Here is a 288,358-nt window from a genome sequence, read left to right as displayed (position 1 = left end):
GAAGGACAGCGGGTGCTTGCAGAGTTACACAGGTCATGTAATCATGTGTGCACATAGGGTGATACAGGTGGCTGCTCCCTAGGTGTCAGTCCACCGCGGTGTGCTAAGTGTAAACACGTCCCCACCTCAAGCTCTGCCCCGGGCCTCAGGTGTCACTGGGGCTCAGTGCAAGTGAACTGGCTGACAGACTGGTCAGAGAGGAAGATCAGACCAAGGGAAGTACTCATGCTTGACGCCTCCTGCCCACCCGGCAGCCTGAGACACACCGCCAGAGGCAGGAGCATGACCGCGTGGACCACTGGAGGTGTGACTCCAACGGTGGAATCAGGAAGAACCTGATGGTCCCGTTTCCATGGCAACCAGAGCTTGCTCTCAGGCCAATGAAGTGCAGACTTTATTTGGACTTCGAGATGTAATGATGATTCAGATGCCAGACCCTTTCAAATAAGCCCTCCCTTCAGTTGCAGGTGGCACATGGTGTGGGGTTAGGCAAACGGGAAGATGAACCGCGATCAGGATCTTGCTAAGTTGCCCAGGCTACCCTCAAATTTGCAATTCTGCCGCATCTGCCTCCTGCATAGCTGGGATTACAAGCAGGCACCCCTGCGCCCAGATGAACTGGGATCTTTTAAGAGGGTGGAAGGTACTGCTCCAGCGGTGGTCTGGGATAGAGGTTTCTTTTTTAACGTATTTTTTATTTGTTCTAATTAGTTACACATGACAGTAAAATGCATTTTGACATATCATATGTAAATGGAGTATAACATCTTATTCGTCTGGTTGTACATGATGTAGAGTTACACAGGTCATGTAATAATATATGCACATAGGGTAAAAATGTCCAATTAATTCCACTATCATTCCTACCCTCATGCCCTCTCTCCTCTCTCCACTCTCCTCTGTCTAGTCCAAAATGTCTCTAATCTAACCTCCACCCCTTATTGTGAATTAGCATCCATTTATCAGAGGAAACATTCGGCCTTTGGTTCTTTGGGATTGGCTTATTTCACTTAGCATAATATTCTTCAATTTCTTCCATTTAGCAGAAAATGCCATAATTTCATTCTTCTTTAAGGCTGAATAATATTCCATAGTTTGTTTATCCATTCATCTGTTGAAGGGCACCAATGTTAGTTCCATAGTTCAGCTATTGTGAATTGAGCTGCTTTAAACATTGAAGTGGCTGTGTCACTATAGAATGCTGATTTTTAAGTCCTTTGACTATAGGAGTGGGATGACTGGGTCAAATGATGGTTCAATTCCAAGTTTTCTTAGGAATCTCCATATGACTTTCCATAGTAGTTGCACCAATGTACAGTCCCACCAGCAATGTATGAGTGTGCATTTCCCCCCTCATCCTTGCCAAAATTTATGGGTACTTCTATTCTTGATAATTGCCATTCTGACTGGAGTGAGATGAAATCTCAGTGTAGGTTTGGTTTAATTTGCATTTCTCTAATTGCTAGAGACACTGAACATTTTTTCGTATGTTGACCGGTCATATTTCTTATTCTGCGAAGTGTCTGTTCAGTTCCTTTGCCTAACCCTAACCCTAACCCTAACCCTAACCCTTTTAAATCCTTTTATTGATTGGGTTATTTGTTTTTTTGGTGTTAAGTTTTTTGAGTTCTTTGTATATCCTGGAGATCAATGCTCTATCTGAGGTGTGTGTGATAAACATCTTTTTCATTCTGTAAGCTGTCTCTTCATATTCTTTTTTTTTTAATGAGTAACCAATTTAATAGGTGAATTTTCATATCTATTTTTATTTTTAAATAAATATAGGTATATATTAGGTATATATGACAGCAGAATGCATTTTGATTCATTGTGCCCAATTGCAGCACAACTTTCCATTTCTCTGATTGTACGTGACAGAGTGTCACACCACATGTGCAGTCATCCATGTACCTAGGCTAATGATGTCCACCTCATTCCACCATCTTTCCTGCCCACATTCATCTCCCCATCCCCCCTTGCCCCACCACAGTTCCTCCATTTTCCCCATGCCCTTCCCCTCAGGGATCAGCACCCACTTCTCAGAGAGAACATCGGCCTTTGGTTTTTGGGATTGGCTTGCTTCGCTTACCATGATATTCTCCAACTTCCTGGGATAGAGGTTTCTTTGGAGACAGGAGCACCCACTTTGAAAGTGTCACCAAAGTCATTTGGGCGTTTGGAGAACAAGGCCGTCTCTCACTTTCTGCCCTCACTGGGCACACCAGGTCCCCCCAAAGTCTCAGGTCTTTACCCCACACTTTTCTTCTCCTTTTCCCTCTGCTTGGAGACTCTCCTGCTTCTGCTCCTATTTTCTTTTATTTTCTGTGATCTTGGGGATGGAGCCCAGGGACTTGAACTTGCTGGTCCAGAGCTCTACCACCCAGCGACACCCCGCCCTGCTCCTCTTGTAAAGCTCAGCTCTGAAGCTTTTTCTGAGATGTCTTCTGAGCCTCCCCACAAACTCGGTTCATTACAAACTCGGTTCATTCTCCTCCTGTGTTTGGTAACTCCCACTTCACATTGCTCTTTCCTATTTAACTTATTTGCATCTCCTACTGGCCCTGTGCACTTTGAAGGTGAGGATTATGGGTTATTCAGGCCTAGAGTCCCCAAATTTACCCAATGGTAGGTGCTTTACAAATGTCTGTAGAGCTGAATTGAATTGAATATGTGTGGAGTGTGCATTTGTTCAAAGAGATTGTATTTCTGTTCTGCTAATTTCATTGTGGTGAAAATTACTTTCAATTTAAATAATCAAAATATATTTGGGTAAGTTATTTTGTTTTTTGTTTTGGGTACTAGGAATTGAACCCAGAGGTGCTTTACCACTGAACTACATCCACAGCCCTTTATTTTGAGTCAGTCTTCATAAATTGCTGAGGTTGGCCTCAAACTTGCCGTTCTCCTGCCTTAGCCTCCCGAGTTGCTGGGATTACAGGCCTGTGCCATGCCTGACTTGGGTCAGTATTCTTGAGTGAATTAAAAATAACTCAATAGATTTCTAGTGTTGACACTTTCAAAACTGGAAATCTAAAAGATTTTCTCCTTTTATTTGTGTCTGAGTAAGAGAAAGAACAAAGGAGGGGAAATGCTTTTTAACTTTTTATGTTATGGAAAAAGGGAACTAAAGGAGAAACAGGAGATGAGATGACTTTCAGATCTGGTTTCTGGTTGTGACCAAAAAAAAAAGTGTTTGAACTTCAGGAGGGCTAATTTACTTACAAGAGCCTTTGACCTTGGGCTTCATAGCTCAGCAACATCACCTGTCTGGGCTCCAGGTGAGAATGCTGAGTTAGATATCAAGGCAGAAATAAGTTACTAAAAATCACAGGAGGTTAATATTAACTTCCTTCTCTTTCATGAATAAACCAGGAGATCTGGAATTCATAGCTGAAACCAGCTGGTGTGTGGGTGCTCACCTGTAGCCCCAGCTACGTGAGAGGCTGAACCAGGAGGACTGCTGGAGTCCAGGAGTTCAACAGCACAGAGAGACTCCCATCTCCAAAGAAAAGAAGAGAAACACATGGATGAAACTTACAGGGCAGTGTGACACTTTGGGGCGGGGGAGGTTGCTGATTTTGGTGTGGGGGACTAAACCTGGGGGACTTGTACATGCTAGGCAAGTGCTCTACCACTGAGCCACATCCCCAGCCCTGACACACTCTTCTTGTACAGGACTAGATGGTGGATATTTTAGGCTTTGTGAAACATCCAGTATCTGAAGCAACTACTGGACGGCCACGGTGATGTAAATCAGCCAGGGACATCATGCAAACAAGCAGGCATGGCTGTTGTTTCAGTAAAACCTTATTCACAAAGACATTCGGTCCTGATTTTGACCTGCTGGCTGTCAGTTGCTAACCCTGGACTACAAACTCTGCTTTCAGGTCTAAGCATTCCCATTCTCTTAAACACGCCGACTTGGGTTGGGCTACTGTAACAAAACTCCATAACCGCGTGACTTCACATGTTCGGATTCTTCACAGTTCTGGAGGCTGGGAAACCTAAGATTGAGGTGGCGGCAGGTCTGGGGGAGGCGGAGGGTCTACCTCCCAGTTTGCAGCCGGGCTTTTCCTTGCTCTGTCCTCACTGGTGGAGAGGGCGGAGAAGGCAGTGTTCGCAGTCTCCTCTTTCAAAGACACGGACCTCTCACGAAGGCTCCACCCTCACCACCTAATAACTTCCAAAGGCCCATTTCTTGACATCCCTGCCGTGGAGGGTAGGCTTCAGTGTGTGGGTTTTGGGGGAATACAAACAGTCGGTTTATAATGCACATTATGCGCATGCAGAAGGGAGAAGCGTCCACTAAAGATTAACATGACATCGTGGTTATTTATAGAGATCAAATTATGAGTGAAAAAATCCAGCCCTCTTGGGGATGGGAAGAGGTTGATTTCTGTGTCTGGACGGCCGTTTCAGACCTCAAGGGATGGTTCACCCTGCCTGGCACGGTCACCTCCCTGTCCTCCCTCCACCTCAGTGGCCTCTCTCCTCCCCATGCTCTTCTTTACCAGGTCATCCACTCTCTCCCAGCTCCACTGGGTCATGAGTGCAGTCCCAGTATCGTGTGGATTCACCTTCTAGTCAGGCCACAGGACTAGACAGAACCACGGGCCAGCTGAGAAAGCCCCAAATCACCAACTAGAAATGATAACATTTTAGGAAATGTAGGAAAATCAATTTGCTTCTTTTATTACCCAGAGAGATGTCAAGGGATTATCATTAAAGTATCTTTCACTGAAGAATTATAATCACAATGTTTAAAATCTTAGTTTCTAAGAACATATTTAAGACTAAGCCTATTACTGAGCTTACTCATGTTTAAAACCCCAGTGAGTTACAGCAGGTGGTCTCGGGAACTGCAGAGTGGACCTCATTCCTCTCCGGGGGTCTACATGTTCCAGGAGCAAGTACAAATTCATTACTAGGGAGTCTCAAGTAAACAGAGCCTTGGTCACAGGCTAGGTGGTGCCACTGTAAGGAAAAAGCCTCGGGAGAGTGAGCTTGTAAGAATTTCTGCCCAGTCTACACGATCATAATCAGGTAGCAAAGGGGTCTGCCCATGATGCCCACTGTGGATTCTGGTTGGCAGAGCTGCCGCCATTTCAAACAGTACTTCACTGCAGCAGAGGGAAGTTTTGGAGACGCTTCACTAGAATTGAATGCTCCAGTCATTTCTGTCCACAGTGAAAGGCCAGAGACTGTCCAGGACCATAGAGGGGAAGTGCCTCCCTACTGGGCATCCAGGAGGAAACGCAGGGAGAGCAGCTCTCAGCGCTATCAGACACAGCACCCTGGACCTGCCTATTTCTCCAGCTTCCTTTTCCTTCTGTGACCAGAGCAGTTCAAAGTACATGATTAGGAATGTGCACTTTGAGCCTTTTGAGTGTGTGTGCGTGCGTGTGTGCATGTGCACACGTGTGTTTGTAGAAAGTGGGAGAAATTCCCTAGAAAGAGAGGGTTAAAAAAAAAAAAAGTTGGTTTTTAAATGAAGCCATTACCCTAAACATTGAATTACTTGAATTTCTGGGCTAATCATGCCAAAAGAACTAGTAGGGCCTTCGCTAGTCCACACTCTCTTTCCGTTCAAGGGATGCAGCCCTGCTTCACAACCAAAGCTTGATGAAGGGAGCGTAGCTGCCTTGCAGCCTCTACCTACTCCATGGTCAGTGCAAACTCTGTACACCCCGACATGGAGGGTGACCCACTAATCCGGTTGAAAGTCCTGTAACCTGGGAATATCCTGAGTCCTGAGTAAACAGAAGTGGATGGTCATCCTATCTACTTGTAAGCTTGTAAGAAGAGTTTCTACCCAGTCTATCTACCTTATCTACGTGGTGGACCTGGATACCAGTGGTGGCTCTTTATACGCAGAGCCTAGCACGTCTATTCTGCTAGGTTACCCATTTATTTGGGTATAGCTAGTGTGTTGGTCAGCTTTTCATCCCTAGGACACAAATGACTAACATAAACAGCTTAATGGAAAGATCTCTTTTGGCTCATGGTTTCAGAGGTGTCAGTCCATGGTGGTCTGTCCATTGCTTTGGGGATATCATGGTGGGAGGGTACAGCAGAGGAAAGCTGCTCAGTCACGACAGTCAGGAAGCAGAGAAAGGGAAGGGGCTAGGGACAAGGTAGATTCTTCCAGGGCACACCTCTGGTGACTTCTTCCAACTAGGCTTCACCGTCCCCTAATTCAATTAGCTGGGGACCAATGGGTTAGTCCGCTGAGAAGCTCAGCGTCCTCCTGATCCAAAGCCCCACTTCTGAACACTGCTGCACTGGGGACCACGAGCCTTGGGGGGACACTCCAGGTCCAAACCATAACAGCTAGCATAATGGGAAGACCAGGAGGACCACTCAGAATTGAGTTCAAGCCCCGGGTCTACTGACTAGCGCAGTAGTCAGACCTCAGGCAGGGGCTGGGGGTGGCTCTGTGTTGGAGCACTTGCCCAGATCTCAGCAAGCTCCTGCTCTTCTGGGACTTCCTCTGTCCTCCATGAACTGGAAGAAGATAATGCCCACCTTCTTGGGTTGTTGTGAGGCTCCGTTAAAGAGCCAGGGTCTGTCAAGGATCCCGCAGGGCCGGGCAGCCTTGCAGGAAGAGTCAGCAGGTTGGAAGCAGTCACTGGGTGGAAGGAAGCCGCAATCCCAGGACAGTGATCCTGCCAGCCAGGAGGCTTGTCCAGTGCCCAGCATCAATCAGTAATCCCTCTGAGTGGCAGACTTCAGCTCCATTTAACAAGTTAGCAAGCTACAAGTTAAAGAGCCAGGAGACGCTTTTAATATTTAACCTGAGCTTGAACTAGAGACCTCTATTCCTTTGAGCTGCTTAATTGACTAGTCAAGTCTCAGATTACTAATGGGGAGTAGGAATTTAAACCTCTGGAGCTCTCTGAGGCCATGGCTGGCCATATGCAGATATAACCTTCCCAAAGGGCAACTTTTACACTGAAGAAGCTGCCATTCTCGGTGGGGGTGTCTGAGCTTCAAGTGGGACGTGTAAAGTTTGTCGCTCATTCTCTGTAGCCAGCGGCCCTGCAGTGGCTAACTTCTGTGATTAATATTCCATGTGAATGGCCAAGTTTACACAGGCCTGTTTTCCCTCTCCACCACTCCCCTCTCACCTCCCCCCACACAACTTCCTCAGGATGATCACCCTAACACATCCAGAGAGACCTCCAAATCTCCTGCTCCAAAGTAGGGATCCCTCCCAGGAAAGGTGAGTCAGGTTAGGAGATCCCTTTATGCAGCAGATCTGCAAAAAGGGAGCCTGCATCAGGGAGGCCAGCAACTGCAGATACTGTCCTGGATGGGAACAGTCCTTGTCCTGTCCAGAGATCTGTCATCCACCACATCCACAGCACAGAAGAAGGGACAGTGGTAGCAGCCTCCTAGCTCGCGGCGAACCTTGAACCTCATATAGGCTGGCTTCCTGCCTGCAGGACCGAAACCTGCCCATCAGTAAGTCACAACCTCCATCTCCACCCCCAGCTCCCATCTGAATCCTACCCTAGAGAAACCCAGCAGAAGAGCCTTACGTAGGGGTCAGGGGTTTAGCTCTTGCCTAGCATTTGCAAGGTCCTAGGTTTTGTCCTGGGCCTGAGAGAGAGAGAATATCAGTCATATGTACATCAACAAAGTAAAATCAAATCACACGGGCTACCTGGCTCTTTTTCCGTAAACATGAATAGGGTGAGTGGGGGAAGGGACATTCTTGTTCCATGTAAAGCCTTCCTGTCTGGCCCCTTCCTCTGTCCCCACTTCCTCTCTGCCTCCTGACATATACTGTAAGCTGCAATTTCTCTGCATGTGTTCTTTGGCAATGCTCTACTCTCAGTTCTTCATGGTCCAGAAATGGGGTGGGATCGCTCATTATGATTGCCTTTGCCCCTCACATGTCTTCCTCTCCCCATTTTATATATATATTTATTGGTATCGGATATTGAACCCAGGGGCACTTAAGCATTGAGCAACATCCCCAAGTTAGAGGCCGAGTCTCACTGAGTCGCTTAAGGCCTTGCTAAGTTGCTAAGGCTGGTTCTGAACTCTCAATCCTTCTGTCTCAGCCTCCCAAGCTGCTGGGATTACAGGCGTGAGCCCCTTTTACTTTTGTCTGAATTTCACCCAGGTCCCAAGTAATAAGGGAAGTAAACTCTGCACCAGATCTGATGTTTTGAACCAGAAGCCCAAAGATGTCTAAGTATATGAATTAGTCGAGTAATGGAAAGTGCATAAGTTCTAGTTTCTTCCTTTCATTTAAAAAGAGTAGAGTCACTCTTTTTGACTGTGTATGGGCAGAACTGTTTACAAGAACTGTTTACAAGTGGGCCAAATCAACCAGACTCTAGACCTGCCAACTCTGAGGACTTAAGGTATCTTATTTCTGAGTAAATATTGCAAAGGAGTTCTGCAACTCATTAATTGCCTTTAATGAACAGTGTTCACTCTCCCTTACCTTTTTTCCACTTCCAGTGGTGAAACCAAATGCAAAACCTTGGACACTATGGAAAGACAAGAGCAATTACGTGGGATACTGTTGCTTAACGGCATCAGTACTAAGTAATAGCCCCGGGGTATCTCAACTTACTTATTAATTAAGCATTTAAGCAAAAGCATGGCTTTCTTGTTTCAAATACTGTCTCTTTGTCAGCCGAATGTAAACACTAATGCTCTTTTTGATGTTGGGGGACTGAACCAGGGACTTCGCATAAGTTCTATACCACTGAGCTGCACCCCCAGCCCATATATACTATCTTTCTGCATATTCATAATAACCAGCCCCTACACATCTCTCCTCTGACATGGCTTATGATGTGTCATGAGTGGTGGAACACAGGTAGAGGTTCTAAGCAAGGTGGTAGATCTGAGGGTCCTGGAAGAAGAGCCCTTTTGAAAGGTGGTGGGTTTGGCTACCTATTACAAGGAATTCTGGTCCACAGGCTGCGATAAGGAAGAAACCCGCTTCCATCCAGGTTGGCCCGTTCAGGGACATGTCTCCTACTGCAAGTATCATCAACTGCAATTTTCTTCCAATGTTTCATTTGTTCATTGGAAGGAATTTCTAGTCTGGATGTATAACTTAGAGATAGAGATAGACCTCTTGCTTAGCATGAATGAGGCCCTGGGTTCCATTCTCAGCACTCAAAAGAAAAAGTTTTCATCTTGCAAGAGTTAAGCAGGAAGCTCTCAAACTGGGCTTCATCTTCCACCCACCATCACCAGTACCTGCTACTCAATCACTGTGTAAAGGAAACCTTTCACTGTCAAGTCAGGATCTCTCCCTGGTATGAGGGATTAGACCTCATCTGCCATTCTCCAATAGTCTTTGAACTTTTCTAACTCTCTGGGACAAAGATTTTTGTTTATCTCTACAGATGATCTTAGAGGCATTAGTCATGTGGGAAAAGCTTAGGTTGTTTGCTTATTATGGGATGCTGTAATAAAAACCAATCTGGATTTTTAGCCTATTTGACAGAAGCCAGGTCTATAAATGTAACCGATTTTAAATGTACTCTCAAGAGTGGAAAGAGCACAGGCTTTGGCACTATTCCCACTGAAGTAGACCTAACCAGACAAGTCTAGGGAAACCAGCCTAGAATCAAAAGAGGCTTGAAAAAAATCAGTTGCCCTGGGAGGTGAACACAGGGAGCTGTGGATATATTTAAACTATGAACCACATGACTAGGCTCTATTTAGGCAGAAGTAAAACATGTTTTCCTTTAAATGATTAAACTTAGTTGAACTTAATTCAAGAAAAATTTCTTTCCCTCTGAATTATTTTTTTTCCAGGCTTAAAGAGTTTCAAGATGAGATTTATTTTCTTAAAGAGAAAACTTGTATCAATAGCTTCCAAACTAGACACATCTGTGACTTGGAACACCCAAATGATATCAAATAATGTATTTGGCCCTGTCCCCTACATCTGGATGGTTAAGAAAGCATATTTTTTAAAAATCAAAAACACTTTCTTGTTCTCTTGATAATAAAAACAAATGGACATGGATTTGAGTCTCATGTTCATTCCCTTTTCTTGAGCACAATGTCTGCTCCTGAAATGATAAAATAGGAAAGTTTCATTCTATGTTTAGAAAACTGCAGCCAAAATTCCATTTTCACAGTGGTTCTGCAAGCCAGCTTGGATCTGGGTTAATGTTAAGCAAGATGTGAGAACTAAACCCAGGACATTTGAATTGCCCTGTCTTGGAAAAGTTGGGGTTTAAGGGGAAGTGGGAACAGAAGGAGATAAGCACCACCAAGTAAAATATAGGAACAACCAACGGTAAAGATGGCTGGTATTTCCTTTATGTATGTAGGCGGGTGGGGGCGAGGGCGGCTTTTTCTGTCTCCTTTAAAATTTTTTTCTATCCCCAAAGTGATTAATATGTGGGGAGTTTAGATCAGACTCAGGAGTTTAGGTCAGATTCAGGAGCGCTGTGGTCCTTAGGGTCACTCCCCTTCCCGCTGTCCTGCTTAGGTCTCAAGGCGCCAGGCCTTGAGAATTCATTATTTTACTCACTCCTCACTCCTGTGAGATATTTCCACCGCCCCGCCCGGCTCCCCAATTTAAGGTGTGAGGAATCTGAGACTCCAAGGGGTGAGGTAGCTCCCCCCTCCTCTAAGCTGAAGCAGGGCGGGTCAAGTCACCTCCACGCTCCCACCAGCACCTGGCACAGGCCTGTTGGTGTGCTCCGAGGGACCAGCGAACCCAGTCGGGTCGCCCCGAAGGCTGTGGAGCTCCGAGTGTTTTCAGTTCTTCCAGGAGGCAGGACCCCCGACAACGGGAGCGTGCGGGAGGGCCAGCCCGCGGGTGGACCCGCCGGCAGGGGGCTGGGCGCCAGGCGGAGGGAGGGGAGGGGAGGGGAGGGGGATGGAGGAGGCCGGGCAGGCCCAGGGCGCGCCTGCAGCCGCCACCCTGCCCCAGGGTCCCTGCGATGGGATCGCACCTCGTGCAGTGTCCTCGCCCCCCACCCCAGAGTCCGCACTCTCCACCTCAGTGTCCTCGCTCTCCTGGTGTCCCCGCCCCATACCCCAATGTCTGCATTTCCCACCTCAGAGTCCTGCCCCCAGTTTCTCCGTCCTTCTTCCACATCTACCCCCCCAGTGTTCTCACCCCCCACCTATGCCACCCTCGGGTGTCCTAGTTACCCTCCGGGGTACTTGTCCCATTCCAATGTCCCTGCCCCCCTCCAACGGTGTCCTCGCCCCGACCCAGTGTCCTCGGGGCCCCACTCAAGCCCGGTCTCCTCACCCCTTCCAATGTGCCCCCCCCCCGTGTCCTCGCCCCCCCTCCAGTGTTCTCGCCAGCCCGTGCCCGTGCCCCATCCCCTACCCATGCCCACCCTCCCCCGGTGTCCCCGCCCCGCTCCGATGTTACCATCCCCCATTCTCGCCCCCCCAATGCCCGCCCCCCCAGTCCTTGCCCCCTCACCCATGCCCGCCCCCACCCCGTGTCCTCACCCCCCTCCAATGTCCCCATCCCCCGGTGTCCTCGCCCCCTCCAGTGTTCTCGCACCCCTCCCCCCGTGCCCTCGCCCCCCATCCAAGCTCGCGCCCTACCTTGGTGTCCTCGCCCCGGTGTCCGCTCCCCGCCACGGTGTCCTCGCCCCGCGGCCGGGCGGCTTCCCCGTCTGGCCCGGTTCTCCTCCGGCCCGGCTCGGGGTCGCAACCACGCCCTCGGGACGCGCCCCTCCCGCGTGCCCTCGCCGCGCTGGCCTTGCAGTCCCCAGCCTCTCCCCGCTGGTCGCGGGCACTCCCCGGCCGGCGTCCCTCCCCCGCGCCCCCGCCGCGCTCCCCCTCCAGGCCGCGCCCCCGCGCGGGGCCTGCTAGCGCTCGGGGCCGGCGGCTGGCGCGCCATGGGCAGCGGCAGCAGCCGGAGCAGCCGGAGCAGCCGGACCCTGAGGCGGCAGCGCAGCCCCGACAGCCACCCGGCTCGGCCGGGTCAGGCAGCCCCGGAGGGCGGGGCGGCGACGACGACGGCGACGGTGGCCGAGGCCCCGGGGGCAGGCGCGACGGCGGCGCAGGAGGCGGCCGGCCACGACCCCGGCCCCGCGGCGACCCCCGACGGCCGGGAGGAGACCCTGCGCCTGCTGGACCAGTTGCTGGCCGAGTCGGCGGCCTGGGGCCCCCAGGAGCCCGTCCCGCGCGGCGCGGCCCGGCCCCGACCCGCCGCGGGCGCCCGCAGCGCGGTGAGTGTGGGAGCCGGCCGCACCGGTGCACCGGCCTGGCCCGCTGTCCCCTGCCCGCAGGCCTCGGCGCCTGCCCCGCCCTCCCAGTGTGCCTCCCCGCACCCAGGCCTCCGTCGCCGCGCCCCTGGCAGCCTCCCTCGCTCGCGCGACGCCTCTGCCCGCCTGCTCACCCCGCGCGTCCCCACCGAGTCCCCACTGGGGCTCTCGGTCTTTCCCTAACACTCTGCTGCCTCTCTGGGTGCGGGTCTGGCTCCAGTTTGGGGAGGTCTTGCTGGGAGCAGTCTTACGGATAGACAGACCCTCCCCGGCTCTCCTCCCTGGAGCGCACTTGCTTTCCCTCTGGGGCTGGAGTGCCCTCCCTCAAAGCGCAGGGTCCTTGCAGCCCAGGTGGGAACTGGCCAGCAGTCTGGCCTTTCCTCAAGGGATCCACCCTGGCCATCTGTGGGAGGAGGTGCTAAGTGGGTGGACAGTCGGCCAAACAGTGCTTCAAAACCGCCCTGCCGAGAGTCCATCGCATCCGGATCTTTGCCTTGCTGGTCAGTCAATTCCCATATTACTGGCTATTTTTAAGATGCTGTGGAATCTCTTTTTAGCTTCCTTATTCTCCCTTCCAAAACACTTGTAATAACAGCCCCGCTGTTCTAGAAAAACAATACCGACCAGCGCTCTGGCTTGGCAGTCTTCGCTCCAGCAGAGCTGATGAGCGGATCCTAGCTGCAGCTCCCGGCTGGAGAAGGACGCCAAAGGCAGCCCCCTCTTCCCTGGAGCCCCCAGGTCTGGCTTGACAACTGCCACCCAGGTCCAGGAAGGCCTCCCTAGGCGGCTTCAGGCAGGCGAATCCTGAAAAGGCCTCAGGGAGGTTGGGAGAGGTACAATCCAGTGACACAGGCCCTTTGGTGCTCAGATCCCCTGCCACCCTGCTAAAGGCTTTTAAAAAGGAAAAGTGAGCTTCAGAGAATAGGACTGAATTATATAACAAGATTCCTTTCAGACTGCATCAGCATTCAGTTATATAACACTAAAAAACAAACCAACAGTTGGGAGATCTGGGGAAGATTCTGACATAGCAAGGAAGTAATTTTTTCACTGTTTATTTCCGAATGCTTGGGAAACTTCAGAGGTGAAAATGAGGGGGAAAACTGCAAGAATGAATCTTCCCTCTGAGTATCTAGTGCCTGCTCACTCGGTCAGGTACTCCCAGGAACTCCTTGGGCACCTATCAGGTAGGGCCTTGCTCTGGGTGCCAGAGATGAAGACAGATGCACTCCCCACTGCTCCTAAAGAGGTCTGAAGTCCCAGGGGAGAAAGATCTCCAGATAAAAAGAAGGAATGCAGTGTGGCCAGTGACCTGTATGGTGAGTCCACACCAGGGAACAACGAGGCATTCCCAAAGGTCCAGTTGAACTGAGGTCTGTGGACATTTTCAGGGTGAGCAAAAGAAAAAGAAATTTCTGGGAGGAGACCTGTGCACAAGTGGTGGTGGCTAGCATGTTGTGTGGGGTGTAAGGTAAAAAGGTCTCTGCGTGTACGCCACGCCCCAGGCGTGTCATGCTAAGGGCATCCTGTCAGGGGCTTTGAACTTTACCATGAAATTTGTAGGTGTCTTTTTTTTTTTTTTTTTTTTAGTGCTAGGGACTGAACCCAGGGACATTCTATCACTAAGCTATATCCCGCCCCCTCCACACACACACTTTTTTTTTCTTTTGAGACAGTCTTGCTAAGTTGCTGAGGCTGTCCTCAAACTTGTGATTTTCCTGCCTCAGCCCCTGAATACCTGGGACTACAGGTGCATGCCACCATGCCCAGCACTTTGAAGAGTAAGGGAGTGACATCTTGTGTTGTAGGAAGATGACACCAGTAGTGTGAGGGGGGATGAACTGGAGAGAGGAAGGCAGGGTGCCACCAGCAAGGGGAACTACTCCAGTCTCCAGGTGACAAAGTCCTGGAGCCAAGCAGTAGCAGTGAGAGGCTTGGGATAGAGTCAGGTGGTGGTGATGGCACCCAGTGGGGTTATAATTCCAGGGGTGCCTTATTGGTATCCCACAGACCATGAATGTTTCTTGAATAAATGAATGAATGAATCCTAGACTCCTCCATCATTAGGGCTGTAAGGGAACCCTTGAGCCCAGTTCACTATTTTCAGGCCCAGAGAGTCCTCGAAACGCAGTGGCTCCAGGTACAGCCGCACACTGGCAGGCTGGGTTCACACCTCTGTGCTCTGTGGATGGCACCCTTGGGTTGGTCGTCTCAGCAGCCGCACAGCTGATAAGACTCTGGGTTACTAAAACACCACTGAGGGAATTGGGAGATTGATGAGAAGGGGTTTGAAACCCCTCAGAGAAGCTGGTCTTTCTTCAGAGCATTTGAAAGAATGACCCAGAGAACAGAGAGAAGGCTTGCTTGACTGTGGGCCTAAATAGCACTGTTGGTTTTTGCAGGAAGGCGGGAAGAAAGCCTTTACGTTCCTAAGGTCTGACATTTAGGAGGGCAGAGGTGTTCTCCATCAGAGAACATCAGAACTAAGTGGTAATTCACCTCTTAAACACCCACTTCTACTAATTGTAACCACTGTTGACTAGAATGTTGTAAAAACTGATTATGTGTATCCCTCAATCATTCTGAATATCATATGTATTTTAATGAGCACTTGGGTCTCAGAGGTATATTAACTCTTTCCACCTTCATTCCATATTTTAAATATATTTTTATTTTTTAATTAGTGTATAGTAATTGTACATATTTATAGGGTATGGTGTGATATTTCAGTACATGTGTAGAATATATAATAGATCAAGGTAATCAGCATATCTACCACATCAGATAAATATCTCTTAATTGTGTTGGGGACATTTAAAATTCTTTCTACTAGCTATTTTGAAGTATACCGTTAATTGTTTAGTTTTTATTCTGCTGTGCTGTAGAACATTGGAAGTTATTCCTCCTGATGTGCATGCCTATAATCCCAGAGGCTCTGGAGGCTGAAGCAGGAGGATGGCAAGTTCAAAGCCGGCCTCAGCAAAAGCGAGGTACTAAGCAACTTAGCGAGACCCTGTCTCTCAATAAATAAAAAAATAGGGCTAGAATGTGACTCAGTGATCAAGTGCCCTGAGTTCAATCCCCAGTACCCGCCCCCCCACCAGAAAAAAAGTTATTCCTCCTCTCTAGCTGCACCCCTGTGCACACTAACCCTCCTCTCCCCATCCCTCCTCCATCCACCATAACTGTTGTCAATTTCCACAAATGAGAAAGAGGAAACAGAGGCACAGAGCAGTTATGTAGCTTGACAAAAGCTTCCAGTTATGGAAGAGCAGACGGCTGTGGCACCTGGGACTTCTGCTTGGTGTTGACTCTGCCCTTCCTTCTGCCAACCTCTGTAGCTGTCGCTCCTGGCCGTGGTCAGCCACCCCACCACCCACCTTTCTCTGTATCCTCCAGCTCTCCCTCGCCAGACCCCGCCTCTCTGAGCTGCTGCAGTTGGGGAAGGAGAAGCAATGTCAGGGCCCGATGGGTTTCATAGAAGGACAAGCTTCTGATTTAAGGCCTGGCCAGGTTCCTCCATGGCCTGGACAGTCATGGCTGCAGTCACCACCTTCATGGCAGTTATCTTAGCTGGGCAGGTGATCTCTTCTTATGGCTCACATCCTAGTTCCTGGTGGCTTTCTGATATAGTGGTTGCTGGATATGAATGAAATATTGTCACAATGTATCTAAAACTGGGAATTTTAACAAATAATTTTTAGAAGTAAATCAATAATTTTAAAAACTGAGACTTGGGGTATACTAAGTGGTAGAATGCTTGCCTACCATAAGCACAAGGCCCTGGTTTGAGCCCCCAGCACTGCAAAAAATAAAAAATAAAAATAAAAAAAATAAACTCTCCAAGCATGGAGATTTTCAGCCTCATGAATTGAGATAAGTTACCCATTATGTTGGGTAGAAGTTTCTGTCCATTAAACTCTTCTTTATATGTGAACCATACACTTGATAATAAGATACTAGGTCTGAGGATATTCACTCCGTTTGTAAGCCTAGGAAGAGTTATGAACAGATTTGATGTAACACACATACCTAAAGCTCTCCATTGGGGTCACACTACAAATCTCCATGACCAGGAAATTTAGGATCTCATGAAAAGATACAGGAATAACAGTCCTTGGCCACAGGTAAACCTGTGACAGTCTGTGCGTCTAGGTTTGTGTTGGGGACATTTAAAATTCTTTCTACTAGCTATTTTGAAGTATACAGTTAATTGTTTAGTTTTTATTCTGCTGTGTTCATTAAAATATAACACATGAGACAGTTTAACAAATAGCAAGAACATCCCTGTTGTCCAGTCTAGTTCCATAAATTCTGGTATTGATGTGGATCAGCTAGAGAAAACATTTCCCTGGGTGTAGCTTTAAGTGTTAGTGCCTGCTCGCTGGAGAGATGCTCCCAAAATAATTTAGCTTTGTTGCAAATACTGTGTGTACTGAAAGGAGAGAGAAAAAGAAATGTAATAGGCTCATACTTTGTGTTAAGGTCTGTATTCGGTGTATAAAAATTCATCATCTCATTTCCTTTATCTGTAACAGCCTTTTGAAATAGATATCACTTTCTCCCTTTTACAGATTAAGCCATTTTGGCCCGGAGAGATTAGAAACTCTTTCAAAGTTACACAGCCAATATACAGGGAGTCTGAGTTTAAACCTGTCTGCCAGGCTTCAGTCTGTTAGATGAATATTCTCCACCCAAAATGTTCATGTCTTTTCAATTTTTCTCCAGATGTTTAAGAGGAAAAGCAGATCTAACACTTTGAATGATTCTATTTACAACAATGATGCTAATGGCTTCCTGTTGTTTCAGAGTGTATCATTTTAAAAATCCATTAATCCCTAGTATTTTTTAATTCTGTCACTTTTACTCTAGCAAGACTTTATTTATCAAGAAACTCTTGCTCTCATCCTATCCCTCAAATGTCACTTTCAGCAGCTTACTCACTCACGTATGTATGCTTTGGGATCGTACCCTTTCTCCTAAAAGTTGTGAAGATTCATAATTGTTCATTTAGCACACTGTGTCTCTAGGTGTCATTCATTTACTTGGGAACTTTCATGAGACTGGGTAGCTGGTTGTGTGTGTGTGCGCGGGGGGGGGGCGGGCAAAGGCAGTAGAATAAAAGAGCACCACAAGGTGACACATGCCTGTAACCCCAGCTCCTCTGGAGGCTGAGACAGGAGGATCGAGAGTTCAAAGCTAGCCTCAGCAATGGTGAGGCACTAAGCAACTCAGTGAGACCCTGGCTCTAAATAAAATAAAAAAATAGGCTAGGGATGTGGCTCAGTGGTTGAGTGACCCTGGGTTCAATCCCCAGTACCCCCCCCCAAAAAAAAAAGATGGAGGAGGGAGGGCGGGAGAGAGAGAGAGAGAGAGGGAGGGAGGTGTGGAAAATTATCCTCCAGTGGTCACTATTCCTTAAGGATGTTGTTCCAAGAGACAGCACTTTATATATGTCATCTTGCTGGCTCTGTCTCACAAGAGGGACTGGGGCCCAGGGAGGCTGTGAACTTGGCCAAGGTGTGCAGTATAGGAGCCGCTTAAGTCTTTCTGGGGGTGAACCTCCCTAAGTGCTGAGTGCTGGGATATTGGTGAGGCATATTTTCCCCCAAGAGGGACTGCACCCTTCTGGGTTTTTTTAAAACACTAGAAATGTTGCCTGGAGGTGGGACAGACACAGACCACCTCCAAGTGCAGGATGCAGCTGCAGTAGGACTGGAGGCGCTTCTCTGCAGGCTCAGGAGCGCGTCCCTGCTGCATCGCCTTGGTGGAGTCTACTGAGGACTGTCGCAAGAGAGGCGGGACAGTGCTGGAGTCAGCGTGCCTGGGGAGGTACCGCCAGGATTTGCAGCAAAGAAGCTTTGGATCCTTGTAGGGGATCAGATGCCCCTGACTCTGATGAGAAAGGTCAGAACTGTGGTTGGACAGAACAGAGGTTCTATGACTCCTAAATGCCATGAGCTCATTACCCAGGAAGGAAGGTGCCCAGTCTGAGGCCACCAAAGCAATTTCCCATTGAACTGTGCCTCCCAGGTAGAGTACCCAGGACCTGGTTAGTTCTCCACCTGGTAATCATTTGAGCGGACGACAGCCCAGGGGGCCTGAGAGAACATTCAGTCCCAACAGGGTGGTGGTTCAAGTTCCCAGGCAGCACGAGGGCTCAAACCAGGAACAAGGATGTGTCATCTGTCACCACGCCCACACTGGCTAGGCCAGTGGGAGGATGCCTGGGGTCTGGAGATCAGGTGACCGCAGTCCCTCCCCTGCCAGCACGGACAAGCCTCTAGAAGTCTAGTGAGGTCCTCCTAGACGTCGTTGGGGGGTGGGGGGAGCGGGGACATTTTGTGCGGCGGCGTGTGGACGCGCTTACACGGCGCCAAGGCGTCCAGCACGGCGAGTCGGAGCTGTTTTCTTCCAGCCCCACGCTCTCGGCCTCTCTAGTGGCCTTGGAAACCCGGCATGGCCCTCACCGGTGGACCCGAGCCATTTCCCTCCAGGGCCGTTTCTCCGGAGCCTCTTGGAGCAAGCCTGCTCAGCGCTCCACGCACCTGCGCGCCCCCTCTGCCCCCGCGAAGCCCCCGCAGCTTCGCGCAAGGAGCGAACCGACCGCGGCGCCGGGAGAACAGTGCCCCCTGGTGCCGGGCACGGAGCCCAGCGGGCAAGAGCGCGAATGGTGGCAGCTGGGCGACGGGGTACCAGGAAGTCCGTAGTACCCTCCTCTCTACTGTACGTTGAAAAAACAAAGATAAAAACCCAAATCATGGCTTCAAAGAAAGATGATTTTTAAGGAAGGTGGAAACACATCCATACGATGGGATGGAAGGGAATGGATTGCTCTTGACAGGCTGGCCGCGTGCTGGACCTCACGATCACTACGCGGGGTGAAAGCCAGCCACACGGGTGCAGGAGGCAGGGTTCCCTTACCTGGATGGGTGCAAAGTGGACACCAGTCTCCAGTGGCCAAGCAGATCAGGGGTCGCCTGGGGTGGGGGACAGGGAAGGAAGGAAGCACTGAAGAGGAGTGCAGGGAAAATTTGGGGGCCATGAGGTTGCTTAGCCCCTTGGTTGTGTGGGCAGTTTGGTGGATGTATATTGGAGCTCACGTCAAAACTTACCTACCAGCCTGTGTTCTTCAATCATCGCAGTTTGTGCTTGTCAGTTACACAATGTGATTGCTATGTGTGCATATATACCTACAAGCTGGGCACTGTGTCACTCTGTAGTCCCAGGAACTCGGAGACTGAGGCAGGAGGATGGCAAATTGGAGGACAGCCTTAGCAACTTAGACTCTCTTTCAAAATAAGATTAAAAGGACTAGGGATGTAGCTCATTGGTAGAGAGCACTCCTGGGTTCAATTCCCATTACTACAAATAATAATAATTAAGATGAGAATTTTCAATAGAGGAAGCAGGTTATAATATGTTTTGGTAAATAAAATATGCTAGGGATTTCTTAAAAGGCAACTTCTAAAACTTTATTTTCACAAAACAAAACTCTACTTGTAAGACTCAAGAAGACCTTCGGAGGTCATTATATTCAGTTCCTTCTCACATGTGCTGCTGCTTGTTCAGCTGCGGTTTGGTTTCTCCAAAGCCTCCCTAGGAGGGGTGACACCCATTTCCCTACCCACAAGGCGAAGGCTCCCAAGCACACTCTGAGCTCAGCCCAGCCCAGCCCAGCATCAGCCCCATCCAGGTGTGTGTCTGACCCAGAGGGCACCGGCAGCCAGCCGGCTGATGGCAGGTGCCTGTGTCTGCTCTGGGCCTGGGGCAGTGTCTTCCCCCTTGTTTCAGCAAGCTCTGAGTTCTGGGAGGGAGCAAATGCATTTCCCATCTGAGAAAGCAAGTTCAAGGCTTAAACAAACTGGTTGAAAGGGCCACATACCGAATGGCAGACGGAGAGAAACTCTGGTGAAAATGGTCTGGATGCAACCAGGCTGTCATCAGAAAAACCACAAAAGACAGAGTGTGACTTTCATGTGCAGCCAGCTCCAGGGCTGCAGTTCTCATATATGATGGATTCCACTGCTGTGGCTGCCTGGAGAGGCTGTGGTGACTTTCCATTAGCAGTGTCCAGAACATCTTATGGCGCTGAGAAAAGGAGAGACCAGCCAGGGCCAGATGGTGATGCCTAGGCAACTCCAAATCCTAGGCTCTTTCACTCAATTGCCTGACTGCAGAAACTATGTGTCAAAATCCTTACAAAATCCTGCTGAGAGGAAAAGCAGCCACCCAGGTGACAGCAAAAGCTGGCTCCAGCTGACACTGACCAGGAGGAACAAGTTCCAAGTTGGAGGACTTCATAAACAATGGCCCCAGCATGACTGGCTAAAATGGCTTCATTGTTTCTATGTTGCCTCTGAGAATAGAGCCAAGCCCAGCCGCTGGGTATTGATGTAAGGAAGGGGCTTCACAGGGCTGGGAGATAGCTGCTTGCCTAGAAAGGAACCTCATTCATACCCTAAGTACTCACAGAGCTCTCGTACACGCACTTTGGTAGCGGCATTGCCACAATAGGTGCAATGTGGGTGGGAGCAACCCAAATGTCCATCAATGGAAGGATGGAAGAGCAAAGTGCAAGTTATGCATACGATGAAATCTGATTCAGCTTTAAGAAGGACATTCCAAGCTAGGTGCCATGGCCCACCTGTAATCCCAGAGGCTCAGGAGGCTGAGGTAGGAGGCTCTTGAGTTTAAAGCTAACCTTGGCAACTTAGTGAAGCCCTAAGCAACTCAGTGAGACTCTGTCTCTAAATAAAGTATTAAAAAGGGCTGGGATGTGGCTCAGTGGTTAAGTGTCCCTGGGTTCAATCCCCAGTATAAAAATAAATAAATAAACAAAGGAAATGCCATGGTACACTTTAACACGTGACACAAACCTTGAGGATATTGTGCTCCATGAAATAAACGGTCCACTGAAGGACAAACCATACACTCCCCACGTGGGGAGGAAGTGGGAGTGGTCAGATTCACAGGAGACAAGGTAGCTAGCTGGTGGTTCCCCAGGGCTGGGAAGGGGAGTGGGTAGGGTTTAATGGGTAGAGTTTCAGTTATGAAAAGAAAAGTTCCATGGATTTGTGGTGGCAGTGGTTGCCCAACAACATGAATGTATTTAAGGACACTGAACTGTGCATTTAAAAGTGGTTGGAGATAGTAAATTTTAGATTATGTATATTCATCATAATAAAGTTTAGAAAGAACATTAAAGAACTTTTCAATAGTCTAGTCTGAGTTGCCTTGAGAAGGGCTGGACTGGGCTGCTTTAGGAGGGGTGTGCATGGGGGCTGTATGTGGGGGCAGGTGCATGTGAATGATTTGCTGGGACTTGTCTCTGGCCTTCATTACTGGCTCACACTCCCTGTCCCTCTTCCTTTAGGAATTCCCTGCTGGCTCAGGATTCTCCCTTCCCTCCGTGCTCTCCCCGACAGGCACAAGTGTATGAATGACTGTGGTGAATGTGGGCTGTCCCCCATGGGGATGCTCACCAGCCACCAGCAGCCATGGTCATCCATGACCCCTGGGCCAGTGCTGTGCTGTCCATCTCCACCAGGTGGGCAAGTGCAAATGTTTCCAGCCAGCCCCGCCAGGCCTACCTCAGCAGGACACACCGATGTGTGGCTTGCTCCCCTGGACTGCCATTGCCACTTCCCAAGAGCCACAGCAGCACTGGCCTCCCAGGGAAGGATGTATCACCCTGGAGCCTCTCCCCAGCCTTGAAGACCAAGTACACAGGGCGTACTCAGTACACAGGGTGTCAGCAAGGCTGCCTCTGAGGCTAGTCTAGGTTAGGTAATGGTGAGTTAGGACAGTGCCACGCTCCCTGATCACCTGAATGATGCTTTTATAGTAAAGGTGTTCTCTGCACCCATTATCTGCCATCTCGCAACACTCCCGAGGCACCTCCCCACTATGCAGAGGGAGACCAGGGAGCCTCACAATTCATCCAAAGACGCATCCTTATTAAATGGCAAAACTGGGATTTGAATCCTATTCTCTGTTATACTATTTTCACTCTGCCAAGTGCTAATACAGATTTTAAACCGAAGATCTTAACTAGTTAACAACTAGTCATTCAACTTAGTTCAGGGAATGCTTAGTATTTATTGTATACTTCTAAATCTATAAACTTGGGAGAATGGCTGTTTTTGCTGGAGAAGATTAACTAATGTTAACGGGTTAATAATAGAGAACAGCAGAGGACATAGCATTGGACTGATGATAGTAATAGAAATAGTCACAGCTAGTATTTATTGAGAAATTCTTAACTACCAGGCACTGTTACAATCACTTCATGATATTTCACAATAAATCTGTTTTATAGATGAGAAAGTCAATGCTTGGAAAAGTTAAGAAAATTGCCAGCAATTTAGCTAGACCCTGTCTCAAAAAGTAAAAAGAGAACGGTGGCTGTGGCTGAGTGGTAGAGCTCTTGCCTAGCATGCATGAGGCATTGGGTTAGATCCCCAACACCACATAAAAATAAATAAATGAAATAAAGGTGTTTAAAAAAACCAGAGGCAGCAATCAGCATTATAAATTAAACAAGCAAATAAATACATAAAAAGGGCTGGGATATAGCTCAGTGAGAGAGTGCCCCTGGGCTCAATAATGAGGAGGAAAAGGAGGAGAACTGAGTCTGTTTCTTTTTCAAATCAAGTCTTTTGACAACCATCCTGCACCATCCTCTCCTGGCGCACAGGATGTCTTTGGTCTCAGATATCTTGCTGTGCTGGATGTTTAGGACATACTTATCTAGTGAGATTGCCCCTCCCTTGAGGGTACAGAGCCCATGTCCCCAAAGTGCTGATGTAGCCCTGGGTAGACTAGGAAGGCTGACCGAATACCTGATGAATGACTGATCTGTGTGGTTCCCAGTGTCTGAGAATGGAAGAGAATTTGAGAACACAAGCAGCTTCCTGCAGGGCAGAAGCCCAATTCAGCCTCTCTTGGCCGCATGGGAGTATGCGCCAGGACACCGGGGAGAAGAGCTTATCTTGTTCAACTGTTCAAAGAAAAACAAACCCCTGAGAAGCTCCCCAAAGTCTGCAGAGTAAGCGGGTTCCTATGACTGGTGCTCAGCGCTGCTGAGCTGTGGGATCGCTGTTTTCAGAAAGGTGGCAGGAGACAGCTCAGCGTCTTCTCTGACAGCCCCTGGCTTAGGGCTGGGGGTCCTTCCTACCCTCCTTGCCTTCCAGGGTCCCCTCGCAAATCTGCAAACCAGCATGATGAGCAGAGTCCTGAGAGGGCCCCTGGCCAGGCCAACAGGGAGGAAGGTGGCAGCTCGGAGGACTGAACCCAGCCGGCCAGGCCTGGAAGGAAGGGGAGAGGAAAGTGAAAGACACAGGGTGACTGTCCTTGTGAGCCCCACAGGCCCTTCTTCACCGCTGAACACGGGTGGTGATCCTGTAACAAGAAGGCTTGACTTCAGGTGTGTGCTTGCCCCGGCGTGGAATTCTGATAGGAGAAGGATCCACTGCCACTCCCAGTCTCTGTCTGGTAGTTCTCTGTGTTGAGCCCATTGCTGTCCCTGTGGGTCCACTCTCTGCGACATGCAGACAAGTGCCTCCTCTTTAGCCATCACAGTCAGCTGTTCCGGCCACTCAGTTGGGGTTGTGGAAACTTCTGACATGCACAGGGTGCTCTCCAGGGCTCCAGCACAGACCCTGATGTTCCCCTGTCCCATGTCCCTGTGTTCCTGGGTTAAGTCCATCAGGCTCATAGAGCTCTGGTCGTCTATGAGTCCTTTTTTAAAATCTTATATAAATATTTGTTGCCCAGAAAGGGTAGCCAACGATGAACTCTGAGTGTACGTCTGAAAATTGTGTTTAGTTTGCTCTAACACTAGATGGGGATTCAGAATTACAATTTTGAGTTCAAAATAACTTTCTTTTACATTTTTTAGAGCTATTCTAGTGTGGCCCCGTGTTGCTGCCTTCTGAGTCTTGGTTTCTGATTGATTGATTGACTGGTTCTTGGTTTCTTATCCGTGACCTTCTCCTCTCTTCCTGCCTTTAAGGATTTTTTTTTTCTTTGCCAGTGTCTTCAGTTCAAGATGCTATAACAACAACAACAGCAAAAATACTATCACAAAATTCCTTAGACTGGGTAATTTATAAATTTTAAATTTATTGTTCATAGTTCTTTTAAAAGTACATTCATATTTTAATTGATGAAATAGCATACGTACTTTGCTGCAGGTGAAACTAAACAATTCTCAAAACTAGGAACTAATGTGATCCCTGGAGGTGAAGACAGGTGCCCTCCTGCTGGCGACAGTGGCCATCAACTTCTGGCGGTACGAGGGGTGCTCTCATGCTAGGCAGGGAGTCTGTCCAAGGCTCTGCCATTTGCTCTTTGTCACTCCCCTTTCGAAGCCTGGGCTTTCTCACCTGGGAAATGGGCAGATGGGTCTCTGCCGCCTGAGAGTCTCTCCAGCTCTGATGTTTAGGTGTTCTGGGTGGAATGTGGTGACCACTGCCTGTCACGAAGCCAGAGCATTCGGCAGCTGCACTGTTGTCAACCTTCTGACACCTATTTCTTTGTCTTTCTCCAGGTGTCCCCAGAACCTCAGGCTGAAGACCACCCAGAGGACAGCCATACCTCTGAGTAAGTGTGGAGTGGGGGGTGGGTAGGGGCATGTCTGCTCCAGAAGCTTCTAATTCTGTTGGCTCCAGCCACCCCAAATCCCTCCTGTGCCCTGCTTTCTTCTTGGTCCCCAGTCTTTTCTTCTTTAAAGTTCCCCAGAGACCAGGCCTGTCTGTCTACTCTCAGGTGACCCCCTACCATCACCCCTCCAGCATCTTGGAGAGCTGTGGCCCTCAGTGTAGCTCATTTTTTTTAATATATATTTTTTAGATGTTGTTGAACCTTAATTTTATTTATTCATTTATATGTGGTGCTCAGAATCGAACCCAGTGCCTCACACATGCCAGGCAAGCGCTCTACCACTGAGCCATGACCCCAGCCCAGTGTATCTGATTTGGGGATATGTTAGAAAAATCAGATGAAGTAGATAGTTAATGTGATAAAGTAAACATAGCAACTTTGCTCTCATTTTACCCAATTATTGAATCTACAGTTCTGACTCCTCTGTATACTTAAAATTTTCCAAAACAAATTATCAAAGTAAAAAAGCTTTCAAAGTCCAGTTCAGATACCTCCTTCTCAAATCCCACCCCCTCCTCTTCACATGAGGGCATCTCCTCCTTCAGCAAGCCCCAGCCAGGCCCCATCTCTATTACCTGTGACCCCACCTTGTCCCCTCTGCCTTGTAGGCCTCAGGCAGGCAGGGAGATACAGATCTGTCCCTGACCCTCATGGCCAGGTGAGGTGGGGCTTTGGAGATGTGGGTTGAAAGGAATGTTGAAGGTGAGTCTGGGTGTGTGGGCCTCCACTGGAGTCCTGGCCATCCTCTGTGATGTGGGCACTCTTTCCCAAGGGAGGGGGACCAACGGAAGCAACAGAGCTGGGGCAGTGTGCCAGAGAAGCTGCTGCTCCCCTGAGCTGTTCCTCCAGGGCTGGCCGGGCGTCAGGGAGGAGGGTGTGACGGGAGCCCTGGCTAGGAGTCTCCAGGCTCCGCCTGTACCTGCCGGTGCTGTGCGCTCTTTCTGCAGGTGCCTGCCTGCAAGGCAGGCCTTAGGCCAGTGGACACAGGTGCTGGGGAGGGAGAGTGACTCTTCCCAGTATCCCTGATGTGTGCCCCAAGGCACGATGCACCATGGTCAAAAGCCTAGTAAATTTTAGAAAATTCTAGACCCAAGAGACCGGTACGAATGTCCCTGGCCTCACCTCACTTCATGTAGCATCCAATTATGATAGGTTTGTTCTGGGGGGGGGGTTCTTTCCTTTGGGGAAGACGCCTTTCTCCCTGGAAAGGTCTTTTTCTTTTTTAAAAAGTGTGTGACTTTGGGCTGAGATGATGGCTCAGTGGTTGAGCGCTCTCCTGGCCGAGTGTGGCTCTGGGTTCAACCCTCAGCACCACATAAAAAATAAAAAAAAAATAAAATAAAGGTATTGTGTCCAACCAAATACAATTAAAAATAAATATTTTTTAAAAATAAATGCACTGTGTCCATCTACAACTAAAATATCTTATTTAAAAACAGTGAATGACTTTAGGAATCCCTGCTGAAGAAAAACTGACTGAATGATAATTTAAACGAAGGTTCCTTCTTGACTCCCTAGAGGGTGGGATGACTTCCCAAGAATCTACTCAGGACCAGCTCTTCCTCTTAACAGCGTGCCCCACTCCCATAGTGGCAGAGGTTGCGGGGCAAGAGTGGACAACACTGCCCCCCTCCACTGGCCGAGCTCCCAGGCCAGTAGCCCGTGGCATGGTGGGTGTGGCTGGGCACACAGGGAGCCCCGGCTCCTCAAAGACCTGGCACAGCCCAACTCTGTTGCCGACCCCAGCCCGGGGCCATTCTGTCAGCCTTCTGCGTCACTTCCTGCCTCTCCTTCCTGGGGTCCCACTTATAAGAGTGTTGGGGTGCCCAGTGGGAAAGGACGGAGTGAGGGGAGTCTGCAACCAGGTCCCTGTGACTTTGGGCGCCTGTCCTCAGGCTTCACCCTTCACACCTCTGAGTGTAGAGGGCTGGGCTGCATGAGCCCAGAAGGGCTTGAAGTCCTGCTGGGGTGCTCCAGGCCCAGAGTGGTGCCCCAGGATTCCTGAAGGACAGTCCCCAGCTTGCCCTGGAGGGTGTTTGGGCATCTCAGGCATATTCCTCAGTAGAGAGGACCTCAGGAGGGGGTGGGACAGGAAGTGCAATGACCACATCTGTCCTTTGTACCAGGCTTTGCTGGGACCTTGTGAGGCAGGGAACCCTGCAGGCAGCTACTCCTGTTCAGTACATCCCGAGCGCCCGCCCACCTCTGTGCCAGACACAACAGGTGCCATCTTGTCCACCCCAAACGTCAGTCGTGAAGGGAAGAGGAACCACTAGTCTAAGTCTGTCAGCAGCTGGGATCTGCCTTCCCACTGTGTCTCCAAGGCAGAAGGAACATTTACTGAGATCCACATTTTAACAACGGTAGCATGTGCTTTTTGCAGAGTGTTTGCACATGGTAGGTGCTTAATAAATGCAGTGCCATAGCCAGCTGTGCACTTAGCGTGTGCCGTGTCAGGCGTGAGAGGGGTCCGTGTGTACATAGAGCCCGCTGTCAGAGCTCACCCTTCCGGTGAAGTCCGGGGACTGCACCGGGGTGGTAATCAAGTGACTGCCCAGGTCTTGTTCTTGTCCAGAGTTCTGAGAGAACCAGATGGGGCCCTGGAGGCTGCTCCCTGAATAAGTGTTGGCCAAAAGCATCAGGTGGACCTTACAGAGCTCACAAGTGGGGAATCTGAGGCCAGGAACGGGGAAGTGCCCTAGCTGCCTGACTGGCAAGTGGCAGAGCCTTCTCTAGCTGGAGTGACAGGAGGCGGGAGCGGTCACCATCCCACAACTAGCTGCAGGCACCTCTGGCCTCTCACCCTGACCCTGTGGGCAGCTGCAGACCTGGGCCCCACCCCCTCAAAGGCAGCAGCTCCTGGTAGCAGCTCCCAGCCCAGCCAGGGGTCCTACCAGGACACCATGGGTGGGCACAAGGCCATCTGCACAAGGCAACACAGCTATGGGAAGCACTGAAGACACAGCCAGTGCCACTCAGATGTCCAAAGTCTGGGAAGCCTGGGAGCCATGGCCGGGTGGAGGGCAGGGTCCAGGCCAGAGGGCCCTTCTCTGAGCTCAGGCTGCAGGAAGGGGAGCCCTGTTCAGGTCCCATCTCAGTCACTCTGCCTGATTGCTCAAGGAGTGGCAGGACCCTGGACAGCCACCCTGACCTGGTAGCAGTCCCCTTGACATGCCAAGGGTACAGGCACAGGAAGTGAGTTGGCAAATGGACATGGAGCTTCTAGACTCCCTGATGGAGGGTTGACCATGGGTGAGACCCCATCACTCTGTCCACACATTATCATTTTTAAGCCTCAGAATAAATTTATGAACAAGCTCCATTTTCAAGAAGAAAAAAAAAAAGAGGGTGCTCAGGGTGCGAACGACGGGCCCAAGGTGGCCACGCTGGGATGGGCTCCTGCTGCCCCCCACTCTCTCTCCAATTCTGCAGGCACTGGCTTCCTGCTCAGCCTGAGGTCTCAGTGGGTGTCGAGGGAATGATGAAGACAGAGAAGCAGGCAAGGCTGACCACATCAGGGTATCGGGGAAGAAGGATCCAGAGGTCCCTGGGCAGGGGTTTTCAGCTTGGGTTTCAGGGTACACCCTTGGGGCCAATGTGGTCACTGATAGAGACACACTTTGAAGGTAACATCTTGTCTGTGTCTGGTCTTCTGCTTGCAGAGCCCCAAGCAGCAGCCACAAGAGGCCCGAGAGGCAATCAGCCATTTCCTATGACTACGCGGAGGAGGAGCTGATGGCCAGCATAGAGCGGGAGTACTGTCGCTGAGGTCAGCCGTGCAGGGGCGTGACCATGGCTCCATAGACCCTGGGCTGTGTGAGAATCACTCCCCACCAGGGCTCAGCTGAACTTCTGCAAAACCTAGCTCTTCCTGGACTTTTCCAAACTGACCTTTTCAACTTCACTTGCTGGCCAGGGCATCAGCTGTGCAGGTCCCCAGCCATAGGTGGAGACCTGTCTGTAGGGTTCTCTTGGAGCTTGAGGATTCCTCTTGGAACATGTACCAAGGTGTGCCCTCAGTCCTCTGGCTAGTCTCCAGAGGAGGCCCATCCACTCAGTGCATCTAGATTTTCATGAGCAATGAACCCCATGGAATGTGGCTGAAGTACAGATCTGATTCTGTAGGCCTAGTGGGGCCTGAGATTTTGCATCTCTAACTGGCTCCCAGAAGAGCCAAAGTGCAGCACCCCAGCTGCACCTGAGTCTGGGGTTAAGGCCTGGACTTCAAGCCTTTCTCAGCCTCTGTGATGCTGGAGGTGTCTCCACCCCAGCTCTTTCACTAGGCTGGGATGGCAGAGCTCCTCACTTTCCTTCTCTGGGCCCCAGCTTCCCTCTCCAAGAGATAGTTCTGGAGGCTCTTTGACAGTCTGCGATCACACAGTTCCCACTGCCACTGAGGCCTCACCCTGCTGGTGCACAAAACTGCCTTCTGGGTTGGGAGTGGGTGTCCAGCCACCTGGACAGGGTCTCAGGGTACCTGCCGTCTAGCTCCACTCTGGCAGGTAGCCTGGCCATCCCCCACAAGGCCTTACACCCTTTCTCCCTGTGCATAAGGTAGACAATCCCAGTCACGAGGCCAGAAGAGCCTTCCAATGTTCCCAGTGGACAAATGAGAAACCTGCCTGCCCAGAACCTCCTGCAATAAGAAATGGTGGCAGTGTCAAGGGGCTGGATGGAATAACAGCAGCTTTTGCTGAAGCCATAAGAGATCTTGGCTCATCTCACATTTACCCACCAACACCGCGGCCTCCCTGGGCAGCCTCCATTTCCTGAGAAGTGCTGCCAGCACTGGGGCCAGAGCCTCTCAGAAACTGAGGAAGGGACAGCCATTTGGCACCATCCCTGTGCTCGTGGGCCAGTGAGTCTCACTGACAAGTCTTTCTGTGAACTTTCACAGTTGACAAGAGTGCCTTTGATCAGCTGCTTGCAGCTGGGAGACTTGCACTGCGAAGTCAGAGCACAGAACAGCAGAACCGGTCAACAGCCTCTGGGGGGTTGGCTTAGAACCTCCCCAAAGCTGGGAGCTGTTCCTCTCCTAGGCCCAAAACATTCCAATTAATATAAAGATGAAAGTCATTACTATTTTAATAATGTGAATGCTTATTTTAAAAGAAGTTAAACTTTTATTTCTTACTGCCAGGTAAATCTGGTTTTGAACTTGATGTAAATGTTTACAACTTTACATCATCATTTTGTTAGAACATGACACATTCAACTGGTTTCCAAGAAAAAGATGATACCTCTGCATTTTCTTGTGGAGAACTCATAGAAACCCTCAAAGGCCCAGATGTTTTGAAAGACGAGTCAAGAACTGTGACGGGTTGGATATGGGGTGAGAGCAGAGTGACTCCAAGGCCTTGCACCTGAACTGCAAGGACTCACATGCAGTTCAAGGACAATGGGGCCAACTGTGAGAAAAACAAGGGTGGGGAAGAGAGGTGGGGCTTGGCCATGTCGGGTTTGAGATGCAGACTGGGCAGGTGTCATGGGACAGGTGCAGGACTACCTAGTTCAGGCAAGAGGTGCAAGGAGAGAGAGATCCTCGGGGTCTTCACAGTTGAGATTTCACATCTGTGAAGCCTGGGAAAGGTGACCCAGGGAGCCCAGCAGTTTCAAAGAATGAGTATTAGGACTCCCCAGAATCAAGAGGCCAGATGACAAGGGCCAGCAATAGACCAGATAGGAACAGCAGACATCTGCAGCCTTTGGGGCCACTGTCACCTCTGCTCAATGATGCAGACAGCAAGATCCCAGCTTACAAAGCCTCTGGTGACACCCACAGGAGCTCTTTATTACATACCTTTGTGTGTAGACACAAAGCCTCAGTAGGAGCAGGCTCACGGAAGAACCTGCAGAGGAAGACGGAGGAGCCCTCACGTTGTCTTTAACCCTGGGCAAGGGCTGGAGTGAGGCAGCCAAAATGTTTCCACACACCTCTTCCAAGTCCCCCCTCAGGCAGACACCCACCGCTGGCAGGGGAAGAGCACAGGCCCCGAGGGCCCAAGGGTCATCCAGCATGCTGGGTCCTATCCTGCCAGGACCAGACATGTGTGTCCCAGTGGCCAACAGAGAAGCAACCTCCTCATACATTCCTTTCAGAGAGAACTCCCAAAGGAATGCAAAGAAACAGACCAAACCCGAGAAAAAGGAGAGTTCAGGTCGGTCCAGGTCTGCCCACTCATCCTGGAAGACACTGGGTATTACACTAAGGCCCTGGGCACAGTTAATGACACAGGACACAAGTCCAGTTTGCAAATCAAGAAAGTTTTATATGATTCAAAGAAAAAAAGTTACATTACACATTCTCATTTAAATACGAATTCAAAGTCTGTTACATAAAACATAATTATGAAACAAATTTTACTGAAACTACTGAAAAGGCTCAATGTCAAAAATCAAGCAAATCTGCTCAGGCAATAAAGTGCACAGGGGGAACCTGCCTTGCCGGCGTGGCCTCGGGCACCCGAGCACCTGCACTGTCAGCACAGGGATGCCTCACTCACCCGCTGCAGCCTACAAGGGCTTGGTTCTCAGGAGGATTTTTCAGACGGGAACTTTTTCCCAACTTTTCAGAAAGTATTTCTAAATCTAATCAGGAAGTGGAAGTTTTAAATTAATACCATTTCAGTACATCTACAATACTGTTCAGAGAATGAAGTTCTGTCACAAGCAACCAAATATTCAAAGACCTTCCACTACCCCAGATCATTGGACAAACATCACTGGTATGACATAATTAAGACAACTGTCCAAACCTGATGCCATTTACGACACACACATAGTCAAAAGTGTTTATGGTGACTTAGGAGGATGGGAGGACTGGGGTGGTGGGGAAAACACAAACTATGTACAACCATCACTCTCCTGTGATTATATCATGCCTCATGGCAACAAGAACATACACCTGTGGAATTGTCCAAAATATGGAAATCTCCTAAAGACACACACATACATACAGTGGTGAAAAGCAGTTGATACTAAAGGACAACTTAATGGGTATCAAATAACATACAATGAAGGATCAAGAGAGGGTTATATTAGACTTAAAAGACCTGAACACGAACCCTAATTTTACTTATCCCACATGTCACCTTACCATCATTTTAATAAAGGTTAAGTGCCAATAAATAACTAAAAGGCAAAAACAAATCCACACAAAAAATATTCCCAGGCTACCAATATAGTGCAACATTCTGTGTTTTTTTATTTCTTCTGTTGCCTGAATTTCCAACATTTATCCAAAACCAATTCCGCCAGGCAGCCAATCTCCTGTGTATCTGTGCTCACATGGCTAAAAAGCAGTGCCCACGGTTTACTTGCAAGGTAGACTGTCTGATCAAAACAATATCTTTCAAACAAAATGAATGAAAGGTCAGTCAGGTGGGATTACACTGCCAGTTATGCATAACACACACTTCCTAGTTTTTCATTCTTAACAAAGGAACTTGAACCTTGGCGCCAACTGTATGCACTTGCACCTCACTTCAGATGAACTGTACTTGGAAGATCCATGCAACCTTTTTTCTAAGTAGTCATTCTACTCACAATGCAGTATGGATAAGGCCACATCAGAAGAGGTCAACTGACAATGAACAAAGCAGCCAGGTTTGAGGGCTAGCATTCTTTTGGGGGCTTCAGGTACAAACAAGAATGGTTCAGCAGAGCAATGGCCCAGATAGCAACAGCACACAGATGCTCAGATCATGTAGCAGGAGCTGGCAGTGCCCCGAGTAAACCCCAGTGCATCCTTTACAGGTCACGCAACACACACAAATGACTAGCTCTAGCCAACCAGAATTTAGTTACGTGGGCTATAGGATTGGTTGCCTGGAATTTCTCTTAAAAACATTATGAAGCCGACTGCAAAATTTTCCTTTCCTTCTTTTTAATAACAGGCCCTTATTCAACCTGTTATTTTTTTAAAAAAATCTTAAATTGAGAAGACCTGATAACTTACGATTTTTTTTTTCTGAATGATGTACGAAGCTTACTAAAAGCAAAAGCAGAGTCATTATAAAACTTCGCTATTAAAAGCTGAAAATAAGGTGGTAAAATCATCTATCTAGAAACTGATGATTGGAGCACCAACAATATAAATATTTTTATAAAAAACAGTATAAAATTAGTACCCTGTCTCATTTCTATAAAATATGAATAGGAAGGTTGTAAAAATCCAGATTTTGTAAACTTTATTGCCGAAACGTTTGAATGCTGGTGATTTGGATCATCAAATTTTCTTCTATTTCCTTTAAAAAGAAAGAAAGAAAAAGAAGGAAAGAAACTTCTCAAACTACAAAAGATACTGAACAGGGTCCCAACCAGAAAAGAAGGGTTAACACACTATCGGAACCAGCTCCTGGGCCTCTGAGGCCATGTTTTTAGAGGAAGCCATCAGCTCTTCCCAAGGAATCACAGTGACGCCCACCCACTCTCAGGAAGAGGCAGGCAGGGGCGCAAGGGGGCTGGCAGGAGACTCCGCCGAGGCGATTCTGTTCAGCTTGCCGACCTCTGTCTGCCAGCCTGGGATCTTCTTGGTGGTCATGTGGCGACGGGCATGCTTCGTCAGGTGGTCACTGCGCATGAAACGCCGGTCACACACAGGGCACACGAACTTCTTCTCCCCTGTGTGAGTTCTGCGGTGGCGAGACAGTTCATCTGAACGCGCAAATTTTTTATCACAGCCATCCCAGCTGCAGTTGAAAGGCTTCTCCCCTGGGAGGTGAAAACCATCACATTAAAGAAAACATGCTCAGAGCCTTAAGGCGAATTTACATTCTTTAAAAATTTTGTTCATCAAAATCTCAGAATAGATTTTATTATTCAGATGGTAGGTGATCTAGAATCAAGAAGTCCTCCAAAACACATTTTCTTCCTCCCACACCTGAGAGGTAATAAATAGTCTGTAGAGCTCAAAGACATCAAATAAACCTTTCGAAGTTTATTTTTAAATAAATCTGCTGTTACAGCTTAGCGTTAGGGACAAGATTCTTGAAAGGAATAATTCCTCCCCGCCTCAGGATGAACTGCACATTAAAAAAAAAAAAATCCCACTAAGAATCTTTAAGACTTCTCACAATCATTAATTTCCTCTCCATATTTCTTATTTCACTGACAAATAGGTTAGTTACCAAATGGAAAGGTTAGAGGTCAGACACCTTCTGCTACAAACTTAACGTGTTTGTTATTCAAAGTTCCAGAGCACTGGCAGGAACCCAATTGTGTCTTCCTGGAGTTGGGAGGTAAGCAAGGGAGCCTTGCAGGGGACATGGTCGTCCCCTTAACAGAGCCCACCAGGGTCTTTCTAGCCAGCAGGAGCATGCCCCTTCTGGCATCCTGAAGCCCTTATTCACCAGGCTGCCATAATCACATGCTGCCTGCATGATCACTAGCTTGACACACTCTGTCATGCGACCTGTCTTTCCATGTCTAGTTCACCCATCTTTGTACAGCTGAACTCCTGGCACTGCACTTCCTATAGCAGGTGGCAAATACACTGTTTTGAATAAATGAGTGTTGAAGAGGTACCAACAGATATTTTTCAGAATTGAAGTAACAAGAAAATTCAGCAGCATTATAAACTTTATAATTAACACAATAGGGCCTGAAATTTTATAGATTTTAAAGACCCCCACACATAAGGTTGCTACAACTTGAACGTGTTGCCCGTATTTCATGTGGTGGAAAATTAATCCCCCAAGTTATTATGTTAACGGAGAGGTGGCATCTTTGGCAGGTGGCTAGATCATGAGGGCTCTGTCCTTGTGAATGGATTAATCCACTAAGGACTGATAGCAAAGCCACTCTTGCAATAATCTATCAAAGCAAGTTCTCCAGCAGCTGCTATCTCTCCTGTGGTGCCCTCCACCATGTCTTGATACAGCAGGAAAGCCTGGGCCAGATGCTGAGTTGATGCTGGGCCAGGCTCTTGGGATTTCTAGCCTCCAGAACTGAGTTAAATAGGCCTCTACTCTTCACAAATTACTTGAACTCAGGTATTGGTAAGGCGACAAAAATCAACTCCGACAGTTGCCTACTTGTTCCCAGGCTCCACCACATCAACAGCACATCCAGCGTCCAGGAGCTGGACAGACTGCCAGCCTTTGCATGAGATTTATAAAGTCCCCTACTTGTTTTCAACTTACCAAAATGGAGCTTCCATTCACTTTACCTTATTCCAGTTTAAATGTGTTTTTTCAGGTTGGTAGAAATATATAGAAAGTGATCTTATCCAAGTAAAGTTACCCAAATCTATTTCTCATGAAAACTCCAATGGAGTGTTTACAAAATGGTATAAAAGAAGGGGATTCTCCAGAACATTCATGTTATTGAAACATAAGTACTTTGGGAAACATGAAAGGAACTTGTTTAGATGCCCGTATTTCTTATGATTCTGATAGTGTCTCTACCCAGGGAGGCTGACTGATTAAACATGAAAATCTCAGTCACCTCCCCAAATCTGGAATCCATGCCTTATATGTTCATCTGGATAGGCTTTACTAAAAGCAGAGCCTCAGCAATAAGAGAATAAAATCATGGCATTTTCAAGTAAATTGATAGAGTTAGAGAAAATAATGCTAAATGAAGTTAGCCAACTCCAAAAAAACAAATGTCGAATGTTTTCTCTGATATAAGGAGGCTGATTCATGGTGGGGTCAGGAGGGAGAGCATGGGAGGAATAGACTAACTCAAAAGATAGGGTGGGGTGAAAGGAGGTATGGGGTTAGAAATTATGCTGGAATGTGATGGACATTATACATGTATGAAGACATGAATTGGTGTGAATATACTTTGTATACAGACCCAGCCCTACACCCACCCAGTGAAGAGCCAGCCATCATTACTAGGGTCAGACTCTTGAATCAGACACCAGGAATTATATCCAGGTGAGATAAGACAAGTACATAAGTAACTAAATGACAAAGGGAGATGATGGGACACATAATAAACTAAGACCAAAGAAATAAGATGAGGAAACAAGCCCTTTGAAGGTCTCAGTGAGCACATGGAAAGAAAGCTGAAGGAGAAGGGTGGAAATATGGTATTAGAGAAACAAGGTCAAAGGAGGCAAAGAGAGACACCCCCAAGACTGGCCTATGAAGTACTTGCCTCTTTGCTCAGGTAAAGAGGCAAATAGCAAAGAGGCAAGTACTTCATGGGCCAGGCTTGGGGCTGTCTCTCCAAAGCAAATAGCCACCCCATAGCTATATGGAGGAACAGCTCCTTCTGGAATGTCTGAATACCAACATGCACTTCATGCTGCAAGCAAAGGCTGCTATGGTCAGAGGTACACTGCACTAATTAGAAACCAGCCTATCTTAAAAGCATTGGCCATGGTGGTACACACCTGTAATCCTGCTACTGAGGCTGAGGCAGGAAGATCACAAGTCCAAGGCCATTCTAGGCAACCCAGTAAGACCCTGCCTCCAAATTTGAAAAGGTCTGGGGATATAGTTCTATGGTATAACACTTCCCTAGAATACATGAGGCCTGGGGTTCTGTAAGACAAAAAACAAAACTCTCTCTAGTCAGTCTTTCCTATTTTATATTCCGCAATCTGGACATTCTGATGGAAAGGGGGTTCCATGAAGAGTTATGAAACACATCTTTACTGAATGGCATACCTTATATGCTTATATGTAACATGTGAGTATCAAAAAGGCAAGCTGAACAGGTGACTATAGGATCCTTGGAAAATATAAACAGCCAGGGGTGGTGGTACATGCCTGTAATCCCAGAAGTTCAGGAGGCTAAGGCAAGAGGATTGCAAAGTTCAAAGCCAGCTTTAGCAACTTAGTGAGGCCCTAAGCAACCTAGCAAGACCATGTCTCAAAATAAAAACTAAAAAGGGCTGGGGATGTGGCTCAGGGATTGAGTGCCCCAAACAAAACAAACAGCAGCACTACAGAGTACTCACTCACTGGACACCTGAAAAACACTGCCCTCATCCAGAAAAGGGATTGATTCTCTAGCAGGCAGCACTCAGCCTTGTCAGACATCATGGCAGCCACCAGCCCATGGAGCCTTCCAAACTAAGTTCCATTAATGAGAAAGTAGAATTTGGTTCCTTAGTCACACTAGCCCCATTTCAAGTGCACATGGCTATCCAAATAGAACACCCTTTTATTCACTGCAAAAAAATTCTACTGGGCAAAGCTGACTAGACAACAAGGACATCACTAGGTCATTAGAGTTTCTTATTGTGACCTTCTGAATTAAAAATTATACATTCTCCAAAGAAAATTATTATTTTTTGATATGGGAATTGAACCCAAGGATGCTTAACCACTGAGCCACATTCCTGCCCTCTTGTTAATATTTTATTTAGAGATAGGGCCTCACTAAAGTTACTGAGGCTGGCTTTAAACTCATGATTGTCCTGCCTCAGCCTCCCAAGCTGCAGGTATTTGTATTCTTTAAAAAGTATTCTAGAACCTGAACTTTTCTAGTTTAGACTGACATTACCCCAAATCTTGTTGATGCTTTCACTAAACATGAATGAATTTTCTAAAATGCAAAGAAAAACCAAGTGCGATGGCACCTGCCTGTAATCCCAGCAACTGGGAAGGCTGAGGCAGGAGGATGGCAAGTTTCAGAGGACAGCCTTGGCAACTTGGAGACTCTATCTAAAAATAAAAAGAGTTGGGGATGTGGCTCAAGTGGTAGCGTGCTCGCCTAGCATGCGTGAGGCACTGGGTTCAATTCTCAGCACCACATAAAAATTAAGATTATGTGTCCACCTAAAACTAAAAAACAAATATTTAAAAAAAAAAGGGCTGGGTGTGTAGCTCAGTGGTAGAGCACCCGAGTTCAATCCCCAATACAACACACAAAGAAATAATTATGCAAAGAAACCATGAATATCTACTGCAAAACAGAGAGATGGGGCCCTGTAAGGTACTCTAAAACTTGTTGAAGGACCACAATAATGGAGCCATCCTACATTCCACCCAGACAGGGTAGCAGTGGTGCTGATGGTTGTGCTAACAATTCCAACTCCTGCGAGATCACAAGGACTTTAAAGAACAAAAAAAAAAAAAAAAAAAGATCCCCTACCCACTCCAGCAGTCCTCCTGCCTCCCACTCAGAGGTGGCTGCAGATATGCTTCCTAACCAGAGGGTCTGCTGCTCCCATTACCCTACCTGCCCAGTGCTTACCTGTATGAGTGCGAAGATGGGCCTTGAGATGGGAGCTTTTGAAGTAGGTCTTTCGGCAGCCTGGGAAGCTGCAAACATAGTTTCTCCTCCGGGAGAAGTCTACCTGAGGGGCACAGTTTTGGCTGGAGGCAATGAACAGTGGAGCAGGGGCAAGGGGCAATAACTTGGTGTTCCCAACAGCCATGACACTGGATGGGCAGGTAGCAGGCTGGGCTAGAGTGCTCTGCGGCAGCACCAGCATCAAAGTTCCCTGAGGCATGGGGGGGCCCATGAACACAGGCTGGGGCATGGGTGCAGCCTGAGGCAGGATGGGTTTGACAGTCCCCACAGACAATAGGGGAGGGGGTCTCAAAAATGCAGAGAACACGCTACTCTGTCCAGTTGTAGGGATCATTTGGCACAGGACAGGGGGACTGGTGACAGGAACAGAAATCAGAGGGGTGGTTTTCCTTGGCAAGTCATTTTCAAAATTCTTTGGTGAGCAGGGCTGAACTGCAGCAGGCCACCCCGCCTGCGGGCCTTTGTCGGTGGGGAGCAGGCCGCCAGATCCATGCAAGCAAGGTTGACAGGAAACGGCGTTAGCAATGAGTAAACTGTCTGCAAGGCGTGTATCCTGCAAAGCTTCCAAATGTCCCAGAAACTGTGCTTCTCCTTCTCTGCTATTGGATAGTCGCTGTTCTTGCATCTGAGCAGGAGGAAAGCAGGCAGGAACAGGATTCTCCCCCGTGTGGCGGATCACGCTTGTTACCAAGGCCCTGCAACTGGGCACAGGAGCTGGTTCCTGGGGCTCGAGCTTCAAACTTGGCAAGGCCCTCTCAGTCCTCTTGTTCAGTGCTCTGGCTGCCACTGATGAAGATAGCGGGAGGGCCATGACCCTGTGTGCTTTGGAATCGGTTACTTGGGGAGGAACAGGTGTCCCTGTCGATGGCTCCATGAGATCAGGGCTCTGAGGAGGAGTTATGCACTTAAGGGGGAAAAAAAAAAGTTCCATGTGAAAAGATTTTGGTTAAACTTTAAAAGAAACTCATTTGATCACATTGCCCCAGTGCCTTTTAAAGATGCATGGAGGTAAGACTGGTCTGAGCCTGCTAAAGGCCCCAGCAGCTCTTAAGGCTACGCAAGGCACTCACTGTCTCAGCTTCGCCCCATTCTGTTCTGACCCCTCCTAAATCATGCATTTGCTCTGTTGGAAGAAAAGGCAATGTCTGCTAAGGCCTTGTACAACGACTAAAATGAGCAATTTAGCTTTAGGAGTATAACAAGAAAAAAATTTCAAGAAAAAAATTTAAACTTCAAAATTAGAGCTTTTCACAATAATCTCAAGTCCTCAAAAAATCTAATCAGTGGTTCTGACTGAACCAAGCCTTCAGACAGTGCCCAACAATTCCCGGGTCTCTTCAGCCGCCCCACAGAAGAGCCCAATGCTGAGGTGCAAGGGACTCCCAGTACTGGATCCACTGCTCCTCTCGCTGAAGTCAGCTGCCACAAGAAGGCAGAGGTGCCACTGTTTCAACAAAGTTCAGGCTGATGCCATAGCACACGCTTTCTCTAGGAGCTGCCCACATGTCCTAATCCTGGATAGGGTCACAAGGAAAACCTAACCCCTCCCACCCCCCACCAAGATTCCCCAAGAAATTAAATTTCATTTTCTTGCATTCATCTGTTATTATCTGAGGTACACTAACCACGTGTATCTCATGTCTGGAAGGTCATGATCCCTCAGTGCACATTTTCAAGCAATGAAGGAAAAATTTTCACCCCTGTGAACCCACACAAGAGGGGTAAGCAACCTACTTGCCAGCATCCCAGTGAATCAACCCATGAGTTGTCAATGTAATTATTTAAGCTGCTCTAGGGCTCCTCTCCCTACCCCTCCTCTTACCAGAGTTGATAAAGAATGAAAGTCCTTTGGTAGCTCAGCTGCAGCTGTATCCATAAGCATGGTGGTGGTGACATCCCCAGAGTCAGATACAGGTGTGAGGGGTCTTATCTTTAATAGATCACCTTTCTGAGATCTTTGACCCCAGGAGCTCATGCAAACCAGAGCCTCAACTGCTTCGATGTCTGTTTGCTCCAAGATGCTGCACGTAGACCTTTCACTGTCATGCCGCTTCCTCTCCAGGATTGACTCACATATGTCCATGATGTCAACCTACAGGTGACATAACACAATGTCTTCTCAGTCCAGGGGGAAAAAGGGAAGGCACCCCCCAGAGGCACATGGACGTGCACATCAGAAGCCTGCATCCGTGCATCACTTCAAAGGCAACATGCTCTGTGTGCTAGTAAAAGACCCCAATGTCACCCCTGGTGACAACTCTGCTTTCAAGCCAATGTTCTGAAGACTGGACCTGGCCGGCAAGCAGTTTCCCCTGAAAACCATGACTCTTAAAAGGTTACCGAGTTCATGTTTTTCTTGGGTAAATTATTAATAAGACTAACTACAAAAATATAAGTCAAAGTGGCTAGCATGAAGGTGTCACCTGGAAGATGAATTCATACAAGGCCTGAGGGGTCTGCCAGTGAGCCAGATCTTTTGATGACAGCTCCTTGAGTTGGCAAAGCCACCAGAGCATCCTCCTTATAGACCATTTTTAGACTCTCTGGGGCATAAGCCCAACTCCCTGGTGGCTGAGCTCCATGGGCTCCATGCAGGTAGATCCCATGGTGACTGAGTCGGCTTTCAGCAGACTGAGAAACATTAAGGCACTGGTTCTGTCCCAGCCTAGGAGGAGCGAGAGGAAGAGTGTACATAAGGTCTGTACAACCCAGAAGAGATCTTTTCCCAGGATTGACTGGTCTCTTCCAAAAGACCTTAAATCTATAAAGATATCCATTTCCACTTAAATTGCCTAAGCAGCAAAACTTTGACCAACCAGTTTCCCCCTCTCCGAGAACAGGCAGAGGTCACCTTTGCAAATGCCACTTTGCCCAACCTCTGTGGGCAGCCCGCACCACTGAACAAATGCAGAATTTAGACAGAAGCCCAAGTGGAAAAGGATCTGACCTGCTCTCCCAGTGTCGCTGCGACCACCCAGCGCAAGTAACTCCACAGCCCCCAGACCCAGAAGCAAAGGGTCTGCCCCTCCTCGTGCTGCGTTCCCGCCAGCCGCCTTTGCCCCACCCCTCCGCGTGCCGCTTCTCCGCCCCTTGCCCCGCCCCCTCCATGCCTCGCTCCCGCCATCTGACCTTGCCCCGCCCTCGCGCCCCGCCCCGCCCCCGCATTCCCGCCCCTTGCGTGCAGGGTTCCCGCCGGCAGCCCGCGCCCCGCCCCTACCCGTGCCCCGCCTCCACCGCCCTGTGCCGCGTTCCCGCCAGCCGCGCCCCCGCCCAACCGCCACCCTCCTCACACGGCCCAGGTGACGTCATGGCTGGAAATAGCCCCGCGCCGGGCGGGGCCGCCGGGAACCGCGAGACAAAGCTGCACGTCCGGCTGCGCGGGGCACAGCACACGCCCCCTCCCCGCCCGGCGAGACCCCGTGCTGCCACCGCCCCGCCCAACCTCGGAGCCCGCCTGGTTGCCCTAGCGGTACCTTAGCCGCGAGACCCCGCACAGCCTCCACCTCCGCCAGTCCCGCAAGGCGGCGCGCCCTCGCCTCGCCCCTAGCTCAGGCAGGCGTCCCCTCCCGCGCCAGCCCCTCCACTCACCGCACGCGCCTCGCCCGGGCCCGCGGAGCCTGGCGTGTGCATGGTGCCGGCGGTTCAGAGGCAACAAAGCGGCCGCGGGCGTGAGCTCGGGCACGGCAGCGGCCGCACGTGCGCAGCGGGCGGTGGTGACCGGAGCTCTTGCAGCCAGCGCGCGCTTCAGCCCGCTCGCGCGGCTCTGCCCCGGCGCGGCCCTCGCGGCGCGGGAGGGGCGGGGCGCCGCGGAGGGAGCGGCCGCGGGGGCGGGGCGCGCAGGCAAACCAAAATACGCCGCGCCCCGCCGGGGGTGGGCCCGTCGCCTTCAGCCAATCCGTGCTCGGCCCGTGCGCGTCTGGCCAATAGGCGCCGCGTGGGCCCGCGTGATCGCAGCCTGGCCGCGGCGTGATCCGGCAGGGCGGGATGCGGCACGTGTTTTGGTCCGGGCCGGGGGGCGGGGCCTAAGGCCCTGGAAAGTAGGCGAAAGGTCCCGGCGGCGGTGCGGCGGCGAGCAGTGGACCGGGAAGTCTCGCTGGGCGGGGGACACCCACCGTACTCAGTGGGGCCACCTACCGCCGGCCCGAGCGTGGGCCGCGTGAAGTGGATCCGGCGGGTAGCGGGAATTCAGCCAGAGCGCTCACCCCTGCTTTTCTTTGCTTGTTTTCACTGCTAATCTGTCTTGGGTTCCTAGAAATGCATCCCTGACCGGGAAGAAGTTTGAAAGCTGGTTGCTTCTAGGTAACATTCTTGCAGGCCCCCAGATCCGAGCTTCTCGGTGTCTTCCATTGTCGCCTCTCCCTAGGCATCTATTTCTGAAGAGGGACTGGGGAGGCCAAGGCGGTAATCACCTGAACCCCCACCCGCGCCCCCCGCCCTCGGGCCTGAGTGAGAGATAGCCCAGTGCCCACCGATCCTTTCCACAGTACTAATGTCGTCAGAGCCTCAGTTCAGCACTCACTCAATTCTAAGTTCTTGGAGAGCAGGAGCCATGCACGTTGTGTTCCCCAACTCTGCAGGGCAGCGATGGGACATCCCTCCATTCATCCACTGAGCCCACATTTTCAGAGCCCTGATGCAGTGGAGAAAACTCATAAGTGGACAGGTTCCTTGCCTGGCCTCAGCAAACTCACATAAGCAGGCAGAGCCATCCTCTCAGGCTGGTAAGGGCACTGAGATGGGACCCACAGGCCTACTCTGGTTGAGCAGAGGGATTAAATAGGCAAGAGAGAGTATTCCCTGGGCATGGTGGGGAAGGCATATAATCAGGGAGACTAAGGAGTCTGAGGCAAGAGGAGCTCAAGTTCAAGGCCAGCTTGTTAACTTTGAGACTGTCTCAAAAAAAAAAAAAAAAAAAGCTAGGGATCTAGTTTACTGTTAGAGAGCCCCTTGGGTTCAATCCCCAGTACTGTGGGGGAAGAAAGCACCAGGAATGTTTAAAGATGAATTAACCATGATCAGCTGTACCGATGAACTTCTAGGGAGTCTCTGGGAAGGGCAGCCAATGATCTATCTGCGCATGAAGTCTTAAGTCTTGGACACAGATTTGATTATTCTACTTTTTTTTTTTTTTTTTTTTTTTTGATACTGGGGATTGAACTCAGGGTCACTCACCACTGAGCCACATCCCCAGCCCTATTTTTTATAGAAACAGGGTATCACTGAGTTGCTAAGTGCCTCAAAATTGCCGAGGCCGGCTTTGAACTCATGATCCTCCTGTCTCAGCCTCCCAAGCCGCTGGGATTACAGGCGTGCGTTACCATGCCCGGCCAGACTTGATTATTCTGTTTTGCCTACTTGTCTACATTAGATTTCTAACTGGCTACTAATGTGTCCATACCTATCAGAACTATCATTTTCCCACCCATCATTCTCAGGGATCTTTAAGCTTTTCTGTGGGCTGCTTGGAGAAATATCCACAGTCCCTACTGCAGTTTGTGAGCTTCAGGAATACAATTCTTCCATCCCAACCTCATTGGCCTTTACATTCCCAAACCAGGCCGTAGGATTGCTATGGTTTGAATGTTTGACCTGAGAATTCTTGTGTTGTAAATTCAATTCCCAAAGTCATATATTAATGCTATTTCGAAGTGGAACCTTTGGGAAGTAACTAGGGTTAAATAAAATCATGATAACATGAGTAACTTTACAAGAAAAAGAAGAGAGACCCCAGCTAGCTCACGGTACATTCTGCCATGTTATGATGCAGCAGGAAAGCCCTCGATAGAAGCGGAACAGAGTTTGACACCATGCTCTTGGGCTTTCCAGCCTCTGGAACTGTGACCCCAAAAAACCTCCATGTAAGTGACTTGTTCTCAGGTATTTAGTTATAACAATAGAAAACAAACTAGGACAAGAGTCAATGCCCCCTCTTGGTCATTTGTCACACTAGCCCTTTTGGGGGGCCTGGTACTTGCTGTTCCCTTGAATGCTTTTCTCCTGGGCGTAGCCTCCCATCTTTCCTGTCCTCTCTACAGAGAAGCCTCTTCCAGAGTACCTGTGGTCTAGCTGACCTCCAGCTACTCCCTCTCTCTGCTCTTTTTACTTCCTCCAAGGCACTTTTCCCATTCATCAGGTATTTGCTATCCCCCCACTAGCAGGAACTCCCTGGTAGGGGACTGATCTAGTTTGTCCATGTGGCCACATGGCAGCTGTTGAGTGAAGGAAGGTGAACGCCTATTGGCCTCCCCACTTGGACATCCTACAGACACCTCTCATTTAGCATCCTTGGAACTGAACTCATATTCTGCCCAAATCTGAATTCCTCACCTCCATGCAGGGCACTCCTGATGTCCTGTTCCTTGATCTAGAGATCAGAGCATCGCCTTTGACTCCTCCCTTTCTTGCTCTTGTTTACTTTCACCAGTTAATGTCAAACCTTCCTAAATATTCTCAAACATTGTCATCACCCACTCCTGCCCTCATCCAGGCCACCATCTGGGTTCACCTGAATGGTTGCTATTGCCTCCCTACAGGTCTCCCTACCTCCAGCCTGACCACCTGTAGTCTGCTCCTCACCTCCCTGCTAGAAGGATCTTGCAGAAGTGGACAGGTACCCAAACCATAGTCAAAACCCCAGGGGGACTAAACTGGTACTTCTTAGCCAGGATGCCTTGACTCTTCCTGACCAGGCTCCTGTCAGCACTTCCTGCATCATTTCCAGCCAGTTCCTCACTTGCTTTTCTTCTGCCTTCTTGCCCCCCACTTTCCCATTAGAACCATGTGCCCCCATGTCACATCAAGTCACTGTCTTTTGTTTTGCAGAACATGCCAACACTAGTCCACTTTGACTATAAGATTGCAGCGTGACTTTGGATGAAGTGCTTTCCGACTCCCCCAAGCAGCAGGATAGCTCAGTGGAAGGCTGAGTTCATGGGCTGAAGTTGACCTGAATCCAGATCATTATGACTGTGGCCAAGTCCTGTGACCTGCCCACACCCATTCCTGCTGCATGGAGGCAGCGGCTTTTTCAGCACCTGGAGTTCCGGCAGCTCACACCCTAGACCCTGTCCTTACTCCCTGGGTTACCTGGGAATTTGGGAAGTGAGTTGGCTAAGGGCTCTTTGGGCATAAACCCCAATTCTTCCCACGTCTGGCCTATCTTCTGGACAGCCAGGAAAGCTGTGGCTGCTGCCAGACCCAACTGTGGCCCCGCCTGTGGTCAGAGAGCTATTGACGTGTTTCTAAGCTCAAGACAGTTGCAAGTCTTTGACTAGGGAGACATTCCTGTCATCACCACAGGCCTCTGGGGAGAGTGTGGTCCAGCAGAGGGACTGGACCTGGCCAGTGTGTAATGCCTGTGAAGAGAATACAACACAGTCCCACAGGCTGGAATGCCAACACTCTCGTGTGCTTGGAGAGTCCATGTGTATGCACTCACACTCTTGCACAGAGAATAGTGTGCTGCATACTTTCTGAGCCTTGTTGACTTCACACTGTCTTGAAGATTATTGCATATCTGCTCATAAATATCAACCTCATTCTTTGTAATGGTTAGACAATATTGCATCGTATGGATATGTTAAAATTGATTTAACATTTCTGGCTAAATAACAAGACATCTAGGGCTGGGGATGTGGCTCAAACAGTAGCGCGCTTGCCTGGCATGCGTGCGGCCTGGGTTGGATCCTCAGCACCACATACAAACAAAGATGTTGTGTCCGCCGAAAACTAAAAAATAAATATTAAAAAATTCTCTCTCTCTCTCTCTCTCTCTCTCTCTCTCTCTCAAAAATAAATAAATAAATAAATAAATAAATAAATAAATAAATAAATAACAAGACATCTAGGTTGTTTCCAGTTTGCCCAGAGCAGCAAGCCCATCCATAGTTTGCCCACATGCAAGGAAAACTACAGGACCAGTCCCTAGAGTGGGAATTGCTGGCTTAACTACTCTGTGCATTTCTTAATTTGGAGGGGGCACTGGAGATCAGACCCAGGGCCTCACACATGCTAGGGAGAGTGGTTTACCACTGGACTACATCCCCCACCCCTCCTTTTTCTTTTTTTATTCTTTGAGACAGAGTTTTGCTAAATTGCCCAGACTGGCCTCCAACTTTCTATCCTTCTGCCTCAGGCTCCCAAGTAGCTGGGTATATGCCACCACATCCAGCTGGTTTTATATGCATTGAGACTTTTAAAAAGAAAATCTACAATATGATGTGGTTTGGGGTCTGGCTTTTATTCAGTGTGCTTTTGGGGTTTATTTAGCCTCCCAGCTATAGAACATACTCTAATGTATTGATCCATTCTTCTGTTGATGGACATTATGATTGTTTTCAAGCTGGGGCTGAATAAAGTTGCTATAAAAATTCTGATGTATGGATATGGTGTTTTTAATTTGCAAAAACATTGTCAAGTTGTTCTTCAAGATGTTGTTGTGATCATTTACCCCACCAACAGTGAACTGTAGGTCCCCATTTCTTTATTAACACTGGTTCTTCTTGGCATTTCTGCCTTTTATTAAGCTAAGTGAAAAATGTGAGAGCTCATAGTAATCACTTTGTATTTCTTTCATGGACTTTACCTGAGACTTTTTCACATATTAAAAAGCTATCTTGATCTTCGGTGAACTTCGGAGAGTATTTTAACCTAGTGTAGAAACACAAGTGTGTGCGCGTGCTGAAGGGAGGGAGTCTATGCAGAAACAGAAATGCTGCAAGAGGCAGGGCAGGGCTGGTTGGAGATGAGGTTGGAGAAGTGGGGCAGGCAGGAGAAGCACAGCGCAGGGAGCCCGCTCAGGCAGAAGAAGGACTCGCCTGGGTCAAGAGGTAAGGAAGAGAAGGTGGTCAGAGAGGCAGGAAGGTCTGGGCTTGGGTGCTCAAGTGGGTTCCATCTTGGTGACCGTCTGCTGTGGGAAGAAACACTGGTGAGGCTGGGACTGGGTGAGTTGGGAAAGGATTCAGACTGACCCACTAAGAGTCAGGAGAAGCAGCAGGACTGATTGCCCATGCAGAGAACTCAGCAAGCATGTTAGAATGATCCTGGACTAAAAACTGGACTCTCACTGTGGGTCCTGGCATTAAAGTGCTGGGTCACTTTGGGCAGGTCCCTTCCTCCCCTTCAGTCTGTTTTTTGACCTGAAAAATAGGAGTTACATTAGTTCTGCCTTGACCTATAATCAAGTAAGTTTTCATATTTTTGTTATGGATGAGAAAAAAAATAAAATCGAATAATTTTTTTTTTTGTTATTTCATACTCTGGAACCCAGGGGTGCTTAACCACTGAGCCACATCCCAGATCTTTTTTGTTATTTTTTCACTTTGAGATAGGGTCTCACTAAGTTGCTTAGGGCCTCCCTAAGTTGCTAAGGCTGTCCTTGAACTTGCAATCTTCCTGCCTCAGATTCCTGAAAACTTTTTCATTTTTTAAAACCACGCTAGGGTTTTAATGTGTCCCTCAAAGTTTATGCATTGGATGCACATCTGTAATCCTAGCCACTTGGGAGATAGAAGCAGAAGGATTTCAAGTTCAAGGCCAGCCTCAGCAATTTAGTAAGACCTTGTCTCAAAATTAAAACTAAAAAAAAAATTTAAAAAGGAGGTGGGGCAAGGATGTAGCTTAGTGGCAAAGCACTCCTGAGTTCAATCCCCAGGACCAATAACAACAATTTAAAAAACAAACAAAAAACCTTCAGGGGTTGAAAATTTGATCTCCAATGTGTGGTGTTAGAAGTGGGACCTTTAAGAAGTGGCTAGACCACAAAGACGCTGCCCTTGTCAGTGGATTTATACAGTGAATGCCTTATGAAAGGGTGGATTGAACCCCTCTTGCTGTCTCTATTGCCCTCTTTTTGCCACAGCAAGAAGGCCTTTGCCAGCCTTTCAGTCTTGAACTTACCAACATAAACAGGTGCCAAAAAAGTTCTGTCCTTAAAATTGTGTGTGTGGGTGTGTGTGTGCGCACGCGCCCACTAGGGATGGTTCTGCTAGGCTGGTGTGTGCAGGTCTGGTCTCTCCGGGGCACTCTACCACTGAGGATAACCCCAACTCTTTGTGTTTGTTTTGAGACAGGGTCTCACTGAGTTGCCCAGGCCAACCTCAAGCTTCCTATCCTCTACCTAGCCTTCCAAATTGTTGGGGTCTCTGCACCACTGTACCTAGTAAAACTGAACTATTTAATACTGTTGAAATGTTAGTGGGTGGGTCATGAATCACCCACCTGTGGTATTCTGTTATAGCAGCACAAAATGGACTAGGATGTACAGTTAAGTATAATTTAAGAATCTCATCATTTATTTTGATATTATATCTTCCTAACTTTTTCTTGCTAAAATGACCTATCTTTTATGGCAAGGTGGTGATCCCAGATGGATATATATAATGCCTTCACTTGTGAAAAGAAAATGTTGGCCACCTAATGGCAGCCCCTACATGTGTTCTGAAATCTTGGGGTCAGAGAAATCCCTCAATCTGGGACCCTTGGAGTCAATGGGTCTGTAGGCCCCTCCCAAATCTGATAATCCGCTGTTCTGCCAAGGACTGGTCTCCTTTCTGCAGTGAACTTGGAAGAGCTGATTTCCAGGTCACCCTAGCTCTGTCAACTTCTGAGAGGTGAGGACTCACAGGGACCAACTCCTCCTCCCGGCCCTCAACCTGGAGTGTGGGGAGCCATTCTCGCACATGATTGGGCACCTCCCTGATTGGGTGTGAGGTGTTCTGGTCAAACTGTGTCGGAGCTAATCGCCACCCTCTCCAGGTGCGAGAGCCTGTCCATGTGGGGGTGTGACTGACCATTGACCCTGAGACCAATCACTGACCCTGACCATGGAATGCTGCCCCCTCGACCTTCATTGGATGGAATTTTCTCCTGAATTTCTTGTTCCCCAATAAAAGGCCACTCCCTGGTGTGCTCTCTCTCTCTCTCTCTCTCTCTCTCCTGCTAGTCCTGAGTAAGCCTTGCTGCCCCACCGGGTGGTTTGAGGGGAGAGCCATCTCGGAACTGGTCATAGAAAAAGGTAATTGAGTCTGTGTGTTTATTTCAATCTCACTAGTTAACTTCTATGCTACGAACCTCTTGAATGAAACCAGCGTGCTGGTCACGCGGTGGACCGGAGTCACCCAAGATTCCCTCTTTAGGTCTCAGCAGCAATTCTGTAGTCTTTGGCCAGAGCAGGGGTGAAGCCAAGGGACCAAGCAGTTCCAGCCTTCTGAGTAGCTGAGATTGCAGGCTCAACCCACTTTACGTACAAAGTAACGGAGGAGTGGAGAAGTGAGGCAGCTCACCATCTGCACTGGCTGGTGAGTGGCGGGCCCAGAATCCACGTCCAGGCTCAAGTCCAGAACCTCACTCTCCCACCATCTCCTTGGAAAGTGGGCTGCTGAGAGCACATGCTGAACCTTGGAAGGTGGGCCTGGGCCAGGGAGCTTTGGCAACTCCCCCCAGACACAAAGGGGACACTTGCTTGCTGCCCCCAGGAGTGCTGCTTTGGTCCTACAGGAGCTGAGCTGAGTGACATGCCCTGTCCCACCCCACAGGCCTGCTCCGTGCCTCTGGCCTCCTCATGCTCCTATGCTGAGCCATCTTTGTGTGTCGCCAGGCTGGAGTACCCTCTCTGTGTTTTGTCTTCAATTCTTCTGAGAGGAAGAACCAGGTTGTGCCTATGGGTCAGGTGATCGGGGGTGAGGGGCAGCACAGTCCTAACCTGTAGCTTTTCTCAAAAGAAAGCCCCAGAATGTGCTGGGGATGTTGTTGGACCTTGGAAGCTTCTCTGAGGGTCTAGAGAATTGGCAGGGACCTCGCAGAGCCTGGGCAAGCATAGCCTACGGAACCCAGATGCTCAGGCCTGTGGACACCATGGAGGAATAAGACCTGCCCTCTGTCCTTGAGCTCCCCACCATTAGAGGGATAGACTGACCCACAATCAAGATTTGCTACCTACCCAGGATACCATGTGGCCCCGGTGCAGTGGGCAGTAGAGGGGATCTCATTATTCCTGCCTGAGGGCGGGTCTGGGACAGTCATTTGAGCTGATATTAGGTGGTAAGGAGGTAACTATCTAGGGGATGGAGGTGGCCTTTCACTACTAATGATGGACCTCCTCCACATTGGCATTCTCCATCTCTTAGCGTAAGACCTTCCTATGCACTGGCAGCCCAATACATTGACATGTGTCTAGGAAGAGACCTGTGGCATCGACTTGGCCCCTGGTCCTTAAACTTGAGCCTGGAAGATGTGGTGAAGTAGGCTGCCATGCCCACCCCTGAGCTCTGGCCGAGGTCTCTGATAGGGTCTGAGGATCTGTACTTCTAACACATCCTCAGAATTGTTGCTGCCCATGAGGGACCATGCCATGAGGATACTGCTCTGCCCAAGCCTCTCATTTTGTTTAGAAAGAAATGGATACTGAAGCAGCTCCTCCCAATCGCCCAGGAGCAGGCGCAGAGAAATGGCCAGACCTGCCTCCAGACTCCTCTCTACTCAGCCCTTGCCCACAGTCCGGTGTCAGCCTGCCACCTCTGGGACCAAATGCCCCAGGGCTGCTGTTCAGAGAACAGCCCTGTATGGGGGCCTTGAGAGGCCAGCATGCCCTCGAGCAGCAGCGAGTCCCCCGCTGGCCTGGGAGGGGACCACTGTCCCGTGGCTGCCTGGCCCATCTGCCAGGCCAACCGCTTGCCACTAGGTGTGCTGCCAGCCCAGCTTCCCCAGTGACCCGTGTGGTCTGGCACCCAGCCAGAAAGGGCAGCAGGGCCAGCCGGGGGGAGCGGGAGGCTTTGGCAGAATGGCAGTGAAGAGCATCCACTGGGTCACTTCGTGTTCCCTGCAGGGGGATGAGCAGGAGTCTGTCCAGATACCTGAGGTGTGCCAGATCTCCACTCCAGCTGACAGACATTTGGGGGGACTATCTCCAAGTGCCACAGTCTTGGGAAGGGAAGACCTTAAGCAGGCCATCCTCCTGACCCAGCGCAAAAATGACTTTAACCGTTTGAAGGAAATTTCAGGCCTCAGGCAGGCCAGTCCCCAGATCAGAGCTTCCCCAGGCAGGCTGTTCCTCCCGCCAGGGACTTCCCTAGGACGGGGGGACTCCTGGTCACTGGATATGCTCCTCACAGGTGTCCCCATGTGGGGATCTCTTCTATTGCTCAATTCATGACCATGACCATTTCCCGCTGTCTGTCTGTGTCTCACTCTGGGAACTCTGACTCTGAAGCGTGTAGAGATCAAGTTCAGACCAGGCCTGGTGCAGACTGGGCTGGCTCCTCACCAAGACACTGGCGACCTTTTAGCCAGCATGAGCTTAGAAAAGGCTTCCTGCCGAGACTGGTCTGGACCTCCTGCCTGGACACCTTCCATCAGGTGGGTCACTGTGGGCCACCCACCAGCAGCCTGGGGAGCTGAGAGAGGTGGGGAGGGGTGGGGAGGTCCAGGTGGATGGCTCTGCGCTCACGGTCTGCGAGTCGTTGGCATTGTCTTTCCCACCCTCCCTGCCCTGCTTCCCCACTGCCCTGCAGGAACTTGAAGAGCTGGAGCCCTGGCCCCCTGCAAGGATGATGGCTTTCCAGTGGCAACATCATGGAGACTTGTCCAAGAAGGCAGGAGGCACCCACCGACTGCATGCTTGACCCCCCAGCAGTTAAGGGCAGCAGTGGCCCGGGGCTGGCTGGTTTGCCTTGTCCTGGGCATCCACGTGCAGGCTGCGCTTTAGCAAGCAAGTTCCTGCTAAAGCTCGCTGTGATGCCACCACCGGCCCGGGCACAGGGGAGAGATAGGTCTTGGGCAGTTGCAAACTGCCCTGAGGTTTCCTCATCTGTTAAGTGGGGATGGTAAACTGTCTATTTACAGGAGTGTCGTGGGGATTAAGGAGATGGTGCTTATATAATTACTTGGCCAAGGAGCCTGATAACTACTCCAAAAGTGTCTAAAAAGAAGCTGCCCTGTGATAGGGAAGCTCACCAGCAAACTAAGAAGCGCCAGGAGAGAGCAGAGAGGAGTCAGCCCTCCACAGCCCTGGGTTCTGCACCCACTGCTGACTGAAAATACACAGGGAAAATTAGGTCCACAATGTTGTCGGTATTCCCCAAACAATGCCTTACAGTAACTATTTAAGCAGCATTTACATCACATTAGGCATGGTAGGCTATCTAGAGATGATATAAAGTGGGAGAGAAGATGTATGTAGATTAAATGCAAATGCTCCATTTTATATAGGCACTTGTGATACTGCGGGTTTGGGTATCCTCGGGGTCCCGGAAACAGACCCCTTCCAATGAGCTAACAAAGCCACTTGGAGGGGGAGGTCAATGAAGGTCTTGAAGAGGAGATCAAGAAAATGCAGGCAAATAAGAAAATGGTGGGTAAGGAACATGTTTGGGCTGCAGAATTTCAATGACACTTAGAGATGACCCTTCCAGGGAGTGGAGCTGACCCCCTCTGCCCCTGAGTGTGTGCTTAGAGCCAGAGAATGGAAGGGAGAAACCGGTGGTGGAGAAAGCTTGCAGACATCATTTTACCCAAGGGATGGGGTAAACTGACTCAGCAGTGACAACCTGTGCAGACATTGTACAGGCTCTGATCTGGGAGACGAGAAGCCCCTCACCTTCCTGTTACTCTTACCAAAAAGGCAGAATTGCAGTCTGATCGTGAGAAAACATCAGAAGAATCCATGCTGAGGACACGCTACAAAATGCCTCAGCAGGACCTTTCCAAGGGGTTGAGGTCATGGTCATGGAAAATTAGGAAGGACCAAGGAAGCCTCTTGGGTGAGAGGAGGCCCCATGGGTGGACATACAACAGGTCCTGGGCTGACCCTGGAAATGGAAAGTGCACTGGTGGGGTGCTGATGGAGGCTGGGTAGAGCCTATGGCTTGGTTGGTAGTCTTGTACAATGTTCACTGCTTAGTTTGACAAATGTGCCTGATTATGAAAGATGCTAACTGCGGGGAACCTGGGTGAAGGGTACATGGGACTCTATTTTTGCAGCTTCTCAATAAAATATAAAATCATTCCAACATGCAAGGATTTTTTCCAAATAATGCACTATAAGAGATGACTCAAGAGTAGGCTCTTCAGGTAGCGCGCGCGCATGTGTGTGCTTGTGTGTGTGTGTGTGTGTGTGTGTGTTTCCACGTATTGTGTAAAAGAGCAGAACGTACATGCTATACTGGGCCAGAGGGGCAGGTGTGGAGATTTGGGGGACCTGTGAGTGACCAGATCCAAGAGTAGGAAGAAGGATGCTGGAGGCTGGAGGGAAAGACTAGGGTCAGGGGCGGGAAGACTCCGTATCAAGCTGTGTTAAGGAGCTTGGATTTCCAAGAAAGGGGTGGACTGCACCAGCCAGGGCAGATACCCCAACTCTCAGGGAATCCAGCTGCCTGATTTGCCCAACCAGCAGCCTTTTCTAGCATGGGCCTGTCCCTGACTGTCCCCCAGCCCCAGTCTACTGAGGCCTTCTGTTCTTTAAGATTTCAGCAAAATCACCAACACAGGGCACAGCCCATGTCCACTTGGAAATGCCTCCACCAGTATCCACAGGGATTTCTCTCCTTGTCACCGTGGCTCTGAGCATCTGTTCAGGCTGATTTTCCTCCTCATTTCTGGGTCTCATCTGGGAAGTGGCCTAATCCCTTCAGGGTCAAATGTGTGGACAAGGAGACTGAAGGTCAGGATGAAGGAGGAGTATATTGGATGGCTTAGCAGGGACAGTCCTGTCCTAAAAAGCCCGGACCTTCTGTCCTCAGGGGAGCTCCCTCCATGTGTGTTGTGCCCCAGATCCTCCCGCTCTTCAAGGCCCCCCCTCATCAGTTAACTCTGCTTCACTGGACCCCATAGCTGTCAGGGCCTGGGCTGTTTCCACCACAGTGACCCCTTGGCGAGGGAGGGGGTGGTCTCTCTTCAAAGAATCATTCTGCAGTCTGCTCTCAGACCTCCCTGTAGCAACAGTGAATAGGACTAGGATTGTGATAGGTGGATGGCTTACCCCCTGGCAGTGAGTTCTCCAGTGTGAGGTGCACTTGAGCCGGGCAGAAACCCAGAGGGACATGGAGGAGATCCCCACCTTGGCCCAGCTGGTTGCTGAGGCCCGCGGGCCAGTCCGAGATCTTGGGGTTTTGGGTGGCACTCAGTCCTGGGCACTGGGTGGTTCTTGCTGAGGTGCTTGGTGCTGACAGACTGCATTACTTATACCTCTGTGCCCCTGGGTCTGCTGCTACATTCCACCAAGGGCCGGTCAAAGTTTTTTCATCTGTGCTGACCATGCGGACTCCCCGGGGCCACCACCATCATCATTCCCTAAACAATGCAGTATAACAATTAGCTTTATGTTGTGTTAGGTGTTCTAAGTAACCTAGGGAGATTTAAAGTCCACGGGGGATGAGCATAGGTTCCACACAAGTACCATGCCACGTAACGGAAGGGGCTCCAGCGCCGAGGATCTTGGTACTCTGTGTTCCCAGCCAGTGCCCGAGGACATCAAGGGATGGCGTACTAACCTGGCAGCTCGCTCTAGCGGACCTCGAAGGCCCTCCACACTGGAGTTGCCCAGGTGATCATCATTGCCATGCTCCCAAGTCCCAGGCTGACTCCGGATCTCTATCCCGGGGTAAAAGTAAGCCCAGTCAGTGTGCGGAGCCTGCCAGGGAGTCATTCGAAGCGCACGCCCCTGCATGCACTAGGCTGGCAGCCCCAAGGCTGGCCCGGCCCAGGGCCAGGGGCAGGAGCCCTGTGTTCCATCTTCAGGACGAGTACTGCATCTTTCTTGGCCATATTCAGCAGTGGCACAGGCCCCATGGGTGTTGGGAAGTGCAGGGAGCTCATGCAGGGCCTTACCCCCAGTGAGGCCCTTAGGAAAGACCACCTCCTCCACTGGCCTCCCAGGCTGCCTCCCACCGGGGCCAGATGGCTCTGGAGCATGTGTGCTCCAAGGGCTTTTTACACCAGGCTCTGCCTGAGGCCTCTGGCCCTGCTGGCATCTGCAGGTCCCACCAGCTGGGCTCCAAAAGAGGCCTGGGAACCCAAGGAGGCTATGGGATGGCATGGCCACTGGGGCTGGGACACTCTCCAAAGGCAGGGGTCTTTGACTGTGGGGTCCCAGGGGTCAGCCTGGCTCTGCTCCCAGATGAACCTCTGACCCCAGGGTTGTTGATACCAGGCCTGATCCCCAGGTCTGGGCTGTCTGAGCTCAGAGCCCGGCACCCGTGGGCCAGGATGATAGTCTCTGTACACAGATTTACAAGCACTTCTCTCTGTTATCTCCTCATGATTACCCAGGAAGAGGCCGTTATCTCCACCGGTAAGCAGAGGAAGAGATGGAGAGGCTGGGTAGCCCCGTCATCCTGCTGGCAGTGGGGGCCAGGCCTCCTGAGCTCAGCCTGGGTCTTCTGGGATAACCTACAGAAGCAGGCAGTGGCCCTAAATGCCCAATTCCATGGGCACTCTCCATGGCTTCGTAGGGTGACAGGAAGAGCTTTGGAGCTGCACATACCTGCTGCCGACATTTGTCTTCACCACATCCAGCTCTCTGCCGCAGGCCTGTGGGATCGCACGTGGGAGTCAGGGGCTAGAAGGATGTGCACCCCATGCATCCAGCCAGACACCCAAAAAGGCAGCAGGGGATGAGTCTTAGAGGAGTGGCAGCAGTCCTGGGAGCGGGGAGGACAAGCTGGGCTGGAGGGAGATCTGGGGACAGTGGGCAGCTGCTCAAGGCATGATTGGGCTGCTCCTGCCTCACAGAGGTCACCTGGTAGAAACAGCCTCAACCGTGGCTCACTGGCTGCTCCGTGTGAGGCTGGCCCTCAGGGATGCACAGGGTATTCCGAGTGGCCAGGGATGTTAGGACTGCCGACGTGGGGGCCAGTGGTCAGCCTGGCTCTGCTCCAGGGTGGAACCCCTGACCCCAGTTGTGTTGATCCCAGGCCTGACCCGAGATCTGAGGACACTCTGGTGCTTGCGCAGATGGGACAGGGCACCAGGGCTGGCTGGCTGTTCCCACGGACACCTGTGTGAGGGCCCCTCGGTGGAGCCCCGGCTAACTGCACCACAACACGAGAGCACCAGGTGGGACAGGGCCCTGTGCAGACAGACATTTTTTGCTCAAAAAAGATGTATAAAGGAAGAATTTGCCAGTGAAGTTGGTCCCTTATACATTTGGGACTTGATTAATAACATGCTCTAAATTCGTGCCACAGACTCCCCAAACACCATTCTTACCACTGGGAAATAGGAGCTTATTAAGATGCACTGATGAAGATAAGCACAGAGCTACCGTGTTGACCACTGTCTGTCCCACAGGGTGTGCCACACATTGGGACACACACACACACACTTTGCCTCCGCTTCACTGAATTTTTTTTTTTTTTTTTTTTTGAGTGCTGGGAATTGAACCCTTGCACAAGTTAGGCAAGTGCTCTACCCTCGGGGGCAGGTGGAGGCACCTCAGGATCCCTAGTGAATGAGATAGCGCCCATTTCCCACCCGAGGCTGGCAGCCACTTCAGCTGGGGTGGTCCCAGGATGTCCCTTGAGAGCAAACTGTGCTATGATGAGAACTGCTTTTTAGATGCGTGGTCAGACTTTCCGGCTCAGTTGTTTGGGAGCAGGGGTTGGAGGCCATTCAATTTCCATCCCTCTGGTTTCCTGGCTCCAGTTCACAGAGCTCGGGAGGCAGGAAGGGAGGACTCTTGGCTGGCAGGTTCCTCTGGGAGGGGACAGGTAGGAAGCCGGGGCTGGGAGCTCTGTGTCACACAGGGGCTCCCTGAGGGCTTTGTTTGGCTCTTGCTCTGAGAAAGCCCCTCCCCGGCCACTGGAAGGGCCTGGACTTCCCCTGCAGAGGGCACACCCAGGTCAACTGCCCTAGTAGACCTCAGCAGGCGGCGGGGGAGATGGGGAGTGGGTGACCTGCAGAGACAGGCTCCTCTCTGGCCAGCCTCCACTTCCCCTCCTGGGATGAGAGGATGTGTGCTACGTGGTGGCAAAGAGGTGGCCGAGGAGTAGCTCAGACGGCCTGGGGGGGCTTCCCCAGCCTCTGCATCCAAGTGCCGGGTGGATGCCTGGTGCCCTCAGATCGACTGGGAGTGGGCTTTGAGAGCATTTGTCCCCAAATGGTCCCGTTCATGGGGGTTCCCACTCCTCCTTTAGGGGTATGGAAGGCAAAATGACCCCACCCCATCCAGAAAGTGGACGTGGTCCTCATTCATTCATTGCAACAGGCCCTTGCTGAGGGCCAGCCCTGAGCTTGTCCCGCACCCTTGCTGCCCTCTCAATGCACCACCCAGGGTGCGGGTGGGATCAGGGGCCCAGGCCAAAGGAGCTGCAAGGGGCAGGGGGCACCCGAGGCAGAGAGGAGCCCTGGGGTCAGACCCCACCTCTCAGGCAGGCTTGAGCTGAGCATTGAAGGGGAAAGGGAAAGAAAGGCGGAGGGGGTGGTCACGGGGAAGGCCTTGGGGAGAAGAGTTGTGGACAAGATGGGTGATCAGGAGGCCTGGAGCATGACGGGAATGACCCCAACAGTCCTCAGGTGACAGCTGGCCGTTGGAGACCAAGAGGAGGCGTTGCTGGGACTTAAGGAGGGGAATGTGCCCTTCCCGCGCAGTCTGGGGCCATCCTCCCACCACGCAGGCGGCCAGCAGGGGCAAAGCGGAGGCTAGGAGACAGTCTGGGGGCTCCTGCAGTGACTTCCACCAGGAAAAATGGGGCTGCCCTAGTTTTCTAAGCTGTGTAATAAAGACCACAAATGAAGTGGCTTAAAACAACACACATCTGTCATCTCTCTGCTCCTGGGGTGGGCGGCCTGGACCCGCCTAGCTGGGTCTCCTGCTAGGGCGGAGCTGTCGGTGGGCTGCGCTCCCACCCTGGCCCTTGGGAAGGAATGTGTCCTCTCCTGGTGGCCGTGGGCTGGAGCCACCCTTGGGTCCTGGAGCTGGCCTGCAGCCTCCACGGGGCCCTGTCTGTGGGCAGCAGGACAGGGAAGCCACTCTTCAGGGCCCTAGGAAGAGGCTAAGCCGATTGGGGGAGTGACACCACATTTAGCATACCCCATTGGCTAGAGGCGGGTCACAGGTCCCACCCACCCTCACAGGGGAGGAGCTTAGTCAGGTCCTCAGACCACCTTCACACTCTGCCTAACTCAGGAGCCTCCACCTCTGGATCTGTGTACACGTCCTTCAAATTCCATGGATGCCTGAAAAGAAGGTCTTACACACAAACCCACACACCAGGGGAGCCGCTGGTGGGCCCAGGCTTGGAGCTGGGGGATTAGGAGGCCAGGCTCTTCCCCAGGTATCTGTGTCCACTAATTTACCTGAGCGCAGAAAGGCTCACCAGAGGCCCAGGACTGGCCCCACTGGGCCCTCCTCCAAGCCAGCCAGACATAATTCTTCCCTCCTGGCACAGTGAGTGGTTGAGGGCGGACCTGGCCAGAAGCCAGACTCTGGGACTTCTGTCCCCCGCTCCCACCCCCAGTGGTACTGGGGATTATTGAACTCAGGGGCACTCTACCAGTGAGGAACACCCCTGGTCCTTTTTAACTTTTATTTTAAAGTGTGGTCTCATTAAATTGCTGAGGCTGGCCTTGAATTTGCTCTCATCCTCCTGCCTCAGCCTCCAGAGTCAGTGGGATCGCAGGTGTGCACCAGTTTCCTCCAAGGACTTCTGCTGGGGCCGGCAGGACTGATGAGCTGGAGGGAGTCCCTGCCCGCCAGGACCACAGGTCTGCCCACCGGAAGAGTCTGTCAGCAGCAGGAGAGACCCGTGGCATAACAGAGGGCGAAGCAGAGATGGGTGGCCCAATGGCTCCTTCAAGCCCCTGGTTGCAGCCAGGCCCTCAGCCATGGGCTCCCCAACAGCACGAGCAGACACCTTCCCCCTCGTTTTCAAACATTTTTTTTTTCTTTAGATGACTTGGGCCTTCCGACCCTCACCACTGTCAAAGTGTCCAGGTGAAAGTGCTTTCATTTCCCAGTGTCCATCCCTGAGGCCTGGGCAGGGCAGAGGGGCTGGACTCCAACCCGTCTCTGTTGGCACTTCCCCAAGGGCTACAGCTGGCAAGTGACAAAGAGGGTGCCCCCCACCCCAGCACAAGGTGGGGACACTCATTAAGAAAGTGGAGGCTGTTCCCATGCTCTTCAGCCACCGTGTTTTACAAACACCTTTAATAAGTAAGATATGCTTTACGGCTGGGCATTGTGGAACATACCTGTAATCCCAGTGACTCAGGAGGCTGAGACAGGAGGATCATAAATTTGAGGCCAGCCTCAGCAACTTAATGAGACTCTCAGCAACTTAGTGAAAACCTGTCTCAAAATAAAAACTTTGTTTGTTTGTTTTTGTTTGGGGTTTTTTGTTTGTTCGTTTGTTTTGGTACCAGAGATTGAACCCAGGGCACTTAACCCCTGAGCCACATCCCCAGCCATTTCACACAGATGGTGTGAGCACTGTTCCCTGCAGGCCCAGGACGTAGGCATCCTATCCATACAGGACTCTGGTCAATATTCCCTCAGGAAGCCCAGGGCTGAGCTGATGGAGGGGCTCCTGGAACCCCCTCTTCCCTTGCTCTGGCCTTAAGGACGATGCCCCGGCTGCCCTGCACCTGGAGCCTGGCCACCACCTCCCAGCCTTCTCCTGGGTGCAAGGCAGACTGCGTCCGTTCTGCAGCCCAGGAGACCGTCTCCACTGCTTTATAGGAAGAAAAGAGAGAAGAGGCTCCGGGGATCTTGGGCTTGGAGCCAGATTCAGTTCTTTCCACCCAGAACAGCTCTGTGACGATCAGAAACCATGCTTGTGACCACCACATTACCTGCTGGAGCTTACACGCCGTCTGTGAGCCGCTGACCTCGTTCTGTGTAGGGCTGGCTGTGCTGGAGGGAGAGGCCGGCAGGGTACTGGACCTGCTCCCCATCTCCCCATGAGGATGGCCATATTCCTTCTCATTTCCATGTTTCTGCCTGTCCTGTGGCTGGCTTGAAGTCATCCGTGACGGGAATGTTTACACCAAGAAATGGGCAGATGCTGCAACTGGCTGCTCCCTCAACGCCGCCCCTGGCAAAGAGCTGCTTGGGAAAGACCAGCGCTGGAGGAGACCTAGAGAAAAAGGCTGGGATGTTGGAGCGGGGTTTAGTTACCTGTTACTGAGGAATAAGCCGCCTCAACACTCAAGACTTACTATTTCTCCTGGTTCGGTGGGCTCCCTAGGGTGGGCTGCTGCATGACTGGTCAGGACCACTCTCGCAGCTGTGCACACGGCCTTCCCTCCCAGAGGATGGTCTGCCTTCCTCACAGATGGCCTCCAGGTTCCAAGAGAGCGTGAAGCTTCCAGGCCTCTGAAGACACTGGTGCAGCCGCATTTCTGCCATGTTCCCCTGGTCAAGCAAGTCCCAAGACCTGTCCAGATTTAGTGGGGAGGGGATACAGACTGTGAGTGGTGAGAGGTCCCCTGGGGGCCACGGATACAGCAGTCACTCACAGGAGATGAGAAGGCAGACTCGGCTCCCGCGGGGATTCCATGTGTGTGGAAACATACCTGTGGGCGGAGCCATGTGGAAGGGCATTGCCAGCCCCCGAGTACGGATGAGGAAGACAGGGGACGTTTAGGACAATTGCTCAAGAGACCCGTCCTCCTCACGCCCCCTGCCAGAGGGAGATGACACTTGATTCTGGGTATGGGGCACCTCACCCCTCGGTGGATGTGGTGTGTCAGGGTCTCAGGGAGGTTTTACAGTCTGGGGCATCTCTGCCAGGAGTTCACAGGACTGGCAAGAGGCTGGGTGACTCTTTGATGAACAGTCTGGGCAAGAGGCTCGTGTGGACATTTGTCATGTTCTGGCTGCCCAGGAACACCCCTGTCTTCTGTGCAGTTGATGGTAGCTGGACGATCAGCTTCCTGACCCAGAGGTGGCATGTGGGGGGAGAGCGGGCACTTGTGCAGTACTGGCACGGGCATTGCTTTTGGAAGCATGGCATGAGCCCGTTTCCCAGGCTTGCTACAATTGTGTGACCCCCAATAGCTTGTTGATCAACTCCTTGTTTGGTTTAATCAGTGAGAAAACGAAAAGAAACAAACAAACAAGACTCCTGCTCAAGGTCCCACAGCTCTGGGAGGCTGCTGGAGGTCTGCGAGGCCGAGGAAGGGCTTCCTGTTCTAGGCGCCCCTAACCAAGAGCTGGCCACACCAGGGACACTGACCACTCAGGGACGCTGGGTCTCTGAAGGGCATGACTATCAGCTGGAGGGAAGGGGCTCCTGATACAGGAGAAGAGGAAACTCTCACTGAAGATAGGGAGAGCGAGGCCTGCTGGCCAGCGTCACTCCCTGGCCTGTCCTCCTCTTGTTCGTCTGGTCCCAGCTCTTGTCTGCCCCCATATGGGGGTGAGGGACTCCAGTGAGGCCGACTTGGCCCAGACATCAGCCTGGGATGGAGGTTTCTGGCAGTGTGGGACCCTCTAGAAGCCTGAGGCAGAAATAGCCTGGCTCAGTCGTCCACACCCTGGGGCCCTGACTCCAACCATCAGGCCTTGGCTGACCTGGGGGCACTGTGCTCTGTGAAGGCCGCTCCTCTCACCTGGGTCCATTTCTCTATCTCCAAACGAGGAAGTCAAACTTACAGGTCTCCGAGAGCCACCCCATCCCCCTGGCAGTGCCCTAGAGAGAGCCCAGAGACCCCATGCCCACCCACACGTGGCCACGTCTTGGTTTCTGGAGTGTCTTAGGGCTTTGTCCCTGACCCTGGATAATCCTTCTCCTTTGCAAAAGTGTGGTCACAAACGATGCAAAGGGGTGTCCTTGGCTCCTGCCCTGCTGGCTCTGGAAGGGGAGGGCGGAGGGGGCCTGATCTATGGGGGAGAAGGCACGTAAACACTCATTACAACCCCAGAGTGAGTGCAGGGAGTTTGAACCTTCTACAACAGCCATTTGGCCACTTGCATCAGGAACACGTTTGTGTCTTTGGAGCCAACACCCCGCTCCTGGGACGCTAACGTAAGACGCTGACTGGAAAGGGGGAGGACACGGTGCTTCCAGCAGATGTCCACGGAGAACCTGTCGGTTAGACCACGTCACAGAGACTTACTGAAATACTTCACAGCCACCAGAGATCCACGTTACAAAGGATCTCAGAGAATGCTTTTCGAAATAACATCAGCCAAAAAATGCCGAGTTGAGGGGACATGTTTTGAATCCCATCTAGGGAAACAGAAAAAGAGAATTCACAGAGAAGAAACTTACCAACATGACCACATGTGGGTGTTCTATGGCTTTATGGGTGAAAAGTATCCTCTTCCCACCAATCTTTGAAGCCCAGCACAACAGGACTCTCCTCCTTGAAGGCTTCCACAATCCCCGGCAGAAGGACTCGCACTTCTCACACTCGCTGTGCCTCTCTCCTGGCCTCTGCCATCTGAGCTTGGTCGTGTCCGTCTTCATGCAGAATGGCCCTCTCAGGGCAGTGGCTGTGTAGCACCTGGCCCCAGGCCTATCCACACTGTGAAGCCCACAGTGCTCCATGGTCTGAGGCTGCCTCCACTTGGGCTTTCTTCCGGGCTTCCAGTGACCCCTTTCAAATGGTGGCTCTGCGTTTCTTCATGGTAACTCGGCACATCGATGGGGAAATACCCAATGACAAAAGGCACTCTCTCTTTGCCCAGGAAATTCAGCGCGGCTCCTTATTGGCTAATTTTTCTCCTGGTTACGATTTAAGTGATTGAGCTTTATCATGTCTAATAATTTTTCTCTGGATGTTGGACAGTACAACAGAACATTGTTGGGAGTCTGCATTTTGCTGTCTTCCTTTAAAGTCCACTGAGTTTTGCTTGGGCATGCAACTAAGCTATTGCCACATCAGTCTTGTCCTGTCGGGTCTTGTTTTGGACATGGTCCGAGGTTGTGGAGTTCTACACCTAGAGTGGGCCCGTCCCAAGGACTGAGGTCAGAGTGGTGGTTACAGACGAACCGACAGCTGAAGGGCACTGGGGATCTGGGGGTTGGTCCTAGGAATTCTTCTCCTGTCCTCTCTTTTCTGGGGATGGGCCCCAGGGCCTTGACGTGCTAGGCAAGCACTCTACCACGTTCTGCCTCCCCAGTGAGGGTGGCTTTCCTGAGGGCCCAGCTGAGGCCTGCGTGTTCGCTGCTGGCCAGACTCCAGGCCTGGGCCGGCCACGGGAGCCTGCGATCAGCTCGCAGCTCCCCAGAGCTCTTCCCTGCCAGGCTGCAGTCTCTCCCGGCACACATTGCAGCTACCTCCGTGCCCCTGGACTTCAGTCTGCTTTCTCTGCACCTCGAGACGCTGCTCTCTGGCCTCTACTCCCTGTGCTGTGGTTCAGAGACTGGAGACCGCCTCCAGGGAGAAAGCTGGAGCGGAGCTGAGGCTTTCTCTAAGGTCACAGCCACGACATGATCCTGAAAATCACCCGCTTCCGTTGTTTAGCTGCGGGAAGGTTGAGTCTGGTAAGTGTCACCCTCTATGGCAGAAACCAGGGCCCTGGCAGAACGTTCAGTGGGGGCTTCACCCCGCCAGCCCACAGCAGCTGATGCTCCGCTGCAGGCCACCCCCAGAAGCCCTCAGCTCAGAAGCCCGTCAGGTCCCTGCGCAGCCCTGGTTTCTGGAACAGGACAGCTCCCAGCTCTTACCCCCAGCCTCGGCTTATTCTCCCAGAAGCCTTCCTGCCCTTAGGCTGGGCTTGAGCACTGGTGCTCCTGCCTCTCCCTGGCACCCTTGCAGGCCACCTGTGCGACTCCCACCTAGGCTGCGGGGCTCAGGGGGCAGCCCCACCCTGCCTGCTGCATGCTGCCCCTTCGCTTCAGGCCTGGGACGCTTTCATGAACACGAGTCAAGAATGAAATAGCACACATACACACACCTGTGCCTGTGCATGCACGCACTGGCATGAGTGTGAGCACGCACGCACACACACACACACCCCACACGGTTCACATAGGCTGCAGACAGTGCCCCAGTGCTCGGCAGAGCCTCCCGGCCCTGGTGTTCTCGGGCCACTAGCCAGGAATCCCTGTCTCAGACACAGCCCTGAGGGGAGGGCACCAAATCTGAGGGGTGTTGTGCCCTCAGATCCCCTCGCTCTCCCGCCCTGAGCTTTGGCCCTGAGTCCCGCCGGCTGCTGGGGAGACCAGGTGAGCCTGCTCACAGGACAGCTGTGGACACAGCCTTATCTCCAGAGCAAAGGCCCTGGCGCTGCGGCCAGCACAGAGAGGCTGTGTGTTTGCAGTCTGGTGTTCCTGGAAATCAGAGGCTCCTTCCAGGAAGCACTGTGGCTCTGAGCCTGCTGCCCTGGTGGAAGCCATGTCCTGTGATGGGAGGGGGTGGTGCCAGGACAGGTCGAAGGTCCCAGTTTGGGGTGGCCTGAAGTCGCGCTGCCTTCCCTCTCACCAGAAGGTTTACTTTGTAAAGCTGCCCCCCCCCCCATCAGCACCAATTGGACCAATTCCTTACCTCACCTGCTCTTGGAGAGCCCCTCTCCCTGCCCCACCCTCTGGATTTCTGTCCCCCTTTGCTGTCTCTTACCCATTTTCTAGTCATAGCCAGAGCTGGCCCAGAGCTGGAACTGCCCTGCTCCAAGCCCTCAGCCACCCGCCTTCCCTACAACCCGTTCCAGACACGTCTGGCTCCCAGGGAGGAGCGCAGATAGATGGCAGGCTGCACCCCGGCTTCCTCCGGGCAGTCCTGCAGGTGTTTCAGGAAGTAGACCTGTGCCAAGGGGTGGCCAGGCGCCCTGTGGAGGAGGCCCTGGACGGGGAGGAGGAGTGGCTCTGTCACTGCCTCTCTCTCTAGCTCTCCAGGGGTCCTGGTCCCAGCACAGCCTGTCCCTCCCACCGGGAGACACCCTCTGCACCTGGACTCCTCCCTTTTGGCTCCTTCCACTCCAGACATTTCTATTTCCCAACTCCACCACCTCTCAGAGTCCTGGGGCAGCGCAGGGACTTGTGTCCTTTATGGCCACCTCCGCCCTCCCCTTCCTGGCTCCAGGAAGCTCTTACTGTGAAGCAGGGAGGCAGGCTGTTTCCCATGACCCAGGCCTGGTGTGGGGGGACCCTCCTCTCTTTCAGGACTGTGTGACAGAGGCCAGGCAGATGGGCGTTTGCTTCTGCCCTGAGTGACTCCCCAGGAGGGGCCACAGGGAGGGGGAGTCCCACATCCACCAGCAGGTATGGGGCAAGTCCTGGGCAGTCCCTGTCCCTCCTTCCTGACGTGTGACCTTGGCTGTACTTCTGCCCGTTTCTCAGGGTTCCTAAAAATTTTTAGAGCTGCTTTCTGCCTAGGTTAGCCAGAGTTTTCTGTTGCTTGCAACCAAGAACCTTGACCCACATAAGTGGAGGGGTACATCAGCGGCACCCCCAGCACCCAGGGCAATGCACAAAGCAGGGTGAAGGCCAGGGAGGTCGGCGCCGCCCCTTCCTCTTTTCCCTTGGAATGCATTCCTCTGGCTCCAGGCTGCTCCACCCACCTGATGGCAAATTCCCTTGTGATAAGAACAGCTAAAAATGCCCCAAGATGTAGGCATAGCAGAGAAGGGTCCATTCTTTCAAGGAGACGCTCTAGCACAGTCAGCAAAGTTAGTGCCAAGCCTCTGGCACGCCAGTCAGGCTCACCCAGCTCTAGCTTTTGCACGCATCATGCACATGTGCGCACATACATGTGACCCTATGCATAGATACACGTGTGCACGGTCACTCATGCACCTGCCACTGCTGCTCCTCAAACACACAGGCCTTGGTGGCCACAGGAGCCTCTGTCCTGCACAGTGCAAGCCTCTCACAGCACCGATGGCCGGGGTGCTGCCAGGCTGTCCGAGATGGAGCACCCCAGTCATAGGGCCACCTTCAGTTGGATCACACCGGTGTCATGTTGTGCCTTTTGCAGCTCAGAGGTGTTTCTCAAGGACCTGGGAGCTATTCTCAAGAACGTAACCGTCCATAGAATAAGACCTCTGTCTCCAGATGTGGGAGGACAGAATCTGATAATTCTGTGAAGCAGGGAGGCAGGCTGCCAACCAACCAACACAGCTGGCCTGGTCTCCTAGGCACGGGACAACCCTGAGTACGTCCTACTTCTCCGACCCTGAGTCCCTGTGTGCCCTTGCTTGCTTTTACTTAGCTGGCTTTAAAAAGGGCTAATTCTGGAGGCCATGCACCTGGGCTGTGAACTGTGCGTCTCCCCCTACTGCTTCGGGAGACACATCTGGGATGCGTTATGGTGGTAATGGTTGCCTGGGTTGTTTTCCATGGACCTGACGTCCATTTTTGTCAAAACCACCAGCTCTTCACTTGGGCTTGTGCGGGTGTTTGATGGGTGATGTTTTGATGCCAGGAGGCCAAAATCTCCACCTCGAGATCATGCTAACCTGACATTTCCTGAACACAGGTCCCATAAGGAGTTGGATTACACACAGAGAAACACTGGTGACTTCGCCTGCAGCACCTTCCCCCCAGCCCCCATCAGACCATCCACTTCTTTATCTTATATACGCATCCCCAGAACCCATCCTGGGGGAAGTAGATTGGGACTTGGGTCTCTGCTCTATGGTTGGCCTCCTTCTTACAAAACGGGTGCTTGCTTCGGTGATTGGCACGTTGTGCAGCAGGAGGAGTGGGCCTGGAAGGTAACCTCAACAGCTGGGTCTCTTGCTGATTTTCCTCTTTACTGGCAACATTCATTTCGGTCAGCTGTAAGGTACTGTCTGCCAGGTGTCCCCACTGTGAAGTTGATTTTTTTTCTTAATATTTTTAGCTGTAGATGGACACAATATCTTTATTTATTTATTTATTTTTTTGTGGTGCTGAGAATTGAACCCAGTGCTTCACACATGCTGGACAAGCGCTCCACCACCCAGCCACAGCCCCAGCCCTGCAGTTGCTCTTTTTTTACTTTGTGATTTATAAGTGGTTAGAAGGGAGTACTTTGAGATTACGAAAATTCCTCATCAAAATTTCTATTTGTTCATGTACTAATGTGTGTCAGTGTGGAGCTGTGGTAGTCTGTTTTGTTCATTGAGTGATATGTGACAATCATTTATTTGTTTTGAGGCTCCAGTTGTCCTAGCCTTAGCCTGCCATTTGAATGCGTGTGTCCCCATAAAATTCATATGCTGAAATCTTAACCCTCAGGGGATGCTATTAGGAGGCGAGGCTTTTGGGGGTGATTGGGTCATGAAGGTGGAGCTCTCAGGAGTGGGATCAAGGGCCTGCAGGAGGAGGCCAGAGAGCTGGCCTTTCCATCACGTCAGTACACAGCAAGAAGCTGCAGTCCACAATTCAAAAGGGGCCCCTCACCAGGCCCTGAGGGCGTCAGCGCCTGAGGAGGTAGGAATCAGCTTCCCTTGTTACAGACCATTTTGTTTTGTCTGTTCCTTTACTTTGTTGTGGTGCTGGGGGTTGGACCAGGGCCTCATGTATGCTAGGTGACAGCTCTGCGCTCAGCCTCACCCCAGCGCACGGTCGGAGCCCCTTCAAGCCCCATCTTAGTCCCCTGACAGGCTCCCATTGCTCTTTGAGCCTTTCCTTGCTTCCTGGCTTTAAAACATGCTCCTGACCCCTGAGTACTGTCCCGGGCCTGACCTGGAATCAGCCAAGTGAGCCAGGGAATCCAGCAGTATTGCTAGAAGTGTCCTCATCATGCGGTACCCCGCCCTGAGCCCCCGTGGGCCATGCCATATCTGCCCCCACACGGCACCCCATCTCAGCTGCTGCTCAGAGCGCTGCTCCCCCAAAACTGCTTCACGTGTTCAGACTCTGGCAGCTGTGCCGGGCTCCCGCCACCCAGCTGGGCTCCCTTCCACACGCTCGGCACCCCTCCCCCACACTCAGCTTCCATGCCACGTGGTGTTCCCCCAGGACATACACCCTTCACCCTGTTGGATCTGACACCATGCCAGCTTGTCCTGCCTCACTTCTCAGGCTCTGACACCAGTACTAGTCTGTCCCCTGTCCCCTGCATGGTCCCCCTCTCCACTCCTTTTGGCTGGCCGCCCAAGCTCCTGGGTGGGAGGCCTCCTGGATGTCCTCTCTCCTCTGCTGTGCTCCAACACCCCACTCCAGGCTGCTGTGTCCCCAGCCAGGATGGAGAGGGAAGGAGGGCTCATGCAGGAGCTGGACAAGGTGAGCCCACGCCAGCCAAAGGCCGTGGAACTAGGGGCAATGCCTCACCTAAAAGCTTTGGATGGGATTTTGGGGGAGGGAAAGAAATGGCATCATTCTTAGTCAAAGCTGAAGGCTGGTGCGCGAAGCTCTACCAGGAGGCTGGGTGGCCAGCTGAGCGCTCGGTTGGGTGCAGACATCTTCTGACCTAGCACTGGCTTTCAAACCCAGCTGGAAGGCACCATCCAGGCAGCCCAGCTCCCTAGATCCCAGGTGACTCCCACCCTCCTAGCAAGGCACTTAATTCCCCTGAGCTCTGGGGTCTCACCCAATGCCACGCCCCTGTCCCATCATGCCATCGCATGCCATCGCCACGCCCCTGTCCCATCATGCCATCGCACACTGCCCTTGTGCAGCAGGGGAGTCTCTGCAGACTTCCATTTGGATGGAGTGGTTTCCACCCATGACTGTTCTTCCTTCTGCTTCCTGTCACCACCAGGGCCTGCGGGGCGATGGAGGCAGGGTTGGGGACGGTAGTCATGGGAACTGTGGAGGACAGCAGAGCTAGAGTCTCAGGCTGGAGTCCAAAGACGACCTGGCCCTGTACAGGGGCAGCCGCTGACCTTCTTACTAATGCTGTTTGTGGTTCTTTTCTCATGCCCAGGGTGCTTAGTGGTGGAGAGCCCAGAGTGCCAGGGTAGGGACTGGGGCTGTGGACTTCTGAGGTCCTATTGAGGGTGGTATTCCTGTTGAGGGCCTGGCTCTGGTCTGGGCCAACCCTGCCTGTCTCCGGCTCACACTCTGGTCCTGCAGCTGGGCCTTGCTTAGAGCAGAGCCCCCAGCCCCTGCTGCCCAGAGCAAGGAGAGGGAATGGGGCAGGAGGTCTGTGTGCCAGCGACATGTGACTCCTGTAAACTTCAGAGGCCTGGAATCATCTGGAAGCCAGAGCTGGAAGTCGGGGAAAGGTCACAGTGTCTGCCAGCTGTGGGGCTGGGCGCCAAGGCCAGCAAGAACAAAGCAGTGGCTGGCCAGCTGGGCCAGACACCACCCAGGAAGGCCGCACATACCTACAGCCAGGCCGGCCAGCCAGGTCTCCCCGGCACTCAGGTCCACCACAGCGCTCCCCGCTTCTGCCCAACTGGGACTTCTCCAGGTCCCAGCCCTGGAAGTCCTAACAGGGGCGTTTCTAGAGCTGCTGCTGGGTACAGAGAGCCAGAGCGGAGGACCTGGGTGGACAGGGAGTCTGGCCCTCCACACTGGGCTGATGTTCTCCAAGAGGCAGAGGCAGAAAGAAGAGATGCAGATGGCCTTCTCCTCCCCTGGCCTGTGCAAGTCAGGCTGCAGCCAGGGGCCTTGGCAGTGTGTCCAGAGGGCATCTGCCAAAGAGGAATAGATCACTTGGCTCTCCTGTCCAGGCATGTGCCCTTTTGTTCCACCTCAGCCGAGGTGCCCCGTCCTCCTGACTGCTGTCGAGGCCCAGCCTCGGGCCCTCCCTGTGGGGCACTTAGACCTGTTTCAAGACTTGCCAAGCACATGCTTACATGGGGTCCAGCCCCGGGACCTAGGAGAGAATTGAAAACCTCGGCCCTGTACCCCGGCTGAGCCCACCTGCCTGGGATAGACGGGAGGCACAGACAGAGTAGGGAGGCAGGAGTGGGGAAGCAGGAGGGGGGCCTGGAGGGAGCACAGGGTGGGGCCTGGCCCCCCACTAGCCAAGCATGGAGTGAGAGTGCAGCCAGGGAAAGAGAAGGGAGAGAGCCGGAGGGAGGGCACGCTGGCCTGGTGGGCTGTGGGTCAGAAGTCCAGAGGTAGGCAAGGGCAGAACTGTGACCGTGGGGAGTGGAAGAGGCTGAGTCTTAGAGAAAGGATAGCGTCGACTTTGGACGCAGGTGGGCTGGAGCGAGTGATCAGTGGGAGGGAGACAATCGTGTTCAGGTGAGTAGATCAAGCTTTCTAAACAGCTGAATTGAGGTTTAATTATGTACAACAAACTGCTCCTACCTAAGGTAGGCAATTTGGTAAGTTTTGGTGAGCTTCATCTACACCAGAAACTAGAGTCATGTCCAGGATAATGGACATCTCCATGGCTCCCCAGGGACTCCCGGCGCCCCTTTATAACCTCCCTCCTGCCCTGGCAACCATTGATCTCTGTCACTGGAGATGGCTGGGTGTTTTCCAGGGATTTTCGTGAGGTGCTGTTCAATACAAACCTAGGTTCAGAGGTATGCTGGCCTCTTGAGCTCAGCATACTTATTTTGAGGTCCATCCTGTGGTTTTTGTGGTGTCCAACGTTCCTTCCTGGACTGCTGAGCCCACCCCCTTCTCCAGCTCCCCAGGGGCCTCTGAAAGCCAAAAGCCCACAGCCGTGATGAAAACCAATGGCCAAAGCGGGCAGGGGGCGGAGTGCCCTGAAAGCCTCACCCCAGAGATGTTGAAACTTGACCTGTCGCCGGGTCTCTGCTGCCCGGCTGGTAAGGCTGCCTTTGTTTAACGGACAGGGGATCACCCTGTAGTCTCCAAGGGATCTGCCGACTGTTTGGCAGAAATGGTGCCCACCTCTGTGGCTGAGAAGGTTCAACAGCTGGAGCAGGAACTAGGCTAGCCCAGGGGCTGAAAGAGAAAAACTAGGCAACGAGAGAGAGGTGCACAGGTTCTTTGAGAGGCCCCACCACATCCTGGGAACCCTGAAGGCCATGCAGTCATAGGACTCTGTCGGTGCTCAGCAAAGGCGTGAGGTGGCCCTAAGATCCCCCTTCTGCGGACCCTGAGGCTCTGAGCAGGGAGGAAGTGGAGCCTAAGGCAGAGTGTTTCACTGGCCTGTTAAAAGTGTGGCAGCCCCCCAGGGCCCCCTCCCACACTGGGGGACTTGGGTGTTTACAAAGATGTCTGTGCAATCATTAGCCACCACCAAGCTAACTGAGCAAGACTTTGGGATCCAGTACACATGGAATAAGAATTCGTTCAGAAAAGTCACTTGTGAACAGCAATACAGACCTAGAAAAGGGAAGAATTCTGATTTCCAGAGTAGCCATAGCCACTCCACGTTATTCAGAATGTCCAGTTTTCAAATGAAAGTTACAAGACATGCAAAGAAATGAGAAAGTATGGCCCACGTACAGGTTGGGAAAATGCCAGATATGGGCTACTGGACAGACATTTAAGTATTCAAAAGAACTCAATGAAAGCGTCCCTAAAGAACTGGAAATGTGAGAAACATATCACAGCCTGCCCAGAGCCTCTGGCCCTCCTCTTCCTCATCCCAGGCACTGGAAGCTGCTAGATGCGGCAGCCAGATTGGAGTCAGGCATAGGGGACCACCAGGAGTCCCCTCAACCACCCAGCCCCACCCATAGGGAGCTGGGCAAAGCAGCCAGTCGGCTGGGCCTCTGAGGAAGCGGCTACTTCAGACAGAGGGCGGCCCTGATAGAAGTCCTGGCCTGGGGACCTGCTGCTGGGAGGATGGACTTCAAAAGAATAAAGTGGAAGAAGGGTCAGGTGGGAGTGGGTGGAATCCAGGAGAGGCCCTCTGTCTTCACACAGCCCCCACCATGCAGGCTGTGTGGGACAGTGTGAGAAGCTGGTTGTGCCTGTGGGGGTGTGGGAGTCACCAAGCCCCTAAGCCCTAGGCTCTCAGAAGTGTAGCAAAGACCCTGCCCAGCTTTGCCCCGCCCTCCCTCAGGGGCTGCCTGGAAAGGTCCTGGGGGTACTCTTGCCCTAGCCACGGCCCCAACGCGGATGGCCTCAGGGTGTTTGCTCACTCTTATCAACATCCCAGCCCTGCAAACAGAGATGAAGTGCCCCATGCGGGCACCTGGTAACAGGGCCATCTGTGCTGGCTGCTGGGCACACCTTGTGCTCCATCTGCACTGACAGGGCAAGAAGTCCACTGTCCTGCTCAGTTAGCCTGGCCTGACAGACGTGGGAGGGTGAGGCCAGGGGAAATTCAGCCTCCTGGGAGTTAGGAACCACCGCAGAGAGAGGGCCTGAGGCCCAGGGCCAGGCAAGGGCTGTGGCAAGCAGGGCTTTCACTTCTCTCACAGCTGGGCAAACTGACCACTCATAGCACCTACTGCTCATAGCACCTACCAGACACTACTAAGATAGGGAGTGGGGAAGAGAGCCTGCTCACCCCCAAAATCAGCAACCTATGACTGTGGGTGTATTAGTCTGGGTGCTCCAGAGAAACAGAAATAATAGGAAAATAACTCTATCCATCCATCCATCCATTTATCCATCCATCTATCATCTCTCTATCTGAAATAGAGATAGGTGGTGAAGGAGGTTTGGCTCACTCAATTATGGAGGGAGAGAAGTCCCACAATTCCCCACCTGCTCACTGAAACCTAAGGGAGCTAATTAAGACCTGAGAAATGGGGCGAGGGAAAACCTCCTTTTTCTCCCTGGGGTGTTGGTCTGGGTTCAAAGGCCTGAGAACCAGGGGCATGCATGTCTGAGGGCAGGAAAAGGGTGTCGCAGCTCAAGGGGGCGTGAAGGCCCCCTTCTTTGCCTTCTTGCTCCACTCAGGCCCTCAAAGGACTGGGGGTCTGCACTGGCGAGGGGGTCTGTCTTATTCCGACAGATTCTAATGCTAGCCTCTGCCAGAAACACCCTCAGAGACACAGCCTGAAACAACGTTTTACCAGCTACCTGGGCATCCTTTAGTCCTCGTCTACCCTGTCACTTTACCACCCATCCTCATACCCATTCTCCTACAGCCCAAACCACTAATCCCTACCCCCAAGGAAAGGTTTCCGTCTTTTCTATTCTGATAACCTGTAACACCGAGATATCAAATTAACAATACTTCAGTACTGTTAGAAAGTCAATAGAGTTACATTACATGAAACAAGAAAGAAAAAATTAAAACAAAACTTGCTTCATATGTGAAAAGACACAGTGTCTTCCTAACAAGGAGGAAACATGGCAATCGCGCTCATTCTCATGCCTGGTCCTGTGACCACGGCTGGTGTTTAGCTCCTTCTTCTACCCATTCTGTATTCCTGCTGCCTTCAGCAAGTGCCTCCAGGCCAAGCACCTCCCGGAAGGCCTGGGTGGGCAGGGCGCCTGGCCACCTGTGGTCCTACCTGGATTGGGTGGTTTCCCATCGACCTTCATCATATCCTGGGCATAGGGCACAGTGACCTCCTGTATTCAGACATATTCCCACCTCCCTGCTGTAGCCTGAACCGATGTCCCCAGACAACACCATAACTCAGCCTGTTGACTCAGAGGCACGAGGGGCCCAAAGCGGCTTGGAGCCAGTTCAAACTTCCAGTTCAGTGGAATCAATGATGTGTCTCCTGGAAGAAGCTCTCCTCCCTCTGGAACTAAGACAACTAGGCTAGCAGAGCATGAAGACATAGGAATAGGAAGCAAAAATTTTCAGTAGGTCACTGGGGGTAATAGTGAGCAGTGTCCCCTCCCCACCCCCTTGACCCCTGGACCTTGCAGCCTATGTTGGATGCTGGCTTACAGCACGCACAGCTTCCTGGAGGAGCCCCTACAAGGTGTTGCCAGCTAGTTGCATTCTAACTGAGTCTTCTACAGTCTTGGTAGAACATTCCACAGTTCCACCAAGCCTGCTTCAGGATGGTAAGGAAAGTTGCAATGCTGGGAGCCATCAGCCAAGTAGGTATGACAATTTCCTTGCCAGCGTACCCCCATGTTTCTTTAGTGGAAGGACTCATGGAAATAGGACATTTTGCAGCTACATTGCATGTAAGGTGACCTTGCTCAAGGACCAGGGCGGATCCGTGTTTAGGGTGTTCCCGGTTTAGCATAATAGGAGATTAGGGCGTTCCCCGTTTAGAATAGGGTGTATCCTGCTGCCTGAGTTCCTCTTGAGTTCTTAGGGTCAGACAGTATATTTGGGAGACAGAAGCCCATGAGGTGTGGATTTGGGCAGAGAACGTCGATTTCCCCAGAACATGTTTGTAGAAGGCCGGTGTGAGATCGGGAATAAAGAATTGCTGTTTGAATCTACAAGCTGTGTGGAGGCTCGTGATTTGTGCCCAGCCAGAGACTGCGGCATTGCAAGACCAGAGATTCCACAAGCACGTGCTCTCTGCTAAACAACTTTGGCTATGAAGTGAGTTCCTTGATGAGGCACTTGTCAGGTCCATGGATGCTACTTTTGGCAGAAGCATTGCACGCAGGCAAGGCAAATCAAATCCAGATTGTCCCAGAGAGGAAAAGACATTGCTTCTTCCATGATGGAAGGAGTCCAATGCAATCAACCTGCCATGTTGCTGGCTGATCACCCCAGGAAATGATGCTGTGTCAGGGACTCAGTGTTTGTCTCTGCTTCTATAGATTGGGCAGTGGCCATAGCCAGGTCAGTAGAAGGCTGTGTTGCTCAGCCTATGCAAAACCTCCATTCCTGCCATTATGACCATTTTGCTCAAGGGAGGTAGAAGGGCTGATACTGCTGTTGGAAGTCACCACCATTAAGGGCGGGAGGTCAGTTCCATTGGGGTGGAGAGACCTTTTCCACTGGCAAACTCATCAGCATTTAGGGGCTCTGAGTCCTCATTCCAACTTAGAGGACCCCATTTCTTCTGTCAGCACTCTCACATTGATGGCAGACACTGTGCAAGGCTGAGTCCAACCTGGGTTGTGCCACGAGGTTCTGCGTGGTTCCAGCCCTTCCAGTCTGCAGCTACAGCTCTCCTCCAGGGCACTCCTAGACGCTCAGGCTTTCAAGTGGCACTAGACCTAGGAATCTGAATCCCTGAGCACACCTTTGGCTTTGAGTACTTTGTCCAGCAACATGAGGACCAACCAACCATCATTATATTTCTTGCTTTTCCAAAAATGTTTGAAAGTCTCATATAGTCACTTAGCTCTTCGTTCTTACCAGCGGTTAACTAGGAGTATCCAATGGTCATATTTTGCATTTCTCTACAAATAGCTCATGCCATGGACTCCAGTGTTCTCTTTACTACTGGAAATGGAGTCATTAGCATCTTTAAATCTAATCCAATTAGCCAATTCCACAAACCTCCCTCCTTTGGGAAATTCTCAGTGCTCATCTCTGAGTAGGACTGGGGAGGTAGGAATTTCTTTCTCAGAAAACTCTTCTCATGGAGCTGTAACTTTCATTCTAATGGAATGCTTGTGGATCTTTTTTTAGTTTATTTATAATGAAATAAAATCTGGTTCAAAGGAAAGGTGAAGCGGGTGGTAACTAAGGGGTTCAGGACCAAGGGTGTGTTTGCATTTAAGAAAGAAGAGACTTTGTCATGAGAGGAGCTGTCCAGGTGCTGCTCCAAGAGCCAGGAGGTCTGGGCACCAGGGAGGGATCAGGAGGCAGAAGTCAGGTCCCAAGCCAGACTGTACCACTGACTGTGACCTCAGGTGGGGTGCAGATGTTGCTGACACTGGAAGCCAGTGAGACACTGCTCCATTCACAGGGGGGCTGGAGGGATGGGAATGAACACAGCACATCTGGCCAGCACTGATACCGAGGTACAGTCCAGCTTGCCCTGCCACGTAGGGACTTGGCTCAGCCTGCCCCCTCGATGCCTACTCACCAGAGCTTGTTGTCCCTTGAGGCACCTTTCTATGAGCCACTATCTCTTTGGGACCAGACAGGCAATTTCTACCTACCAGCCCTACTTTGTGGACTATTGGTCCAACATCCACCCAGATGAACTTCTGAGCTTGTCACTCTACAAAGTCTCTTGGCAAGTGACTGGGTTATCTGTCACTCACTTCAACATTACAGAATGGTTTCCTGAGCACCTACTACACGATTATCATTGGTTGGGTGTTATGAGATCCACAGGTGACAAAGACATCCATCTGACCTCCATCTGAGGCTGGGGAGGACAGGCAGGTGTCCCATCATGATCCTAAGCAGGGACAGCTCAGAGGGAGCCTGGGCCAAGGAAGAGGGTAAACCCTGGGGAGGTCAGGGAGGTCACCACCTCCAGGGCAAAGGTGGCTATGCAGAAGTCAGAGACAGGACCCAGGCCAGGAAAAAGTGGTCCCACAGACCAGCTGCTGCCAGGGTCATAGTTCCCTGTGCTAAGTTGGACTCTGCAGCCACTAACAGATCAGAAGCTGAGGCTGCAGGCAGAGAAGCTGGGCTTCTAGTCCAAAGACTAGAATGAAAACTCACAGATGTGATGGGCGGTCTACCAGGGAACGGACTTCATTGATTGGACTATGTTCATTAAAAATATGTTTTAGTGTCTCTCACATTTAGGCCTTGGATGACCTGCTCAGGACAGTTGTTTAAGAAATTCTCATGAATTAAAACATTATTGGTAGATTTTAAAACCAATGAAAGGATAAAGTTAAGCCGAATAACAGGAAATGACATATTACGAAATAGACATATAAAATTTAATCCCTTTGGTTTAAAACACATTTGCAATGACAAAATTAAAAATAAGGCACAATCGATTTCATTTCATAAAACAAAATAAAAAATATGTTATGTGACCCGTGTCCCATGATATCTTAGAAAACCAGCAATTTAGTTCACATACTTCATTAATATTTGAACCTCTGAAGGTAACTATCAATCCTACTCATACAATAACCTATTCTAGTTCCCTGAACCTAAAGATACCCGTGATTTGTTATAAAATTACATTTTAAGTACTTTTGTGTATTTAAACATGTGTACAAAATGCTCCCCTGCCACAGTAGTATAATCTCATAAATTCATGAATGCTTTCTAAAAGTAATTAACATACAAGATAATCAAAGCTTAAAGGCTCTGAAACATGGTAAGAACCATTTCTTGTAACAGGAAGAGGAGGAAGAAATCCACTTGGAGCTACCCTGCTAGCTTCACAGTGATCGCGGCATGTGGCTGTAACTGTGCTCACTGCCCAGGAATACCCAGACACCCGCCCACACAGCAGTCGCAGTCGCCTTTAACTTCACTTCTGAACAGTGCAGATACCCACAGAGCAAGGTTCTCAATGGCAGACAGGGACTTTTGTCGTTTGAGAAGGTCTTGCTATGCTGGGGAGCGGTGCTTGTGTCTGGGAAAACACAGCGTTCCCTCTGCTTAGTCCACATTATCAAAAATAACTTAACCTGTTGTCTATGAAACTCTCTAAGGTAGATCTTAGTGTGTATCTTCACCATCTGTACACAGATACCATTATTTATATATTATATATTTATATCAGACACGTATATACACATTTACAGACACACACCTTCAAAAAGATATTGCACTTATATACAATGCAGCTTTATCTTAATGCATTTCACACTGTGACCCATTTAGGTTCTTCCTAAGACAGGCAGCTGATATGTCCGAGGAAGTTGCAAAGTAAGATTCCAATAACGTGCCCTAGTTAGTAAACATTTAATGGGGGATGAGAGGCTGAGGGAGGGGCGCCCCCTTTACTGCTCAGGGCAGCCGGAGTTCAACTGAGGTCAGGCAAGAGCACAAAATCCTCAAGCCATGCACACTGCTGTTCCTGACCGCACTAGTGCAAGGAACCACTGTACTGTAGACTAGACAAGGCAGAGATCTCAGTATTTTGATAAATAAGAAGGTAGCAGGCACCCTAAAGGCTTCCAGAATCTGTTAAATCCTAGAATAAAATTTTCACTTTTAGTCCTAAGTATTTTAGAAATTCAAACATCATGATACATGGATTTTTCTGTCAACTGAAAAATGTCAACGTAATACATTAAATGCAGGTCCACTGCCAACTCAAAAGCAATCCCTTCCCCTGACAGCCACCTGCGTTTGCAAGGTGGGTGTCCAGGTCCCTGCAGCGGGCCAAACATCTACGTAACATCTCCATCGACCTCCCAGGGGGTTGCAGGCCCAGGACTTAGATCTCCGTCAGAGTGAGCTTGTATGATCCCCCGGCTTCCTCAATCTGCAGCTGGAAGGTGTCCTCATTGGAGTAGTGCTTCACAATGTTGTCATCCATATTCACCAGGATCCTGGGGAGGAGACCAATCTGTGTCAGCGTTCCTGGCTCTGGAGTGAGACCTGGGTTTAATGGCACTCGCTAGCTGTGACGTAGGCAGGACTATTAAACTGCCCCATGCCTCAACTGCCTCACTGATGATCACAGCTCACTGTGACAGCTGTGTTGAGAAGGAACAAGGAGGGAATCAAGTAAGCCCTTGCTGGATGCAAGCACCACGGGTGGAGACAGGAAGAGGCCTGTGGATTACTGCCTCCTGCCCGCGGCACTCATTCAATCCACGGCACTTAGTACACAGAACAGGCCTGCAGAGCGGCACTCAGTGGTCCAGCTTCAGAACACACATCGGTAAAACTCATCTCCACAACCCGAAGCCCCAGCTCCCAGACAACCTGTCCTCCCTGGCAGGTTATCCTCAGAGTTTAAACAAACTACTGTTAAGCCCAGCGCGCCCACAAGAAGCACCTAGAGTATTAGTTTAGAACTAAGCCCTCAAATTCTTATGTCTATTCCATGCCAAATGGCTCAGACACTGAAGTAAAATAGAACTAAAAATGTCAATTTCTGGACCTAGAAGCAATGTTATACAACTTGTAAAATGAGACATGGGGCAGACAAAGGCTCTGCAGCCAGCGGAATCTGGGCTAAGTCGTGGCTGCACTGCCACCAAGCTGCGTGATCCTGGCCACACCTCTCACGCCCTCTGAGCCCGAGGTGCCTGGTCTAGGGCCGCAGGTAATGACACCATTCAGAAAGACACTGTGAAAACCAGATGCAGCAGCACGAGTGCCCACTCTGTGCCTGGCTCCCTCACGACGGCACGCAGGGAACGGAGGAGCTGCGTTTGACATCCTTAGCCAACTTCCTTATAGCCCTGGGGTTTGCGCTGCTCACAGCTGCTACGTGTGGGAAGAGTAGATACAAATTCTACTTGAAAAACAATCCACAAAAGTGGACTTCAAGGTACATCAATTTTTTTTTAATATATATATTTTTAGTTGTAGTTGGACACGATACCTTTGTTTTATTTATTTATATGTGGTGCTGAGGATCATACCCAGGGCCTCCCACGTGCTAGGCAAGCGTTCTACCACTGAGCCACGACCCCAGCCTGAAGGTAGATCAACTTTAAGTAAATAATTTGGTGAGAAAAACCACCCTGCGCATTAGTGTTTCTGGCTGTTTCTGAAGGGAACCAGTAAGTGTGTGAGGGAGAGGCGTGCACAGGGCCCCACTGCTCACCCTTTCTTGCACTTCTTGAATATTTTCCCAATCTTGTCCTGGGGAACATCATATTTGTCTGAGATCTAAAAGAGCAGAGAAAAATAATTACACAATGTTTTCACAACTTTAATAAACAAACAAAAATCCACCACACACACACACACACACACACATACCCAGTCACTCAATTTCCTTTTTTTCACTTGATTTTAGCCAAAAGGTCAAAAAGCAATTCAACTACGTGGAGAAGACCCAGCCAGGTCCTCGGGGAGAGGGGTGGGCGCTGTAGTGAGGGTCCGTGGTATCCCCCTAATTCACACAGACGTCAACAGGCCAACTGAGGGGGAAACGTACACTCAGGACAAGATTGGTGAATTACAGGGTCATGGTTGGTTCTTTCTTAGGCTTTATTTTCATAGAGCAGTTTAAGGCTTTTAGGAAAAAGGAGCAGAAAGCAGAGTTCCTGCGCATCCTCTGCACGTCCCCACCGCCCATGGCTGCTGCATCTGGGCTGTCTCCGGAGTCCTCACCCAAGCCCACCGTTCCACCGTTCACCTGGGCAGCGATGCCCTGCCCTGCTGTCGCACTGCTCCTGTGCCATATTTGGAGTATAAAGGTGATCAGACCTTGGGGTGAGGACACACTGCTGACTCAAGATCGAATATCTTCGTCAGAACTGCTGCCCACCATGCTGGGGCTGGGGTGAGGCTCTGCTGGGGCAGCACTGAGATGCCCCTCAGCCTGCATCCACGCACAGGGCTTGCCCGTACAAACCAGCCCTCTTCCCTCCGCAGCACTAGGCAGCAATGCTCCACCTCCTGATGACAGCCCAGCCCCAAGGAACACGAGCAGCTGCCTGGGACCCCTTGGGATCTGTGAGGAGCGAGTTACACCGGACAGCCATGCTCCACCCCTTTCACGTTCACCTCTCCCTATAGTTTAGGGAATGCAGCATCCTTAAGAAATGGTGAAAGACGGTCACAGACAGGACAAGGAAGAAAAAGAAGGGAGAAAATGCAGGAAGCAGGAAATGACAGTGAGAATGGGGGTGCTGTCTCTGCACAAGCAGGAAGGGACACTAAGGGACCTGTGAGCTCCCTGACGCACTGCCCCTCACCCACCTAACATCTTCATTGTGCTTTCTGTGCCTAAAAAGTTACATGTTAATTTTCTTGCTTATTTCATTGTCTCTGTCTTAAGTGGATGGCAGGCCTCATTTGGCACTGTGTCCCTCCTTCCTGTGACTCCACTGACTAGAGCAGCACCTGGCACAAAGCAGCCCCTATAAAGTTCTGTGGAATGAAGTCAACCCAGTGCAGGTTGTCAGGGGCCTGGGGGTATATTTTAGTCCAATTATGCATCCCTTTGAGCTCAAAGACTTCCAGGCCCACCGTGGCCTGAGGTTGGTAAGTTCAGGACACAGTGCTTATCCTCAAAGTTCAGCCAAGGGCAAAGCCAGGAGAGAACAATGCTACACCCTCCCTTCCACGCCCCTCTCTCACTAACATCCCCAGGGATACTGGGGTCAGTGGATCTCACCGATGGGTCCAGAATAAGGATTTCTGGTCATTTTTGGCTGCACCTTCACATGCTCTCAAATATCTCTAGGCAAAGTCTTGCACAGCTCAGCAAGGATCAGGAGCGAAGGCCAACTCAGGAGCCACTGGGCTTTTCTTTTTGGTACTGGAGATTAAACCAAGCAAGGGCTGCTCTACCACTGAGCCCCATCCATAGACCTTTTTATTTTGATACAGGGTCTCACTAAATTGCTGAGGCTGGCCTTAAACTTGTGATCCTTCTGCCTCAGCCTCCCAAGTTGTGGGGATTACAGGGTTGTGCCATTGTGATGACTTCCACTATTTTTATGTATGATATTTTTAAGGTTTTACTGATTAAAAATAATATTTTAGCCTCTAGAGCATTTGCTGCATGGCAGTCTCCCTTTAACTAAGTATATAAAAAGTAAACTATTTTGTAGGCCCTCACAGATGCGTCCCATTCAGTAGAACACTCAAGGCTGGGCGATTCACCTACGACCCAAGGCCAGGCACATGGGTGAGAATCCTGCGTGGACAAGACAGATCTGCAAACAAGAGAGGACACCCTAAAGCAGTACAATGTGGCCACATGACAGGTACAAAGTGAGATCTGGAAAGGGGGACATAGGTCCCAGCACATGGAAACGCCTGGGTGGTGACAACTTGCTTGGATGGAATTCTATGTTGTGTTTGCTTCATGCTTAACAGGGATGCCACCACGTGTCCTACTTACAGCCTCCATTAGGCCCTTCAAAGATGGGGTCTTGAGCATCAGGGCATCAAAGACTTCTTCGGATTCCCTTCGAACGTAGAGAAGCACTAGCCCCCGCCAGAACAAGGAGGTAGAGAAGAGAATGAAGTATGTGATTAATTCACAGGAACAAAATATGAGAGCAGATCATGGGCACCGGTTAAGATAAAAAGACACACTCGCAGCCAAGGCAGCAAACGTGAACAAGGTGACACCGTCCCAAGGTCACAGGCTGCAGCCTTCGCTCTGAACTCTATGTCTGTCCAGGCTCAAGTCAAGTGTCAAGTCTGACAGAAGAACACTCAAGGAATTCAAGTGGAAAAGATGTTTTTGTGCAATTTGTGCTGCTGACAGATTGGAGCTCACTGCTGATTAAACCCCCACTAAGCAACAGACGCCAACACACCTCTCTTTGGTTCTTCTATCCGGGGCAGCTTAGCAGGAGTGGGGACAACAAAGTCATCTTCTGTTCCATATGGGCCCCTTTTCAAGGCAGATCTGTGGGCAATCAACAGTGCAGAGTTAGTGACTTCCACCTCCCTTACCTGCATAAACAAAGAGTTTTAGTGAATATCACTGAATTTCATGGGCTCAGCGTCTTTGTTTTGTGGATGGAAAAATACTGAGGCCCAGGGCAAGATAACCACAGAGCCAGGACTCCTGGTCACTGGATGGCATCTCGGGGCCACCTGCTTGACATCCTGCTGCTCTTCACAAGACCAGCTGCCTGCTTAAGGATGGAGAAATTAGTATGGAAGAGACAGACAGGATCTGGGATAACGGGTGAGAGGGCATCTGGAAAGAGTGCAAGCTGAGCAGGAAAAGGCAAAGCCAGGCAGGCCCAGACAGAACACCAGGGAGGCCAGCTAGGAGGGAGGCCGGCTCACTGGTCAGCTGGAAGGAGTCAATCTGCATCAAGGGAAGAGGGAAGCTTCTTAAGTTTGGTGAGACAGGCTGTGGCCAAGGTGTGTGGTCACACTGCAGAGGACTCTAGGAAGGCTAGCCCGGGAGGAGATGGTGATCACCAGAGTGCATCTTCAGGGCTAACACAGCGTCGTGGTGCCCAGGGGAAGAAAGGGGAAGAATGGATAGGAGAGTGTGGGGAAAGGAGTGCACAGGTCTCCCTGACCCCTGCCAAAGCCTGACAGGGAGGGCCTGAGGGTGAGGGGGAAACATTCAAAGAGCTGAACAACAGGAAAGGGTGTGCTTGGTTTTGACAGGACAATCAGCTCGGGAACTGGGGGAGTGGGGCTTAAAAATGCTGTGTCTCAGTTCCTAGCGCACAACAGGCATCCAGAGAAGGTACCTGCCCGGCCAAGAGCAAACACCAAGAGCAGAGGAAGCAGGGTAGGACTGGCCTCTGAGGCAGAGTTGGCACGTGTGTGGGGCTGGGAGGGTCCCGGAGAGGACAGGTGGAGTCCTGGGAGTGGCCCCAAAAGGAAGGAAGGGAGGCTGAGGGGCAGATGCTGTCTGCCCTAGGCTCCGTCTATCACTTGCACTTTTCTGTATTAAGACAAAAAGGGAAATTGAAACAACAAAACAGAACCTTTCCCTTCTTGAAAATTCAGTCCTAGAGCCACCAGGAAGGACAAGGGGCATGCACAGACAGGAGGAGTTGCACGGGCTCCTCTGCATGGGGCTTCCTGATGCAGGGGTCTGAACCCCAGCAGGGCGCCCACCAGGGAAGGGTGGTCTAGGGGTGGGCAGCAAGCCTCAAAGGCACATCCAGGTCCCATCCTGACCCTAAATGCCTTCTCCACTAGTGACAACCAGAGACTCTTGGAGAAGAGGCTGCTGCAGCTGGAGGGAAACACCTGAGCATGCCAGGAGGGTACTGGGCCCCACTGCCCAACTCTGGGCAACCAGATGTCCAGGCACATGGCAGTGATGCATTACAACTTAAAGTGGGAAACTTTAAGAGTCCATACTGACACAAATAAATTGGTGAATAAATCTAAAATTTGGCAGGGAATGAGATATTTACAGAGGTACAATGTACCTTATCCCAAAGTACCCACTACAAAAGAAGAAGAACCTGTCACAGTAAGAGCCTGGCAGACGCCACACTTTGCTGTGGGGTTACAGTGAGCACTGGGATGAACTGAGTGCCTCTGGCAGTATGCCCGAGGACACTGTCGCCACTAGGAGGGTCTGACCAAGGTGCACAGGCTCAATCTGACACGAGGCCCATTGAAGACACTCCACAAAACAACTGGTTTCCAGTCCACAAAAGCATCCCCCCAGGAGAGTCGAGAAAAGGCCAGGACTGTTCCAGACCAAAGGCAACTGGACACTCATGACCTCCCAGACAACGTGGTCCTGGATGGGCTCCTCTCCTGTTGTGAAGGATTCCTGGGTCTGAGTGAGGGTGAATATCCTGGCTGTCTGGGACATTCAGACGTCCTTGTTTGAAGGACGCACACATCACAGGACTTAGGAATGACGGGCCACTGGGTCAGCAACTTATTCTCAAATGGCTCAAGGAAAAATGAGTTCTTCATTGTACTGTCCTTGCAGAGATTGTTTCAAAATAACGAAGTTTATTAAAGCAAAACAAAATATAAATCTTACCCTTCACCCTCCAATTCCTCTGAGGCAATGGGAAGAACCTAAGACCAAAACACAGATTGCTTGTCAAACAGATGTGTAGAACGTTTCAGACCATAAATGAATTATTCCTAAAACAAGAATAATTTTGAATTTGACCAATATAACATCAAATCCTTTTTAAAAAAATATCAAGTCCTTTAAGTTTTATTTTTCAATGCCCAGATTCTTACAGACACCTCGAACTTCTTTAACTCAGGGGTTGGTACACTGTGGCCTGTGGGCCAAATCTGGGTCCAAAGCTTGCTTATATAAGTAGCTACAGAAACAAAGCCACCTATTCCTTTCTACATCCGAATGGCAGAGCTGAACAGCACAGTAGAAACAGCGTGGATCAAAAGCCTAAAATTTTGACCACCATTTCACTCTTTACAAAAGTTTGCTAGCCTCTGCTTACCCCAAAGCCTTCCATTAGAAACGGAATATGTTGGCAATGGATTCTCAAGAACTCTGAAAAGTCCTTGTAGTCCTCACAGATCTACCTGTGATATGCACGGACAGGTGTCTTGGTGATATTTATCTGAGCTCAGCATAAAAAGCAAGTGCCACTCTACTGAAGTTTCTGTCTCTCTGGTAAGCTTCTGCCACAAAGCAGGGTGTGACCATTTAAAAAATTCAGTATTAAGTGCCACGACATGACCACCCTGCATGTGCCAACAACCATGAGAAGAGCCTCGGGTGTTCTTCATGCTAGCAAGGCCACCTGGCATAGGTGCCTCCCTAGGGAAACTCACAGAATAGACCGCAGGTCTGATTATGTTTCTATTCTAGAATCCTTCAAATGACCTGGGTGAGTGAGAGAGGGAGTGAATGCAAGCAGAAGGAAGCTGACAGGTCTCGTCCTGCGTGTTCAGGTCAACAGAGCTTCACCCGTTTTACTGCATGGGCATCATGTCACCACAGCTGACGGTCCGTGCAGCTGGTGAACAAGTCAAGCTTGCTGAAGTCTGGCTCCTATTTACCATGAACAATGCCCCCAAAAATCTTTTTGCCATGCTTTGCAGCTTCCCGGGACAGTGGCTACCTACATGAGTGCCCCGCTGCAGGTTGGCAAAGTGCACGTCAGGAATAAAGAGGACAGGCTGAGTATCCAGGTCAAGAAAAGGCTTGAACACCGTGATGTCCATCCGCTTGTGTGAGGGAAGCAGTGGCACTTTGGCATCAGAAACTGAAAGAAACAAAATGAGGAAAATGACATCAGCAGATGGCATCTGCCAGCTGGAAGCAGGCCATAGAGCAGCTCCTTCAAGTTTGAGTAGTGACATCAAAGCCCCGTAGGAGATGCACTAGGAGAGTCACTGCTTATGTAAGTGAATCTGTTGTCTGTACTTATAATACAACCACTGAACATCTTATCAAGACCACCAGAAAAAGATATCTTTGAAAACAAACAGAGACACATGAATACAGAAGAACTAGAACAGGGAGGGGTAAAGCATATTTGGTTTTTATCTGAAAGGCTAAAACTTATCATATGAACAATTTGGAAGTAATTCTACTTTAGTCATCCTTATTAGCAATTTACATTCTAATAGCAACACACCCTTTGACTTTGGAACATATCAAGAGGATCAGCACTGAACTTAAGAGTGAATTTGACTAGTTTTTAATTTAGTAATTATGGACTCCATCCTCCCCATCATCTGGTCCTGATGAACTCAGTTGCGAAGTTTCCTAGTTCATTTGCTGCTCTCCCAAGTGGCACTTGGAGGCTGCACTTTGGTGCCAGTAGGAGAATCTCATCCACGTGGTGTAGGGCTGACAGAACGTCTGGAAGTCCATATCACAGATAGACACCCCTAAGCACAGAGCAGTACTTTTCCCTTTTTAGCCTCTTACAGACAGGAGTTTGTAAATATGCATATTAATCTCACTTAAAACATGAGAGAGAGACAGAACAAATGCTTTCCAGGTGGAAGGTCCGAGGGAAGCCCTGTAGATGCTGCAACTGTTAGATTACACATGTGAAGGTGGTCCTCATTTGGAATCCAGACACCCTGAATCTCAATGGAGGTATTACTATTTTTACAAATGAAAACAAGCCCCAACTTCAGCAGCTGCTCATGGGCAACATGTGTTATTTTTCGGAACTGAAACTGACCCTGAACCCAAACTGATAGCTAAATGAGCCTGAGCTCGGGGCTGGAGTTGTGGCTCAGTGGTGGAGCGCTTGCCCCTCACATGTGAGGTGCTGGGTTCTATCCTTAGCACCACCTAAAAATTAAAAATGGGTTTACTGTGTCCAACTACAACGAAAACAAAATATTTTTAAAAATAAATAAGTAAAGGTATTGTGTCCATCTACAACTAAAAAAAAAATATATATATATATACAATATATATATATATATATATATATATATATATAGAGAGAGAGAGAGAGAGAGAGAGAGAGAGAGAGAGAGAGAGAGAGAGAGCGCGCGCCTGAGCTCTGGAAAAACCTAGAAGCCCCACGTGCAGCTCTTCAGGTCCAGCCACTCCTCTCCGCTGCATCTGCTGCAGGCAGCCTCGCTAGCGCATCCCAGCCTCCCGCGCCCACCACCACCCGCCACCACAGCTCCCGCCACGAGCTTAGCCGCACAGGCGGGCGCAGCCTGGAACGTCTCTACTTACAGGAGTTGCCCTGGGAGCTGGGGTCAGGACACTTGCCTTTTCTTTTGCTCTGCTTTCGTTCTTCATCCCTGATTTTCCGCTCAGCTCCCTGCAGGTCAAAAGGAGAAAAGATGGGATTCCAGGAATCTGGTTCTGAAATATTTAGCTCTTATCCTGACCAACGGGGGTGTGGTGGTCTCTCTCCTCTCTGGAAGTGAACTCTGTTACTTATTATATTCATGGGGCTTCTCACAGTCATTTCCTCTAAAAAGCCTGATCTTAAAATTACTTTTAACTAAGTGAAATTGATTACATTGAATCATATTCATATTATAACATCATAAATAATCAACATTTCAAAAAGAAATAAAACAAAACTGCTTTCAGTAATAGACATAAACAGGCTAAATGAAAAGCTGAGAAAATCGGCTAATGCACACGCTGACTGCAGGGATGTGAGCGCCTTTTCCCACTGTCCAGGAGGAAAAGAAAACCAAAGGAAAAACAGGTTGATCTTCTTTTCAAATGCACTCTCCTATGTGAGCCATGCAACTGTTGAGAGCTAGATTCTGTCCAAGAACTGGGCCTCCACTGAGTGACAGATGCAACCAGCTGTGATTCACAAAAGCAAAGACGAAATTACAAATCTGCATGATCACTTACGAGAACAAGTGTATTCTGAATTCTATAAAAAGAACGCATTTGTACTACGTACATCAATTATACAAAGAGTGACAGTGCCATACAACTGAATCCACAAAAATTTTAGAATGAACTATATTAATAAACATGAACTGAAATTAAGTGATTAGATATAACAAAAACATAACATTTAGTCATCTTGCTTGATTTATTGCTGTGTATTTCTGCATGACACAGATTTTTTTTTTTTTCTTAACACAGTTTTCCAGTTAAGTTGGCTAAAGAGAGGAAATAAAAATCTTCACAGTGATCTTGGCATTATTACATACAAAAATACCTACAACACAAAATCACTTCTGCTTGCTCGGGAGGGTACTGATATCCTAACATGATGCTGGTAAACATTTTATAATCACCTGCTTATAACAATTGCTACGCAATAAGACAGACATTACCTCCCTGACATTGAAAAGCAGGTCAATGTCCCCAGTCTCCCAGCCATTACTGTATGGTGTTGGTCTGTACAACAATCCCTTCTAAGAGTCTAACAATAACTTCATTTCAATGATAAAGTATACGTCCTAAAACGAGGATATTCCTCCTTCTTTATCAGATGAATCCGTAGAGAATGCTAAGGAACTGCTACTTCTATCCAAAACGGAGTGACAGACCAGATTTATTCTCCACCCTGGAACAATGGCAAAAACCAGGTAAAATGCATGAAACAAGGATTGTTTCACAAACAAGGTGAGCCCTTCTGCCTAAGAGCGCCTCTTGCCTTCAGCTTGCAGGCCCTGACAGGAGGAGCAGGATGGAAAGAGACAGGAAGGAGCTGCGAGAGCCCCAGGGCTCCACAGAGGCCCCCCGCAGGCACACAAGGGCAGGGAAATTACCCAATGCCCCGGGAAGGGGGGAGGCACATCTGAAAATATTAGTGAAACAGCACCTGAAACTCACATAGGACCAAAAATAGTGCTTGTTCCCAACAAACTGGGGAAACTCACAACTCACAGCATGTTGAGTAGGATCTGCTCGAAAATCTCACCCAGGGGTGCAGAATAATTAGCCTGACACTGAGCCAGGCTCCAGACCCACCTAACAGATCATAAAAAGAAGATCTGAAAGGATAAGGCTGTTTCCAAGAAGTTAACAAGGTCTAGTTCAAGAAAAGTCACAGGGATACAAAAATGTCCAGTACCACACGAAACTCACAAGGGGGAATATCCAGTGGAACTGTCAGACATGCAGAGAAGCAGGAAAACATGGCTGGAATAGGACAATCCAACCTCCAAAGCCACCCACAACTGATACTAATATTAGACAAGGATACTACAAGTTATTGTAACAGCACCCCATATGTTCAAAAAGCCAGTGGAAAAAACTAAATCTAGAAGATCCAACTCGAACTTCTAGAGAGGAAAACTACCTCGTCTGACACAAAAAATACACTGGCTGGGATTTACGGCAATTTAGACCTGGCAAAAAAACCCGTGAACTTGAGGCAACAAGACAAACATCCAAAATGAAACAGAGAAACAAGAGTCCCTTCAAAAGAAAAGGTCGCCAGTGAACTCTGAGGGAACCTCAAGTACCCTACAAATGTCTAAGTGGAGACCCCAACAGAGGAAGAGCCGCACATGAGCTGGAAGAAACAACTTGAAAATTCTCCAAAGTTAATGATTTTCAACAAATTCAAGAAGCTCAATGAATTCCAAGCACAAGAAACATGAACAAATCATAACTAAACTGCTCAAAAACAGTGATAAAATCTTGAAGACATTCCCAAGAAAGAAAACATTATGTACAGAACAAAGACATGGAGGACCAGGCTTCTCATCAGAAACCGCATCAGACGGAAGACAGCGGAGCAGCCTCTCAGGAGCATGGGTGGGAAAACAGTCAACCTGGACTTTTATACCCAGCAGGAAGAGTCTTCAGAATAGAAGATGATAATAGACACTGGTGGAAGGAGACCCCCATCGTTATACAAAATACATGTATGAAGATGTGAGGAAAACAAAAATAAAGAACAGCGTTACCTTAGATTAGGTAGAGGGAAGTGATGGGAGGGGAGGAGGGATAGGAAGGATAGTGGAATGACACAGCATTATTATTACTGTGGGTATATACGTGACTGCATGACCAATATAGTTCTGCAACCTGTACACGCAGAAAAATGAGAAATTATATCCCATCTGATTCAAATGTATGAAATATCAAAGTCATTGTACTGTCATGTATAACTAAAACAAATTAAAAAAAGAAAAAAAATTAATGCTAATAAAATTTTCCTAATAAATCATGAATCTGAGAAATTCATGTTTGAGAACAAAAAAAAGAAAGAAACACTTCTCAGACACAGAACGGCTGGAAGAATTCACTCAGTCGGCACACACTTCAGGACATGTAGAAGGAAGTTCTAGGACATTATGGGAAAGCATTTCATAACTTCGGGTATTCAGATTATTTCTCTGAGTCAACAAGTAATGAGACTGATCTTGGGGAAATCATATTAGGTTTGCCCCAAGAAGTGAGTCCATAACATTAACAAAAATTAATCCTGTCCTCAGGCACAGCTGATGAAGAAGAAAATGGTTTCTGTGGGAAAGAGTGTCAATGAGATTCTTCTCTACTTGGATGGACCAGAGACATCCACAGCTCACAGAAAGAGAAACTGCCAAATTTCCATGGTTACAGACTCAATTTCTGTTTCCAGTTCCTCTAATAAAGTGCTAAGTTGCTGCTGCTTCTGAAATAACAGAAAACTCCATTTATCAAGTGAGTTAAGCAACTCAAAGTGCTGATATAATTTTTTCCCTCAGGAGAGAAAAATAATACCTCTGAAGGATGCCAAAAGATCTCTTATTTCTTGAGTCATAAAATGAGAGAGTTTTAAGAATCGGCAGAGGGGAAGTGAAGGGCAGAGGTCAATAACAGGTGAGTCAGACCTTGGAAAGGACAGACGTGGGGAGGCAGAGGGAATGGTCCAGAGCAGAGACAGGGCAAGACAGACCTAAACTTGAAGTGACTATCATAGTCATAGCAGGATGGCAGAAAGGTTGCAGACAGGTGCGTCAGGTCATGAGTAGGGGTGAGGTCACGTGGGGCTCCAAATAGTCAAAAGATCCACCTTAGAACATCCGTTACACAGAGCACACACGATACAGTTCCTTCTCATGTAGTACTTTATGTCAACCTAAAACAGCTCTGAGATTAAAACAGTGTTGGAAAATAGTGTATAATTTTACCTTCTATGTCCCTAAATGTCCTGCAATACTATACAACACGTAGGCTTCCTTATGCTATAAGGGCAGAAAATGGGAGATAATGGGAGAGCAGACAAACCACTTTCATCTCTAGGCAGATCTCAAGGATTACATACTCTAGCAGGCGGAGAAAAATAGTAATGGATATTTTTAAAGGCCTCACAAAGAAGGTGATGACCCATGGATGCCAAGGGCATCTGAGTATCCACTGATGAATCCACAAAGCACACTGGGAGCAGGACGCCCACTTCTCTCATCATGGCTTTGTGTGACGTCCTTTGAACACACAAGTAATAGAAAATCAGGGACCAACTGCACATCCAACCTGCTACCCAACCTTGGATAGCGCGTTCCCAGTGTGGATGATCCACAGATCAGCAGGCAACAGAAACATCAGCAAGAGCAGTCACACACTGTTCCAAGACACATTCAATTCTGCAACCCAAAGAGAGGCATTCTGCTTCAGAGCACACCAGTGCGTGGTCTCAAGGCACTCCCACAGCAGAGAGAACTGGTTTCCACACTTTGTACAATCACTGATTGATAAAGTAACTTTAGACAATTCACAAACCTGCCCTGTGTTTCATTTTCTAAATCAGCTACCAATGCAGAAGGCTCCCAAGAAAAGTCTTAGTACTGAAACTAAATTTGTTTAAGAGCACATATCTATACATTCCTTCTTTTCAAAACTGCATATAAAAGTTTCATCATCTGCCATGGAAAACTGCCACTCCTGCTGACTCGTGCTTATTTACTGACAAGACAACGTTCAGTGTAACCTGAGGGATAGCTGCCACCGGTCCCAGGACAGCAGGGCCAGAAACTGAGTAAGCATTTGGGAAGCAATTATATGGGACAATTTATGTCTCCTGAATGAAATATAAAAGTTGGAGCTTGTAGTTTACATGACTTTTTCTGCACCATTTCATTCTCTTCTGGCAATTCACCTGAGTATTTACTGTATTTTATAGTATTAGAAGGCATAACAGATTTAGAATAAAAAACAGGATTCTCCACCACAGATGCCCATGGAGACACTGCTCTAAGTGACCACAGTGCTGAACTCTGAGGAAAGACCTTGATGTAGGACATGACCTCTTGCCTCTTCTGACGGAGCCACCTCTGACGTGGGCTCCCACAGCGGGAACCCTGCGGGGGCGCTGGCCAAGGATCTACCGTGTTTACCTCTCTGTTAGCACAGGCATGGAAAATAAGCATTTCATAGGAAATTAATAATTCTCAAGAATGTCAAAGAAAATTATCAGACAGGGGGCTAGGGTTGTGCTCAGTGGTATAGCGCTTGCCTATCGCGAGTGAGGCACTGGGTTCAACCCTCAATACCACATAAAAATAAATAAAGGCACTGTGTCCACCCACAACTAAAAAAATTTTTAAAAATTATCAGTTTTTCAGAAACATTAGATGTGAAAAAATATTTTAATTGAACCAATAAAACTAAAATTTCTTCCTAGAGTTTTAGAAAAAGAACATGAATATCCTGATATTTCCCCTTCAGATTTTCTTTAGGCTCCAAAGAAGAATGTGGCACAAAGGGGAAGAAACTGCTCAGAGATCCCTGAGCTCACCAGCTGTGACCCAGCTTCTGTCAAATGCAGCCCACCAGAAACATCTGTGCCCAGTGATGCCCACAGCCTCATTCAGGGCCTCGGAACAGGCCAGCTGACAGCTGGGGTTCAGGCTGTTAGCTGGCTGCCTGCAAGAGAGGGACACTCTCCTAGGCCATCTGGGGGAGCCCTAAAAAGCACAAAAGGGAGGCAGAAGGGTCATGGAAGATGATGTGGTGATGGACAAAGTGTCAGAACGATGGGACGTGAGGAGTGACTAGCCACAGAGGGCTCCGAAGACCAGCGCAGCCACGCGCCAAGGAATGAAGGTGCCTTCCACACGTGGAGCAGGCACAGAATGGGTTTTCCCAGAGATCCCCTAGAAAGTGGCACAGTCCTGTCCACACCTTAATTTTAGCCCAGTGAGACCTGCATAAGACAATTGTATTGTTCTAAGCTACTACGTTTTTGGTAATTTGTTAACAACAACAAAAGAAAGCTAGTGCATCCTAACCAGCTGTCAGGAGCGCAGCAGGTCCCACAGTCTCCCGCAGTCTCAGCGTGTGGATGCTCTAACTGGAAGGTCCCAGGCGCCCTCCTGTGGTCAGATTCTGTGCTTCTGTGCAGCCCGTCAACAATCGGGATGACAGACCAGGCCTCCACAGCAAATATACTTTAAGTTATCTAGACCTAGACCCTCTAAAAATCGTAATGTAAGAATTTTTTTCTTTTAAAAACCAGGTTAGGAAGAGAGGAACTGGCAAAAAACCAAAAACAAAAACCCATGCAGTCCAACATTTTTTGAACTAGAAAAGGCAAAGTCTTATTCGATCTGAGCCCATTGGACCCTCTGCAGCTGCTTCCCCCAGGCACACCTGCCCTGTCAGATTCTCTCTGGTTAAACAGGATCTGGAAAAAGCAGGATCTCTTCACTGGGAAAAAAGGGGCCACGTCAGAGAAAAGCATTGATTCTGAACTCTCCTAGGGCCCTCTCCTTTGTCTCGCACTGCCCTGTGCTGTGGAGCAGAGCCCGAATCCACCCTCTGCTGCTGTCCTGAGGTGGCTGGCCACCTGCCAGGTCCTGCAGAGAGGACAGACAGGTAAAGGGTGGCCAGTGCAGCAGTCCTGAGCTGTACTGGACGTGGCTTTTGACCATCACCTTTACTTTATCAGACACACTGGACAAGATGCGGAGCAAACCTTCCAATTTTTTTTTTTTAGCTAGAATAAGGTTCTCTTCGTCACTAGGTAGCACTTCTTGGCAAGGCCCAAACAACAATTGCTCATTTAAGAGAAGCCATTTCCACTGGCAGCACTGTGTGTATAGAGCAGTTTTTCCAGGAGGAGAGTTGTCTCCATGTTCTACCCCCAGCCCCGTCCTGCTCTCACCTTGTCACAGAAGACTTTGATCTGGCAGTAGGCCCGGTGCACCGGTTTGTTGCTGCGGTTGTTGTAGCTGTAGGTGTCGATTTGGATGTTAAGAGGCAATCCCTTCACACCCTTCTGGGACGAGAAATCAGTGCTTAGGCAGTTCACAGAGATGAACACCTGGGAAGGGAGAGAAGGCTGTCAACAGCTGGCCCACAGCCAGCTCAGCGCAGCATGTAAGACAGGCAGAGCCAAGCTCAGCTCCGTGCCAACCTTCCAGAGGCCACGCAGCGTTCGTTTGGACACTGCCTCTGCTCACATGAATGAGGGGGGAAAGGAGCAGCTCAGAAGCTTTGTTCACCTCCCTTCCAGAGCAGCTCTTCAGTATCAGCTGTGATAAACACAAGAGTATGGCCATCACTTACGGTGGCAATGTCACCGAGGCATAACCTACAGCACCCCACATCCTAATACGCTGGGCCTTATGAAATCAGGGTTCCTCATCCTGATTCCTGTGATTATAAAGTATCAATGAAGTTCTCTCAATCCCTGTCTAGACAGAAATGTCTTACTTTTTTCCCAGGTTGTTCTTATTGGTTCTGGTATTCAGAAAATAATATCTATCATATCTTCTTTCAGGGAGTGACCATCAGCTTGAGGCTCTTTCATTATTTGAATATAATTTTCCTTTACATGCCCAGATGAAAACCAAGACAAAAATGGTAAAGTATATTCACAGACCAAGAACTTAGTGAGCACCAAGACTAAGAATCACAAAGCACGCACTAAAGCATTCCTTAGTCAAGGGAGCTCCACAAAGATGTGGGCAGAACATCCTGGGACAAGAACTCAGGAAGATGTGATGCTGGTGGCTCCATGTCCATGAGAAAAAAAGAAACCCTGATTCTCTAAGCATTGGAGACGGGCTCCAGCAGTCAGTCACAAAACTACTCTGGAGGAAACTGCGGTGTTGAGGCTGTCGCTGGGGCTCACAGGCACCCACGTAACCACTGCCCTGCACACAGACAGCTTCTGCGTTTCCAAGGACAACAGGGTTAGCGTTAGCTGTTTTCTCTGTGGCAGCTGACATGCACCCCAGCGGGGCACTGATTAGAGGGAAGCTTTCCAGCTCAGACTGTTTTTAACAGGAAAGTCTAAGGAGGACATGCCTTTTACCAATCAATTAAGATATTTTCATTTTCCAGTAAATTGTCTCAAAATTTAAAACAAATTGAGACATATTATTATCATGGTACTGGAGGCTGTTGTTAGGGAAGCCAGATGAGTCTGCATTGCAAATGAACACCTTGGATTTCCTCCTTCTTTTGCGGGGTTCTGGATCTTAACCTGTCTACACATGGTCACAGTGCTCTTCATCTCCCCAGCAACTGGCTTTAGAATTTATTTCTAACGCATGAGCGCCATATAGTGGATATTCCTGGAACCACAGCCTTTAAAACTACCTGCCACATTTCAAAGAAGCTAGATTTATGAAGGACCATTCGGTTGACCCTTCAGCCTCAACAGTCAAGGGCAGGTAACCAATCCCACTCTCCAGTTTATACCCAAGGGACTTAAAAACGCGTACTACAGAGACACAGCCATATCAATGTTTATAGCAGCAATAGCTAAATTATGGAACCAACCTAGATTCCCTTCAGTAGATGAATGGATAGGGAAACTTTGGTATATGTACACAATGGAACATTATCCAGCATTAAAAGAAAATAAAATCATGGCATTTGCAGGTAAATGTATGAATTTGGAGAATATAATGCTAAATGAAGCAAGCCAATCCCCCAAATCCAAAGGCTGAATGTTTTCTTTGATATGAGGATGCTGATTCATAATGGTGATGGCGGGGAGCATGGGAGGAATGGAGGAACTTTTGATAGGGCAAAGGGGAGGCAGGGGAAAGGAGGGGCAAGGTGGGTGGAATGAGTTAGACTTCATTACCCTAAGTACACGTATGAAGACACGAATGGTGTAAAAATAATTTGTGTACAATCAGTGACTTGAAAAATTGTGCTCTATATGTGTAATATGAAATGGATTGCATTCTGCCACCATTTACAAGAAATTGGAATAAATAAATATTTTTTTTACAAAAAAAAAAGCAGGTAACCACAAGTAACACCCGGTGTCACTGGCTGAACTGAGATAGGCGGGGATGACTAAGTTATAAAAGGGAGAAACACCTATGAGAACATTAAGTGACAGGGAAGACAGGAAGAAAATTTACAGAGAAAGGACCCATAGTTTCACAGAACGCTCTCTGCACAGGAGGCAAAATGCAGAAAGAGGGTTTTCCTTACTCTAGTCTATGTACTGCTTCTGAGTGGGGTAAGACCAGAACATCCTAAAAAGTAAAAAAATATATCTAAATTAACAGATTTAAAAGTCACCTCTATTCTGTCCTTCACCAGCCCTTCCCAGACTGCGCTCCTTCCCAGATTCTCTGGTCTGGTCAGGCGGCCCCCAGCTCCACCTGCTTACTCTCCAAGGTCAGGCTGGCTCCCAGCTCACACAGAGCTCCTGTCCACACAGACTTCTGTCAGGACCGGGAGCCAGCAGCAAGAGGAGGGCCATCCCCTTGGGTGCTGGGCTCTTCAGACACTACTGAGCCATCACTGTGCCTGGGAGAGGGCACTGCCCTGTCACAGATGGAACCAGGGTGCTTTTTAAAGCTGTTCCAGGCAGAAAGCAAAGAACGTGTATTTATAGCAAGGGCTTCCCCCTCCATTCCCGCTTGCTCTCTTTTTTAACAAATCAACTTTCCCCCCCCGACAAATCCCTGGCTTTGGTTCAAGACCTTGGATGAAGAGCCATTCGGACGTGTGTTTCGTTTCCCTGAACAGTCTGTAAATACTGCCAGGTCCACGTTCCCAGCACAGGCCTTCTCTAGCACTGCTGTATCTTGCCTGCTAAGATTTTTCTTTCCACTTATTTCCAGTTAAAAAAAGCAAAATTAATTTTTAAAAGACCTAGGTCTAATTGTAAAAGTGAAAAGTGACATGGACATAAAAACAAAAGGACTGGGGTGTAGCTCAGTGACAGAGCACTCCTGGTTCAATCTCTAGTACCGGGGGAAGCAGTCCAGGGGATGTAAACTGGGCACATCAGGTCTCCAAACCACTGTACACTTCATTTTACAATCAAGTAGAAAATTTACCCTTTTCTCTGTCATCTTAGGTCATGTAGCTCAATTCCTAAGTCAAAAACAGACACCTGGGAAAGTTACACTCAGCAATCCCAGGAAGCCTCTGACCCTGAGTGCCATTCCCTGACCCGAGGATTTCGCGGTCATCCTGCCCAGCCTCACCTCCCTTTGCCTCCTGGTTCCGCGTTTCTACGCAAAGTAGAAATAAGCAGGAGTCAAATCCCAGGATAAGTATAAACATGCGGACTTCAGAAAGGTATTTCCAATCACAATCTCTTACTTATATATATTTTCCTTCTATTTGTAAAAATTATTTCTAAACTTAGCAGACCTCTAAATTTATAGAAGAAAATTTAAAGCATTCCTAACTCAGCATTTAAAAAAAATTGTAGATAAATACACACATATACCAATAAACAGGACAAAGGTGTAAAGCCGAAGCCCAGTCCACGAGGGGAAGACAGTGGCCTGAAGACCCCAAAAAGGAAACCGGGATGGCGCTCACGAGGCGAAGCCTCACACAGCAGGATCTAAGGCAAGGACACACAGGACCGTGGAGGGACAGGCTGGGCTGAGGGGATGTTCATGCTGGGTCTGGGCCTCAGCCCAAGGCTGGCAAGGGAGAAGGGCCCCTGCGTTTTCTAGCGGAAGGCGGTATGCGGGACAGAAGCCGCACAAGCAGAAGTAAGCAAACCAAGGCAGCGAAGTTCAGTCCCAGCTCTGCCAGTCACTACCCTGCAATGCTGGGCAGGGGTCCGCCCCGTCTAGAGGATCTTAGATCACCTCCCACTCCAGACTCTTACTGCCAATCAACTCTGTATATCCTATTATTTTAAAGGCACTAAGCAAGGTGCCATTTAAAGTAATGAGAGTAACAACTTATGGGAAAATGAAGATTCTCACACAACACGGCACAAGAACTTGCTAGAAATGTCAAATCCCTGCCTGCCTAGACCCCTTGAATCAGAAACTTGAGGGTGGGAAGCTCATGAGCTCTTCAGGGGAGCTTATGGGTCAAATAGTGTTTGTGACCCGACTGCACCAGGATCCTGGTGGCCCTGTGGTGTCACCTGGAAGCCTGGTCACACAGCCGGAGATGCAGATCTTCCTGGCCTTAGTGGCAGTGCGAGGGGTGTTCCAGACACTAGGACTGAGTTTTTGGTACTCCCAGGTAATTCCAGTGATCAACCAGGACAAAAGCCACCACTGTGTCCTCTATCTGAACACTTCACTCTAAAAAAGTTCTCCTTTTGGCCCTAAAACTGAGATTCTTAAAACAAGTCTCAGTACATGATTCCCTTTCTTTAAAGAGTTCAGACAATTTTATATGCATCTATATCTCAGCAGGTACTCTCTTTTTTTAAAAGAGTTTTTAGTTGTAGATGGACACAATATCTTTGTTTTATTTATTTATTTATTTAAATTGGTGCTGAGGCTTGAACCCAGTGCCTCATGCATGCGAGGCAAGCGCTCAACCACTGAGCTACGGCCCCAGCCCCCCAGCAGGCACTTTTAAAATAAAAAATTTTACTGAGGCAGAACCTTATCAAATAAAAAATGTTATTTAATAATTAGAAAATAAGCTGGGCACAGTGGTACATGCCTGGAATGCCAGTTACCAGGGAGGCTGAGGCAGGAAGATCCCAAGTTCAAGAACAGTCTGGGCAACTTAGTGAGACCCTGTCTCAAAGTAAAATAAAAAGGGCTAGGGGTGTAGCTTAGAGGTAGGATGCTCCTGGGTTCGATCTCTAGCACTCCTAAATAAATAAATAATTAGGAGGACAAAATACAAAGAATTGAAGGATTCTGTTCAACCATGGTACACAATAAAGTCATGCAAATTCTCATAGTTTACAACATATTGATTAGAAAAAAACCTACTAAAGACCTATAGAACTTGGGGCTAGGGATGTGACATAGTTTTAGAGCACATGCCTGGCACGTGTGAGGCCCTGGGTTTGATCCCCAGCACTGCAAAAACAACCACCACCAAAAGAAAGAAAAAAAACCCCAACCCTATAAAAACTCCACTTCTTGCTTTTATGACTCCTGTTATATGAGCAGGGATTTATGTTTTTGTTGTAATTTTCACCTCCACAGCAAGGCATGACTTGTGGTGCCCTCCTCACCACACTGTGACTGCCATGAGATCATACCCCAGTCATTTCTCAGTTCCTGGTGCCTGGGACATGGCACATGCTTAGCACATATGAGTTCAATTAAAGGAGAAAGGCAGAGGGAGTAGTGAATGAATATGGATGAGGAAATCCATTTCCATGCATTCATCTAAACCAGGAGGTGACTGTCTCTGCAAGGGGCCAGCAGTGACCATGCTGTGGGCCGTGTGCAACTCGCCCCCCTGCCTAACAGTGTAAAGGCAGCCACAGACAGAAAGTGAGTAAATGGGTGGGCTTTCAATAACGCTTTATTTCCACAAACAGGAAACTGGCCGGCCTGTGTCCAGGAGCTGTCATTGGCTGACACCGACCCAACCATTCTCTAGGTTTCTTGGACCTGTCCGTGCACCATGATGTGGTTAAGCAGGGAGGGAGAGCATTTGCCTTTTCATAATTCAGTATTTACACTTCCTGACAAGGCAGGGGGTGTGTGCTCCTCAGCCACACATCAATCACCCACAGGAACACTGTCTCTGTCAATGCAAGCTACACTCGTGGAGGGGACTGGGCAAGTGGGGAGGGACAAGTTCAGCTGCTAGGGATCATTTACACCAAGAAAGGTGGCAGTCTTTAGTTGGTGGCCCCAGTACAGGCAAGAGGCTAGTGTGGAATGTGAGGTGGGGCTCTCCTGGGATCCTGTGGAAGCAACGAGACAGGTATGTTCTGCTCCTCACAGTTTAAACACTTCACGTTGGGTTGAACCCTGAATAAGTAAGACGATGGGGCAAGTCACCCACATCCAGAAAAACAAATGTGCAGCCCACCCCCACAATGACAGAAAAACTCCAGGGTGTCTCGGAGAGCACAGGCAGACAGCACACCCGGCTGCTCCTCTTTCTTCAGAAGGAGGCAAAGACCTCTGAAAGGAGCTCGGACCCCTTCTCTGTTCTCAACTTCCTTGCCACTTAATTTGAGGAAAAGTAAGATGTTATTCAAATAGAACACTAATCTCAAAACAAGAGCAACTTAAGTTCCCACCCACCCCCCAAAAAATTATTAGATCAGGAAAAAAACTAACCCCCAAAATAAACCACTAACGGTGGGACGCTCTGCAAGGCTCTTCAAAGCATCCACTTTACCCCAGAGACGGTTCTCGTTCTGGGCTGAGAACTCATGCACGTAGGATATTGCAAAAGATTTAATTTTGTTCACAAACCTCAGTTAGAAAATGAGAGGAAGACAACAAAATGAGGTGCTGTACATTATTGAAGGGGAGGAAGCCACAGGAAAAGGCTGCTCACCCTAGGGACGACCCTGAGGGTCACTGCCCCAGTCTGTGAGGTGGAAGCAAAGAATAAAGAAGAATAAGTGTGAGAAACCCCGACTGATACACTCTTTTTAGGGTATTTTTGTTTTGTTCTTGTTTTTTTGGGACTGGGGACTGAACTCAGGGGCACTCAACCACTGGGCCACATCCCCAGCCCTATTTTGTATTTTATTTAGAGATAGGGTCTTACTGAGTTGCTTAGTGCCTCGCTGTTGCTGAGGCTGGCTTTGAACTCACAATCCTCCTGCCTCAGCCTCCCAAACTGTTGGGATTATAGGCGTGAGCCTCCATATCCAGCCTTCTTTTTAAGTTTCTTCATTACAAACCAAGGCACCAATCTAGTAAGAACTTGCTGACTGCGTAAAGAGAGGTCAGACACGTGAATTTTAATAAATGGATTTACTCTGTGGGGGGAAAACTGAAGAAATATTTTTCACTCACCTAATCTGCAGAAAAGAAAGCATCAACAAACATCTAGAATGCATCAGTCAAAAGTTATAAAAGTTATAAGCTGTTGAGTCAGAAGCTAAATGATGAACCAGATTAATTCATGTTCACTATTCCATGATATTTTTCATGAATTAGCAAGGAGGTTGTTCCTTTAAAAAAATTTACCACAGTGACAGTAACATCCGTTCTATGTCATTATTCCTATACAGAAAGAACCCAATGCTTAAATGACACAGTCTCAACCCTTCCTCAGAGAGAGCTTTAGGCGGATGCCGTGCATGCAACGCTGCTACCATAAGGGACAGTGTTGCCTTACGGTTTTCCAAGTGTGGTTGCCCAAACAAGCAGTAGAGGAATTTCTCAAAGCATGAACCTTGAGACTAAGAACAACATGAACCACCTTTATGACAGGGAGATGTGGTTTTCTTTTTTCGTCCAATTCTTCAACAAAAACCGAGTAACAACATGTTCTCATGAGCACAAGTGCCAAATCACAGGGGTCTGCCTCTGCCCAGGAAGACGAAAGTGGTTGAGAAAAGCCACCACCAATGCTGTATAACCAACGGTTGTCAAACCCTCAAGGCCCCCCACAGTCTAGCTCAAACTCCCACTCTGGCTTCTCATCTCCCTTTTAGGTACTTTAATACTTTGAGATCTTTATTTTCTCCGCCCCTCAATTTTAAATAACCTCTACTCCACTCTCTGTAGACATTTCCCGACTGATAAAGCTCTACGGTCAAAGCCAGGCGGGCTCTCACTGTCCTTAGGTGTGAATGAGGAACCTGGATGACTCTCCTGTCCCACGCGAGGTCCCCCTCCTTTGTATTCATCTGAACTGTGCTTATCGAACCTACGACGGTGGCAAACTCCCCCGCCTCCAATTTTTGGATTTCATGAGAACTGGGTCATATGTGATCCATCTTTGTACCCTCCGAGCACCATGGCAGGACCTGGCCAACATGTTTATGGAATGAAATGCCCTCAAATTCCTAAACTCCAGCCACACAAAATCATATGCTACTAAGGTATCTGAGCTACATTCCATTCTCACAATGTATCAAAAATAACCTTTGGAATTGGAACTATTCTGGTCCCAATTTATAGATGAGAAAACCAAGGCTCAGAGACTAGATAAACTTGTTGCCCAGGATCACACGCTATTCACATTCAAATCTCTCCTCTAAATGGATTTGAATTCCTGGGTCATCTCTGTAGAACCCAGAATGCCAAGCAGTTTTGTGCATATACGACATTAAATAAATATCTATTGAATGAATAATTAAATATTCACTACATATACCCCAGGAGTTACTTTGGAAAAGACCAGGCTATTAAGAGGCTCCCTGACATAAGCTAAGATACATAAGGTAAGTGTAAACCCATGTCATGGGCCAGGTCATAATTTCCTACTATGTATATTGCTTCTGTACTTTAAAATGCTATCTCTGGTGACCATCTTTTTGTTAAGAAACTTTAGGTACCTAGTGAGCAATTTTTAATTTGATAATTACCTATCAGTTATCCCTTGGTTTGGAGCTTCACGTTACATTTACAGGGTAAAGTCTATAGCTCCCGAGGTTCCAGTGTGACCTTGATACTGCAGAACACAAGTTCATAACTTACTTTCTGCTCTATGCAAGGGCTGTACCCCACTATGTCAAAGCCTCTCTTTAGACCAATCTCTTCAATTGCCTCTCTCCCACCTAAAACCACAAGACACACTGGGGGCAAAAGATGCGGAAAGGAAAAAGATCCAATCAAGGATCCTTTACAAAAATATGTTGTAGTTCCAATAACATCTTCTGAGATTCGTTTAGTTGAAAGCACTTTTCCCCTGAAAATCCTAACCTCATTTTTTAAAATTTTTTTTTTAGTTGTCAATGGATCTTTTTTTTAAATTTATATATGGTGTTGAGAAACAAACCCAGTGCCTCACACGTGCTAGGCAAGGACACTACCACTGAACTCAACCCCAGCCCCTAACCTCATTTTTATTTGTTTTTTATACTGGGGATTGAATCCAAGAGTGCTTTACCACTGAGTAAATCCCCAGCCCTTTTTTTAAATTTTGAGACAGGGTCTTGCTAAGTTACTTAGGGCCTCACTTAGTCCAGACTGGCCTTGAACTTGCATCCTCCTGCCTCAGCCTCCCAAGTCGCTGGGATTACAGTGTGCGCTACTACACCTGACCCAACCTAACTCTTTACAATTTTTAACCTCACTGATGACATGTATGATTACAAAGAGAGTGCAATCGCCTGAGGACAGGCTTAACATTTGAATCACTTTTTCATTCCCTCCCAGTGCTTGCAAGAACTACAGAGAATGATCTGCTGAATGAATGAACACACAGGAAGGGAAGCTGGCTCTCTGCATCACGACATCTCAAGCCAGTTCGTCCACATAGCAGCGATACATTGATTATCTCACACAGAATTCCCTGGAAGGACGTTAGAAATGAGTCAAACTGGTCAACAGAACTTGGAGAGAGAATGGTGTTTTGCTCTTGCACTTCAGACTGTACAAAGCAGATTTATGGAAGAGGCTCAGTCTCAGAGCTGACAGCATGCCTCCTTTCCTACGTCCAGTGATGGGTGTCATTTGTGCATTATGACACACAGAACTGAGCTCTAGCTGCCTGGTAAACATAACAAATACAGATCTGCTGGAGGGAGAAAAGGAAAGAGGAAAGTAAGTTGCCATTACATAAACCCTGTTCCCAAGTCCTGGCTCTCACTGTCTTCTCACTAGAGATGGGCAGCCAAGCTGTGGCGAAGGCCCAGGGCTCCAAAGACAGACGGAAAGACGCACACTAATCAGACGACAGAGCCCTGCAGGACCCATGTTTCTGACTCCAACCTCCTTGTCCTTTTCTGGAAACCACACTGCCACAGGGAGAGTGCAGAGCTGGAGAAGCTCCTGTGGAAAAACTGTTTGGCAAACCAGGGGAAGCAGCAGGGAAGTGACTCCCAAAGGGCCGAGCAGAAGGCGTGAAACTGAAGTCCTTGTGTTTCAACCAACGTCGAATCCGTGCCAAGCTTCCTGCTCGTTTCAACTGAAGTCACAGGACTCAGTGATGACCACGTGGCTCCCTGAGACACAGGTGCAGTTGTGCCAGTCCCAGGAGCTTCTGGGAGTCTTTATCATTTTCATTCATTCATGTGTCAAAATTCAGCGTAGTCAAATACAGATATAATGTACATAACGCTGTTCCTACAATACAACAGATCTGTAAATCAAATGTAAAAGCCCTAGAATAATTTTAATGAATTGAATTCTAAAAGTCAGTCTAAAACATGGGCTCTAAGACAATTCGAAGTATTTCTTCATAGGTAGAAATCTCCTGACAACCAAAATTAAGATGTAAAGTCAATAATGTAGTTTTTTCTCACCCCACTTCAATAGCACTAATTAAAGAGAACACAATCAATGTTTTCCCAATACCTTTATAAAGTTAAAAATGTGAACTGAAGCCAATGGAGGGAGAAACCGTTTTTACTAAGAAATCAAGATCCAATTCTCTGATGAGGTCTAATTAGCCAGGAACGTTTATTGGGCATTACATGCAGACACGTAATCACAATGCACAGTGCTGTCCACACCCAACCCAAACAAACAGACAAGCCTGATTCTCAGTCCTGGCTGAGCCTTGCAGCCCCTACTGCCCAGTCCACAGGCGGAGCTAATTAATAAGTGAAGCCCGAGAAGGCATCAGAGACTGAGTCACAGGCTCAGAAGCAAATCCAGTTCCACTACTGATTGTCAGATAATCCCAGCACGTCACACTTCCTCGAGGTGACTGAAATATCCCACTACAGAATGCCACCGAGAACCAAAAGCCCAACTGAGCTGCTAGCACTTCTCAGACTATCAAATGACCACCAAGAAAAAAGAAAAGGAAGGGGCAGGCTGGGGCAGGCGGGACTGCCGGTGAGGTGGGGAGGAAGGTGCTCACTCCTCTTCCCACGGCTCAGCGGGCGGCTCCCCAGGGAAAACAAGGCCCTAGTCAGCAGCCTGGCTGTTGCCACAGTGGCCTTCCCACACCGCCCACATGCGTTTTGGTTTCTGCAGAGCACAGAGAGCCAGGGAAAAAGTCACACAGATAAAAAGAGAGACGAGAAGAAAACATTCAGAGGTACCTGCGTGTTGCTCTTCTCTCTGTCCCATCCCACGCACAAGATCTGGTGAACTTAAGGACACTTGGCAGGTACAGTGATTTGGCACCTGTTGTCCCAAATAAGTTGAATACGTGCTCTGAAATATGCAGAACTAGATGCAGGTGTGACACAAGGCAAACACAGACCACATTCCATCATCACAGGGTACGGAACAGGACAGGTGAGGAAGTGGGTCATAAAGGAGACTGGCAGGCAAGCTGGCTGCCAATCAAAACTTATAATTAAAGTTTTTTTCCACTAAAATTAAAATGCTAAAGATAAAGTGTATAATGAACGTGGAGATTCCACTGTACTAACTAATTGTAGAGAGCTGCCATTGCAAGAAACCTGAACTTGAAGGCCCCCACACAGCCTTGAAAAGTCTACTCAGGGTAACTCGAGTTACTACCAATAACATCAGGTCAGAATCAAAGCTCTTTGCTTTTGTTTATAAGTAGCAAAACTGGTTGAAATGACAGAGTTAGAAAGCTACCGTAGATGGAATTTCCAGGAAGGACCTAGAAGGAGGAGGGTTAAGGTGAAAAGCCATCAAAGAATGTTCTATAGAGGAGCTTATTGTTTCTTGAGAGTGGCAGGGTGGAGGAAGCAAAAGAACTTGTTTCCTCCCTCCCCCCAAAATTGAGAATGAAAAACTAATTCAAGTGACAGCACAAATGTGGCTAAACAAACACCAGTGCCTGAAACCCGTTTCACAAGATGCAAGTTTGACTACCAAGCTAAGCTTTCTTCAGCTGCCAAGGATCTCCCTTGTCCAATCAGAGACATCTTCCACTTGGCCCTTACCCTCAGGCGTGTGCTGGAATAAGTGCACACTATTGTTACCTGTGAGTTCTAAAGTTCTGCCATGATTCATTTTATTTTATTTTACATCTGGATGGAACCACTTGCCTAGACACTACTACGTACACTTCTTAAAATGCTTTTGAGGCAAAGTCCAATAAATCTAGCTCAAAAAAAGAAAAAATTCAGAGAGGAAACCATCCTCATAATCATACTCAGAACAGCTGCTTCAAAGCAAAATTTCCAAATGCCGAGTAAAGAATTCATTCTGTATCAGCTAATTAAAGGCATTCACAAATTTCCAACCAGGAAAATTTTCTTGTTATTTCCAATACTGACCAAAGTACAAGTGCAAAGATTCCTGTTTCCTTATAAAGGAATGACCCTTTCTAGCATGTGATTTTTTAAAAAAAATTTAATAAATATGTTTCCAAACTGCATGAAAGAAAATCCTTATAGCTGAATGAATGAATCTCAATTCAGAAGCCAGAAAGGCTACCTCAAATTTTTCTCGGGATCCTGGGTTCTGGATTCTACAGATAGAAGAAATCCATGAATAATCCAGTTCAATCTGGTTAGCTTTGTGATTTGCCTAAAAGACTACCATGTTTTATTTTAAATAACAGTGCTTCCTGATTTCTTCCTCTATTCAGGGCGAGGAGTATATTCTTTAATTTTAAAAATCTCCTGCCATCATTTAATTGCAATTGCGAATATGACACCTGACTCACTCCTCTCCTCCCTCTGCCCTCCCATTCACGCTAGAATTTTAAAGCTGAGAAACAAACCAAACCTGTCCCTGCTTAATACAACCAAACACGGCAACACCTTACTTTAATGGCACACTTGATTGATGCTTCACCAGAATGGAATCCCTATAAATGCAAGCAATATGTTTAGTTCAAACAAATTAAAAATTACTCTCACAATGAATTCCGAATATTATGCTTAGACAAAACAACAAACTGCTATTAAACTCATAAACCTGCATCCCACAAGCACACACAAAACGTCTTAAGTTCAAGTTACCACAGTGGTTACACCCCTCTTTTACAGAATGCATTCTGTAAGCCTCAGTAACAAGCCCCCACCAAGACTCTCAGCACACTTCTGCTGAGACAAGAAGACAAAAGAGAAAGACCCGGCCTCCATCCACACAGGCGCCCTGGTGCTAAAGCTTGTAGGTACTGAGCAGGGCTCCAAATTCTGCTTTAATCCTCCTTCTTTTGTAACATGAGCCTTTCCATGACATAAAACTTTTGACTCTTCCCAATGCCTCAGAATTCCTTCTCAGGGGTGAGAGGCTGAAATTAAGTGTAAAAACACAAAGCCTCCTTATTTGACTTTCTGACAGGAACAGATGAAAAGTGTGTGGCCCCTGGCTGTCACACCAGAGGCAGGATCATGCCATCAAAAGGTGCAGATTCTCAGTGTGCAAGCAGCCTGGGCCCACACTGAGACCTGGCCTCTCCTCCTGAAGGTTTGATGAAGACTTGCAAAAGAGCACCTGGTGCTCTCAACCACACCGCTGGAGAAAGGGCCACAGCATCAGAGTGTCTTAAGCCATCAACCACACGGCCCAGCAGCAGAGCCCAATCAGCTGACCAAAATTTCACTCTAGTGGGAATGTGGCACCTGTATGCCAGGTGGCTCCTGGCTGTTAGTATTTAGCGTTTAATGGAACGTATGAATGGTAAGAACTTAGGTGTCACCACTAGAAAAAAACATTTGTTTAGGGATTTGGGGGTTCATGACATCCTTAAAAAATCTGCTTAATATTCACGAAGATCATATCTACATATAGACAACAAAGAACTTCAGAGCACACTTTGAACTGTGCTCTGAAGTGAGCTGTGCTCTCAAGGGTCTCCATCTTTCCCTTTGCCACATTCTAGTTAACTGTGGTCAGAGATGCTCCTGTGCTGCCCGGTGGTCCTGCTCGGTGCTGTCCAGGACCTGGCTGCCTGTGTGCAGTGGACCCAGGGCTTCCTGGTTTAGTTTCCACTCCTCTGTAGCCACCCAGCACTCACCCAATGTAAGTCTGTTTCTGAGCAGCAGAAGCGCTCTTAGGCTGGAGGAACCTGTGCCTGTGGGTCCACAGGGCTGCTGCCCGTGGATATGCATTCACACTTTTAAATACCTCCCGGCAAAAACACTTCCCACCCATTTCAGGACCTAGATTCCTGTGTCTGCTAAGGCTTCTTTCTCACAACCAAGCAGCAAATGCATAATGGTGTGAGGGCCAGGCACTGCCTCTTGGTTCTGAGCAAGTTGGGGACAAAGGCAAGGCACCTCACTTGGCATAGAACAGAGATAACAGGCATCAAAGAAGCCCTCTCTCTCCCTGACTTCTCTTTCGTCTATTTATTTTAGATTTTTAGGCTCTGAGAGGCCCTTACTCATATCACTAAACAAATCTTAATGCTGTTGTAAACTCTTCAGGTTTACAACGCAAACAAAAAACTAACTTCTAGGGCTGGGGTTGTGGCTCAGTGGTAGAGGCTGGCCTAGCATGTGCGAGGTACTGGGTCTGATCTCAGTACCACATCAAAACAAATAAGTAAAATAAAGGTATTGTGTCCACCTCCAATTAAAAAAATATTTAAAAAACAAAAACAAACAAACGAAAAAAAAAAAAAAAAAACCACTTCCTAGGCCAAGATGGGCAGCTTACAACCCACAATTATCCACACAGTTTAGAGAATACTGGAAATACTGCAGGACAGAGAGCCCCAATTTATAAATTGTGTCCTCACAGTTCATTTGTAAAGTGATTTACAAATTTTTCCTTAGAAGTAATATTACAGATAGGGTCTCAGATGATCCCACAAGAACTCATTTAACCCACCACCTCCCTGAACCACAATACTAGTCAGTGTCCTAGAACTACAGAACTGAGGCTGGGAGCCAGGGGCCAGCAGCATCAGGCACTGGTTGATGACATTCTGACTCCTGCAGTGGGAAAGGAGCCACTGGGGCTGGAGAAATGCAGACACAGCAAAACCTGTGTCCCCACCCCCATTGCTGGATGCACCTTCACCTACAGGCCTCCCCACCCCCCGCCCGTCATGCCCTGCAGCCATAAGCTTCAGCACCCTACTGCAGTGCCACCTTCTACTGCTCAAAAGTAGCTGCTGCATCGCCCTGACAGATCTTCCTGAAGCAGCTGATATCACTGTACATCTGAGTGAGTGATTCCCAATGAAGTGTCAAGGTCTGCACTACAACCTGTCCAGAGGTTTCTGAGTCATCAGAAGACACCTGACTATCCAGGTGAACCTCCCTAGCTCTCAGGGAGGACAATAACAAACAAAACAGGTCTGCGTGAGATCAGATCAATGACTCTGGGGACTGTTTCTAAGACATTTCTGCTCTTCAAAGAAACTTCTTTCTTCCCCAACAGTTTGAAAATTAATGCCTTTTTCTCTTAAAGCTTCCCTGGGGGGCTGGGGATGTGGCTCAAGCGGTAGCGCGCTCGCCTGGCATGAGTGCGGCAAGGGTTCGATCCTCAGAACATACAAACAAAGATGTTGTGTCTGCCGAAAACTTAAAAATAAAATATCAAAAAATTCTCTCTTTCTCCCTCCCTCTCTCTCTCTCTTTAAAAAAAAAAAAAGCTTCCCTGGTACCAGCAGGCCCAGTCTTCCACACACGAATGAGTGTGCAAGGGGCAATGTGAGTCCTGGCTGAGGCAGCGCTGCCCCAAGTGAACAGAAGCCAAGACATTCATAATCGGCTTCCTGAGTCCTCAACACAGTGACCTTGACATGAGAAGCAAAGGCTCCAGGGCAGATTCAGAGGCTGACACTAGGTTCTCTTTCTGCCAGGACCAAGGGGTATGTCAGAGATCATTAAAAAGTCTGAGGAGGAACGCCACACAACTTCAGTAAACCTTGTATTTTGTGGGGGAGAAGGAACTGGAATCAAGAATCAACATATTCTTAAGCGTGATGGCACAGGCCTGTAATCTCAATAACCTGGGAGATTAAGGCAGGAAGACCGAAAGTTCAAGACCAGGCTCAGCAACTTAAAGAGGCCCTAAGGACTGAGACCTTGTCGCAAAATAGAAACAAACAAAAAGGGCTGGAAATGTGGCTCAGTGATTAAGCAACCCTGGGTTCAATACTCAGTAGTCTCCAAAAAAATCAATATATCCTAAATGAGAAACAGAAAGTGGGCAAATAAAGCAGATATTTTCAGAAAAAGTAGGTAGTTAAAACACCCAACTCCCCAACTCCATAGGATTCTTTTTTTTTTTTTTTAAAGAGAGAGTGAGAGAGGAGAGAGAGAGAGATTTTTAATATTTATTTTTTAGTTATCAGCGGACACAACATCTTTGTTTGTACGTGGTGCTGAGAATCGAACCCGGGCTGCATGCATGCCAGGCGAGCGTGCTACCACTTGAGCCACATCCCTAGCCCTCCATAGGATTCTGTACATGCATTTGCTCCCTCTAGATGCCCTGAGGCATTAATTACTTAAACAAAAAAAACAGAAAACATCATCTTGGCCAGGGAAAGGAAAAAACCTAGATACTGAATTCCAGCACACACTCTAAGCCTCGCCTGATATCAGCTTCAAAAGGAAGCAGCCTCATTAAGAGACATTACTGCACCTTCCAGGAGTCACAAAGGCTGGAAACTGGCACCAACCTGGGGGCTGGAGGGGAACAAGACGGAAGCTGCCTCTTTGGTTAGCAATGCACCGAGACTCCAAGAGCCTCCTCCTCAGGTGCTTCTCTCCAGCACAAATACACTGGAGGCCTTCAAGTAAACAAGCCACTGTCCCTTCCAATCATCCCGGCTGTCATTACTCCCACTACAGAGAGTGACACATCAAACAAAGTGCTCTGCCCATATGCAGGCCCTTCCGGCCAAGATCTTCGAGACTTTGACAATCATGCTTATTAATCTTGGCAACACCCAAGAGAGAGAAGCCGGCCATATAGCTTTTTGATTCTTCTAGAGCAAAGAAGCAAAAACCAAGCCAGTGAATTGAGGGACTGAGAGTCAAGGTCACACATAAGTCAGAAAAGTGACCTCAGGACTTGTGTGTTCTTCAGTGCCTGCTCCACATCTCCCGATCAGTCCCGACGGCAAACAGGAAGCATTTCTCCAGCACCCAGAGGGCACGAGCCACCTCTTTTTAGCCACTGCACACTGAGTCTTATTATGGTATTTAATTTTAAAATAACTATAACAACAATTTTAGAAAGTGGCAAGTTTGTTTTTCCCCAGCATTCTCTCGATGGTAAATCAAATATTTAATCCTATGTCCATCTCTAGAAAGAGCAGCCTACTGGCAGCTGTACTTGATCAAGGGGGTCAGCAGGAAAACCTCTATGTGATTAGTCACCTAAGCTTCCTGGCTGACCATCTCCTCCATATCAGATGCTCTTATGCCTTAGACGTAACACCCATAAGAAGACAGAAAGCAATTATAATACAGACCTAACATGGCTCCCCAAAATCCCATCATTTGATTTGTTTTGTTTGCAGTACCAGGGATTGAACCCAGTGGCACTCTAGCACTGAGCCACATCCCCAGCCCTTTCTTATTTGCTGATGCTGGTCTCAAACTTGAGATTCTCCTGCCTCAGCTACTGAAGTCACTGTGATTACAGGCATACGCCACCACACCCAGCGGCATCATTTGATTTTTAAAAGCAATCTCAGGGTAGTGTAAATTGAAACCGAAACACTCAGCCTCTAATACACTGTCTTAGTCCATAAATTACTAAACTTCTTGTTGCAGAAACAGAAGAAAGCCCAGAAAGCAGAGGCAAAAAGAGGACAGAAGATGATCATGCTTTGTACCCAGACCCTGAGAGAAAAGTATTCCTGATACTGTAACAAAAACTATAGATGCGTCTTATTTCAACAACTGGCCCCTCAACAAAACATGCTTCTATTGTGTTTCTTTCTTTTTTTTTTTTTTTTTTAGTACCAGAGATTGAACCCGGGGGTGTTTAACCACTAAGCCACATCCCTAGTCCTTTTTATTTTGAGACAGCATCTTGCCAAGTTGCTTATGGCCTCACTAAGTTGCTGAGGATGACTTTTCCATACTTTTTCTCAAGCTCCCAGATTTTAAGGTAATCAAAAAAAAAAAAAAAAATATATATATATATATATATATATATATATATATATATAAGAACTCTAATAATTTAGTAAAGAGAAAAACTATACTACAAGTGAAGCACACAGTGGGAAGAACAGAAATGACTTAAGATGATACTTTTTTTTTTTAAAGGGTACTAAAAACTCCTATTATCCAAATGACCATCTAAATTGAAGTCCATTTTTAATTGCAAAAGTCAAAAATAAAAGAATCTTAACACTGAGTTGTATTTACAAGGTCACATATGAAATGAGTACTGCTAATGATAGCAAGTGTCTCAGCCTCTTTCCAAAAAACTCCACCTGATGGGCAGGAGGAGAGGACAGATGTCAATTCCACTCTGTAAATGAGGAAGCAAAGCGAAGTGAAGGAGGAGCTGCCCAGGGAGAGAGGGAGTAGTGGCAAACAACAGCTCAGCCCTTGAGGTTCCATCTATAGACTCTGTGTGGTGAAGAATGTCAATAAAAGGATCTTCTTCAGTCAATGGGGGAGAACAAAAATGAGAGGACACTTTTACAACATCTGGGAATGAAAACATGTAAAACTGCCAAAAAAAAAAAAATGTTGCTGTCAAATCATTAAGCTCCTCCCACTTCTCAAACAGCTGGAATACAGGTGCCTCTGGACTTGATGACTCACCTTTGCTTCGTCATTAATGTCCCAGGTGAAGGAAATGGCATTATAAGCAATCTCTTCAATGTTACTGATGGTATTGAAGCTTTCTTTATAGTCAGCTATGAGAAATGGTGAACAAGAAAAAGAAGTTCATGATTTTTAGTTTTGACACGAGATCATGGTAGCTTTAGAGAAACATTCAATTCTTCACGTTACCATTTCTGCATAATTTAAATAAACATTTTGTTGGGCTGAAAGAAGTTCAGAGAAATGAAGAAAAACACAAAACTTTTTATAACAGAAGTAGGTTTAGAAAGTATTTGATTCAACCTCATTTTGTCAAAATAAGGAAATTTAAGCCAGGAGTGGTGGGGTATGCTTATAATCTCAGAGACTTGGGAGGTTGAGGCAGGAGGGTCCCAAGTTCAAGGTCAGTCTCAGGAACTTAGTGACACCCCATTTCAAAAGAAAAAATGAAAAGGACCAGGGATGTGGCTCAGTTATAAAATGCCCCTGGCATCAATCCTTGGTTCCAAAAAAAAAAAAAAAAAAATCAAAGTTAGGTCTCAAAAGTTAAAACAATGGCCCAAGGTCACTAAACTAGTCTGTGAAAGCAAGCTAATTATAGTAAGTTCCTATAATTCTTCTGAAAAGAGTAGAGGAGCATTGCATGCAAAGGTTAAAGAAAAAAGAGTATTATGATTAATGGCCATCTATCACAAAGTTACTTCAGGGAACACGGTGTGTGCAACCTGCTGCCGCACTCCAGGTGGCAGATCCCTGGGTTATGCACAGACACACAGATCAGGGTCTGGCACTAACTGGGTAAGACCACAGGCAACTGCACAGTGGTGGAGCTTCCTTTCACCATTTGGCTTCTCTCTCTTCCTTATCAGAATCTCCAAAAAATGGTCAGCATCTCTTAAAAAAGACACTGCCCCTCAAAAACTGTGCAAACTGGGCTCAGAGGTAGAGGACTTGCCTAGCACGCACAAGGCCCTGAATTCCATCCCCAACACCACAAAGGAGAAGAAATGAAGACTGAACAGTTAACACAGGCTAATTCCTAAGGTAGCTGGCTAAAGCTCTTGGCACCGGCATCATGTGGAAAGCCACTGCCTGGGCACAGGCCTTTGTGAGGGAAGCGAAGGCAGACACTGATTCCAGGAGTCCCAGAACAGTGGTTGGAACAGACCAGTGGTTGGCATAAAAATTCAAATGTTTTCAGCAGGAAGCTGGCCAGTGCCAAAAATAATTGGATTTAGAAAGCTGGGTGCTTGCACCTCTGGGAATAAAAGCAAGCTTCTGAGCTACTTACCTATGTCAATGCACCTTTGTTTAGCAGTGTGCTGCCGGGAGTGCCAATACTTCCAGTGCCTCAGCTGATCCTCTCTGCTCTTGTCTTCAGCGAAAACCACCATGATCACACTCTGAGAACAAGAATGCATCACAACATAGAGACACTGAAGGACAAGTTTGGAAAAGACATGTTGAGGGATTTTATAGTTAATTCTTAAAAACACACTATCAGGCCTTCATTCAGAGCTGCCTCAAACACAGAAGTATTAGGACGAGGGGACAGCTGATGAGCTCCAAGGGAAAAAATGAGCAGAACTTACTCGAACTTTGCTGATGGGGTGGTGGATCCCTTCACTGCTGCTCACCTCCTTCAAGGTGACAGGATAGAACTGGCCCTTGTTCAGGTATGTCATAGTGCTGTCTCCTGGCTTCTGCCGAAGTGATTTTGAAGCTTCGAGGGTATACTCAAAGTTATTCCTAAAGAACAAAAAGTCACAGATCTGTAATTCAGTCCCTTGGAAGCTTCCTGTATGCTTTAGTACATGCTGAAATGCTTCAGTGTGGGTGTACTGAGACAGCAGACCACCAACAAACATCCAACAGATGACCACATCATATCTAAGGAGCATTTGCTACCTTTCTATGATAAACAGAATCTTAAAACACAAGTAGTTAGAGACCAGAAATTCTCATTGCTGTCAGATGGAGAACTAAAAAATGCCTACTAGAAGTTCTATAATGTGACATCAATAACCAAACATCTGGAGGCTGAGTCTAGGAGAGGAGCAGTTAAGTAAAAGGCCCCGGGAAGGAACCCTCACAGGACAAGCTGTCAATGTGGTATTTTTCCAGCAAAGGTTGCAAAGAGGCAGCTGGAAATCCCTGCAACCAATGTGACCTCACTGCCCAGCACTTTGTTGTTGTTTCTACCTGTAACATAAAACATGTCTAAGGAGACACCCCACATTCTCTATGTTTCCTATCACTTCACACCACCCCTCAGAAGTGCCCCTTAATAACCTTCCTAAGCCAGAGGTTGGCAAATTATATCTATCTTTGTAAATAAAGCTTTATTAGAATTCAGCCATATCATTTGTTTATATCTGCAGCTGCTTCTGCACTACAAGGGCAGAACTGGGTAGTCACAAAACCATGGAGGCTGTATGGCCCACGACGGCCCAAATATTTACTATCTGACCCATTACAACAGTTGAAGACCTCTATCCCAAACCCTAAAGGCATCTGAGTTTGTGACACCTACACTTTGAGGCAGGTCTATAAGGGAAGTCTCAATTCTCTTAAAACCCTACACTTTAAAAAACTATTTTTTCAAATTACAAAACATATGGGGCTGGGGATGTGGCTCAAGCGGTAGCGCACTCGCCTGGCATGCACGGGGCGCTGGGTTCGATCCTTAGTGCCACATAAAAATAAAAGATGTTGTGTCCACTGAAAACTAAAAAATAAATATTAAAAAGTTCTCTTTTAAAAAAAAATTACAAAACATAACATGTTTTTTTAAGAACCTCATAAAATAATAAAAGGAAATCCTAGACTCCAACAACAACAACAAAAAATCCCGAAAGGGGCTGGGGTTGTGGCTCAGTGGTAGAGCACTTGCCTAGCATGTGTGAGGCACTGGGTTCGATCCTCAGCACCACATAAAAATAAAATAAAGGTATTGTGTCCACCCACAACTAAAAAAATAAAAAAAATAAAAAAAATAAAAAATCCCGAAGGTATGTTCCTAAATAACTTGGAAATACTCCTATTCCCAGAGTGGGATGCAATTCTGTGAGGTTAAAAAGAAGTCAAATTAGAGCTGGGTGCGGTGATGAATGACTGTAATCCCAGTGACTCCAGAGAGGCAGGAAGATCACAAGTTCAAGTCCAGCCTCAGCAACTGAGCAAGGCCCTGAGCAACTTAGATCCTGTCTCCAAATAAAATACAAAAAGAAAAAGGCCCGGGGACATGACTCAGACGTGAGTAACCAAAAAAAAAAAAAAAAAAGCAGGTCAGAAAAAAGTTGCCTTTAATTATTTTATCATTAGCAAGGCTGATTAAAAAAAAAAAAAAAAATGAAGGCCTTTGTCCACTTGATGTTTCTCCTAAATTTTTGGCTAATTATACATTTCTGGAAACAGAAGGGCCTCACTGATTTAGGGTAACCCCCACTTCTCCTTTCAGGTTCCCTCCTACCACATCACAGAAAGAAGCCAAAGCACCAACACCAGGAGCTGAGGAAGCTGGAAACAGTTTCAAGAGTCCCCAATCAAATGTCCTCTACCCAAGATAAGGCCACAGTCGGCAGAGTCAGTTGAAGGAGAAAGCCCGCCAAAGCCACCTCGGATTTGTCAGTATAAAGGTAACAGAAAGGGAAGAGATCATAAATGCTGAAAATTAAAAACCAAATTAAAAGACAACTATTACCCAGAAACACTGTCAAACACATAGTCCTCTGAATTCATGCCAGGCATCCGCAGACTGAGATCCGAGGGGAAGAAAACCTGAAATATCAATGTAATAAGCCACAACCATGTAACTGTTATGGTTACTAAGGCGAAGGTCTGGTACAGCACACAGTGTGTGGCTCACAGAAACCCACTACCTGTTCAAAATTCATTTTAAAGTAAAAGCCATAAATCTATTAAAAAAAAAAAAACAACTTTAAATTTAAAAAAAGAAAAATATTTTAAAAATCCACTTTTATATACCACTCAAGTAAATTACTTGTATCCATTATCCCCCTTTGCCTTCCCACGCATCCCAATTCTGTTGAACTCTAGAATCTGCAGCCAAAATGTCGCGAGCTCTAGGAGCTCAATTTGCACCCCAGCTAGATGAGTTTGGTGCCTTCTTGGGAAAGGTTATATTCTGCCCCTAACCCACAAGCAGAGGTAGATGCCATTTCCCCACTGGGACACTAAAAATCATTTCACATCCTTTAACGTGAGATGTGCATGATCATGAACCCTCACAACTCTCTGGGATTAATTTGTAAGTTTCACACGATGCATTTGTAACCTGCCTACCTCCGTGGCTGTACTACCAACCAAGAAACACTCAGCAAACACTTGATAAATCATTCACATTAAGGCCAGTTGCAGGGATCCTGCTTGGGTCTATGATAAAAGCTGAAAACAGAGTATGCGAACAACTGTGGTCGAGGGACAATTATGCACTGGGTTTCTTTCTTTCTCCCTCCAGCAAAACCACTTAGCTGTAATCATAATTGTTAACTCAGCTGCTGGTAAGATTAGCCATGTGCCCTTGATAATAATTTCTGGATTTATAGGTTTAGCTTACAAATTATACCCATGGGCCTTTTCTGCTAAAAAAAAAAAAAAAAAAAAAAAAAAATCTTTTATTCCTAATCCATTCATTTTCGGCTGAGTTTCAAGCTTACATAACAAGGAAAAGGTGGAACCCAATACTTATACAAACACACAGCCGTGTTAGGAAGATGTTTTTGTTTCCTGTACCTCCTGAACACCCTCCTTGAAGGTCTCAGAGAAGGTGGAGTCTGGGGTCCGCCGCTGAGCATTGGGGGGCTGAGCCCCAGAGCTGAACTGGTCAGTGTTGAGATTCCGGTCGAAAATCACCACACGCTCGGTGGGCTCAGGATGATACCCAGCTGGGGGGATCCCCACCGCAAAGCCATGAGGCTGGATTTCGGTCTTGATAGAGTGGGTAGGCATTGTTGCTATGGAGACAGTGACTGTTGTATCAGGAGCTGTCAGATGGCCTCTCTTATCAATGCCCAGTTGGTTGCCATGGGGAAGGACGATGTTAAAGGGCACATTTTTCAGTACTTGCACTCTGTTTTCTCCAGCAGAAATGAGAGGTTGATCTGTTACGTTTGGTATGTTATTTCTTTAAGAAAGGAAAAAAAATCTGTGTTTTCAATCTCAGCACTGATATAGTTCTTGCCTTTTGCTTTCTTTTTTCTTCTTTTATTTTTTGTGATGCTGGGGATGGAGCCTGGGCTTCATGCATGCTAGATAACTGCTCCACCACAGAGTCATATCCCCATTCCCTAAATAATTTAAGTCCCAGGCTTGGGCTGTGGCTCAGCAGTAGAATGCTCACCTGGCACATGCAAGGCCCTGGGTTCAATCCTCAGTACCACATAAAAATAAATAAAACACACGTATTGTGTCCGACTACAACTAAAAAATAAACATTTAAAAAATAATAATAATTTAAGTCCCATGCAGTAATAATACACTTGACAGAGATCAACTAAACAGAAAATGGCACCATCAACATTACTAGAGAAGGAAAAAGTTCTTCACAGTTCTAGTCCAAGTTAAATCCAAAATCATTGTTTCATTTGAAATACTGACAACTCACAGCTTTCTTCTTATATGCTTTATTTTCAAAAACCTTAATATAGTTCTTATATTTTACTATAAGCCTGAAGCTGTAAGTGTATCCCATTAGTTGAGTCAGACTGCCTGGGTTTGAATTCTGTGTCATCCTGGACAAGTTACTTCACGGCTCAGTAACATCTTCATCTGTGAAATGGGGATAACAACAGAGTCTATCCTCTTACAGTGGCCAAGGATGGAATAAGATGTCCCCTGAAGTACACGGAATGGCACCTGGCCCACAGATGCTCAATCCCTGCCTTTCCCAACACTGATGCCATCTTGTTTTCTCTTTCACCAAAAGAAAAGCTAGTATCAAACTGCACCAGTGGGATTTTTGCATAAAATTAATTTTGCTTTAATAAATATCTTGGGCAATAGTTGATGATTCCTAGTGAGTGAGATGAATGCATTTTTAAAACACCCTGAAAACTAAGGAAAAAAGCAAGTTGGCAATTTTATGCCTTTCAAGATCAATAAAACTGTTCAAACCCTGAACCATAAATTCTCTCACAGGAATTTGTCTCAAAGAAAGAGACAAAGGGCATGAGGAACAATATAGAAAGTTTTTCACTACAGCTTGTTATGATGAAAAACTAGTCATAGCTGTGCAAGGATATTTTTTATTTGCTTCAAAATATTCCAGCAAAAATAAATAAAATTTAAAATTTAATAAATTTGAAAGTTCATGGGGAGGAACAGCTTAAATCAAAGAATTTGTATTGATAATTGCTGAAGGTAGTAATAAATACAAGTGGGTTTATTCTATTCTTCTCCTATTTTGATTGAAAATGTGCATAATAAACAATAAAAGCCATAAACAAGCACTTCTCCAAAGGATAATTGTGAAGACTAAAACAGCAAAATGGAAAGTATTTATGAAAGAACTAGGTAGAATAAAGCATATTATCAAATGCTATCTATGACTACAACCACGGCCACATCAAGTGTGTGCATATGCCAAAATAAATAAATAATCTTCAGGACAGCAGGATTCTAAGTGAGCACTCATTCTTTAAATGTTTTATTCTTTATTACTAATAAAACATGAGGGCATTTAATAGGTCTTTTTTAAAAAGCTTCTCATGCCCATAAATTTAATTTTCTGGAAATTTTAAGCTAAAATACTTCAAAAATATTTTTAAAAGGAGTCTGGATACCATTTACTTTATTTTATTGAGTTTAACTCAGGCAGTTATTCAACAGACAGTGGTAGTTAATTTTTTTAAAGACCCCCCCCCCCTCTTGCCACACCCTCCTTAAGAGGGCCTCAAAGCAAATAAGCAAACACTTTAAGTTATAACATCCCTTTAGAGGAGCAAAAAGTTAACACTTTCATTTTCTAGAAAAGGCAACTGTCTAAAGAAACTTCACAGAGCAACACAGGTAAATTTACCCATGTCTTTCTCTAGTGTTTATTCATTTAAACAAATTCCCATTTTATTTTTACAGAAATGTGGCATCTTTTGAGTGGACTGGTCAATATTAAATATCACCTTTTGCTGTGATCTGGCTCCGCATGCTCAACTTCTGGCTTCGCTGTTGATGATCGTCTCTCTCTTGGAACCTTAAACATTAACACACATGAGACAAAAATCAGCCCTCACCCAGTGAAGATGGTTCACCCAAAGAAAGAGCCTTTCAGTTTTCACCAGACTCAGTCATTCACTTGTCCCCTGACGGCCTATCAGGCAGCAGGCTCTGGGGACACAACGAACAAGGCAGCTTCTGGCCTCAAGGAGTTTACTACAGGCCCCCATTTTGATGGGTAAAAAGCAATTATTAGGGTTGGGGATGTGGCTCAGTGGTAGATATCTTGCCTGGCCTATGTGAGGCCCTGGGTCCAATCCACAGCATCAAGGAAAAAAAAAAAGAGAGAAAAGAATTTCACATTTTATCACAAAGACCCTGATGAGTAATTACCACTAAGAAATTGTTACAATTAATATTAGGACAGATATGAGAAGTTCTTTATTCCTGAGACGTAAAATACTTTCATGATTTAAACCATTAGAACTAACGTTACTACATTAGTCTTTCTGGCACTAAACTATTGAATTTCTCCCATTCTCAAAAGTTTCAGTTAAAAATGTAGTTTCATAATTAATATCTTAGCAAAATTTTTATACAGATTGAATCAATAAGCCATAGGATCAGATACATAATAATTTCTACTTCAAAGGAACCCTCATGGCTACACTTTTTAGCATCTTTAGTTATTATACAAGTTCCTGCTCATATTCAAAGACCAAAATCTTCACTGCAATTCACCAAACACTACAAATCGGACACATGACCATATACCAGGAAACAATTAAATATTTTGTTCAGTTCCCACCCTAATTTTGGTAATCCAATTATCTTCTTTGCTTTTTTTTTCTTCTTTGTTTTTCTTATTTACAGAATAGAACACAGAGTCAGAATATAACAGAAAAGCAAGTGACTGGTGAACCTAGGTAAATATATTCAGGATTTGATGATTTCATTATTTGTAGGCCTGAAAGTCCCCACAACAAAAAGATGGTAAAATATAGACTGTAATATACACACATATATACATACATATGCCCACACGTATCTGTAAGGAAACCCTGTATTAGGACACTTCTTAGGGCTGAGGATGTGGCTCTACAAAGAGTGCTTGCCTTGCATGTGTGGCTTTGAGTTCGATTCCCAGAACCACATGCGTGTGCATACACACACACACACACACACAGCAGTAGTAACAGCACAATGATTGTACATAAGACACACGTGGCAATGAGACAAAGTTCACATAGCAAGATGTACTCTGACTTAGTATACCCTTTAAACTGTGTCCTAAACTCTTTTTTTTAATTTTAAGTAAATTTTTATTTATATATAGTATCTACAGAGAACAACAGTACATAAATTATCAGTATAAAGCCAGTTGAATTATCATAGAGTGAACAAATCTATGTAACCACTGTCAAGAAGAGAATTACAACATTGCCAGCCTCCCTGGATATCTGTCACACCCTGTGCTTTGGTCGGAAAGAAGAAAGGCAAGGGGAACTAAGAAGAATCAAATCCCTTAGCAGAAAGCAGGCTGTGCTGAAGACTCCTCAACTGGCCCAGACAAGTGCGGAAGCCCCACCTTCAGGACCTGAGAGTGAGAAGCAACACATGCACGCTGGTAACATGGCCAGTGTTAACAGGTCATCAGTGAGTGGGAGCTGCATTAGTAGGACAACAATAAAGATAAGGAGACAGACAGTGGTGTCCTTTCCAGAGAAGGAAAACCATGTGGAAATCCATATGAATTATAGATTCTATTTAACACTAATTTAAATCTCTAGAAACAAGCAACAAAATATGTCCCGATCTTAAAACTAGAGGCTCCCAGAGTAAAAACTGTGTTCCCCCGCAATGAATCCTACAATCAAATTGAATCAAAAGGCTCCATATACATATACATATGCATATACATATATCCATATCCATATACATATGCATATACAGAAAAAGGCAAGCACCCTGACCAGAGAGAAATAGAGGCAAGAGCACAGTGCATTAGCATTGCCCCTCTTCTCGTGGCACTAAAAACCCTCTTTGGTACAACGCTCGACCCAGTGAGACACATCTGCCATCTGCTTTTATGGGAGCACCCCTTACAAAGAGAGCAGAATAGCTGGCTACTTCACACGTTCTAAAAACAGCCCTTTGAGTCTATGATTGTGGAAGTTCAGCTTTGAACCAGGGTAAGTCAAAGTACTCATTAAACTATTTACAGTCACTACAGAAGCAACCAGCCCCACACTCCTCCAGCAAATGGCTGTTTTATATGCTGCTGAATCAAGTGCCTCTGAGACTGTGGCAAGGGCTTTACAGCGCAGTAGCCTACCTTGTAGTAGTCATAGAGCAAGCCCAGCGCGGCCGCACTGTCCTCGTCTCCGTTGATGCTCATCATGGCTTTGGTTGCCGCAGTGAGCGGGTTTTCCAGGAAAGACTTCCAGGCTTCATCCTCGCTGGTATAGGAGCGCCGCTGGGGATAAAGTGCTTCATTCTGAAGAACCAACACTGGCCGTTTGCTTCAGAGAAATTAAAAATTAAAAAAAAAATCATATTCTTCTCCTCAAGGCATCACACAAACTAACTTTTAAAAACCAAACAACCAATTCCTTGACATTCCTGATTGTTTCATCTGTGACCCGCTAAGTCAAATTAAGACAAGATCAGAAGGCAAACCTCTTAATGCAGACCAGTGGGTCCCTCAGGAAGATATAGGGTACGGAGGCAGCCAGGGAACCTGGAGTTAGGGGAAAAAAAGTCCCTCCCAAAACACCAAGCTATACCAATATTCTACATAAGTAGAACAAGGACACGGGCAAAAAGAACATCCCCTCTCTGGGAACACACACCATCAGGACTGCGCCTCTTCCCAAGCACGTCTGGGTGCATCATGCGCCTACATGTTGCTTCCCTTTCTCCTGCGGATGCCATGCCTTAAAAAACATCTCTTTCCGAAAAACAGGGGTAAGGGAGGGGGAGAATGAAAGGATTACTTCATGTAATCCTTGGGGGTATATGAGAAAGTTAAAATATTCTACTGATTACCAGCAGACTGAACATGGAATGTGGCCAAAGGGGACTGTAAATCAATAAAGAGGCATAATTTTCTGGCATGGGAGTTAACTGTTTATCTTAGAGATAAACACTTAAGAAACTACAATAAATGAAGCCACTAAACAAAAAGAAATTTTTTTTTTTAGAAGATGGGGAAATCTATTTCTAAAAGGCTTTCCAAGTGGGCTGGGGCAGCGGAGTAGCTCTTGCGTGGCACGTACAGGCGCTGGGTTCCATTGCAACTCTGCAACAATGACAACAAAACCTTTACTAGTTTTTAGAGGCTAAAGGGGGTGTAGCTCAGCAGTAAAATGTGTGCCTAGCATGTTTGAGGGCATGGGTTCAAACCCCACCCCCAATAAATAAAATCTTTACTGGTTTTTCACTCTGGGAAAGAATTGTTTCATGTTAACACTGTAGTGTGGTGGGAAAATTTCAGAAAAAACAATCATGATTTTAGTGAAGCCTTATAGAAGATTTAATTTAAAAGATTAAAGCAAATATTACTGATTCCAAAAACTTGAAATGTAAACAGTCTCAACAACTGTTCAGTTGGTACTATTTAATAAGTCAATAAAGAGAGAATATGGAACAATTACTCTAGCAAATGAAGCACATTTTTTTTAGGAAAAAAATAAATTGTAAATGTTTGGAACTCTGAATTATCACTATTCTGACAAGTAAATTAACAATCAGTTCTCATTGCAACACACAAATGAAATATGTAAAGGGGCTAAGGTGACCTACCTGTTCTAAAAGTGAATGTAGAAAGATTATCTTTTCAAGTAATCAACAAAGGTCAGTGTTTGGCAGAAACCCAGGCCCTTTAAAAACATATAGAGTTGGAAAAAGGAGAACATCATTGGAAGGAGAAAGAAAAAACCAGCAACTTACTTTACCCTCGGTCAGAATGAAGTGCTATTTCAGAGCCCACATCATTACTCACACCTGGGATACACTCCTAGGCGTTTGCATTGTAAGATTAAGTCTGGAGGTGGTGTACTATTCTAACACAGAACAAACACCAAGAGTTGTTCAGAGTAGACAGTTTGTTTGAAAATGAAGAAGACTGTCCTCACAAATCTCGAGGAAATAAAGAAATACACAGAGTGGCACTCCCTAAGCCATCAGATCCAGAGTGTAGCAAGTACTGAACCAGTGGTACCTTAGGGAGACCGCCTGGTGTGCTTCTCAGCTATTATTAATAGCCTAATAGCTACTTCCAGAAGACTATGACAGCACTTGGCTCATTCAATTCCTGTAATGCTAGTTTTTCAGCTTCTCTTCTCCCACCCCCAACCCAAATTTGTACAAGCACCAGAAAATATTTTTCAAATGGCTTTATGTCTCTTATCACCCTGAAGGTGTTTTATATTCCCAAAGTGTGCCTAAGGCCACAATGTTAGCTTTTGAAATTTTGTCTTATCTGAACTGTAAGCCAAGAAATAAACACAAAAGCAGTTGCCTTTCTTAGTCTGTTCTTCTCCACCATCAAGCTGTGGTTAGGCCCTTAAGACTCCTTAGTTTTCAGGTAAGCCTTAAACTCTTCCTCTCAGGCTTCTGAAATATAGTTCAAGCAATAACTTAACTGAATATTCTTTTTTAAAAAAAAAAATATTTTCTTAGTTGTCAAAGGACCTTTATTTTATTTATATGCAGAGCTGAGTTTGGAAACCAGCACCTCATGCGTGATAGGCAAGCACTCTACCACTGAGCTACAACCCCAGCCCCTTAACTACACACTCTATAAGATCAATTTCTTTTAGATGCTTTATACACGATACTTAATCTCTTCATCCAAAAAAAAGAGCATACTGAAAACGATCCTTAACAAGTAATTAGAAAACTATCTGCCCTGGATTTACTGATCTGAAATAGACTGACTGGCTTGCTATTATTTCCTTTAAAAATTTTGTTTAAAGATTTTTTTTGTAACAAGTTTATATTTACAGAAACATTGCAAATAAAATTTAGAACTATCCCTCACCCCAGATCCCCTAATGTCTCCCATCATCACATCTTACAGTACCCCTCATACCTAAATCACAAACTCTATGCGGCATATTAATCAGCTTATCACTCTGATTTCAGTTTCACCCTCTTGATATTCCCGGGCATTAAGAACACAGTAATCTGTAATTACTATCAATGATGCAAGTGGTAAAGAACACCCACAGCAGTTTTCTCACTCACTCGGCCAGCAGGGAAGAGAAAATGCCACCGGGCCCTTCAACCTTCCCCTGAATTTCCCTCGGGGAGCTCTAGCGAGTCTGCAGACGACAGGACAGCGATTCCCGGGGGTCTACCTGGCCCGCTGCGCGGGGCGTCGCGCAGAGATCCACAGACCACCTGGGCAGCGGCCCCGGCGCGCGGGGTCTGCGCCACGGGCCGGCGGGTCGCCGGTGCTCCCCGCGCGCTCCCGGGGGAGCGAGGCCGCGGCCGGTGTCGGGTTTCCCCGGGAAGGGGTCTCCTCCGAGTCTCCCGCCAAACAAAGGGGCGCGCAGGGGTGCGGGGGCCGGGCCCGCCGCCCCCGCCCGCCGGCCTCGCCTCGCCGCACCGCGCAGCGCCTCGCCGGCTCCCGGGGCCGGCGCCGGGCTCGCTCGCGGCAGGTGCGGCCGGCGGGCCCGGAGGGAGCAGGCGGCGGCGGCCCCTCGGCCCGGCGCCCCGCGGCGGCCGGACACCCGCCTCACTCACTTGTCGTACTCCTGTGTCATCGCGCTCGCTCGCCGCTGCCGGGCCGCAGAACTGGACTTTCGGGTTGGGACAGTACACCCGATCCGGGGGGAGGAGGCGGCAGCGGCGGCTGGCGGGTCCGGAGCAGCGGCCCCGACGGGTTGGGTTCGCTTTTCTCGCTCTGAGCCGGCTCCGCGCGGGCTGCGCGCACTGGGCGCGGGGCTCGGCCGCCCATTGGCTGGCGGCGCGCCGGTAGGGGGTGGGGCCTCGGGGGCCGGGAGGCCAGCAGCGCTGCCTGATTGGCCGATGGGCAGGTCGCGGGGGCGGGGCCCACAGCACGGAGCGGCGGGGGCGGGGCTCCGTGCACTGGGCTTGGGGTGGCGCGACCCGCTCTCGGCCGTCGGCGCCCGCCCAGGCTGGCGCCGGCTCCCCGCAGGTTCGGCGCGCACCTGCAGCCCTCGGCAGACCTCCGCGTGCTCACCCAGAGAGCTCTGCTATGCCCACCCGCCCCGCAGCCTTTTCCAACCCTCCGAGATCGGCCTGGCGGCCGGAGCCGCCCCCTTCCTCGCCCACTCGCCCACGCCCTCCGCTCTTCCCGTCTGCGGTGCCCCGCGGTGCCACTGCACTTGCCTGGCAAGGGCATCGCCGCCTTCCTCGGGCCCTTTTTATCTCCCAGTTCTCGCATCCAGGCCCTTTCTGAATTTCTTAAGAAGAAATATCTTCGAAATTTCTCTTCCTCTCTTTGCCCACCGCAGGGGTCCGGTTTTAGAGTGCCCGACTCATCCATCTCATATTGACCATTCTGTGACAGTCATTGGAAATCAGCTAACCTCACCATTGTTTCACATTGTCTGCCAGTGAGTGGCAACGTGGGTCCCTGTGGAGTGGTCATGGGAGCCTTACTTGAGCCTCCTTCCCAAGCGCCCACCCTCCCCCTCCTGCGTCCCCACCAGCCTCCAGTTTCTCATCTCTACTTCGCTTGGCCCTCTCAGATCCACATCTGGGCTTCAACCTCCCCCAGCGCTCCCTCCTCAGCGCTCCTTCCTCGGGCTCAGTACATGCACTCCTGCACCTTCCCGTTTCCATCACTACACACAGATTGCCTTTGCCCAGCGGAAATTCCCTGTTTCTCAGAGGTGTGCTCTTCCTCAACAAACATTCAAGGAGAGGCCTACTATAAGCCAGGCACTGTCGTAGATACTAGGATGGGACAGGGAACAGAACAAAATCCTCTCTTCCTAGAACATTCTAGGTAGGATCACGGTAAATAATATCCTATGTTAAGAAGTGGCAAGTTCTGCAGGTAGGGTTTCAAAGACTTGAAGGAGGTGAGGTTGTGAGTCAGGAAGGTATTTGGGGGAAGATGGGTGCAGGCAGAGATTCAGCCATGCGTGGGAGTGGGGACACGCCGTGTATTCAGTGGACAGCCGAACAAGAGTGTGGCTGAAGAGGGCAGAGGAGGAAAGTCAGAGACATGAGGTCAGACAATAACAAGAGGGGAGGGGAGCAATCTGTATAGCCTTCTGTACAGACTCTAGGCTTTACTCTGGGATGGGAAAGCACTGGAGAGTTGGAGTAGGCAGATCTCACCTATGTTTTAAAATCATCTGGCTACCCAGTGTTAGGAGGCAATTGCAATAGTAAAAGCAAAAGCTAATAGTGGAGAGGCCTAGGGTGGGAGAGTGAAATGGTGAGTTTTGAATTCTAGCTCTATTCTGAATTCCAACAGGATTTCCTACTCAAAACTGGTTACAGAATGTGCTTTTAAAAGAGTCAAAGATGATTGCAGGATTTCCAGTTGAGCAACTGGAAGGAGTGATTCGCCTCTGCTGAGATGTGAGGGCAGCAGGCATAGACAGTTTGAGAGAGGAAAAGAGTCCTGTTTGGGATGTGCTAAGGTCAGGATTTATTAACAATTGAAATAGATGTGTCAGGTAGATGCTTGGATATGAGACTGGAATCCATTGGAGAAGTTTGAGCTGAAGCTCAAGTTCTGGATGTCGACAGGGTAAAGTTGGAACATAAGTCCTTACGATGAGCTGAATTGCAATAAGGAAGGAAAGAGGATGGGACCTACCTGGATCCCAGAGCCTCCAACACTGGAGAAAGGAGAAGAGCTGATTTTAACAGGCAGGCAGATTCAGAGATAGGAGGGAAATGAAAATGTGGAAACCTGGGGAAGAAGCGGCAACAAGGAGGAAGGAGAGGTCAGCTGCTCACTTGCCAAGGACCGAGCACATGAGCACATGTTTTTGTCCAATACCAGTTGGGCCTCATCTGCTCATATCACTGTCTGTTGCCAGGTCTCCAGGCCCCTGAGACCAGGTCAGCAACCACAGACCCACTTCTCTTGGCCATCCTGTCTGTCCTCCAGCCCTGAGTATGACACTTCTTTCTTATATATAGTTTCCTATTTAAACAAAAATTTTAATATGAGCTAATTTAAGAAAAATATTAAGAGTAGGACAGGTGCTCTGTAGACATGGTTCAGATCATCAGAGTAGTGTGGACATGATGGACAAGGAAAACAAAGTCCCTCTACCTGGCCTTTCTTCTCCCTCCTCTGTCCTCACACTGTAGCCAAAGTGACCTTTGTAAAACACAAATTCCATGTCCTTCTAGCACACGCGTGGTAAAGTCCAAGCGTCTTAGTGAGATGTCTCTGAACAGCTAGCCGCCCTTAACCCAGCTGCTCCCCTGCTGCTGGTCCACACAGCTCCCCCCCCCCCTTTCCTGGCACTGCTCTCCCTGCCTGGTGAACTCTGCTCCACTCCCACACCCAGGAGCACTCCCCATTCCTCCAGGTGGCCTTCCTGAACACCTAGGCCCTGTGAGGTACCCCACGTGGCCCACAGTGGGTCTGCATGGTCTCAGCACCTCAGGTGCAGAGCTCTGTCCTGTGTGAGTTTCTCTTTGTATCTGTCTCCACCGCAGTGTGAGCTTTTCTGAAGAGGACAGGGGTTGTACCACTTTTGTTGTTCGACTCCCAGGGCCTGGAAAATATCCAGGAGGCATCTATTGAATGGGTACAATCTGGTACCTTCAGGACCACATCTGGATAGACTTAAATAACTCCCCTGTTTCAGAAGATAAGAACCCTGGTGCTTCAGACTCAGTACTGGTACATGGTAGGCACCAACTAAGTAGTGGGGGGGAATGAAGGAATATCAGCCCATAAAAACAAGAACAGGAAGGGTCTTATGTGTAAATTTGAGTATAGGATTGTTTGGTTTATTTCTAATGGTTCTTAAGTTAAAATCTGTAAGCTATTGATGATACCTCTATTTTTAACATTTTCAATTATAAAAAGAACTATAAATGATTATTTAATCATAAAAAATGAATGCTCATTGTTTAAAAGAAGCAAAAAACAAAGGAAATATATAAGGAAAGATAAAAAGAGACACGTAAGCTATATAGAGGAGTAGAATACGGTTTCCTCCATTCACCATCTCTAGTCCCTCTTCCCCAGATAACCACTATTAACAGTTTTTGCGTGTTTACAGATGTTTTCTAAATATGTAGAAGCACACATATAATTTCCTTTCTTACACAAATGGGACTCACACTGCAAATTCTCCACAGCTTGTTTTCACTTTTTATATTTTAAACAGTTTCCACATTGACACATAGAAATATGTACTTTAGAAAAGGCTGCATAGTATTTCTTTGTATGGATGTGTGACGATTAGGCTATATTAGTGAGCAGTTACCAACAGTCACCGTGAACATTCCATTAAGTGCATTTCTGTTCACTTTCTAAGTGAAGCCATAGGATGTTTCTAGAGTTGGAATTGTTGGGGGGCAGGGAGGTATGCACAATTGCAACTTATACAGATCCCTCCAGACTGTTTTCCAACAATCTGCCTACTTAACTCCTACCAGGGGAAGGTCAGACTGCAACTATGCCACACCCTCACCCACCATGGGCATTACCAATGTTTGGTTTGCTAGTCTATTAGGTGATAAATAGTACCTCATTGTTTTGATTTGCATTTTTAAAAGTTACCAGTGAGATTTAGCATCTTTTGATTTATTTGGCAAAACTTTTTAAGCTCAAGGATGGGGAAGAGTTACTTTTTGTGTGTGTGTGTGTGTGTGTGTGTGTGTGTGTGTGTTTTGGTTTTTATTTTAACATTTTGAGACAGGGTCTTGCTATGTTGCCCAGGCTGGCCCCAAACTCATTCCTGCTGCCTCAGCATCTGCCAGTACCTGGGACTAAAGGCACACAACACCTCACCCAGCTAGGGCTGTTTTTTTCTCGTTTGTAATACTGTGGATTGAACCCAGGAACGCTCTACCACCGAGCTATACCCCCAGCTTACAGGTATGTGCCACTGAATCAGGCTTGGGATAGTATTTTTTTTTTTTTTTTTAAAGAGGCAGGATCTTTGACAGTAGTTTCCCAAGTTATGGGCTTTAGAGTAAGGAACTAATTTTAAACCCGCCTTTTCCTGGAGACCCCATGGTAGACAATAGACATAGACAATGGGGCAGGATGGTTTGCAGATTGAGTGACAGACCCAGGTTGTAGCCCAGTTCTACTGACCAGTAAGGTGACCTCAGTAGAGCTGCTTTTCTCTGTGCCTCTGTAAAAGGAAATGGTTGGACAGGTCATCAGTCCCTCCAGCAAGCTTGCCCCATGGCTCTAAGATTGGTTGTTGCAGTCAGAACCGTCACAATCCACATGCTGAAGTCCAACCTCCTTAAGGGCATTCTAGTTCCTTCTTCATCTGGTCCCTGTGTGTGTTCCCAGCTTGGTGTCCCCAAGGCCCTGCACCCCATGTCCTGGATTCAGGTCCCTCTCCACTGGACTTCTTTAAAAGCCAAACTCTAAAACCATTAGATTTACTCTCCAAGTACCTGGACCTCCCTTTACTAAACTGCTTACCACATGTTGCTTTTTAGTTGATTCAGTTTTGCTCGAGTTCGAGAAAAGTACTTTGAGTCGAACAGATCTAGATTCAACTTTGAGGTTGGCTTCTTGTTTTTATCCTGAGCCACCTATACCCCTGCCAGTTCTCAGTCTTCCTATCTGGAAAATGAGGAAAATAGCATCGAGTGTTGTGAAGTTAATTAAGATAATGTACTTAAAGAACCTCACACAATTCTGGGCAGGTGCATGTTTGACAGATGGCTCCCATCTTCTCTAAAGGTTAGCAGGGCAGGAACCTGTCCAGTCTTCCAGGTTAGATGCCACCTCATTGCCACTTGACAGCCATTTGCAGGGCTCATCACACTCAGGACTTCAGCTTGATGGATGGGACATCCCAAGTGGTTAAAAGATAATGGCAGAGCCTCCGTGCCCTGATAGCTAACGTTCCATCCCACCTAATTCCCCAGAGCCATTGTGTCTCATGCTTTGGTCAGTGTGAGATGAAAGTCTTTCCACTGTGGAGAAAGGGTGTTGGAGGAAAGGAGAGCAGGATCTCCACCCTAACCTGCAGCCTTGTGACTTCAGAAAGTTACTTAACCACTAGCCTCAATTTCCTCAACTGTGGTCGATGGGATAATAATTCCTATTATTAAGGGTTTTCTTAATTTTTGTTGAAAAGTGTCCCAAACAATGCCAGGCACGTAACAGGGTCTCAGTAAATACTAAATTTTCACACCTCCCCCATTTTCCTCATTCTAGTATAAGGACAAGAATGTTATCTCACATTTTTAAAAAATCCTCATCATCTAACACAGAGCATATATTGTGAAGGACCCACGATCATAGTTTCTCAGGATGGTTAGTGACATTAACCTTCTGGTAGTATTCAGTCTTGACAGGATCACATACCCCAGCTCATATGAGTCTGAAAACAACACTTCAAGGCAGACAGGATTATGCTCCTCTTATATCGGGGGAAACTAGGTTCAGAGAGACCACAAGATGTATTCAAAGTCTCTTCACAAGTAAGGTTGGGACTTGAACCTCTTCATCTTGTTTCTAAATCCCACATTTTTTTTTTCCTCTCTAGTTGGCAGGACTGCAGACAAGAGAGTATTCCTGCTTGAGATCCTGGGTTCAGACTGTGGCCTCGTTGCAACACACCTGGACCCATTAAACATGGGAGGGCTGTGACCAGTGCTTCCTGTGATAATGTCTGGCTTGGGAGATGGCATTGAGGTGTTCTCTAAGTAGATGCTCAAGCTTAGAGAGCACATTGACTCTCAGGATCGTCTCTCCACTTTTTGCTAACCATACATGCTGTTTTCAAATGTCTTTGGTGACAGTCATGAGTATGCGTATGAAGGCTGGGTCCCTTACCACAATGCCTGTCTACCACTGCCAGGGTGACTGTGGTCTCAGCTGAGTCTTGTCAAGGACCTGGGCCTTGATCCAGACTGGGTCACCAAGAAGCCAGCAGCTCTCCCTGTTTGTGAATGGAGGCAGGAGCTGCGTAGAACTGGGCGTCACCCACCTGCTAGCAACCAGAGCCTAGATACCTCACATTCTTTTCCTATGGCTTCACTGTAGATCGATCATTCCAGCAAAAGACCAGCAGTTGCAACACGGCTACATAAAGCCCTAGGCTTAGCAGCACTGTCTTAACCTCCAGTAAACCTCCCTTACCCGTGATTAACAACGAATTGGGCGTAGCCATTAGGCTCACTGCCACTTTAAGAAAACACCAGCCGAGTCAAGAGGCCTTGGGAGGCTTGCTGGCTCACATTTGTGGGTTTTACTCTTGGAAGAATGGGTCAGAGATTTTTGCTATAAAATAACATCCATTTAAAATTGTTGGAGTATTTCCATCTTTTAAAATGAGAGATTATCTCAATTTAAAGGTAGGAAACAAGCAAAGAGGGATTATGTCACTTGCCTGAAATTGACAGTTTTCTAACCTGGCATTTACAATTGATGTCCCCAGCTGACAATGTCCTTCTTAAACTTTTCCGTATTTTTGTGCTCATTTTTGATCTGTCTTTTCTCAACCATGAGGCTAACGATTCTAATATCTGGAATTTTATTGTTATTTTTTATGTTATTGAATTTTATGTTACTCTTGTTGGTGACACTTAGAAAAAAGAACTAGCAGTTGAAAAAAGAGAAGGGAAAAATCCAGAGAATTTTGTGATAAGTATCAAGCCGGGAAAAAGCGGGAGCAGGTGGCAGAACCCGAGGATGCCCTTGGGAGCAGGGGCACCTGGCGCTAGTGAGCCGGCTGCAGCTCCGGCCGCACTGCTGTGGGCTGGGGGCTTGGGGAGCAGTACTGAGATATTCTTTAATTCTTTAACAAAAACTTCTCAAGTCTCATGAAACTCCAGCTCACTCTGCTCCGAGGCTCTTGGGGTCAGCAGAGGGGAGGTACCAACTCAGGAAGTCCGCGGAGGGCCAGTCAGAGTGCATATATTCTGCTTAAGGCTCCAGCCATCCTGCAGTTTCTGAGGAGCTGTGGGAGTGCATGGAAATTAACCATATAAAACCCATTTTTATAAATTCTATGTGGAAAATGTCCTAGATAGGCTTCTTTAGTTTGTTGCTTTATATTATCTATGGGAACTGTTTTTCCTTTTTCTCAGGTTTCTTAAATCTCAGTCTTCAGGGCCCTTGGGGTCGTGGAGGGTGTCAAGCTGCACTGCCACTCTGTGGCCCCTGTCTGTGTGCACACAGCCGACGCCAGCCGGCTCTCAGGCTGCTCTGGACATTGAGAACGCTGACTGCAGGAGCCGAGGTGGAGGGTAGAAATGGAGGGGATGGCATCTGAGCAGGGTCCTAAGGGAGAATAAGCGATCTTGCTCTGAGAAGGCCCTTCCTGATAGCGAATCTGGCCCCGGCAAGGGCCCCAGGGTGTGAGATGCCATGGCTTGCCTGAGATGGAGGAAGCATGCAGGGAAGGAGACAGGAACAATGGTGTAGGAGCCACAATCCGATGACCTCTCAGGCCAAGCCATCGGGCCTGTAGACAACGAGGAGCCACCAGAGGATTTTGAACCCAGTGTTATTAAATCTATTTTTGGAAAATAACTGGCTGAGGAATGACAAATGCCTGGAGAGGAAAGAGGTTTTGCAATCCCCTAGAGAGGTGAGAGGGTCTGAGCCAGCAGTGACTGTGTTGATGGGAGGCGCTGGGCCCAAGTGTCAGATCTGAGACTTATGAGAAGTTGGGGTGACAGGTAGGGAGGGGCTAGAGATTTACAGCTGGAGCCATTAGGAGAGTGGTGCTGTAATGGAGAGGCAGGGAATGCAGAGGAAGAACAGGTTTAGGGTGGAGGCACGTTGGGGGTTGACGAGGAGGTACACCAGTGTTTTCCCAGACCAGCCCTGGGGATCCCAAGATTCCAAACAGATATCACGGAAGACTGAAGTCTCTGAGAGGCAGCACTGGGAATCAAAGAAGGCTGCAGACTCTACAGCCAAGTTACCTGGGATTTGTCCTTCCTTGGTAGTTTCCTGTGTGACCCTGGTCAAGTCATTTAACTTCTTGTGTCCCAGTATTCTCACTTGGAAAATAATACAATGACCACATCCTAGGAGTGCTAAGAGGACAGAGAGTCTGCATATGATGTGTTAGGAGAGTATGTGGCACTCAAGAGACAGCTATTTGATGGGCCACAGGAATAGTTTGGGCAAAAGTTATGCAATTTCCCTCTTCTGAACTAAAAGTACTTCACCTTGATTCAAAACTAACATTTGGAAGGCAATCAAGTCTGTTCATTAAATAGTGAAAACTGCGTTGCAGTAACTGATAATGAAAGTAGGATGCGCTTTGCAAATCTCCCCTATTTTATTATTATTAAAAAACACACTAAATATCTATTTGGTACCAGATTCTCTAAGGAACCCTGAGAAATGGCCCCTGAAAGGGTGCCAAGTTAGCCAAAAAGAAGGCCTTACTAAATGTCAAAAAAGGATGTGCTGCAGGTGCCGTGGAATTGAAAGAATGGAACACTGAAGGAAGGGGGTGGGAGCGCTGAGGTCCTAGGTTCCAGTGAGCCGCAGGGGAGGAAGCAGCCAAGCAGCAGCCTATGCCTGGAGGCAGCCTGTGGCTAGTGGGAGGGCGTGGTGATAAGGAGCAGGTGCTGGAGCCACCCCACCCGCATTGCCCCTCAGGCTGGGGCGAGTGGCAGAGGAGGGACCCCAGGGACATTCCTGACCAGCACTATTTGTGACTAATGCAGGTCCCTGGGCTGCACTGTGAAGAGACATTGGATAGAGTAAGAAGCAATTAGAACAAATCAAAACCCACAACAAAACAAACCCACTTTGGAGTAGAGAGGAGTTGGCTTGGTTGAGCTGGAAGGGAGAGGCGGCTTGGATCCCCTCTGTAAGTCCCAGAACCTCAGCAGGGTAACTGCCTGGGACCTGAAACAGGACAATTTTTCTTGTAGTGTGAACTTCTAAAAACAGATAAGAAAAAAATATCTTCCTACTTTTAACCTCAGGGTATTTTTCTTTCAAAGTTTAAAATATACAAAAACATCAAGCAATGCATAAAAATACAAAATTTATCATGAAACTGTTCATTCTTATCTAAAGACAGATTGACAGCAATAGGTAAATTAGTCATGCTACTCATTCCCCTGCAAAGGTTTAGCACTTCAGAAATATATTCTCATAGAAGGGAAGCCATGGCATTGAGGATGAGGATGGGGGGAGGGAAAAAGAAGTTAAGGGGTGATGAAAGCGACAAAATTATGTTACGCACAGATACAAATATATCCAAATGAATGTCACTATTATGTATAATTATAATGCATGAATAAAATATTTTTAAAAAGGAATTTAATAGTGATAATCAGTGGGTGATGGAATGGGGATCTTTTTATTATTTATTTTTGGCTTATCTGCATTTTCTAGTTTCTTAATGTTCACAATACTGCATTTGAAATAAAAATTTAAAAAAATATATTAAAAACACTGAAATGTATACAGTTTCTGGGGAGTTTTTAAATTCAAAAATCACGTTTTTCATTTTAGGTAATGTTTAATTTGATCATTTAATGCAATTAATGTGGTCAATGGTGACAAAATTTAAGTGGCAATCTGACTTAAAAATTCCTATGGGAGAATCTGTGAGTTACCCAGTTCAACACAAATATCCATTAAACATGCATTAATTGTTCCAGAAGGAAATTATTGTTCCAGAAGGGCAAAAGGCCAAGTGAGCTGAAATACCAGGTGCTTAATTTATAAAGTCAATAAAAGCACTCTTTTGTAAGCTCTTCTCAGGTCATAGCATATTATCAGGTAAGTCTGGCACTAAAATCACTCTATGCTTAAATACTTCACAAGGGCACAAAACAAGGGAACATACAATAAGAGCTTCTCGAAGGTACTTTGTGAGAGACCAAATACTGTGTGAATTTATTCAGCTTTCAAGAACACACAGGTATTTTAAGTTTTTTTTTTTTTTTTTAAAAAGGTTACCAGCAACACACTCAAGATAAAAATACTTTACTATTTGCAGTTATAAAATAATGCACAGAATTTTTACAGCAGCCACAGTAGGAAATTCTCCAAAAGGTCTTCCTGATGGTTTGAGAATATGTTTCTTCTCTCTTTGCAAGTGGTATGTCTTGAGTTTCTGCACGAGAGGTCAGGAGTAATGCCTGAGAATTCTGTATTTCTAATAAGTTCCCAGGCAAGGCAATGTTGATGTTCCTGGTCCAGAGACAGCACTTCTGTCATAAACAGTTACAAACTTTTTATTGAAACAAATTTACAATATCCAAAAACCTTCCACTATCCCAAGGATGCAAAGGAAAGGGGGTCGGGCAAACTGCTAAAGCAATAGGAAGTCCACAGTTGATGACTTTTCAAACATGTAATCAGGAATCTGGAGTCTCAGACCTGGGCTCAAATCTGAGCTCAGCCTTGCGTTAGCTCTTGGACAGGCTATGAACTATCACTAACCCTTAGTTCCTCCTCTGTTACACAAGGATGGCAGCACGGCCACAGAGCTGCAGAGCAGGCTGCCTTTTGCCTAATACCACCTACATGTGCTGGCACTGTCATAATTCCCTCTTCCCTTTTCTGTAGTAGACAAAGACACTTTTCCTATGGCTGAATACTGTTTTTAAATGTGAAAACACTGACCCCCTTAGAGCAGATTAAGGCTCAAATGTTAATTTGTAAGACTTGAAATCCCCGCAGAGCCTTATTTTTCACTTCCCTCTCTGCCCTTGTTCATCTTATTTCATATTTATGGGCGGCCCAAAACTTTTCACAGCTTCACCGTTTTGATATTTTTAAGCATACAGACCTTGTTTGCAACTTCAATTTGTTTTTAAACTTAAAGGAGCCATAGCACCTCAAGTAACGATATTGATTCCATAACATTCATCATATTCAAAAAAGAATTTTCAGTTCACATCTTTAGAAAAGAACGTTTTCAGCTTTAAGAGATATATTTCCTTGATTCTCCCCCAAATCCTACTCCTAAGCATGAATATTGCCACATATCAACAGTTTGTTTCTTTTTATAGCTAAGTAGTATTTTACTGATGATCATTTCAGTTAATTATATATTTTTTGATTATTACAAATAAAGCTATGAATATCTGTGTACAAGTCTGTGTGGGAGCATGTTTTTTCTACTTAAATAGATATTTAGTCATAGAATGCTGCATCATATGGCAGGTATAATTTTCACTTTTAAGAAACCACCAAGGGCTGGGGATATAGCTCAGTTGGTAGAGTGCTTGCTTCACATGCACAAGGCCCTAGGTTCTAACCCCCAGCAGCACAAAAAAAAAAAAAAAAAGATTTCTTTCTTTTGGGCCTGAGGATGTGGCTCAAGCGGTAGCACGCTGGCCTGGCATGCGTGCAGCCCAGGTTCAATCCTCAGCACCACATACAAACAAAGATGTTGTGTCCGCCGAAAAACTAAAAAAAAAAAAAAAAAAAAAAAAGAAAAAAATATATAAATAAAAATTCTCTCTCTCTTTTTTAAATAAATAAAAAAGAAACCACCAAGCTTGTTCTCTTTTTTTTTTTGGTGGTGCTGGGGATCAAACTCAGGGCCTTGTACATGCTAGGCAAGTGCTTACCACTGAGCCACTTCCCCAGCCTACCAAACTGCTTCTAAGGTGGTTGTGCTACTTTACATGGCTACCAGCCTGTGGGAGCATAAGTTGCTCCAAGTTCTTGCCAACTTAACTCTATTCAGTCTTAGAAAAATTCATTTAGTCAGTGTGCAGTGGTAACTCATTCTGGTTTTCATTAGCATTTTCCCAATAATGAGTAAAACTTAGCACCTTTCATGGGCTTATTTGTGTATTTTCTTTGTTCAAATCTTTTGCCTTTTTTTTGGGGGGGGAGGGTACTGGGGATTGAAGCCAGGGATGGTTAACCACTGAGTAGCATCCCCAGCCCTTTTGATTTTTTATTTTGAGAAAGAGTATTGTTAATTTGCTTAGGGTCTTGCTAAGTTCCTAAGGCTAGCTTTGAACTCACAATCCTCCTGCCTCAGCCTTCCAAGCCCCTGGGATTACAGTTGTGTGCCACTACACCCAGCCTTTTGTTCATTTTTAATTGGGTTGTTTGCTTTCTTACTGAGTTGTGATATTTCTTTATATAAATATGTCCTTTGTTTGATATGTTTTGCAAATATTTTTCCCCAGCCAGTGGTGTGATTTCATTTTCATAAGTCTTAGAAGAGAGAAACTTTCTCAAGAAGAAATAACCCAAATAGCCTCTATTAAAGACAGTGGATTTACAGTTAAAAACTTTCCCCAAAACAAAGCCTTCCCAATTCAGCTCCAGATGGACTTTACTACTAAACAGCTGAGGAATAAATAAAAAGAAACCCACAAAAGTGCTTCTAAAAAAATAAAAACAGAAGGAAGTGTTGACAACTCATTCTGGGATTCCAGCGTTGTCTTGATACAAAAAATAGATAATCACAAGAAAATAAAGCTAAAGAATATGGCTTATGAACACAGATGCAGAAATATGTAACAAAATGGAGGAGGACCAAGTGAGGTTTATCCTGGGAATGCAAGGTTGGTTTAACATTTGAAACTCAATCAAGCAGAAAAAGTGTTTGAAAATAAAGGACATCAACTCCTGATCAGATGGGGAACTTCTCAACATTTTTCTCCCCTTTGTATTAGGGATTAAACTTGGTGTTTTACCACTGAGCCATATCCCCAGTCCTTTTAGTTTTTGAGACAGGGTCACAGGGTCACAAGTAGCCCAGGCTGGCCTTGAATTCACTCCTGCCTCAGTCTCCCAAATTACTGGAATTTATAGGCATGTGCTTTTTCAACCTTTTGCTTATAAAATGGCATCCCATGATGCCACCTGGCATAAAAGCCAAAATCCTTACCATCACCTTGAAATCACATGGCAACCTCTTCCATCCCTTCTGCCACCTCTCTCTCCTTCAGCTGTCATACTTGTGCCACTCTGAACAAGTAGGTGAATCCATCAAGTTTGCTCTGACCTCAGAGCCTCTCCCTTTTCCCCTCTGCCTGGAATGATTTCCCCTGAATAGCTACATGGCTTGCTCCCTCTACTGTACTTCTTACAAGTTGGCCTTTGCTCAAATGTCACCTCCCCAGAAAATCCCCCCCAATGACCTTTATAAAATGGCCCACCTTATCACTTATCGCTTGCTTTTTTATTTTGCTTTTTCTTCCTTGTATTTCATTCATATGTAGTTGTTTCCTATCTGCTCCCTCCTAATTAGAACATATGATCCTCAAGGCAGTGATTTTGTTCAGTGCTGTATCCTCAGTGTCTAGAATTAGACTCTGGAATATAGAAATTGGTAGGTAAGATTTGTGCATTCTTTGAGCAAGAATGATTGATTTTCCAAAGTCCTTATCAGATATAAGCCTTTAACAATTTTAACCAATCTGTGGGTTCTATCCTTTATTTTGGTTTGTATTTCTTTGAATTTGAGTGAGACTGACTCCCTGATTTTTGGATATGCCTTTCTATTTCTTTTTTTCAGAAAACTATCTTTTCATACATATCTCTCAGTGTTTATCTTTTTCCTATTTCTTTGTGAGAACTTTTGATATATTAAAGAAATTATTTCTTTGTCCATCATATGCTGCAAATATATTTTCCCAGTTTGTCATCTGTCTGTATAGCCATGTTATCAGTCTTTTCCTTTGTTTTGATTCTGGGTCTGTAGCATGCTTATGACGTCTTTCATAATTCCAAGATCACTGAAGTATTCATACTCGTTTCCTTATAAAACTTTTATATATGTATATGTGAAAGATTATAACGTTTGTATCTCTGATCCATCTGGGATTTATGTTGGGGTAATAAAGGGTAAGGAAGTAATCTACTTTTAAAAGTACATTTAGTTTTAAAGAATAATGAATACAATTTCTAGATACCATTTATATAATTTATTGTTTTAAATTTTTCAAAGAACCAGGGTCTTGTGCATGTTGGGCAAGTGCTCTCCCTAGCCCTTCGCCTGTTTTACAATACATATTTTTATACACAATTGATGTGCATATGTGTGCACACGCGCACGCTCAGTAATATTTTTCATAATACCCTAGAATGTTATATGTTATGTTACAATTTGACATTACTTTACTTTAGGAGTATTTTTCCAAGAAAGTTTCTATTTCATTTTTTCAGTGTCTTCTTACTTTCCTGGATCTTGAAAATTTCTGTTTTGTTTCACTATATTTTTTTTTAAAAAGTTTCTTTTCAATTAAGCTCACTTCTTCATGGAGAAGAGATGTCTTTACTCTCAGCAAGAAGGAGAAGAGATTGAGTATAAACTGATAACTCAGAGAAAAATTTGATTCTTCATAGGTTGTCACATGTTTACAGTAGCTAGAAGGGGAAGAAAAAGGATTAAGTTGTCTTTAAATGGTAATTCATAAATGTATGCACCCATCCTTTGCACATCCCACAAATAACTTACCAAGTATATATAGTTATCCTTAAAATAGTACTATGGGTTAGAAGAAAACTTAGATCAATCTGGTAAAACTTTTTAATTATATAAAAAAAGCACTTTCACATTGTCTGCAATCACTATGCAAGGGATACAAGTGTATGAAGAACCAGGCCTTGTAAGTCACCACCATGAGTATGTAAGTTATTTCCACTCCACATTGGCCCCTGTCCCTCTTCTTAACATGGTCAAAGAAAGCAAAAACAGTCAGGGAGAGAATCCAGAGCCTCACTCAAGCTAGGCAAGTGCTTTACTAATGAGCTACATCCTCAGCAACAACCCCCACTTTTTTTTTTTTTTTTTTCAATTTTGAGACAGGTTCTTGCTAAGTTGCCCAAGCTGGTCTCAAACTTGTGATCCTTCTACTTCAGCCTCCTAAGTAGCTGGGATTGCACATTTTTTAAAAGCTAACAAAAGAAAACAAATAATTCCTAACTTCCATCCAAAATAAGATCCCAGACCTATAATGTTGAGTGCCATACTGTATGGAATGTTGACAGAAGAATTTACCATATACTTTCATATACTTTAAAACAGTAGAAATAAATCTGATCAAATCTCTTACTATCACCAAATCTCTAATTAATGCTACCAATCTCCAATTCACCAAAGTATTAGCAACTCAGGGCACAGAAGAACATGTTAAATGGTATCCTACAACCTATAATCAGCAAAGTCCAGATTATGGGAAGTTGTACAGGACACATGACCTGCATTACTCAATAAATAAATTGTAAGGGGTTAGGATGGGGAGTGCGGTGAGAGAGGAACTATGGGAACTAAAACACTGAAGGGATATGTCAACCACTTGCAATAGATGGGCCTTACTTAGATGCTGAGTAAAACTCATTACAAAACTGATAACTAAAAATCTAATATAATATATTAAAAATTACTATTAATTTTAATGTCTGATTAATAGTATCAGGGTTTTATTTTTACAACTGTTATAATGTTTATGATCTGCTTCCAAATACCATGGGGGTAGAAGGATGAAGGAGTGAGTTGTGTTTGGGTGAAGCAGACTAGCCATGCCCACAAGTGCTGAGCTGGTTACAGGGGGTTCATTATACTTGTCTCTCTACTTTTGAATATGCTTGAACCGTCCCTAACACAGTTTAAAAAGCAAGTGAACAAATATTTGAGATATTATGATTTACATAATGTATGGGGCCTATGTTGCTGAATCACATATGCATCATAAAGCTATGCCACCATCATCTGTGGCTCTAGATAGCTGCTCTTAGTTCTCTCATTTGTAAATTAGGAAAAAAACCTAAAACAAAACAAAAAACACAACAGCATTTGCACCTCTCAAGGTTGATAAAAAGATTAAGTAAGAATACATATTAGCACTTAACCTAGTGCCTGGCACATACTAAGGGCTCAAAAATGTTCACTTTAAACATTTTTCATTTCTACTTAAAATCTTAAGGTAACTTTAATAATACAGAATAAAGTCAAAACTAGTAGGGAATTTAAAAGTTGTATCATCTGTTCACTGCTTGGTTTAATAAAGATCAAACATAAGCCATGTATAGTAATTCCTCCAAATGCAGTGATTTCTTGCTTTCCTCCTTTTTGCAGGGAGGGTACTGGAGACTGAACCCAGGGCCGTGCACACCCTAGGCCAGCACTCCACCACTGAGATGCATCCCAAGCCCTGTTTTGCTTCCCTTTTAATTTCAGTTATATTGAGATTTTTTTCAGACAAAATGTTATCATACACACACACAAAAAAAGTGAACTTACGGACCATAAGGAAAGCTCTATTTCTACCCCAGAAAGACAAGAAAAGGTATCAGACATCCCTGCTACACTAAGAACTTGTTATTTCCAAGTTAAACCACTGATAACTTAAAATGGATACCTGCTTTATCATAAACTCAGAAATCTTCCCTAAAGTTATAAGCTATAAAACAAAATACAGCACATTATTAACTTCTCATTGCCATTCATTCTGCAGTGAGTAGAACAAGTGACGTCTCTTGAGCTCTGCTTGACATGTAACATAAATGAATATGGTAAATGGATGCTTCAAGTTTTGTTTTGTTTATGTGTGTGTGCGTGTGTGTGGTATTGTAGACTGGACCCAGGGGTGCTCTACCATTGAGCTATATCCCAGCCATTTTTATTTTATTTTGAGAAAGGGTTTTGCTACATTGCCCAGGCAGGCCTTGAACTTGGGATCTTCCTGCCTCAACCTCCAGCATTTCTGGGATTACAGGCATGCACCACTGTGCCCAGCCCAAAATGTTTATATAAACAATTTTATGCCTAATAAAACAGGTCTAAATTTATAAGACAATAGTGCTTTAAAGGCATAACCTTCTTAGAGGTTCAAATGTGCATGCAGGTTGGTAGTACATGTCTATAATCTCAGCTACTCAGGAGACAGGAGGATCACAAGTTCGAGGTCAGCTTGGGCAACTTAGCAAGACCCTGTTTCAAAATAAAAATAAACAGCTGGGGTTATGGCTCAGTGGTAGAGTGCTTGCCTCACATGTGAGGCACTGGGTTTGCGTCTCAGCACTGCATGTAAATAAATGAATAAAATAAAGGTTTATCAACAACTAAAAATATTAAAGAAATAAATAAATAAAAATAAAAAGAGCTGGGCATGTAGCTCAGTGGTAGAGCATGCCTGGGCTCAATCCCCAGTACCAGAGAGAGAGAGTAAGTTCAAATGTATGGGAAAGAAATAAGGAATAGTCTCTGAATGTACACAAAAAGCAAACTGGGTAGCACAAATTAATGTTTTGGTGGTGTCCAACATGTTCATATATGAGTATTGCTTTTTACTATAGCTTTAAAAGAACAATTAAATATTCAAATCAAATTTTTGTGGTACCCACAAAGCACCTCCATTTCCTGTGGAACAGAACTAGAAAACCACAGCTCCACTCCCTCCTATGGAGAGAGGTGAACCATCTGCCCCTTACAGGCAGGTCAAGATTGCTCTTCTGACCTCCTGGTTGTCATAACTGGCCTACCTGAACATGGGGGCTACTATCAAGTGAACAACAGTGAGGGTGCAGATTCACAGAATATTAGCTCTGCCTTGGGAGGGACAAACCACTCTCCCCCCTGGAGTGCTGCTGGGGCCCTGCTCTGCCTAGCTCTCCAAGCACCAGTGCTCTCACCATCATTTTACAATTAAAGTGCGTCTCTTCCAAACCCTCAGAAGTGAGTCCTGTCTAAAAAATTATCGATATAGCTGAAGGTCTGCTTTCTTTAGCATCAAAGACTTCATTTTAACCACCTGGAAGGAAATCTTTAAAAAATGAATTATGTATTACTTATTATTATTGGTACTGGGGATTGAACCCAGGGGTACTTAATCACTGAGCTACATCCCCAGCCCTTTTTAAATTAAAAAAAATTTTTTTGAGACAGGATTTCACTAAGTTGCTTAGGGCTTCACTAAATTGCTGAGGCTAGCCTAGAACTTGTGCTCTTCCTGCCTCAGCCTCTTGAGTCACTGGGATTATAGGCATGTGCCACTACACCCAGCTTTCTTGACTATCTTGAACTAAGCATATTAGCATAGTGTAGTTTTTTTAAAGCCTTTATAATATTACTACAAGCTGTCTGCTTTATTGTAAAAGTTAGAAAATATGGCAAATATGGCTACAAAAAACAAATCCAAAGCAAGCACACAGCATTGTGGGACAAGTTCTTTGTTAAAGTAGACACCACCAGACCTTCTCAGTGACATGGAGGTATGAGTTATATGTCGTAAGGGGACTTCAAACTACTGTAATTTGAGTGCCTTTGTATGCTTTGGATTTGATGCTGGCTCCTCTATTGTTTGTCATTTATGTTTGTTGTGATTTACAAGCAGAGTACCCATTGGATCCCTCTAATTTTTTTTTCCAATTATTAGGCTTCTGGAAATCAGACAGCTCAGCTGGACAGAAACACACTTGGAGGCAGTCTACAAGCTCTCTGAGAAGTAAATACATTTTTTTGTGGTTTTTGTGACATTTTGATTGCTTGGATGAAGGCTTTTTTGTTCACCCTGTGCTTCTAGACTGTGTTCTCAACTAGGTGAAGTGGGCAGATAGTTGTGGAACATAAAATCATGGTATTACTGAAACTGTCTAAGTTACAGAAGTTACCGTTCAGGAAGAGAAGCAGAGAAGAAAACCTCGACTATTTAATCTTAATTATGTCAAGGTCTCCTTATAGCTCACTATGTTCTACATGGCATGAACTCTAAGAATATCCACACATCTGCCCATGTACCCTTTGAAAAGCACAGACCTATCAGATCAGTCTAGCAGAATATCTTTATTCTCAGGACATACTTAAGGGGAATGATATATGTCATTCACAAAAATATGTATTTAAAAATACAGTGGGTTCTCTGAATTAGCACTGACACTTCTACTGCTTGGCAGCCTCATTGCAGGTTAATTTAGCTAGTGGGAATAGCTTGTGTTAATTGCGAGACATCACATTTCTTGATTTTACCAGCTTTCCTAAATTCTTACATAAGACTCAATGTATAATTCTGATTTTTTTTTTTTTTTTTTTAGATATTTTTTAGTTGTAGTTGGAGACAATACCTTTATTTTATTTATTTATTTTTATGTGGTGCTGAGGATTGAACCCTGGGCCTCACAGGTGCTAGGCAAGTGCTCTATGGCTGAGCCCCAGCCCCAGTCCATAATTCTGATTTTCTTGACTATAAGCTTACCATCTTCTGGTGGGCTCGGGGTGTAGCTCAGAGGTAGAGTATGTGGTTACTTAGTATGTTCAAGGGTCTGGGTTTAATTACCAGCACCTTCTGGCTCTTTTACATATGTGATTTTTTTTTTTTTTTTTTAAATCAGAAAGACTATACCTTCAGGCCAAACTAGAGATTTCATCATGCCTGTTTTTTTGTGTTCTAAAAGCATCACATACCTTCTACAGAATTTCTGGGTACTAAGCCAGTATAATGAATTCTTGGTCATCAGCGACTGGCCTTTCTTTATCAGGATTCCCTGGAGGCTATGTCCATGGAAACAAGTTCTATCAGCATCTTCTTTAGCCCAGTTGAACTGAAAACTTGAAGGGCTTTTTTTTTCAATAGTTGGTGTTGAATCAATCAGTGCACTAAATTGCTTTTGTAGATTTACCACCATTTCTGGAAATGAAGGAAAAAGAACAAAGGAATAAAACAAAAACTAACATTAAATCACAAAGCCTGGAGTTCCCTTGATAGCAATGTTGGGTTCTCAGTTTTGACAAACATGTGATGCTAATGTATGATGGTAACTTAAGCAAAACTGAAACTAGATGGGGGCATAAGGGATCTACGTAAAAATGATTAAAATGGTGAATTATATATGTATATATTTTATCACAATTTGTAAAAGAGAACATACAAGACAATCTAAGGGAAATTCTCTAGAAGTCATAAAAATACAGGATTTTAAATTCTGATGGGAGCTTAAGCTCTGTTTTGAATAACGACACATTCCTCAAATAAAGAGATTCCTACGGAGACTCCTTGCAGAGGGGGATGCTCCTCTGCATATGTGCATTAGAACATTTCAGAGAAGTAGGAAATTTATTTATGTTAATTGCGAGATATCACATTCACTTTTCAAGTCAAGATATCTAGCTATTCTACGACTGTGCTGTTAGCTACCCTGCATGAGTGAGAAACAATTCAACTCACCTCTTCTTTTATATACTACTGGTCTGTCGATGTGTGAGTAATAGAGTGGTTTTTCACTTTTCCACATGTACCTGTGCAAGGTAGAAAAAAAAATGCACCTCAGCACAATTCAGGACAGTTTCTCCAAGCAGTATCTGGAATTTCTGATATTCAGTTTAACAGCTCTGGCTTGGAATGGCCTATTGGCACATGTCTACACTATCTATAGAGCTCACACCCCAGAAGGAGAACTAAGTAAGAGCAGGCCAACAGAATGGGGTGCTCCCCCTACCATGCTGCCGCATCCTGAAGAAGCTATTAATTACACAAAACAAAACAGGTTTCTCTCACTATAAAATTCCCTTGCTTTTTATCACAATTTGTAAAAGAGATATACAAGACAATCTATATTGTCTATATACTGTCTTTATCTATATTCTGATAAAGTGAAGCCATCTAAGAAACGATTGTTCCTATCGCTTTTGCCTTGACTGCCCTTTGCCTAAGTTAGTGGTACTTCTGATTCTGAAACTCATAAAGTAGACAATAAATGCCAGTCTTTTTTAGAAATCTTTCCTATTCCTGGTGAAAACAAGGAGAGTAAAGCCCTACTAGTGTTCCCTGCACTGACTCAAACTATTCTTGCCAGAGAAAGCCAGTCAGGGAGGTTCACTGTAAAACAGGGATGTGGGATTGAGCCAGCCCTGCAGCATCCCCTCAGGGGCAAGACTAAGAGTCATCTCACATTCCTATAGATTATCAGTGACCAGGCCTAAACTCAGGCCAAAGGGAAGTGATATGTTTGATTCTGGTTATAGTGACCACTGCTAAACTTTGCCAAGCAGATGCTGCAGCTCTGGAACAAAGATAACAATGTTCATTTAAAATCTCATTTTCATTCTGAGTTCCCTGAAGTGAAGGACTTTCATAACCTGTGGCAATAAAAAGAACATTGAATCAGAGGACCTGGCTCTGCCACTTTCTAGTGAAAGGTCTAGGGACCTTAAGTGACAAATGATGGAGATTCTCAAAGGCACAGACTACCTCAGTTTTCTTTATGTCCCTAGTGTTGAGAAGGAATACCATACAATAGGGACTCATTTAAATATCTGTTATTGAAGAAATGAATAAACAAATTAATTTAACATCTCTAATTAGTTTACTACAAAACTGTTGTGAGGAATAATTTAGACAAAACACGTACAGGTTCTTTAAATCCTTTTATTATCTAGATCTTCCCTCTTTTCTTTCATTGTGGTACTAGGCTTGAACCCAGTGGTGTTCTACCACTGAACTACATTCCAACCTTTTTTATTTTTTGAGATATGGTTTTATTGTTGCTGAGGATAGCCTTGAATTTGTGATCCTTCTGCCTCAGCCTCCCAAGCTGCTGGGATTACAAGTGTGTGCCACTACATGCAGCTAGATATTTCTTAACTGCCTGGCTAGTAGGCACTTTCTTATCTGTGGACTTTCTGGAAAAGATGATAAGAAATAAGAAGTCAGAAATATAAGGATTTGTATTTATCTACCTGTGGTATCTTATAATTGGTAATTTTTACCATTCTCTTTTTTTAAAAATATTTTTTAAGCTGTAGATGGCTTCAATATCTTTATTTTATTTATTTATTTTTATGTGGTGCTGAGGATAGAACTCAGTGCCTCGGTACATGCAAGGCAAGTGTTATACCACTGAGCCACAATCCCAGTCCCTTTACCGTTCTTTTTAACAAGGGAAAAAAAATATTCATAAAAGTGGGGGTTTTAACAATACGATAATAGCAAATGATTGCTTTAATGAATTGAAAAATTGAAAATTTTCAAGGGGGCTGGGGATGTGGCTCAAGCAGTAGCGCACTCGCCTGGCATGCGTGCGGCCCGGGTTCGATCCTCAGCACCACGTACAAACAAAGATGTTGTGTCCACCGAGAACTAAAAAAAATAAATAAATATTAAAAAAATTCTCTCTCTCTCCCCCCTACTCTCTCTTTAAAAAAAAAAAAAAGAAAATTTTCAAGGATTTAAGAAATACTTAATCAAATCAGTATAATCATGACTATACATAAAAGAGAGAGGTTAACTTTTTACTTTAAATTTCCACAGTGATTTAAAATGTTAAGAACAGAAATAAAATTTCTCTAGGCCAGATGCAGTGGAACATGCCTATAACCCTAGCAACTTAGGAGGATGAGGCAGGAAGAGTGAAAGTTTAAGGATGGCCTCAGCAACTTAGCAAGACTCTATCTCAAAGTAAAAACTAGAATGTAACTCAATGGTAAAGTGTCCCTGGGTTTAATTCCCAGTACAAAAAAACCAAAAAAACAAAGAAACAACAAACAAACAAACAAATAAAAAAACAAGAGAGAAAGAAGAAAAGAAATGAATTTCTCTAAATATCAGGAAGCAGTAGAGATTTGTAATCAATATAACATAGGAGATAATCTTCCTAAAATTATGTATAAACTAAAATTTGGTGAAGCATACCACATTTAAAATAAATCAGAGAGGGCTAGGGTTGTGGCTCAGAGGTAGAGCGCTTGCCTAGCATGCGTGGAGCACTGAGTTTGATCCTCAGCACCACATAAATATAAAATAAAGATATTGTGCCCACCTATAACTAAAAAATAAATATTAAAATAAAATAAATCCGAGAGCTTGTCATTTAACCCTATGGTAGCTGAGTCTGTCTTCACTTTTTAAAATTTATTTTCTTAAATGATAAAAGTAACAAAACTTAAAGTAATAAAGAAGTTCCCTAAACTCAATAGTCTAATCGTAGTCCATGGGTATACTCACTGTAAACATTTCTTAAGAATGCCTAGCCCAGATAGGTGCTTCTTATTCATTTATAATAAACACCTCCACAAGTAGAATCAAGGAGGCATTATTACTTCCTTAGAGTCACATGCCCAGAGGATAGGAAAGGAGACTTAAGATAACAATGCTCAACTGTCTGGACAACCCCTCTGAAACTACAGCTTCTTCAAAACTTTGCTATACTGTACCTACCTCTTCCCATTACATAAAGCTACCAAAATAAATAAATAAATAAAAAAATAAAAATGCCACAAAGGCCTTAGGGTTTTCTAGCTGGAAGACACTTGCATATTTTCTTCATCTCTATGTGATTTGTTTCCCTATTTAAAAAAAAAATTAGGGCTGGGGCTGTAGCTCAGTGGCAGAGCGCTTGTCAAGCATGCATGAGACACTGGTTCAATCCTCAGAACCACATAAAAATAAATAAAATAAAGGCATTCTATCCATCTATAACTATAAAAAATTAAATATAATTCACATATAGTAAACTCATCCTTTTCAGTGTACTTATGATTAGCATTAACACACACATTACTGAGTGCCTGTAATCCCAGTGGCTGCAGAGGCTGAGGTAGGAAGATTGCAAGTTCAAAGCTAGCCTCAGCAATTTAGCAAGGCCCTAAGTCAACTTAGTGAGATCCTGTATCAAAATAAAACAAACACACACATATAGTTATATAATCACCACTACAATTAACATACAGAACATTCCATCACTCCAAAAATCTTCTAGGTCCTTTCCCATACCTTGACCTTGGGCAATGATTAGTCTGCTTTTTTGATTCCTATAAATTCAGCCTTGCTCAGAATATAATATAAATGGAATCATGCTAGGGTAACTTTTTGAGTCTTTCATTTAGTATAATGCATTTAAGATTCTTTCACACTGTTAGATGTAGATTTGTTCCTTTGCATTGCTCAATGGTGCTGTATTGTATGGATATACCAGTTTGTTCATCCAGTCACCAGCTGAAGGACATTTGAACTGCTGCCAGTTTTGGATGAATATGAATGAATCCACTATAAACGGTTCTGTACAGTTTTTTGTATGAACATAAGTTTTCATTTCACTTGGGTAGACATCTAGGAGTGGAAAGTGTTTGATATTGTAATTAAATATGTGCTTAACTTTATGGGAAAATGCCAAATATTCCAAAATGGCTGTACCATTTTGCAATCCCACACTTGGTATGATTAGTTTTTGTTTTTGTTTTGTCTTGAGTCATTCTAATCTGTTGTAATGGATATTGTATGTGGTTTTAATTTGTACTTTCCTACTAACTGATAATACTGAGTATCTTTTCATGTGCCATCAATACATCATCTTTGGTCTGTTTATTTTAAAAACTGAGCTGTTTTCTTATTATATTATAGATAAAAATCTTTTATCAGATAGGTGATTTGTACATAATTTCTTTCAATATCTGGCTTCTTATTCTCTTAAGTGTCTTTTGAGGAAAATTTCTTCAGATAAAGTCCAATTCATCAATATTTTTCACTCATAAATTATGATTCTGATATCATATAAGAAATTTCTGCCTAACCCAAAAGGCCACAGGGCTCTTCTACATGCTTTAAAATGTTCCTCCATGTTCTTCTCAATACATCCTATGACAAATAAGTCACTAAAGCAGCTTAGTAATCTTTTTGGGGTTTCCAACTATTGTTTACTAGTGTTTTTTATCATCTCATGCATAGGGACCCATGATTAGCTGTAGAAAGTGTTTTAATCATTTTCATCTGACAACATGGAAGATGATATCCAGAGGAACAGAAAGAAAAATCAGAAATTTAGAGTTGTCAGCACTGAAAACAAACAAACTACAAAAGGAAAGGAAAAAAGAAATTGATATTTTAAAATGGAGAGAGATAGGGAAGAACAGACAGGTACAGGTGGTGACTGCACAGCGCCCTGTGCCAGCCTTAGGTGGTAGTGATTAAAATCAGTCAGTGGTGATTCACACCACACGTGTGGATTAGTCGGCAGCACACACTATGAAGGAGGACTGTGGTAAGACAGCCCCTGGACAACCTCCCTGGGGCTTGGAGTCCCCATGGAAAATGGCATTTTATACACAGATTTACTTTTTTTAGTTATTAAATTCTCCCCTGAAGTAGCAGAATGTCTTTAAGTCTACACTGACTGTAACAGTACAATAGGAACAGGGCCATGTTTGAAGTGTGAAGTGGGTTGGGATGAGTAATACCTCAGTACCACCAAGACACTGGGCAGCATGGCCTTCGAGCTCCAGGCCCTCAGAATCATCAGGACTGGCCCCAATACACACCACAGAAGGAACACAGACTCTCCAAGATGGTCTCTTGCTCTTGCTGCTGCTCTCGTAACTACTAAGACCCATTTTATTTTACACACAGGATTATAGCCAAGGAGATTACCATATTTTAAAATTTTTATCACAAACTATTTTTACCATTTTTCTCATAACTGAGTATCTTCACTCAAACAGTGACCAACAAATTTGTTTAAAATAACTACATTAAAGTACCTTTTCTTTTTTTCTCAAGATAATAAAATTTTTTTTAAAAAAGTAACGTGTTAAAGATAGTACTAAAGAAACTTCATCTTTCAATTATGTCCTCTTTATGAAAATATGTAGAAAAATTTTACTTAACTTTCAAAAATTCCTATAACCTTTCTATTCAGAGAACTACCATCTTTGAAATAATCTGAGTGAATATGATCAAGTAAAAAAAAACTGATTCCAAAGACCCCATTACCATAACCACTAATTTTAACAAGTTTCCTAAACATGTCCTATATCAGTCTTCTTGATTGTAAGATGTCAATAATATGGAAATATTTTTAATATAATACATTTAATTATATTAGTTTCCCATCAAGCAATCAAAGACATGTAATGAGGATTACACTAGTCATGCCCACTAGTTGCGGGGAGGCACTTCCACTAATGACTGCCACTGTACTGTTTTTCTTGCTGGACTTAGTTCATTTCCAGCTTAAAGCAGGTAAACCGAAATTGGCTTTCTAATTTTCTAACATTTGGTTCTGCTTTAATCAAACCCAGCTTCTCATTTGTAACCTGTTCTGTATATTTTCTACATGGCTGCATTTTTAGAAATCTGATCAAGAACATCAAGAATCTTTGTGTACAATATTCTTTGCCTCTTGCAAGGACTCTCACATTCAGCTAGTCCCACAAGACCAGTGGTCTTCTGAAGCATACCTGCTATGAAAGCTGAAGAGCCTTATTTTACTGATAAGGAAACTGAAGCTGAGTAAATTATGCTTTTAAATAATTTGAGGAATTTAAATATTTCCCAAAGGACATAATTACTTGATAGAATTAGTACTATTACACATTTACATAAACAACAGAGATGTTGACATTTTCTTCAACATCTCATAAAGATTTAAAGTTCTAGGAATATATATGAAACCATGTGAGAGATAAATGGAAATGTACTTTATATAATAGTGTTTAGAATTTCAGTGCACTGAGGCTAGAAAGTGAAGTCACACTAGTCTATAATGTAGTCACACTGAAACCCAGCACTATCTATCCCTAAAGGGTTGCTTTTTCCTCTCTATCACAATGGACCTATCTCTGAATGACAGATCAAAGAGAAAACAAGCAACGAGGTTAACTGAATTAAATATACTTGCTGTCTTCTTCCCTTTATTTTTTTAAAATTAATTTTTATTGTTGGTTGTTCAAAACATTACATAGTTCTTGATATATCATATTTCACACTTGATTCAAGTGGGATATGAACTCCCATTTTTACCCCGTATACAGATTGCAGAATCACATCAGTTGCACTTCCATTGATTTACATATTGCCATACTAGTGTCTGTTGTATTCTGCTGCCTTTCCTATCCTCTACTATCCCCCCTCCCCCCCTCCCCTCCCCTCTTTTCTCTCTACCCCCTCTACTGTTCCTTCCCTTTATTTTGATTTTCACTGAGATCATTATTTTGGGGAAACATTCCAAGTAAATATAACACAGGGTTTCATTTCATTTGTAACCTTTGTAATAATGGGAGGCATAGATGGGAAATCACTAATTCTGATGAAGGGGAAGAGGGAGGAGTATTAGAAACACAAGCAAGACTCATGCAAACTGTATAAAGCAAAGTACTAAGGACAATGTGGTACCCTGTGGATTTCAACGAAAAACTGGCGATATATAAAAAATAAAAGGGGAGTGTGTGTTGGTTAATAGTTATTAGAAATGGAAAAATGGAGAAAATAGAGCCTGGGGTATAGTTCAGTGGTAGGGCATGAGCAGCATGCCCAAGGCCATTGGATTGGTTCCTTGGACTGCCAAAAAAAAAAAAGTTAACTAGAATGTATAGGGCTACAGTGATATTTCTAGGAAAAAAGTCACAGTACTGAAAAGTATAGAAATTTTAGCTTTCAAATGTAAAGTAACTGACACAGAAATAAAGTAATTGAATCTAAAGTGAGAAGAAAACATACTTTGCTCTTGTTTCCTCCCATTTTTGTCTTTTCTCATCAATGGCTTTCTTCATGACTTGATACCACTTTCTGAACTCAAACCATGGCTTATCTGAAATAAATGAAATCCATGATTATTAGCAAAATAAATCACATAATAATAACATACACTGTTCACTTGGGTCTTTATTCATTGATGCAACGAAAGATTTACATAATAGCACTTGGAAATGATGAATGGAGTCACTGTTCCCATACTCTAATGTGACTTTCCTGAGTAGTTTGTCACTCCTCCTCTAAGTTCCTACCTGTACTGTGCCCCCATCCCAATATTACACTGTAACCATCTTCTGAAGTGTCAGTTTCTCCTACACTTGACTGTTACCTCCTTGAGAATGGAACATTTTGTTTGTCACTACCCAATCAGGTCTCCTCCCCACCCCAATTCCAAAAGCCAGCACACTGACGCTGCTCCAACATGTTCAGCAAACACATGAATTGAAAAGCAAATGATAAATGTGTGAAATGTGCTATAACAGCTGAATACAGACTTCTAGTTTCATCAGCAACTATTTCTGTTCTTTCTAATCCTAATTCAGATTCTAGAGAAAAGGAAGAAAATGGACTGTACTGGACATCTGGTGTGTGTTCAAAATGCAGCAACATTAAGTACAACAGCATTAAGCACAGTCAAGGATAAAGGGGGATTATTCTCCACTATTCTCCAACAAAAACAGTGTCTTTAATGTCTAAAAGCATTTTTGACCTAAAACAATATGGCCTTGTAGGTATACAGCCAGAGAGGAAAGCAAACTACCAAAAGAACTGTAAGCACAGAGGACAACTGTAATAATCAATACAACTCAAGGTTCTTTGACCTTGGTAAGTCACAACTTTTCTGACTCTCAGTCTCCTCCTCAATGAGGGGAGGAAGGGAATAGAGGACAACAGGGGAACAGAGACATGGGAACAATAATACTTGCCCTGCTGACAGTAATGATTCTGAGGCCTCTAAGGAAGACAGGTTTGAATGCTTTCTTTACCCCCACATTACACAGTCGGTGGATCACCTTTAGCATTACAAAGGACATTAGAAAACATCTAGTTCCATCTTTAATTTATATAGATGCCAACATGAGCACTGTACAGAAAGAAGTGTTTTATTTTGCACACATGCTAGAAAGAATATACAGTGAGTACTACCACGGAGTGATAAGAAGGAAGAGCACTCAGGCAGAGGGAGAAGCAGGAGCAAAGGCTGAGGCATCAGAACAGACAGGGTGGTCTGTCAGAAAGTTGATGGTAAGTTCATTGTCTAGCCGGGGTAAAGAGGGGAAATTGAAAGTAAAGAGTCACTGAAATTTCTTAGTAGTCCACAGATATAATTAGATAATTATGAAAAAATAACTCTGGTAAACAAGGTGCATTTGTATAGACGAATATGTGCACATGTGTATTATTCAAGTTTCTGCCTATATTTCTTTCTTCTTTTAATCCATCATCTACATTCATTTTGCATTTGACTGATAAATTAAGTACCTTGCTTGTTCTCTTCATTATGTATTTCAGCAAGATCAGACAAAGACCTGGAGATAACAATAAATCAATTTACTTAGAAATCATGTATTTAGACAGTTAAATTTTGAATTCTTCTTAAAAGAAAAGTACAAAACAGTGATTTTAAACTGATGTCAAATCTTCGCGGAGAAGCAATCACTGAAGCAGGGAAGAAGACCCTATGAACACTATCACTCTTTGTTGACATTTGGAAGGAGTAACACTGTAAAATTCCTCTATGTTCTAAAACAACCTTTACGAGACAATGCCAGAAGCCTAAAGGTATCTAGATGAAGTGCTGAAATGATTCTTTAGGATTTATGATAATATTTTAAAACTCAGAAGTATGGATAATGAGAAACGCTGCTACCTAAAGAATATGAATGAAATATGGTCAAATGACTGACATCAACGAAGCCAAAGCACTACCTGAGAATGTCTCACTACATGGTACTAACCAGTATCTACAGTTTCTCACTGAGATAACACTTGGAATCCTCTACTTTGAATTATTAGGTAAAAGCAATGTTTACCCTACCACTTAACAAAGGCTAAGATTAGCACAAGAAAGCATTACTTGCTGTATGACTGACACAGACTTACCATTCTAAATTGTCATCCAATAAAAAGAGCAGTTTCAATACAACCACAATGACAGCTACAGCTTGTATGTCGTATTTAACAGCTTTTGCCATTTTAGCTATGGGATCAAATGTTAGGAAATCTACTTCTCCTATTCCAGTCATTTTTACCACTTGGCAGGTTAATCCATGCATTTCATCTGTTGAAGAACAAAACAATAAGATGTGAATTAAATTCTTTGGCTAACTAGATTGTAGTTAACATGTGTATCCATATAAGCAACCATTACTTGAGATAATCAGTCAATCAATATTGAAACAAATGAAGGGCGTTTGTTGCCTCAGCATACTTAAGTCACCTCCAGGGGCCCAGGAGTGTGTCTATGTAACAGCATCAAATTCATAGTTCTCTGGTTTTTGGTCAATGGCATCATACAACCGAATGCACTATTGAGGGGAGTATTTATGAATTCTGAACACATTGCAGAGGTCCTCTTACAATCTTAAGTATGGGTGGTTTGCGACCAATTTCGGACATTTTTAAATCTCAATCCTAAAGTTTAAGGATTATCACATCTTATTTTGTAGACCTATTTTGTTTAAAAAAATTGCTAACTACTTTCCCCTGCTAAGCAATAAAACAAACTCAATATAGGACATTTATAGGATAATAAAGGTAGAAGAAAGGGAACAAAATCATGAAATATAACTTAGAAATATCTCCTTTAACATTTTGGTGTTTTACTTTTAATATTTTTATGAATATTTTCATTTCATGTAGCTGTGGTCATGTTATTTTATAATTTGGCTTGTTTTGTTTTTTTATAATAAAAAACATCTTTTATGAACTCTTCATAAACATTGTTTTAAAAGCCAGATAATGTTGCAATAATTGTATATTTATATAATTTATATATATATTACCTTTTTGTTGGATTTTTAAGTTGTTTCTGATTTTTCATTATTATAAATAAGGAGACCAGTAACATTTATATATTTTTTTCCCATATTTCAAATTATTTCTGTTGAACAGATTTCAAGAAATGAAATTTCTCTTCCCTGGTTCTTTATAATACTGTCTCCACAATCAATTAATAAATACCAAATGACAATAATGTCTCTCTGCATATACTAATTTTACTCATTCTTCTCAGGAAGAATCAGGTAAGAAATACTTTTATACAATAGCATCCAGAAAACACTGTTACCCTCTTTCTGCACAACAAACATGAGAACTACACTAGCTATTAACCAGACTATCAATTTTGGTAATCCATGTGTCCCTTCCATAACCTATTCTTTATAAGTTCAAGTTTTTTTAGAATATGTGATAAAACACAAAAACTTTCCATCCCTGTGAGAACCATCAAAGAAGTATTTACAAAACAGTGCCAAAGAGTAATTTGATCTGTTACACATCAAAATACAGAAATAAGATCTTCCAAATTCTGGAGTTCTGATCAAATAGTGTCTTTTCAAATCTCATTTAAATCACATTTCTTAGCTTTATAAATGATACATTTGGAAAGATTATTTTTGTTCCTGTTTTAAAAAATATTTTAAAATTATAGCCATTGATATTTGTTACTAACGTTTCTACTTTCATAGCTAGCTAATGTATATAGACTGTTGATTATATGCATTTTTTTCACATATGCATTTTCCTTCCTCAAAAATGCATTCCAACTGCGAATGTAGCACACACCTATCTTCCTAGCTATTTAGGAGGCTGAAGTGGGAGGATTTCTTGAAACCACAAATGCAAGACCACTCTGGGCAACCCATAAGACCCAATTTTAAAACAAAAATACATTCAATCACATTTCTGATATTGCTTAAACAATGATGTAATCATAACATGTTTGCATTTTCTCTTAATAAAAGTCCTGAATTTCTCACATTTCTAGTCTAGCAAGAAATTCAGGGCTGGCTTCCATCAGCAGATTCCATCAGGGTTACCTGTATCTTGGTGTACTGTGAGCAAGGCACAGTGAGGCTCTCTTTAAAGGCTGTCAGTGCCTCAGAGAGTTCATTGTGATCTGACCAAGACTCCCATCTTTGTTTACTTTAGAGACTGGAAATAGCAAATGCTATCGAACAACAAAAACGTTACCACAGATTAACTTCTGGGATTTTTTTAAAGTTAGAACTCATTATGTAATAATAATGCTTCGTGCAAATAAAGAAGTGCTACATTTTTTAAAAGCAGGTCATTAATGACACATACTAAAATATTTGCTACTTTGCTTGCACTCAGCAAACTTGCTATAAATACCACATATATTCTCTCAAGCATAAATCTCTCACACTAAGATAGACCTTTGTTTCTTAAGAGTTGTCCTTTAACCATTTTAAATTTCTGAATTCTTTTAAGAAAGGATTTTGTAATGAAGCCTCATGTTACTATGGACCCTTTCAGGTGGCTCTAAGTAGTCTATGACTGCAAAGGAATTCTACATTCTACTTCTCACAATCTCAGCAGTGACACACCTCACCATAGACACCACACCTTACCAGGGAGATTCACTTCCATTAGGTATTTCATACCCAGGACATTGGGATGAAGATAGCAGGCTTCAGTTATGTCTGGAAAACGAGGCAAATCTAAAAATGTGGCAACTTCAATCACGTTTTTATAGATATCCTCATAGTCAGGCCAAGACTGAAATAAATGAAAGGCAGTTAGAAAAGCAATTCTTGTAACAAAAATTATTTTTAAAGTTTTCTGAATTAAAAGTAATATGTATTCATTGAATAGAATCTGGAATATGGAGAAAAATATGAAAAGGGAAAGCACCTGCAAATCTTTACTATTCTAACTTAACAATTTTCAACATTAACATATTTCATTAAAAAGCTACTAAAATTCTATTTGGCTCATAAAATTTAGCCTTCCTACCATATCTAGTGAAATCATTACTTCTTGCCTCAGAAGGATCTAGAGGAAGGATAAAGTTGAGACTCAACCAGGGTTATGGTGTTGTCAGTACTACTCTAACACACAACTCTCATCTCTTCTGCATCCTCTCATTAATCTTCAAATCCATTTCCACAAATGCAGCCTATGTGAAGTAATATTCACAAGAGTCTATGTGGAAGATAACACCAGGCTTTAATTCTACTAGTTGATATCCACAACTCAACTTCATAGTAATTTCTCACATATAAAAGCTTATAAAATTCAGAAAAATCTGAATAAATACCAATAAATTAACTCTGTTCAGTCCTTGAAAATTGCCCTTGCTGCTTTTGCATCTTCTGTTTATATTTTTTCAATGTATGAATATTCCTAATATTAATACTACATATACTTTTCCTAATTTATTCATCCACCTGCATAAAAATATCAGGTTTGGAGCCTAGTTTAGGCAAGGTACAGTGCAAGATACTTTGGAAAATACAAAGATAAATGAGATAGATCTCTCAAGAAGCTTACAATGTAGAAAGGGAGATGAGGTGTATGTATAAAACAATCATAGTTCAAAATACAAAGTTATCAAAATATTGTAAGGTATAAAAAATGCTCATGAGGGGCTGGGGATGTGGCTCAAGCGGTAGCGCGCTCGCCTGGCATGCTTGCGGCCCGGGTTCGATCCTCAGCACCACATACAAAGAAAGATGTTGTGTCCGCCAAAAAAAACTAAAAAATAAATATTAAAATTCTCTCTCTCTCTCTCTCTCTCTCTGCCTCTCTCCCTCTTTCTTTAAAAAAAAAAATGCTCATGAGATTTCAGGAAAATTAACATTTCTGATATGGTAGAACCCTGTTAAAATTGGTCCTGAGACAACTGACCACTAGTTCAAGGCTGCCTTGGGCAACATAGTGAGACTCTGTCTCAAAATACAATAAAAAGGGCTGAGGATGTAGCTCAGTGGTAGAGCATCCTTGGGCAATCCTCAGTACAATGCACAAAGAATTGGTCCTGAATACAAATGCTTTTAAATCAGTTGGTAGTAACTGCAAGTTGAGTATGTGCACATTCAATAACAAAGCAATTCTACTCTTAGCTGTATGAGCCCAAAAGAAGCATGTATACATGGTGCATATGGTGAGGTGTGTCACTGTCTATAGAAAGTTCATAACAACATACTATTTGTTTAAAAAAAAAAAAATCCCCAAGCAGTAAACTATTCAAATGCCCATCAAGGACAAGACAGATAAATCAATTCTGACAGTCTCACATCAGCAATGAAATGAATGCTCTACCTGTGATGGTATGAATCTTCAAGATATAACACACAAAGCCAAACACAAAAGAGAATGATTCCAGCTGGAAGTGGTGGCGCACGCCTGTAATCCCTGCTGCTCAGGAGGCTGAGGTGGGAGGATAGTGAGTTCTAAGTCAGCCTTAGCAAAGGGGAAGTGCTAAGCAACTCAGTGAGATCCTGTCTCTAATAAAATACAAAACTGGGCTGGGGATGTGGCTCAGTGGTCGAGTGCCCTCGATTCAATCACCGGTACCAAAAAAAAAAAAAAAAAAGAATGATTCCATTTATAAAGCAGCTCAGTCTCAAGCCTGAGTACTGGACAGCCATGGCTCCAGGGTGGGGTGGCTCGTGAATGGAAGGAGCACTCAGTGGAACCGCTGGACGCTCCTGCAGTGAGGGACTGGATGCATGACTCTTCAGGCTGTGACACTCACCATGCTGCTGACAGTTATGATATGTGCATGTTTCCAGATGTCCACTTTATTTCAATAACCAATAAAAAAGAGGGAATGCAAGAAAGGAAGGGCATCACAGGTTAAGTAACTATTTTGTATAAGAGAGCACCTTGTGTATCACTTTTATGAGAGAAATAATCTAACTGGTTAACAGAGTTGGGTAGATCTTGAGAAGTATGTGGTCTACACCCTATACAAAGTCCATGGCAGGAACATGTCTGGCCCTTCTTGTAAATCTCTAGTGACAGGAATTTACCACAATCCCCCCAAAAGCCAGTCATTCTTGTGTATACGCAGGACTGAACACAGCATGATGCACACCCTACATTCAAGTTCAATCACTAAGCTATACCTCTACCTTAGTCATTCCATTTTTAATAGTTCTAATCATTAAAAAGTTCTTCCTTAGTCTAAGGAAAAGTTGCTTCCCAGTTTGAGCTTACAGTCAATGAAACCCCCAAGTTGTTTTAGAAAATACTGCTGTTAAGTCATGTCTCACCATCTGCTAAATGTGTGACTATGTTTGGGAGCCAACAGAAGGAATTATTATTTCTCTGTAAAATTTCATTTTCTTAAATTTAGCTAATAGGCAAAAATAAAGCACAGGGAGATGCTTTATAATGTTACAGGGATACATATGTTTACAGGAAACAATCATACTACTATTTTCCAGAATTTTTTAATCTAGAATTTAATTCTGCTTTGCCTGAAGCTACCACCTCTCTGTCTTATAGTAATTTTGATACAGTTATTTCAAATCTAGACTCTGGAGGGCTTTTTTTTTTTTTAATATCTTTATTTATTTATTTTTTTTATGTGGTTCTGAGGATCGAACTCAGGGCCTTGCACATGCTAGGTGAGTGCTCTACCACTGAGCCACAATCCCAGCCCCATGGAGTTTTTATTAGTAAAAAAGGCATTCTAATCTATGCTATATTAACATGATTAATTTATACCTGTAGAATACAAAGGAAATTTATGTCAATACAAAATTAAAAGTTTGTTTTAATGCTGACATAAATTCTACTTGTACACTAAATACTATTACTTACATTCTAATCTGTGAACTTAAAAGGGAAAAAAGGAAAACAAATTCTCAGCAATTTTGGAAGGTCTTCCTTTTTTTTTTTTTTTAATATGGGGGATTGAACCCAGGAGGCACTCTACCCATTGAGCTACACCTCTAGTCCTTCAAAAATTTTTGAGACAGGGTCTCATTGAATTGTGGAAGCTAGTTTCAAACTTGTTATCCTCCTGCCTCAAAATCCTGAGTAGCTAGGAAATACAGAACCCAGCTTTCCTTTTTCTTTATAAACTTTGTTCATTTAGATAGAACATGAAGCATCCGTCAAGGGAAGACAATCTTAATATTACTAATGAGATTTTAATCCCTTAAAATAGTGCAAATGCGAGATGAAATTACATATTTCTATGTGCAAATAAATAAAACACGAGAGCATTTAACATTCCTTTAGAAGAATAATTATCTCAAAAATGATTTAATGGATGATAAATTCATGCAAAGTAAATCATTAATAAATAGCAATCTGGTAGCTTAATAAGATTCAGTATGTTTTCAAAACTGCCACACTAAAAGCTGGTGTATCAAACTAGACTTCTGGTGACAAGTAGGTTACCATTCTTTCAAATGTTGAGGGGAAAATAGTTATTAATAACAAATCAACACATTTATCCTAAGGCTTAGATTCTAGATTATCCTCCTCTCAATGCAGTATTATAGACTTTGCTTTTTAAATTTTCATTTATTTTTAAAAAGAGCTAACTTTCCCTTAGTGAATAACTAAAAATATTGTTTTAAAAGTAGCCAAAGGCGGGCTGTGGCTGTGGCTCAGTGGTAGCGCACTTGGCTGGCATGTGTGAGGCACTGGGTTCGGGTCTCAGCACCGCATATAAATAAATAAAATAAAGGTCTAGCAACGACTAAAAAAAAAATTTAAAAAAAGTAGCCAAAGGTTTTTCAATATCATTCCATTTATTTTTTTAACCAGTCTTCTATCAGTATTATATATTAAGTTGTGAATGTATTTTAGCCATATATATTTGATTATATTTAGTAGTACATATTAAAATGTATGAAATATAAAATATTATACAGAATTTAATAAAAATAGACCACAACTTAGAGAAGACCTCTTTTTTAATTAATTTTTAATATATATATTTTTAGTTGTAGGTGGACACAATATCTTTATTTTATTTTTACCCTACCAACGACGTTCCTTACCCAGCCAAAACCCAAACATTTAGGAACATCTTTGACACATCTTCTTTTTCACATATCACATTCATTCTATTATATAGACTGCATATGCTACCTCAAAACTTGTTTTGTTTTTGTGGCACTGGGGATTGAATCCAGGGCCTCACTGATGCTGGGCAAATGCTCTAACACTAAGTTACATCCGCAGCCCTTCTTATTTTATTTTGAGACAGAGTCTCATTAAGTTGCCCGAACTTGTGATCCATCTCCCTCAGCCTCCAAAATAGCTAGAATTACAGGCACACACCATCACAACCAACAAAGCTTGGTCTTCTTAAAATAAATTTTATTATATATATTTGAAGACTACAACATTATGTTACAGGATATAGGTAGGCAGTGAAATGGTTCCCATGATGTAGCACAGTAACATATCTATCACTTCACATCATTTTTTAAAATATGTGGGACAATGGCAGCTAAAATCTACTTAATTAACAAAAATCCCAAATATAATAGTTTTATTAACTCTAGTCTTCCTGTTGTAAGTAGATCTCTACACTGGTTCATTCTACATATCTGTTATTTTGTATCCTTTGACCTACATTTTACCACCCCCCCATAATAATCACTGTTTTATTGTCTGTTTTTTTAAAATTTATTCTAATTTGTTATATATGACAGCAGAATGCATTACAATTCATAATACACATATATAGCACAATTTTTCATAACTCTGGTTGTAGACAATGTAGTTACACCATTTGTGTCTTCATACATATACATGTACTTAGAATAATGATGTCCACCTCATTCCACTGCCTTTCCTACCCCCATGCCCTCTCCCTCCCCCTCCCTCCCCTTTGTCCTATCAAAATTCCTCCATTCCTCCCATGCTCCCCACCCATCCCCATTATGAATCAGCATCCTTTTTTTTAACGAATATTTTTTTTTAAAGAGAGAGAGACAAAGAGAGAGAGAGAGAGAGAGAGAATTTTAATATTTATTGTTTAGTTTTCGGCAGACACAACATCTTTGTCTGTATGTGGTGCTGAGGATCCAACCCGGGCCGCACGCATGCCAGGCAAGCGCACTACCGCTTGAGCCACATCCCCAGCCCATGAATCAGCATCCTTGTATCACAGAAAACATTCAGCATTTGATTTTTGGGAATGGCTAACTTCACTCAACATTATATTCTCCAACTCCAACCATTTACCTGCAAATGCCATGATTTTATTCTCCTTTATTGTTGAGAAATATTCCATTGTGTATACATACCAGTTTCTCTATCCATTATCTACTGAAGGGCATCTAGGTTGCTTCCACAGTTTAGCTATTGTGAATTGTGCTGCTATAAACATTGATGTGGCTGAGTCCCTGTAGTATGCTGTTTTTAAATTCTTAGGATATAGACTGAGAAGTGGGATACTGGGTCAAATGTGGTTCCATTCTCAGTTTTCCAAGGAATTTTCATACTGCACTTGGGCTGCACCAATTTGCAGTCCCACTGCCTTTCCCCCCACATCCTCTCCAACACTGATTGTTGTTTGTATTCTTTTTTTTTTTTTTTTTTTTAATATTTATTTATTTTAGTTCTCGGCAGACACAACATCTTTCTTTGTATGTGGTGCTGAGGATCGAACCCGGGCCGCACGCATGCCAGGCGAGTGTGCTACTGCTTGAGCCACATCCCCAGCCCCAGTTGTTTGTATTCTTAATAGCTGCCATTCTGAAAAATAAAAGACCCAGAATAGCAAAAACAATTCTAAGCAGGAAATGTGAATCAGGCGGTATAGCTATACCAGACTTCAAACTATACTACAGAGCAATAGTAACAAAAACAGCATGGTACTGGTACCAAAACAGGCAGGTGGACCAATGGTACAGAATAGAGGACACAGAAACCAATCCACAAAACTACAACTATCTTATATTTGATAAAGGGGCTAAAAGCATGCAATGGAAGAAGGATAGCATCTTCAACAAATGGTGTTGGGAAAACTGGAAATCCATATGCAACAAAATGAAACTGAATCCCTTTCTCTCGCCATGCACAAAAGTTAACTCAAAGTGGATCAAGGAACTTGATATCAAATCAGAGACATGGCGTCTGATAGAAGAAAAAGTTGGCTATGATCTACATACTGTGGGGTCGGGCTCCAAATTCCTCAATAGGACACCCATAGCACAACAGTTAATAACTAGAATCAACAAATGGGACTTACTCAAACTAAAAAGTTTTTTCTCAGCAAAAGAAACAATAAGAGAGGTAAATAGGGAGCCTACGTCCTGGGAACAAATCTTTACTCCTCACACTTCAGACAGAGCCCTAATATCCAGAATATACAAAGAACTAAAAAAATTAGACAATGAGATAACGAATAACCCAATCAACAAATGGGCCAAGGACCTGAACAGAAATTTCTCAGAGGAGGACATACAATCAATCAACAAGTATATGAAAAAATGCTCACCATCTCTAGCAGTCAGAGAAATGCAAATCAAAACCACCCTAAGATACCATCTCACTCCAGTAAGATTGGCAGCCATTAGGAAGTCAAACAGCAACAAGTGCTGGCGAGGATGTGGGGAAAAGGGTACTCTTGTACATTGCTGGTGGGACTGCAAATTGGTGCGGCCAATTTGGAAAGCAGTATGGAGATTTCTTGGAAAGCTCGGAATGGAACCACCATTTGATCCAGCTATTTCACTACTCGGTCTATTCCCCAAAGACCTAAAAAGAGCACACTATAGACACTGCTACATCCATGTTCATAGCAGCACAATTCACAATAGCAAGACTGTGGAACCAACCTAGATGCCCTTCAATAGACGAATGGATAAAAAAAATGTGGCATTTATACACAATGGAGTATTACTCTGCATTAAGAAATGACAAAATCATAGAATTTGGAGGGAAATGGATGGCATTAGAGCAGATTATGCTAAGTGAAGCTAGCCAATCCCTTAAAAACAAATGCCAAATGTCTTCTTTGATATAAGGAGAGTAACTAAGAACAGAGTAGGGACGAAGAGCATGAGAAGAAGATTAACATTAAACAGGGATGAGGGGTGGGAGGGAAAGGGAGAGAGAAGGGAAATTGCATGTAAATGGAAGGAGACCCTCAGGGGTATACAAAATTACATACAAGAGGAAGTGAGGGGAAAGGAGGGAAAATATAAGGGGGAGAAATGAATTACAGTAGAGGGGGTAGAGAGAGAAGAGGGGAGGGGAGGGGGGAGGGGGGATAGTAGAGGATAGGAAAGGCACAGAATACAACAGACTCCAGAATGGCAATATGTAAATCAATGGTTGTGCAACTGAAGTGATTCTGCAATCTGTATATGGGGTAAAAATGGGAGCTCATATCCCACTTGAATCAAAGTGTGAAATATGATATATCAAGAACTATGTAATGTTTTGAACAACCTACAATAAAAATTAATTAAAAAAAAATAGCTGCCATTCTGATTGGATTGAGATGAAATCTTAGAGTAGTTTTGATTTGCATTTCTCGAATTGCTAGAGATGTTGAACATTTTTCATATATTTCTTGACTTATTGTATATCATCTTCTGAGAAATACCTGTTCAGTTCCTTGGCCCATTTATTGATTGGGTTATTTGTTTTTTGGTGTTAAGTTTTTTGGTCTTCTTAAAATAAATTTTATTATGTTCTTATATATCCGAGTGATTAGTGCCTATCTGATGTGCATGTGGTATAAGTTTGCTCCCATTCTGTAGGCTCTCTATTCACCTCATGTTGGTGTTTTTAAGCTCTTTTAAAAACTATTCCACACATAAGTATGTTCATATAATTTTTCCTTTTTGTGACTGGCTTATTTCACTTAGCAATAGGTTTATTTATGTTGTGGCAAATAGCAAGGTCTCCTTATTAAGTCTGAACAATACTATAAACCAAATTTTCTTTATTCATTTGTCTGATGGTGTTTCTGTACATTGGCTGCTGTGACCATGGGAGTAGGGACATCTTTATGAGGTAGTGGGTATAGACCCTCAGAGGGACTGTTGAGTCATATGGCTGTTCAACTTTTAATTTCTTTAGGAACCTCCACACAGTGTTTTCCACAATGGTCAAGGCTTGGTCTTAAATGCTACTATTTCTCCCTACTTCCACTACTACTTTAAGCCTCCAAACCTCCTCCCCAACATAGAGAACAAATCTCCTAATGGATAGCGCCAGATGCACTTTTGCTTCTTTGCAACCCAGAGTGAGATTTTAAATGTAAATCTGGTATGTCACTACCCAATTAAAATCCCTCTAATTGGGCTGGGGATATGGCTCAAGCGGTAATGCACTCGCCTGGCATGTGTGGGGTGCTGGGTTCAATCCTCAGCACTACGTAAAAAAAATAAATAAAATAAAAATGTTGTGTCCGCCAAAAACTGAAAAATATTAAAAAATTCTCTCTCTTAAAAAAAAAAAAAATCCCTCTAATAGTTTACATTATTCTTAGACCACTCCCCTCTAGCTAAGGGCTTTTTTTTTTTTTAGTTGTTGATAGACCTTTATTTTATTCATTTATTTATATGCGGTGCTGAGAATTGAACCCAGTGTCTCACACATGCAAGGCAAGTGTTCTATGACTGAGCCACAACCCCAGCCCTGGTTCATGGCTTTTGTACAAGGTAAATTAGGTAGTTTCATCTTCTGCATTTTTACATGACACATTTTGTGAAAATTTTCTAATTTTATTAGATAATCTGTGAATATATAGTTTTCAGTAACTGGAAAATATTTCCCTCTATGAATTCTTCACTACTGAACTTCTACACTAGATGTTATACGTATCATACTAAATAGCTATTAGAAAGTATTCTGCTAAGCTGTTCTGTGACTTAGGAAAATACATATTTTATATCAAATACTGAGTTTAAATAAGGGTAGACAAATTTGTGTATAGTCTTCAATCCTAATTTTGCAAATATGTTATAAACATTAAATAAGACAATAAAAAATACCAAATGTTGCGCTGGGGTTGTAGCTCATGGTAGAGTGCTTGCCTCCCATGTGTGAGGCATTGGGTTCGATCCTCAGCACCACATAAAAATAAAATAAATAAAAGTATTACATCTTTCTACAATTAAAAAATATTTTTTAAAATACCCAATGTTAATGGTAATCATGAGAAATTGGATTGGGGATGATTTTTATCTCATCATACTTCTCATTATGTTTAACATTCTTCTTAATCATTCTGAACATATTATTTTTTACAATAAGAACAAATAACATTCAAAAACATTACACAGCTTGGTGGTAGAGAGCTGGCCTAGTGTGTGCAAGCCCTGACTTTAATTCCTAACACCACAAAAACAAAGTATATTGTTGTGTTTCAAAAAAATTGAAAATAGACCCACCATATCATCCAGCAATTGCACTTCTTTGGATATTTACCCAACAGAACTGAAAGCAGATAACTCGAACAGATATCTGTATACTGACATTTACAGGACCATTATTCATAATAGCTAAAAAGTGGAAACAACCTAAATGTCCACGGACAAATGGATAAACAAGATGTGACATATCCCTACAACAGGATTATTCACTCTTAAAAAAGAATGAAATTCTGACAGAACTACAACATGGATATTCCTTAAAGACATTATGTTAAGTAAAATAAATCAAACATGAAAAGAAAAATATTATATGATTCCCTTTATATGGGCTACCTGGAGTAGTCAAATTCAGAGACAGGAAGTAGACTATTTACCAGGAGCTGGAGCATATGAGGAATAGGAAATAAGTGCTATGAAATGGGTGTGGAGTTTCAGTTTAGGAAGATGGAAAAGCCTGGGTGATGGATGGTGGTGATGGTTGCACGACAATGTGATATACTCAATGCTACTGGACTGCACTCTGAAAAATGATGAAAATGTTAAATTCCATGTTATGCATATTTTTGCATAATAAAAAAGTATAAAAAATGAACCTAAGTAATATTTGCCTAAAGGGGAAAAAACTCACAATATATTTGAACAGTCACAATTAAAAGTAAATAAAGCTGGATGTGGTAGGGCATGCATGTTATTCCAGCAGCTCGGGAGAGTTCAAAGTCAGCCTCAGCAACCTAGCAAGGTCTAAGAAACTCAGGGAGACCCTGTCTCTAAATAAAACACAAAAAAGAGCTGGAATGTACCTCAGTGGCAAAGTGCCCCTGAGTTCAATCCTCAGTACCAAGAAAAAAAAAAAAAGTAAGTAAAGCTGAAGATTTTTTAAAAATTCAACATACATAAAATCTATATACATTTAACTTACTGAGCAGAAAGATAATATAGTATGTGTAGAATCTCTTGCCCAGAAATTATACCTACCACTTAGTGATTCTAATATAAGACCAAAGGGCTTTGTTTTTTAATGCCTCAAATAAAGTTAGATATTTATGATTGGATATCACCACTGCACATTATTTCTGTCCCAGGGGATGTCATCAAAAGCATCAGAATGCTACCTCCTGCCACCAACAGCACATATCTCGATTATACCTATAGGGCCTGGCTATGGAAATCCCCCATGCCACATGTGCACCCAGTATAACTGAGCCAGGCCAGTTAGAGGACCTGCATTGCCCGCTCATCAAAATATCTGACCTTTGGCACAAGGCCTGGGGCAGGCTGCTTAGCATGGTTTTAGAGAATAAGAGGACTGTGAAACATTTTTGTCTCTGTCAAACTGTTCTTAGTCTAGAGTGGAGAGTCAGTTTCTAATATTGATAAGATTCTAAAACATAGATAACTATCTCACAAAGATTAAGATTCTCGGGCTAGGGTTGTGGCTCAGTGGTAGAGCGTTTGCCTAGCTTGTGTGAGGTACTGGGTTCGATTCTCAGCACCACATATAAATAAATAAAAATAAAGGCCATTGACAACTAAAAAATTACAAGATTCTAAAACATAAGATAACTATTTTCAGTGACTGTTTTAGACTGACTTGTAGAAAATGCATTTGTCTTATTATAACACACTCAAGGGAAGAATTTTAGAAGCTGTGTGGATTTGTAGTATATTTTCACTAGGTAAGTGGAATCTGATGTAGTTGGTACAATAAGAGGCTCACAGAGTCCTGTTTAAAACTTTGCATGTTTAGTAAAGTACAACAGCATTTTGCTTTATATTGACCCTTGGGCTAATGAGTCTACTACTACCTCAAATCTTTCAAGAAACAAGGTGGAATAACAAAGGAAAGACAGAAGCAACAGAATCATGTGCAAGACATTTATTAAGAACATCTCTTTTTAGATCCCACACTATACGAGACTTCCTAAATCTGTCTTTGACCCTGGGTCCAAAAAGCTGCAAGTTAAATGAGTCTTCAGCATATTTTTAGGTATACTAAAGCTTGAGAACCTGTAGGGTTAATGATATTGCTGTGAATCCCAGGGAACAGAATGTATCAGTTGAGGGAAGCAAAAAGTAAGTGAAAATATAGGGGCCTTACATCTTTATTTTTCTTACAGATTAGCAGAAGCCCTCAGATGGTTTTATGTTGTGAGCTTGAAAAGAGAAACGCACACATGCATTGCAGTGATGGTTAAGATGTCAACAAAGGCCAAGAACAAAAGACAACATCAACTGGTTTCTACCAGTGCCATTTGGCAGTAGCAATTCTGGAAGGGAGGAGTGGGAACCAGAGGAACTGAGAACACCTGTTATCATTATACTCACCTTAATTTCCCTCGGGTAGATTTTAAACTGTCAGATTATTATTCTAAGATTGCACAAACAATCCCAAGGATTTCCAGTGGCCCACAGAGTTAAGATGACAGACAAATCTAGAGTAAAGTTTGAAGTCTAAGAGTGTATTAAAACTTGATCCAATAAGACCTTCATTTGGAGGTGCTTAAGATATGACTGACAGCTCTGGAAGAGTCTTTTTCTTCCTTCAGCCAAAAGGGACCCAGTTTCACAAAGGCTGCAAGACTGCTTTGAGGCAAAATGAATCATCATGGCAAAGTGCCCGCTCAGTGGATCTGGCTGAGCCAGCTCCGTGTCTTTACATTCTACTCATTCAGAGAGAAGATCAGAATGTTGTTTATCAACATTTGAAATACTGGAGATGTGCTTCAGAATGAACTTCCAGTTTCCTCTTTATCCCTTCTTGACGAATCTGGAGAGAGATGATGAAATAACTAATTTCTGAGAGAATTTGGAAACACTGCCAAGGACTGTTGTAGAATAATACACTACATATTATTCGTTTAGAAATTGGTCTGAGGGTTTAAAATCTACAAAAATAAAGAAAAATCATGACTGAACTCCAAAGTAGCCCTCCTGCCTATCATTGACAGAATAAACTGTATTTAATAGAGACAAGTATATCTAAGCCCAATACTTTGGTTCAACCAGTGATTTAACCTTTTGATAGAAATGGTACCCCTGAAAGAGACTATGAAAGAGACTCGATTTTCAGCTTGGTCTACCACATGGACCAAAAGATTTTTACTAGAAGCAAAAAGTGAAGCAGCAAATATATAATGCTCTGGATTTGATCCTGGGCACTGTTTAGAGAGAGAGAGAGAGAGAGAGAGAGAGAGAGAGAGAGAGAGAAGCATAAGAGGCAGAAAAAGGAGCAGAAGGAGATCACCTTCAAATTAAATGAACAAATAAACAAAATGCAAAGGCTGTCCACTGGGCTGGAAGTCACAGCACAGAAGAGGACACGCCTGGGAGAACTGAAGCTTTGTGCGCACCACCCACCTCCTCTCCTGACTGCTGGGCAGCCAGGGAAACTCGGGGAGACTGAAAAACCTCCTGGCCTGTGTGGAAAGGAGGACAACTAACATCTTCTGTACTTTATTCTCCATCTCCTGTTTTAGGTGAATTTTGATAGCTTTGTGGTTACTGAGACATAGGTGCCCTCTTAAATACTACAGAACAACTTAAGGGAAAGAGATGGCTTACCCAGGATAAGATTTGAGAGGGGTTTTAAAGCTTCCTTGGGGGAGGGGGTTGTTTTCAAGGTGTGCTCAGCTTTATGGAATAACAAAAATAAACAGAGATAGAAGAACAGCCCCCCCCCCCATTATCTTCATGGCCATCTCTGAGCACAATTGCACCTTTTGTCATTTCTGGTGGAGGTACAGCTGCCCAAGAAGCCAAGACTTAGTGGAGAAAGTAAAGACATGGAAGGGAGTAAGAAAATGCTTTCTTTGTTAATGAAAAGCCATTTCCATTTAAAAGTTTCAACATACTATAGAATAGTGAATGCACTTTTGTGAGCAAATGCAAGGCACACAATGAAGAAAGGCTGCCTGTTAATAAAATCAATAGTTGACTGAAGGCATCTCAAACCTTCCCCTTTTTCTATAAAAAAGCGGGGTGGGGAAGGAGGGACTATTACTCCACTTGGCTACAGATGTATCTAAAAGATACAATGAATATGATACATAGGGTTCCTAGAGTGATACAGATCCATTTAATTACAACAGTAAGAAATCACAAGTGTAATATGTTATGTAAAAGACCACAAAGCTATAATAAATCGTTCCAGCATGCATTTAAAATGGAGTGCTTGGGAAAGCATTTTAATTGAATATCACAAATATTCCAGGGAGTTTATTTTCCTTCATGAAGCAATGCTTTAAGACAGGCAAGGACAAGCTAGAGTTTCTGTTACACAACAGCAGGCTCCTGTGATAAAGCAGATTACAATACCCTGTCAGAGGCAAACTTCCTGCTGAGCTATTAAAAAAAAAAAAAAAAAAAGTGCAGCGCTGCATGCCGCACCCTTCTTCTTATTGTTGTTTTGAAGCAATTCAGCTGAGAAGCTAAGGCATTATGCACCTGTTAATCCAAACCATCACAACTTCTTCATTAAAAGGAAAATTGAAAATGTATAAAACTATAATAATGATAACAAAGCACTGTAATATATTATTTATGGAAGGATAAATTCCATTTATATTATGATTTAGCTTGCATACCTGTTCTGTTAGAATAACCTCAATGAGGAATGGAGTTGTAGCTCAGTGGTAGAGAACTTGCCTAGTATGTATGAGGCATAGGAGAGAGAGACAGACAGCGGGGGAGGGAGAGAGAGGGAGAGGGAGAGAGAAGGAAAGAAAGAAAAAGAAAGGCATTGTGTCCACTTACAACTAAAAATATTGTTTAAAAAGAATTATCTTAATGATTGTAAATCTGCCATGTAGTAACAAAAAATACTTTTTTACTTCTGAAGTCTGGTTTCAGTTTGTGTTAAACACATTACTTTATGTGAAACACAGTCTTGGTCCTGAGGGTGAGAAATATTTAGAAGCATATTGTTAATTTATACAGACAAATAAAATCCTTAGGAACAAATGCAGAATTATGAAATAAAGACCATTAAGGACTTGCCAACTGAATAGAAGACGGTAATCTCTTTTGGCCCCAGGATCAGAGTTGGGAAAAACCTTTTGAAGACCTCCTTAATATTTGTCTATTCTCCAAAGATTCTGCAGATTTATCTATAACTATGTTTCAATTTTACAGATTAATACTACAGGAGATTAAAAGATGCTGTCCAGAAGAGTAGATAATCTCCAACCAATTTGTATTTGATTTTGGAAGGGTTATCTAATTATTTTAGCAGCAGATTTACCACTGTCAATATTTGGTTGTGCTTAGACTACTGTAAAACCAAGTTTCCATTCTCTTCTTCTAGGAAGTTGGGGAGGGAAACTGTAGGCTGAGAATGCTGGGTTGGGTACAGGGTACTAGCCCAGGATCAAACTAAATTACAGATACCAAATCCACGTGAGAATATGAAGTATGGTTCTCCTACATAAATGTAGCCTCACAGATACATTTTCTAACCTGAGTAATTGACTATTGGTTTCAGTATACTGGTGGAGAATACAAATTAACTGATAAGATTATTTATCTCATACACTGATTTTCATATGAGTGATACTGGCACACCCATAACTCTTATTATTAAAGTCCTTGCTTATAAACAGAATTAATATCCCTTATACATCTACCATTAAAATTTGACAAAATGCTTTTCATTTTTAGTCAAATACCATTATTTCATGGCCCTCAGTCTATTACATGACTACTTCAGAGGCAGTCTGGATACTTCCTACTTAGGTGGAAAGAACTCCAGGAAATCAATTTGAAAAATCCCACAAGCATAAAAATATATTTATTGTTTGATAACTATTTTAAATCATTTAATCAATACACACAAACTGAAATCTTAACATGCATATGTAAATACATTAGGGAATACAGATCATAAAACAGAATCATTAAATATAGTCCCCACTCTGAAAGAGTTTAAAACTTTGGGGATGGGGATGTGGCTCAAGTGGTAGTGTGCTCGCCTGGCATGCATGCGGCCTGGGTTCGATCCTCAGCACCACATACAAACAAAGATGTTGTATCCACTGAAAACTAAAAAATATATATTAAAAAATTCTCTCTCTCTCTTTTTAAAAACAAAAACAAAAACAAAAAAACCTTTTGTTTGGGGGTACAATACTCATGCAAAAACTCTCCCATCACACACTGCCTTTTACTATTCTTGTTTAGAAATTCTACTTAAACGATATCCTCTAGCTACCCTAAAAATTTTGAAAAATACAGAATATATTTAACATATTTGTAAGTTCTAAAATATGATATTCAATAACAACCCTAAATCTGAGGAACAACCTGACTGAGGAACTGTATCTACCTAATGTACTCCTTTCCTACTCATCCACCCCCTCCAGAGTATCCTGGATTTCCACCATCATTAACTTGCTTGTTTGTCAAAATGGCACCCCACTGCATAGTTTTCGGAGCATTCTTTTTCACATTCAACATGATGTCATTCACAGTGCTTGTAGCAGTTCATTTTTGTAGTCGTTTAATGTAGCACTGTATGAATATAACACGTTTTATTCATTTTTCTGTTATAGACATTTGAATTGTTTCTACTTTTGTATGTTTGATTACCTAGGTATCTTATTTAGCCTTTTCTCCTTAATCACAAAACCACTATCAGTAAAGAACTAGTTAAGTCAATTGTGACATATGTATACTATACAGCTCTAAAGAGAATAAAAAATTGACAACTAAATTGCAGTTATGTAAGAGAATATTTCTGTTCTTAGGAAACATCTGCTGAAGTATTCTGTGTAAAAAGGCTAAACCTCAGTGACTTAGAAATACAATTATGTAGATATATAAGTAGACAGGAAGAACGGCACAAATATTAAAACAAAAGACTAAATCTGGGAGAAGGCTACATAACTGTTCTGATTACTGCAACTTTTCTGTGAATTTTAAATTATTCCAAAATAAAGTTTATTTTAAAAAACCTCAAAAAATAAATGAAAAAAGCAAACAACAATGGTTGTTTCAAGACATACTCTCGTATTTGTACTTTCTATCAAAATTTCTATAAGAAATCTTATTTTATCTCTGCCTTCATTGGAGATTAATTTTAAAAAGATGGAAGACAACAAGTATTCAAAGAGTTGTGGGAGGAAATATAAATCAGTAGACCCATCATGATAAATGGTGTGGGTGTTCCTCAAAAAAACAGCAATTCTCTTATGGGGTATATATATATCCAAAAGTACTGAAATCAATATGCTGAAGGAACAGATGGACTTCCATATTCACTGAAGCACTGTGTGCAATAGCTAAGACACACAGTCAAGAATCCATTAATTATGAATAAATAAAGAAAATGTGATACACATTTAAAATGGAATACTACTCAGCCTTTAAAAAGAAGAAAATGTTGTCATTTGTGACAATGTGGATGAACCTAGAGGACATTATGCTAAGTGAAATAAGTCAGGCAGAGAAAGACAAATACTAAATGATCTCACTTATAAAAAGATGAACTTACAGAAGTATAGTAAAACAATGGTTACCGAGTTTGGTGGATACAGGCAGGGTGGGAGGAAATGCAGCATTGTTGGTGAAAGGGTACAAAGTCTCAGACCCACAGGAGAAATAAGTTTTGAGATCTATGTGCAGCAATGAGAGTAGTCAATAATAATGTACTGTTATTTCAAAATAATTAAGAACAAATTTCAGATGTCTTACCATAAAAATGACAGGTAAAGCAATGCAATATGTATGTTAGTTAGCTTGATTAATCATTCTATATGCTACATATATATAAAGGCACCATAATGTATCCTGTAAGTGTATACAACTATGAATTATAAATTAAAATCTACTAACAACAAAAGAAAAAATAGTCAACAAAAGGGATTACTACTAGGGCAAGTATTTTGTATAAACAAAACCAGGACCCTCCAATAACATGTTCTATCTGGGGGCAAAAATTTCAGCAAAGATCAGACTAGTGATAATATTAATAAATAGACTACAATTTTAAAAAATCTGTGAATGAATGAGTAATGAGATACTTTCAGGCAATTGAGAAAGAATTGTTTAGGTAACATTTAAAAAGCGTTTGAATACTAACCTATTTACAAGTGCCTAAAAATTAGTATTTAAATTCTTCTGTTTCTGCCCACGAAAGATTAATTACAATGGAAATCACCATTCCACCATAAACATTAATTACAATGGAAATCACCATTCCACCATAAACAATAGAGAACTGGTATCATAAGTGGGGAAGTGGAATATTACCAAAGGCTCATGGGCTGAGGCTTGCCCTCCAGCTGTTGGGAGGTGGTAGAGACTTGGGGAGGTGGGTCACTCTTGGCATGCCTTTGAAAGACACATTCTGCCCCTGGACGCTTCCTCTTATCTCTGTGCTTCCCTGCTGCATGAAATGAGCAGCCTCGTGTTCCCACCATGATTTTCCACCTCACTCCATGCCCACAGTAATGGAGCCAAAACCCTAAGTCCAAATAAATCTTTCCTCCTTTAAATTGTTTCAGGTATTCTGTCAAAGTGATGGAAAGCCGACTAACACACTGTATAGAACGTGTCTAAAAGGTTTCAGGCATGACATAGGCAGCACAGGACTAAAATCTTCATAGAAGAGAAACAAACAACCCCATCTTGCTGCCTGAAGGCAGCGGGAGTGAAACAGCTCAGTGGTACAGCGGAGATTAAAAGCCTGGATTCCTGGAAATTGAGATGGCTAAGATGTGCAGGCAGAGTACCTGAGAGGATAAAGCTGGATGTAGAAAGAGCTCCAGAGATCTGCAAAAGGGTCCTCTCAAGTCTTCAGGTGAGTACTGATCTATGCAAATGAGAAAAAAACTAAGGCAAGAGGGGGAAAGCAATAGTTCAAAAGTCGAGAGCTCACAAAAGCCAACAGCCAGACTACAGGAACGTCCTAATACTGAAGGCATTAGACAAGCTCTTTAGAAAAACCAATCCATAGAAACAGACCTAGAAATAATACAGACAATGAAAATAGTAGACAAAATCCTTAAAACATCTATCATACTATCAATACACTCAAGGATATAAAAGAAAACACGAAATAATGAGAAATAGAAAAAAACAATATTAAAAGTTTTAGAAATGAAAACGACCGTATTTAAATTAAAAAATACATTGGATCCATTTAACAATGAAGGTAGAGATAGGTGAATCTGAAGACGGTTAATAGAAATAATCAAAATGAAACACACTAAACAAGAAAACTAAGAACAAAAACAAAACAAGTGAAAGAAAGAGAAGGAAGTGAGAAAAGAAAAGAAAGAAGCCTTAATGCATGTGGGACAACGTCAAATGGTCTAACATTTAACTGGTATTCCAGAAAAAAACAAGAGGAGGACAGAAAGAATCTTTCAAAAAACAATTGATAAAAAATTTCCAAATTTGATGAATTATACACCCATCAATCTGAAAAATGAGGGCTGGGGATGTAGCTCTGTGGTACAGTGCTTGCTGAGCATGTGCAAAGTCCTGGTTTCAATTCCCAGTATTAACACAACAACAACAACAACAACAACAAAACCCCCTAAGGCAAATGAACCCCAATCAGAAGAAACATAAAGAAAACTATGACAAGGCACAGGACAATCCAATCTTAAAAGTAGTTAGAAGAAATAAAGGCATATTACATCGAGAAAAGCAAAAACAGGAATGACAGCAGAATGACTTCCCATCAGAAGGCCAGCAGGTGAACCTGGCTAACAGCTCATAGCACCCATAAACATCCAAGCCCAGCCTGAAAGCCATCTCAGTGGTGGCCCTACCACACCCCAGCAAGCCCACTACACAGATGGTTGGCCTGACAGGCCCCCATGTACCCACAGCCAATCAAGTGGCATCCCTGCTCTTCTCCCAAGAACTCACTAAAAGTCAATTGGACTACAGCACCTGCACACACTAGCTTTACCTGACAATCATCTAGGTGGTGGTCCCTGCCCTTTGGTTAGGAACACACAGCTGGTCAGCCCTCAGTGCCCCCATAAGGTGGAGTCCAGCTCAAAAGCCAGCTGGACAGTGGTCCTCCCCACCAGAGGGTCTGCTGCACAGTCAGTCAGCAGCAGCTGCAGGTACCCACCCTCAGCCTGAGAGTGATTAAGCAGCTTCCCTGCCCCAGCAAAACTGCTACACCACCGCACTCACAAACTCCCAAAGCTGCACACCACGAATAAAACCAGAGACCACTGACAAGGACTCCTGCACAGAGACCACACAACTGAGTTCATCCACAATCAAAACTAACATACCTACCAAACAGTACCCTAGTGAGCATTCCTAGGAATAAGTCTCTCCTATTGAGGTTGGGGGAGTTGGGGGAGGTGCCACTATAAAATTGGACAAGGTAACCACTGCACAAGAAAAATGAGAAAGCAAATGAACATGACACTTGAAAGGGAACAAAATAATTCCCCAGAAATAGTACTCCAGAAAAAAAAAGAAAGAAAAAAGAAAGAAAGAAAGAAATTTATAAAATGTTAAAAAAAAGAAAAAAAATCTAAAATGATGACCTTAAGGAAGGTTCAGTGAGATAAAGAGAATACAAACAATTTGATGACAGATAACTAATTCATGATCTGAAGGAGAAATACAACACTGAGACAGATATTATAAAAAAGAACCAAAGAAAAATCTTACCACTGAAGAATTCAATGAATGAAATAAAAATGTGAGAGCCACAATAAGCTAGATCAAGCAGGAGAAAGAATTCCTAAATTTGAAGACAGATCTTTTGAGTTAACTCAAAAGTTGGAGGGGCAACTCATCAGAGGAGCAGGCGGGGAGAATGAAGGTGAGTGAAGAAAGCCTCCTATGAGACACCGTTAAGCAACCAAATGTCCTCCTCATGGGAGTCTCATAGGGAGAGGAGACCAAGAAAGGCACAGAGAGCATATTAAAGAATAAGAGCTAGAAATTTCCCACATCTGGGTAGAGATATGGATATCCAAATCCAGGAGTTCAAAGAAAACCCCAAAGAACTCAATCCCAAAGAGGTGCTCTCCAAGGCACTTACATCATAATCAGACAAGCAAAAGCTGAAGGAATTCATCACCACTACATCCCTTGTTTAAGAAGTACTTAGGGTTGAGTCCAGGATCTAGAAGTGAAAGGATATAACTACCATCACGAAAAACACATGAGTATAGAACTCACTGGTAGAGTGGACACACAAACAAGAAAGGAAAAAGGAACCAAACCATATCATTACAGAAAACCACCAAACCACAAAGATTAACAGTAAGAAGAGAAGAAAGGAATAAAAAATATACAAACTACTGTATAAACAATATACAACCAGAAAACACTTATTAAAATGACAAGTGTAGATTACTACCTGTCAGTAATAAGTCTGGGGCTGGGGATGTGGCTCAGTGGTTGAGTGCCCTGAGCTCAATCTCTAGTACCAACAAAAATAACAACAAAAAAGAATTAAATTTGTTAAAATGTCCATTTGTGATCTACAGATTCTGCCCAAAGTCATCTACATTCAATGTAATCTCTAGCAAAATACCAATTATAGCCAGGTTTGATAGTGCATGTCTATAATTTCAGCAACCCAGGAGGCTGAGACAGAAAGATCCCAAGTTCAAGGCCAGCCTCAGCAACTTAGAAAGACCAAAGTAACTTAGTGAGACCTTGTCTCAAAATAAAAAATGAAAAGGGCTGGAGATGTGGCTCAGTGGTAAAGCATTCCTGGATTAAATCTCTAGCTCGCGCTCATACACACACAGACACACATGAATTTCCACAGAAACAGAAAAAAAAAAAAAAAAACACTACTAAAACTCATATGGAACCACTGAACCTCCAAATAACCAAAGTAATCCTGAGAAAAAAGAACAAAATTGGAGGCATCACAATACCTGACTTCAAAACATACTATACAAAGTTACAGTAGCCCAAAGTGTGATAATGGCATAAAAAACAGACACAAAGATCAATGGAACAGAATACAGAAGCCAACATATTTATAGCAAACATATTTTTGACAAAGGCACAAAGAACAAACTCTGGAGAAATGACAGATGCTGGGAAAAATGGAGATCTATATACAAAGGAAAAAAAACTAGATTTTTATCTCTCATCATTAACAAAAAGCAAAGACTTAACTATAAAATATGAAATTATGAAACTATTAGAAGAAAATAAGAAAAATGCTCTAGGACAATGGTTTGAACAATGATTTTTTTTTTATATGACCCAAAGACCCAAAGACACAGGCAACAAAGCCAAAAGTTGACAAACTGAAAAGCCTCCACACAGCAGAGGAAATAATCAACAGAGCTAACAAACAAACTACAGAATGGGATGAAATGTGTGCAAGCTACTCAACTGACAAATGACAATATCACAGATAGTACAAGGAACTTAACAACAACAAACAACAACAACAAAAACCCTCCAAATAACCAATTTAAAAGTGAGAAAGTGATCTAAACAGACATTTCTCAAAAGAAGATATACAAATGGCCAACAAGTATATAAAAAAAATGCTCAACATCACTAATCATCAAAGAAATGCAAATCAAAACCCCAAAGAAATAGCATCTCCCCTCAGTTAGAATGATATGAAATCAACCAAGATGTCCATTGTCAGATAAATTGATAAAGAAAATGTGTACAAGTACACAAAAGAATATTATTCACTTGTAAAAAAAGAATGGAATCCTATAGTGCATGACACAGAGATAAGCTGAGAAGGCACTGGATTAAGTTAAACACACAAAGTTAAATTCCACATGTTCTCATTTATTTGTGGAAGCTAAAAAGATAAACTCACAGAAGTAGAGTAGAAGAGTGGTTAACAGAGGCTGGGAAGGGTACTGGGGAAAGGAAGATGGAAAGAGGATGATTAACAGGTTTGGGGGTGCAGCTGGGAAGGAAGAATAATTTCTAATGTTCTGTGCCACAGTAGAGTAATTATGGCTGACGAAAAATGATCAAATATTTTAAAATAGTAAGCATGTATACTTGAATGTTCTCAACATGAAGAGAAGGTAAATGTTTGAGGTGACAGGTATGTCAATTACCTGAACTTACCATATGCACTGGATACATGTATAGGAATATTACACTGTAACCTATAAAAATTTACAAATATCATGTCAATTAAGAGGCTTATACTCTACTGACTGAGCTGGCCAGGTAACCTTTATGAGTTAACTAAAAAGAAAGAAATCAGATAGGCCTGAAAACAATGGAATGACATATTTATCTATCAAATAAACTGAAAGAAAAACATAAGTCCAGAATTCACTTAGTGAAAATGTCTTTCCAAAATTAAGGCAAGAGTTGTTTTTTGTTGTTGTTGTTGTTTGTTTGTTTTTTTAGTTGTAGTTGAACACGATATCTATCTTTCTTTCTTTATTTTTATGTGGTGCTGAGGATGAACCCAGCTCCTCCAGGCCAGCGCTCTACTCCTGAGCTACAACACCAGCCCCAAGGCAAGACTTTTTAGACCAATTAAAAACAGAAGAATTGTAAAATTTCTACTATAAAAAATGTAAAGGTAATTTTCTACACAGAAATATGGGTTTAAACAAAAAGAATGCCAGAAATAGCAAATATGTATGTAAATATAAAATGCTTTTTCATTTTTAATTTCTTCAAGAGACAAATAATTGTTTAAAGGAAAAATAATCCCAAAGCACTATAGGATTTATAACAAAAGTGAAATGGTTGCTGATAAAAGATGAAGGCGAATAGTGGAATGATCCTGTTGTAAGGGTCTTAGGTTATACACATAAGTGTTTACCATTAGTTGAGGTAGACATAATAAGTTAATGATGATACTGTAAACTCTAGAGCAACTACGAAAAAAAGAAAACAAGGAGATTCAGTTAATAAATCAATAGTAAAGATAAAATAGAATTATAAAACATTCTAAGTTAATCCAAAGGAAAGCAAAAAAACAGAAAAAAAGGAATAAGGAACAGAAAGAATAAATAATATGTGGTAGATTCAAACATGACCATATATATTAGTTATCTGACTTGACAAAAGGTCAAGCCTTGGGGCTGCAGTTGTAGCTCAATGATAGAGCAGTTAACTAGCATGTGTGAGGTACTGGGTTCAATCCTCAGCACCATATAAAAATAAGCGAATAAAATAAAGGTATTGTGTCCATCTACAACTAAAAAACATAAATTCTCCCAGAAATTGACTTTAAATATAGGGTCACAGAGGTTAAAAATAAAAGATTCAAAAAAATACAGAGTAGAAATGAAGAAGAAGAAGAAGAAAGAAGAAAGAAGAAAGAAGAAGAAGAAGAAGAAGAAGAACAACAACAACAACAACAACTAGTAGTAGTAGTAGTAGTGGTAGTAGTAGTAGAAGAAGAAGTGGTAGAAGTGGTAGTAGTGGTAGTAGTGGTAGTGGTGGTGGTGGTTTTGTTAATATTAGACAACATAGATATCTGAAAAAGAAATATAACTGGGGGGGGGGAGTGACATTACATTATGATAAGAGTCAATTCATTAAGAAGACAAATTATCCTAAGTATTATACATGTAACAAAAGGTCCAATTTTTGAAGTAAAAACTGAGAGAATGTGAAGAAAAAGTTGCCATCATATGTGGAGAATTCAACATTCCTCTCTCAGTACAGTCATCTCTTTAAGGTAGAGGGGTTGGTTCTAGGAACCTCTGTGGATTCCAAATCTGTGGAGCTTAAGTCCCTTATATAAAATGGTGCAGTGATTTGCATATAATATATGCACACCTTCTATATCACTTTAAATCATCCTTAGATTGCTTATAATACCTAACACAATACAAATGCTTTGTAAATAGTTAGTATACTATATTGCATAGGGAATGACTCAATTCTTTTTAGAATAGTTTTGATCTACGATGTGAGAACTGAGGACAAGGAGAACCAACTATAATTAATATGATAAGTAAAATGAATATTTGTTCAGAACAAAAATAAACAAGAGGGGGCTGGGGTTGTGGCTCAGTGGTAGAGTGCTTGCCTCGAAGGTGCAGGGTCCTTGGTTCCATCCTCAGCACCACATAAAAATAAATAAACGAAATAGAGGTATTGTGTCCAACTACAATTAAAAAATAAATATTAAAAAAAATAAACAAGAGCAAGTAAACATAACTCATTTCACCTCTTAATTTATAAAATTAAGTCTCAATTTGTTAAAGGAAGGGGAACGAATAGCTTAGATGTAATGGAGTACTGAGAACATAATATTTCAGTCTGAAATCCTGAATCATCACCAAAAATAAATGTGACTAAAATACCCACAGGTACTTCTTACCATACTAGAGAAAAGTATAAATCTTACTAAAGGATTAAGCTAGGTTACTGAGAAATGTGAGCCACAATGGCTGTTATAGAAACAATCTCTTGATTCTGTTTATTGTAAGTCACTCTTGCAATTATTTAAATATTTAGCAACAATGGATCTATAAGTATTTGAAAGGACAAAGAAAATAATTTTTGAAAATAATTATGTTTGCAGAGTGAATATTGAGCTTCTAGGTGAGTATACAGAAAGTAAAATTAAATTTCCTAATTACAAAGGAAACTGCCAGTTAGATGCCAATCCCAAGTATATAAATTCAAATTCAGCTTAGGAAGCAATATCCTTTACAAGTCAAAGTACAAAATACCATAATAAGAAGCAAGATATACCATCCCTTTGTATATCCATGGATTTCCTGGAATTTTCTTTGAGAAAATTTAGAAATGGACACATTAAAAAGTTAACAGAATTTTAAAATAAAACCTTTACTTTTAAAAAAATCATAATTTTTTTTTTTTTTTTTTTTAACAAGCAACTTAATCCCCCCTCAGGGGAGAAGTTCCTCCATCCTAGGGCCTAGAAGGGAGCTGCTACCATTTGAAAATCCATGATGCGCCTGCATTTTGCATATATTACCTCACATAATCCTCCTGAAAATGAAGAACATTTCTAATGAAGGACAGATTTATTCATTCTCAAATCATAGTTCTTCTTAGGTCTGTTTCCTTATTGGAAAAATTAAAAAAGCAGACTAACTGATCTCCAAATCCAAATTTCCCTCTAGTTGTCTTTTATTGTGTGTGTGTGTGTGTGTGTGTGTGTGTATGTGGTAAGGGAGAGCTGGGGACCCACCTGGTGACTGAATCCAAGGCTGCTCTACCATTGAGCTATATCCCTACCTCTTTCTTATTTTTTATTTTGAGATAGGGTCTTGCTAAGTTGCCCAAGCTGGCCTTGAACTTGAGACCCTCCTGCCTCAGCCTCCCCAGTAGCTGGAATTACAGGTGTGAATCACTGCTCCTGGCTCCTTCCATGTTTAATAGTGCATGATTCTACATTAAAGATTTGGGTATCTATTCCTGAGAAGCATACAATTTGGTTAGGGAATTAAAGACAACAAAATAATATCAGGTAGTAGCAAAACATACAAATAACCTTAATAAAGCAAAAATTATTCATATAATTTGAGTAGTAAATGGCTGTGAAAAATCACATTAAACCCCAGTCTGTCAGGATGTGAGATACAGAACATGCTGGCAATTACAGGAGGGAAGGGAGGAAGAAAGTAGGGGAAGAAAGCAGGGATAAACACATAAGAGAGGGAGATTTTTATTTTTTTTTTCAGTACTGGGGATTGAACTCATTGACTCCTGCATAAGCATTCAACCACTAAGCTACACCCCTAGCCCTTAACATTTTATTTTGAGATAGGATCTCATCAAGTCACTCAGGCTGGCCTTGAACTTGTGATTGTCCTACCTCAGTCTCCCAAGAAGCCAGGATTACGGGCATACACCACTTTGCCAGGCCCTGAGGATATATATATATATATTTTTATTACCCAAGACTAAGCTGGTATCCAATGCAAACACGATAACTCAAGTTTCACTGGTCACTCTAGGAAAACTGAACAAATACAAAGATATAAGGCACACATCTCGAGTTTAGGGAATCAAATGTTCTTCCCTTTTAGTGGAACATTTAAATGAGGTTCAGATCACAAGTCACAAAAAAAATTTCAGTTGTGAAATAAAAATCCTCCTACTTTCTAATAGGATACCCTAGTATTGTCCAAGGCATGCCTAGGAAGTTCAGTAAGTGTGGCATGCCATTAAAAAGATGCCATTAGCTTTAAGTCAAGGCTAGTTCTAAGGCTAAGAACTTGTATTATTCCCTCAGATTCAAGCAGGACTCCAGAGATGGAAGGAGCACTTGATACTTCATTATTTTTCTCCCTGATTTCATCCAAGTCCAGTTATTTAACCACACCTCTGACAGTCAGTTGAGTTTGGAGTTGTGGCTGAAAAAAAAACAAGAGATGTCTTCGGTGTCCTCAGTCATTTAAATCAGTGATCTCAACCCTGCCCAAGCTGAGAAACACTAACCTGCCTTTTCAGAAAGAACCACACTTCAGGAGGCCCCTCCAACTAGCCAGCATGGCCTCATGCCACAAACGGGACAGCTCTCCATCTTCACTACCAGCCTGGGCCATCCTCCAGATTGATCCTCTATCCCCTGCCTCTTGGTTCAGGGTGCCATTCTGCCTGAAGGCCACCTGTTGGTTTTACTAACTAGTCTGAAGCCCCTGGTTTGGCTCAATGTTCTACCCCTCCTTTTCCCTCCCTGCTCTGCCCATCAGTCAATCTTCATGGTTTGTATGGTCCCTCTATTCTGTCTCCCTCCAAACTAAGGCCTGACTTAGCCATTGTGGACTACATTCAGAGTAAGAGTACTAGGCAAACTGCCTAAGTTCACTATGTCTTAGATTCCTCATCTGTAAATCAGGTATAATAATGATAATAATGCACACAACAGATTTCATGGGAATGGCATGAGTAATAAATGAGTTATAAAGTATGTAAAAGCAGGCCAACCTGGAACATAGGAAGCATTATTATTATTTCTTTTTTCTTTTCTCCAGGTCAAGTGGTAGAGAACACATCCAGTCTCTCCTGGGTATGAAGTACAATGTAACTAAAGACAGTAGCCCTAGGAACCCACTTCCAAGCTTACTTCCTGCTTACCAAATCTACTGAAACTGCTCCCACGTTTGGCTAGGATTTTATGGTAGAGCCACTTCTGGCTTAAAAATCCTGCCTCAGCCTTCTGAGCTGCTGGGATTACAGGGGTGCACGCCACTGCGCTAGGCACAATGCGACTGTTATAACAACATGCATTCTTTTCCTACTTCTCTATTCTCATCATCCTTTTGTCCAGTGTATCCACTGGTGTGGATGTAACTTATACCAATAAAAGTCACTCAAAGTGAATCCACTTGAAAAACAAGTCAAATTTTATTCATAAATAGTGAAGGGGTTGGTAAGGACTTTGAGAAAATTAAAAAGCAAACAAGTTTATTTCATCTTATAGTAAACAAAATTCAGGTTATAATTATCTACTAAGTCCTCATAACAAAAAATAAATGAAACATTTTCTCTTCAGCATAATTCTCACAAAAATCATATAAAAACAAACAGGCATCCTTCCCATTGCCTCTGATTTTACAACACAATTAGGAAGAGAATCACGCTTTACAAAACTATTGAAGAGCTACATCCGCTTTGCCAGGAACTCTCTTAATTCTTTGGCATTCAAATTTCCTCTTTTCAATCACTAATAGTGTCCCTCTTATTAACTTGCTTTTCTTCCAACATAAACTACAACAGTCCCTCTTACCACAGAGGTCATATTCCAAGATCCTCAGTAGATGCCTTGAAACCTCTGACAGAACCAAACTCAATATATATTGTGTTTTTCCTATACATCATGCCTGACATTAAGTTTAGTTTATAAATTAGGCAGAGTAAAGTTAATAATAACTAATAATAAAATAGAATAATATACTGTAATGAAAGTAATGTAAATGCAGTCTTGCTCAAAATATCTTATTGTACTTTCACCTTTTCAATGAAAGGAAGGATTTCTCTTTGGTATAACTGAATTGCCAGCAACCTGACTCTTGTGTTTTGAGGTCTTTTTTTGTGGGGGACTTGACCACTGAACCACATCTCCAGCTCTATTGTATTTTACTTCAAGACAGTGTTAGAGTTGCTTAGTGCCTCACTTTTGCTGAGGCTGGCTTTGAACTCATGACTTGGGGCCATTTAAAGTAAGGGTTTCTTGAACACAAGCATTGGCATACTGATACTCCAACAGTTGATTTGATAATCAAGATGGCTACTAAGTGACTATCCTGTGGGTAGGCCATAAAGACTATGGGTACACTGTACAAAGGATTCACATCCTTTGCAGGGGGTTGGGGGTATAAACAGGATGGCTTGAGATTTTATCATATTATTCAAAGTGGTATGCTATTTAAAATGTATGAGGTTTTCTTTCTTTTTTTTTCATTTAATATTGGACTATAGTTAATCATGGGTAATAGCAACCACAGACAGAGTGCCTACTCTACTTCTGTCAGATACTCATTTCTAATGTACTACAGTAACAGCCACCCTTTCCTGGAAGCACCAGTTGGGAGTAAGGTTGGGGTGACAGATGAGAGCAAATTTAAGTAATAATACCACAGACTCACAGTTCTTACCCAAAGTTCAAGAGTTTTTAATGAATACTTCTCAATTTATTATTTGCCTCTGGTCAATTTCCCAAGACCTGAGTTGTTTTTGAGGAAGAAGATTTGCAGCTTCTTTACCCCACCATCTCCAGAAGCTGTAACTCTTCTTGACTACAGTATTTACAAGAGAATGAGAATCCACTGTGACACAGAAAAATAATAATAATGATTTTGTTGGTTGTTTTCCGTGTTATTTGAGCTACTAGGGATCAAAACCAGGAGCATTCTACCTCTGAGCTAAATTTCCATCCATTTTTAAATTTTGTTTTGAGATAGGATCTCACTAAGTTACTCAGGTTGGCCTAGAAATTATTAGAATTAACATAATGCCTCTTGAAATAACGTTTAACTTTCTTTTCTTTCCTCAAAGCAATATAATGTACAAATAACATCAACAAACATCTTTTTCAAACAAGCCACATAAGAAAAATAAATAATAATCCTACTCTTCACTAAATTAAAGTTAATATTACATGTTTGGACAAAAAAAGATTTTAGAAATTTAAAAAACTCCAACACCAAATACTCAGTCAGACAAAGAAGAGAAATCACTGTGTCTTATTACTAACTAAAAGTAAAATAACTTACCTCTATAGCAAAAATTCCTTTGTCACGCCCATATAATTTCATCTCTTCTGGAAAATGCTGGAATGCATTTATGTAGGGAATATGGCCCTCTTCAACAAATCTATATTTTTTAAAAGAAAACATTTCAGTTAGAATTCGGTATTGACTTGAACTCTTTCTGAAAGTCTCTTATTTCAAAGGGAAAGAATTAGCTAAGCATATTCTGTCTCCCACATATTTGTTAAGGATAAATCTGATGATATCTATTATTCTTTGTATCCATGTGTGAGACTATTTAGCCAATTATCTGAGTCTCTTAAAACTTCTGATGAAATAGATTTAATACATCTAGGAAATATGGGTCTTCTCTGTCTACCACCAGCCTCCCCAGCCTAGCATTCCTTAATCCCTAGTTCCTGCTCATCTTGTCAATCACTTCTTTAGGGAGACCTTCCTTGCCCCCTGTTTTCCTTATCCGACCTTCTGTCCCTAACACCTATCCCAGTGCGTGGCAGATGCTAGACGCTTAAGGAAACCATTAAGGAAGGAACCTTGTCAGTTTGCTCACCACTGCATCCCACTGTCTGGTAAATAGCAGGAAGACGGAACTGGACGAAAAAAGCACACACATATATAAACATACATACATACATACATATATATATAAACATATATATATATATATTTGTTATTTATATGTATTTTTATTTATAATTCTCTCATTCATTCAACAGAAATGTATTGGGTACTGTATATCCAACACCACCCTTGACTATGGAAAGTCAGCAGTGAACAAAACAGGCAAAAATTCTTTTCCAGTGGAACTTATACTCTAGTAAAGGATGACAAGCATAAAATCAATAAAATCTACAGTACGTTAGGTAGGAGAAAGTATTAAGGAGAAAAATAAAGCCTGGCAGGAGCACAGGGAGTGGGAATAGGGGTCTTAGATGTAAGGTTCCTAAACAAGGAAACTGTTAGGGAAGTAAGGCCAGGTGAGGAATGAGCACACAAAATCCACGGCCTCAGTGCTGCTGCTGGAGCAGAGCTGGCATCCATCACCTTCCAGCAGCTGAAGAAAGACTGGTCCAAGTTTAGTTTCAAGTTAAAAATGTGATTTAACTTTTTAGTTTACTGAAAATTGAGAATTAAATATTTTATGTAAAAATGATGTTAAAGCCTCCCCCAATTAGGTTTTCATTAGTTTCTTTAGTTTACATAAAAGTATTTGTGCATAATAATCAGTATTCATATTAATCTGGATCTATATTTTTGATTTGAAATTATTTTATATTCAAGGTGTAATGTATGCCTACCACTTTTAAAACTACCTAGAATTTCATCATGGTAATATAGTGATAATTTATTTAGTTTTCACCTCATGGGATAATACATGCTAGTACTCTGTGGACGGTTAGGCGCTGAGAGATGAATAGGAGATGGTCTGCCTACCCCCAAACGTCAGACAGCCTGCAGACAAGCCAGGAAGCACACTGCCATAAGTGCCACCAGAAGGGAACACTCAGCATCGTAGGAGCAGAGGAAAGAGAAACCTGCCCAGGAGAAGCAGACATGTACTCCCCAAGCAGATCTTGAGTGTCTCGAGTTTTAACAGTTTGTCACCATTTATAAACAGGGCTGCTCTTAGCCTCTTTCAAAAGTTTGTTTTTCTTTTCAAATTTGAATTTTTATTCATTCATTCATTCATTCATACATACATACTTTTGGTACTGGGGACTGAACCCAGAGGCATTTTACCACTGAGCCCCATCCCCAGTCCTTTTTTTAAGTTTTGAGACAGGGGCTCATTAAGTTGCTTAGGGCCTTGCTAAGTTACTGAAGCTAGCCTTGAACTTGCAATCCTTCTGCCTTAGCCTCCCAAGCTGCTGAAATTACAGCTGTAGAAAAAACTAAAGATAGCTACTGAATCAAAATTCTGAACAATCTATTTTCCTCAGCTGTTTCTCTGGATCAACCTAGGAAGTTGAAGAGGAATTTGCACAGACTAAAATCTTCCTGTATGACTCTCCTGACCAATAGATTACTATGTTAGCCACATGCCCTGGACACTGTTTCTATTTATAATTTTACTGCACTGTTTGAAGTTTCAAACTGAAGGACTGGAAATTTAATAAACTGGTCCTTGGTTGCAGATCATGTGAGAAGCACATTAGAGCCGGGTCCTGAACTTATTCCCTCTTTCTATTCCCTTACCACCACTCTAACCCAATTACCATCTCCTGTCTTAAGTATAGCAAAAGACCATGTGGTCTCCCTGTTTTGACCCTTACTTTTATAGAATCCATTTTCTACATAGCTGCCTAAATAATCTTTTTAAAAATATAAATCAGACCAGTCTCTCCTGCTGCAATCTTTCAGTGGCTTACTATCACACTTAAAAATTAGGACCACTTCCTCTTACATGTAATTTTGTATAACAATGAAGGTCTCCTTCCATTTCAATGCAATTTTCCTTCTCTCTCCCTTTCCCTCCCACCTCTAGTCCCTGTTTAATGTTAATATTCTTGGGGAAAAAAAAAAAAGGGAGAGAAATGAATTACAGTAGATGGGGTAAAGAGAGAAAATGGGAGAGGAGGGGAGGGGGGATAGTAGAAGATAGGAAAGGCAACAGAATACAACAGACATTAGTATGGCAGTATGTAAAAACGTAGATGTGTAACCGATGTGATTCTGCAATCTGTATATGGGGTAAAAATGGGAGTTCATAATCCACTTGAATCAAATGTATGAAATATGATATGTCAAGAGCTATGTAATGTTTTGAACAACTAATAATAAAAATTTTTAAAAAATTAGGACCAAAGTCCTAATCGGTATGGGGTCTCCTTTGGAGTGATGAGTATGTACGGGGAGTTGATAGAGAAGTGATAGCTCCACATCTTTGTGAATATAGTGGAAACCACTGAATTACATATTTTTAAAGGTTGAACCTTATAATATATAAACTATACCTCAATTTTCAAAAATCCTATTTCTGATTTGACTTATAAAGGCATGCCTATAGCCTGCTTATCAAGTTTCTTGGCCTTCAAGCCTCCCATTCCTCCTTCAAATTCACTTCCTTCACTTAAAAGATCCTCCTTCTGTTCCTTAATCACTGATCTTGTTTTAGGACTTGGCACTAACAACCTCTCTCTAATTGGAATGCTAGTACTTCCCATCCTCACCAGTCGGATCTACTTTCATTCAAAGTGCAGCTCAAATTATATCTTCCCTAATAACCAATCTAAGGTAGCCAAGTAGTCATTCTCCATCACATCATCTCATTTCAATCCTCTGAATCTGTCCAATCATTTTCTAGTTTATTTATGTACTTGCTCATCTGTTTTCTCCACTAGTATGAGACTTCATAAGAGCATGGACTTGCCCTACATATATGATTAACAATTGCATCTCAGGGGTCTAACTTTAGAACAATACATGAACATAGTACATATCCAATAAGCATTTGTGGGATAAATACATGTTGGCTATTTTTTATTATTGTTGTCATTATTGCTAGGTAAGCAGGGTCCCTTGTAAGTTATCTGAAGAGTTATGAATTTAACCTAAAGACTATGCAATAATGCTAGAAGAGTGGCATGCACAATCAGTGTACAATATATGGGTGTTCTGGCCAGTAATAACAACTCCCTTCAAATCACAGTACTAAAATATTTTTTAAGTTTGGCCATAGTTCTCATACCTAGCATTCATAAGAATCCCTACTAGGAACAAAATTAACCAAATTATATTATTATAATGTATGCATGTACAAATATGCATACATACACACACACATATATAATTTCCTCCTCCTGGAGGGCTTATGAAAAGAGGTTATCATGCCCTACCCACCCCTACCGCCAGAGTTTCAAATTCAGAAGATCTAGAATGGGTCTAAGAATTTGCATTTCTGTAAATTCCCAGGTGATGGTGAATCTGTTGGTCAGGAAGCTACACTTGGAGAACCCGGACAGAGCTCTTTCTAGGACAAAAGAGAACTAGAATCAAATGGTGATGGCCCCTTCTTCTATTGCTCCAAGCTGTTTCCAAACTTGTAAACCCCTCACAGCAAAATAAAAGCCTCCAGCCAACTACATCAAATCTCCTTGATGGCATTTTAGAATTCCTGTTGGTAAGGAAGGAGAAGGGAAGGGAGATGAGGGAATGAAGGGGAAGAGGATCTCACTCCCATTCTTCCACCCTCATTAGATTTTTCCTGAGCAGAACTTCACATAAATATTTTCTTCAATCTCTAAGATTTTTAGGAGAGTTCTGTTACCCCATGATAAAGTGTCTTGGGTGGGGATGCCTAGTCCCTTTATCCAGCTTGAAAAACATGGTTATATTTGTGGATTTGAAAGATGCTTCTGGTTATAAGGATAAAAATGAATAGGAATGATACAAGATCGCAGACAAAAAGTTGTGAAACTATTAAGTAATCCAGGTGAGGAGAGAGACAATAGACACACAGAGAATAGAAAAAAGAATGGTTTTGAGAGTTATTTTGGAAATATAGTTGATAGGACATAGTGACTAACTATATGTAGAGAGAGGAAAGAACCAAGGATGATTCCTTGGTCTCTGCAGAACAGGGTGCATGGCATTTACTAACATAGGAAACATTGGAGAAGGATTTGCATTAAGGAGCCAGAAGATAAGCCTCTTTTTTAGTCCTGCTGATTTTGAGATACCATAGATACATCCAGGTAGTGTGTCCAGGAGGCAACTGTATAGATGAATATATGGGTCTGGCCCTCAGTAGACAAGTCTGGGCTGGAGATATAAATTTGGGAGTCATCAGCATATAGATGGTAATTAAAGCCTTGGGAGAAGATGACATCACCCAAGGAGGGCATACAAAGCATGATGAGGTTTTCAACTTAAGAGTAAAATTCACTGATTCATGGGCTATGTGCATGCTGAGTTAATCACACCTGGGAAAAGCCTTGTTATTTCGTTGATGTGGCCAAATTCAAAGGCACTACCATTATTTACTGGAAACATTCTACTGAATAAAAGGGACTAGTGCCAATGATGATGGTGATGACAACAATGATGGTGATGATGAAAACAAAAACAACATGACAGCACTGGGTTCTCACTGCGTGCCAGACACTGTTCTAAGTCCTTCTCATGTAGACTAATTACTGAAAGTAGTTACAACCCTATGAGGTAGTTATTATTATTAGCCTCACTTTACCAGTGAGGAAACTGAAGCAGAGAGAAGTTAAGTCACTTACATAAGGTCACATAGTAAGTGGCAGTGTCAGGTGTCTGGTTCCAAGTCTGTGCTGTTATAAACACCCTACACACTGACTAAACCCAAATATTATTATTCAGAACACATAAAAAAGAAAAAAATTAACATTTTAATGATTTTGACATACCTATTGAGAAATTCTTACACTAATTTACTCAATTCATTAACATAAAATCCATAGGCCATTGGAAAATGTAAATGCCTACTCTCTATATTAACAAGTTCTTCCCATAGCTTTGTTTTCAACTTTTCTTAATAAACAAACAGATAACCTCTATTTTAGCTCTCACAACAACAACACACATTTTTGTGTAACTACTAATAACTAGTTTGTTAATGTAAAGATCATCTGTTCATCTTTTCTTAGAAAATACTTAATACTACTATTCAGGTATTTTAATGTCATTTTTTTCTCTTCAAAGTATTTTATTTTAGATAATTAATTTTCCAGTATCTCATATGAGGAAAAATCTATCATTTCCACTATATAAATAAGAAAACCTTCCAGGCATGGTGGTGCATGCCTGTAATCCCAGCGACTCAAGAGGCTGAGGCAAGGGATTGCAAGTCAAGAGGCCAGCCTGGGCAACTTACCAAGTCCCTATCTCCAAATAAAAAATAAAAAGGGCCAGAGGTATAGCTCAGTGGCAAAGCACCCTGAGCTCAATCCCTAGTACTGCAAAGAAAAAAGAAAAAGAATCAAAAGGTGAATTACTAGTCTAGGGGAGAGTAAACTTCAGAATCAAAACCCCAAATCTAGTCCCTCCTCAAAAAATTTCAAATATTCAAATGCATGAATAATTGACATCGATATTATTACATGATAAGTTCAGCTTACCTCAAAAGATCAGAAAGAGTAATTGTTTCTCTCTGCCAAAGCAAGGACAGATAGCAGAAAGCAAGTGTCCTCGGCACAGTCATCTTCACAACTCCTTTTTCCTTTCGTTCTGAATATTCAACTCCGTCAAGAGATCCAGAACAGACAGATGCTGATTCTTAGGAGATTAAGCAAGAGTTTTTAAAATATAAGTTAACTAATTTGGAGTAAAAAATCAAAAAGGCATTTTAAATATCCTAAAATGAAATTATAATTGATAATCTTTACAAAGATCAATTTGACAATAAAAAGCAATCAAAGGTTAGAAGAAAATCAGTCAAAAATGTAATTGAGGTCAGGTGCAATGGTGTGCACCTATAATCCCAGCTACTTGGGAAGCTGAGGCAAGAGGATCACAAGTCCAAGACCAACCAGGGCAACTTAGTAAAACCCTGTCTCAAAAAAGAAAACAAAAAGGGAGGGAGGGGCTGGGTCTAAGGGTACAACTCAGCAGCAGTGAGCTTCCCTAGCATTCAAAAGGCCCTGGATTAAATTCTTAGTATATGATTTTTAAAATAAATAAAAGGATGAACAATAACAAAGCAAAAAAAAAAAAAAAAAAAAACCCAAAAAAACAAACAAAAAAAAAATAAAAAACAAAAAAAAATAACAAAGCAAAGAAAAAATATGTAACTCCTTTAATTCAGGCCTCAAATTGCATGTCCTCTTCTCAGAGATACCTTCCCAAACTCTTGAGCTAAAGCAGTACCTCCTCCCATCCCATCCTCCAGGTACCCTCCACCATATACATTACTGTGTCCTTATCCTTCATTAAGCAAATACTTATTCATCTCATTGTTTGTGTCTCAGGAAATGCCTCTCTCTGAACTTACATTTTAGTAATGGGAGACAGACCAATAAACAAAAAAGGCAACTGACAGACGGTGGTGCTATATATGAAAATAGCCATGCAGGGCCTACCTTGATGGGAAGGGAGGAGATGTGCAATTTTATGCTGGTGGTCAGAGAGATCTCTCTGAGAAGATGACATCTGATCAGAGACCCACCTGAATTCAGAGAAGAGACTAAGGCTCTCAGGAGGAACAACAAGTGCCTCAGCAGGAGCAAGCATGCAAGAACAGTGGGGAGAGGCATCAGTCACTAGGGAAAGTGGGAAGAGATGAAAGCTGAGAGAGAAAAAACTAGCAGGTAGGACCTTGTTGGCCATGATTTGTATGTTGAGTTTTATTCTAAGTATGATAAGTTTCTGGAGAGTTTTAAACATAGGAGCAACATGATCTCATTTCCGTACTGGAAAGGTCACTCTGTCTGCTATATGGAGTTACAGGAGGGCAGGAATAGGAACTGGTCATTCTCCTAGGAGGAGGATGGCAGAGACTTGGGCTTAAGCACTTGCAGATGGTAAGAGTGGCTGATTCTAGATCAATTCTGAAAGCAGAGTCAAAAGGACTTGGTAATAGACTGAATGTAAGGTTCATGAGAGAAAAGAGAAGACAAGTTATGAATCTAAGGTGTTTGGACTGAGCAACAAAATGAAGATCCCATTTACTGAGATAAGGGAGATGGCAAAGAGATTTGACAAGAGAAATCAAGATGTCAGAATTGCAATGTTCAGTGTGAGATCTTCAATAGTAAGTAGGCAGGTGAATATAAACCTAGTTTAGAGGAGACACTAAAGATAGGGAATGTTTTACTTTCAGGATATGACCGGTGGTTGATCAAGCCATAGTATTAGTGGATGTCACCTAAGGGGTGAGGGTAGAGAAGCAGGGCTAGGAATGGCTCTAAGAAACTCCAAGTTTTCTTGAACAGAAACTCTGAAAATAATTTTTCAAAAACCCCTTTTTCAAATTCTATAAATTCTTCTTTCATAGAACTTATCAGTAACCAAACATTTTATGTGTGTATTTATTATCTATCTCCTCTTACTTTACTATAAACACCTCAAAGGCAGAGAGTTTTGCTGACCATTCTGTCCCCAGAGCCCAGAACAATTCCCAGAACAGAGTAGGAACCAAAAAAATATTCACCTACAAACTGCTCAACACTTCTAAGATTCTGTCCTAAAGAAATGGTCTCAGAAACATGCAAATGTTTGCCAAGCACCTGTAATCCCAGGGACTCAGGAGGCTGAGGCAGGAGCATCAAAAGACAGAGAACAGCCTTAGCAACTTAGTGAGGCTATAAGCAACTTAGCAAGACCCTGTCTCAAAATAAGAAATAAAAAGGTTTGGGGAGATAACTCAATGGTAAAATGCCCCTGGATTCAATCCCCAGTACCAAAACACACACACACACACACACACACACACACACACACACACACAGATTTAAAGTGAAGGAATATTGTGCAGCACTACTAATAATATGAAAAAATTTAGAACAACCTAAGCATCAAGAATATAAACTTAATTAAGTAATTCCACACAACTGTATACTCCATAATAATTTCCATAATGCTTTAGCTCAGCAGTTCTCAAAGTATAGTCCCTGAAACAGTAGCATCAGTGTCATCTGAGAACTTAACAGAAACTTAAATTACTGTATTTTAAAAAGCTCTCCAGAAGATTCTGCCAAATGCCAACATTTGAGGACCACTGCTTTAAAAGAAGTAGAATGCAGATTTCCCCAAAATACTGTTATACACACACACACACACACACACACACACACACACACACACACTTTTCATATAGTCCTCTCATCATGTAAGGACCTCCAGTTAAGATGGCAGATTAAAAATACTTTAGCTTCTGCTCTCTCCCACTACAACAATTAGTAATTGTTAAAATTATAAATCCAAGAACAAATAACATGGAAAAGGAGATAACAGCAATAAAATTTTAGAAGCTGGAAAGCATATGGCTAGGTAAGGACTGCCTTGGCAGTTAGTGAAAACTAGATCCAAAGTGAGCAGCAGAAAGGCCAAAAAGCAATCTAATTTTTCACTAGAGCTCCCTAAAGGTGGCTCAGGAATTGATTAAATTAGATACCCCTAGAAACTGGATGAGGGCAGGGATAACACCAGGAGGACTGCTTGAAAGTCTTGATTTAAAAACAGTTAAGGCTCAGGGATGCAGCTCATGGCTACAGTGGTACAGCACTTGTCCAGCATGCAGGAGGCCCTGGCTTCAGCCCCATTTAACAATAAATGCAAAGAAGGGAAGGAGGAAGATGCCCACACACCCAGATTCTTACCCCAACTCTATTCAGCCATGTGACTGCCCCTCCCCAATCTTGGCATAAAATTGGAAGTCTCTCCTCTACAGAGTAAAATAAAGGGTCTCTAGAATAAGGTAAGTCACTAACATTGAATGGTGGAAAATGAAAACAGGAGAATTAAGTGAAAGTCCATGTGCTGAGTACTGTAACAAACTCCCAACCCCCTCCAGGCTGCTTCTTGCCCAGTTCCCAGAACACTGATTGCCAGGATTATACACTTGCTAAAGAGAAGACTCAAAGAGATTTCTCTAGGGAATCTGATCAACTTGTTGGGGGTGGCGTAAGTGGGTGGAGATTTAAAGATAACAATGGAGGTTCACTAAGAAAATAACCCATCTAGATCACCCCTGTGTACAGAACAGAGCTGACAAGACTCACCACATGCACAAAACTTTCGTGTGTGTCTCTCTTTCTGGACTGTTTTTATTTGTATTGGTACTGGGCATCAAAATCAGGGCCTCTACTGATCAAAATCTCCCCAGCTCTTTTGTTTCCTCCATTCTTTTTTATTTCTATTTTTTTTATTTGTAGTTTGACACAAATCCTTTATTTCTTTACTTTTCTGTGATGCTGGGGATTGAACCTAGTACCTAGCTCGTGCTAGGCAAGCGCTCTACCACTGCACCACAACCCCAGCCCCTCCTCCATTCTTAACCAAGAAGAGCCACCATAGATTCACAAGAATATCTCTATCATAAAAGACAGGAGTGAAAATAATCAAATCAGAGAGAAAATCATTAATATCTTCTGTGAAATAAGAAAAAGTGCTCCACAAAAAAAAAAAAAAAAAAAAAAAAAAAATGAGGAAATAAACCAGGAAAAAAGATTAAGTGAAATCCAGAAAATAAGAAAATCAACAAAAGAGAAGTGACAGAATCGCAGGATGGTAGTAAAAGAGATTCCAAAGTTGGCCAGGCCATAGGTATTGGGACAGATGCTGGAGAGAATTCTTTCAGAATATAAAATTAATACAACATTTAAGGTAAAGAGGAGATTTTTAAGAACTGGGAAAAGGTATAAAGACACATTAGTAATAAATTATAGATTAATACAAAAAGAAAAAATTATAAATTAGTAATAAATAGAAAAGTAATCAAATAGCAATAATTAACTCAAGGAATATCAAAGGATACACAGAAAAATCATAGTAAGCTATATGTTTCAGTTCTGAATAGCATTTTTACATTTATAATCATTTAGACACTAAATACTGATCTAGTTTAAAAAAAAAGTATAATTCGATTGGCAAGATGGAGAATGAGAAATACAGAATCATGTTCTGGGGATGATCTGGGGAAGAGAGGCAGCAGGGATATATGAAAGAGCTAAGACTCCATCTTCCACAATTGGGAATTCAATAGCTAATGTCCCAACCAGAAATTAAGATAATACTTGAGGCATGTGATTCGGAGATATTGAAAACAGTGTCTCTTGGGAAAAGAACATTCAGGGGGGTGGTAAACTACACACTTTTTTGTTGTTGCTGTTTTTGCAATTTTGCATAACAAGATTTGGAAATGATTTGAATTACACACTGTAGAATTTTAATTAAGAATTTAAAGAAAGGGGCTGGGATTATGGCTCAGCGATAGAGCACTTGCCTAGCATGTGGGAGGCCCTGGGTTCAATCCTCAGCACCACATAAAAGTAAATAAATAAAATCAAGGTATTGTGTCCAACTACAACTAAAAAATAAATACTTTAAAAAAAGAATTTAAAGAAAGCAGAAACAGTTTACATTTTTGCAAAAATAAAACAAAAATCTTTCCCTTTTCCTATATATACATGAAGAAAGAACTTCTAGATGATCAACTACAGCAGTAGTGGTTATTTCTGGGTGGTTCAAAAACCAGTGATTTTATTTATTTATTTATTTATTTTTTAAGAGAGAGAGAGAGAGAGAGAGAATTTTTTTAATATTTATTTTTTAGTGTTTGGCAGATACAACATCTTTGTTTGTATGTTGTGCTGAGGATCGAACCCGGGCCACACGCATGCCAGGTGAGCGAGCTACTGCTTGAGCCACATCCCCAGCCCCTGATTTTATTTTCTTTGTGACTGTCTTCATCTAATAGTTCTGTATTGAGGTGCATTCATGAATTTAGCATAAAACCTAACAGGTCTAAAGATCACCATCTACTAAAAAAACAAACAAAAAATCCTTAACAAAGGATTTTTAAAGCATCACGATGCTTTAAAAGTAATCAACATCTTCTTTTAAAAGGTTTGCATGGTTTTAGAGTCACAGTATGTATGAGACTATGAGTTTAATGTTGCCTGAAAACACGAAGAAGAAAACTCCAAAGAGTCATTATTGTCCAATCATCCTCTGATTCTAACACTTGACTTATTTGGACACAAAAACTAACTTATCTGACATCTGTGTCACTGTGCAGTCCAGCAAGACATGGAGATATCCTGGCTGATAACAATTTTTAACCTTTGGCAAGTAAAGGTTTGCAAAGAAACAGTCCATACAAGAAATATTTTGTTTCAAGCTGGGGCTATGGCTCAGTGGTAAAGTACTTGCCTAGCATGGGTGAGGCACTGGGTTCGATCCTCAGCACCACATAAAAATAAAGAAAGAAAGAAATATTTTGTTTCAAATTTTATATTACCACTTTAAGCTCAAGATTTCAAAAAACAACCCCTAATACCAGAGAAGTTGGAGCCTATTTCCCAAAGAAATCTTATCAGCACATATCAAGATTGTTACAACCTGTAACAAAAGCCTGGTTAAGTTCTCTGTGGTCTGTTTTCCACCATGATTTTATAAAGAAAAAAATGTACTGAAGGAACAACTAAAACAAATAAATATTTTATGGAGAAGGTCTATATCCATAATCTTAAGTATATTCTTAAATATTTAAAGTTATAGAATAAAATTAAAAAGTAAGACATACACATAACAGTAAATTTTATTCAGCTTGCTTTAAGCTATACTTAGAAACTGTATATTATCATGCAAAGTTACATTTTTTCTGCTACAAACTTCTTTGAAAATTCTAAGCCCACATTACACACACACACACACACACACACACACACACACACACACACACATTCTTTTTTGATCTAGCTTCCTTCTTTCTGGATCTACTTTCTACACATTCTTTTTTGATCTAGCTTCCTTCTTTCTGGATCTACTTTCTCTTTATCTCCCTTCAAAAATCATACAAATTTACTCACCTGGAGATAATGTACCTTTTTAAAAACTGCACCAAAATTTTATTTAATTTGCCTTTTTTTCAGGCATGAGATTCAGCAAGTCATTCTTCATTAGATCAAATTCCCTTTCTTAGAATATCACAAGATAGGATTAAACTATTTTTAAGATGCAGTACTAGCTTTAAAATTTTGAACGGTTTAAGTTCTGATTTTTACCTGGTTGTGATGCTTTGGTGATGGGGAAAGGCTTTTGAGTTTGGGCATCAGGCTGAGACTCTGCTCCACTTTCAACAAAAGATAGATGGCTAACATCACTCAGCAGCTCAGGCTCACTAGCCCAGTCCGACTGACTTAGGTCATCTTCCAGTATCTGTTCACAAAATAATATAAATAAAAATATTGTACAGGAGTTTAAAACAGCTAATTTCTGTGAATTTCTTTACCATCATAAATACCATAAGAGAAATATTACAGAGAGCTGCCAAGTCCCTAACTCTGAAAAGTATTTACTTCTGAAACACAATCCCGGATAGCCCCTAGCAATGCTTCTTAAAGAAGGGTTACAGGGGCTGGAGTTGTAGCTCAGTGGTAGAGTGCTTGCCTCACACACATGAGGTCCTGCGTTTGATCCCTGGCACTACATAAAAATGAACAAATAAAAATAAAGATATTAAAAAAAAAGAAGAAGAAGAAGGGCTACAGACAAGGATGAGTGAAGAAATGTGGCCAGCAGAGCAGAAGAGTCTCTTCCTCCCCCAACACACACTTCTCTTATAGCACTAATATCCTCATAATGAAAACAGCAAACAAATAATGGCTTCATGCACACTGTCTGGCTTCCTTCTACAAAACCTACCTAGGGAATTTTTGCTTTCTAATCTTGTTCATTCTGTTCTCCTGCTTGAACTGTCTTTGTTTTCTTCTCCCTCTCTCCAATCATTACTTCGTCTATTATGCTCTTTCCAAACCATTCTTCTTCTATGATTTCTCATTTCTTTGAATTCCTATAGCACTTACTGTTTATAACGTATAATTGACAAGGATGTACCATCTCATCCCATTGGTTGATAGGTCACACATGCAGTGTGAATGAAGTGATCAGAGTGTCACTAAGAAGGTCAGCTGGCTGGCTAACAACCTCATTAGCTGACCTTACCTTGAAGAACTGGTTGCAAGCAAAAAGCATCAATATTAGCCCTTCAGGTCAAGAAACTTGATCCTATTACAAGTTGATAAGACATATTTAAGAAGCTCACTAGAGAATGAAACTTAAAAACAACAACAACAACAAAAAAAAAAACAGGGAATGGGATAAAATGCTGGCATTTTCTGTCAAGCATAACTCCTCCCTCCCTGTGGGGAAGCTACAAAAGGTAAGGCATGGACTCAAAGAAAACTGAAGCAATCAGAAGAAAACTTCTGGGAATGGGCTGGTGGCTCAGCGGTAGAGCACTCACCTAGCACCTGCAAGGCACTGGGTTCAATCCTCAGCACCACAATAAAACAAGTAAATAAAAGTATTGTGTCAACTACAAATAAGAAAAAAAGAAAAAAAAAAAAAACTTCCACAGGCTCCTGCAGCAAGCACCTATGAGCAGCTCACATTATCCTTTGCCCTCTTCCCAATTCTTCTGGATCATCCAAACTCCCACCTATAGCCAATTTCTCCATTTGTGCAATCAATTCTACTTCTCTTACCTATTTAAAGATAACACTTCCATTTGTTTCTCTCCATTGTGAATATTTCTTCTCTCCTGTATCATTCCATCAGTACACAAATATGCCCTCATTTATACTACTCTTTTAAAAACTTCCTTTTGACCTCAGCTCCCACACAATTTCTCTGTACTTCTTTGCAGCAAAATTCTTCAATAAAGTTCTGAAGTGCTATCTCAAATTTCTCTTCTCTCAATCTATCTATGCCCCAACTGCAATCAATTAACTCCCTGGTGACGTCCACCAGCCTTATGGTTTTAAATATTAGCTACTATACTTTAATTACGAAATATACTTTATCCCCATATTTTAACATCCTTGAAATCACGACGTAGATTATAATTGGTGGCACATCATGATTTAATCTGCAGCATTTTTTTTCTGAGTACTTCCAATAATGGTGTATTTTATAAACAACAGCATTCTAGATTTAATGCTGGTAGTGCAAACTGACAGTTTTCAAATTTCTATCTCTAGCCTAGACTTTCCTCCTGAACTACAGACTTAAGTGTCTATCTGCACTTGACATTTCCTCTTGGATGTCTCACACCTGTCTCAAACTTTTAACATGCCCCAAACTGAACTCCTGATGTTCTTGTTCCACCTGCCATTTCAGTTGATGGTAACTCCTTGCTTCAGCTGCTCAGGCCAAAAACTTTATAGTCACCCTTTTCTCTCCCACACCCCACATCCAGTCCATCAGGAAATCCTGTTGGCTCTATCTTCAAAGTTTATCTAGGATTCAACCACTTATCTCCAAGGATACCATTTGTTCCCAGCCCCCACCAGGGCTTACCTAGGGCAGTGCTTCTCAAACTTTAGTAGATAAAGGAAGCATCTAGGGGTCTGTTAAAATTCAGATTTAGGTTTGATCTGGGTGAGGCCTGAAATTCTGCATTTCTTATCCATATCCCTGTATCTTCTCTCTCACTTCCTTAAGCTCCATCCTCAGGAAGGCCTTCCTGACCACCTGATAACACAGCATCCTTCCCTGCAGTCCCACTCTTATTCCCCTTACTCTGATTTATATATTTGCTTGTTTATTGGTTTTCTTTTGCAAGTTTCCAGTAGATTCCATCCTAGATTCCACAGCTCAAGGTAGTAGGACCAGGATTCAAATACAGGCCTCCTACTGCTTCTGAAATAGTCACTCCCAAAGCACTACAAAAAAATATTTATTGGGTGTTTGAGAAGGTTAAGCTTCTAAGTCCTTTCTTTTGTAATGCTAGGGATAGAATCCAGAGCCCTGAACATGCTATGTAAGAGGTCTACCACAGAGTCACAGACCAGCCTCCAAGCTTCTAATTCAAAAGTCAGGGTTCCCCGTCCTTTCAAAAGACAGTATAGGAGCGGAGGATATAGCTCAGCCATAAAGTACTTGCCTAGCATGTATGAGGCCTTGAGTTCAATCCTCAACACCTACTCCCAAACACACACATACAAGCACACACGTAAACACAACAATATAGCTGTACTTTAGCAACTGAAATTATACTACCAATTTATATATTAGCTTAAAAATTTTCTTTGTGCTTATTTATTTACCAATTGAGTGTGACACTAATACTGCTTTATCCAGATGTTTACTCAAACCAACAAAACTTTTTGGTTTTAAATCTTACGCTAACTTGAAAATATTTAAATGCCACAGAGAACCCTAGTTTCTATTTTATATTTTCTATGTGTTAGACAAGTCCCAAATACAATCAACGAATACCTCAGCTAAGCTCAGGAGGCTGAGCTGGAGTATCTCAAGATGGGAGGCCAGCCTCAGCAACTTAGGACCTATGCAACTTAGTGAAACCCTGTCTCAAAATAAAAATTTTAAAAAGTGGGGTGGGTTGGTGATGTAGCACCATGTGGTCAAAAGCCCCTGTTCAATCCCCAGTATCAAAACAAAACAAAACAAAAAACAACATAATATAAACAATCTCAGCTATGAAATCTTAAGATCAAGTTGTTACTAGTTTGGCTGCTATTTTCTCTTCTAAATTGTCATCTTAGAACCATACAGTATCTTTTGCTTTTCTTGAGAAGTACCTGTCTTCTATATCAAGATAGGATAATGTGTCATAACTCTGACCATAAAATGTTATTTTCCTGGTACATTCAAGTTATTTTTCTTGAGTTTAAATTCATGGTGTCACATTTTTAAGAAGTTTCTCAAACTAATTCCTTAATTTTTCTTCCCCCTGTAATCGTCTCCTGCATGACTTGCTTACTCTAAACTTCTCACTCTTAGGACCAGCAGCACTGCAGATACTAGCAGCTCAGAGATGCCTCCTCGTCTCACCTCTGTAACCTCTTCCTTTCACACAGACCTGGGCTTCTTGGTGCCAGGTCACTGAACTCTGCATGTTGAGCCTGAGGACCAGAACAAACAAGGAAACACAGGAACAAATTCCCAAGCTCTTAGCAAATGGGAATCAAACAGATTAAGAATCTCTTCTTCTCAGTCCTGGAGGGCAAGTACTGCATATCAAACACAGCAAACTGGCCTTTCTTAGCAGTGGAACTGTCTTTAAACCAAACAAATGTTTCATGACACATTGGCAAAGCAGTCAAAAATAAGCTGCCAAAAATACAGCTGCTCTAGTAGATGTAGGGAACGGGGTACGTGGGTTTATTTTTCCTCACATCAAGGCTTCTGAGGGCTGGGGTTATGGCTCAGCGGGAGCACTCACCTAGCACACGTGAGGATCTGGGTTCGATCCTCATCACCACATAAAAAGAAAATAAATAAAGGTATTGTGTCCAACTACAACTAAAATAAATATTAAAAAAAAAAAAGGCTTCTGAGAAGAGATAACTGAGCTGAATCTTGAAATGCCAGGTAAAGTAAATAAGTACTCCAAGCAAAAAGAGTAACATACAAAAAAGAAAACAAACAAACTTTTTTTTTTTTTTAATTTTTTTTTTTTTTTAACAAACTTTTAATAATAGCACATTTAGAAATTCCTTAAAATTTCTACCTAGGGCTGGGGTTGCAGTTCAGTGGTAGAGTGCCTGCCTGCCTAGCACTTGTGAAGCACTGGGTTCGATCCTCAGCCCCACATTAAATAAATAAATAAAGTTATTACATCCATCTACAACAAAAATATTTTTTAAAAAGCTTCTATCTAAAAAATTAATTAGTCTTATAAGAAGTCAAAATTCATTTTGATGTCTAAATCAGAGACCCTGTCCTGGACTAAACTGAAAGCTTCTTCACCAAAGTCCTCTTAAAACATCACAATCCCATACTCAAACTACTCACAAACCCCATATTTCCAGCTCTGTCTCACTACACATCTTTTAGTCCCACTTCTCAGACTTGTGACTTACCTTAGCTTTCCTTCCACTGGTATATATTGGGTTTTTACAATATGCCTGCTTGCTCTTCTGAAGGTAGCGCTTCCAAAAATTATGTAAAACTTCATTCTAAGGTGGAAGGGAAATGAGTGGTGATTCAGGTTATGACAACAAATGTTCAGGTGCATATGTACCACAGAACCTCTTGTACTTTATATACTGCTTTCACCTAAATGCCTGCTTTTCCTCAAGTAGAAAGATAGCATAATAGCAGGTATGTGGGGAAAATGGAATAGCTCTTCTTAACCTTACATTTCAGAGAAGAAAAGGACATTATAGATCACTTAGTTAAACCCTTTCTCTTACATTTTAATTAAGGATCAGAGAAAGAAAACACCTTATACATGACTATGTTTCTAGTCAGGGTCAAAGCCCCTAACCTCTAGCACTAATAATTTCTTCTTAATTCTACTGTGAATCTTACTCTTCCAGCATTGAAATGTAAAGGTAACATCTAGACACTGGAAAACTTACCTTTAACTCAGGGCCCACTCCAAGGGCCTTTAGGGCTTCTGCTTGTTGGTAAAGTATGTACTGAAAACCTTCACACACATACCAATCCCAGCCTTTTTCTAAATGACAAATAACCACATGTTAGACATTTGCACTCCTAATTTACTAACTCGATGCTACTACATAATTACAATTTGTGTTTATACACAGTAACTTGAATTTTTCTGTGCTCCCGAATAGTTTCAATTCTTACATTCTCTTGTTTCTAGTCTGGAAAATTTGTACACAAATGCTAAAATTAAGCATTTTGTATAATTTCATATTTAAATGTTTTCCATCAACTGTGATTTTTCTGAAATATTAACCTATAAGGGAGAAAAATAAGTAGTTAGCACACTAAAAAAGTGAAAAAAGTTTTTGAAATGATATTTTACCAGACATTGTCAAACAGAATCCTAAATAAAAGCACTCAGTCATTGCTTCCATCACTCACAATAGCCCAGCAAATTACTTGGCAAAAGATGACAAATGTCAGGATCTGATAGTCCAAGAGTGTGAAAAAGGCAAAAAGAACATTCAAAGAAAATAAGCTGTTCAATGGCATTCTACTTTTCCAGATATAATTTTACATTATAGGGAGAAACTGAAAGCAAGAAATCTAATACTTCCTGATCTCTGCCTACATACCAAGTTCATATTGAAGTATTTTAAGTAAATTATTTTCTTGAATCCTCAAAACCATCCTAAGACATTATTAAGAAGCATGCCACCACAACAGACGGCAACAGACAGAGCAAATGTTAAATGATTATGGCAACCAGTTAAAGAAAACATTAAAATTGTAACGCCACGATGTGTTTTACTCCTCATTACAGGATAAATATAAGTATGTTATCAATTCTTTAAAAACAGCTTCTGAAGTCTGTTACTGTCTTCTAGAATCCTTCTCCCATACACGTGGCAGAGGACTCAAACCGTCTCCCCTATTTGAATGTCTCAGTGTCTCCCAACACCCCGCAACTAACTCAATCCCATCCTGGAAGGGATCTCAGGGTGTAACAGAAAGCTTGTATTTCTGATGCATCCATACAGTGTTCCAGCATGCTATTTCAGAAACTTAGAAACTGATAAAATGGCATTTTAAATTCTGAGTCTATTCCTATTTTACAAAATAAATGATATCACTCTTTTCACTTCAGAGATGAAGAGACTAAGAAGATAAGGATGACTATAGACACTTAACCCCTTATTAAGCACCTGGAGTTCTTTGAGGAATTTACGATTAAACTTCACATTGTAACTATTTAAACACATCAAGTCTGAATTAATCAGGATTTACTCTGATAAAATTTAAGAAAAATTAATCAGGTTTTAGTCCAATTAAAATACAAGTGCTAAAATTAAGAATTTTGTATAATTTCAGATTTTAAATGTTTTTCATTAACTGTGATTTTTCTGAAATATTAACCTAAAAGGGAGAAAAATAGTTAGCATACTAAAGTCATCATTAAAAGCAGGGAACATGAGTTAGTATTTAGGCATTCTCTGTTATTTATCTAAGAATGTCAACGTATTCCATGTAAATATCTAATTTTCATATATGTGTGTGTGTGTGTGTGTATATATATATATATATATATATATATATATATGCACAATATTTTATGTATGTGTTATCTTCACAGCTACCTCATATAGAAAAGTCTACTATTATCATTACCCTGGTTTCAAATTTGAGAATCTGGTCCTAGGTCATTAGTCACAAAAATAAAAAGCTTCAGTGGACTTTACCTCCAATCCTTCTCAATAATGGTTAATTATATGTACTCATTAGATTAATAAAATATATTATCTTTCCAAGCACACCCATGCTGAGGCTATTTTAAGGGAAAATAATCTTCCTATTTTAAAAGGGTGTGCTCAAAATTCAACATGAGAAATGGGCTTTTGAAAGTTTATTGTGTTTAACTCACCTAACTACAGTTGAATGATTGTGGACAATAAGCATTTTTCCTTAAAAAGCATAGAAAATCATATTTCTAATCAATAATAGACATGCAACACAACAGAAGAACATATGCCAGTAGATAAAAATAAATGTTCCTTTTGTTATTATTATCTTTTGCATAATAGTTGCTCCACTGGAAAAGCAACTCAATGACAGTAATAAGGATTTAATAAAAGATATGCTTTAATACATCTGTTTCCAATTTTACCATCAATTGTTACCAATTTTAATTCAATTTTGGAATATCTGCTGTAAAACTAGCATTTTCTCTAGAATCTATTTAAACTTCCATTCCATGTCCCCAAATCAAGACAGTGAAAGATGTGAATGAAGAATGTTAAGTGTGGGGCTGGGGCTGGGGCTCAGTGGCAGAGTGCTTACATGTATGAGGCACTGGGTTCAATTTTCAGCACCGCATACAAACAATTAATTAATTAATTAAAGGTCCATTAATAACTAAAAAAATTAAAAGGAAAAACAAAAGTTAAGCACAAATGAAGAACGAGCTTACCATGCTTTCTTTTTCTTTTAAGCCCCCTGTTGATGGTTTTTATCTTGGCATTAGGAATAGCATCAGTGTTTATGACTTCTTTAGATCTCTACAGGAAACAAACACAGACCTTATGAAGGTTTTACATCTCCCATAGCATCAAGCATGCTCTGCGAAGTATAATAAACCAAATTGCAAATGCCAAGACCAATTATGGTCTTGGGAAAAATCACATAAGTTGTAATATTCTGGCTAAACTTTATGTTGCTTTTTCATTAACAATTTCTTTCTTTCTTTTTTTTTTTTTTCACCCAGGGCTGAGGATGGAACTCAGGGCCTTGGGTGTTTACTAGGCAAGCGCTCTGCCACTGAGCCAAATCCCCAACCCCAACAATTTCTTGATTCTTAAAACAGTGCCTAAACATAGTAACCACGAAGTGTCTGTTAAATGAATAAACTTTATTTTAAATCACTGATTAACTCTATTAAACAAAATCAAAAGTCAAATTTACTTTTTTTCTTTCCTCCACACAAAACACACTTGGGGATTAAAACAATTTCTGTATTTGCCATACTATTGATGCCTCTTTTTCCATGTGTTTGAATATTACTCTATAACTGCTTTCATGTCTAAAATTATAAAAGTACTATTCTTTGTTTTTAGTGAAACTTACAGAATTTTAGAATGATTAATATAATTCATACCAGTCTTTTTTTAATATTTAGTTTTTATTATAGATGGACACAATATCTTTTTTTTATATTTGAAAACATGGGAAGTAGTTCTTTATATGGTAGTCCATTTATATCAGTATTACAGAATCACTTCAAATATGAATTTAATCTCTTAAATTATTTATAGCAATTTTTTTCTGCATGAGTTTTTAGTTTGCACATAAACAATGATATGTAACATCAATTACAATTTTTTTAATAATTTAGATCAACCTCCTTACCCTACCTTCATAATGTTTCTATATCAGATTCCCTAAATTTGAGCCAATATTTTGTCTAATATAACATTTGAAAAATCAGAGAAATTGGACACAATATCTTTATTTTATTTTTATGTGGTGCTGAGGATCGAATCCAGTACCTCACACATGCTAGGCGAGCAGTCTAGCTCTGAGATACAACCCTAACCCCATGCCAAAGTCTTTTTCTTCCAACTGCTCTCAAGATGAAGTGTCTAAGATTCTGGCTTTCTCACAACCAAATATGAATGAAATTTATCTTTAACTCTCATTAGAAATAAAAGATGACAGGATTTTTGGGATGTAGTCTATCTAGTCACAGAAAAATATTTCCAAAGCAATTTTAGTGTACTACGTTGGTCACACTGAGAACATAAAGACATGTCAAAGTAAATACAAAAGCAATTATCTAGCAATAACAAGTAAAACTTATAAAGGATAGTCAGGAAAAAAAGCCTCAAAATACAGATTATACAAAATGTGAAACAACAAAAAAACTAGAAAAAGCTAAATATCTAAAATTAGAGCTGTAAGTAAATTACTGAATTGTTATATTAAAGAATTAGAGTCAGTAAAAATATCTGCAAATGTTTAGAATATCACAAAGAAAAAGATCTCAGATCCCCTTACCTCTCTCATACATAGGAAAAAAAGACAAAAAGGAAATTCTTGGGCTGGGGTTGTAGCTCAGTGGTAGAGTACTTGACTAGCATGTGTGGCACTGGGATTGATTCTCAGCACCACATAATCAAATAAAGGTCGACTGATAACCCAAAAAAACATATTAAAAAAAAAAAAAAAAGGAAATTTCTGAAATGTGTTGAGATCATTAATTTAAGCTTTCATCTTCACAATTTCAAAATTTCCTACAATAAACATGTATTGCTCTTATAATCTTAAAAACCTATTAAACTTATATAATTCCAGCCTATACACTTTTATTAAATATCCATGAAATATCATAAAAATATCTATTATTTAAGTTGGCCAAATTTAAGACCTTAAATTTTTTTTTCCTGGATAAAACACATCAATAAGTCTCCTGTTCCTTAGCAATTTGGAAATCTTTTTCTCAGACTCCACAGAGTGCCTAGAGCTAGAACAATCATACACAGAATAAGCTGGAAGACAATGAAAGAGATAGAAAAATTGGGTAATTTGTATCATTTCCATTTTTCAAAGGTATAACCACTATCTCACTGCTCATTCCCCTCCCACTGGGTTTCAATACCATACTACACAATGCCAGGGAGCACTAAATACATCACATTCTATGTAATGAACACATCTGCACTGCCATAAAGCCAAGAGTAAAGACCAAAGCCCTGCAACAGAGCTTTGTCTATTTTATGGAAGGAAGCTCTGAGCTAGGTTCTTGGCCTTTATAAAAAATATGCTGCCCACTTTCAAGAACTCTATATTCTTGACAAATTTATTCCATGTGAATTGACAGTCATTTAAATGTGGAGCTATTCAGTGGTATCAGGACTTTTTAAGATAAAAAATAATCACAGTGAATTTAATCAGCCAGAACAAATAAAAGGAATTATCAAAGACAGAAGAGAGACAATGAGTTATGGTAGTTAAATTTCTATTAAAAATAGTATGCTGACTTCATCTGCTAATGGCAAGTCTATTAGGCCACAGGCTTCCTTCAGGACATTTACGTTTGCACTGTGGTCTAACAGTGAGTTTAGTGTAACTAAACACTAGTGCCTTAATATGCACCAAAGCAGAGGATCAAACTGCATATATTTCAAGTGAACAATCTGATGTGCTTGCGTATGTACATATATTTATATATAACTCAAGATACATAATATCTCCATAAAACCATCACCATAATCAAGATAAATGAACATCTTTTTTACACCAACAATTTCATCAGAGAAAACATCTGGCCTTTGGTTTTTTGGGATTGGCTTATTTCGCTTAGCGTGATATTCTCCAACTCCATCCATTTACCTGCAAATGCCATAATTTTATTTTGTCTTAAAGCTGAGTAATAGTCATTATGTATATATACCACAGTTTCTTTATACATTCATCTATTGAAGGGCATTGATGGAGGTTGGTTCCATAGTTTAATTATTGTGAATTTTCCATCCAAACATTTAATAAAAGTTAGACATTTCATTTTTAGAATGAGACAAGGTCAAATGCCAGGAGCTGCTCCGTTTGATCTTTAGGTTCTTTGAGAAGCTACAGAACTTGTTTTTTTGTTTTTTTTTGTTTTTTAAATGTATTAGTTCTAATCAGTTATGCGTGACATAGAAAGCTCTTCGATTCATTATACACAAATGGAGCAGAATTTTTCACTTCTCTGGTTGTGCGTGAAGTGGAGTCCACATTTGTGTAATCATCATGTACCTAGAGTAATGATATTGGTCTCATTCCATCATCTTTCCTACCGCTTTGCTACTTCCCTTCCTCCCCTTTGCCCCATCCAAAGTTCCTCCACTTATCCCATGGCCCCCCCCAATATGTATTAGCATCCACTTATCAGAGAAAACATTCGGCACCTGGTTTTTGATTGGCTTATTTCACTTAGTATGATATTCGCAACTCCATCCATTTACCTGCAAATGCCATAATTTTATTCTCTTTTGATGCTGAGTAATAAGTACATTGTGAGTATGTACCAGTTTCTTTTTACATTCATCTGTTGAAGGGCACTTAGTTTGCTTCCATAGTTTAGCAATTGTGAATTGTGCTGCTATACACATTGAAGTGGCTATGTTACAGAAGTATGCTATTTTAAGTCTTTAGGGTATAAACCGAAGAGTGGGATAGCTGGGTCAAATGGTGGCTCCATTCCAAGTTCTCTAAGGAATCTCCATATTGCTTTCCATATTGGCTGTACCAATGTGCAGTCCCACCAGCATTGTGTGAGTGTGCCTTTTCCCCCACATCCTCACTAACACTTATTGTTGCTTGTATTCTTTTTTTTTTTTTTTTTTTTTTTTAAAGAGAGAGAGTGAGAGAGAGAGAGAATGTTTTAATATTTTATTTTTTAGTTTTCGGCGGACACAACATCTTTGTTTGTATGTGGTGCTGAGGATCGAACCCAGGCCGCACGCATGCCAGGCAAGCGCGCTACTGCTTGAGCCACATCCCCAGCCCCAAATTGTTGCTTGTATTCTTAAGGACTGCCATTCTGACTGCAGTGAGTCAGAATGAAATCTTAGAGTACTTTTAATTTGCATTTCTCTAATCACTAGAGATGTTGAACATTTTCTCATATATTTGTTGATCTATTGTATACCTTCTTCTAAGAAGTGTCCAGTTCCTTAGTCCATTTATTGACTGGGTTATTTGTTTTTTTGGCTTAAGTTTTTTGAGTTCTTTGTATATCCTGGAGATTAGTGCTCTATCTGATGTGCATATGGTAAAGATTTTCTCCCATTCTGTAGGCTCTTTCTTCACATTATTGTTAGTTTCTGTTGCTGAGAAGAAGCTTTTTAGTTTGAATCCTTCCCATTTATTGATTCTTGATTTTATTTCTTGTGCTTTAGGAGTCTTGTTAAGGAAGTCAGGTCTTAATCCGACGTAATGAAGATTTGCTGACCCTGTGTGCTTTGAGCAAATTCCTTTCCACAGAGCAGAGTCCTATTAGCCTATCCAGCAGTAGACTGTCCATACCTTGATTATTTTGGTTATACTGGTCTGAAGATGTGGTCACAGGACCTAGAGCTTCTAGTGTGACATCTCATCTACCAAAGTTACAAAGGATAGTATAACAATTTCTATCTTAAGAAGCAGGTATGATGTGGTAAAAGGAACCATGGTTCGAGACTTGGCTCAAAACTTACAAGAATTTGGAAAACTCATTCAACTCTTGAGCCCCACTTGCTCCATCAAAAATAGGCACAACACTATATCTCACAGGTTGTTATAAGAAGGAAATGAGATAACAGATAAGGAAATACTTTGTAATTTGTATGGCACAATAGAAAGATAAAATGAAAATGGCTCAACATAACTTCAAAAGCCCATCCTCAATCTAATTTACAAATTCCTTAATTCAAGAGTGAGAATTTAAAGACTACTTAAATTCTTAGAATTTGGGTACTGTATGAGTGATAAAGTTTATCAGTTTTTTTGAGAACCACTAGGCTGAAACTGCAATTTTTAAAACTTAAGAAAATTCATAAAAAACACGTTACTTACTTCTGTAACATTGTGACAAGAAGTGCAATAATATTTGCCTTCATCAGTAAGACCCCAAGAGACAGCAGCACATTGAGAACAGCGTTCTTTAAACTCTTCCTATAGAAGAGGGAAAAGGTGTTAGTATAAAACCACATTCAGTTTAAACCCTGCAGTTATTAGTTCTACTTGGAGGGTTACTGTCAATTTTACCCTATAAATTTAAAAAAAAAATCACAGAAAATATATTAGAGATATCTGTAAACAAGGAGAAGAGCTCAATCTCTTAAGTAGTATGAAACTCAATTGCAGACAACGTGCTAAAATATGCAGTCTGTGAGGGAAGAAAAAAAAACATGATAGGGATAAACTGAAATAAAGACAAATAAATAAAACTCCTTGAAAGTGCTAAGAAAAAAATGATGAAATAAAAGTATAAATAAGACTTTAAAATTACATATACCATTTAGAAATTCCTCTAGGGCGTTAAAAACACATACAAAATGAAACTAGATTCTTGTTGTTTCTAGTTTCGATTTATTCATTCAACAGTATGAAAAGTATCAACTACATAGAGTACTGGGCATTTTACTAGGTGCTGGGAGTCAATGGTGAGCAAAAGAGACTTGGAACCTACTGGTAGCAAATATGTATATCTTATGGTGAGTAACGATTAAGTTCATCAATTTAGCATTTAGACATTAACCATTCAGTTAACATAGATTGAGCGGGGTATGGTGGCGCAGGCCGGTAATCCCAGAGACTCAAAAGGAGGATCCCAAGTTCGAGGACTGTCTCAGCAACTTCGTGAGGCCTTAAGCAATTTGGCGAGACCCCGTCTCAAAATAATAGATACATACATAGCTCTGGAATGTTGTTCTGTGGCACAGCGCCCGGGTTCAATCCCCCATACCCACCCCACCAAATTCCGCGAGCCTGTTCTGGGGGACCTTCTAGCACAGCACTGCCTGTACGTCCAGGACCTAACTTTCCAACTCTCAGCTCTTCCGTGTTGGACTTATTATCTTCACTGATCTAATTACCAAAAACTCATTTAATAACGCCAATGGATACAGCATTTTAGGTAGTATGTAAAAAATGAATGCCAGATTTATTTTGGCAGCTGGGTGAAGCTGTCAATGACCCCGCACTGACAGGCCTCGAGGATCCTCGGCCGCACCCACGCCAGCGCCAGGGGGACGCACGGGTGGTCCCGGGGAGAGGGCGGCCGGGCGGGTGGCCGGGCGAGCGCGTGGCGGCCTCCTCCCAGACGCGCCCTGCCAACCGCCCTCCACCCCCGCTCCGGCGGCGCCCGGCCTGGAACGCAGCGCACGCGGCCCGCCCTCCCCATCCCTCACCCCGCCCTGCGCCCGCGGGCGGCCGCCCTGGGCCTGACGGCGTCGCGCGACCGCCGCTCCTCAGCCTCACTGCCCTGGGGGCCCGCGGTCCTGGCCCGCCAGGAGCCACCTCCTTACCGCCTCCTCCAGCTCCATCGCGCCGCCTCGGCGCCGAGCCCGTTACCAGGGCAGCGAGCGCCGCTTCCGGGAGTCGCAAGAGGAGCCCTCCGGCCGGAAACGCAAACCCCGGACTCTGAATTCCGGGAGCCCGCGTCGGTGCGGTGGGACGCTTTGGCGCTCCCGGGCGAAGCTCCGTGAAGCGCGCGTCCGCCTCCGCCTCTGGGACCACGTTCCTTCTTGGGTCGCGGTCAACAAAACCCTGCAGCGAACCAGCGGGCGATTCGGACACGCACCCCGCTGACGGCTGCTGGCCCCAGGCCACGCGCTCCTCTGGCCGCCGGCGACGCGACGCCAGGCCGGGTTCCCGCGCGTCCCCCCGCCCTTGCCGCACTTTTCTGGGAGAGGACTCGAGGCGGAGGGAGGAGCGCGGCTGTTGAGTTAGAGGTCTGATCGCGACCCTCCCGCCTACTGGGCCTCCTTTCCTCCTCTGTAGGAATTAGGCACGACCGCGGGCCCTTGTAGTTGGGCCTCACCGAGCGCGGGCGCGCGCGGCCGGCCTCGTGGGTCCGCTGAACCCGGTCCCGGTCCGGCCCGTCCACAGAACGGGTGCAGGACCTGGGCACTCAGACCGAGCGAAAGGCCGTCCTCCCGGGGATGCTGTTCTGGTGGGAAGAGAAAAAAAGGAGACACGATGACTTTGAGTGGTGGTGTGCGCCAAGGAAGGGGATCTCAGGAGCCGGTCCCACTCGCAGTGGGCCATCGAGGAAGGTCTCGACGAGAGGAGAAGAGGGCTTCGACCTAGGCACACATTCCAGGAAGTTTGGGGCTGGAGCTGGGTCTCAGTGGCAGAGCGCTGGCCTAGCATGTGTGAGGCACTGGGTTTGATGCTCAGAACTGCGAATAAATACATAAATTAAGGTTCATCATCAACTAAAGAAAAGTTTGAAAAGGAAGGTTATACTGAAAAGTAATGGAAAGGAAAAATTTAAAAAGCAGTTAGTAGAGAAAGCAAGCATTCAATGGAAAGGAGCGTTCACAAACTAATGTTAACTCTGAAAAGACTGATAAATTTCAATAAACCTGAAAACATTGAACAAGAAGAAAGCAAAATTAACCAACACTGAGACAATAAAAGGGGCATCACTACAAATACCATAAACAAATAAGACGATATTGTGAACAACCAAGAAACTAGACAATTTAGAAGAAAACATGAGTGATCCTGGAAAAACACGAGTTATCAAAATGTATACAAGAAAAAATAAAACCTGAATATGGTGGCTAAGCACCTCTAGTTTCAATCACTGATAATAAAAGAAGAAGAAGAAATAGAAAATCTAAATGATCACAGCTATTTAGGATTTCAACTCCAAAAGTTAAAGAATACTGTCACAAAGAAAATGCCAGTCTCCAATGGCATGGTTAGCTGGTAAGTTCAATCAAATTTTAATAGAGAAATAACATACATCTTACACTCTCTTCAAAGCAATGGAAAGAGAACTTATCAGCACATGTTATGAAGCAAGCATAACCTTGACACCAAAACCTTCAAGGATGTTTCAAGATAAGTCAAAATTAAGAACTATCTCAGAAACTTGGCCACAAAAGTTCCAAATAAACAGCAAATTGAACGTCTGTTCTTTGTTGTATTCATCAATATGGAAAGAAGACAATACACAAGTTGTGTTTTTTCCTAGGAATGCAAGGTTGCTTAACATTTTTAAAAAACTATAAATATGACAGAGTAATTGCCTAGAATCATGATTTAGATGTGAGGTGTCCCCCCAAAACTCATGTGTTAGATAATATAAGAACATGCAGAGATGAAATGTTTGGGTTATGAGACCTTTAACACAATCAGTGCATTAATCCCCTGCCAGGGTTTAATTGAGTGGTTACTGAAGCCTGATAAGGTGTGGCTAGAAGAGGTAGGCTTTGCGGGGGCATGCCTTTGGGGTATATATTTTGTATTTGTCCAGTGGAGTCTCTGCTTTCTGATCATGTCCTGAGCCTGAGCCGCTTCCCCTCACCTTTCTCTTCTGCCATGATGTTCAGCATCACCTTGAGCTCCAGGAAATGGAGCCTGCTATTTATAGAATGAGATCTCTGAAACCTGAGCCCCCAAATAAACTTTTCCTCATCTAAAACTGTTCTTGACAGGTCTTTTGGTCACAGCAGCAAAAAAAAATACTGACTAAAACACTTAGCATGTGTAAGCTCTAGGTTCAATCCCAGCACCACTAAATACATACATACATAACATAGGTAAATGAAAGTGTGATCTAGATAAAGAGTAATCTAGATAGAAGGATAGAACAAAAGATCAACAGAATTGTATAGAAAGTCTGGAAAAGGACCCAAAAGTACATATAAAACCTGATTTACAACAAAAGTGCTACTAAAATTCAGTGGGGAAATGCCGCAGTCTGGCTGGGCACAAGATCACGAGCCACTCAAACAGGAACAAACTTTATTTTTGAAATAACCGCCAATACCACGTTCGTGCCCGGGAAGATTCCCGATCCACCCACGCGGCGTTCCCCGGTCTCCTCCCGGAACCCCAGCGCAAGCTCTTCCCCCGGAATTCCCTCCTACTGCACTTTCCCAACCAATGGGAACTCTCCAGGAGTCCCGCAGCAGGCCGAGGTAAACAGCAGGAGTCCGGTATCCATATGAATGTAATTTTTAACATAATCATATCATCTCAATGGCTAGCTGGCATCACCTTTCAATCAAAAATGCCATGCATCATATTAATTGGCTGTGGCTCTTAGCAGGGAAAGAATAGTTTTTTAGGGGCTAGGGCTGTGGACTGTGCAGTAGAGCCCTTGCCTCACATGTGCTGAGGCTCTGGGTTTGATCCTCAGCACCATATAAAAATAAATAAACAAAATAAAGGTATTGTGTCCATTTACATCTGAACAAAAAGTTTAAAAAAAAAAGGAATAGTTTTTCAATAAATTATTCTGGGGCTGGGTGTGGTGACGCATGACTGTAATCCCAGCAACTCCAGAGGCTAAGGCAGGAGGATCTTGAGTTCAAAGCCAGCCTCAGCAACTTAGGGAGGTGCTAAGCAACTCAGTGAGGCCCTGTCTCTAAACGAAATACAAAATAAGGCCAGGGATGTGATGCAGTACCTTGGGTACCCCTGAGATAAATCCCTGGTACCCAAAAAAATCAAATCAAATAAAAATGGTTCTGGATCATTTGAAATCCATAACAAAACATTATTGACCCCTTTCTCACACAAATTAGTTTGAAAGGATCATAGATCTACATGTGGCAAGTAAAACCATACAGCTTCTAGAAAAAGAAAAAACTACAGGCAAATATCTTTATGACTGTGGTGGAGTAGATTTTGTAAACAGGGCACGAGAAGAATTGCCCATGAAAGAAAAGATCATGAAATCAGATTTAATTAAATTAAGAACTTCAGTTCATCAAAAGACATCAATGAGGCAAATTAAAGACTGAGGAGATATTCATAATGTATAAATTCAACAAAACACATAACAGATGAAGATTTCCTAAAAATCAATAAAAATAATATTTCCACTGAAAGTAGAAAAAAGAACAGGTATTTCACAAAAGAGGAAAGCTAAATGGTTGCAAGGATGGCCTGAGGCCTGAGTCTAAGCAACTCCGTTTTAAACTCCAGTTTGAAACTTGCAGTCTCACCAGGCACACCTACAGAGCCCTCACTGTGGCCCTCAGGCCCAAACAAGTCACTTCTCCCCACCCTGACAAACTCAGAGTGAAGCCTCTGGCATGCTAGTCTCACCCCATAAGGGGGAAAGGCAAAAATATCAGGGTGAGACCACCAGACCAGATGCTTTAACCCCAGGATAAATGACATAACTGAGAGACTCAGTGGCAGCTGATAGGGATTAAAAAGGAGGTCAAAAGCCCCAAAATTTGGTATAAATAATGGAGCAAATGAACAGACATTTAGCCAGATAACACTGATGCACACAAGTCTGAGAGTCTGATGAGGACCTGGACTGACATCCCAACTCTTCTCATCTGCCTGATCCTCTGCATTGTTCTTGCAGCCTCTTGACATTGATGAAAAAAGGACATCTCTCTATGACCACCTCCTCAGCCAGCCGTCAGCTCCACCCAAGGAGAAGCCTGCCTTGGTTTCTGATCTGATCATCATGGTCTGAGTGAGTGTGCACCTGCTGGACTTAAAGCCTAAGGCTTGAGACTTTTGATCTGACACTTGAGGTTAGCACGCAGAGGGAAAGTCTGTCATGAGCCTGTCATGATTGTGTGTGTTTGAAGTGCTTAGACTTAATCTAGAATTGTTTGCTGTGAATTGATTATGTCTACTGCAATACCTAGCATTAAGGATTATCATTTCCTTGATTAAGAACCTATATGAAGCTGGGGTTGTGGCTCAGTGGTTAGAGCGCCCGCCTAGCACACCTAGCACGTGCGAGACTAAATAAATAAAATAAAGATATTGTGTCCAATTACAACTAAAAAAAATTAAGAAAAAAAGAACCTATAGAGTGAAATCGTATTAAGTGATGTAAGTGAATAAAACATTGAAAAGGGCAGAAGCATGTGGATATTCTTTATCTCTCTGCTGACTGCATATGTCGCACCTTTTGCCTGCTCGACAATGGTCAATAAACGAATAAATGAAAAAGTGCTCAACACCATTACTCATCATAAAAATGCAAATTAAAACCACACTCAGAAATCACTGCACACACAGCTGAGTGACTAAAAGTAAAAAGACTGGCAATATCAAGATTTGGCAAGAATATGGATATTGACTGTCTTCTACTACGTTGATGAAGCATAAATTGGTAGAAGTATTGGGGAAGTAAAGCTGAATACATGCTCATTATGACCCAGCAACTTCACTCCTAAACATATAAAAGAGACATGAGGGCTTGGGTCGTGGCTCAGTGGTACAGTGCTCGCCTAGCATGTGCAAGGCCCTGGGTTCTATCCTCAGCACCACATAAAAATAAATATGGTAAAGATATTGTGTCCAATACAACTAAAAAATAAATATTAAATAAATAAATAGATAAAGGGCTGGGTGTATAACTCGGAGGTAGAGTGCCCCTGGGTTAAATTCTTTACCAAAGAAAAAACAAAAAACTGCTATATACAACAACATAAATGAGTTCATGAACATAACAATGTGCAAAAGAAGCCTGTAACAGATTAAAAGTGGCCTTGAATTATTTTCTACTCTTCCCATTGAAAGATGACCTCCATTGTCCCCCCAGATTTGGCCAGTAGAGAGCTATTTCAATGATTTTGCGTGATTTTCAAAGCAATGTCTTTGCACCTTTTGGTTTTGCTCTTGGAATACTCATTCCTGAAAGTCAGCAGCCATGGCAAGAAGTCCAGCTCCTGAGACAGCGGGGCTGTGAGGAAGCCCAAGCCTGCCATGTGGGATGGAGAGGCCACTAGAGAACTGAGGTATCACACAAGTGAGCGATCAACCCAGTATGAAGCCAAGTGAATGATCCCACATGTTGCTAAGTGGAACAGAAGAATTGGGAGTGAACAAAATGGGTATTGTTTTTTGTTTGTTTGCAGTACTGGGGATTGAACCCAGGGATGCTCTCCACTAGGCTATATCCCCAGGCTAAGTTGCCCAGGATGGTCTTGAGCCCGAGAGCCCCCTGTCTCAGTTTCCCTAGTAGCTGGGGGTTTGCCTATTGTCCCCCTGCTGCCAGGACAGGGATTAAACCCAGGGGTGCTTTATTACTGGGCTACATCCCCAGGCATTTTATTTATTTATTTATTTATTTTGAGACAGGGTCTCACTAAATTGTCCAGACTGGCCTGGAATTTGCAATCCTCCTGCCTCAGCCTCCAGAGTTGCTGGGATTACAGGCAAGCACCAACAAGCTCAGTTTGACTATTAATTTAAGTCACTAAATTTTGAGATAATTTGTTACACAGTAATAGGTAAACTGTAAAATTTGGTTCTTAGAGTCAAGGGTGATTTAACAAAACCAAAAACATGTGTCCAGGTCTATTCCTATCCTCACATCTCCTCCTCTCCATACAATGTATCCAAAAAAAAATTTTGAGCATGCATTCCTATTATATGTGTATGTGTTTTTGTGTACACGTGCAGGTCGATTGTAGTGATATATATTCTAGAATATACATACTAGAAATACTAGAATGATGACATAAATATTTAAATAATTTGTCAGCATAATGACTTTCAATGAAAATATTAGTAATAGTTATATAATGAAACAGTTTACTGTTTTTAAAAATTATTTTAAATTTACCACAGTATCATATAGAGGTTTGTAAAGGCACATAGAGCCAAATGTTTCATGATAATGGAGATGTTTGCAAACACTCATTGTCTTTTTTATTGGTTCTTTTTAGTTATATATAATTTGTTCTAATTCAGTCCCTATTACTTCTCTTCCCCTTTTCCTCCCTCCCCCTATTCCTTTTCCTTCATTCTACTGGTCTTTCTGCTATTTACTTATTATTATATTTTTAATTAGGGCAAGCACTTATTCTTAAAATAAATGCTGATGTGTGCCTGACACACAGAGAATAAAACAACAACAAAAATGTCCACATTGTGAAGCTGATGCTCCAGCTGGGGAGACACAATAAATACATAAGTACATATTTACAAAATACTTTGGAGAAAAAACTGTTGTGAAGAAAAATTAAGCAGGATACAAAGTGGAGAACAGACTTGGGAGGCAGGGAGGTGAGGGCTGCTACGGTGGACAAGTCACCTGGGGACATTCCTCTGATTAGCGGTGACATTTGAGAGGACCTTAAGCAGTGGGGGATCCAGCCATAGTACAAAGACCTTGAGATGGGAAGGTGGTCTTTAATAAGAGAAGGTTTTGGAGAGGCAAAGGTGATAGGGGCTGGGCCCTGAGCCGGAAGAGGCCTGGTAGCCTATAATAAGGCCTCCAGGTTTTATTCTCAGTGAGTCAGAAAGCAGGGGACTGACAGGACCTGGCTTACATTTCAGAAGGCTGCCTCTTGGTGGGTGGAGAAGAGGTTGTAAGGAAGCAAGGGGAACAGGAGATCCCTTAGGAGGGTCCTAAAACAGTCCAGATGTGGATGCTGGCAGGTGACTGTGGTGGTGACGCTGATGAGAAGGGGACAACTTCTGGGTATATTTCAAAGGCATAGGCAGGGGCTGGTGGTGTAGCTCTGTAGCTCAGTGTCAGAAAGCTTGCCCAGCATGCACAAGGCCCTGGGTTTGATCCCCAGAACCGCAAAAGAAAAAGTATAAGCAAAAAGTCTTTCCTGGTGGTTTGGATGTGGGCTGTGAAAGAGACGAGTTGAGGATGACTACAATTCTGGGTTTGACCCACTGTAAAAAGGCAGCTGGCCTTTACTGGACAGGAAGACCATGTGTGGGTATGCAAGAGTTTAGAAAGAGACACAAGATCCCAGTCTGAGATATGCTGAAGTAAGTGACGCCTATCCCAGGCCCAGGTGGAGGTGTTGAATACCATGGTAATAGATGGTTTGATGTTCAGGGAAAATGGCACAACTGGAGCTATAAACTTGAGAGTCAAGAACTTGGACAAGATTACTGAGGCTGTGGGTGTTCATAAAGAAAAAGGTCAGGGGACTGAGACCAGTAAAGGAGCCCAAGAGGTAGAAGTGAAACCAGTAGCACAAGGTGTCCTGGAAGCCAAGCGAAGAAACCATGCACAAAAGCAGGAAGCCATCACCCCTCCCACAATCCTGAGGACGCAGTAAGAGGAAGATGGGCACCGGTCACCAGACCCGGACATGAGCGTCACTAGTGACCCAGTCAAGAGCAGCTTCAGTGGAGTGTTGTGAATGAAAGCTGAAGAAAATGTGATCAAAAAGACAGAGGGGAGGAGAGTGTGGGCCACTCTACGAAGGACTTGGTTGCAAACAGAGAAGCTGATGCCTATAGATGATGTAAAGTGAGAAGAGACTCTCATTATTTTCTAGGCTTGCTTGTTCAAGATGTTTGTCAGCTGACAGAAATAAGCCTTTGGAGGGAGAAAGCGAAAATGCAGAAGAGAGAGACAAGGGTTTCAGGGCTGTCATTGAGCTGGCAGAGGATGGGAATCCCGGCACAGCTGTTCATCTGCAGCAGGGCCAAGAAAGGGGAGAGCGAGGTAGAGGCCGCCCGGAGGACGGGTGGAAGGTCTCTTCTGATTGCTGCCAGTGAAGCAAGTCCTAGCTGAGGTGGGGATCGGCGGGGTTCTGTGAGCCTGAAGAGGCGTCAGAGGTATAAAATCTCTTGGAAACAAGAGAGGTGAATCAGAAATCTAGGAAACTGCTGGCAGCGTCAGGGGCCCGTTGGTCTTCATAGTCACAGATAGAAAGATAAAGCCAGTTGGCACTCCTGGCCTTCTGCTCACTTTGGTAAAACTTCTCCTTTACCCCAAAGGGACAAATTAAGTGCATTCAAAATTCCAGAAAGGTCTGCCATACTGACATCTCTTTTCATCCCAGGGCTGCTTCCTTTCCTGTTTAAAAAGAAAGAAGGTGGGTAACTTAACTCATCCGTGGGTCTGACATGTCCTGGAAGCTCCTTGCCATGAGATATCCACCAGCCTTCTGTGGGGAGCAGAGGACTTTCATGGATATTCACCAGCTCATTCCAGATGACGACAATGATCCCACCATGTCTGCATGGCCTTGTGTTTATGGAATTAATGACACCATGTCACTCTGCAGCAGGATGTGCCCTTCTGCCTTCAACTTTGCTGCTACTTCCTGCTGGAGAACGAGGCAGTGGAGGGCCCTCCTGGCATCTTACCTCAGTGTCCTTTAATTATTCTAGTCAAAGCAGACATTTCTTCAGTGATTACTCAGACACAATTTAACCCAAAATACTGTTTTTATCAGAGAAATTATTTACTGCCTAGCTTATGAGCTCCCTGGTGCATCTTCCCATTAGTGGCTCCTCACAGGAAGTCCTGTCTGCATCCAGTTATTGAAATGGAATCGAGCTGCTTGCAGGAGTGCTGATGTGTTGGGAGCATTTCTTTTTTTATCCACCTGCATAGCAGAACTTCCAATGGCGACCTGTGTCATTTGTTCTAAGACTTGTTTCTTTGAAATCTTCAGCAATGTTTTCTATGTCTTCAAAAAATATTGGCTACGGTATTTGTTATCTGCATGTAGCCATATTTACCATGGCAGAATGGTAGAAGACATCAATATAAAATATTACTTTACGGAATGATAAATGCTATAAAATAAATCAAGAGATGAATACAGGGTGGCTGGGGTGGGGAAAGTGAAGAGAATTTTTATAGGGTCACCAGTAGACCCTTCTGAAGAAGGGCCATTAGGGCAGAGATGGGAAGGGATGGGGAGCAGAGCAAGAACATGGGGAATAGATCCTGGGGAGGTGAAAAGGCCCTGAGGCAAGAACAGGGGGAGCTTGAGTAACAAAAGGAGGCCAGCGAAGCCAGAGGGCAAAGGGTGAGAGTCATCGATGGGGGCCTATGGACTCAGGTCTAATGGCCAGTGGTCTTCAGGCCTAAAGGGCTCCTGTCCATTTAGGACATCCAGACAGCCTGGATCTGTTTGCTAAAATACAAACACCAGGCATCCCCCCAAGTCCTACCTTTTAACCACCACCATGGGCCCCTGGCAGGGAAGATAGGAGGGTCTCCTGGTGGGTCCACTTATGCCAGCCAGCCAGCCAGCAAGCCCTGCTCTGGCCACCAACCCTGTGCCAGCATGTGGGGATTACAACTCATGAATTTGGCCCTGAGAGAATGGGGGGAGACTGGGGAAGCAGACCTTTCCCGTGGGGGCTCCACCCAGGTCAGCCCTGTCGTTGGGGTTGGAATAATGAGCAGCCTGAGATGGGGAGGCCTCGGAGGGAGGAAGGGACTCAGGATACACGTGGCCTTCTCACTGTGGCTCACTGTAATCTGCCTCCACTTGAGGGGACTCGTTTGTTAAAACCCACTACACACCTTAGAGTCAAGGGCATTAGCAACTTTAATGAAGTGAGAGTTGACACCTAGCTAGCATTTTTTGTTTTTTGAGCGAGGTGATTAACTCATTTGAATATCATCATCATCATCATCAGTCCACTTTATAGATAAAAAAACTCAAAGAGGCCTTTTAAAATTTATGGCAGTAGCTTAGATAGTAGTCAAAACCAAGTAGCCTGGTAGAAGCACAGTGTTAGCCACAGTGTTTAGATTCTGTCAGGAAGGACTGGAGACCACCTAACTAAACACGGCATTCCATAAAAGGCTTCTGCGTGCAGCCGGCAATGAGATGTTGAATATGTAACAATAATATCATAGGGATCAGAAAAAAATTAATGTAATTGTTCTCTATTGCTGGGGGCTGAAGTTTGATTCATTATCATAAACAATATTGTTGTTATTAATAGAAATTCTCTGTTTTTAGACTAGAAGTTACCAAGTGGCTACTGATTGAACAGGGATGTTACTGGAGGAGTTTAATGTGCTTTCCTCTGTCAAATCATAGCTCTGGTGGCATTGTCATTTCATTAGTGAGAACATGTGAAGATAAAAGATCATGCCAATAATTTATGAAAACTAATAAATAACTTAGGAATTATATAGATTTGATAAATGCTATTACATAATTTTGTAAGAAGTTTTATTATATAAATAGATATAGTTTGGTTTACTTAGAAAATACAAAGGAATATGAGTGTGTGTGTGTGTAATAAAGAATATATATATTTAGTGCTAGAGAAGGAACCCATGGCCCTCTTGCATATGTTACACAAACATCTACTCCTGAGCTATATCCTTAGCCTCAGGAATATATTTGTAAATTTTAACTTACATAGAAATCTACATATGGATATATATTCCTCCACTTGTTGAATATGGGTATTTTGAATATTACCTCTGAGGCCACAGTTAGGCTTTTGATTTAATTATGATGTGTTAAGAAGTTGGGGCTGGCGGGGCTGGGGATGTGGCTCAAGCGGTAGCGCGCTCGCCTGGCATGCGTGTGGCCCGGGTTCGAGCCTCAGCACCACATACAAACGAAGATGTTGTGTCCGCCAAGAACTAAAAATAAATATTGAAAAAAAATTCTGGGGCTGGGGATGTGGCTCAAGAGGTAGCGCGCTCACCTGGCATGCGTGCGGCCCAGGTTCGATTCTCAGCACCACATACCAAGATGTTGTGTCCGCCGATAACTAAAAAATAAAAATATTAAAAAAAAAAAAAAAGAAGTTGGGGCTGGGGATGTGGCTCAAGTGGTAGCACGCTCGCCTAGCATGATTGAGGCACTGGGTTCGATTCTCAGCAACATATAAAAACAAAATAAAGATATTATTACAAAAAAAGAAGTCATTGAAGGATTTTTTTTTTTTTTGATACTGGAGATTGAACTCAGGATGCTTAAACACTGAGCTACATTCCCAGCCCTTAGCCATAAGGCACTTGCTAAGTTGCTGAGGTTGGCCTTGCACTTGCAATACCCCTGTCTCAGCATCCCCAGTCAGGGGATTATAGGTATGTACCACTATGCAAGACCCATCAAAGGATCTTAAATGGAGGAGTGACATAGTCTATGCTCCAACGTCACATACAGGCTGCAGTGTAAAGGCTAGACCAGTGAGGACCTGGGTAGAATGGGAATGGGCTGCCATGGCTTTGAGTTGGTGGCACTTGGTGCTTGGACTAGGCACCATATGGGGCGAGAGGAACAGATCTATTTTGAAAGTAGAGCCAATGATGGACTGGATGTAGCTGTGAGAAAAAGAGAATCAAGGATGATGTACTGGTGTAGGTTGGAGCCCATCTATGAGAGGGCTGTGAGCAGGCCTGGAGGTATATCAAGATTTGGGATGTGTTATTAGGAAGACATGTTTATTAGAAATACTAGGGGAGCTACTGAACAGGAAGCCGGACACTTGAGACTGGAATTGTGAAGAGAGGTTCTTCCTGGTGGTGTGAAGTCAGTAGTCACCAGGGTCTAAGGAGGATTTAAAGCCATGGGATGAAAGAAGACTCCTAGGGACCAAGAGCTGATGGCAGATGAGAAAAGGGAGCCCAAAGCTGGGACACAAGACACTGTAGCCTTAGAAGTCGAGCAGGGCAGAACAATCAAAGAAAGATGTTGGAGAAGGAGGAGAACAGAGGATTGTGGTGACCAGAAGCCAAGTGAGGAAAGTGCCAAGAAAGAACTGTCCAATGCCTGAGGGTCTGGGGGAGCTCAGCATGGGACTCAGCAAATGCAAGGCCTTGACCAGAGTGATTTCAGTCAAGCCGCAAGGAGGAGTTTGACGGGAGGGGTTCAAGGCAAGGTGAGAGGAGGAAGAAAGTGGAGAGTAAGGGACCACAGTTCCCTACAGGAGGAGCCGATAGCTGGGCAATAGCTGAAGGGAGCTGTGGATGAATGGAGGGGGTTAAAAGGCCAACTAGGGCAGTATCTTGTGTGCTAACGCAAATGAAATGTTGGTTATGCAGGAAAGGAAGGGGAGGATGACAGGATAGCCTTGAGTGGGTGAGAGGAACAGATTTGGCCCCAGATGAGGCCACCCCAGGGGCTGCATTATCTTCTGTGACCAGGTCATGGGAATTCAAGGAATGTGGCCACCTTGTAGCCAGGCTGGGACCCTGATCTGCTGATGTGGCCATGTTAGAGCTGGTTCTAACTCCTTCTCCTTATGTCCCAGCCCTACCAACACCATCCTTGGAACCCAGGACATCTCAGCTAAAAGTTTAAAGGGTTCTGTGGAGTGTGGAATTGCTAGGTACTATCTCAAAGAGGCCACAGAACAGAGCCCCTGTAATTAAGAGAGTAGATTTAAATACTGGCCCTGACAACTACCCACTGGCTATATGACTTGGACAAGTTATGTCTCTGAGTCTCAGTTTCTCTGCTGTACTATAGGGACGGTAGCTTTATTAAACCACCTTATGAGGTAGGAAGGTACAAATGTGATAATAGATATGCAAAGGCTTCTTCAAACCTTTGTAAACTGAAAAATAGGATACAAATTCCATAATGTGTCATTAGGTTTAATTTAGTCCATCATCCCACAAAACAACTTTATCAAGGAGGCATTTCTAAGGACAAATTCCTGTGCCACTCCTCTCTGTGGCTTAATTTTCATAACTAGACCTTAAGTTTTCTAAAGATAAGAAACAGGTCTTGACTCCTTACAAGAACCTCCCAATTTCATTACTGACATAAATATATCACTTCAAGATCATCTGTTGAAAGGGAGGTGTAGACATATTATTATCTTCAAAGCTTTCTGGGAACCTATTAAATGCTAATCACAAAGCACAGGGATATTCCAGAAACAAACACCATCCTTGACACTCCTCATTCATATGAACCTCTTGCTCCCTGCTGGAGAGAAGAGAGTACTGAGTGTCTCCTACCCCAACCCCAAATGGATCCTCTGAGTGCTCCAAGACCTGCTTGTGGCCTGGCCTGGCCAAAGCTGAAGCAGAACCCCTCTGTGATTTGCATGTTGTTACAGAAGAAGGTAAAAGAATAAACATTTGCTAGGTCCCTACTATGTACCCAGCACTGTCCCAGGCCCATGATCCAAGTTATCTCATAACTAAGTTGGGAGGTAATCATTATCTGGTCATTAAACAGTAAAGGAAACTGGGGCTGAGGAGGTCAAATCAGGTCACACAGCAAGCTGAGAGGGAATCTGGATCAGTTCTGCCTGTTCCAAAGAGCTTACTCTTTCTGCTAACGCAGAGTAGCTGCTTTACAAAATTTTCCTTAGTTAGGGAATGGATGAATGAATAAAGGGCTCTGATTGCGACATGGCTTTGTCAAAGGACATTGACTGGGAGTGAAGGCACAGTCCCAATGAAACAGAGCAAAACAGCCTGAAATGAGAGAGAGATACTCAGAGTGTGGCTTAAATAAATCAGGAGTCTCCCCAAGTCTTGAATGATAGGATCTCGGCAAGTTGCAGAACCTATGCGGGGTGCGGGGGGCCGGGGGAGACTGGTTTATCCATTTATAGTCTTGAGGTCTTTCTCCTCCCTCCCTCCTAGGAAGGAGAGTTCACAGACACTGGGACTCTGGCCATGGTCTTTGAAAGAGGACTTTGGCTTCAGACCATCCAGTGGTGAGGCTTGGTGACATAACTTGGGAGACCTTGCACAAAATGAAGATTCTGGAACCACTGTTCAGATATCGGTAGGAATTTCAAGATCCTAACAAGAAGGTTAAACCAAGCAGGGTTCTTCTGGGAGCAGAATCCTGGGGCTTTGCCAGGCGTACCCTGTGGGGCCAGCCTTGCCTACAGCCTTTGGTTATGGAGAAGGGTGGAGACATTCAAAACAATGACCAAAAGGATGGGTAGGGCATAAATAAATAAATGATAAAAAATAAAAAAGTCATGGAAACCAGGTTCTGCTTTTTTTGAAACATAAAATTTCCAAATAGAAAGAGTTTACAACATTCATCTAGTCCTGTTCTTTCGTTTTCTAGATGCAGAGATTGAGATGCAGACTGAAGCAGAGACTTGGGAATGTGGGGCGGGAGGGGGGGGGTACTGTGGGGTAGGGAAGCTCCCTCTTAGCCTCATTTGGGCTCCTTAGCACTGAGACAGGGCAGCCAGATTGAATAAATGCATTATTTATTTTTTTCCCCTCCCTAACCCATACTAAAATAACAGTAGAATAAGAAAGAGTAAGTCGGGATAACATGGGGGCGGGGAGAAAAAAAAAAAAAAAGAAAGAGTAAGTCCTCAAGAACCAAAGATGTGGGAGAGAAGGTGGTGGTCAGTGGTATTGAAGAAGAATGTGAAAGTGGATGGGTGGGACAGGGGCAAAGCTCAGCTGAAAGCAGAATAGAAACCCAAGTATTGCCTTTCTAGAACACCAGGGCCAAGTTTATTCCCCACCCCAGCAGGAAGCTGGTCTTCCGTGCAGTAGATCTGGGAGACTGACCTGTGGGATTCTTCACGATCAGTTTGAAACTCCATCCTGCTAGGACCTAAGTCTGGCTACATGCAAAGAGCTTTCTAGGTTCTAGAAATCCAAGAGCTGATAGCCAAGAACCTCAAGACAATAGGGGAAAGCTTCTAACATAAAAGAAAACAAAACAGACAAATAAATGGGAAAAAAAGAATTTAGACAAAGTAGAGACAACTTCAAACTAACACTTTCCCCCAAAAGGGCAGAGATGATCTTGTATCTACAAAACAAGAACCAGGAAGCTTTAAAAATGCCTGGAAAATGGGCTGGGGTTGTGGCTCACAGTAGAGCGCTCACCTAGCATGGGCTGGGCCCTGGGTTCCATCCTCAGCACCACATAAAAATAAACAGATAAAATAAAGCTATTGAAGAAAAATCTCTTTAAAGTTAAAGACATGAGATACAAATAAAAATTTAATATGAAAAAAAAAAACCTTAGAGAAATTTCCAGAAAATAGAAAAGACCCAAAGATGGAAAATAGTAGAAAAGAGATAATATAGAGTAAGAGGCTAAGCCTATGAAGGTGAAAGACAACCACCAAAAATGCCAGAAAGAGAGAAAAGGAGATAAATTTGCCAAAGAGTCAGTAGAAGAAAATTTCTCAGAACTCAAACACGGGCTTCCAAATCAAAAGGCCTAGCTCAAGAAATGAAAAAGACCCAGGGTCGGGTGTACCATTGTGAAATTTTACAATACCCCAGATTCAGATAAGAGTTTATAAACTTACAGAGGAAAAAAGAGAATCAGGAGTCAACAGACTCTCAATAACACTGGAACCTTGTGAACAAGGAACCAATGCCTTCAATATTTTAATTTATATCAGACACTTCTATATTCAGCCAAGTCATCAGTCAAATGAGAGTAGAGTAAGGCATTTGCAGATATTCAATAACTAAAATAATTTACTTCTCTTGCACCTGTCTTTTTTTTTTTTTTTAACTGGGGATTGAACCCAGGACCTTGCACTGTGCTAGGCAAGTGCTCTACCTGTGAGTTACATGCCCACCCTCTTGTACTTTAACTTAGTGAGCTGGTGAGTGAAGGTAGTCATCCAACAAACCAAGGAAGTAACCAAGAACAGAACACATGGAACCAGAAAACCAGTTATCTAAAATGTAAGAGACAGGGTGAGTCCTTTGTTTCTGTTCAAAGCTATTTTGGCTCTTCTGATACAATTTTTAAATTTGCTTTCCAATTTTATCTTAAAGTACTGCCAAGATTCTGAATATCTTTGTGTTAGATCTATAGATCAACTTGGGGGATAATTGGCATTTTAACAAAATTGAGTCTTTCAATCCATGAGCATAGTGTATCTTGCCTTCTTGATGTGCTAGATGAGCGCTCTACTGCTGAGCCACAACCCCAACCCATTTTCTGGGCATTTTAAAGCTTTCTGGGTTCTTGTTTTGTAGATGAAAGATCATCTTTGCCCTTCTGGGGGAAAGAATTAGATTGAAGTTGTCTCTACTTTGTCCAAAATCTTTCACTCCATGAGCACAGTGTATCTTGCATCGTGATGTGTAAATGGGAACACATGAAGGAAGGATGGCTTGGAGAAGAAGACCTCCATGAATAAAGGGAATGTGGTACTCGAGGTTGTGGAAAACGTTATTGGCAGAATCGAGGCAGACTTACTACAGTATTAGGACAAAACAATGGTAAGTCTGTTGGAAATCAGATAAATGGGGGGAAGGGGAAATGAATAACTCTAGTATAAGTGAAGCCCTGGATAAGAAAGGTGTTCTAGGCAGAGTGGTAATGGCTCCCTAAGGAACACATTTGCCTGATCATAATAAAGATGAACTGACTGTTGATTGAATGAAATTGTTTTATACTTGTGTTGACAAGAATAGGGGAGAGGAAGTGGGAGGTTATGGGAGGTCTGAGCCAGTACTTATCATTGTGGGAACTCAGGAGCAGTGTCTCAAGAAAGAAACAGAAAGACAAACTTTATACTTGTAACTTGCAGGCACTACAGCTCTGAAACACTAAACGTGAAGCTACCATGTGGCTAGAAGAATGACTTTTAAAAAGCAGAAGATGAATCCAAATGCCACCAGAAATATCATTCATTTATGATAAAACTCGTCAATTTGGTTTTGTTTTGTTTTGTTTGGGTGCTGGGGATTGAACCCAGGAACACTGAGGCATATCCCAGCCCTTTTTCTTTTTTTATTTTGAGACTGGGTCAAATTGCTGAGGCTGACCCCAAACTTGCAATCCTCCTGCCTCTGCCTCCTGGGATTATAGACACATGCATCGCTGGGCAAAACTAATTTTAAATGTACAGTGATGTGTTTTGACATGTGTGTGTAGTAGTGCAACCACTACCAAAATGTGACTTAGAACATTATAGTCAATGACACCTGCTATCTGCTGTCACTACAGGCTTTCCTTTTCTATAACTTTATGTAAAAGGATGCATAAGTTGTTTTTTTTTTATACCTGACTTTTTTTTTTTTTTTGAGAGAGAGAGAGAGAATTTTAATATTTATTTTTTAGTTTTCGGCGGACACAACATCTTTGTTTGTATGTGGTGCTGAGGATCGAACTCCGGGCCGCACGCATGCCAGGCGAGCGTGCTACCGCTTGAGCCACATCCCCAGCCCTTTATGTCTGACTTTTTTACCCAGTAATGCTTTTGTGATTCATCCACAGTAGTTCATACTATTAGTTGCTAAGTAGTATTCCATTTAAATGTGATTTTTTAAAAATCCATTTCACTCTGAGCAAAACTACTTTGAATGTTCATATACCAACTTTGTATAATGTTTTCACTATAGTTGAGAAAATGTCCACGAGTGAGATTTTTTAGTCATATGGAAAGTTCATGGTTAACTTTGTAAGTAAATGCTGAACTGTCTTTCAAAGTGATTGCATCAACATGTAGGAGAGGTCCTATTGTCCCACAGTCTCACCAACAGTTGGCATTGTCAATGTTTTTTATTTTATGCACTTCAGTGGTACATAATGGTGTCTCCTTTTGTGTAAATTTTCTTTTGCCTCATGACTAATGATGTTTTCACATGATTATTTGGCATTTGTAGACATTCTTTGATAACATGTCCACTCAAAATTTCTGCCTAATTTTAATTGTCTTTTATTAATACTGAGTTGTGAAAATTCTTTGTATTTTCTAGATATACGCCTTTTTGGATATGTGTTTTGCAAACGTAGTCTCCCAGGCTGAGGCTTGTCTTTTCATTTTTGTAATGGTTCTTTAAAAGAGAAGACATTTTTAATTTTGATGAAGTCCAAATATTATTTTCCTTTACAGTTCTTGCCTTTCACATCCTACTTTTAAAATCTTTGTTTAACCCTTCTGATTGTTTTTTTTAACAAGGTCTACAATTTTAGCTGTTATATTTTGGCCTATGAACCACTTCAAGGTGATTTCCAAATATATTGTGAGATAAGGGTTAAGGTTTATTTTTGTCGATATGGTCAATTAATTATTCCAGCATCTTTTATTGTCAAGGTTACCCTTTCCCACATTTAATTGTGTTGGCACCCTTGCTGAAAATCAATTGACCCTGTCGATGTGTGGGTCTATTTCTGAACTTACTATTCTGTCTCACTGATCTATGTCAACCTTTAACACCAACTATATTGATTATAGTTAGTTTTATTCTAGGCTTGAAACCAGGCAAAGTAAGCTTTCCAGATTTGTTTCTTTTCAAAATTATTTTGGCTATTCTGATAAATTTTTTTAATTTGCTTTCTCATTTTTTTAAAGCTCTGATTTTGAACATCTCCGTATTAAATCAAGAGATCAACCTGGGGAGATAATTGGCATTTTAACAAAATTGAGTCTTTCAATTCATGAGTGTAGTATATCTTGTCACCCATACTCATCTTTTTAAATTTCTCTCATTAATATGTTGTAGTTTTTAGAAAGCAGTTATTTCAAGTATTTGTTAAATTTGTCCCTGTTTCATAACTCTCTCTCTCTCTCTCTCTCTCTCTCTCTCTGTGTGTGTGTGTGTGTGTGTGTGTGTGTGAGAGAGAGAGAGAGAGAGAGAGAGAGAGAGAGAGACTCCTTTATGTTCCCAAAGTTGAGCAAAAGAAAATTGGTTAATTAAGGATTGTGGTTAGCTGAATTCCAGTTAAGTAGGATTTTACTGTATTTGATACTCACACTAATAGCTCTGATTATGTCACACCCCATGTTCAAAAACCTTCATTGGGAAATAATTATGGGATGTGGTCAAAGAATGGAGCATCCATTTACTAAGGGAAAAACTGGGAACAACCGAGCAGGCTGATTAAGTAAATGGTGCCATTTTCTTACAGTGCAGCTATAAAAACGACGTTATGCAACAGTGGTCTCCAGAATGGGGCCAGGGTGTCCTACAGGTCAGGAGGCATTGCAGCCCCCACGCATGTTCTCATGGCAGCTGCTCTATTTTTATCCCTTTTGAACATTGAAATTCCAGTGGGATTTTGTTGAAAATCGAGTTCCAGGGCAGAAAATGTTTAAAACCTTTATTGCAATAGAATTTTTAATGACCAAGAAAGAAGTCAATGAATTTATGAGCAAATTAGAAAAGAATGTGTGTTTTTGTGTCTCTGTTTGGGTAAAGAAAAAAAAAGAAATATGTGTATAAACTGGAAGGCTATATGCATTTATTAGAACATTAATAGCAATTTTCCTGGGCAGTTGGGTTATGAATTATTTCTAAATGTTTGTTACCATTTGTATTTTTCTAAATATGTACAATGTGACATGTATTATTTTCTAATGAGAGTAGAATAAATTAAAATTCCTTGTTCCTTTTTCAAGGTTCTCCACCATCTGACATAAAACGTCTTTCTAGACTCCTCACTAACCCTCAATTTGTCAAAGGGTCATTCTAGCCTCAAAGAGCTGTTCACTGCTTCCTGAATGCACCCTCCATTTTCTTGCCTTCACAGGTTTCAAGCCCAGAATTCCTGAATCATGTGCCACTACTTCCTATTGGAAGTCACCATTCAAACCACTGAGCTACAGCCCCAGTTCAATCATTCAAAATACATATGATAAAATGCAAGTTAAAAAAAAAAAAAAACGGATTCCAAACTATACGTAGATTGTAGTTCAACTAATTTAAAAAAAAAATGCAGCCAGGCATGGTGACTCACGCTTATGATCACAGCAGCTCAGGAGGCTGAGGCAGGAGGATTGCAAGTTCAAAGCCAGCCTCAGCAACTTAGCAAGGCCCTAAGCAACTTAGTGAGACCCTGTCTCAAAATAAAAAATAAAATGGGCTGGGATGTGGCGCAGGGGTAAAGCACCTCTGGGTTCAATCCCCAGTACAGGGGGGGAAAGAAAGCAAAGAAAAAAATGGAATGAACAATGTAAAACAATGTAAAGAATTTATAGAGGCAGCACCCATACTCTGGGACAAAATGGTTTGATTTATTTGTTTGTTTGCATTTTCTTACATAATTTTCAAATTTTCTGTAATGATCTGTTAAAATAGTAAAAAATGAAAAGAATCATATCCATTTTTAAGACCTATGTCCAATGATACCACCTCCTATAGAGGATTGCATTTTTAAAAATTCATAGTTTTTAAAAAACTTTCTAGCCTGCCTCATAATAATTTCATGACACATAATGAAATGTACCTCATCACACAGTACAAAGAGCCTGAGTCGAAGTCAGAAGACTAGGGGTCAATCCTGGACCTCCTCTTGCTGGCCTGTGGCTTGGCAAGTCACATTGTGTCTGACTTTCTGACTCCCCTGGGGCTGTAGTAAGAATGGACTGAGATAAGGTGCATATGTTCTGTGCACTGCACAGGGCTGTCCAAATGTACGCTGTATCTGATTCCCTTTGAGGACGAGGCCCTGTCACCCCACACTACCTACCACATGGCTGCTGATTCAAATCTTAGAGCAGTTCTGAAAACAGAGCAAAAATGTCTCCGTGTCCTGAAACATGACCCACAGACCCGGGGTTTAACAGAGACCGGTGCTCTAGATCTGATTCTTCCCTGCGGTTCCCAGGACTTCCAGTCCTTCCTTAAGAAGCCGTCCAGTCACCAGGTCAGTAATCAATGGGACCCGGCACAGCCCAGGGGTGCTCCGCAGTCTTATTAAAAATGGAAAATTACAGGCCAGAGAAACACTCACACTGGAGATGACTGGGGAGCCCTGGGCAGTGCCTTCACTCCCCGCCCCTTGAAACAACATGATGACCTGAACAGAGCCAGCCAGCAAGTCTGCCTGGCCACAGATTTCATCAACTAAGTGGACTCCAGGAGACACAGGCGGCAGCCAGTCACCTTCACTTGCTTCTAGGAGGCCACCCTGAGGCCCCAGGAAGCGCAGCAACTTGCCAAAGGCATGTGCTGGTTAGCACCGGAACCAGAGCTCACCCAGTTGTGGTTCCAGCCAGCTGAGGTTGCTTCCCGGAAGCAGGAGCCCCCCTGTGCTCCAGGCCGCGTGGCACCCAGCCCAGCCCGCCACAGCTGTCCCCTAAATGTTTTCCCAGTACAACTGTGCATGAAGACACCTCAGCACGTCGCTTTCCTGGGGTCCCAACCACTGCCCCCACAAGAGACTCGCCTAGACCCGGTGTGTGTCCAGGAGGTTCTCAAGGACGAGTCCTCTATGGTGTGAGGGAAAGAGCTTCAGAAATGACCACGACCAGCTGGGCTCCCATTTCATCTGTGCACGCTCAGCTTCCTCCCCTGCGAGATGAAGTCACAGGTCTGCCCAGCGCAGTGACACGGGGCAAGGACGGAGACGTTCTTTGTAACTGTCCTGACATCTCACAGCAATGGAAGCACCGCGGAAGCAGAGCTGCAGCTACAGGTCTCCTGAGGCTTTGCCCACCTCCCCTGTGCAGTGAGGGGCTGGACCAGATCCCGCCTCGTGGGAATCGCCCCACTGGGCCTGGCACTTCCCAAAGGGCTTGCTCTCACATCATCTGGTAAGGGAAGGGGCAATGATGGAGGAGGCAGAGGTTCAGAGAAGCTTTCAGACCCCCCTCCCCGCCCTCAGTCATCCAGTGGAGCAGCAGTGCACGTAGGGGCCTGCACCCTCCTCTCCCCACAATATTATGAACCAGGTTTACTACACCTACACTGTGCCTGGCATCATGCTGACCTCTGTCTGCTTGACTCATTGCAGTGCCCTGTGGGGGCATAGGTGGTTTTACTAAGGAGAAAGCCAAGAGACAGAAGTTGAGTAACTTACCCAAGATCACGCAGACACTAGGCTTTGGAATCCGCCTAAGTCTGGAGTCTAGTTCTGAACCCCTCACTTCATGCCCTAAGTTGCAGGAAGGAGCAGCGCCTTCTCCGGAACCAGCATCTGATTCTGCGACTTCATTGGAGGCTTTAGGCTGGGGTTCTGCAGTGGCTCTCTTAGATCTGGTCTCATGATCTCACCTTTGTTTCTTTCTGACCAAGAGGTATGAACTGATTCCCCTCTGGGTGACCTTGGGAAAATCCTTTAACCTCTCTGCACTTGGCTTCCTGGTCTGTGAAGGAAGAGGAGGAAGATGCACAGGATGACCACGGATGGCCCACAGGCAGGAGTTCTGTGCTCATGTGTGCTGGTGGGTACCCTGAGCCCCAACTCTGTGAAGAGCAGGATCCAGATGGACCCTATGTCAAGTAGGCCCTTGAGAAGTAACAGGCCTATGTTCCAGAAACTTCTAAAAGCCTCAATTCACAAATACCAGCAGAATATATAAATGTTACTAACAACAAATGCCAAACACCGCAACAGAAAACATTTAAGGGACTCCCTTGGAAGTTTAGTGGACAAACGTTGCTAAAGAGGAGCTGGGGGCGGGGGGGGGGGGCACTGCCACACTGAGAGGCGATCATGCCCCTCAAGTCCCGGGGTCTGAGTTTCAGCCGCCATGGTGTTTCAGGAAAATGGCACGTCGTCATGTGCAATGGTTCACATGAAGCAGACTGAGTGGAAGACACTTTGAAGGCAGGAACCAAAAGGGGGTCCCTGGGCTCTGGCCTCTTCACTCCCAGCAGCCAGGAAGCCTTTTCTGATGTTCTGTTAATTTCCGTATCCTTGAATTCTTCCCAGGAAAATGCTGCGTAATGGAAACGTCTTTGGGTGCCTCACTGTTGCCATGTGAATTCGACCAGGTCTCCTTCGAGGCAGATGTTAACAGGCGCGGAAAAGGCTACAGGGGATCCATGCTCCCATCCTCTTGCTACCCTCCTCTAGGGTCCCCTCATCTTCTGCATCCAGCTGGGAAAAGAGGGAAAGAGGAGGCTCACTTCTACCTTCACGTTTTCATCTCAACTATTAAAAAGTCAAATTGTATAAATCATGCCCAAGACTCTTTGGGTCTTTGCTTTTTGAGTATTATTTCTACTCACAAATCATAAACATATAACTTGTTAAATTTTTCCAAAGTGGACATATTCACTAAAATCATGACTCACGTTAAGAAATAGATGATTATAAATTATCGCCACCAGAGCTTCCTTGGGTTCCCTTCCAGTCGTTACCCTCCAAAGTGGACTCTCTCCTGACTTCTATCACCATGGACTAGTTCTGTTTGGTTTTAAACCTTTTATAAATTCAATATACATTTTTGTCCAGTGTTTTTGGGGAAAGTCACATTATGGGGTGTAGAAATATCTCACTTACTCTCATTGTCATACAGCATTCCATTTTATAAATATTTATCCTTTCTCTAGTTGATGGACATCTGGAAAGCAATGGCTGCCTTGAACATTGGTCTTGCTCTTGGAAACTGGGTATAAACCTAGGAGTCAAATCACTAGGTCATAGGGTATGCATATGCTCAGTTCAGTAGATATTGCCAAGATTATGTTTTGTTTTGTTTTTTAAAGTTTGGCCAGAGGAATTATAGAAGGCTTTTGAGAAGAGGACTTTGAAAGGAAAATAAGTCATGATCTGCAAAAGGAAAAGAGAAGCCAGGGAGAGGGAGTCCAGGCCAGACCTGGAGGCCAGAAAGTGACTGGCCCATGTCAGGATTAGTCCAGACTAGTGCAGGGGGAGTATGGGCCCTGGGGGGCTGGACAGTCCTTAAGAAACAGGCGGTTAAAGAAACCCTGTAGCCTTTTCCTGCTGCTGATTTTCATCAATGAGAATGGGAGAATCCACCGCTCCCTCAGGGCAAAGAGAGTCTTAACTCAGCAGAGTGTTGCTGGGTTTCCTTTGTTTTGTTGACCCCTGATCACACTTACTCCCTGTGGGGGACACAGAGAGGTAGAAGCCATGGTCTTTTCCCATTGAGCTTCCTCTGTAGGTAGTAGAGTCTCCAGTCCTGGATGTAGGGGTGTGCTCTGAGCTTCACAGCCCCTGGGCCAGCATGGTCCCTCTCTGCAAGCAGGGGTCCAGGAGGACCACTTAGTGGCACATCGATGTGCATAACTCCTGGATATCCAAACAGTTGTGGTGATAGAAGAGACAGTCCCAGGTGCTTAGCACGGAGAAACGGAGGTCCCGTTCCATCCGACCTTATGTGGCCCAGTTATCAGGCCCCTCGGACTCTCAGAGGTGATCTTCCTGTTGATGGGAGCAGCCCCGCAGCCCAGCCTGGCAAAGGGACGGCTCCCTGGGACGGAAGGAGGGCCGTGGGTCCTGGGGTATGGCCTACAGTGGAGGGAGCATCTTCGGTTTGGAGACCAACTCAAGCCAGGCTCGCTGACCTCTCGCTTGCTTGTCCTTAGTGGCTGTCACTGTCAATTATCATCAGACCCTTCTCACAGAAACCCGACGGTGCCTTTCAGCTGAACTCGTTTCTTAGTAGATTGGGCTGTTTCCTGGGATTAGTAAATGTTCACCCAAGGTTTTCAATCATTTTCACTTTGTCCTCTGCTTCTACTTTCCAGGGATTTGTTCCTCTGGGAATCAGCTTCCATATTGAAACAGGTGGTGTGTCAAAGTGGAAGGGAGGGACATGGTGCATTATTCTGCTTTGTTTGAAGTGTTAAATGACTGAGTGTCCACAGCGGCCCGAGCAGAACCCTGACCTCTTTGCCTTTTGCCAGGGCCACTACACCTGGCTGCTCCTCTTCCCGAAACCATTATGGAGATATCAACTGTGAGACTTCCTCTAATGAAGCCAAACAAACACATATACCTCCTCAGTCTTGGGGCTCTTACACAATTCTGGGATGACTCAGGTGTAGATTTGCCACAGGCCTTTGGGTAAGTACGTCATCTTACTGAGCCATGAAATGGGTCTCTTGCTTTAGATTCAAACTAGCACCACCTTCTAGCTGCAGTAAGGGATCTGGGGCAGGGCAGAGCTGAATGCCAACACTGGGCCAGCTGGGACCTGGAAAGAGCTTAGTGTCAGAGGAAGCTGGTTGGGCCCATTTCTCTGACTTGAGCAACTTCAGAAGACTTCTACCATCCACACTCAGCCATCCCCAAATATAGGCCTGTCAGGTGTCCGCAATTTCGTGGTAGAGTCACTCCTGTGAACAGACATTGCAGGCTTGATGTCACCGTGCGTATGGGGTGCACGTGTGTATACCTTCGTGTACAGCGGCCCCGCAAGCCTCCTGAGGTCTCTTGGAGCTTCGAGAGAAGGAGATGTAGGAAGGCTGGATTTTGACCGGAGAACAGGGCTAGTGGGGAGTGTAGGCTGTTGATCGGGGAGGACACATCTTTGTGTGGCCATCTAGAGGACACGGGGCAAACAGCGAAGACACTGGCAGAAGCGTCAGGCAGTGGGTGAACACACTTTCAGGGAATGGGCGATGGGCACACCCTGTCTGCCCACGTCCTTGCCCACACTCTCACCTGGACACAGCAGGAGCTCTTTGCTGGTGTCCCTGCCTCTGCCCTTGTGCTCAGGTCCTCCCTGACCATGTGCAGAGTGACCCACTGCATTTTAGAGGAGTCCCAGGCAAACTCCTTATCCTGGTGTTCAAGGCCCTGTCTCCAGATTGCCCACAGACCCCGTGACTCTATCTGTGGAGCAAAAATAGTGGGATGTGAAAAAAAAAAAAAAAAAAGGTGTCTCTGATGACTGGGGGACAGTGATTTAAAACCAGGACCTTCTGGGTGATCTCGGTTCAGGCCTAGCAGAGCCAGGTACCAAGACTCTCAAACATGGGGCTCCCTGGGTTTTGTGGACCTTTGCTCATCACCGTCCACGTAGGCCCCCTCATCCTCAGGTCCAGGTAGATGTTCCTGTGTCAGAGCCTTCTCTGGTCTCCACAGTCGCTGCTGAATTGATCCAGTGTCCCAGAGTGCTTCGCCCTAAGTGAGGGGTGAGGGCGCCACCTAGTGTCACTGTGCCTTCATTGCGCCCATCACATCCCATCGGAAAGTTCCCGGGTCCAAGATCTCCAGTGGGAAGATAGGGATTGCCTAACCCTCCGTCTTCACTCCTGAGCCCACCAGGAGAAGCCACTGGGGCATCAGGGCATCCTGCCAGGGGAAGTTTTTCACCCTTTGAAAGGACTTTGTAGATGCTGGGTCTGTGGGTGGACGGGTGAGTATGTCAGATGAGAACTCCTGATCCTGGCCCGGCACAAGATGGGTGAGAAGTCACCTCTAGGTCAGCAAAGGAGGAGAGGGGAAGCCTCCCCATTTTCTCTCAGAAGGACCTAAGTGTTGAATGCCAAGAGTCCAAGGGTTGCCCCATCCTCCAGAGGCGCTGTGGCCCCCTGCCATCAGCCTCTGGGGGTGGGAAGGGTCTGCGTGGGCTCCAGGAAGAGACCAGTGAGCTGTGGCGAGTTCCAGAACTGCTTGGAAGAAGGTGCTCCCCCCTCAGCCCCTTCCCTCCTCTCCCCCCACTTGGCCTTCTAACTGGGAGGAGAGAGGGGAGGCATAGGCAGGGACTGGGAACTGGCTGGCTGCCCCAAGTCCCCCAAGCGGTTTCACAGGGGCACGCTGGTCTGGCCTGGCCTCTCCAGGCCCCTGGAGGAAGGGTGCACCCCGGGGAGCGAGGCCACACCCCACCCTCCCTGGAGTGCCTGCACATTTCCAGGAGCCTGGGCAGCCTGCTGGGCGGGCACAGGGAGGAGGCGGCTCATCCTCATCTTGGGAGGGCAGTGAGGGCTGCAGTCTTTACTACCAGGAGAACAGTTTGCAGCCTCATGTGCTGCCCTGGCTAGGTTGGTGGCCAGGACTAGGGCTGCCCTAGTGGGCATCAGTCACCTGCTGTGGGTGCCCCTCTGGCCTGCTGGCTCGTCCAGGGAGAAGATGCGGACACAGCTGCACAGACTGCCCAGTGGTCCTTTCCTGTGGGCAGCTGGGCCGGATCATTCCCAGAACTTTCATCCAGCCAGCTGCCTCAGTAGCGTTGGTGTTTGTCTCAAAGCATCCTGGGGTCGCCTCCTTCAGGATGGGGCGGGAGAGTCCTCCTTCCCACTTTATCAGGATGGCCCTTTACCTGGGCTCTGCCACCTAGGGCATGCCCATTCTCAGGCAGTTCCTCCTGGCTCCAGCCTCCTGGAATCCCCTCCCCCTTCACCTCCCCCTAGCTGTGACTCGCACTCCCCATCCCCTTTTCTGCACTAGGCCCTGTTGCTGGGTGACCGGAGCCAGCCCTGGAGTTTACAGTGATGCAGAGAACACAGGTAAACAGATCCTATCAGCAAAACTGCCTCTCCCTGAGTGGCCTAAACCCCACTTCCTCCACGAACACCCCAACCCCCATCACTGGATTTGTTTACAAGCAGGGAGGTCTTCACCCCCAGCAGTGCTCCACAGCCCTGCTAAGAGGGGCTGGCCTTAGCCAGGAGCACAGGAAATTCTGGGGTCTGGCCTGGGACCCTAGGTGCAGCCTCTGCCACTAGCTTCAGGCCAAGGTGGCCGAGGCAAGCAGAAGCTCTGGTAGCCCCTTCCCTGGGGTCTTGGGCTAACTGATCCCTGTGACCTCCCTGCTAGGCACTTGAGGGTGAGCACTGAGCTGCACCCCTTCTCCAGAGCTCAGAGGGGGAGGATCTGCAAGCTTCAACCTGAGGCCGGGCCCCCTAAGCTGGTGGCCAGGACTTGGGACCTACACCTAGCAGCAGGCATAAACAGTGGCTTGAGCATCTAATATGGGCCAGACTCAAGTGAGGGGGTCAAGGGCTTTGATCATAGGTCTGACACAGGCCAAGTCCAGAGGGCTTTCTTAGGTCAGGAAGTGTGTTGGCCTCCCAGAGCTGCTGAAATAAGCCAGACAAACTGTGTGAAAACAGGAATTTATTCCCGCGCAGTTCTGAGCCTGGAAGTTCAAAGTCAAGGTGTGGTCAGGGCCATGTCTCTCTGAGACTGAATAGAGTCTCCCGTGGTGCAGCCAGCAGCCCTGGTGCTCCCTGACTGTGGCTCCAGCCTCCGTCTCTGCCTGTCCTCACAGGGTGTCTTTCTGTGGGGCTCAGTCCACATGACATTTCCTTCTCCCTCTGAGGACACGGTTACGTGGGGTTGGGGCTCACCCCAATGGCCTCATCTTAACTTGACTATATCTGCAAATACCTCTTTCCAAATAAACTCATACAATTCATAGAACTGGGGCTAAGAACATCTCTTTTAGGGGATACAACTCAACCTATAGCAGGGGGAGAGGCTGAGCTTTGGTGAGGTTAGGAGCAGAGCCTGAAGCTATGAGCTCTAGGTTTGAACTTTCTTTGAATTCTTAAGTTTTATCTTAAAAACTCTTTATTTTGGGGCTGGGGATGTGGCTCAAGCGGTAGCGCGCTCGCCCGGCATGCGTGCGGCCTGGGTTCGATTCTCAGCACCACGTACAAACAAAGATGTTGTGTCCGCCGAGAACTAAAAAAAAAATAAATATCAAAAAATTCTCTCTCTCTCTCTCCTCTCTCACTCTCTCTTAAAAAAAAAAAAAAAAAAAAAAAAAAAAACTCTTTATTTTCAGCCAGGCGTGATGGCGCATGCTTGGAATCCCAGCTACTCTGGAGGCTGTAGTAGGAGGATCACACATTTGAGGCCAACCTCAGCAGCTTGGTGAGATCCTGCCTCAAAATTAAAAACAAAAAAACCAAAAACAAACCATATTTTTAAAGCCTGAGGGTATAAAGCTCAGTGGTGGGGTACCCCTACCCCCACTTTAATCCCTAGGGCCGAAAACACCACCACCAAAAACTCTTGAATTTTATCAAATAAATTTATATTTGGAGAGTATAAAGCCAATTCATTCAGTTCCCTTAAAAACCCAGTGAGGTAGGAATATTTAACAGAAGAGGAAACTGAGGCTTCAAGAGGCTCACAGTCTGCTGAAGCCACACCTGTCGGGCGGTGCTTCTAGCTTGTCAGGCAGGCTTTTCGGCCACAGCCCGTGACTAGGGGAGGTGAGGAGAGGGGAGAGGGGAAGGGCATCAGCCCCCTACCCCCCAGTGGTGGGGGAAGGATTTTCGTCTCTGTTGTGAAAATCCATTACTTACATGAATTCAGAAACATAAACACAGAGGATCAGATAGAGAAGAAAGCCCTCTCAGGCCACATTTGCAGGCCATGTTCCAAATCCCCACACTGGAAACAACCCGCTTAGTGTTTCCTTGTGAAAGGAAGGGAAGGGCTGTCACAGTCATGCATCCCTTAGTGACAGGGACAACACAGAGACCTGCCTGGCTAGGTGAATTCCATCTGTTGTGCAAACATCGCAGAGCCACCTACACACACCAAAGCTATGTTGTCACCAGGCCGTGCCATTCTAGAGGACCACCACTGGATGTGCAGTCTGCTGCTGACCACAGAGTCCTTGTGGGGTACCTGCAGCTGTTAGCTCTGAGTCTTCTTTGAAGGTTATTTTAAATGTCATTTAAATGAGCTTTTTGACAGCAGGAGGGATTCCCAGCCACTGCCAGGAGCATCTCTAAGGGAAACTGCTGGTGCTAAATAAACAGGGAGGCGCCCACTGTTTCACCCACCATACGTGCAGCAAACACTCACTGGCCCCTAAAATGCCAGGACGTTTGTCACTGAGTGGTACCACCTTGGTTGCCAAGAAGCTCACACACAGAAGAGCAAGTGGCCAGAACATGGGGCATCCCAGAGCCCTGAAGTGCAAATGGAGACCAGGGAGCCGAGGCTGCGAGGCTGAGGGTGTGTGTGTGTGTGAGTTTGTGAGCACAGTGTAGTAGAGTGGAGTGGGCGCGAGCATGCCCCTTTGCCCCTGCTCGGTTTCCTCTGCCTTCCTGGTCACTCCTTAGAGTCTGCCTCCTGGGGTGGGAGAAGCCAGGACACCTGTTGTGGACTGTGTGCACCTGCCGGGTGGCTGCCAGGCATCCTGCGCCTGTCCCCAGCCAGCTCAGAGGGAAGCCCAGGCCACAACCCAAAATGTGGTGCTGAGACATGCAAGGCCCCTCCCCGTCCCTGGGGTCAGGGCGAGTCCTCGGCTCCCCCAGCCTTGCTGGGCTGTGCCAGGTGCACCTTCTCTCAGGTGCTCCTGGAGGCTGGGCACTGAGTGTGGGCTCTGTGAGCAGCCCTGCGTCACCCCAGGTCCCCAGGGTCCCCGAGGGAGGACTTCTGGAGGAAGGAGGAAGTCCAAGCACACCCATGCTGGGCGGATCGGGCAAGTCCCAGGCATGTCTGGGAGGCTTTGGCTCCTAGTTGTGCTCTCTCAGGGCGAGGGACACCAACAACCTCTGCTGTTGTTTTCTTTCCCCTTCCTAGTTCTGGGGGTGAACGAGGGTCTCCTGTATGTCCTGAAAAGCCTTGAGGCTGTTCAGGACGGAGGTGGCTCCCCTCTTTTCAGCCCAGGCTCCTGAGGGTGCTTCAGGAGTCTTCAAGGTCAGGGCCTGCAGGGGGTCCTCCTGGCTGCCCCTGCTCCCCACCTCCTCGTGGTGGGAGGGCTCTCTCCCCTGCCACTGTCCCTGGTCTCTGTGTCCCTGCCATCCTACCGGGGCTCAGGGATCTACATGGCTGAGCTGCCATCTCCACAGGAGCCAGCGCGCTTTCTGTCCTCTCTCCGGTCTGCCTACAGCTGGGGCCAGGGCCAGGGCCAGCCGCAGGACTGGTGGGGTTTGGAGACAGGGTTTTGATGCAGGCAGAGACAGGGCTTGTGGAGAAGAGGTCAAAGTGCAGGGCAGAGGCCCCAGGTGACTGCAGAGCTGCTGGGGAAGTAGGTGTCTCAGGCTGGCCGGGGCGCACAAGCCAGGGCTCTGACAAAGGTGGGCTGACCAGTCGGGGTCGGCCTCAGAGGCGGGGACTCGGTGGCAGGAGGATGCCGGGAGAATGTGTTGCAGAAAGCTCAGTCCTTGTCTCTGATGCCAATCTAATAATGAGGACATGGTTTTGAGAAAAAGAAAAAAGAAGGTTTATTGATTTGCTAGCAAAGAAGACACACAGGGGACACCTGTCCCAAAGCTGTGATTCTGCTCATCAGCAGGAACAGGGGGCTTTTAAAGAGGTGACTCAAAGGCTACATTCCCTGTGTTCTCTGTCTAGAGTTGACATTCACTTGTTAATCTGAGAGAGAATCATTTCTACAATCTTCTGGGGCCATCCCCTAAGTCTGGATTACTTCGTTCCTATGTAGGGTGTGTGCTCAGGGAACTGCCTAGGGTGGGGAAGAAAGGTGATCCTGTTGCCCCTGAGATTAGGGAGCGGAGAGATTAGGGAGGAGCAGGGAGAGAGAAAGAAACACGTCCTTTTTTTTTTTTTTAAAGAGAGAGAGAGAGGGAATTTTTTAATATTTATTTTTTCGGTGGACACAACATTTTTATTTTATGTGGTGCTGAGTATCAAACCCAGTGCCCCGTGCATGCCAGGCGAGCGCGCTACTGCTTGAGCCATATCCCCAGCCTGAAACATGTCCATTTTAAAAACAAGTTGCAGGGGCAGAGCAGCAAGGGCTGTACTCGGAGCCTAAAGTGGCCACTGTTACAAGTGGGCCGGAGAAGGAGGGAGGGCGACCGGAGAGCAAGGGTCCAGCAGCTCAGGAGCCTGGCAGGGAGTTGGAGGAGCCAGGCAGGGTGGGGGTGGAGGACCAGTGTCCACGTGCCCAGAGGCTGTGGAAGCTGCACCTTCTGTGCTGGGGATGAGGATGAACTCTGCTTCGGAACAGAAGCTGTTCTGTCCTTGGCCTTCGGGATGTGCCTGGTCAAGGTGTGTCAGCCCTGAGGTCCGGAGGGCAGTGGGGCAAGACCCAGGGTTCAGAAGAAGGCTGTGAGCAGGCCCGGATCATGGGAAGAAAACCAGCACAGACACTCCACGTGCTTGGGAGAGTGTCACTCTGGAGGACGTGGTCTGACAGCAAGTGGACCAACAACATGGGGACGCCTCTGGAGGAGCGTAGGGACAAGGGAGTTGCTGCAAGCTGGGGGAGGCTCTTGGAGGAGAATGAACTTATTCAGAATTATCCGGCTGCCTCACAGGGGTGAGAGGCACAGCTCACTCATGGAGGATGCTTTACTCTTTACAAAGAACTCAAGGGCGATGTCTTAGCCTGTCTTGGTCTGCTTTGTGTTGCTCTAACAGAATACCTGAGACCAGGTAACTTATAGTGAACAGCAATGCATTCCTTGCAGTGAAGGTTGGAAAGTCCTAGATAAAGACACTAGCAATTTTGATTGTCTGATGATAAGGGCTGCATCCTCCAAAGAGGAAAGCTGTGTGCTCAATGGGCAGAAGATGAAAGGGCAGGCTAGCCGCTCGCTTCATGAAGCTTTTTCTATGCAGGCCTGAATTTCATTACCAAGGGAGAGCCTCTTATACCATCACACTGGTAACACCTGAACTTTGGAAGGGGCACATCCACATCACAGAGTGTGTGCCCCAAAGTTCTTAAAACTTTTATGCTAGAAACTTGATCCCCAGTGCAACAGTATTGAGGGGTGGGAACTATAAGAAGGGATGAGATCATGAGGACTCTCCCCTTATGCGGGGTTAATGCTATTATCTGGGGAGCCGGGTAGTTGTCAGGGAAGTTCCTGAGAAAAAAGTAAATTCAGCTGCTTTCCCTTTTCTTCCTCTAGAATGTGCACGTGTGTGCTCTCTTGTCCTTCTGCCTTCCGCCATGGGATGGCACAGTAAGAAGGCCCTCTCCAGGTGCGGTCCCTTGACCTTGGCCTTTCCAGGCTCCAGAATTGTGAGCCAGATAAACTTCTGCTCATTATACGTTACCCAGTCTCAGGTAAACTGCTACAACAGGGGACTGTTACAGCAAGCAGACTAAGACAGCAGCTCATTCTTCAATGTATCCTGTGGTGGGAAGGATCTCCCAGCTAATGGCCACCACGAGCAGATCAGGGAGAGACAATGCCCAGCAAGGAATGGACACTCCTTCCAGAAAGGTTGCGGCAGGGCCCAGCAATCCAAACCCTAAAGGATTTATTCAACAGAGCCTCTGGATGGTCATCTTGTAGGCTTAGAAGCAGAGTGGCCAACTTGACAGGATGGAGCCATCTCTCAGGAGAGAACCTCCACTGACCAGGCTTGTGTGACTGATGTATAAAATGTCAACATATCAACTCTAATGAAAAAGGGATGCTGTATGGACCCCTCTGGGCAGGTGACTAGCTCAGAACCCTGAGTAGGAGACATTCACTTGGTAAATACAGCCCCTGGGAACTAGGCCACTCAGATATTTAACGAGTAGACAGTTCCAGCTGAAGTATTTATCTGGACAGAGGCAGCTTTGCCAACCAGACAGATGTCCTCAAGTGTCACTGACCCACTCCCTTGGACTGTGTTGGGGGAGTCTTACCAGCTCTGGCCTCTGAGGTTCTCCCACTTCCGTGCTGAACCAAGCACTCAGCTCTTCTGAATTAGTACTTCTAGAAGCTGTGTTAATAAATTCAGTCAAGTAGAAAAAGCCTTTATTCTGTCACATCAGGGTTTTTAAAAAAGTTTTCATTGCAAGCAAATGAAATTTAGGTTAACGTAAGCAAAAGTTAATTCATTAGAAGATATGAGGATACTATATGAAGATTCTCAGGAGAACGGAATCTGAGGCAAGAGGGCTGGTTTTCCTGTGACCGTGGAGTTGGCAAGTCTGTAATCTGCAAGGCGGCCTGGAAATCCAGGCACGGGTTGACGTTCAGCTGGAGACTGGATTCTGCAGGAGGGCAGGCTGGGAGCTCAGGCAGGATTTCTGTGTGGCGGTCTCGAGAATTCCTTCTTTGATTGTTCTCTGACCTCTGGAATTTTAAGCTCTGGAGTCTAGAGTCTGGGATGGAGGTATGGCAGGGTGGCTCCTGAGGGCTGTGAGGGAAGGATCTGTCCAGGCTTCTCCTTGGCCTGTGGCACGTGCTGCTCGTGTGGCATGCTCACCTGGTGGGTTCACCTGGGGGGTGCCTGCCCGAGCTCCCCGCTGTCGGAACAGACTCACTGGACCAGAAGCCCACTCTGCTCTGAGTAACCATGGACCCCGTTTCCACATAAGGCCGTGAGGACTCCACATGTGCATCTGGGCCGCTGTCTCGCCTGGTTAGGCTGCTTTACCGAGACACCACCTCTCTAGAGGCTGCGAAGCCCAAGGTCAAGGCACCAGAAGAGGTGGTGTCTGGGGAGGCCCACTTTCTGACCCAGGAATGGTGCCTTCCTGCTGTGCCATGGTAGAGGTGGGTGGTCAAGCTTCTCTGAGGCTCTTTTATAAGGGCACTAATCCCATTCACTAGGGCTCAGTCCTCATGAGCTTATAAGCCCCCAAGGGCCCATTCCTAACTCCATCAGATTGAGGATTAGGGTTTCAACACATGAGCTTTGGGAGGACACAAGATCCAGAATGAAACCAGAACAGAGGCCGGACTCAGAGGGTGGGAACAGGCTTGGGCAGGGCCAGCAAGCCAGGCAGTTCTAGAGGGTTATGTTCCCAGGGCCCTAGCAATTGCCATAGAAGCTGCCTCTTCATCTTTTGAGAGGACAGGAGCTCCACAGCCAGTTTCTTGGCTCCTCTCTTCATTATCCAAACTCTGGAGGGAGCAGTCGTCTGGCCTGGTTGGACCATGAACCTGTCCCTTAGCCTAGAAGAGAATAATGCAGGGAGGTATGGGGGGGGGAGCTTAATTATAATCCACTCAGTCCATGTCCTGTGTGGACAAGGTCACTCCAGTACTGTACACTGGGGAGCGGGAAGGAGGAGGAAGTGGAGGCCGGGAGGAAATGTACTGCCTCTCAAGTAGCCGTCATACCTCTGCTGGATGCTTAGGTCATTGGTTTCGTGCCCTAATTCTAAGAGAGTTTTCACAGCTGTGGGGACATGGAGGCGCACAGGTGTTGGATCTGCTGCCTCAGGCCTGGCGGGGAGCCAGGAAACCCAGGTGTCCCTGACACGTATGCCAGTCAAGTTCTGGGCCTGCGCCAGCCCTGTTTCACCTGGAGCATTTAGACCAGGTGTATTCTCAGATCTTCCAGTCCAGGTGTCTACACTGGCAGTGTGCAGAGAGTTCTGGGCTGGGCTTAAAGAGTTAATTTTCAGGTCATAAGTTCCCTTTCCAAACTGTAAATAATAATAATAATAACAAGTTCCCCTTTCCTCTCCACCCCCGCCCCCACCATGAGAAGCCAATGCCATACCTTTCCTGCTTCAGGAAGAGAACTGAGGCCAGGTTTCAGGTGAGCCAGGGAGGGGACTGTGCCAGACTTCAGGGGTTTTCCACTAGGGCCAGGGGACTCGGCAGGCGTCCTTGTGGGGACAGCAGGTCCTCCACCTGCTGGCCAGGGCCGGGCCTGCCTGTGAGGCCAGCTCACTGCATACCCCAGACCCCTGTCCTTTCTTCAGTGGGGAAATGCCAAACTGTTCTGAACGGCTGGCCTTCCAATGCCGAGTGCTGTCACTAGCCCCCCTGGGATAAGCCACAAGCCTTGCCTGAAGCATGGTGTCTGCCTAGCCTCAGGCCTGGCTCATCTTTGGGGAATCAGAGGTGAAGATGTCGGAGCTGTAAGGAGCCTCAGATTAGGAAATGAGGCCTAGAGAAAGCGGGCACTTGCTCAGGGCCGCACGTCAAGGGCCCATGGGGCCCAACTCACTCCTGCTCTCAGCTCATGCAAACTGTGCTCCCTAATATTATTTTAGTTGTAGATGGACACAATACCTTCATTTTATGTGATGCTGAAGATGGAACCCAGGGCCTCACATGTGCTAGGCAAGTGCTTTGCCACGGAGCTGTAGCCCCAGCCCAGTCCTGGAATCTGTGTGTGTGTGTGTGTGTGTGTGTGTGTGTGTGTGTGTGTGTGTTGCTGGGGATTGAACCCAGGGCCTTGTGTATGCGAGGCAAGCCCTCTACCAACTGACTATATCCCCAGCCCCCGAGTCCTGGAATCTTAAGAAAGACTTTTAATTGGGAGTTTGTAATTCAAGAAATGTCTGAAAACAGTCCTGTCATGTTGATCATCCTGATCCCCGGAGGCTGAGAACTGCTGTGGGCTGTGAGAGCCCCACCTGCTCTGAGGAGCTCTGTTGTGTGTGTGTGTGTGTGTGTGGGGGGGGGGTTAGCTCTTGCAGGCTAATGACAGAGAGGCTGAGAAGAGCCAGATGACAATGCAGGCCTTGGGAGGGGGTGGGTGAGGTTCAGCCCCGAGGAGGCTCCGAGGTCTGGGGCTCCCGGCAGCCTTGGGCAGCTCGCAAGCCTCCAGCTTCGTTGACACACTTGTGATTCAGGCCTCCTTTTGGCTCAGCAATGGAGCCCCAAAGTGGGAGTAGCCTCCTCTAGGCTGTGAGGCAACAAGATCAGCCACCCTGAGAGCCACTGAGGGCTGGATTTGGGGACAGTGAGTGTAGCTGAGATGGGGAGGTTGGGTCACCCTTATAGCAGCAGGGCAGCCAGGTCCCCAGGATGGAGAAGGGACTGAGGCCCTAGGGGGTAGTAGGTCCAGGCTGCCCTCTACAGAAGCTGGCCATTTCTCTAGGCCTGAGCTGACTCTCCATCCCTGGGCAGCAAAATGCAAGGGTCACAGAAGCAGCTGGTCTCAAACACACACAGCACCCTTGTCCAGGTGCTCAATTGTCCCTCTGTGCCTCTAAATGCCTCTGCTGAGTGTGGCCCACCCCCACCCACTAAGAGGCTCATAACACAGGCTCCCCATTCACTGCCCTGAGGCCAGCCTTGTAGGGGGAGGCCAAGGCCATGGTCAGGGACAGGCAGCTGCTGGGAAGCCCCCTTGGCCTTTGAGCCTGGCCCTGGGCTCCATCCCACACCTCCAGGTGGAAGTTGTGTCTCTGTGATGCTGGTCACAGATTCTGTTTGGGTGCTGAGAAGCCATGCTTTGCTCCACCCTGGAGGTGATGACAGAGTGGCCAGGAAATCTAGGTCAGCAGTGGGCGAGGCCCTGCAGGTGGGATCCGGTGCCAGGAGAGATGGCAAGCTCAGCTGGGGAAGGAGAACCCAGTCTGATGACTCATCCCCATTTCCTGGGCCCGCCCAGAAACCCTCTCCCTGAGGCCGTGCGATGGGGGAAGGGCAGGTGCTTAGGAGTCCCCTGGGTCTGGACCCATCTTCTCTGTCCTACTGTGGGTCGTAGCCCCCTGGGTTCTCCGGCTCTGATTCTAGCAGTGACTTCTCTGGCTAGTGCTGCAACTGACTTGGGGCTCTGGGGGGACCCAAGTGCCTGCTTCTTGTTCAAAGATACCCACTCAGAGAGACTGCCCCTGATTTCCGCAGAGCGCCTGGGGATCCCCTGTGCAGCAGGAGCCCCACATGGTGTCCAGGGCGTGGATGTTTGCGCAGGTCAGGCAGAGGGCAGGGCTGGGTCGTGTGCTGGATGAGGACCAAATGAATGAAGGAAGAGCACATCCTGGAGTTGGCAGAATCCTTACCCCTCACCCTCAGAAAGTTTAGATGGAGAGTTTCTAGGGCCACTGCCAGTGCTGAATTTGAAAGGGACAAGGAGATGTGAAAGGGGGACAAGCCTTCAGTTGACTCTACTTGGCCCTAGGTTCCAAGGGCTAAGAAGGTTCTGCTGGAGGTAGGCATGGAAACCTTGCTGCGGGTGCTCTGGAGCGAAGCTTGAATCCTGCTCGTCCACTCACTCCTGCTTCTCACCTCCTGTGGGATGGAACAGATGCAGGGGATGTCCTGCAGGGAACGGGGCAGTGGCTGCTGCTCCCAGGCTGGAGGAGGAGCCGTCATCCGTGTCTAGCCACTCCGTCCAGCACCACTCAGGCCCGCAAAGCACCACTGAGGTGGGCCTTGGTCCTCCTTGACCAGGGATGGATCAAGAGGCCTGATGAGGACTTTTCCTAGGCCACAGCCCAGGGCTCCTCCTTGAGAGCAGGAAACTGTAGCCCTACGTGGAGGGAAGAGCTTGGGGAAGTGCCTCAAGTTGGGTTTCATTATTACCTTCCCATTTTAGAGATGAGAAAACAAAGCCTAGAGAAAAGAGGTATCTGGCCCAAAGTCACACAAAGTCAAGATTGAACCCAGTCCCAATCTGGAAGGGAACAGAGGAAGGGAAGAGAGATGGAGGGGAAGGAAGACAAAAGGAGGGCTCTGGAGGTCAGGCTGGAACAGCAGAGATTGCCCCAAGCCCATGTTCCTGCTGGTTTATCCTCTCTGCCTGCCCTTTGCCTGACCTTTGCCTGACCCTTCCCTGCCCTTGGACTCCTGCTTAGGGACCCACCCAGCCTCATCTTCTGCCTCAAGGCGTGCACTCTGGCAGCTGTGTGCGCCTGCCCTCTGGTGGCAGGATCTGGAAGCGCAGTGCCCTCCCCAGCACTTCTGATGCGTGCGCGTGGGTGCAAGTTAGCTGTCAGTGTAGCTCAGGCTGTGCACCAGGCACTGGGCTGGCGACCTAGGGAAAAGGAACAGGCAGCCCCAAATCTGTAAGGCCCAACAGAAGGCCTCACCAGGCTCAGGAGAGGTGACCAGCACCTGCTCTGGAGGCCCGGGGGCTACCCAATGGGGGAGTAACAGACTCAGGGGTGTCCTAACCCTGGCCTGTCTGTAGCTAGGGCTCCAGAACCAGAAGAGACCTCAGAGAAGGTCTGTAGGGTGTGGTCTGTAGTGGGGTCTGGGAGCTGCTTCTGGGGGCTCGGGGGTGGGCGAGCATCCTGTCCTTTTTACTTTCTTAACCCAGCATGGCCCCAGCTCTGCCCTGGACAGGGAGGTAACAAATTGCCCAAGTCTTTGGACCCAGACTGCCAGGGTCTTAATGGCGCTGTGTGAGAACCCGCAGGCCTGGGCAATGACTCTCTCCAGGCTGCAGTGTTCCCAGCTGTCAAACAGTAATTACCGAACTGTGCCCGCCTCCGAGGGTCACCAGGAGGCTGAAGGACTGACGCAGGGAGTTCAGACAGGGGGTGTTGGGCTTGCACTGAGTGCCGATTAGGCTCCTCTTGTCCCTGGGCCACCTCTTCTGGCCCTTCTTTGCTTCTTTGTTTGAAAGTGTTTCCTATCTCCCTCTCATGGCAGATAGTTAGTACCCATGATGTGCAGAGGCTCCAAAGAGAAGGACAAGTGGACCAGTGGTGGCTTTGCCAAGCCTGGCACCTGGGCATCGGATCAGAAAGAGCAACAGTGGCCTGGGTTTCCGGGACCCTTGTTACCTTCTTGAAAAAACTGATTCTGGAGTCCCTGGGTAGCCCTCCTGGGTGAGGAGATGGCTTGCTACTTGGATCCTCGTTCGTCTGTTGGGGATATGCAGCATCCAGGTCTGCTATAGAGTTAGCTGTAGGCAGCACTGCGACTGAACTCGTCTTTCTGGAAGATAATGAGCTCTAAAGCCTCCCTCCTCAAGACAGAAGTATTGGCCCTCCTGGGAGCTGGTCAGGAATTCAGCCTTTCAGGCCCCTGACCTATAGAACCCGAAGCTGCAGTTCAACAGAAGCCCCTGGTGAGCCCTGGGGCCCGTCCCAGTCAGGGAGCCAGCAGGTCCTCAGCCACTGCATGGAAGTGGGCGAACAAGACACAGGAGGTGCCTGTGTCCACTGAGGCTGCCCTGGGCAGCATGAACTCTGGGATTGCTGGGGGGAGTGGGGCAAGCTCAGGCCTCAAGGAGACCCTGCCCCTGCCATCAGCAGGCCATCTGCAGGCCTCCTGTGGCCACAGAGGAGCAGGCTGAGAGTGGTGTTCTGGGAAGGAGACAGCCTGCTGGAACTTGGCCAACCTTCCCGAAACACTTTGAGGGCCAGGGCAAAAGCGCGATTGGAGACCCACAAACTTCATGTCTAAATATTTGAAAGTCCTACATCAAGTTCACTAGCTATTAAATAAAATATATTCCAGCTTATTTCCTTGACAAATACACCTCCACCTGGACTTGAAAGGCCAGGTTCAAATTTAGAATTTGGACTCCAGGGAGTTCTGTGTCGTAATGCAACAGAGTAGGGGGAGCCAGCCCTGCCAGATCCCACTGCTTCTGCCCCCACACGGTGACACACCACCAGGACTCTGACATGTGTGCATATACACAATACACACACGCATGCAGATACTACCCTACTCACATGCCTGGATGCAGATAAGCCATGTCTCAGCCGGCCCCTCACCCACACAGCCTGCCCCACGCATGCTGCCCCTTGGAACAGGCAAACTGAGTCTGGATCTGCAAGACAGACTCTGGCAAGGAGCCTGCGGAGCACCTGGAAATGGAGGGGATCCCAGCTCCCGGAGGGTGCATCCCTGACCCCAGGGGAGGGCCCCAGTGGAGGGGCTTTATAACAGTTAAGTATGACACACTCTCATTACAAGGTCCACTCTGACTTCAGTGACGCTGAACAGAGTGCGTCCGTGTTCAGTGCCCAGAGACCTCTGATTCTTTGACCATGAGGATTTGTTTAAACCTCATATTGCATGGAATTCCTACATCAGTTTGGATGGTATTAATAACATTAACACTTTAAAATCTTCATGATATTAAATCTTCTAATTCACAGACAAGAAATGTCTTTTCATGTATTTGGGGTTTTGAGTTTTTTTAATGATGGTTTGTGATATTCCATGTAAAAGCCTTGGACATTTTTACTGAGTGTTTTTTTATATTCATTCTCTCTTTTGAGCCTCGAAGGCCCCTGTGAAGTTGGTGTGATGGTCGTTATTAACTGCACCTTGTAGATCAAAAAACCTGAGTTCAGAGAGGTGAAGAAGCCTCAGCTCGCACGTGGCAGAGCTGGGAACTGAACCCTTACTCCAGCCCCCAGCAGAGCTGGGCCTGGACTTGCTGGGCTGGGGCAGGGCACTTGTTCTGGCCCTTGCTGGCGCAGAGCCTGGGATGTTTCTCTGCCGTTAGGGTAGACCAGCTGACCAGGTTAGTCTCCCCTGTCCCAGAGACACAGGGAGAGGGATTCGGGCAGGGGCCAGAGTGAGATACCCAGGGCCTAGGAAGGGAAGGGGGCCCTTCAGGCAGGAGCAGGCATGGAAGCCTCTGTGATCGAGACCAGACCTCCTCAGTCTGTGGCTGCGGTGAAAATCACCTGAGCAATTCCTGAGAAAACACCAGCTTCCAGCCAGGCACGGTGGCACACACCTACAAACCCATGTTCAAAGCCAGCCTCAACAACCTAGTGAGGCCCCCTGCCTCAAAATAAAATATAAAAAGGCCTGGGGATGTGGCTCAGTGGCTAAGTGCCCCTGGGCTCCAACCCTGGTGAAAAGTAGTATCAGCCTCCAGGCCCCCACCTCAGACCCTCTGCAAGAGGGTCACGAAGCCAGCAATGACTTCAGCTGCCAGGATGGTGTGTGGCAGGCTGCAGTCCACTGGTGAGACATTGATGTCTGCTGGTTTGGCTGGACCTGTCCACTATGCCGCAGCCTGCATCGAGGCCGCAGGGGTTCCGGGGACAGCGCAGACTTTAGACTCGGGCTCCCGGCCGCAGTCTCAGTCTTGGTTCTGTTTCCTATACTCTGTCGGCCTGAAGGCTTCACACCTCTGAGCCTTTGCCTTTTTTACCTGTCAAATGGAGACAATTACACCTGCCCTGGGAGGAGGGGTCTAGTTGTCCTCCCATTGAGCCTGGACTGTGCTGACCAGTAGGGATAGCAGAAGTGACTATACCAACCTGGGCTTAGATTTGGTGAGGACTGGCAGCTTCCACCTCAGTCTTGAAGCCTGTTCAGCCACCAGGTGTGGAGAGGTCCCGAGAGTCCATGGAGAGGGAGAAGGGTCTGGCAATGGCCTCTCCCTGCCAGGTGTCCGGTGTGAGTGGAGCTGTCTCGGACCCGCCAGACTGGCCTTTCAGCTGCTGAGTGCCAATAAGTGACCCCAGTCAATGTCACATGGAACAAAAGCAAATTGCTCAGTCAAGCCCTCCCTGAATTCCTAACCCAGGAAATGGTGAGATTTTATAAGATGGGGTCAATTTTTACCGGCCATGTGTGACTGTGACAGTTCTGACAGTTCAAGTCAATTTCACACAGAAGTTTCTGTTCATCAGAAGCAGGAGAGAAGGGTTGTGACCTTGGTCCTCGCTGGCCAGCCCAGAGCCCACCTCCTACCTATGAGGACAGGCCGGGCCATTTGCTTGGCTCCAATCCTGGCTGCCCCAGTCCCGGCTGGACCCAGCTCCACCTGGGGAGGGATGCTCCACATTGTTCTGGGCTCAGCCCCCGCTGCTCAGGGGGAGAAGCCTGTCCACCTTGCGCAGGTGTTCATTCATCCTGCAGAACGGAGCTGGCTGTATGGCAGCGTGCTGGTCCTGGGTGCCGGGAGCTTCAGGGCAAACAAATGCAACCCCCTCTAGACCTTGTGAGAGGGACCAACCCAATCATATAAAATGCACAAATATGCAGTTGCCAGCTCTGGTGAGTGCAGTAAAGGGGGAGTTCTGTGAGCACTGGGGGCCCCTGACAGCTGCCTTGGACCTGGGGTGGGGCCTGAGCTAGGACGGAGGAGTAGGAGGTACAGGGTAGAGGGCAGGGTATGTTCCAGGCAGAGGGAACAGGGAGCCCAGAGGTGATGCAGGGACAGAGGAACACGTGACCAGTCCAGCAAGCTCTGGGCAGAGATGGGAGATGGGGAGAGGGTGGAGCTGGGGGAACTGATCTTAAGGACCCTTGGAAGCCACTGAGGAGCCTTAAGGTGGGGAGGGTGGGGAGGGGTGCATTGGCCCCATCAGGTTGTGCTGTGATCACTCTGGGATTGCCAAGGTCAAATCAGAAGACAGATCTGAAGTTGTTCTGGAAAGTACAAAATAGAACACAAATATAAGGTGGGGTATTATGAGACACAGAGTCCATGAAGGGCCCAGGCCACTGCCCCAGGAGCAGCTTCTCTGCTCTGAGACGCCCACTCCCCCCCTCTGGGCCTAGTCTGTAAATGCAGAGTGTTCCACCCAGCAAGCCCCTCCAGTGGTCCGAGTTTCCCCACCTGTCAATCCGACTCTCACAGCCCAGCTAAGGTGGAGCCGCCCTTCCCCTCTCCAGTGAGAAGGGCAAGGTAACAGGGCCAGGGACTTGCCTGCACCAAAGAGGGAGCGGGGCTCAGCCTCTCATGGTGTTTCTGGCTTGGAAGGAGGAATAGGCATCATTTGGGACAACAAACTTGGCCAGACTGTCTGGGTGGAGTCCTGGCTCTGCCACCCCTTTGCTGTATGGCCTTGAGCCAGTTAATTAGCCTCTCTGGGCATATGCCCCCTCTTCTGTACAAGGATGATAATGGCCACCACCTCCAAGGCTGGTGCAGGCTAAACTGAGAGTAGTGCCTGGCACCTAGTAGGCCCTATGCGTCATTGACCCCTGTGGGCCAGGCAAGGCCTCTGGGGCCCCCTGCTCTGTCCTGGTGCAGCTGGCCCAGGTTATTTTTAGCTCGGCGGCTCTGCCAGCCCTGGTTGGGAGTTATTTTGGGTCCTGGCGCAGCTGTGCTGGTGGGGTGGATTCTTGCTGAGGAAGAAGCAGCTCCCAGGGTGGAAGGGCCTGGGAAAGCCCCTGTTAGCAGCTGGTCCCCTCTTCTCCACTCTGGAAACCCGGAAGCCATCCTGGGGTTGCCCAGGTGGGGCAGGACTTCCCCTCCTGGCGGGGAGCCCTCACTTTTCCCACGGGCCTGCTCGTCCGGAAACCTGGTTCAGATGTCCAGCTGGGGCCTGGTGAGGCTGTGGAAGTTCTGTCCTCCCTAGGCCAAGGCTGGGCCATCACCATTTTTTTAGGTGTGACTCAAATACCACACGGGCTGCCCAGTGCCTAGAAGTCTGGGTTGTGTCCTCAGCCCTCCTGGCTCCGCAGCCTGAGGAGGCTCAAAGTCCTGCCCAGCCCCAGACTCTGGGCTCCTGCTCCCACAGAAACTCAGCCCACCCTGTGCTTCTCTCCTGGGGAGAAGACAGCCCTGGGCCGCACAGAATACCTCCCCACCCAGCCTTCCCCGTGTCCCAGGTTCCTTCTCTCCCTCCTTCCACCCCGGCCCTTCTCTCATCTCAGGGCTCCTCTCTTCCTGCCACGTAGGATCATGAGTGCTGAGTGACCCTGTGTCACCTGCAGAGCACTCCCCACCTCTTGGAGGCCTTGGAGCCTGAGCCTGTCACCCATGCCAGGGGCTGCTTAATGAATTTTCTAGAACAAAGACACCCCCCTTCACCCTGAGGAATTCTGATACCACGAGCTGAGTTTTAAAACATCCTTTTCGCCTCCTTACATAAGTTTCCAGTTCAACCTTTGTATATTTATCCTTTTGACTTCTCGTCCTACTTGGGAGACTCTTTGGAGACGAAACGACAACAACAAATAGGACAGGGCTGTTCTCTGGGTTTGGGCCACTGTTGGAAGAACGTCCCCCTCTGCCCTCTTTCCCCACACATGTCTACCCTGCAGGTTGGAGGTCCTGCTGTCAGGAATTTGTGACTTCTGCAGGGTCCTCCTTCCCCAAAGCAGAGGTCCTAACTTCCTTAGAAGGGCCTCACGTCTCTAGGGAGAACTCTGTCAATGTTCAACCTGGAGGGGCAGGGAGGCCTCATGGGGCCAGTGAGTGACACAGGAGAAGGCCCAGTGTGGCAGCCTGGGCTCTGGGACAGAGGCAACAGCTCGGATTTTAGGATGTAGAATCCGAAAAGGGTCTTAGAGATGATCTGATCCAGCCACTGACTGATTTTTTTTTTTCTTTAATTGTGGTAAAATATGTATGGATAGAATTTACCGGTTTTTCTTTCTTTTTTTCCTCCTTCCTTCCTTCCTTTCTTTTTGGTACTGAGGATCTATCACTTTACCCGTTTTAACCACTTCAAAGGGTACCATTTAGTGGCGATTGATTTGGGTAGCTGAGGAAATATTGGTTCAAACGAAATCTTAAGCAGAATTCTGATGCAAAACTGGTCACCATGTTGTCAGCCTGGGGAGGGTGGATGTGTCCTGGTGAGGACTCCCAGGTCCTCCCCTGGGGCAGGCGGGGACAGAAGACGGGTGCTGGGCCTGGAGGGCTGGGGCTGCATGGCCCCATCTTCCCTGCAGCTGGGTCCCGGCTTCTGTGGCCTCTTGGGCTCCCCATCAGGCATGTGGCCCCCTATCCTATCCCCCAGGCCTGGTCGTGCCCTCTGTTCCCCCCACCCCTAAGGCCCTGCTCCCGAGTGCACACTGGGAACCCCAGGCCCCAGGGAGAGGTGCTGTAGTCACTCATTATGGGTCCCCAGTGATGGCAAGGGGCTCTGACCTGCACCTGCCAGAGAGGAACCTGGTGAGAGGGATGTTCAAAGAACCGAGAGGAGACAGCTGAGCTGCCAGGGCCCTGGAGCGCCCTCTGCAGAGGCACCTCTGAAGGCTGCCCTGTGGACAGAAAGTCCCAGGCAATCAGAGTAGTCCTCAAGACGTGGAGGAGCCTGGTCACCCCAAGGAGAATCCCTGTGCCTCCATGAGAAGGAGGGAGTGCGGGAACCAAGCAGCCAGGAGGAGCAGCTGGCAACACCAACACGCCCAGGGACAGGTTGTCGGTGACAGGTCAGGGAGATCACCAGAGGCCTCTGACTGAAGGTGAGTTTTCCTGCCGTCCCGAGAGAACACCTCACAGATGGACAACGGCAACTTAGAATCCACCAAAAGAGGGGATCAGAAAGTGAGGCCAAGACAACGTGTCAGTGCACTGGCTTGAAGAAGCTCATCAAAACGTCTTCATTTGTTCCTCTTTTCAGTCCTGGGGACTGAACCCAGGGCCTCGTACATGCTACTCTGCCACTGAGCTACGTCAGCCCTCTTATTGTTCTAAGTTCCCACCAAATCACCAAGGCTGGCCTTGACTTTGCAATCCTCCTGCTCCGGCCTCGCTAGCAGCTGGGGTTACAGGCATGGCCCTAGCGCCCGGCTTGCTCCATACTCTTGACTCTAATGCTTCTTAGGAACGTTGAAGGAGAAAGAGAAGAAAAGTTAGACAAAGAAAATGAAATGGACCAGGCACCCAAGTTCAGAATGAAAAGCCTCGGGGCCGAGCGGGCAGCCTGTCCAGAGCCACAGCCTGAAGGGAGGCTGGGACACCTCAGCGCAGCTCTGAACCCAGCAAATGACACGCTACCAAACTGTAGAAAAGGTGAAGGAAGGAGACGGTCACTTCCACGTGCTGTTATAAGAATGACAGAAAACATGAATGTTCACCTAGAAACACCACCCCCCAAATCCAAACTATCACCCCCGACCAAACCTATTAGAAACCAAGCAGAAAATTCATAGATTAATTCAGAGGAGTTCAGTGTTACCCTTATTCTTTTCTTGTTTCTAATTTCTTTTTAATCTTCGTCATTCTGCCTAGGATATTCTTGGCTGCTTAAATGTGCCTGGATTTTAGGCAATCAAAATAAAAACTTTCCCTTGGGAAAAAAGTGGATCAAAGTTGGCTGAGTCCATGAGGACTCCTGAAGGGTGCGGGAAACCCTGGGGGTTTTTCCATGGGTCTGGCCTAACCCCTCCTGTTGGGGCTGTGGAAACAGGGACAAAGTGACCTCCTGAGGAGGACAGCAAAATAAGGGCAGTACAGCCAGGAGAGCCCGGCTTTCTCTGCCTAGCGCTTTGAGCTGTCAGTCAGGAAGGAGAAGATCGAGGCTCCTCAGGTCCCACTTGTATTCCAAGAGCATTTAATCAGCTTCCTGGGGACTTCCAAGGTGAGTAAGAAGAGCCAGCTGTTCTTACCTGTCTGCAGCCGGCCTGAGGTTACCTTGACAACGGCTGTCAACAGGAGTGTTGCTCCCTCAGGCACGTCACAGCCTTCACTGCCAAAAGGAGGGGTGGCTGTGTGAGGGCAAAGCAGCAGAGGCCTCCTAGGTCCAGCGTGGGGGTTGGCTCCCTCCCACCAAGGACTGCGTATTTACAACCCAAAGCAAATTTGCCCTGAAAACAGGATTTTTGCACTATCCTGGCTGATTTCTGTATAATATTATTTCTGCAGAGAATTTTGCCTTTTGACAAGGGCTTGCTTTGTTCATTTGTTTAATGGATCAGTACTGGGCTGAGATCTTAAAACCTAGATGTTACTGGCCCAGTAGAAAACCCACCCAGCTTATTAAACAGCCGAGGAAGCCAAAGTCCCGAGGGGAGACCTGACTTTTCCAAGGTCCATATAGCTTCTTGGCAATGCAGGACTTGAACTTGGCTGGAGTCCCGGTTGCCTGTTAGGGGCTGGCCTGACTGGAGGTTTGGCTTGATGACAGTGACAACTCTAGGAACTGTATCCCAACAGATGGGCACATGCTTGTCCATGGACTTCATTAGCGATGGACATACACATTCTGGGTGATGGACGTTCTGAGTCATCCACTGGGAACCCCATTTTCCTGGCTCCCGACACTCTCTTCAAGGTCTCGGTGGTCATTGAGAGTTGGGCATCTGGTGTCTATTGGCTTGGGCAGGAGACAGAACTAGGTGAAATGGGCTGGGTGGACGGGCTCCGTGGAGGCGCCTGGGCATGGAGCAAGTGCCTGGCCTTGGGGTTGTGGGTTTCAGTTCCAGTCCAGCTCCCTTCTGTTAGCATTCTGTCTGGCAGGTACTGACCGGCAGCTTCCCAGATCCCAGTGATTAGTCTCCTGACCATTACAGGTGGAGGCAGGCCATGTCTGGATTTCCTCTTCAGGTGAAGTTTGCATCCAGGTTCATGGAGCCTGGGACTGGTGCACGGGACCTCAGCAAGGCACTGCCCTGAGAGAACGTCTGGAACCTCTGGTTCCTCGGGTGAACACAGAGCCTCTGTGCCTTCTGCTCTCTGAGTGTGGTTGCTCAGCACTTTGATTCTGTGAGTTGGGCCAGAATCTTTCCATGCATTTAAAAAATTTTTTTTCATTAAAGATAGTGAGAACTGATGTCTGTTTCTTGCTACTTCAAGAACACTGATAAACAAAAGAGGAACATACGTAGTTGTATTAGTTTCTTGTTGCTGTTGTAACAAATTATCTCAAATTTATTGGCTTAACACAACACAGACTTAATATCTTACAATTTTGGAAGCTGAAATTCTGCTACGGTCCCACAATCATGGTGTTGGCAGCACTACCTTCCGTCTGGACGTTCTCGGGGAGACCTACTGGCATTCCTTGGCCCCAGCCCCTTCCTCCATCTTCAAAGCCAGAGTTGCTCTCACACTGTATCTGACTTAATGCTTGTGCCTTCCTCTTCCATGGTGAAGTGCCCTTATGATCACTCGGAACCCACCTGGATAATCCCGTAGAGCTCCCCATTTAAAGTCAACCAATCAGCAACTTCAATTTCATCTGTGATTTTGATTTCCCTTCGCTACTAGGCTAGTCAAGTTTTGGTTGCTGTGACTGAAATACCTGACAAGAACAACTTAGAGGAGGAGAAGCTTATTTTGGCTCCTGGTTTCAGAGGTTTCAGTCCATGGTTGGCTGAGTCCATTGCTCTGAGGGGAAGCGTCCTGGCAGAAGGGTGTGGTGGCTAATGGCCTCAGGGAAGAGGATACAATGAGGGAGGAGCCCCGGGACAAGATGTAATCCCAAGGGCACACCCTCGTGACCTACTTTCTCCAGTCACACCCTGTCTGCCCACGGTTCCCACCCAGTCAGTCCATTCAATTATTAATCAACAAATGGATTAATCCTCTGATTAGGTCACAGCTCTCATAATCCAATCATTTCACCTCTGAGCTTTCCTGTACTAACACGTGAGCTTTTCGGGGGACATCTTATATCTAACCATAATAGCTATTAATCTACAATATTCCTCGGTTCCAGAGTTAGGAATGGGCATTTTTAGGTGTCCTTCTGCACACCATGCCCTGTTAGGCTGCAGTATTCATCAATAAAGTTAAGAACTGGGCCATGATACCAGACTCTCCACCCAGGTCTGGTGCTGATTCTCACAGACTGTGGATTTGGAGATGGGGATGCCATGGTGGTAATCCATGAAATTCCAAAGGTAGCTCTTTCTCCTGGGCAAGAAGCTCTAGAATCAGTGTACCCCCTTTATCAGCCTGTCAGCTTGAGGGTTCTCACCTGAGTAGGAGGAGACAACAGTATAAATGCAGGTTCCAACTCCAGCTGGTTCAGAGAAACTGCACTTGGCTGCTCAGCCTTCCTGGAGGGGGAAAAGGGGAGTGACTGTCATCCTGGCTCCCCCGAGCCCTGCAAGCTGGAGCCAATAGCTAACCCCTGTGGGCTCTGCCCTGGCCAGGCTATGGGACTCAGACTCTGGTCCATGTGGAGGCAGGGCATGGACCTAGGGCCATGCAGAGGAGTGGACATCATAGCAATAAAGTTTACTTCCTGTGTGAGCTTGGGAAGTCGTTTAAAATGTCTGTAAAATGGGGATGGGCCAGGGTACAGATTGGTGGTAGTGCGCTTGCCTAGCATGTGAGGGGCCCTGGGTTTGATCCCTAGCACGTCCCCCCTACACATATAATTAAAATAAAATAAAACAGGGATCAAACTCAGCAGCCAGGGAGAGGAAAGCAGGTGACATATAGAGAGCCCTAATGTAAGTTTCCCTCATTAGATGGTCAAGGGACCCTTCAGAGATGCCCTGACTTGTCTCCAGGGTACACATGAAAGAGAAAACCTATGCACACAGCACACACACTGTCCCCAGGACACCCAGTCTCTCAGGCTGAAGAGAACCCATGGAGGTGTGGGAACTCAGCCTGAATAGTAAAAACACCAGCTGCTTCCGGACCCAGGTGCCCCCTGGATTTCAACTCTGCACTTAGTTCCACTCTCCTCACTTGCCCTGGTTTTCGTGGTGGTGTGCTCTGGAACACACTTTCCCTGCTGCATGAATGAAGACCTGCGTTCTCTGCCAGCCAGGCATCCAGGGGTGATGGGGGCCTCTGAGAAACAGGCCTCAGAACAGGATGGGCTGATGTCACTTGCTGGACTGGGTTTGATCCCTAGCACTGGATGTCACTTGCCGGACTCCACTGGGGGAAGTAGAGGTCACTATCCCCACCACTGAGAGGACAGGAAGCAGGCCACAGGGTTAGTCCCTGTGAAGTCAGAGCAGAGCCTGGTTCTCTAGAAAGGTCTTCAGCGGCCTGGAATCAGGAGGGCAGATGCCCTCTAGAGGCATCTTGCTGGTTGGTGGGCCAGCCCTCAACCCCCACCAGCCCATTCTCATCTGCAGGCAGCAGGCAAGAGGCCCACAGAGTGTCCCCCATGGGGGACGTGTGTTGAGATATGCAGACAGGTAGATTTCCTCATCTCTGCTCCCACCTGGAGACAGCTGTGGATCTGCCGTGGGCCAAAGATGGGAGCTTGTCACTGGGTCACCTACTCTAAGATCTAGGATCCTTGTTAAAAAACAGACAAACAAACAAAAAAAAAAAAAAACACACATAACCGCTCATCTATCATTGCCACCCTTCTCCCCACAGGAGTGACTACGTCTGCTCTGCTTGGTAGATTCTGGTGACCTTCACGATGCAGTCTAGCAATGTCTCCTCATGCTTACTCCAGCCTAGAACTGGGGTGGGGCAGGGGGCCAGGGGGCCAAAGTCCCATTTCAGACCCCTTCAAGCCCCCTTATTTGGGCTGTTCAGGAGACTGCTCTCAGCATATCATGAGGGCTGTCCTGTCCAGAACCCCTTTCCCCTCCTATTCCCAGTGAAATTCAATTGTTTCTTCCAATCGTTCTCCAAAAGAATGTCCTCAAGGTCAGGTTAGTTTCCAGCACTAGACAGAGGTCCTACTTTTTTCATTTTCTTGTAAATCCCCTTTCCAAATGGAGTGCAGAATGGGTGGTCCCTGGTGCCTGCCTGTCCCCTCCTATAGAAGCAGGAGGGCACAACCTCCTCTTTTGCCGCTGGCAGAAGAACTTGCAGTTGTCACTTGGGTGGGGTCCTCTGGTGTGTGGGTGGTAGAGGTGGCCATCTTCATGGGGTCTAGAGGTGAAGCCTAGGATGTGACAGGACTTGACCAGGAGCAGCGGGAGCCTGGCTGTAGACAGCCAGAACTGGTCCTGTGCTGGGGATTCCCTGGCTCTCTGCTGAGGCCCGTGCTTTGGCCTTTTCTGATGCGACACATACACTGTGGATCAATGACAATGGCTTTGATCTTTGGAGCACCCCCTGGGAAGCAGGAGCTTGACAAACGCTCTTTCTGGCTGATGCAAGCCTCCCGGGTCTGGGGCCTGCAGTGCACTCTGCAGGCCTCCTCCACTGGAGTGAGCAGAACTGACCAGAGGGGCCCCAACACCGTCCATGTCCACGATGGGACTTTGCCACACAGTGAGGCGCTGCTTGGAAACCTTCAGGAGTGGAGGTGCTCAGTCCCCAGCTGCAGGGAGGGGGCAGGCCCATGGCCTCAGTCCAAGGTCAAGTCCCCTTCCAGGAAGTATAAGAATGCTATGGTGAATTAACAAAGGCCAGGTGTTCTTGATCGTCCTTCCATGGAGATCTGCATCCCCTTCCCCTGAATCCCATGGACTCTCTGAATACTCTGGCCAGGGGAATGCAGCAGAGGGCATGTGGCCTGTCTGGGCCAGGCCTTGGGAGGCTGGTGGTCCCCACGCCTCCTTCCTGGCACTCTCTCCGGGAGCCCTGCACTGCTATGGGAAGACCTGTCACTGCCATCTTGGATTGATGTGAACACCTTTTACATACAAACAATAGACATGGATCAGGGCTACATATCCCAAATGTTGTTCTTATCAGTAACCACGTGGCCTCTCAGGGAAGCCAAGATTGGCCAGGAAAAGAACCGTAGCAGTGAGGAGCACAGAGGCTGTGGATGGTGTCCTCTTGCCAAAAAAGCCTGCTTGGCTTCTGAGAAAGGGGGAGTTTCAGCAGCTGAGTAGAAGGTCACTGTGGGTGTAGGCCGGCCAGGGGCCATTGCCTTCCCAGCTTCAGAGGGTACTGGCTGGGATTTGGAGAGGTCCATAGCAGGAGATGGAGACAGAAGTCTCCCCAGCTGCATCATGATGCCAACAGTTCTCATCCGGAGATCCTGGAGGTCTGGTTCTATTCAGTGCTGGTCTCTGCAGTCACGTGATCTGGTGATTCTCAGAACCTGTGCCCCGTGGTCCTCAAGTGCTCTGATGGATGCTGTGCTGACCCAATGTATTTGGCCCCTGTCAGCCCCTGACCCCACCAAGAACCTGGGGGCAAGGAGTCTCAATTTTAGTTTTCTCTTTTTCTATCCATCAGATAGATGCAACACTCAGTCCTGCAGTGATGTGCTGAGTTTGCCTTGTCCTTGTCAAAGCAGTTGACAGCAAGCTATGTCCCCAAATGTCTCCCACGTTGAGTGCCTTTTCCCAGGTAGCTGTGCTCAGGGGCACCTCTGCTGAGCACAGCAGGCTCCCAAGGTAGGCCCTGCAGCTCCTGGCCCAGAGAAAGGGCTGGTGCAGCCAGGCCTGGAAGATGGCTGGTGGGGAGGCCCTGGGTGCCCTGCCCTGATCTCTGTGTGGCCTGGGTGGGCTCTCATCTCTGGGACCCACAGTTCAGACTTTCTGCAGCCCTTTGTCAGCTGACACTCCTGTGGCGTTTCACTGTGCAGGAGACATTTCCCCACACTGGACCTCTTTGATCATCTCAGTAGCTCCATGAAGAGGGTGGGGGAGGGTTCATGATCTCTGTGGCCTCAGATCGGGGAACTGAGGTTTGGGAGAGAGCAAGCCATTGACCCAATGTCACTGAGCTGGTGGAGACTGGGGTCTTGTCTGGAACCCAGCTCATTTCACTGCTGTTATGGGGGCTGAGCGTGGGCAGAATGGCTCTTCTGAATTCATGCAGTGTCCCCAGCTGGTGGTCCACCTCTGAGCTCTCCTCTGGTGCCATGCTTCCCCCAGGGACTGGTCATGGCCGAGGAATGGAGAAAGCAAAGGGGTGCCCCAACACACTGAGAGGGACTTCCTCCTTCTCTTACCCAAGCCTGGCTCACTCTCCCTCCACAGGCTGGCTGAAGGTGCCCGTATAACAGGGGCTTGTCCCTGGCACTGGCCTTGGGTTCCCATGCTGACCTGGGGAGGGACACAGGCTGACCTACCTCCTGGCCTCGTTTACGGGACAGCTTTTGCCAGAGAAGCTGCTCCTGTCACTGGGTGAGACCTTGCCTGGCCAACTGTGACCCGGGTGAGCTCAGGGCCCCTCCTCAGAACAATCCTGTAAGCCCCATCATCCTAGTGAGGAAACTCAAGCTCAGAGAGGAGAAGCGGCTTGTCTGAAGGTACACGGCTAATAAGCGAGAAATCTGGAATTCTCAACTAGCCTGGACAGAAATCTGCCACCCCACCCTGCTGCAGCAGCTACTGCCTTTGGAACCAGAGAGTTAGAGTGACGATGGCAGGTCTATGGCAGTGGGTCACTCCCCAGGAATCGGACTCTGCCCCTTAGTCCAGGAGCAGACCTTCAGAAAGACACCCAGTCCCAGCAGTGAGAGCGCCGTTCTCCTGTGCCCTTTCCTTCCCGGGTCAAGTGCGCCTGGCTCTTTTGGGATAGTGGGTCTCAGGTGAGCTTTCTTGGCAGCCCAGTTGCCTTCGTAGTGGCTTCAGTGGTAGATAGAGGGGCGACCACAGCTTGCCCCTTCGAGGATGACTTCTAAGCCTCTTACATGGATCCAATTGTGTCCCGATTCCGATGTGGATATCCTAACCCCCAGTGCCTCTTATGTGGCCTTTTTTTAGAAATAAGGTCATTGTAGATGTGATCAGCCAAGACGAGGTCATACTGGAGTAGGGTGGGCCCTGAACCAATATGACTGATGTCCTTATAAAAGAGTGCATTTGGACACCGCTGTGACCCTGGGAGAATGCCACGTGGACATGAGGCAGAGGTTGGGATGAGACACAGAATGCCAGAGAGCAAGCCACCAGGAGCGGGGGCACACCACTTTCCTGGGTTCCCTTGCCTAGCGAGGGTGGCCTGACTCCTCCCCAGAGTTGCCAAGTGAGGTGAGGAGGGCAGGAGAGCGAGCTGGGATGGTGACGCCGGGTTTGCCCTGGTCCTGCCGTGGCCCAGCTTCTGGCCTCAAGCAAATTACTCAGTAATAATATTCGCCTCCCAGGACCATTTGTGATAGAAAGAGTTGGAAAATGACCGGGGTGCAGGGAGCTGGACGAGGGGCTGGGGCCAGAGGCTTGAACTTCTCCCACAGACGCGGGGGCTAAGACAGTGTCCGGGAGAGGCAAGGCTGGGCAGCAGCAGGCCAGGGCTGGACCGGGTGTAGTCTGGCTTGGGAGTGAGACCTTGGGTGGTGGTGACACCACCTTGTTTGGGTGATGCTGAGCTCGGGGTGCGGCTCCAGGTCCAGGGAGGGACAGCAGGGAAGATGGGTTGTGGTGGTGGCCAAGCACCTCTTTGAGATGGTGTCTGGTGCTGAGCTTGCACCAGGGACCTTGTTCCAACATTCTCCTGGCCAGCTTCCCCTGGAAAAGAAGCTGTTCTGGGCAAAACCAAAAAAGAACTAGTGAGGGGCTCGTGGCAGAGCAAGGTGGGAGGGGAGCCCCTGACTGCTGCTGTTCTGGGAACCGATCCAAGTTTGAGAAGTCCCAAGGTCACCCCAGGGGTATCGGGGAGGCATGTGTCCTACCTTTCCCAGTTCTCTGCTCTCGCCTCTTGGCAGCGCAGTTCTCTCCCATAGAAAACTCCATAGGCTATGAGCCTACTGTGTGTCAGGTCTGGGGCCTGAGAGATGACCACGAAGACACTGACGGGCTGAATCTTTCCGGCAACTCCAAGAAGCAGGTGTCACGACCCCAATGTGCTCAGGAGGAGAGGGGGCTTAGTGGACACGGGGGGCTTCCCAAACCAAGAGGGGATGTGGCGCCGTCTGAGGGCCAGGTGGGGAGGGGAGCAGGCAGCAGAGGTTCCAACAGGAAGGGGCCCGTGGCCACTTCTCCAGCCAGAGGCTCAGGGTCCCAGCCGCAGTCAGAGGCCAGAATGCTTCAAAGGCCCTTGCTTTGGCCTCGGCTCCCGCTTGCCACCTTAAAAGAAATCTAGAGAGAAAAAGACGGAGGTTTCTATTTTTGATGAGACACCAATGAAATGGAGGCTTTTAAATTATTAAAATTCAGAAATAAATTATTTATTCAGGTCAGATATGAAAGTGCCTTTCATTCCATGAACATTAACCCCCCATGTCCCCAGTTCCTGACTCGCTCATACCCTGGCAGTGATTTCTTCTCTCCAGACCTCAGTGCTCTCCTCTGTGAAGTGGGTGGGGGCAGAGAGTTAGACTGGGGAGTCTTTAAGGACTTCTAGGGGTCTGGAGGCACCTGAAGACCCAGGCAAAGCAGGCTTCCTCCAGGAAACCCTCCCAGGGCCCCTGGTGCTGACAGCCTCCTCCCACTCCCCCGTCAGATCTCTTACCCTGCACCAGGTACACACCTGCCTCCCCACCAGACCAGGGTCCTTGAGTTCCAGACCAAGTTATGAGTCTCCTCATCTCCATGACCCAGCACAGTGCCTGGCGGAGGGTCCCAGAAAGCACCTGTGGAGTGGATGAGCGAGTGGGAGTGTGAGGGCTGCGGCTCCCTGGTCCTATCCTGCGGAGCAGGGGTGGCTGGCTGCCTTGGGGCCTGGCCCAGGAAGCTCCTCTACATTTGGACGGCCATATGTCCCTAGGATTTCTGAGATTGTTTCCTCCTGAGGACTCAAGTTGAAAGGAAAGATATGGGTTGCCAGGGCAACAGACTTTTTCCCTGCCAGAGCAGACATTTCCACAGAAACCTCAGGGGATGCTGCCGGTGTGGTGGGCATGGCCTCTCCTCCGCACTCCCAGCAGCCTGTGAGCCCAGAGTGGGCCCCCGCTGCCCAGAGCCTCTGCGGGCTCGCCCCAGCCCTGATGTCCACTGGGGCGAGGCCTGTGCAGCCCCCGCTCGTAGCCTCCCTGGTGAGAGGGTGCCCAGGCCTGCGCACAGGCCCCTTCCTTGCATGTCTGTTTACAGCCCTGGTCTGTCATCTAGGGGGGACCAGTTCAGAGGGGGGAAGCCCTAGCCTGCCCTCTCCCTGCCAGGTGCTTCCTCCAACATCACAGTCCCCACTACAGACAGAGGGGCCACACCCTCCCCCTCCCCACACCCAGGCCCAGGGTCCAAGGGCCTCCCACAGGCCTTTAGAGGAGCAGCAGAGAAGAGGGGCCTGGGGCCTGGGGCCTGGGGTGACAGGCACAGAGCCAGTGAGTGACAGAAGCAGTTTGAGCCCCAGTCACTGGTGAGACCTCCGTACATTGTCCTGCCAGGCTTAGGCCCACCTCTGCAGCCCAGAAACAGGACAGATAGCCCTGCAGACCCGACCCAGAGAACCTGGTGTGCACAACATCATCTGGAGAGAGGGGAGGAGGGCTCAGCCCACACCTGGCATCGTGGGCTGCAGAGCTCACTCAACCCTCAAGACCCTCAGCTGGGAATATGAGCAGGAGGTTCTGTGGCTTCAGCCAGGATCACAAGTGGTGGCAAATGTCAGATCTGCAGACCGTGACACTGTGCTGTCCACCCATACCCCTGGGCTCATGTCTTTTTAAAACGGTCAATGACAGAACCAAGCAGATGTCAGGGGTGAAGGACTAGGGGGGGACATGGCCCAGGCCAAGGAGTCCCTTGTGCAAAGCAGGCTCTTTCCCAAAAGAAATGGAACTCTCAGGAAGGGTGTGGCTGGGAGAGGCAGCTGAGCTCCGTGACCAGGTGCAGGGCCTTCAGGACCTGCCCCAACACCTTGGCCACCTTCAACAAGACAGTAGATACCAGAGATAGCCCAGGTCACAGCCTGCAGATCTGACCTCAGAGGGCAATTGAATCCCAGTTCACCCTGAACCAGGGGTGACTTTGAACTTGGACAGTTACTCTTTCTGAATCTCAGGGTCTTTTTTTTTTTTTTTTTTGCCTATATATGGGCACAATGGTGACTGTTGCCTCCTGACTTGGTGTGAGGATAAATGAATCAGGGTGCATGTGAGGGATGCCCAGGAGACGGTCATTGTCTTCCTCCCTGCTCTGGAGCCTGCGTGGCACCAGGGCTTCTGCTGCTGCACTTGCCTCTTGCCCCGCTGTACTTGGCATCAGTAGGTTCCCATAGCAACTGTTCGAACAGGCTGAGCATCGGTGCTCCTTTGAGCTGTCCTGTAGCCTGTTCCTTACGGTCTTATCTCACTTATGGTCCGGTGCGCCTAACAAGAAATGGGACACCATGTCTTCTTCTCTTCTCTTCTTCTCTGCCCTGTGATGCTCCACTGGCCCCCGTACACCTTCAGCTAGCATCTTCCACGTGGAATTTGTCAAGAGCCATTTGATTTTCTCAGCAGCTCTGGAGGTTAGTAGGTAGAAGTTCTTTATCCCGTTTCACAGATGTGAAGACTAAGGTTCAGAAACACCCTGGTTGGTTTTGCTCACAGTCCTGGGTCAGTCAGCAAGGACTGGCACCCTGGTCTGGTATTTGACTTCTAATCCCATGTGACTTCCATCCTATTGGACTGTCAAGGAGGGCTGGCAGAAAGCAGGAGGAAGGAAGGTTAGAGCAAGAGGCTGGAGGGTCAGCCAGACCCTCACTGCAATGCTGTTCCCCCAAACCAGCTGTTACCTCCAGCTCCCACTCTCCTGCTCGCCCCAATGTGCTTTGCTGTGGCATGAGCTCAGTACAGTTAGTTGCCAGTGGGGGAAGGGAGTGGGCTAGGGCAGCTTTAATGAGGGACACAGAGGTCTCAAAGTCTGGCCTTGCATACAGCCAGAGATCAGCTACAGGTTCATGAGTTAGTGCCCTGGTCCTGTCATCTCAGAGTTGACCCCATCATCCCAAAGCACCTTGGCCCCCACTGGGAACACATTCCCAGCCCCAAACCTCCAGCACCTCCTCCCCTGAGATCTGTGGATCTGTGGCGTTCTGCTGCCCACGCAGAGCCTGCCTCCTGATGCAGCATCTCCGGCTCCCATCTCCATGGCAACGTCCGCCACCCCCGAGCAGGACCACTGTGCTCAGCTAACCTGAGCCTGGCCCCTGCTCTCCAACCTCACATTTGGTTGTGAGTAGGACCCACCTGCCTACTCGGGCCAAGATTCAGCACTTGCTCATGCACCTGCCCCCCATGGAAGGCTGGAGCTAGTGTGTGGGTGTGCACAGGTGTGTGTGTGTGTGCATATGTGTAAACACGGCAGCTGAACATGGCACCCTTGGTCTGACTCCCTGAGAGCCTGGGAGGGTCCCTGGGGCCGGGGAGCCTGCCGGCGTGACTAAACGTGTCTGTCTGCACCTTTGTGTGGGTTTGTTGGTGTTCAGCGTGCCCGCGTCTCTCTTGGTTTGTAATTGTCTGTGTGTTTTGTACCTTCAGCAGAGTGCAGGGGACAGTTACATCCTCCTGTGTTTGTCGGGTTTGCAGAGATGACAGCTCTTTTGCTGTCCTGGGAAGTTCAAGCCCTAGTGTCACTTTTGTGTGCTCCACCCAGGGCGAGCAGTTAAGCCAAGGACACGACAAGCTCAACCGTGTCCCTGGGAGCCCTTGCCATTCTCCTGAGTCACCACCTTCCTGTCCAAAGATGGGAGCTCTAGGAAGGGCCGTGGCCCACATTAGGGAAGGCGAGTTTAGTCCTGGTTTTAGTAACAGCTGGTGCTTGACCTCACATGGGCAGTCTCCCTGTCCAGCTCTGCCTGACGGTATGCCATCAAATGGCGATTGGCTAACTACTCAGTCCTCTTGACGCCCAGTACCCCCTCATCCCCACCACTGCCGTGCAGGTTGCAGATGACTGTCCCCAGCTGATCAGGAGAAGGCTGAAGTGCAAGGGGGTACAACTGCAGGGGATGCGATGGAGGAAGGATTTGATGTGACAGCCCCTGCTGTCACCCACCTCTCCCTGCAGTGTCCACCCAGACTGGGCCAGGTTCTCCTGGCAGACAGGGCCCTCTGTGTTGCCTGCCTCTGCCCAGCCAACCCCTCCCAATCACCCTCCATCACCAGAGCCAAGTGCTGAGGCTAGGGAGGGGCGACCCATGATGAAGGGCACCAGCCAGTTCTGCCAGGAGGCCCCTCCTCTCCCTTTCCTGCTGACAGGGGCATATATCAAGAAAAAAGTGTCAGAGAGAGACAGAGAGAGAGAGAGAGAGAGAGAGAGAGAGAGAGAGAGACAGAGAGAGAGAAGGCAAGCTGTCAGGCTCCCCAGGCTAGGGAGCAACAGGGTGTGCCATTCTGACACCAACGACTCCACTAGGGAAGAGGCCAGGCCGGGATGGGAGGTGGTGGGGGGTGGGTCAGCAGAGCTGGGTTCCAGGAGGTGGGAGGATAGGGGAGCCCTGGCAGAGCGTCCAGAGGTCGGGCCTCAGGGACTGGCTATCTTACCACACCAGGGAAAGGGCATGGAAGATGGTGAGAGTGCGTCTGCACCCACAAAGGGAATAGCCAAGTCCAGCTCACCAACCATCACCCCCGGCCACATCAGAACCAAGACTGAGCACAACCCTGCGTCAGGGACTCTGAGATCGGAGGGAATGATCCCTTCCTAGGGGACAGGAGAGTCAACAACCAGGGAGGCCAACGGAGGAGGTGTGGAGGAGGGTGTGGCCCTTAGGGTCACACAGTGGAGGAGAGCTGCAGAGGCCTGGGTGTGCCAGGGGCTGGGTCAGGTGGGTGGGCTCCAAGCACAGGGCCTAGAACAAGCTTCTCAGCACTCCCTGTGCAGACTGACCACTGGGCTCTTATTAAAATACTCATCCTGACTCAGCAGGTCTGGGCAAGAGCCTGAGCTTCTGTATTTTTAACAAGCTCCTGGTGCTACTGCTGCTATGGGGTCCACACAGTTGCAAGGGTGTGGGCTGAGATGTCAGACTGTGGGTCTGACCTCAGCTGTCCCTTGTTAGTTGTACTAGTGGGCAAGTGGCTTACCCCTCCCGGGCCTCAGCTGCCTCCCCTATAAAATGGGGATAAACATAGCACGTACTTGGAGGGGGTGGTTGTGAAGATGAAGAAGTTAACCCATGAAACACCAAGTCCAGTGCCTGATGGGCGCACTCTCATCCGGATGCGTGGGGCTGGAGAATGTGTGCTTTTACTACAGATAATGCTTAGGAGCAGTGAAGTGAGTGATGTGACCAAAGTCTCATTTAAAAGAATCTGTGGACAGCGTTGGGAAGTGAGTGGGAGGCCGGGCCTCCCACTAGGGGCGACGGGGAGAGAGCTGGGGGAGAGAGCTAGCTCTGCTGCAGCAGGGGATGAGGCTGTGGGCCTGGACCAGGTGGCCCGGATGGAGAGGAAAGGTAGGGGAGGGGCGGCAGATAGCACTGCCACCAGTACTGCACAGGGACCTTCGGGCTCGGGTGGGAACCTCTACCTGCTGGCTGCTGCTTCCCTATGCTGACTTGTCCAGTTGGGGGCCCATCCTGGGAGCTTTCCTGCGCCTGCTCACCACTTCCCTGTCTCAGCCTCCTGGGGCTTCAGGGACTCAGCTCACCTGCCAAGGGCTCCCCAACTTCCTCAGGCCAGGCCTCCGGTCAGCATGTTCTGAAGGGAAGAAAGGTTCTTGTCCATGTGATTTCATCTGAGCCTTGGTCTTCCCTTGTGGGCCTTAGGCTTTGGCTGGGGAAATGTCTGACTGTTGCCTGAGCCCATGACTACGTGACTGAGGGCATCCTCTCCCGGTTCCCTCCTTACTCACTTGTAGGTGCCTCCAATCTGGCACAATTTTATTTAGATTGAACTGAATTTATTCTGGAGGCTTCATCTTCACTGAGCAGGTATCTTGAAAACCCCTGAAGGCTATAGGCTCCCCTACCCACCCAAGAATGCAGTGAAATCCTAGAATTTTATGGTCCTTCTTGCCCCCCTAGATTCACTGAAATGCCTGGTAGAGATGGCCCAGGCGTCCCCTGCCCAGTCCAGTGTGCTCTACCCGCTGGTGCTGCAGAGATAGGATTAGTCTTCGGAAAACATCTCATGGGTGCACTGTTCCTCCAAACAATGATTCTGGAAGCCAATTCCTTTGTCTTTGGCAATAAAAACCTAATTCCAAAGACACCAAAGGGGAAAGCACAGCCTTAATTTCCAGACAGAATCCTCCTGGCTGTGAGTGGAGGTGGCGCCGTCTGTGCCAGGCCAGTGCATCATGGGAACTCAGGTGGCCCCACCATCAGCACGATTCTCTCTGAGCTGCAAAGTTGTAAAGTAAATAAGCCAATAAGGCAGATGGTGCTCTGTGTGCCGAGCTGGACCAGGGAGTCTCCGAGATGAGTTAAGCTGGCATTTCCAATATCTGGGCACCCCCAGGAAGTGCTCTCTGGGGAAAGCAAAAAGCCAGGCTCCCCCAAAGAACTGAAGATGAGCTCCACTCGACTGTGCAAACAAAATTAACTCTGCTTACCAGAGACCTTCTTGCCAGTATAAAGTTGGCTTTCTATTAGTCACCCAGGGCCGCTTGCCTATGCGCCGATGCCTTGCTGAGCTTGCGCAGGGCCTGCCTGGAGGTTCTGGGAGCAGACGGCCCGTCCCGTGTATTTAACAAGCACTGGGGCTTTCTTTTGGCTCCGAGGCCAAGCTCATTATCCAAGGACCAAGTGGAATGGGAAGGCTGCACTGCCACCGGAGCCCATTAGGAAGTGTGCTGGAACCGCACTGATGCGTCCTCTGGGCCACAAAGAACCCTGAAGCAGAGGCGGGAAGGCGGGCTGGCTCTGTCCCAGTGGTGTCTAACGCTGTGATTGTCAGCAGCCCACGCGCATCCCACTCCCCTCCCATCCTGGTGCTCAGCCTGAAAGCCAGACCCCAAAGCGCCCGGTGACCCTACCACAAGCATTCTTCTCATTCAGAGGCAGAAGACAGTGTGTGTGTGTGTGTGTGTGTGTGTGTGTGTGTGTTTATCTAACTTTCAACCCAAATAAACGCCTACCTGTTTTCTGGTTGTCTCCCTTTTACGCTTTAAACAGTAAACAGGAACCACCTAACAGTCTTCATTCCTGCACCCCCAAATACCCCAAACCGAAATTCCCTGATTGTCTGCGTCTCTCCCAGGCTCCTGACCAAAGATCTCACTTCCAAAGCTAGAGCCCTGGGAGCAGCTGTGAGCTCCTCCCACACCTCAGGGACTCCCTGGCCTTGGTACACAGGAGGGTCGCCCAGTCCTTTCACCAACTACCGTGAGCTTGGGTGTGGCCAAGACGTCCAGTACTTGTCTAGCCTGCGGGAAGCCCTGAGTTCCATCCCCAGCACCAAAAAAAAAAATCACACACCAACTTACACCCCTCACCCCAACACACCCGCCCCTCAACCAATTCAGAAAGACTCTGAGAGTTGGACCTGAGCTCCAGAACCTTCTCCTCCATTCATTCTCCTCCATTCACCCCCTGGGGTGAAGGCCGTGTAGATCTCCCCTCCCACCAAGCTACCTATGGACTTCAGAACATTTGCACTTTTTTTTTTTTTTTGGTACCAGAGATTGAAGCCCTGGATATTTAACCACTGAGCCACATCCCAATCTTTGTGAATTTTATTTAGAGACAGGGTCTCACTGAATTGCTGAGGTTGGCTTTGAACTAACTCTCAATCTTCCTGCCTCCGCCTCCCCAGTTGTTGGGATTACAGATGTGCCCCACCCCGCCTGTACGTTTGTACTCTTTAACCTGAGTGTGACAACAGCCACAAGTCCCGCCTCACGGGCTTGTGAAAGGCACAGGTCTCCTGAAACGCCAGGGCTCTCTTCCTGTCTGCCCTCTCTTCAGGAAGCAATGTCTCTGCTCTCTGGAGGGTGTCTTCACATTTGCTCAGGGGAAAACTAAATAACAAACGGCACAGTTGATTGTTTCATAACAGCTGTGATTCGTCACCAGGAAGAAGTGAAAGGTAACCTGAGAATGTTCTCTCAGCTCAAGATCTTGCAGAGGGTGATGGGATTGGTCGGTCCATCACTGTAACAAATGTGCCAACTGCCGGCACAGGGGCTGTACTGGACAGGAACATGCTGTACCTTCTCGAATTCGCTGTGAACCTAAAACTGCTACTTAAAGAAGAGTCTATGAAAGAGAAAAAAAAAAAAAAATCAGTGGCTCAGCATGCAAGAGCCTTGGCGGAGGGCTCTCTTCCCCACCTCCTCCTCTGTGCTCAGAGGTCCCCACACCCCGCCCTCTCTGAGGGTCCAAAGCTGTCATTCTGTGTTTCCACAGCCTCTCTGCTGCCTGCCGCTTCCCTCCCTCATGGGCTGCTCCTGGGCTGTCACCTGCAGGAAGCCTCCTCTGGTGTGCTCAGGAGGGGTTCGGGGCCCCTCTGGGCTCACAGGTCTCCCTCGACTGCCACCATCAGCCACTGACTCCATCACAGTGACTGTCTGCAACCTTCCTGTTGTACCTGCAATGTACCTGCAATCCCCAGTTGTAATGTACTCCCAGTCCCACTCCGAACTAGGGGTGCCTAGAACAGGGACAGAGGTCCTGACCGTGCTCCTAGCACAGATACTGAAACACACTCAGCCTTCAGTAAATGAATGGATGTAAGATAAAGCTAACTGCTTTAGTTAATGGGAAAACAGAAGATTCTGGGAAAAGGAAAGAAAAAAAAAAGTGTTTATATCCATATCTTTGGGTTTTCACTAAACACTTTGATTTCGATGTTGCCTCCAAAACCCACATGAAAATTTAATTACCGTTGTAACAGTTCTGGGCTGGGGTCTTCAGGAGGTGACTAGGTCACAAGGGCTCTTCCCCGCTAAATAGATTGATGGAGCTGGTTGGAAGGAGGGGAGTGAGCTCCTGATAAAGACGAAGTTCAGCCCATTTTTCTCTTCTATGCTTGGTCTCACTTGCCCTTCTGCCATGTTGTGATGCAACACAGAGTCCCTTCAGGAGTCTGCTCCATGCACTTGGACTTCCCAGCCTCCAGAACTGTGAGAAATAAATTTATTTTCTTTGTAAGTTACCCAGCCTGCCACATTCAGTTATTACAACATCAAACCCATACAAAAACAAAACAAAATAAACAAGACACTGAAGTTCCCACAGTCTTGCCAACGAGCCTCCTGGCTCTCTGCATTTTGAACTGTCATCGAATCCCGTGACTTCTGAGCTATGATCTGGAGAAGTTAATGCCGCAGAAGAGTAATAGTTATGATCTAATCTTTGTGATTTGGATCTCACGTGGCTAAAAGTTTTTTGTTTTGGGGGTTTTTGTGTGTGTGTGTGTGTGCGTGTGTGTGAGATAATTTCTTAAAATCAAATACAACTGAAGTGCTCTGGAAGGAGTGCTCCTGGCCTCAGTGCCCTGCTGATGTACAGAAACCCCAGAAGAGGACTAAAATCCCTCGCTCACTCCTTAAGTGAAGTAACAGCCACCATCCCCCCTCACAGTGTGAGCAAATGAGACCATGTGTGCGAAAGCACTTTGCAAACCATAGGTGCAACCCTAAAGCTGACTGCCAGTCATTAAATTCTACCTTAAAGAAAACACACAAACATGCACGCACGCGCACACACACACACACACCAGTCCTTCTGTGTAAATATCCACGTTCCACGTTTAGCTCTGGGAGCTGCTTACAGCTGGGAACTTACAGCCAGGTACACTTGTCCCTCAGATGGCCACCTGGCAAGTCACCCAATCTCAGCGTTTGCTACTTGCAGCAAGTCATGAGATGCTGGGCACGAGATTAGCCTTTTGTCCAGGAGAGCAATGCTGCGGTCTGTTCTGTCATGAGCTAAAGGCAGTGGACACTCCCTTTCTTCTTTGCCAGAACCTTCACAGACTCAGGGGTAGCTCCCCCTCCACTCCCTGCCCTGGGACCTTCTGCATCACACAGCTTGACCCTGGACTTGACAAAGTTTCGAAGCTGTTTCTTCATGTGGATAAGACAATGAATGAAGGGCTCTTCTGTGGTCTGCAGCTGCACCTCCGCTGTGCTTCCCTCATTTTACCCTGCCCAGGATGAGGAGAGGGTGTAGCCAGAGGTCTCTATCCTTCCTGTAGACCTGCCAGCTCCTACACAAGTCTCATTCCTCCTCTGACCCCTTTCTCCACAGTCCAGTGGGTCCAGCAGCAGTTCTTGCCTCCAAGAATTCTGATGAGATCCCCAAGACAGAAGGTCAACAGGGCAGAAATTTAAGATTATTGAACAAACCAATCTCTAGAAGTCAAACGGATATGAACCAAATGGCCCATTTGCAGTCGCGGAGGCTGCTGGAGGGACACGGGCTGGTCCAAGTGGACCACCAAGTGAAGCATTTTGGTCTCGTCTGCCTGGAGAATGTAAGGATGGGCAGGATGGGAAAGGCAGGTGGTGGGCCCAACGTGGCTGGCACCCTGCTCCATCATGAACCAGCCCCAGGGCCACAGACCTGTCTCAGCCTCCTTGGTTTCCTCCTCTGTGATGTGGAAAGGGTAATACTGCCCAGGTCAGCGGCTACTTCCAGATGAAACAAGAATGGGCTAGGAGCACCTGCCCTCCATGGAACTCCTCATAAAACTCCCCTGACTTCCCACTGGCCCTGATGGGGAAGGGAACTGGGGGTAGCTGTGGTCGAGGTGGGCGTGGAGCGGTGTGATCACAGTCCTGCCTCTCCCGGCCTGTTGAGACAAAATCTATGGTTGTGCCTTCTTGGAGATCTGGCTGCCTGCCCAAGTGGCTGCTCCAAATCTATTTCTCATTCGGCCTATTTAGAAAGGCTAAGAATAGATCACTGTGGTTTATTTTCTCTCAGCAGAACAGATTAACCTGGCTTAGGAATGGTTCCTCCTACCATGCCCCAGAGGAGGAAAAATCAGAGGAGGAGCCCAGGGGACTGACACTAGCTTAGTGCCTGGGGCCAACCCTGGACCCCCAGACCAAACCCTAGGCCCCGGAGCAGCCTCTCTAAGGGAGGAGACAATGACCGAAATTGACTGATAGAATATACACGTAGTATTCAGAGGATGGCTAAGTGACAAGAAAACTGCAGCAGGCAGGAACTACCGTGGGGTAACACTTTAAACCATGCAGCCATGGAGAGTTGGCTATGGAAGATCCGAAGGAATGGGGACATCCGGGAGGCACAGATGGTCAAGTGCCCAGGGAAGGAGCTTCTTGCCCAGGGCTGCAGCCTTGGCCTGGGAAACGCTGCTGCCCTTTCTTCCTGGTTGGGTACGAGTGAATTATCTTGTTGAAACTCTTTACAAGGAACATCTCCATTTCACAGGTGGGGAAACTGAGGCTCAGGAGGCTTTGTCGAGGTTACCTAGTGAGTAAGGAGTGGAGCTGGAACTTGTCCATGTCAATTCCCCTTGGCTACTACACAGCACTGCCCATCAGAGCCTGGATTAAAACACACCTCCTGACACCCTGGGCGTGGAAGCCACGTGTGGCACAGAGGGCAGGGAAACCTGTTCTGGTGGAGGCTCTGGAGGAAGGCTTCCTGGAGGAAGAGGCGGGTGGACAGGTCCTGCAGACAGTAGTTCAGTGGTTAGAGGAAGTCACAGAGGGGTGGACAAGTGTGTGCAGTGGGAATGCCATTGCAGATGGCAGTACACACCCATTTCACAGGAGGTGCATGAGGAACAGTGGGAATGGGGCTGGAAACAGGTGGCAAGTCTGCAGTGGGCCTGAGCAACTGGAGAGAGCTGGGGTTGCTGTCCCTTACCCAGACATCTCCAGTAAGGGCCAGGCCTGACCTCGCCTCCACACCGCCCTCTGGCTCTGCCGCCGTCATGGGAGTGTTCTGTGCTCAGATCACGGAGCTGGGTCCCAAACAGGCCCTGGGTCCCACGGAGTGCTCTGGGGCCTGAGGGGAGGCTGAGCAGAAGTCCTGGGATTCCCTGGTCCCCACATGAATTCTTGAGGTAGAAGCCAGTGCCAGGCTGTACATGGGTCCACAGCCTGGAGGGCTGGGACCCTCTGCCTGCAGTGTCCCCAACCCATGAGCATTATCAGCCCTTAAAAGAATTAATCCATGAATCCAGGTAACTTGCTCTGCACTGCCCGTCTTCTGACCTCCCCTCCCAGGGCCTGCTTCTCACTCTCCTTTCCCTTCCTCCCCCCACCCCTGCATGGTCTGGGGGATGTCAGAGCTAACCTCTTCCACAGGTCACTGACCCTGAAGGGCCCCTGTTATTGGGGCTCTGGAGACAGCATCCTCACCAGGGAGCAGGCTGCCCCTTTGCCAGGGCCTTCTCAGCTGGGTTCAGTGTCAACCTTGCTTTCCTGGGAGTGAGGGCTCCTGTGGGGGCCGGGGAGGTGACACAGACCGGTCTCCGGGCCACTGGTCTGCAAAGCCAGCGGCACCAGTGGGGACAGCATGCGGGGGGCAGGGAGGGGGTGGACCAGGGCCCAGCCACAGGAATGGCCGCCTGTGGCAGCTGTCACTGTGCTGCAAGACAGACTCTGACCGCCACTCCCTCCCAGCAGGGTGCTCCCTGGAGAGGGAGCCACTTCCTGAGGGATCCTGGGAATTGTGGGTCACATACGTGAGCACCCCTGGGGTCTCAGGAGAGCAAGGAACCTGGGGAAAGGTGGAGTCCACCTGCCAGGCAGGTGGGGCTTCCTGTCAACCTGACCTTGCTGCATGCACGGGGGTGCCCGAGGCCCGACACTGACATGCCCAGTACCTGAAACCCAATGCCAGGAGCCTGGGAGAGAAGGACGGGGATAGAGAAGGTTCAAGGGGAAGGGAGGCTCTGCAGCCAGGGCTGGGCTCAGGGCCATGGTTCTCCTTCTCTCAGAGCAGGGCCACCTGGTGTCCTTTGTGGCCTCCAGGTGACCTGAGCCACCGCCTGTCACCCATTGCCACTTCCTTGCTGCTCCCCCTAAGTTGGGTGTCAGAGGCCTTTCCCTGGTGTCTTCAGTTGTCACTGCCCCCACCCACCCTTCTGGGAAGACGCCCTGCCCACCCTGTCCCTCCTTCCTCCTGGTAGCTCAGCGTTTTCCCCAGAGCCATGGCCACTGTCTTCTCGGTGCCTAAGGGCCTGATGGTCCCCTGGCAAGCTGTCCCTGCCTAGAGCATCTCTCCTGGCTCACAGGCCGGCTTCTCTGCTCCAGGACTCTTCCCTGGTCTTCTTTCCCCCGGGCTGTCCTTCTCTGAGGATACTGGGTGTGCAGTGAAAGCTAAGATGCTTTCCTGGTGCCCACACTGTGCCCACTGTTGGAAAAAGAGAGGGTGCAACTTAGCACCAGGGCATCTGGCCAGCTTTCAGAGCTGTGCTAGCTTAAGCAGGTCACTTAGCCTCTCTGAGATCAATTCCCACAGTACTTTATTACGGCAACCCCAGGAAACTAACACACAGGCCATGATTCTTTCCCCTCAGTCCCTCTTGCTCTGGACATCTCACCTGCTTAGGGACAACTCTGCTCCCTAGGACTCCAGAAACAGTCTCCGGACTGAGTTTCCCTCTCCCTGTGTCCCACGCCCTGTCCCATGGAGGTTAGGTCCTCAGACATTTCCCCTAGCCCAGCACCTCCCAGGGGTCTGCAACACCTTCCTGTCCCGTTCCAGCTCTGAAACCCGGGTCTGTGACGTGGGACTCTGGGGCACCGCTCCAGGCAGTGATCAGGCCTCCTCCAGCTCCTCCTTGGGGATGAATGAGTGAGCAGGTGCAGTGAGATATCCGACTCACCTGTCCAGTTCCCCCACCAGCAGCTACTCCACAGCCGCGGCAGGTCCCCATGCAGGGTCCAACCTGCCCTGCTGCCTCCAGCAAGGCTTTAGGGTGCAGCGTCCTTGGATTATAATTGGCATTTAATAAAGTGCATGATCTAGTGAGTTTGGAATGTCTCCATCTGTAAAGCTGTCACCATCCCCAAATCTTCCTCCTGCCCCTGTCGTCCCTCACTCCTGCTCCTCCGTCTCCAGGAAGTCATTGGTCTGCTTTCTGCCGCTGATGACTACAGTGCATTTTCTAGAATTTCTATCTAGATAGGATGGTGCGGCAGGAACTCTTCTTTTGTCTGGCGATATTTAGATTAACTTTTTAGGAAACTGTTCTTCAATATGGCTGCACCGTTTTGCATTCCCTCAAGCAATGAAGGGAGCTTCCAGAGGCTCCAAGTCGGCCTTTTTCAAGGTGGTGTCCCAGTGGGCCTGTGTGGTGGTATCTCCCAGTGCTCTCATCTGCATTCCTCTGGTGACTAGTCCCTGTGAGTAGATGCTTTTCTTTTATTGCCTCGTTTGATTATCAGACTTCTCTGGGAAGGGCACAGTGTCAACCCTTTTCACAAAGAGGAAGCTCAGGATCAGAGCCAGTAGGTAATTTGCCCGAGGTCATCCACTGCTCTGTGGGAGAGCCAGAGTTGTCTCTATTGTTCCGTCTTGTTTCCTGAGCTCACAGATCTTCTGTGACCCCACTATTTGGAGGCACAGCTGGGTATCCAGTTGGGGCAAGAGCACATGAGCTTCCAGAAAGGGATGTGTCTGGGGTGAGAAAGGCTCAGCGGAGGGATTCCCCAGCTCTGTCCACCCTCCCCATGTTCAAAAGCAACAAAGACCTGGCCAGCTGTCTCCTGTGTCAGGAGCAGGGTTTTCCCTATCTTGGGGCAGGAAGTGCTACCTCCTGCTCCTGACTTCCTCAGAACTCCCCTTCCTGCTCCTTGAAGACAACCCCGGGGAGCGGGGAGTGGCCCGGCTGCCTCCTGGCCACTGTGTAGACTCTCTGGAGGGTTGGGCAGACAGCTCCCAGAGGAGAGTCACCGATGGTCCAGTGTCCTCAGTTACTGTGGAATTCTTCTCAGAGGCTCAGAGGGGCTGGTGGTGGGAGCAGCTCAGAGCCAGGGGAAGCCACCAAGGAGATGAAAGCCACCTAGGGGATGAAAGTTGCCCCCAGGCCTGAGACCCTCCCTCAGGACACACAGGCTAGGTTCACAATGCACAGGGCCATACCTCCCTGCATAGAAATCAGACCTCACAACAGAGTCAACATCCCCCCCCACCCACCCCACCCACCCCCCACACAGGTCCCAAGTCACATGGTCAGGTCAGATCTAACTTCAGGGATTCCTCAAACAGGCCTTCACCTCCAGACCTGACCCCATGCCCTTCAGGAGCTGCCCTCCTCCCTACCAAGCTTTCCCCATCAGACCTTGGCCAGGGCCACCGTTCTCTGTGAACAGCCTCCTGCTGCAGCCAGGAGGAGTGTGCCTGAGAGTGTGCACGCAGCCTTGGAGTCACTGGGCCTGAGTTCCCATGTGAATCCTTTTCCTCTGTGTGACTTGGCTAGTCCTTAAGTCTCTGTGACTTGGTTTATTTGTCTACCTGATGGGTACATAAAGCCTACCTGAGATTCAGGCTTGGTGAACGCATAAGCGAGGAGAGACCCTGTAGAGAGCCTAGGCCTGAGTGTGGTGCAGGCAGGTACATCCACCTGCTGTCTCCCCACCTGAGCCCCTTCCTTTTGCCCCGTCCAGTCCTCAGGCCAAGGGAAGAAGGGATCGGGTTTTGAGACGCAGTCCAGGCTGGGAGGCCCTGAGATGGCATGGGGCGTGAGGTGGGCAGTCGTTAGCCCCAGACGGGAACCTTGGGTGACAGGCCAAGGTCCCAACCTTTAGGCTGCCAAAATCAGCTCTGTGCCCCCCCGCCAACTCCCACTCCCAGGCACAGAGAGGGGAAGCCCCCAGCTGCTGACCGCAGTAATCCAGAGCAGCCAGACTCTCCCTACCCTGGGAGTCTGGTACTACTTTGACTATGAGAAGCGTCACCCCACCCCAGCACAGAGAGGTGAGCCAATGCTGAGTCACCAGCAGGTCACCAAGCCCCTCCTCACAGCGGTCTCCAGCAGCTTGCGTTTTCTTTTCTTGTTTCTGTACTGGGGGTTGACCTCAGGGGTGCTGCACCATTGAGCAACACCCACAGTCATTTTTTAAATGTTTAAAATGTGACCCAGGGTTTCAGTAAATTGCCCAGGTTGGCCTCTAACTTTCCATCCTCCTGCCTCAGCCTCCTGGGTTGCTAGGATTGCAAGCTGGCCCCCCTGGGCCTGGCCTTCATCAACTTTCTGAGGGGCAAGGCAGGCAGGACCCTGAGAGACCGGGAGGTGCCACAAGGAGGTCTGGGGGGAGCACTGTAGGCAGCTGGGGCCCAGCCCAGGCATCCAAGGACACGAAATGGGCCAGTGTAGCTCTTGACCAGAACTGGGTGTCAGGGTGGCTGGCAGCAAAGGCCATAGGGGCTTGAAGGCCAGGGGAGATGGTTCTGTTTCCCTCTCAGTGCCAACTGAACGGCGCTGGGCGGTGCCCCAGGAGAGGATGGCACAGGTGGACTTCGTAGAAAGCCCCCACCGATGCCACATGGAAGCAAGTCTGGTGGAGGGCAGGAGCAGCCTGTTGCCACCGTGGAGAAGGAGGCCGCACTCCGCAGAGCAGGGAGGCAGGGGCGGAGGGGCTCCTCAGCAGCCGCACCACAGCATCTGGCCAGGACGCCTCCTCACCTGTGATCGGACACAGCTGCGTCCCTGGCTCAGCCCTCTAGATGCAGCAGCAGCACATCCCCAACTGTGACAATCAAATGTCCCCAGACACTGGCGAGTGTTGGGGTGGGGGTGAGAACTGCTGCGTGGAGCCTGCGTGGGGCCCGGGCAACTGAGGGGAGGGACGAAACAAGTGAGGCAGCTGCAGCCAGGACACTGCCCACACTGAGCCGGTGCCCTGGAGCGAGCCACGGGGATCCCACAGAGGGCAGAGGAAGGAGATGGGGGTCGGGGAGGGCCGGAAAGGGAAGAACTATGAATGAAATGGACCATCTATGGATATACCACAGGGACTTTTATCTTTGTGTGTATCTACAAAGTGCCAATTTAAACCATCAATCAATCAATAAGTAGAAGGAATACCACAGAGTAGAGAAAGGGGGACGGCGGGAGGGAGGAGCAGAGGAAAGAGGAGGCCCTGAGGACACAGTGGTGCGAATTATATTCCATGCATGTACGAATCCTGGTATCGGGTGTAACTACCATGCAGTGATTAAGATGCTTTTTAGAGTAAGAGTTTGGACTGAAGAGAGAGGTGGACTGTGGTCTGGAGAGGTGAGTGGTTTTCCAAGGAGAGCACACGGAGGAAAGACGGGGGACCCTCAGCATCCAGCCCAGGAAGAGTGACAGCACAAGGGGGCAGAGGTGCAAGCAGAAGCTGGTCTCCCGCCTGGAGGTTTGGGGACCACACAGAGACAGCAAGCCAGGTGGGAAGGAGAAAACGCTTCATGGCCCAGAGCTGCGACCTTCCCACCCACAGCAAGTGCCAGATCGGAGTCAAGAAGCCCCCCTTTGAACCCAAATTCACGTGGTGGCTCCTCCCACCAGATCAAGGCAGGAGAGTGCCTTGTGCCTTCATACCCCAAGTCTGGCTCATTCCGCCAGTCGGCCACATCTGGTCTGAGGGCACAGGGCCAAGGCCATGAGGGCTCCTGACAGACGGGCCTGGGTCTTACCCAGGCCCAGCTGGAGAGTGGCCACGCAGGGCTTGACCCAGACCTGTCCAACTCAGGTGCCTGCATGTCAGCCGCGAAGCGGGGCAGTTCCCATGCATGAGGGAAACCGGGGCAGGAGCGAGTTTGTGCTGCTGGGGAGGAAGAGGAAGAGGAGCCTGAAGGGCCGGGAGGGGAGAAAGCAGGAAAGACCCCAGAGGTGGCTCTTCACCTGGCCTTGAAGGGAGAATTTCAACAAGCAGAGAAGGGGAACCGTTTTCCATGGATTCCTTCCAGTAACTTCTCTCCCACCAACTTGAATGGACTGTATTGGAAGGAAGCCAGGCCTTTCCTTATCTAGATTTTGCCATCTCACATGCAAAAATAAAGATAAAATAATCTCTAATCTTCTCCCTGGGATGTTTTCTAAAACTCTCATCCATTCAATACCTATTTATTAAGTACCAACTGCATTATTAATATTTCATGTTCTAACTCAACCTCAGTAATCCTTTGAAGTGAAGACCAGGAACTTCCTCATTTTACAGATGAGAAAACTGAAGCACAGAGAAATTGAGTTACCCAGGTCTCCAGCAGGAACGGGCACAGCTGAGGTTTGACCCAAGCAGCTGGGCTCAAGTCTGAGGGATGCACAGTTGCTTCCGAGGCCCTTTTTTTTCATTGACTCAGTGTGACTGGCCATTTGCAAAGAGGGAAGAAAATGCACCTCCTGTGAACTGATGTGCTACCTCACCCCCCGCCCCCCGCCCAAGGCTGCTCATTCTGGGCCACCATGGTCAGCTTCCTGGCTCCAGAAAGAGGCCAAAGCATCTGTTCCCACCAGCTATAGGGCTAAATTGTTGGAAAAGAAGAAAAGAGTCCAGCTGACCTGGGGCAGAGGCTGATCCTCCATGGGGCCTGGGGAGCTTGGGGAGCTCAGGCTCCAGGGAGGCCTCCATCACAGCCAGTTCTACTTCCCTGTGGCACCTGTGGGAACCCGCCATGACCACCCTCATGCTCTCAGCCTCCTGTGACCTCTCCCCTGTCCACACGCTCCACTGTCCTCCCGATGCTCGCCCCATGCAACCAGACAAGGAGTTCTGCGGACCCGCCGTCCCCACAGTATCGCCTAACTGCAGGGCGGAGCACTTCTCAGGGGAGCCCCGCATAACTTCCCAGCCAGGCCTCCTGTCTCCAGGCTGCTCCTGCCGGCTCCAGTTCAGCTATTCCCCATCAAAGTACCAGCTGCTCCCCATCAAAGTACCAGCTGCTCAGCCCGGCAGTCAAGCCAGCACCGTCTACCGTGGG

General features: G+C 45.7%; 4 protein-coding genes and 2 long non-coding RNA genes across 11 annotated transcripts; 3 read left to right on the top strand and 3 right to left on the bottom strand.

Moving 5' to 3' along the window:
• The first annotated feature begins 11,855 nt into the window (after positions 1-11,855).
• On the top strand, positions 11,856-30,300 carry Cys1 (cystin 1). Of its 2 annotated transcripts, none has more exons than XM_076833010.2 (3): positions 11,856-12,170; positions 24,778-24,830; positions 28,553-30,300. In XM_076833010.2, exons 1-3 carry the CDS (start codon positions 11,856-11,858, stop codon positions 28,656-28,658), a joined length of 474 nt encoding a protein of 157 aa, XP_076689125.2. In that variant the 3' UTR covers positions 28,659-30,300. The 2 variants fall into 2 exon arrangements, with proteins under 2 accessions (XP_076689125.2, XP_076689124.2); XM_076833009.2 differs by having other exon boundaries at positions 11,856-12,188.
• Positions 30,301-33,062: 2,762 nt separating this feature from the next.
• Positions 33,063-41,876, bottom strand: Klf11 (KLF transcription factor 11). Of its 3 annotated transcripts, none has more exons than XM_076833005.2 (4): positions 41,694-41,876; positions 39,928-40,197; positions 38,046-39,009; positions 33,063-33,602 (listed from the first exon to the last, which is right to left on the bottom strand). In XM_076833005.2, exons 1-4 carry the CDS (start codon positions 41,733-41,735, stop codon positions 33,322-33,324), a joined length of 1,557 nt encoding a protein of 518 aa, XP_076689120.2. In that variant the 5' UTR covers positions 41,736-41,876; the 3' UTR covers positions 33,063-33,321. The 3 variants fall into 3 exon arrangements, with proteins under 3 accessions (XP_076689120.2, XP_076689123.2, XP_076689122.2); XM_076833008.2 differs by lacking the exon at positions 41,694-41,876 and adding an exon at positions 41,579-41,634; XM_076833007.2 differs by lacking the exon at positions 41,694-41,876 and adding an exon at positions 40,529-40,609.
• Positions 41,877-67,153: 25,277 nt separating this feature from the next.
• LOC143380308 (uncharacterized) lies at positions 67,154-104,478 on the top strand. Of its 3 annotated transcripts, none has more exons than XR_013088615.2 (3): positions 67,154-67,399; positions 88,052-88,148; positions 102,996-104,478. It is a non-coding gene; the product is annotated as an uncharacterized LOC143380308 (long non-coding RNA). The 3 variants fall into 3 exon arrangements; XR_013154515.1 differs by having other exon boundaries at positions 88,052-88,185; XR_013088614.2 differs by lacking the exon at positions 102,996-104,478 and adding an exon at positions 90,009-90,190.
• Grhl1 (grainyhead like transcription factor 1) lies at positions 77,983-125,358 on the bottom strand. Its single transcript, XM_076833196.2, has 16 exons — positions 125,339-125,358; positions 121,923-122,109; positions 119,554-119,624; positions 117,170-117,560; positions 116,118-116,194; positions 114,007-114,163; positions 113,706-113,817; positions 112,412-112,506; positions 93,659-93,817; positions 86,854-86,905; positions 85,233-85,372; positions 84,169-84,206; positions 82,004-82,095; positions 81,580-81,665; positions 79,327-79,391; positions 77,983-78,097 (listed from the first exon to the last, which is right to left on the bottom strand). The coding sequence occupies exons 1-16, from the start codon at positions 125,356-125,358 to the stop codon at positions 77,983-77,985; spliced, it is 1,857 nt and encodes a 618-aa protein (XP_076689311.1).
• A 14,245-nt stretch (positions 125,359-139,603) lies between these two features.
• Taf1b (TATA-box binding protein associated factor, RNA polymerase I subunit B) lies at positions 139,604-214,801 on the bottom strand. Its single transcript, XM_076833105.2, has 15 exons — positions 214,715-214,801; positions 213,261-213,359; positions 208,138-208,225; positions 205,640-205,737; positions 205,139-205,234; positions 200,315-200,468; positions 193,709-193,865; positions 187,626-187,725; positions 157,747-157,894; positions 155,255-155,432; positions 154,634-154,680; positions 153,116-153,206; positions 145,856-145,926; positions 145,096-145,318; positions 139,604-140,060 (listed from the first exon to the last, which is right to left on the bottom strand). The coding sequence occupies exons 1-15, from the start codon at positions 214,730-214,732 to the stop codon at positions 139,856-139,858; spliced, it is 1,773 nt and encodes a 590-aa protein (XP_076689220.2). The 5' UTR covers positions 214,733-214,801; the 3' UTR covers positions 139,604-139,855.
• A 46,437-nt stretch (positions 214,802-261,238) lies between these two features.
• LOC143380554 (uncharacterized) lies at positions 261,239-262,652 on the top strand. The gene is made up of 2 exons (XR_013088650.2): positions 261,239-261,461; positions 262,393-262,652. It is a non-coding gene; the product is annotated as an uncharacterized LOC143380554 (long non-coding RNA).
• The last annotated feature ends 25,706 nt before the right edge of the window (positions 262,653-288,358 follow it).

Source organism: Callospermophilus lateralis, chromosome 14 (assembly GCF_048772815.1).
Source record: "Callospermophilus lateralis isolate mCalLat2 chromosome 14, mCalLat2.hap1, whole genome shotgun sequence".
Classification (NCBI taxonomy): domain Eukaryota; kingdom Metazoa; phylum Chordata; class Mammalia; order Rodentia; family Sciuridae; genus Callospermophilus; species Callospermophilus lateralis.
Note: the sequence above shows the minus strand (reverse complement) of the source record. Positions and strands in the feature narration are given on the sequence as shown.

What these genes read in the sequence shown, in the direction of transcription:
- Grhl1 (XM_076833196.2), bottom strand. Translation starts at nt 125,358, where the DNA reads ATGACACAGGAGTACGACAA. An exon ending in TCAAAGTCTTCTGTGACAAG is followed by an intron (nt 86,906 to 93,658) that starts GTGAGAGCAGGA and finishes TTTGACCTGCAG; the next exon opens with GGAGCTGAGCGGAAAATCAG. An exon ending in ACCTGCAGCGGGGCACTCAT is followed by an intron (nt 84,207 to 85,232) that starts GTAGGTAGCCAC and finishes TTTTGGTCTTAG; the next exon opens with GTTCTTCCCATTGCCTCAGA.
- Klf11 (XM_076833005.2), bottom strand. Translation starts at nt 41,735, where the DNA reads ATGCACACGCCAGGCTCCGCGGGCCCGGGCGAGGCGCGTGCG. An exon ending in TTCATTCTTTATCAACTCTG is followed by an intron (nt 39,010 to 39,927) that starts GTAAGAGGAGGG and finishes TTCCCCCTTAAG; the next exon opens with TGCATAACTCCTCCTCAGAG. An exon ending in CCATCTTCGCACTCATACAG is followed by an intron (nt 33,603 to 38,045) that starts GTAAGCACTGGG and finishes TTCACCTCCCAG; the next exon opens with GGGAGAAGCCTTTCAACTGC.
- Cys1 (XM_076833009.2), top strand. Translation starts at nt 11,856, where the DNA reads ATGGGCAGCGGCAGCAGCCGGAGCAGCCGGAGCAGCCGGACCCTGAGG. An exon ending in CCGCGGGCGCCCGCAGCGCG is followed by an intron (nt 12,189 to 24,777) that starts GTGAGTGTGGGA and finishes GTCTTTCTCCAG; the next exon opens with GTGTCCCCAGAACCTCAGGC. An exon ending in GAGGACAGCCATACCTCTGA is followed by an intron (nt 24,831 to 28,552) that starts GTAAGTGTGGAG and finishes TTCTGCTTGCAG; the next exon opens with AGCCCCAAGCAGCAGCCACA.
- Taf1b (XM_076833105.2), bottom strand. An exon ending in TAAAAGAAAAAGAAAGCATG is followed by an intron (nt 205,738 to 208,137) that starts GTAAGCTCGTTC and finishes TTTGTCATTTAG; the next exon opens with AAAAAGGCTGGGATTGGTAT. An exon ending in GAGTGGGCCCTGAGTTAAAG is followed by an intron (nt 205,235 to 205,639) that starts GTAAGTTTTCCA and finishes CTTCCACCTTAG; the next exon opens with AATGAAGTTTTACATAATTT.